Raw genomic sequence first — 288,358 nt, 5'->3', positions numbered from 1 at the left:
TGGCTGTGGTCTGAACCCTTTGTAAGAAATATGGTTTCCTTTCCAAATGTATAAATTGTGTGATTTTTAAGTTAACAGTTGTATTCCAGGATTGTTTTGGCCCTATGTTCAGAGGGGGAAACTGAGGTGCAGAAGGGTTTCTTGACCTTCTCACCGGAAGCATAAACCTAGACCTCTTTGTGTTTGGGGGATAGAAAACAGGCCAGCAGCTCTGTCTGTTTTGTGGTTGTTAAGTACCGTGCATTATTAATATCATTGTTAGTAACTTGAAGGCCTTTAAGCGAGGAGTGTGTGAAAGGGAAACAGCCCCTGGCACGCTGTAGCCAGCTTCCGTCCAGCAAGCTGGGCGGTGCCCAGGACCACAGCGCAGCACAGGAGGAAGGGTCCCGACCTAGGATACTCCAGGCAGCACAGCCAGCTCGAAATCTCTGCCCCGGCCCCCGTCTCTAAAATTCAGCCATTAGAAAGTCATTGTTTTTGAGTTAACAAGTGTTCTCATTTAAAATGCAAATGGCTGTGGGAGGAATAGCACAGATATTGTACTCTGAACAATGTTTTTCATAAGGTCATGCAGGATTCTGGCAAACACAAATGCCCACAGAGGACAGGCCAGTTAAGTAACTGTGCAAATCTGGCCACATTAAAGATTATAGAGTCAGCAGGGGCAGAAGAACTAGGAGCAAATGCCCCCTCGAGGTTTTGCACCTAACAAGAGGGTGCTCAGGGCAGAGGAGAAGGTGTTCTGAAGCAATTGCTCAGAAGAAGCCGATTTACTTCTGTCTTTGAGAAACTTATGGTTGTTTTCCTCATCCATCCTGACCCCAGTTCCTGCCTGTCTGGCGTGCCCTGTCAAGAACAGGGCTGAGTTTCTGGAAATTTAATGCTTTCTAGATGTAACACTTGAATGCAATCGGTGATTCCCAAACCACAGCCCTGGTACCAAATGCATCAAGATTACCTAAGGAAAGGATTGAAACAAACAAGCAACAACAATAACCTTCCTAGGGCTAAACTTTCAGAGATTCAATAAGTCTGAGTAACACCTAGGGATCTGCTTATTTATTTAAAAACAGCCAGGAGATTAAATAATCATTTATTTATTGGAATTTCCAATCCAGACAACAACAGAAAGAATAGTTTATTGGGCCCACATATACTCATCTCTAGCTGATGGATGCGAGGTGTTTTTTCAAAATTGAGATACAGCCCTCCCGTGTGCTCCCTCTGCCTGCACACTGGGTTGTTTTGAAGCCTATCCCAGGCATCCTATGGTGTTGTCATTAGGCATTTCAGTATGCATTTCTAAAAGATGGGTGCTTTTAATGTAACGTAGACACCTAACCATCAACAGTCCTCAGCATCAAATATCAGTGTTTACTGTTGGTTCCTACAAATCAGCATCCAAACCAGGTCCACCTGTTGCATGTTATTGGCCTGTTTTATTTCTTTTAACCCAGAGATTCCCGCCCCTTTTTTTTTCCTTTGAAATTTATTTGTGGAGGAACCAGGTCCATGATCTCTTAGAGCTTCTCAATTTTTCTTATGCACATGAATCACCTGCAGATTGTGTTAAAATGCAGCATCTGATTCTGCAGGTCTGAGGATGGGTCTGGCATTCTGCATTTCTAACCGGGTCCCCCGTGATGCTGAGGCTGCTGGTCCTCAGACCACATGCAGTAGGTGAGGCTGCTGAAGGAAGAGTGTGGAGGTCCAAGCACTGTCCATCCTCCCTTCTCTGTACAGGGGGTTAAACGCAGGCCCTGGTCAGACCCAAGTTCACCACGGGGCAACCATGCTCTCACTCCAGCTGTGAGCTCCCTGGCATGGCTGGAAGTCTGCACAGAGTCAGGGTCACAGCCCATGAGGAGGCTGGTCTCTAAGTTCTCGCCAACTCTCGCCGTCTGTAGCCCTGTCTACTGTTTGGGCTGCTACACGCTGGGTGGATGACACAGCAACGTTTAGTCCTCACAGTTCTGGAGGCCAGGTGGTCCAGTATCAAAGAGCCGGCATGTCTGGTGTGTGGTGAGGGCTGGCCTTGGCTTGCAGGTGGCCTTCTCCACATGTTTTCACATGGTGGAGGGAAAAGAGGTAGGAGGCACCCTCTCCCCTCCTACAGCCTCTCCCCATAAGGGCTCTGCCTTCACAACCCAATTACCCTCCCTCAAAAGCCCCACCTCCTAATATCACCCTTGTTGAGAGTTAGGGTTTCAACGTATGAATTCTGGGAGACACGAACCCATAGTCCACGATAAGCCTGTAGTTGGAGGCTTTGACTCTGACAGCCTCCTATCACTTGTCCTTTGTGGGAGACGAGGCTGGACTGAGCGCCTGCCTGCAGAGGCTTGACCAGGCTTGACCAGGGCTTGCATGTTGGGGCTTGCACTGCTTCCCCTGCCACGTGGGGATAGAAGCCCTGGTTAGACCATTGGATGACAAGAGGACATCAGGCAAGGGGCCTAGCTGACGGCCAGTGCTAGGGCCTTGGGTACAGGTTTGAGGCCATCTCAGGCTTCCAGCCCCAGCTGAGCTCCCAACAGAGTGCGGCCACAGGACTGACCATCCACAGAACCACCCAGTCATAGAATTGTGAGAAGCAACACCTCTCACTGTTGTCTTAGGCCACCATGTCCTGGTGTTTTGTTACACAGCACAGGATAACTGAAACACCCAGTGCAAGGCCTGAGCTGGGACCTCCTTACCTTTCTACTTTGAGGGCTTGGCACACATGGGCTAACTCGTGACATTTGGATGCCTCAAGAAGGAAACCAGCTTTGCAGTCCCACACTTGCCTTTAAGTTTTCAGTCATTGCTTCTGTTAAAAGGAAGGCCCACAGCAAAGCCCTTGGGAATGCTGGGTCTGGAGCTGGAGGCTCCAGGGTGGCCCTGGGGCTGACCCCCCTTCTGTTTCCCTTGCAGCCACACTCTGTTCTCTCAGCTTCCATGGCTTTGTGTTTCCAAGGCATGTAAGAATATCGGCCGGGCGTGGTGGCTCACACCTGTAATCCCAGCACTTTGGGAAGCTGAGGCAGGTGGCTCACAAGGTCAAGAGATCCAGACCACCCTGGCTAACATGGTGAAACCCCATCTTCTACTAAAAATACAAAAATTAGCTGGGCGTGGTGGTGCACACCTGTAGTCCCAGCTACTCGGGAGGCTGAGGCAGGAGAATCACTTGAACCTGGGAGGTGGAGGTTGCAGTAAGCCGAGATTGCACTACTGCACTCCAGCCTAGTAACAGAGCAAGACTCTGTCAAAAAACAAAACAAAACAAAACAAAAAAAAAAACGAATATTAACTTCAGGGCTAATTTGAGAATTAAGTAGGATGAGGTCTTTAGTGCTGGACCTGATACAGAGTGGCTATGCAACATGTTATTATTCTTATTGAATACCAGCCGCACACTGAGCACAGGAGCCATTGCTCCTTCCCTCTGTTGCTCGAAGTGTGCTTCATGGAACAGCAACACTAGCATCGCCTGGGAGCCCCAGATCACACCTACTGCATCAGAAACCCTGGCTGCAGGGCTCCGAAACACACAAGCTCTGTGGGTGATTCTGCTCCTTTCTTTTATTCATCTATCTTTCAGTGACAGGGTCTCACTCTGTCACCCAGGCTGGAGTGCAATGACCTGATTATAACTCACAGCAGCCTTGAGCTTCTGGGCTCAAGCAATTCTCCTGCCTCAGCCTCCCAAGTAACTAGATTGCAGGTGTGTACCACCATACTTGACTGATTTTTTTTTTTTTTTTTGAGACAGTCTTGCTCTGTCGCCCAGGCTTGAGTGCAATGGCGCAATCTCGACTTACTGCAACCTCCAACTCCTGGGTTCAAGTGATTCTCCTGCCTCACCCTCCCAAGTAGCTGGGACTACAGGCGCATGCCACCATACCTGGCTAATGTTTTGTATTTTTAGTAGAGATGAGGTTTCACCATGTTGGCCAGGTTGGTCTTGAACTCCTGACCTCAGGTGATCCACCTGCTTCGGCTTCCCAAGGTGCTGGGATTACAGGTGTGAGCCACCATGCCCTGCTTGGCTAATTTTTTAATATTAAGTTTTGTGAAGACAAGGTCTCACTATGTTGCCTAGGCTGGTCTTGAACTCCTGGCCTGAAGTGATCCTCCTGCCTTGGCCTCCCAAAGTGCTGGGATTGGTAAATTTTCTATTATAAAATAAAACACAGATACAGAAAACCCCATAAAAGATATGGCTTAGTGAATTATTTTGGGTCAACAACTTACAGCCACCACACAGGTGAAGAAGCAGACCTGCAGCCTCTCCTATGCCTGCCCTGACTAGACCAGCTCTTTGTACTTCTCCACAGCTTATCATCCAGGTGCAGTCCTTGGATCCTAGAGTTTCATCTTCCTCTTTTAAACTGTGATGTCTCAATTTATAGGTTCCCTGTACACCTCTCTTTCCCTTTCTGTTGAGGGACATGGGCTGGTTTGCCTGCAGTTTTCCTGTCTGGGTTTTGCAGGCTGTGCCCACGTGGTGTAGACCAAGGCCTGTGCTACCCTCTGTTTCTCACAGCTGGACCCAGAGCCGGATCAGACCCAGGCACCATTCATCTTCCGGACCAGACAGGTGTGTTCTCTCATCAGGAGGCATCGGATGTCTGGGTGGTTCTCTTTGTGTAACATCAGCAGCCGCTGGGCTGGCATGACTGCAAAATGGTGATTGTCTGTTTCCACCATATTTTTTTCACTTATTAGCTGCGATAGTTTCTTAAAGAGACTTTTCCTCACCTATGCCTGGATTACCCAGGGGTACCATTCGTACAGGAAAAGGAGGACAAACACTGGGTACTTTCTTTTATTTAAAACATTGAATTGGTTTTACAACATCTTCAAAAGGTGCCCAATTAATATTTTAAAAATACTATGAATTCATGAATATATAGTTGATGGGTTTTCAACATATTGCAATTATTCTCCTTTTTGAAGATTGACCTCATAATGAGAGTCTCTCCATGCTGGCACCTGAGGCTTCTGATGTGACCCTCGTGGTCTTTGAGGGTGTCTTGGCATCTGCTAGGGTGCTCCAGGCTCATCTCATGCATTTCGTCTCTCAGACATGGGACGAGGCATGAAGCCCAAGAAGCCCTCCTTATTAATTTTTTTTTTAGTGGGAAATGACATTTCAAGGCCACTGTCTGGATGCTGGATGCACTCATTGCTATTGGAATGGTCATTCCTTCCATGTATGTATGTATGTACGTATGTATGTATGTACGTATCTATCCATCTATCTATCTATCTATCTGTATCTCTCTCTCTCTGTCTGTCTGACTGTCTGACTAGCTATCTAACTATCTACTTTGAAGGTAAAATACCTAATGAGTTTTATTCTCTATACAAATTTAGAATTTACCAGGTTTTAGAAAAGGGGGAACCCTCTTCTATTCCGTCTGTATCTTCTTTCTTCCACAACAAGAACCCTGATTCTCAAGGCTACAGTGATTGATAGAATACAACATAATTATTTATTTTATCCCAAATTAAAGTCAATGAAATAAGAATAACAATACCACCACTCCTCCCTCCCTCCCTCCCCCACTTTTTTGATTGCGTGGGATCTATGCTGCCTGAGCTCCAGACCCTCCCACGGGCCATCACCCAGGCTGGGTTCCAGGGGCGACTCTATCTTCAGTGCCCACCAGTCCCTGAGTGGGTGTCTCTCTCATCAGCTCGCTTGTCTGAGGCTTAGTGTTTAGTAGATTCCTCAGGAAATGTTCACGGGAACGATCTTTGCTGAGTTGTTACATACTGATAATTGTCTATACATGGCCTTTATCATTAAAGTCAGTTTTGCTGGATATGAAATGCTTGGCTAACATTTTCTTTCCTTCAGTATTGTAATGCATTTATTTATTTATTTATTTATTTATTTATTTATTTATTTATTTATTTATTTTCTGGCACAGAGTGTTGCTGTTGAAAAGTTTGATGATAATTTGCTTTCTTCTTGTTACAAGTCATTTGCTCTTTTTGCCTGAATGCTCAAAAGATTTTTTTTCTTTTCTTTACAGTTTAATAATTTTACTAGGATATGTTTTGGCATTGCTTGTTCTGGGTTGATAATCGTTTCTCCTGCTTTGATTGTCTTTCTCAGGTTCCTATTTTCTTTATATTAGATTTCCTTTGTCTATCTTTCATATTTGCCACTTTCTCTCAGTCTTTTCATCTCTGGACTCGTGTTTTTCAGTTTTTACAAATTTCCTCTTTTTGCCTTCTATTTTTCTATGGCATTATCCCTTGTGTGTATTTGGTGTTATGTTCCTTTCATTTTAATCGTTACCTCTGCAATAATTTTCTTTTATTTCAAATTCTCTAGAGTTTTGTTACCTTATTTATGAATTCTCCCAAAGTCATTTAAGAGTGTTCATGTCATGTGGTGTTCCTAATGTCTTTTAGTTTATATTGAAATAATAGATGATAGCTCTGATTTTTGTGGTCCCATTTGTCAGGCAAGTTTTGATTGTTAGTAGGAAAGGTTTTCTGCCCCTTCGTCTCTTTTTCTTGTGTTAATTTTGTATTTTGTGTCGTATTGAACCTCAATGCACTTCTGTTGCTCAATTTTTATGTGAAATGGTTTTCCTGATATTTTAGAAGGAGACTGATTGCAGGGGAGGATTTTTAACTCTGCAGAGCTCTCTCTTCCGCACTTTCCTTGTAGTATTAAGAACAGGGTGGTCTGCCCTCTGAGGTGTCCTGGGTGGGTTCCCATCCCCACTTCAGGTCTGATATGGGGATCTTGCTCAATTTTGATTTTTCTTACCCAGTCTCTCCTCAGTGTGGGCTCTGTCCTGGCTGGGAGCCCAGACAAGCCAGTTTGAAGGATCCATGGCCCAGCAGGCTCACCCTTGTACTTGCTGAAGCACTAGACAAATGCTAGGCTTCAACTGCTGTTTCCAAATCACCCCCATGCCCTCTGCCTTTTGGAGGCCCTGTTTCCAGGTGTGAGGGTTGTTCTGTTTCCTTCTGCTGCTCCCACACTATCTGGTCGGGGGCTCGTGGGTGTTTGTCCCACCCACTTGAATGTTGGGTTGCTGTCCACGAGTTTTGGATTTCACTGTCAAGTTGTTCTGGGCATTAAGGCTTCCATAACAACATGACACACAGGCCTGGTAGCAAAAGCAACAGAAATCTATTGTGTCACAGTTCTGGAGGCTCAAGTCCCAGGTCCAGGTGTGGGCAGGGCTGGTTTCTCATGAGGACCCTTTCCTTGGCTTGCAGCACCTCCCGTGGCCTCCCCTCTGTGCGTGCACATCTGAGTATCTCTCTGGGCCCAAAGTTCCTCTTCTTATGAGGACACCAACAAGTTGGATTAGGACCCACTCTAATGACCCCACATTAAGTCAGTCACCACTTTAAAGGCTCTATCTCCAAATACAGAACCCATTCTGAGGTACTGGGAATTAGGGCTTAAACATATGAATGTTGCAGGGAGGCCATTCAGCCCATAGCATGCCATCTATTTTTAGGGGGAGGTTTGGGGAGGGTAAGCACTCTGTCACTGCTGCCACTTTTTCCCAGAATTTCCCTTTCTTGTACCCGAGTGAGCCAGAGAAGGGACACTCACCACCCCCGGATGTGGGTCCCTTTGTAGCACCTGCCCTTGACAGCTGGAGTGCCTGACGTTGCAGAGCTGCCTGCTGCACTAAAGCACAGACCCTCTGCAGCAGGGACTCTGCCTGTCCCGTTGTCACTGCATCCACAGCAGCAGTAGCTGGTTCATGGCAGGTGCTCAACACATTGCCAAGGAGTAAACACGCAGGGGGAGTGTGTGCAGAGCAACGAACACAGCCTGAGAGATAGGAGCCGTGTGTTCAAGTCCATCTCTGCCTGGACCCTGGTTTGTGCCTTTGAGTGAATCACCTGAAGTCTTTTCCCACCACCTGTGATGGCTGAGGGGATCAGGGGGGTCATATTCCTTACCTCTGGGCTCATGTTCCTTACCTCAGTGGGGGCATATGTGCATGCTGCCTGAAGAGGGACTGCTGAAGTAGCACAGTCCACAAAGTAAAAATCTCTTGTTTTACTTTCTCTGCAATTAAAAGTGACAGCAGGAGTCAGCAGCATCCAGAAGGGTCAGAGGTCACTGCTTCCTACCAGCATCAACAGCTTCTGGCAAGGGCACTGCCTTACTCTCAGGCCACTGACTGGAAAAGAGGCCTTGGCTGTGATAAGGGCTCTGGGAGTGTTTTAGAGAAATACAGTTTTCAGGAAAGAACGGAGCTCTTGTAAGACACAGATCCTAGGGAGGCAGCTGAGGACTAAAATCATTGACTAGAAAGATGAGAGAAAGAGGGCTGGTCTTTTCCACACCATTTATTTGATTCTTGCTTGCACCCACCATTTATTTATCACCGCACCTGTTTTCTGGCCCTCACCACATACATGTGTGGTTGCCCTCACATCTCCATCTGTGAAATTTATCCACGACCTTATTAAAAAGAAACTTAAATCAGGATCAACAAATTTCAGTTCATTTTAATGCTAATTTGTTAGAAAGAAAGGGAATCTTAGCTGTGGCTACGTTGGGAGTTGAGTCCGAGAGCTTGGACCCGGAGTTCAACGGTGACGTGTTCAGAGCCGTGGCCATGGCCTGCAGAGCCCTGCTCTGGAGCACACCCTCCCCGGGACTGTGCAGGTGGGAGAAGGAGCAAGGCGTCAGACCCCGAGTTTCCTCGCCCTTCTGCGGTTTGGCCCTGGGCCAGGGTCTGCAATGCAGGTTGGGGAATCCTCACTGCCCAGGAGCCCTGAACAAAAGGAACCTGGGAGGCTGGGGCGTGGCACGGGCTGGCATGGGAAAAGAGCTGAGTCAGACTGTGGAATATGCCTTAGCCAACGCCCCCGGTGAGGAGGCCTGGAGGGAGGTGCCTGGGTGAGGACTGCAGATGCCTACAGGATTGTGGCTGAGTCCTTGACTCCCTGCAGAGACTTCCTGGCATGGGCTTGGCACAGGTCTGGGGTGGGGAAGGCAGCTTTCCCTGTTGAGCCTGCCGGGCAAAGGCTTGTCAGTGCCTGGGGCCCCCTCCTGAAGGATCACACGTAGGACTGTGGCTGGGAGTGGCCTCCTCAGTGTCCACCCCAGCCCTGGGCCTGATGACTGTGGCTAGTGCACTGGAGGTAGACACCACCTGGCCCCCAAGAGTGGCTGGTGAACCCTGACCTTCCCGTAAAGGACCACGTAGGCACGGTAGGACTGCAGGCTGCCTCTCTGTTGCCAAACACCATCTAGGAGGAGCTGGAGGGTTTCCATTCCCATCCGACTGTGGGACCGGTCTTCTTTGCTTCAGTTCCACGTTTCTCAGAGCTGTGACCCACGTCAGCAGTTTTGCCGGCTCTCCTGTAAAACTCTTGGTTTTGTTTTCCTTAGCCTTTAATCTCATGTCAGGGTCTCAAGCCTGGTGCACAACAGAATCACCGGGAGCCTTAAACGATATTGACAGCCAGGTCCCTGCCCTGGAGGTCCTGGGGTGAGTCTCTGCCTGCATCCCCCAGGGGATTGGAACGTACAGCCAGGTGGTGCCACTGCCCCAAAGAAAAGGCACATTCGCCACCAGGTTTCAGAGCCAGCTCTAAAGGGGACTGAACACGGGTAAAAGCAGCCCTTTCTGGGGATTTGAGGCATAAACCAGTTGTTTCCCTGGCCAAGAGCAGGGTGAAAACCGGGAGGAATATGCACCGAATAGGACTTGCTAAGAGGCTTTGAAAACCTGGACAGGCTCTTCAGGATCTCCGGACGTCCTGTGTGTCCCACCCACAGGGCCTGGCATGCGCTTGGCTGGCACCAAGTTCTTCATAATGAGAGGCAAATGGTTAGAAAGATAAAGCAAAATAAGCTTGCAAAGAAAAATAAAAGCAATGAAGAAACAAAGGTGGCCACGCTGGGGCCTTTGCAGATGCTGGAATAGCGGGCACTTTGGTTTAAAACAGCAATTTTTCAGCTTCAGTGCCCACAGAGTCTGCTGGAGGGCATGTTCAGAGGCTGCAGTCCTCACCCCCAGAGATGCTGACTTCCTGAGTCCAGGGAGGGGTCTGACATCCTGCATTTCCAACAAGTTTTCAGGCAATGTCAATGTTTCTGGGGGTCTTCGGGCAACGTGTTAACACTGGTCAAATGACCAAGATAAAGCAACTTCAGAGAAAATCAGTGAGAAAACAGAAAAGAAACAAAGGTACTTTTGGCTAAAACCCACCATATGGAATATTAGATTCCTTTGATTCTAATTCCCCTGCACCTGGGCCCTGATTGCAGCAGAAGTTTGCTATATTCAGGCATTGGCACTGGCTATGACTGAAACCCAGGGTTTCTGGGGTGGGGCCCAGTATGCAAATTCAAGGCAATCTATAATTTTCTCTAATCTAGGAAGTGCTGTGCGAATGCTGCCTGCTTTCCTCCCGGCCAGAGCTGGTGCTTAAGGTCTGAGAACCTGGCAGCCTAGACTAAGGTCGCACCTGAGATTTCCCCAGATAAATGATCTCCTGCGCTGGTGTGGTCCTAGGCTGCCTTGGAGCTCACACAGCCCCATGGCACTCAAGGATTGCAACCCACAGGGATTCATCAAGTGCTTAACTGTGGCCAACTTCAGTGTTCCCAACCTGTACCCTGGGCAAGACTCTTGGAGGAAATATTAGTAAGAATGGCCTGAAAAAGTCTGGAAAAGTTGTACATGGCATCATCGTCTTGCGGTTTAGCAATTTAAAGGCCCTGAGAAGTCTTGTAGTGAAGAAACTTGCTTAACATATGGAAATGGATGCCTTCCATAACTTGTTTGAGCATGAACCATGTTCTGAGCATTTCTTTTTTTCTTTTTTCTTTTTTTCTGAGACGGAGTCTCACTCTGTCACCCAGACTGGATTGCAGTAGCGTGATCTCGGCTCACTGCAAGCTCCGCCTCCCAGGTTCACGCCATTCTTCTGCCTCAGCCTCCCGAGTAGCTGGGACTACAGGCACCCACCACCGCGCCTGGCTAATTTTTTGTATTTTTTAATAGAGACAGAGTTCCACCGTGTTAGCCAGAATGGTCTCGATCTCCTGATCTCATGATCCACTCACCTCGGCCTCCCAAAGTGCTACTATTGGGATCTGAAGGAACTCACTCTTCATGAGACAGCAGTGTGGGAGATGTACACAGATCCCACAGTCCAGGAGGAGGGGAAAGAGGATATCGAGTCTTCCTGGTCTCAGAGAGCAGATCCTCAGTGTTCTGTGAGGCCCCACAGAGTCAAAGCCTCCTAGAGGACGCAGGCAGGCAAACAGGTGTCTCCTGGGTGAGGGACCCTGTCCGTGCCCAGTTCCCAAGACACACTTGCTCCCTTGTTATTCACAGACGCCCTCCTTTACCCACAGGGATTTAGACCTGCTTCTCTGTGGAGTATCAAAGATTCAAAATACCCACCATGTGGCCTCAACTCCGGGTCTTGTGGCTTGCTGCCTGGGAGAGTTGGCATTAAAACCAAATGAGGTAATGAGTTCAAAGCTGCATGGCTCAAAGCAAGCATCAGGATCACCTGGGAGCTTGTGGTCCACACAGAATCCCAGGCTTGCTCCAGACCTGCTGAGCCAGAACCTGTCCTGGAGTGAGACTCCCAGGAGTGTAGAGGCACATTCGAGTTTGAAAAGGCATTGTTTTGCAAGTAAATAGAAATTAAAATAAAAGTGATATGTTAAAGGGTTGATTCGCAATCCTGGCTGCACTTTGGAATCACCCAGGGAGCTTTAAAAATCCTCAACTGCCCTGCCCCCAGTTCTAATTTAATTGGAATGGAAGTAATCTGGACAAGGGGAGTTTACAAGCTCTGTGGGTGATTCTAACGTGCAGCAAACAGATTTAAAGGTATTAGGGTCTTCAGCGCATAGAGGTGGTGGTTGGGGGATGGTGTCACAGTACCTGGTATGGTGCCTGGCCTGTGGCGGGCACAAAACTGTTCATGGAAGAACCACCTCACTGCTGCATGGAGTGCATTTGAGGACTCTGAATCACACGGAGGATGGGCAGGAGGTCCTGCTGAGATCTGGATGGATGGAGGACAGAGAAACATGCAGAAACACTTCATCCCACAGTGAGAGTGTGGCCCAATGCCAAGGTCCCAGTGGCGGAGGCAGCCTGATGGTCACACTGCCTTTCAGGTGGCCTCCTGGTCTCCAGCAGCCCGTGGCATGCACAGCCCCCGCTGTGATGCTGAACTGGTGGGTGCGGTGGAGCCAAGGCCATTGTAATAGGTGGTTATTATTTTGAGTTTTTTTTTTTTTTTTAATCTGATAGACTGTAACCCAGTTATAGATGAATGAGAGGCCATGGCTTCAGGACAGGATACCAAGCGCCATCAGGTCTACAAGCAGCCATCTGTGCCCTTTGAAGGGTGGGAGCGGAATGCCTTGGAGTTCTCAGGAGCAGGGGACCCCTCCTCCAAGGTGGCTGCTTCTAGGAACACTCTCCACGCCGTGCTGTGTGTCTGTGTGAGCTGATGGGCCGGGGGCATGGGTGGGGCAGGCAGCTGGAGATAGAGCCCTGGGCAGGACTTGCCACAGGCCGCCTACCCATTCCCAGCTCTCAGGCCTGAGTGACTTTTTAAAAGTAAAAGGACAGCAGCCACAGACACCTTGAGATGGGCCATCAGCCTTCAGCCAGCCTCGGAGGCTGCAGCAGCAGAACTGGGAAGCGGAAGGGGTGAGCGACTCCACCTCAGGGCAGGGTGCCCTGCCGAACTCTCCCTCTGAGAAGCGCCTTCAAGTGCCTTCTCTTTGATAAAAGACTATAAGGTTGGCAGAAAACCAAAATACATTTTCTCCTTCAAATATGTCTGAGGCTCATGGCCAATAAGTCCCAGGTCCCTGTCAGGCCGGTGAGCATGGGCATGGAGCTGGCTGTGGTCAGGGCTGGGGAGGCAAGGCCCCTCGGTGGGTGCATGGAGCCCACCCTGCCAACTTGCTGCCCTGCCATGGCAGCCCCTGCTGTGCCTGGAGGAAGGTCATCCCAGGAAGCTGCCATGAGAAAGGGCTGGGAGGGGCAGACGTGGGGTCTGAGGGGACGCTGGTGATTGACTCCTAGCCACAGATGCTGTTGGCATCTTGCTTCCTGGAGACTGAGGGTTCTGATCTTGCCGAGCCAACCCCTTGCCAATGCCCCCTTGGCCTCCTCCTCTGGGGGGTCTGAGGGGACGCCGGTGATTGACTCCTAGCCACAGATGCTGTTGGCATCTTGCTTCCTGGAGACTGAGGGTTCTGATCTTGCCGAGCCAACCCCTTGCCGGTGCCCCCTTGGCCTCCTCCTCTGGGGGGTCTGAGGGGACGCCGGTGATTGACTCCTAGCCACAGATGCTGTTGGCATCTTGCTTCCTGGAGACTGAGGGTTCTGATCTTGCCGAGCCAACCCCTTGCCGGTGCCCCCTTGGCCTCCTCCTCTGGGCAAGCCCAGGCTGGGGCCGCTGGCTGCTCACACTCTGCAGGTGAAGGCTACCCTCTCTTATTGCTGTCATTCCCCAAATGTTGTCCTTTCTCTGCTCTTTTCAGAAATGGAGAGGCTGGGGTTGCCGATGGGGCAAAGAGGATTCAAAACAGGTGGAGAGAGATGCCCGGGCCTGCCAACCATGAGGTAAAGAGGCTGGAACAGCACAGCTCCTGCCTAGGTGCCTTGGTGGGATCTGTGTCCCCCACGGCCCACTGGGCATGGACTCCGGGGAGGGGCAGAGTGGCCGGCCCCTCTCTCAGGCTCTGCCTCCCTGGCCTTCACTTGCATGAGCCACCTTCTGACAATAAAATCAGAGGAGGGTAAGAAGTGCCAGTAAAATAGTGAGATGTCAAGGCGAAGTTACCACTGTTCACAGATCACATGATTGTGTGCTTGGAATACCCAGGAAAACTGGCTGAACCTATGGAAAACAATAACTCAGGTAGGAAAATTATGCATAACCGATAACTTTTCTATGTACAAATAACTTGTTAAAATATTACGAAAAAAGGCCGGGTTTGGTGGCTCACACCTATAATCCCTGCACTTTGGGAGGCCAAGGTGGGCGAATTGCTTGAGTCGAAGAGTTCAAGACTAGCCTAGGCACCGTGGCAAAACCCTGTCTCTACAAAAAATATGAAAAATTGGCCAGGCATGGAGGTGTGCACCTGTAGTCCTAGCTACTTGGGAGTCTGAGGCAGGAGAATCACTTGAGACAAGAGAGGGTGGTTGCAGTGAGCCGAGATTGCACTGCTGCACTCCAGCCTGGGCAACACAGTGAGACCCTGTCAAAAAAAATTATGAAAAAATATTGCATTTAAGATAGCATTTAGTTGAGACAATAGCAAAATACAAACTTTAAAGGAAATATGTAGGACCTATATAAACAAAACCTGAAAATTCTGCTGAGGGATAAACTGAAACTGTGAGAGATAACTTGCTATCGGCTAGAATGCATCAATATTATGAAGGTGACCGTTAACCCTAAATTACTCATAGGATCAGTGCAATCCCAGTTGAAACACTAACATGCTATGTGAAGGGAAATTGATGTGGGAAAATAAGCAGGAAGACTCAGGAGGAAGAAGGGAATTGGGGAGTAGTCCTGTGAAATGTCAAATGCACCGTGAAGGTTCAAGAATGAAAGCAGATGGACACGAAGGTTTGTGTGGAGCAGAAAAAAGCCCCAGGATATATACAAATGTATACTCAAATCGAGTGTGTGTGATAGGAAGCATTTTAAATCAGAGGGCAAGAGAGGAAATATTGAATAAATGGCTTAGAGACAATGTGGTATTTGGAAAACCACACAGAATTCTGACCCACTGCCTTACTGTTCCAAAATAAGTTCCAGAGGTATCAGAGATGTGAGTGTACAAGAGTGAAATGAAAACATTCTGAAATTTAAAAGGTGAGTTTATTTATAGTTGTGAATGTGAAATGCCTTTCTAAGCAGGGTATGTATTTGAAAACTTTAATGGGAAATGTTGAGATATTTGACTAGAAATAAAAATCATCATCGAGGACACAAAAACCCATAATTAAAGAAAAAGTGAACAATTAACTGAAGAAAATATTTGAAGCCCAAGTGGGAAAAGGCTTGAAGGCTTCATTGAGCAACACGTTTTACAAAGAGTGCTCATCAGTCAGTAAGAAAAACATTTACAAACCCCACTGAAAACGAGCCCACAGAAATATAAATGAAATTGGTCAATAAATATAGTTTTTAAAAGGCTTGCTCAATTTCTCTCAAAATTAAAGAAACATATACAAAGAACAAAGAAATATAATTTCAAAGTAGCAAAATTAAAAATGCAATGGCACTCGTGGCTGCTGTGAGCATAGGGAAAGGGTGCACTTGTAAATTGTCAACAGGAGTGTAAGTTGCAGAGGGCTGCTCTGGAAAGTTAATGGGCCATATCCATCAAAGTTAAAAAATGCAGCTACCCTTTGACTTAGCAGTGCCCCTGCCAGGAATTGACCTGGTGGCTGTACTCATAAGTTAGCCAGGAAAAAGAAACACTTACAAATATTGTTGCAAGAATGAAACCAGAACAAAAAAATCAAATAATCTATCATTAAGAAACAGATTATTTAGATTATGACAATTCTACAGATGGCAAAACTGCAATTTGTTCACTTGTGTTTATGTATACACTTCAGTAACAAGTTATTAACGTACACAAAGAATGAAATGACCCTCTCTCTACCAATACAGAAACATTTCCAAGACATATGTTTAAGGGAATAACAAAAGGCAGAACAGTGTAAAAACAGAATAACAAATAAATAACTAACCCTATAAAATACCTATGTTGGCATATGCACAGAATGCTCTCTCAAAAGGACATCTAAGAAGTGATGAACAAGCCTAGAAAACAAGAGAAAGGCTTTCACTTTTTATTTGAAAATGTTCAGAACTCTTTGAAGTTTTGAGCCATGTGCAGTTTTACTTTCCTTTTTAATGTTCTTCTTTCTGCTTCACCGGGGTGTAAGAGATTGCTTCAATCCTTCCCTGTGCGGTGTTGAGATGTAATCTTCTCTTGTTCTTGTCCTAAGCACCTTAAGACCCAGTTAGTGTCTCCATGTCCGGCCAACCATTGGGGCAGCATGGTTGTCTCCTGGGGAGCAATGTGAAGAGGCTGGGTCAGTAGCAAACCTGCCCTCCCCTCGGTTTCCTCCCACAGTTAATGAAGACCTCTCCAGTCGCCCTGGTTCAGTGGCTTTCCAATGCCAGCTTGCCTCAGAGTCCCCTGAGGGCCTGTGAACAGGTGTCGCAGCTCCTTTAGAGGTCTGGGAGGTGGGGACTGAGAGCTTCATATCCAAGAAGTTTCCAGGTAATGCCTTACTGGTCCTGGGACCCCACTTTGAGAACTGACCAGGTCAGCTGTCTCAAGTCAGATGCTGGGACTTTTCCTTGTGTCTTAATCTGCTCCTGCTGCTGTATCAAAATACCCGAGACTGGGAGATTTATAAGCAGCAATGTATATTGCTCACAGTTTTGGAATCTGGGAAGTCCAAGGTCAAGGCACCAGCAGATTCAGGGGCTGGTGAGGGCCTGTTCCTCCTAGATGGGGCCTTCCATGTGTCCTCACATGGTGGAAACACCAAAAGGGGCTAATAACCCCTTCAGTCCTCTTTTATAAGAGCACCAGTCACACTCATGAGGGCTCCCCATCATGATCTAAGTACCTGCTAAAGGCCCCACCTCCTCACACCATGACCTTGGTGATTAGGTTTCAGCATCTGGATTTGGAGGGACACAGACACACAAACATGCAGACCACAGCACCCTGGCTTCCCAGCACACGGCTGATGCTTGATTTCCCACTGATGGGTGAATCCCTAGGCCCCTGTGCTGTTGTGGAAAGCAATGATGGTCCATGCAGTTAATCCTGCGTTGACCCTGCAGGCAGGAGGAGGGATGCAGGGACTACACCTCAGTGCCCTGAGGCTCTCACTTCCTGGCCTCACTCCTGGGGTCGGGAGGGCCAGTGTAGTGCACATGCACCCTTACCCCAGACCTAAGGTCTCTGTCCAAGTCCCCGCATCCATAGCACTGTGGGTCTGGCACATGCCCATGGCCTCTTACCGTATGCTCCTTCTCAGAGTTCTTTCCTCAAGGGCTGGAGAGTCAGGCCCCAGGAAGCTGCCCTGAGCTGCAGACCTACCGGAGCTGCTGGATCCAGCCCAGGTGCCTGGCTCTCTGGAGAGGACACTCCGAGGCACAGACCCTGAGGCATAGACCTCAGGTCTCCCAAAGTTGACCCCAGGCTCGCGATCCCACTGGCCTTGGTGTTACTGATTTCCTGCTCCTGGGTTTTGACTTTGGTCCTTTCCTTGAGGCACTTCCCTTCCTTCCTCACTCCCTTCCAGGTCCTTCCTGGAATCCCCTCCCAGATAAACCAAATCCTTATCTCAGGGCCAACTTCTGAGGCAGCCTCAGCAAGGACAAGACCTCCTCTCAGCTCTCAGGCTGAGGACCCTCCTCTATCTTGGCTGGACGGTGCTACCCAGGTTCTTGGTGGGAGTCTCCTCAGGACCAACCGTGTGATCCTGGGGATCTGAGCTGGAGGCAGGTGAGAGGCACCTGCTGAGGATGCTGGTGCAGCAAACCTAGGGGCCCTGTTGCAGAGCACCCTCAGTCCATGCCGCCTGTGTCCACGGAGTGATGAGGGGCTCCAGGGAAGTCAGGGGGCAGGGCAGAGGCCTTGGTGCCACCACAAGGAGGGTGGTGTTGCCTCGTCCATCAATGTTTGTCCTACACAGGGCCTGGCTGCCAGAAGTCCTCTCCCCAGGGGGTGTTTGCTGAATGCCTGGAAAGAAAAGTAGGAAAGGAAGCAGGGAAGCTTTTCATGGCTTCTGCTAAGACTTTTCAGTCGTCTACTCACCCTCGAGAGCAGCTCCCGGCCCAGGGCAGAGTCGGTTCTGCAGCTCCAGGGACCCCGAAATCCCAGCCCTGCATAAGGCAGCTTCCTCCTTCATGCTCCAGTGTAAGGATGTGCTTCTACCTGCAGGGCTCAAAACCCTGTGCTCTCTCCTTCCTCGCCTCCCCTCCCCCACACTGGGAGCCTCCTCCTTGCCTGCTGGCTGCAGGAAAAAGAGGATCTTTAGGGGGAATTTTTGGGTAACTCAGGTGACTTTCCCACAAAAGTAGATGACAAGGTTGGAGAGTGGTAGCTCATTTGGGAGCTGATCTCAGGAAGTTCCAGCCGGGGTATGGGGAGTGGGAAGGAGCCAGGACAAAGCTGTGGGCAGCTAAGGTTCAGCCACGGGGAGAGGGGTAGGTAATACCCCAGGGTCCTCCCACCCCAAGGGCCAGAAGTGGGGCTGTTCACCCTCCAAAGCCCACTTGTAATCAGCTAAGGGATGCTTGTGAGGCCGACCCCACAATGCTGGGAAAGCCCTCAGGCAGATTCTCCAGGGGCTGCAGAGGGCCTGCGCAGTGCCGGGAGCCATGAGCCTGGGGAGTCACCAAGGCACCAGCAGAAACCACGGCTCCACCATTTGTATTAGAGGATTTGGAAATAGATGACCAATGTATAACCCCTTGGAATTAATATGTAGCAGAGTCTATTTAAATTAGAAAAAGTGTATTTTCTGTCTTCTAGTTAACTGGACACTCAGGGAGTAGAGGACTGGAATAGAGCCATTGTGATCTGGATTTCTGTTTAATAAAACAAGCGCAAGCGTGGCATTCTTCTAACCACCAGTATTTATCTTTCAAAGTCACTTGGCAGCACTAATATCTCTAACTGCTAAATGCATGTGGTTGCTGAAAATCTAAAATAATATATAATAACCTCTTTATTTAGAGCAGTAAGATAATTTATGTTATTAGAAACTTGGAGAAAATGAGCAATCTTTAAACACCTTGGTAAACAGAGATGGTACCGGACGTTTGAAGCACAGCAATTGCAGGAAGTCTTTTATTCATTTCAGAGGGGAGGAATCCCCCCTACCTCCCTGATTCAGCATCGTTTGCTGTTTGCTAAGAAACTCTTGGATGCTGTGGCATTGCTTTCTGGGAAGATAAGCCATGACCCTTATGGCAAGAGGCAAGTCTGGGTGGGCCTGGGTGTTCAGGGCCTTTTTCTCCCATACCACTGGCGTGTCCAAGGGACAAGTCATGTGTGGATTATTACAGAGTAAACAGTGCTTTATGCTTCATCAGTACAATCACATTCAGAATCACAAAAATGTACACATGTCAGGATCATAAGCCCTCTCCCATCTTCTTAAAAAATAAGTGGAAAAATAGTAATTGTGTAAGTTTGTGGGGGTGTGCTGTGGTGAGGTGTGCATGCATTTGTAGGTGCCTTAGCAGAGCCTCCTCATTACCTGAGTATCTGTGTGTGTGTGCATGTGTGTGTGCATGTGTGTGTGCATGTGTGTGTGCGTGTGTATGTGTGTGTGTATGTGTGGTGAGAACGTTTAAAATCTACTCTTTTAGCAATTTAAAAATACATAATACATTTTTGTTCTCTAAGGTTACCTGTCTGTGCACTAGATCAGTGAGACCGATTCCTCCTGCTTAACTGTGACTTAGTACCTTTTGACCAACAGCTCCCCTTTCCGCCTCCACTCCCTCAGCCTGGCCCCTGGTAACCGCCATTCTCCTCCATCCTGTGAGTTCAATCTGTTTAGATTCCACATGTAATGAGATCATGTGGTACTTGTCTTTCTGTGTCTGGCTTATTTCACAGTGAATAAGGAAATTGTGGCCTATATACGTGATGATTTCTATTTGCAGCAGCATGGATGAAGAAGGAAGCCATCACCTACATGAAAGAACCCATTCCCCACCCCCACTCTCTCCAAGGGGCAGTAGCCCGTGTGATTTAAATGGCTCCCAGGCTGTCCCTATCCCCTGGGGCACTGGATGAACTTGATTAAGCTAAGGATTATACTTGGCCATCTCACTGTAAAGGATGCATTCCTAAGCAGATAAGGAGAAACCTCAGACAGCTTGGCTCTAGGCTATAGAGAGCCACCCGACATGCCAGCTGGCGGAGGCAGAGCTGTCTGTTAGAAATGGAACCTTGGTGATGGCCGCAGTCATCATCATGGCCCTTCCCCCTCCCTCACGACTTTTCTTCTTGGAAGTAACACGCTGACGTCTTCCCTCCTCCCCAGGGAGTCAGGCTGAGTTATTAGGCTGGGGAGTGTTGGGAAGGAATTGGGCCTGCCTGACTCAGCCCTTCCTGCCTGTACTTTGGGGGTGTGCTTCTCTGCCAGAGCGTCTGGTGAGCCTAGTGGACCCTGTGCCTGGGTGAGGGATTGGTTTCTCTGTGTCTTTTTGGGGCGGAGGGGTAAGAGATCACATGACATCTGCCTTCTCAACAATTTTTCCAGTTTTATTGAGATATAATTGACAAATAAGAATCATATGTAAAATAATATTACATATGTACACACAGAAAATGGTGCGGCAAAATGTACACAATTGGTGAATGAGGGTAAAGGGTATGTAGGAGCTCTTTGTCCTAAATCTGCAACTTTTCGGTAAGTTTAAGGCAATTTACATCTATGCCCTTTAGCTCCACTCACCAACCGTGTGCATTCCAGCCCAGTACAACTTTCTGTGTGCATAGCTAATGTCATTTTTTATCCCTAAATATTTCAGCATATGGCCTGAGAGCAAGGGCCCTTCCTATCACATAGTCACAGTATAATAATCAAAACTCAGGAAACTTAGCATTAATACTACCATCTAATCATTCTTTGTCAGTTTTCTCAGATATGCCAATGATCAGTCTTTCTGCCCTGTCTGGGGCCCATGCATGCGTGGAGTGTTACCTTTGCTTGCCGCGTGGCTCTGTCCACTTTTCCTCTGGAGTGTGCCTTCTCAGCCTTCACTGTCCTTCGCTGCCTGGACACTTCTGAAGAGACCAGGCCAGTGGTTTGGACAGTGGCCCACATGAGCGGACTGAGGGGATGGGCCCATGGTAGGGACATCCCAAAGCCCAGCACGTGGGGGTGGGGGCGGCTCAGCATGTGGCGAGGGCGGCTCAGCGTGTAGTGGCGGCGGCTCAGCGTATAGTGGCGGCAGCTCAGCATGTGGCCAGGGCAGCTCAGCAGGACAGTGCTGATGACCACATTGCGTGGCTGTGCATACGAATGTTGGGTGTCTACCCACTCCTGGTCCTCCCTGCTCTAAAACCAAACCCCAGACCTGGAAAGGGAGGTGGGGAGAAAGCACTGCTTGTACTCAGGGGTCCCTGAACACAGTCTTTGCCCCTCCCCGCCTTCCCGCCTCTCAGAAAGCCCACCTTTCCAGAGCCTGCCCTCTGACCCAGATTGAATTCTTCTCCTAAGTAATTCTGAAATAGAAATTCCTCTGATGGCCACAGTTAAACTCCATTTCTCTGAAGCTCCATGCCAGCTCAGCTGGGACTAGTCCCTGCCCTTGGTTGGTTTTGACAAACAGAGAATCTCCCTCCATCATTGTTCACAGTTCATACTGCAGAGGGCTGAGTCTTCTGAAGATCTCTGCAGAGAGTTCCACATATTCCTACTGCTATTTGCTGCCACAGAAGGCTGAGCACATGCAGAAACTTCTGGAGACAAACTGTCCTTCATAAACTCTGTGAAATATGTTCCTCTTTATGCCAAAGCTATCCTGTGGAAGGAAAAAGAACTTTCCGTGTCTGGATATGTTGTGAGGATCTCCCTCTTTTCATTAACTGGACATCACTTGATGTCAAGGATTTTTAGGTTTTGCTGCTCAACCTCTTAAAGCCCATTAGTGTCTCTGTCTTTCTTCCCTAGGTCCTGATTTTCCACACTCTAGTTCTGCTTTACTGACTATACTGTGACTATGTCATTTGTTTTAGGTGATCTCTACTCCTTTGAGAAGAATGGTATATTTTTAGCATTTTCATAGTTATATTGTGCTCAGTTCCCCAGCAGGCAGAAATTCTTATCCCCATTTCCCATGAAGAAAACAGTCTGGAGAATCCAATAACAGGCTCAGTTTTCATAGGACAGGTTAAAGGGAGAATCAGATCTTAAGCAAAGTCTAGAATATTCCTCTCCTCAGATGAGTTGCTATTCAGAATGCAGTTAAAAGTCTAAGGAAAAGAATAGAAATAATCCATGAGTTCCACGGCTGACAGAGGCCAATGGATGGCATCCTTGCCGGGCTCACTGCTGAGGTCCCTGTGGCTCAGGGAGAAGTCTGTTGAGTAAATTGTTCCTCCGTAGGCTGCAGCTTTCCTACCACGTTCATCCTATGTCCCCAGCTTCTAGAACAGCAACTGGCAGGCACAAAATAGGCCGGGGGTGGTAAATCACGTTGAGCAAATGCCCACGGTCATCATTTGTGCTCCTTCACCTTAAACATGTGGCCAGAGATTCTCCATGATGTAAACCCATGGAAACATGGAGGCCTCCCGAGGCCAAGCAACTGGCTCTCTGGGGCCACAGGCTTTGCCCCTCACTGCATTCTGTTGTGATGACCAGAAAGCCTCCTTCTCACAGGGAAGGCCCAGGCCCTACACTCCTCAGAGCAGCAGCAAGACGCCCACTGGCAGATGTCTCCATGTGGTGGGGCCAGTTTTGGAGCCTCATCACAATGTCCACAGGGTCTCCGAACTGGGAAGGATCAGGAACGCAGTGACTCCCAGATGGCAAGGATGAGCTCTCTCAGGCACTGACTTTGCTGGGTTTGCTGTGGCAGCCTGGAATGCAGGGTGGTGCTGCTTGGGCTGTAGGCATTAAGAGTGCTGTAATTGATTAGTGATGTCTGCCCTGAGCAGGACTGGGGAGTGGGAGGATGATTGTCACATTGCCAACTCTAACCTGATCAGCTCCTTCATGGCTAAGATTAGGGAACTCTCCCCCAGAGAGGTGCCTTCCAGAAATGTTTAAATGTTGAAAATGTTTAATTGCTATCTCTGAGGTGCTGAGGAGATAGCAATGAACAAAGCAAAGTCCCTCCTCACTGGAAGCTTGCATTCTAGCAGGGTGCCCAGTGGCCCTCAAACTTCAAATCTATCCAGGGTTTGTTACAATGCAGGTTTCTGCATCAGACTTGCTCAGATATTCTGATTCAGCCTGTCTTGGAAGTGTCTGGGCCATCATCATGCTTTCAGTGACCTCAAGTGGTCCTCCAAGGGTCTAAGGGTGGCAACAACCAGTGGAGGGGACACTGGGAGGGGGTTTGAGAGTAGACTGAGGCCATATTTGTGGCCTGCCCCTCATCCCTCCTTACAGTGCTGCGGGCAGCTCCCCCCTGCTGGCTGGTGTTGGGTGGAAATGGCTTCAACGCCCTGCCCTACTGGAGCTCAGTGTGGAGCCCTTGTTGGGTTCTCAGCCGAGAAAAAACGAGAGAAAAGCATCCATGAGCCAGAGATAGAAATTGAGAGCAGTAAGCAAATGGCCAATTATCTTTCGGATGGTACCCAAATGTACTGTCTGCTTATCTGCTGCCTGCAGAGCAAGCCGGCGCCTGCCTTTGGGAGCTGACTATGAGGATGGCTACTTTCGAGTAAAGAGGCTTCATTTTCCTGGCCAGAACTTATACTTTTTAGTATGTTAATTGAGTGAAGTATGCCTGCTTCTCTGTAGAGACAGAGGTATTTTATCATGGACAGGAAGATCCCTGTATTCCAAACCCCAGTACCCCCAGCCTGCACACAGGATGACGTGCAGAATTCCGCCAAATGCCCAGGACTCCCCAGCGGTTCAGCCCTTCCCGGATGTGATGCTGTTTCTCTCCTGCAGACACAGTCATTAAACATCCATGTTGCAGGGAAGAAGTTCTCTCTCAGGAAGATGAGCAGTGGAAAATAGCCTGTATTATGCTCTCCGCATCTGCCAGACAAGGGAGGAGGCGGGTGGGGCAGGAGGCCCAGTGGAGTGTGGAACAGTGGGATGATATGGAGAAACAGCTCCTGTGAGCCTGGGGGCTTCCTCAGGAACATGAATCCCCAGCCCAGCCAGACCCCCTGGCCGACTTTCCCGTACCAAGGACTTCGGCTTCCGTGCTGCCACTTTTGGGCCATCCGTGCTGGGGGTACTTTCCCATCGATTGAGCCCTCGAAGGGGCCTCCTGGGCTCCTCACAGCACAGCCTCTGCCAATATCACCAGCCGCAGCAGCCACATCCTGACGGCAACCACCACCTTGAGGAATGGAATCTTCTTCTGCCATGTCTCCGATACTAACCTAGGCACCTGTGTCTTACAGAGGATTTTTATGTTGTTTCCCAGTTCAAAGGCCTGTCTGAAAGATGCTCTTTGGATTTCAGAAATACTGGGTTAAAATTTCTGACACAGTAAAGCAGAATACTTGATATTGTGTATGTATAAAAAATTCTGAATGCACTGCTGCTATAGATGAATGACTCTTGTCCTTATTGCTATACATAATTAGTAAACCCGACACCAGTGTTGATTCAGCACGGTGGGCCTTCGGGGCTGGGTAATGGGCTGGAGGGACATCCCCCGGTCTCTCAAGCAGCTCTGAAGGGTGCGTGCCTCTGGCTGTGCAGGCCCACGAGCTCAAGCCGGCAGCGGGCAGGCACAGTTCAAGTTCAACCACGAGCGAAGGGTCCAGCATTGGAACCCCCATGTCTGCTCCAATGCTCAGATTCTTCAGGGCACTCTCTTCCTCTCCTTTCCTCACAAGAGCCAGACACCTACTCATTTCTTCACTCTGTACTTCCCTTTGTTCCTTCAACTCTTAAGCAGGAAAAATTTTGTTTCTTAAGTAATTGCATTGAGACATCACCAGTGGATGCTGGAGCCAGCTTACTCCAGCTCCTGAAACCTAAGTGCTAAATTTTCAGGGGTCTTGGGAGCCAGTTGTTAACACAGACATCATTAAAAATTAAACGTTAAAAACTTACTATTAAATGAATTGTATTAAAATGAAGGGAAAAAATACTCAAACTTGTCACTTGCAGCTCATTCACATTTGACTGCATTTATGCTCGCAAGGTGATGCAGATCCACGGCCCTCCCTAACTGTGCTCATGGCCGTCAAATGTGCAGCCTGGAAGTGGCCACAGGTGAGAATAGTCATGCCTTGGAAGGGGCAAACACTGCAAACTAGAGCTTTCTTGCCCAGACAGCTGCTTATTAAACATTTACAAGTGCACCAGCGGGAATGACAAAAACAAAGTGCACAAAACTGGAGAGCTGCACCCATGCAACTGCCAACCGGCCTGCCACCCCGCCTGCCACCCCGCATAGCCACCACCCCAATAACTACCACCCCGTGTGACTGCCACCCCGCCTGCCACCCCGCATAGCCACCACCCCAATAACTACCACCCCGTGTGACTGCCACCCCGCATAGCCACCACCCTGTGTGAGTACCACCCCAATAACTGACTACCACCCTGTGCGACTGCCACCCCGCCTGCCACCCCGCATAGCCACCACCCCAATAACTACCACCCCGTGTGACTGCCACCCCGCCTGCCACCCCACATAGTCACCACCCCAATAACTACCACCCTGTGTGACTGCCACCCCGCCTGCCACCCCACATAGTCACCACCCCAATAACTACCACCCCGTGTGACTGCCACCCTGCATAGCCACCACCCTGTGTGAGTACCACCCCAATAACTGACTACCACCCTGTGCGACTGCCACCCCGCCTGCCACCCCACATAGTCACCACCCCAATAACTACCACCCTGTGTGACTGCCACCCCGCCTGCCACCCCGCATAGCCACCACCCCAATAACTACCACCCCATGTGACTGCCACCCTGCATAGCCACCACCCTGTGTGAGTACCACCCCAATAACTGACTACCACCCCGAATAACCACCAACCTGCCTAACTACCACGCTCTGAATAACTACCACTCCGAATAACTACCACCTCGAATAACTACCACCCTGTGCGACTGCCACCCCGTATATGCACCACCCTGTGTGAGTACCACCCCTATAACCACCACCCCGTGTGACTACCTCCCTGAATAACTACCACCCTGTATAACCACCAACCTGCCTAACTACTACCCTGCGTCACTATCACCCCAAATAACTACCCCTTTGAATAACTACCACCCTGTGTCACTACCACCCCGTGTGACTACCACCCGTATATCCACCACCGCGTGTGAGTACCATGCAATAATCACCACCTCATGTTACTACCACCCTGTGTAACCACCACCTCGAATAACTACCAACCCGCCTAACTACCACCCTGTATCACTACCACCCCAAATAACTACCACCTTGAATAACTACCACACCATGTGACTACCACCCTGCATATCCACCACCCTGTGTGAGTATCACCCGTATAACCACCACCCATGTGACTACCTCCCCAAATAACTACCACCCTGTATAACCGCCAATCCGCCTAACTACCACCCTGCATCACTACCACCCCAAATAACTACCACTTTGAATAACTACCACCCTGTGTCACTACCACCTCAAATAATCACCAACCCTTCTAACTACAGCCCAGTGTAACTACCACCCTGAATAACTACCACCCAGAATAACCACCAACCCACCTAAATACCACCCTGTGTCACTACCACCCCGAATAACTATCACCTTCAATAACTACCACCCTGAATGACTACCACCCTGTATCACTACTGCCCAGTGTAACTACCACCATGAATAACTACCACCGTGTGTAAGTAACACCCACAATAACCACCACGCCATGTAACTAACATCCTGCATAACTACCACCCATTTTAATTATCACCCTGAATAACTATCAATCCACATAATTACGACTCTGACAACTACCACCCTATGTAACTACCACCCCATGTAACTACCACCCCATGTAACTACCATCCTGAGTTATTACCATCCCATGTAACTACCACCCCTTGTAATTACCACCCCATGTAACTACTGTGAAAGGAAAATCAATCTTGAGGCCTTCAAATCGCTAAGCTAAAGGGAAAAGTCAAGCTGGGAACTGCTTAGAGCCAACCTGCCTCCCATTCTTTTCAAAGTCGCCCCTGCTCACTGAGATAAATGCTCATCTGATTGCCTCCTTTGAAGAGGCTAATCAGAAACTCAAAAGAATGCAACAATTTGTCTCTTATCTACCTACAACCTGGGAGCCCACTCCTCAGTTTGAGTCTTCCCATCTTTGCTCCAAGTTGTCCCGCCTTTCCAGACCGAACCAGTGTTCATCTTGCATATATTAACTGATGTCTCATGTCTCCCTAGAATGTGTAAAACCAAACTGTGCTCTGACCACTTTAGGCACATGTCATTAGGACCTCCTGGGGCTGTGTCACAGGTGCGCATCCTCAGCCTTGGCAATATAAACTTTGTAAATTAACTGAGACCTGTCTCAGATTTTCTGGGTTCACACTACCACCCCTTGTAACTACCACCCCATGTTGCTACTGCCCCGTGTAAATACCACCCCATATAACTACCACCCCAGATAACTACCACTGCATATAACTATCACCCCATGTAACAACTACCATCCCAAATAACTACCACCCCATGTGACTACTACCCTGTGTAACTACCACCCCAAATAACTATGACCTCATGTAACTACCACTCCATGTAGCTACCACCCCAAAAAACTACCACCTCACACAACTGCCACCCCATGTATCTACCACCCTGAATAACTACCACCCCATGTAACTACCATGTCATGTAACTATCACTCTTGTAACTACCACCCCAAGTAACTACCATCTACATATCTACTACCCCAAATAACTAACATGTCATGTAACTATCACTCTGTGTAACTACTATCCCATGTAACTACCACCACATGTAACTACCACCCTGTGTGTTTACCAACCTCTGTAACTACCACCCCAAATATCTACTACCCCATGTAACTACACCTCAAACAACTACCATCCAATTAACTATCACCCTGCAAATACAACCTTGAATAACTACCACCCCATGTAACTACCACCCCATGTAACTACCATTCCGTGTAATTACCACTTGAATAACTACCACCCCATGTAACTACCACCCCACGTAACTGCCAGTCCATGTAGCTACCACCTGCTTGAGACGTAGGTCACACAGTCCCCAGGGAACCAGCCATGTCTCTTCCCAGTGCACAGCACCCCCTTGCCACAAGGTAACCACTATTCTAAAGCCTCTCCCTAACGTGTAGGATTTCCTGGCCTTCTCCTCATACAAATGGTGTAATATAGTGTGTTATCTCTTGTGTCTGACCTCTTTGCCCTGCTGGTATCTGTGGGATTCACTGTCATTGTTTGCAGCATGGTTCGTTTCTTTTGATTGCTGTGTGGCAGCCCCTTGTATGAATATCTCGTTGTTTACTTTCCTTCTGGCCCCTCTCCTCTGAACTCCCATCAGCTCCTCCTTCCTCTTGCCCTTGTCTGTCTAGCTTTTACCAATGACTCTTGTATGACCCCCCAAATAATTGTTGTCTCCAAAGTCTTATTGCTCCCAGAAGCCAGGTATACTGACAGCTGTAGAATGTAAACCTGGGAACCAGGCTGAATTGAAAGCTCTAATTGAGGATTTCCCTAAATCTAGACAAAGCCAGCAACTATTCCTAGAGAAACTTTTGGGTGCATAGGACCCAGGGCTACTGTGATGGTTAACGTTATGAGTCCAGCTGGCTGCGCCATGGTTCCCAATTTATGTGGTCAAATATTATTTTAGCTGTTTCTGTGAGGTTGTTATGGATGAAATTAACATTCAAATTGGTGGTCTTTGAGTGAAGCAGATTGTATTCCCTAATGTGAGTGCACCTTTTCCAGTCAGTTGAAGGCCTAAATGGAATGTGAGCCTGACCTCCTCAGAGCAAGATGAATGATGCAGCTGATGGCCTTTGGACTGAACTGCAACATTGGCTCTTGCCTAGGTCTCCAGCCTGCGGGCCCATCCTGCAGATTTTGGACTTGCCAGCTTCCATCATCTATCAGGTCAATTCTTTAAAATCTCTCTCTCTCTCTCTGTCTCTCATACACACACACACACACACACACACTCCCCGTATTGGTTCTGTTTCCCTGGAGAACACTGGTTGATGCAGTGACCCGACCTATGTCAAGTTGTACACATACTGATCAGAGCCTCAGATACTAAATTCTAGATGGTAAGAGCTGATTGGACTGAACTGGAAAGGGACCTATATGATCCCTCTTTCCACAATAAGCTTGAGGGCCCAAAAAGGGCCTATAAATTAGGATTAAGTCTTCTACATGCTATGCCTGAAACATTTCCAATAAAATCTATTGGACCATAATTATATCATGCAAATAATAAAATATAAAAATATAGGCAATGTTAAGACTAAACTAGAAAGTATATTGAGGTTGCATTTGGGAGTTAAAGAAGATGGCGATGGGAAAGCAGCTCTTTGATCTCATTTTGTCAATTTGTATACGTAATTCAAAAACAGAAATTAGAATGGAAGGCAGTCTTTTCACCTCAACTACAATAGCTGGCAGAGCATGTTGAAAGGGCTTTAGAACAAAAGCAAGACAGGACCCAAAATAAACGCATGTCCCTACAGATCAAACAGCAGGGTGACCCACTCCCAGCCAACTGACAAACTGATAAGGATACTTGTAGATATGTAAACAAAAGGGAAGCTGGAATAAAGATCATCCCATCTTGGAAAAGAAAAGACAAGACAAAGAAAAATCAGAAAATCTAGCTAGATGAGGGTGCACCCAATATCTTGCTGTTACCTTAAATACTCAAGGTGAGTTGATGACAAATATAGATGGTCCATTTCATTATTCCCGGTTGATATGGGAGCTCCTCTTTCTAAGCTACACTTGCCACCTTTGCTTAACCTTCACCTCAGAGCAAACACACCACACAAGTGGCTGATATTTCAAATAACCCATGGATTTTCCTGAGCTCCTGGTCCTGAACTGTATAACCTTCAGGTCCTTGGTTGAAAACATTCTTTCCTGTTCTGTGATCCCATCTATGCAAATTTAATAGCGAGACATTCACATTGCAAACAGAACATTTGCACACCAGAGGGACAATTTCCTGCAGTCTCAGAGGACTCTTCTGTTCATCATCAAGCTGTGTCTGCTCTCGATCTACCTTTGCCCCTTCTGTCACATCAGATGTGGGCCCTAGATAAAGGCCTTGACACTGTATCTGATACTCTATGGGCTAAAACTTCCACCAACATACAGAAATTAATTTGAGTAGAACCTATTAAAATTCAGATAGATCCTACCAAATGGTTACCCAAATTTCTCCATTATCCCCTGAAGCTGGGAATGAAGGAAAGGCTCAAACTAAAGTTAAAAGTCTTATAGCCAGAGGCCTTCCCATGCCCTGCATTCACCCTTACAACCCTCCTGTCCTGCCAAGAAACTGAATGGATGAGAAATCAATGTGGTCAAGACTTCAGGGCATCGACACATTTGTCATTTCTCACTTCCCAGTAATTCCTAACCCAAACACCATCCTGCCATCAGTTCCTCCTGTAGCCGCCTGCTCCACTGCAGTGGAGCTTTGGTCAGCCCTTCTCAGTGTGCCCCAGATCAGTCAACTTTTTCTTTCTTCACCTGGGAGGACAACAGTGCACTGGGCCGGGCACACCCCAGGGCTTCACTGAAGTCCCTCCTGCCTTCCCCAGGTCCACAGTCAAGACTTTACAAAATTGTCAGAGCACAGCCCATTATTCAGAGCACAGCCTACCAGAAGAGGGAAAGGCATTCCCTCACAATAGACAAAAAGCTATGCAGACTTGTCCTAGACCCCTCACAGCGACAATGGACAGGATTTCTAGGTTAACTGGATATTGCAGACAATGGGTGCCAAGTTTTTCTGAGGTTACGATACCTCTTTATGAACTCAGTTCTCAGGAAGACCCTCTGCTGTGGGGGCTCCAACATGAGCAGGCCTTGTGGGACCTGAAGAAGGCTCCTCGGTGGCCTCCTTCCAGGTGCATTCCTAACTATGAAAGCCAATCATCTATTTGTGCATGAGAGATCTGGACACACCCTTAAGGTTCTGAATCAACCTCATGGAAGGGCCAAATATGCCAAGCGGCCCCCAAATGCTAAAAGTGCCAGGAAACCAAAAGATGAGGCAGGCAAATCCAGTTTGTGGATATAGGATGATTCATTAGAACCTTCAAACAGAAGCAGAGTCTTGAGCGGCTACAAGACAGGTGGACCTCCCTGCCATTACTCCCCAGACCCAGGGCTTATATACCATAGGGAAAGAGTTTATTTGCTCTATCGAGATGATGAAAGGCAGCCGCCGAGAACAGGAAAGAATGCTGTGTGCGTCAGAGCCTGCCATTTGTATAGTAACATCAAGGTTGACATGCTCTTATGCGAGGGACAGTGAATGCAGTAGAATCGGGACTCATTCCTGGGACTGGGGCTGACCAGAAATCAGCATGTAACCAGCATCCAGGATGGAGTCTCTTTTGTCTCCACTCCATCAAAAGCCTGTTGTGGACTCTGTAGCCTGGACCCAGTGATAAAGGTTATCCCTCTTGCCTCGGGGCAGGAGCTGGCACTGCCAGGCTGCTGGTGTTTCCTCTGAACTAGCTTTAGGCTCCCTGCCTGACCTCACAGCTCCTCATGCAGCACAGACACCACTTCACTTCTCAGCCAGCCCACCAACCTCTCAGGAAATTCCATGACTCCCCCTCAATTTAGCGTTCACCGCAGCAACACCCTGAACCTGCCACTCTCCTGCCCCAGCCCAGAGACAGGCGCCTCTTGATGATCATTCCTAAGCTGGGAGCCCTCTGCCCCACACTCAGATTTTGAGACGCCATCAAGAACCCTGACCTAACATGATGGATTGTGCCTCACAACTGAACCTGGAGGTGATCAGGCAGCAGGCAGTGCTAACCGGGAATCTAAGCCTCCTTCAGAATACAGTCCTCTACCCAGATCAGGTCAGCCCAGACAGCAGCACTGACCACACTCACCAGAAACGTCAACTCGTCAAACCCAGAGAGTAAACGCATACACAGACAGCAGACATGCTCCGAGATGCGCTGGAAATAAAAGGGGTTTCTTGACTTGGGGCTCCCTCACTTGTGATTGTGAGCTCCCACCTTCACGCAGGGGCAGCCTCCCCATCCTTTCAATTCCCACAGCACTGATCTGTCGTGATCTCCCTAACAGCCATCTTTTCTAAGTCTGACATCATGATTAATGTCTTGTCAGTTTCTTTTTCTCACCTGTAAATTCGATTACAGGAGAAGTCTTAGCAAGTTATAAATTTTAGAAATTACACGTAGCGGTATATTCCAGAGTCATTCTTATCAAAAAGCATATGATTTCCTGATTGCATGCATCCTGCAAATCTGTCATAACTCAGCCATGTGACAATGGAGGTTGTCACTCGTTACTTCCTGCTGCAGGGACTTCTGTGCAAGCCTTATTTGACCTTCCTGGCTGTGGACATAAAGATGGGGTCTTTTGTGTCCCCCAGAGCAGCTAGTATATATCCTCTTTGAGGCAGAGCTGCAGCAGATGTTCATACACATACACAAACACCAATGCTGTTTTCAAGGAATTTCTCTTCAGCCACCAAATTTCAAGAAATCAATGTGTTTCCCTCTCTGCTTTTCCAGACCTTAGAAACACAGCAGAATGAATCAGAAGGGCACAGTTCATGCTTCTCCAGCTGGCAGAAGCACAAGCTACAGTTCACTTAAGCATCTGATTCCAAGCCCAAAACGTTAACCTCTAATTAAATTATATCCTCTTAACACCTATAATGTTAAAATTATGGTAATGTATGATGTTATTAATTATATCTAATTATTCAATTAGCAAATAGCAAATACCAGTGGGAATGAAAGTTTGTGAATGATTTATCAGAAAAGCCAAGTTTGACAAGTCTGGAGCCTGCTGCTTGGTGGCAAGAGAGAGGATTTCCCCAGGCGCTGATCAGCCTCCAGGGAGGAGGGGGGATGCTCCTAGCCTGCCCTGGAGACACACAGCCTAGAGACCAGAGGTTGTGTTTGAGGGCTCTGAGCTTGTGCCTGGGAAAGTCTGGGATGGTCTTAGAATCTGCCAGACAGAGGATATGTCATTCTTTCTTCCCCAGAGCTGAGACAACTTCAGGCTCCAAACCCAGACCTCTACCAAAAGTTGGGTGGGGCTTTCTCTTAGCAAGTGGTAGCTCGCTTAATATATTTCAACTCAACACACATTTCTTGAATGTTGGCTGGGTTCTGGGTAAGATACTGAGACAGTGATGGCCTGGAGGGAAACAGGATTCTATGTTAATTTGGAAACAAGCAGGAGATGTGAATTGTCATCTGGCTACTTGAGCTCAGTTTCTTGGCAACTCACCAGAGCCTGAGGTTCCACAGGCTGGTCTTCCTGAATCCGACCTTCCTCATGATCACACCAGGAGACACAAAGGCTCCTTTCCTGCTCCACGTTAATGCTGCCTCATACCCCTCACCCTGCCCGTCTGGAAAGCAGGGCCACTTGAGGGCTGCAGATTAATGTAGGGACTCCAGCCCAGCTGGGCCCTTCCTGCCTTAAACCTTATCCATGAGGCGCCAGTGTGGGGATGTTCTGAATTTAGACACATCAAAGAGCAGAGCAGAGGGCTTGATGAACTTGTCCTTTAGTGAGCATGCCTCTTCCATGCCCAGACAGTTGCCAAAGACTACTGTGCCCTTGGGGGAGAGCCTGTGGGAGCAAATCAGAGAAAACATCAGTAAAAAACATTGGCTCAATTGTTCCCATGACTAATTTAAAGGGAGCAGCTTTCCCCTGCTCTTGGCCATGTTTGTTATCTGGGTGTGCCATTGGCCAGAAAAAAAAGTGTCTTTGAACAGCCAGAGCAGTAGGGGTTACAGCTTAATGAAGATTATGATGTTAAGTGTCATTTGAATTTTGGTGAGGGGAGATCACCAAGGTTTTTCAAGACATACAAGGTAAAATTCACTGATTAAAATTATGTGTGCAGTATTCCAAAGTAAGTGAAAACCCATTTTGTCAAACCATAGATTGAAATATTTATTCTAATTATAGTCAATCCTCATCTTAATCAAAATAAACATTTACTGTATTCTTCTCATTAACAAAAATAAAATTGTACATAAACATTCAAGTCCTTAGTACTTTGGGACTTTTACCTTCTGTTTTCTTAAGTATAAAGAGAAACTTTGATTACGTCCCATAAAATTTTTGAAGTTGTTTTTGACTTTAGTAGATGATTTCGATTATTCTCAAAATTAGCAAAACAACCCAAAATGTCCAGAAGCATACCTTTGCCACAGTCTTACTAAAGCTTTTATCATACATTTTATATCATATATAATAATTTTGCTACATGACAGCATTATACCACATTCAATAATAACAAATAGTATTTAGACTTATCTTGTTTTTTTACAACTTATTATAAAATAAATAGGAATTATTATATTCAATTTTTATCAGTTTAATATTGACTGATTTTAGTCACCTTTCTTATAAGACACATTTCGCAATTTATTTCTCAGTGATTTTTATGCTATTTCTTGAAACATGCAATTCACACATTTGCTTGAGCTGAGAAACGCCATATGCCTTCACCCGGTAGGGAGTCCCATCTGGCAGTTGAATTGTGCCAACAGAAGCTGCAGTGCTGGCTTTCCAAGCATGTCATCAGGGTGGCATCTCCATCATTCAGGCTGGCTAAGCCTCAGCCTCAAGGTCTTCAGGAAAATATATTCAAAGCATATGATAAAATAATATTCAGCACTATCTCTTAGCAGGTTGAACCAAGTACCTATGAGAGACAAGCTGGTGTACGGTCGTCTGAGAATCTTGTAATAGTGCCCTTTGCATAGACTTCCAAGAGATTGAGCAATGATGATTTGAATGATTGGAAAACAAATCCCTTTCTGAGGGAGGTGGTTTCCAATTATTTGCTTTCAACACATTTAAAGGCAGATCTAATGGCTATAACCGAGAAGGAGTCCTCAGAACTGAATGCCATTGGTATAACAAAATTCTCACCTACTCTTAGACGTGAATAAAGTTTCTCAGTGTATTCAACTATAAAACAAAACCACAAAAAACAAAAGGTGGGAATAAAATTGATGTGAGGTCTCCTTTGCTTAATTCTAAAAATAAGCACTATTCATCTATCGCAAGGCCTTACCCAAAAAGACAATTTATAGGCCCCCAGTAAAGGTCAATATTAATATGAACCACAGGGGTATGTGGGTGGGGGGGCACCCTGAGCTCTCCCCGGACAACTGCACCAGTGACGGGCACCTGCTATCCCTGCTGTCCACTTCTTGATCCAGGGGACAGATATATAAGCTACTCAAGAAACAGAGCAACAACCACAAAATCATCTCATTACAAGGAACATCCCCAATGCAATCTTATTTTTTAATATAATAATTTATCAATTTTTTATTATATACCTTGAATTGCTCAGTTAATGATCATTGTCATGATAACTCAATTAAAAAAATTGAACATCTAGAGCCATTTGGTCATAGGAAACAAAATAATTTCAATTGATATACACGTTTCTTTTCCAGAATTTTATGAGATGATAATAAAGCTCTTTTAAGCATAAAATTCTATGACATTAGAATAAAATTCAATGAGGGAAGTAGAATTGAACTGTGAGTTCCAGTAGAAAAAAAAAGAAGGGGTAAAATTTCTGACATTTAAGGTGGAGATTGCTCATGTATTTTTTTTTTTTTTTAACTGCAAACTCTGCCTCCTGGCAAGCAATTCTCCTGTCTCAGCCTCTCAAGTAGCTGGAATTACAGGCGTGTGCCACCATTCCCGGCTAATTTTTGTATTTTTAGTAGAGACAGGGTTTCACCGTGGTGGTCAAGCTGGTCTCAAACTCTTGACCTTGTGATCCACCCACCTTGGCTTCCCAAAGTGCTGGGATTACAGGCTGCTCATGTATTCTTTTTAAATGGATAATGCTAAGTTTTAAATTGCTGTGGCATTTATTTTCTTTTTTCTTTCTTTTTTCTTTTTTTTTCTGTGGTAAGTCTCACTCTGTTGCCCAGGCTGGAGTGCAGTGGCATGATCTCGGCTCACTGCAACCTCTGCCTCCCAGGTTCAAATGATTCTCCTGCCTCAGCCTCCTGAGTAGCTGGCTACTTTTTGTATTTTTAGTAGAGATGGGGTTTCACCATGTTGGCCAGGCTGGTCTCAAACACCTGACCTCGTGATACGCCCTCCTCGGCCTCCCAAAGTGCTGGGATTACAGGCGTGAGCCACCGTGCCTGGCCAGTATTTATTTTCTATTGCATAAATTCTAAAGAGAGCACTAACAGTTTTATTTTAAAATGCCAGTTTTTATAATATATGAAAAATTATATGTTTGTGTGAAAAAGTTAAATGTTACCTCAAACATATGTGAAAGAAGTTTCACGACTTTGTCAAAATTCTTTTAAGGAGAGAGCACAGTGGTTAAAGAACTGCAGCCTGGGGAGTGGGGCTCTTGGTGAGGAGCAGCTGGTGCAGAGGGAGGGAGAGAAGCTGGCTAGAGCCCACTGTTTCTAGGAAACTGTGATAGATTGGTGGAGGATCTGAATGGGGAGGAGAAGCAATGAGCCCGGCAGGTGGGAAGGTGTTTAATCATGGAGTTCTTGGGTGGGAAGCCGAGGAGAGTCTGGAGTTTGCAGAGAGTATGCCAGCAGTGGGCAGCAATGACGAAGGCCATTTTGGGAGGATTTTTGGGGTACTGTGACAGTGCATCAATTGGCATATGGAGAGGGCAGAGGGACAGGAAGCAGGAGCATGAGAAATGAGAAAGGCAGGAATGAGGCAGGGGTGGCAGCAGGGAGGAGGGAGGTGGGAGGGCCAGTGTTTGGCAAGTAGAAGTGACAGGTGCTGGTGACTCACATCAAGGGCCTGCATGAAGGAAAGGACCCAGTCTCAGGTTTCTGCCTGATGCTTTGGGCACAAATATTGTGGGGGAAACTGGAAGCAACCTGAGGTCTTTAGATGATACCTTGGACTATTTTGGGCCTAGTGAAAATGAATTGCTATCATTTTGCCCATCAGAAAAATATGAGCTTTTCAGTCTCTCCACTCATTTCTATTCACAGGACTAGTGGGAGATGTCTAGAGTCAGGCCATTCCCTGCACAGGTGTGCAGTGTGTCATTTGCACATTGGTCAAAAGAATGTTAAACGTCTGTCCCAAGTTATTTTGCAAATAAGAAAGCTGAGTCCCAGAGAGAGAATGTGACAGTCAAATTACATAACTAGCTGGTTGACAGTTTTATTTAAGTTGCCCTGGCAAGAAGTGAAGTGAGTAATAGTTCACACTGTGTAGAGAAAAGGGAAAACCAGAGCTCCACTCTTGTCATCTCCAGTGGGGAAGGCAGGTTTGTAAATAGATTTAACTCTCCAATTAAAAGACAGAGAATGGAAGAGTGGATCAAAACATGATCCAATGATATGATAACAAAAAGAGACACAGTTTAGATTCAAAGAAGCGAATGAGTTGAAAATAAAAGTATGGAAAATATATTTCATACAAACAGTAACCTATAGAGAATCAGAGTGCTTATATTAATGTCAGACAAAACAGACTTAAAGACAAAAACTGGTATTTGAGACAAAGGACATTTTATAATGATAAAATGGAAACTCCATCAAAAAGATATAACAATTATACACATAACAACAGAGACCCAAATTACCTGAAGAAAAACAAAAGAATTAAAGAGAGAAATGGACAATTCAACAATGATAGTTCAATACTCCACTCTAAATAATGATTAGAGCAATTAGAAGATCAAAAAATAATGGATAACTTGAACAATGCAAAACAATGACATCAGTCACCTATAAAGCACCCTACCCAACAACAGAACACATATTCCTCTCAAATGCACATAGAATGTTTTCCGTGGTAGAGCACATGTTAAGTCACAAAATAGGTCCCAATAAATTTGAAATGGTCAAACTCATGCCAAGTATGTTCTCTGGCCACAATAGAATAAAATTAGAAATTGGTAACAGAAGGAAATTTGAAAAGTCACAAATATATAGAAAGTAAACAACACGGTAAAAAACGACCAATAGGTCAAAGAGAAATCACAAGAAATTGGGAAATTCTTGGAGATGAATGGAAATTAAAACACAACATAGCTGAATTTATGGGATACAATGAAAATGGTGCTCAGAGAGAAATATATAGCCATCTGTGTCTACATTTAAAAAGGAGAAATACTTGAAGTCCATAACTAAACCATTCACCTTAAGAAACTAGAAAAGGAAGAACACTACACCCAAAGCAGCTGCAGGAAGTAAACAATAGAGAAGAAATAAATAAAATAGAGAACAGAAAAACAACAGAGAAAATGAACACAATAAAAATTGCTTCTTGAAAAGATTAACAAAACTGACACATCTGTAACTAGGCTGACCAGGAGAGAAAGAGAGAAGACTCAAATTATTAAATCAGGAATGAAAAGGGGCCATTAACACAGACCATTCGAAAAGAAAAAAGATTATAAAGGAATACCAGGAAAAACTGTGTGACAACGTATTAGACATTCACATAAAATGGACAAATTCCTAGAAAGATACCAATCTCCAAAATGGACTCACACAGAAATAGACTTATAACAAGTAAAGAGATTGAATTAGTCACAAAACAAAAACAAAAACAAACTTCTCGCAAGGAAAAGCCCAGAACAAGTTAGCTTCACCAGTGATTTGATGAATTCTACTAAACCTTTACAAAATAATTAACACTAATCCTTTAAATACTCTTCTAAAAAGCAGAATAGGAGTAAGACTCCCCCGTTCTTGCTATTATTCCAGTGTTACTCTGATACCAAAGTCAAATATCACAAGAAAAGAAAACCACAAACCAATACATCTTATAAATATGCATATAAAAATACTCAATGAAACACCAGCAAACCAAATCTAGCAGTATTCACCATGTGGTATTTATCCCAAGATGCCAATTTGGTTCAACATATGAGAAAGTAATCAATGTAATATACTGCACTAATAAAATAAAAGGTGAAAACCACATCAGATCTCAATGGACACAGACGAACACTTGACACAGTCCACCACCTTTCCATGATGAAAAACACCCAAGAAACCAGGAATGTGAGGATGCTTTCTCAAACCGATAAAGGGCATTTATGAAAACCCCACAGTTAATATCATGCTTAATAGCAAAAGACCAAAATCTTTCCTAGAAGATCAGGGATAAAACAGGAATGTCTCTCCTCATGCCACTTCATTTAACATTGTTCTGGAAGTTCTACCCAGGTCAATTAGGTCAGAAAAATACATAAAAGACATGCAGATTGGAAAGGAAGAAGTACACCTATCAGTATTTGTAGATGATCTGACCTCATATATAGAAATTCCCAGAGAATGCACAAATAAACTATTGTGACTTCAGCAAACTTGTAGGATTCAAAATCAATACATAAAAATCAGTTGCATTTCTATACATTAGCAATAAACCATCTGAAAATGAAATTAAGAAAATAATCTCATGTATAGTAGCACCAAAAAGAATGAAATACTTAGGAATAAATTTAAAGAAGTGTAAGACTTATACACTGAAAACTACAAAAGATAACTAGAATAAAGTGTATAACAAAATGAATGAAAAGACATCCCGTATTCATGGATTGAATGAATTTTGTTAAGGTAGTAATACATGCCAAATTGATACAGAGATTTCATGTGCTCCCTATTAAAATACCAACTTTTTGTTTTCCAGGAATAGAAATTCTCATCTAAAATCTTTATGGAAATGGAACCTGGAGTATCAAAAACAATTTTTAAAAAAGAACAACAAAGCTGGAAGACTCACACTACCCCATTTCAAAACTTAACTACAAAGCTAAATTAATCGAGACAATAAGGTACTGGCACAATGATAGACATATGGATGATAGAATATAATTGAGAGTCCAGACATAAATCTGTGCATCCATGGGCAATTGATTATCAACAAAGTTACCAAGTCAATTGAATGAGAAAAGAATAACCTTTTCAACAAATGGTGCTAAGATGTGAAAAAATTAAGTTGGCTCCCACCTCAAACAATATAGAAAAATTAACCAAAATGGATCAAAGAGCTAAATGTAAAAGCCAATCTGTAACATTTTTAGAGAAAACATACGTTTAAGTCTTTGTGAAGTTGGATTAAGCAATCGTTTTTTAGACATGACAAAAAAGCACAAGCCCCTTTGAAGGAAGCAGCTTGCCATGGTAGGATCCATGAGACAGCTGAAAAACTGAGTGCCCAAAGTGTGAGAGGGGCATGTCTGTCCCTGAACACACATCCTCACTGAGGAGCCTGAAGGTCTAGATGATGGGAAAAGAATTTGACCTTACCTGGGGCTGAGATGAATTTATAGAGCCAAGTGAAATATAGAGGTAGAGGAAGCAGTGGGAAGAACCCTGTAGGCACTTTTGGTGCCCAGGAAAGCCATTCCTGACTTTGTCTCTCAGGGGTCTCTGCGGAGGTGTGCCAGTGGAACTGGGGAAAGACCACAGGGAGAAGGAAACTTCCAGCTAGACTTTATAACAATTTCAACCAAACATGAAGTTTCCTGGACAGAATCCAGGGGAGGAGGTGAACAGGGAGTGCATATATAAACACAGAAACCATGGAAGGCAGGGAGGCCAGAAGCCTGAAAGCCCTGCTTGATTTCTCAGTGGGGAGGCTTGTAGTCTGGGGCAGGTTCTCAGCCCTGCTCACTGGCTGCCTGGAAATAAACTCGATGCTCTTGTGGGGGCACAGTGGAAGTGAGACTGGCCTTTTGGACTGTCTGGGAGCTGGGTGAGGCCTGTCATGCTGGTTTTCCCCACTTCCCTGGTGACCTGTATGACACAGCAGAGGCCGCCATAATCCCCCGGGAACATAACTCCATTGGTCTGAGAACAAAACACCCACCCTCTACAGCAGCCATGGCAAACCCCACCCAAGGAGAGTCCGAGCTCAGCCATGCCTAACTCTGACCCCATCTGATGGTCTTTCTCTACTTGCCCTGGTAGAGGTAGCTGAAGACAAATGACATAATCTCTTGGGAGCTCTATGGCTCCATCCACCCCCGGATCCTCCCTATACTACTGCAGCTGATGCACTGGAGGACAACCAACACAAAACCAGCACGCTTAACAAAAATACAACCAAAGACCCTCACTGAGTCCACTTTACTCCACTGCTACCTCCACTGGAACAGGTGCTGGTATTCGCAGCTGAGAGACCTGAAGACAGATCACATCACAGGACTCTTTGCAGACACACTCCCCAGTACCAGGCCAGAGCCCAGTAGCTCCACTGGGTGGCTGGATCTAGAAGAGAAATAACAATCACTACAGTTTGGCTCTTAGGAAGCCCCATCCCTAGGGGAAGGAAAGGGAAGAGCACCACATCAAGGAAGGACCCAGTAGGACAAAAATTTCAATAGCAGCCTTTGAGTCCCAAATCTTCCCTCTGACATAGTCTACCTAAATGCGAAGGAACCAGAAAAAGAATCCTGGTAAGATGACAAAACAAGGTTCTTTAATATCCTGAAAGATCACACTAGCTCACCGACAATGGATCCAAGCCAAGAAAAAGTATCTGAATTGCCAAAAAGATAACTCAGAAGGCTGACTATTAAGCTAATCAGGGAGGCACCAGAGAATGGTGAAGTCCAACTTAAAGAAATTAAAAAAAAAAGATACAGAAAATGGATGGAAAAATCTCCAGAGAAATAGATAGCATAAATAAAAAACAATCATGACTTCTGGAAATGAAGGACACACTTAGAGAAATGCAAAATACACTGGAAAGTTTCAGCAATCGAATTGAACAAGTAGAAAAAAGAACTTCAGAATGCAAACACAGGCTTTCAAATCCAATCCAACAAAGACAAATAAAAAAGAATAAAAAAATGAACAAAACCTCCAAGGAGTTTGGGATTATGTTAAAGGACAAAACCTAAGAATAATTGGTGTTCCTAAGGAAGAAGAGAAATCTAAAAGTTTGCAAAACATATCTGAGAGAATGATCAAGGAAAACTTCCCTGGCCTTGCTGGAGATCTAGGCATCAAAATACAAGAAACTCAAAGAACACCTGGGAAATTCATTACAAAAAGATCATTGCCTGGGCACATAGTCATCAAGTTATCTAAAGTCAAAATGAAGGAAAGAATCTTAAGACCTGTGAGGCGAAAGCATCAGGTAACCTATAAATGAAAATCCTATCAGATTAACAGCAGATTTCTCAGCAGAAACTCTACAAGCTAGAAGGGATTGGAATCCTATCTTTAGCCTCCTTAAACAAAACAATCATCAGCCAATAATTTTGTATCAAGCAAAACTAAACTTTATAAATGAAGGGAAAATACAGTCTTTTTCAGAAAAATCAATGCTGAGAGAATTCACCACTACCAAGCCTACAATACCAGAACTTCTAAAAGGAGCTCTAAACCTTGAAACAAATTCTTGAAATACACCAAAATAAAACCTCTTTAAATCATAAATCTCAAAGGACTTATAAAATAAGAACACAATAAAAAAAAGGTATTTTGGCAACAACTAGCATAAGGAATAGAATAGTACCTCACCTCTTGATATTTAAGTTGTATGTAAATGTCCTGAATGCTCCACTTAAGAGACAGAGAATGGCAGAATAGATAAGAATTCACCAACCAAGTATCTGCTGCCTTTAAGAGACTCGCCTAACATATAAGGTCTCATAAACTTAAGGTAAAGGGGTGGAAGAAGATATTCTACGCAAATGGACACCAAAAGCGAGCAGGAGTACCTATTCTTATATCAGACAAAACAGACTTTAAAGCAACAGCGGTTAAAAAAGACAAAGAAGGACATTATATAATGATAAAAGGACTAGTCCAAGAGGAAAACATAACAGTTCTAAATATATATGCACCTAACACTGCAGCTCCCAAATTTACAAAACAATTACTACTAGACCTAAGAAATGAGATAGACAGCAACACAATAATAGTGGGGGACTTCAATACTCCACTGACAGCACTAGACAGGTCATCAAGACAGAAGGTCAACAAAGAAACAACAGACTTAAACTATATCATAGAACAAATGGACTTAACAGATATTTATAGAACATTCTATCTAACAAGTGCAGAACATACATTCTATTTATCAGCACATGGAACATTCTCCAAGATAGAACATATAATAGGATACAAAACAAGTTTTGCTTAATTTAAGAAAATCAAAATTATATCAAGTGCTCTCTCAAACCACAGTGGAAGAAACCTTCAAAACCATCCAAATACATGGAAAGTAAATAACCTGTTCCTGAATGATCATTGGGTCAATGATGAAATCAAGACGGAAATAAAAAAATTTTTTTAACTGAATTATAATAGTGACACAGCCTATCAAAATCTCCAGGATACAGCAAGAGTGGTGCTAACAGGAAAGTTCATAGCATTGAATGCCTACATTAAAAAGTCTGAAAGAGCACAAATAGAGAGTCTAAGGTCACACCTCAAGGAACTAGAGAAACAAGAACAAACCAAACCCAAACCCAATGGAAGAAAAGACATAACAAAGATCAGAGCAGAAGTAAATGAAATTGAAATAAAAAAATACAAAAGATAAATTAAACAAAAAGCTGGTTCTTTGAAAAGATAAACAAAATTAATAGACCATTAGTGAGATTAACCAAGACAAGAGGAGAGAAGATCTTAATAAGCTCAATTAGCAATGAAATGGGAGCTACTACAACTGATACCACAGAAATACAAAAGATCATTCAAGGCTACTATGAACACCTTCACGTGCACAAACTAGAAAACATAGAGGAGATGGATAAATTCCTGGAATTTTAAGAATAATACAATGGACTTTGGGGAATCAGGAGAAAGGGTAAGAGTGGGGTGAGGGATAAAAGACTACACATTGCATACAGTGTACACTTCTTGGGTGATGGGTGCGCCAAAATCTTGGAAATCATCACTAAATAACTTATCCAAATACCACCATTTGGTATGTAATCAAATACCACCTGTTCCTCAAAAACTTTTTAAATAAAAAATAAAATTTTAAAAAAGCACAGGAAACCCAAAATAAATGTATAAGACAATCAAAATTAAGAGCTTACGCAAATCAAAGGACACTACCAAGAAAGTGAAAGGACAATCCAAGAAATGGGGGAAAAGATTTGTAAATCATATAGTTGAGAAGCATCTATCATTCAGAATGTATAAACAACTCTTACAACTCAATAATAAAAGGCAACCTCATTTTAAAAATGGGCAAAGGGCTTGAATAAACATTTCTCCAAAGAAGGTATACAAATGGCCATAAGCACATGAAAAGATACTGAATGACATTAAGTCATCAAGGAAATGCAAATCAAAATTACAATGAGATACCACTTCCTATACCTATAGGATGGCTATAATAAGAAGATGAATAGTAATAAGCGTTGACAAAGATATAGGAAAATTTGAACCCTCATTTATTGCTATTGGGAATATAAAGTGATGCAACTGCTGTGGAAACAGTTTGGCAGTTCCTCAAACAGTTATACACAGAGTTACTCCATGATCCAGCAATTCTACTTCTAAGTACATACCCTAGAAAACTGAAAACATATATTTACTAAAACTCCTTGTAAATGAATGTTCAAACAGCATGATTCATATCATCAAAAAGGTGAAAACAACCCAAATGACCAATGACCATCAAATGATGAATGGAGAAACAGAACATTGTATGTCCATACAATGAAATATTATTCAGATATAGGAAGGAATGAAGCACCATACATGCTACCACATGGATGAACCTAGAAAACATTATGCTGAGTGAAAGAAGGCAGATACAAAAGGCTTTCTTGTATGGTCCCCTGATAGAAAATGTCCACAACATGAAAAACATAAAAGACAGAAACTAGATTTGTGATTGCCAGGGACTGGAGGTAGGGGAGACTTAGAAGTAACTGGTAATAGCTGTGGGGTTTTCTTTGGGGTAGTAAGAATGTTCTGGAATTTGATGGTGGTAATGGTTGCACAACCCCGTGAATGTACTAAAACTCCGTGAATTGTACACTTTAAGAGAGTAATTTCATGTTATGTGAAGTTTCATGTGCTGCCTTTTATGATGATGCCAAATTGTATGCCCTGATTTGCCTTTCCCAGTGAGGAGCTTGGCTTGTCTAGGCTCCCAAAAGGTATACAATACAGAAATTTACAATGACTTATTTTTCTTTGCCCATATAGCATTTTCTTCTCCAAGAGCGCTATGCCCAGTGCCGGGGAATTATTCTAGCCTCTGTGAGTAAACCACCTTGTCTAGTGCCTAAGAGAGTGTTCTTTCCTGTGAACAAAAAGTGCATCCCAACTTCTATCTCTCCTCTAAACGGAACTCACCATAGCACTTGGCCCAGAGTGTATGCCTAATTGCAGAAAACTTGCCAGATGTCTTCACGGCATTCATTCACTTACTCATTTGCTCCATTCCTCACTCACTCACACATTTCACGTCTTGAACATGCATTCTGTGCCAAGTTCTACCATTTTAATTCATTTACTAAAACATTTGCTGTATTTCAGGTGGGGAGGTCATGGGGGTGAAATGAGAGCCGAAATGAGATGCATGCCCTCTGATGACACACAGCTAAGGAAGATAGATGGTTACAGACATGAGCTAATTTAGGCTAAGACTAAAGTAAATACTAACCGTGATGGACATGTTAACCAATGCCACAGAGGCACTATCCCTTGAGTGCCTAAAATACTGCCACTGGGAACCCCCAGAATGAGAGGTGGGGTGATCCCTCTTAGGAGGTTTCTCCTGCATTTATTCAAAGACTACAGTTTGATGTCTACATCTTAATTAGAGATCCTATCGAACTTTAAAAATGATCAAGTACACTTGACATGCTTGCAGACAGGGTTTCAAGTGGCACATAAAGAGACTTCAAGCAGCTATCTACGTTGTGAAAAAATCAAAAGAAGTCTGTTGGAGAGCTAACATAAAAACTAGAGTTACCAAAATTGACCTCTCTTTTTTGTTTTGAGCTGCCTAAGAGCCAAGGTAGAAAAAAGGAAACATAGTAAGCTAGAGAAGCACTACTGTCTTTTCTTGTACTCATTGTCAAAGTACTCAATCATGATAGACTTTGAAGATCAATGGCAGATAAAGGTTTCAATCCCAGTTTTCTGGCTTCTAGTTGAAAATATCAGTATAGAGATATTTATACTCTTAACCAACAACTAAAAACAGCCAAAAGGAATGAAGAAATGGAGAAGAAAACTCCATATTTAACTAAATTAGAAAGAAGCCCACTACCTCAAACCACCCACTGTGAAGAATAGCTGGCAAATGGAGTGAAACTGGACAGAAAGAAAAACAGTATGAAGTAAAGATGACCCCTCATGTCTCCCAAGCATGACAGAGGTCTCAAAGAGAGTTAGATAGCAACGAAGGCCCAGTCAAGGACCTAGAACCTGCCATTGCAACATCTGGAACACGGAGAGACCATGGGAGCAGCCCCCAAACCCTAGCACATTGTGTTGAAGCAGGCCAGGGAGTGGGGTAGAGGACAGGCTGCACAGAAGAGCTGTTTCTGCAAGAGGCAGATGGCAGTAGGGGAAGGATAAAGGGAGAGTGTGCACAGCAACCAACTAATCCAATTAGTTAAAGTTAACCAAAAGCTAAGTGAGCACCTGGGTGGATGTTTCACCACCCCAGCGGATGCCCTTTCCTTCCCCCCCATGTTTCCCTTTTCCCTCAGTGGGTAACTCGGAAAGGAGCCAGCAACGAAAGAAGCTAACAAGCAAGGCTGATGTAGGACATGCATCTGAAAGCTGAGCTGTGACGCAGAAGGGGATTTTGGACAAATGCTTCTTCGGAAGAGTGCTGTCTCTTAAGCTGTTTCCTCTGGCTGCATGCCCACCCTTTTAACCTCTGCTCTTTGATGGGGCTGGGATTCTGCAGCCACGTTTCTAATCTGTCAGCTGTCCCCCATTGTGGGGGACACCAAGAAGCGGTGTTAGAGGGAGGCGTCATGGCTGTAGGAGGAACAGGACCTGCTTCTTCCCTCCTGAGGGCTCCCAGTTCCTATCAGCATCTCCCCAGCAATGGGTCCTCACCCCAGTTGTGGCAGCTCCTTCCTCTGCAGCAGCTGAATTCCCTCCACAGTTACTCACACTCAGAAACGATGACTGGATGGCACTCAGAGACATGGACAACACTCAGCTGGAACTCTGTCTCCCAGCCTGGGTCTGTTTCATGAGACCTCTTTTTGGGTTCCTAATGTACCAGGACCAGCCATGCACTGCCTCTTCTCTTGGCCTTAGCTCCATGGGCTTCTTCTGCTGAGGTCAGGCAGCAACTCCTGATAAGCAGTGGCCCCCTCCGCAGAGCACTCATCTCAGTTCCCTCCTCTCAATTCCTGAGGTGCCAGCACCAGCCAAGGAGTCCTATCCTTAGATATCTGGGTCACAGACCCTTAGGACCATTCCTGGGAGCTCGAAGACACCAGCACTAACCAAGTAGCAACCCCTACTCAGAAGTCTAGCTTCCAGCTTGAGAATGCTCCTCCATCAGAGCTATAGATTTTAATGTTCCAACCTCTTCACTTTGTTTCTCTAGCCTAGATATGGCAGTGGGTCCCAGGAGTTGTTATCTTAAAGGTACCTTAGTATTTTCCCCTTTCTTTTTTTGGTTTAATACTTGGTTGACAATATTTTATATTAAATTTGTTTTTCTTAAGATACCTGATGTGGTTTATTTTTCTTCCTGGACATGTACTGTTACAATAAGTTGTAAGAAAAAATAGTGCAAAGAAAATATGCTAGAAATCGAAGGAGAGATAAGACACCAGAAGGAGATAATATTGGCCCGGGTGAGTTAAGAAAAGAAATTAGAATTAGTAAATGAAACCAAATAAAAGTCGCATTAGAAAAAAGGGATTAAAAAAAAGCTAACACTAAAATTGCAGTCAGAAGTTTGGATAACACACTTAGAAAAGTACACAGAGAGAAAATGATTATAGAAAAAATATTAATTAAAGGAGATTCAACTATACATATATATATACACACACACATAGTGTCTGAGAACAAGAAAATTCAGGAAGTAAAAAAGAATACAATACGTTAAAAATATAACAAAAGGAAGTACTCCTAGGAGCAGCCTGAGTGAAAGAATGGAAAGGAATGTTAGAACTTAAAAAAACTGACATAGAATGACTATTACCAAGAAATATCTTGGTGAAAATTGAAGATTTTAGAATTTGAAGATAAAGAAACAAATCAATACGGTCTCACATAAAAAATACAAGTTACGGCCAGGCACGGTGGCTTATGCCTGTAATTCCAACACTTTGGGAGGCTGAGGTGGGTGGATCATGAGGTCAGAAGATCGAGACCATCCTGGCTAACACGGTGAAACCCCAGCTCTACTAAAAACACAAAAAATTAGCCGGGCGTGGTGGTGCGCACCTGTAGTCCCAGCTACTTGGGAGGCTGGGGCAGGAGAATGGGGTGAACCCGGGAGGCGGAGCTTGCAGTGAGCCGAGATGGCGCCACTGCATACCAGCCTGGGTGACAGAGCAAGACTCTGTCTCAAAAAAAAAAAAAAAAAAAATGCAAGTTACAAAAAATCAGGAAGATTAGCTTGGTCTCAATTTTTCCTATAGCAATATTGAATGCAAGTAGCAAGTCAAGTAATATGATTGAGTTTATTAGAGAAAAAATAATGCAATAATTAAATTCCTAAACAATTATTTTGATATAAAAGCAAAAGAAGATATTTTCAAACATGCCTGGACCTGAAGAACAGTCACTCATCAACCCTTTCTGAAAAACATAACTTCTAACTAAAGGAAGAGGTTTTTATTAAAATAATTAAACACACAATAAGACAACATGAATGAAATACAACAATAACAACAGCATCAACAGAAGACATTAGAAACAGGCCCATAGGGGATCCAAATATTGGAGCTGTTAGATACAGACTTTAAGTTCGCTTTATATGTTAAAGAAAATTAAAGAACAGAGTGAGACATGTAGCCAAAAATCAGAAGCTTTAGAAAAGAATCAAATACAAATTTTATAACTGGAAAATAAAATAACTAAAATTAAGAAGTCAATGAATGAGTTTAATGCAGATTGGACACAGTTAAAGAGAAAGTGAATTGAAAGATAAATTTGAAGAACATGTCTAAATTAAAGCATGAAGAGAAAAAAAGAATTAAAAATAGAGAAAGACCTTAAGAGACATAGAACATATGAAAAATATCAAATATATGTGTAATTAGAATCTGAAAAGGAGAGGAATAATAAATAGGGCAGAAATAATACTTAAAGAGATAACTGCTGAAAACTGTAAAACTGGTTAAAGACATTGACCACAGATCCAAAGAAATTGGGCTTTGAGTATGAAGAAAACAACATCTAGGCACATTATAGTAAAGCTAAGACAAAAATCTTTAAAGAGTCCAGAAAAGAAGATATGCTTTAATCTGACTTTTCAACAGAAGCAATGGAAACCTGAAAACAATGTGATGATATCTTCCAGGAGCTCAGAGAAAATAACTTCCAGCCTAGGTTTCTAGAGCCCTCACATATACACCTAGAGCTGAAGAACTGCTCAGCTGAGCCCCAACTCAAATTAATTCCTGTTATTTAAGCTGCTAAGTTTTGAAGTGTTCTTTAGCAAACATTCAAAAGTGGATGTGAAACAGACACATTCAGATACACACACACACACACACACGCACACACAATGTGAGCAACTGGACTCACTGTCTCCGGAATGCTGAGGATTGGTGTCCAGCCTTGCTGGGTGGAAAGAAAATGATTTTTCATTGCACATTCTTTTGATCTGTCTGGATCATTTTTAACATGCTCTTTCATTTTTTAATAAAAATATGTGGACAAAAAGTTTTAAGGAAAATGTGATCTTTTGCCCATTTCTTATAAGCCACCCTAGATTTAAGTGCAGGAGCAACTTTGAAATGTGAGGCGATGATGCCGCTAGCTGGTGCTGCTGGGCCACAGAGTGTGGGATGGTGAAATCTTCAGGGTTTGGGTGAAGCTCCTAACCTCTTTGTCATCGTATTGGTAATGACAGTACCCTAGCTTGTGGTCCAAATTCCTTTTTTGCCAGTGGCAATTCTAAACCATTCCTTCACCATGAAATAATGAAATTGGGCAGGGAGAATGGGTTCTGAAATGAGAACAGTGATTAATACCCACAGCTGTCAGTCTTCAGCAGAAATGTGTCATATTATTCAAAGAATTAAATTCCTCCTCCATTAAAAATATGACTAAAAGAATTAATTTTCAATGTAATAACCTAAGCAAGCAAGTCTTGCATGAAAATGAGTATTTCTGAACTTCTAATGAACTGTTTCCTTTTAAATGTTCTAATGAAGCTGAATTCAGAAAGCAGTTTTCTGATAATTGCTACAGATCCAAGACTCCCTCAAATGAGCTATTAGGTGAGATAATTTCTATGGGAATTGACCTTCAGATAAGGACAGATGAATAAACACCAGGGTGGGAATCAGAAGTTAGAGGCTATGGTAGGCTTTTGTATCTGCAGCCCCAGTGAACCACACCATCCGGCGTTCTCACCCTTGTGTAGGCCCTTTCCCCATTGACTCTGGGCTTGGCCATGCAACTTGTTGAGAACAGGATGTTAGCAAGTGCGATACAGGCAGAGACCTGATCAATGTTTCTACATGGGGGTTTGTCTTCTTGGAATGCTTTCTTGTGGAAGGCAGCTGTCACATAAGAGCTCCAACTGGTCTGAGACCACCAAGCTATAAGGAAGCCCAAACTACCCTGGTGGTCAGATCACAGGGAGAGAGAGCTCACATGTCTGATCAACTCCCAGCCACACTAGCTCTCTAGAGAAGCCCCAGATATGTGAACACGGGGTGCACCAGCTCTCGCACACGCTACCTGCAGCTGAAGAACTGCCCAGCTGAGCTCCAGCTCAAATTAATTTTTGTTGTTTAAGCTTCTAAGTTTTGAAGCATTCTGTGGCAATCAATAAGTGAAACTAAAGTCTAGGGGTCCTAGCTGAGACACACCTAGAAGAGAAGGTAGCAGGCAGCAGAAACAAATATAAAAAATGTAGTGAATCCTTTCATCTGTAATGGTGTCAGAGCTCTTACTCTCTCTTCCACAAGGTTCCATGGGTAACGGTGAAGCAGAGACCCTTGCGACTGAGTGTGTGGTCCCTGGACCAGCAGCATCAGCATCCCCTGAGAGCTTGATAATTTCTAAAATCTCAGGCCCTGCCCCAGACCTGTGAACCTAATCTGCCTTTTAACATGATTTCCAGGTGTTTCATGGGCAGATTAAGGTTTGAGATGTGCTGGTCTGCAGGAAAGAGATCTGGGTCAGGAGATTTGGCATTTGTTAGCTTCCGGGGATGCCAAGATGTGGGTCCAAGGCCTGTGCTCTGGGATGGCTGTGACCTCTGTTCTCTGAGATGTCTGTGAGTACCTTTGAAAGGCGGTGACTCATCCGCTGAAGGTCTCACTGCCACTTACATGCCATAAGTGTGTGGGCCTTTTAAGTTTCAGGCTTAAAGCCATGAGTTACTCAGGCAACGTGGACATCCTTAGGAAAAGCCGGTAAATTAGGACCCTTTGTAACTGTCAAAGCAGTGAGGCTTTGTTGATGAGAAAGGGAGGTGAAAAGAAAAATGCTCCACCTGAGAGGTGACTGAGAGTGATGGGGCAGAAGCACATGGCTGAGGGCTCCTGGAGTCTCAGACCTTGGACTCTGGGCACCTGAATGCCTGGACAAGTGGTTCCCTCAAGTAACCGTGCATAAAGCAAATCACGTTTTCCAGTCCGACACAGGGGCCAGGTTTACCCTTGGAGATTTGGCTCTGAGAGGTCTGGGGTGGGATCCCAAAATCTGCATGTGAACGAGACACCAGAGGGGAGACAATGCAGGTAATTCTAGGACCACCCTCTCTCATTTAATTTGATAAATTAAAAAAAAATGATGGCGCTGAGCAGTGGTGACCTAGTAAGCCAGCAGTCCAGAAGGAAAATTTTAAAAATACACCAACAAACCCCAATTTGTAGCATCTTCTGACTTCTGTGGTGCAAACCCTCCCACTATTGCAGAATTCAAGCTACCAATAGTTTGACAACCGGCTCCTCGAATTGCTAGACGTTTAACAGTGGGATCTCTGCAGACTGCATGAGCCACCACCACTGCCCATGTGGAGCAGTCTTCCTGTTGCGATGTAAATGCTGATGGCAACACAAATGCTTCCAGCCAGGAGCACGTGGAGGGCTTCCTGTGTGCGGGCAGCTTGCATGCTGCCTCACCTCACCCTGGAGGCAACCACCAGGTAGGTAGGCTGAAGGAAGTCGAGGCTCAGTTCCTGCTCCCAGAGTTGGCCATGTGGTCAGGACGGACCCTGGCATCTTGGTTTTCTGCCCTGTGGTACTGATGACCCTGCAGGAAGATAAGGTGGCTCCTCCTCACTTTGGTAGAACTGAGTGGGGGTCTCTCTTGGGGCTCCATCCCCCAGTGATGGGACCTGTTGTCTTGGTGCTCCCCTGCCCGCCCGGTGGCTTGTATCTTGGAGGACATAGACCCTTCCTGGATCTAGTCTCCTGGTAGCTGCCCAGGACGGCCAGATGCTGTGCCCTGGAAGGGTGAGAGAGCTGCTAGGTGACGGGGTAGATGTTGGTCAGTAGGAGATGGAAGCCAGTGGATGACTGCTTCTTGTTCTATGTAGGCTGACATCATATTCATATTGCAAGCCACGGCGACCCTCAGGCTCCCTGAAGAAGTCCCACAGGACCAGGCCCGGCAGCAGGTCCAGCTATGCATCCCTTGGTTTTGGGTTTTGGCCCTTCTCCTTCCCTGCCTCGCTTTCCTTCCCTGGCAGCTCTGCTTCCTTGAGGTCTTATTTCCCAGGACAGTGCAGGCACAAATGCTTTCATCTCAGGCTCTGCTTTGTAGGGAATCGAAATTAACACCAATTCCAGTTCAAACTCAGGACTGCTTGATGGAGAGCATGAACTGAGGCCAATATGCCATCCCCACCCCGCCCCACTCCCTGGCAACGATGCATCCGCTTCAGAAGCATTGGTCCCAGTGGCCCTGGTAAGGGGATCCCAGGACTGAAAGCCCTGGGCACCTCATTCACTAGCCTGCCCCTTGTCTCCTGTCCCCTGCCCCTGTCTCCTCTCCCCTGTCCCCTGATCCCTGCCCCCTGTCTCCTGACTCTGCCCCCTATGTCCCACTCGCTGTCTTCTGTCCCCTCCCCATCCCCTGCTCCTGCCCCTGTCCCCTGTCCTTTGTCCCTTGCCCCACCCTCCACCTCTGGGCAGCACTGCACTTCAAGACTCGGGAGGAGAGCAGCCCCCCACCTCCTGAGAGCCCCAGTGCTGCTGCAAAATTACCTGCGCAGCAGATTTTCTTTCTAAAAGTCTTTTAATATCTTTTTTTAAATCCCAGCTTTATATACAGTATATCAAAAGAAGAATTTCTGTATAATTTTTTCCTGGAAAGAATGAATCACCACTAATCATTTAGCACATACTTCTTTACAACCATTCTCTTCTTAATAGCATATGTGTGTGTGAGTGTGTGTGCATGCATGAAATATAAGGTGACATGACGTTTTGCAGCCTCAGTGTTCCTTCACTGCTAGTGTCAGACAGCTTTCCAGAGGCACACATGCACATATAGCTCTGCGGGACGGTCTGCCAGTGGATGGATGCACTGTGATTCATTTATAACTTGTTTAAAATTATGACTAGACCTTGGCCGTGTCATTCTTCACTCTCAGGTACTACTATGCTGCTTCCTGGAAACATGGCCCAAATCCAGAAGTCCTTATGGAGTGTGCGGTAGGAGATCCAGGGGCCTGGGCACATGCTGGCTCCTTGGTGTCTCTTGTGCTTGGCTGCTGTGGCAGGCTGGCATCTGTCACCCCTCCTTGAGGCGATTCTGTGGAGAGAGCACGTTTGTGCAGGCCTACTCCCACTATCTGCACAGGCCAGGGATGTAATACCAGGCATTTCTAGTTCAGCTCTTGCACACTTGCCTTTTTGCTGTTACTGACAATGGAGGACTCTAAGGTGACCCAGAGGAAAAGCCTCAGCTGCCTTTGGATTAAGAGATGTGAAAGAACAGGGACAAACAGAGCCACTGAAGAGCGATGAGCTGCCACCTCCTCTCATGTTATAATTGAGCATAATCACATCCTAGCTTACACCCAGGGCTTCCCACAGGCTACAAGCCCAAGCAAAGATATTCTTGGAGAAACACAGATTGTTTTAGTCACTATGGCTGCATAACAAACTACCCCAAACTTCAATGCTTTGCAAAACTGTATGTACAGCTCTCTTGGTGTGTGGGTTGGGGACATGGGCCGAGCACCGTGTGAGGGCTTGTCTTAGCTCCAGGACACCTGGGGCTGCAGCAGGAAGGCTTGACCAGCTGGGCACTGTGGGCATCCAAGGCTCCCTGTGCTGTCTCCATATGGCCTCCTGCATGGCAATGTCCCTCGTGGTAGCCCTGGGCTCCAGGAGGCACGGGACCCAGGAGAGAAGCAACTTGGTTCCGGAAGCCACATAGTGTAACTCCCTGGATCTATTGGTTGGAGTGGTTTCCAAGGTCCACTTAGATTCAGAGGACACAGACACCCCTCAAATAGAGGCAGGTCAACATCATATCATGAGAGGAACACAGGGGATGGATGACATATTTTGGTGTCACTGTCTTTAGAAATTCATTGTCCAGGCCACCACTTTAGGAAGGTGATATCTAGGGTGATGCAAGCTACATGCACAGGGACAAGTTACTGTTCCAGGACAGCCAGTGGGAATGGAACATGCTGAGACTGGGGAGGGTCTCAGGGAGGACGGTTCCCCAGGAAGCTGGCCAACCCACAAATGCAGGGTGTCGTGGAAGGTCCTTGGCCCACCCAGGCCTTGTCAATATCCAGGGGTGGACTGGGACAGCAGGAGGTTCTGGGCATTGGATGAAATGGATTTTGGCAACAGATAGCGGCCATGCTGCTGTGGGTTACTCAGATCATTCAGACCAGGAACCCAGCCAACAGCAGGGGACAAAGAAATCAGGGAGGTGGGCAGCGCTGCCAGTGTCCAAGCTAAGGGCCTGGATACCAGCCTTGGTCATACAGCTGGGCCCAGACAAGGGCTAAGGTTTCCCTTAACCAGGGGAACTCCCCTGTACCAAGGACCCCAGGCTTCCAGCAGTGAGTATGCTTCCAGGTCTGACTTGCTGGGGGCTGTGTGCCTTCTTAGCCGTTCTGTCTGGGAGGTGTGGACTCTGATAAGGGCTGGGCTCTGAAGGCATTGTTCCTCACCCCCAGCCTGCAAGGAAGGTGAAAATCAGGAATTTGGGGGAACAAACAGGAAGGAGCAGCATGTGTGGACCCCATCTGAGCAGCAGGCACTCACACCCACTTGACTCTGGGCTGCTCTCCCAAGTCCTCTGTGCTCATGAAATGGGGATGGGAGGTCCCGCAACGTCTTCAGGAAATGGAAGAGAAGGCAGCTAGAGCAGGCCCAACAGCAGAGCTGGGGCTCCTGGTGGGTGTGGAGGGAGGTTTTATGTGGCTGAGGCTCAGAGCAGGATGGACCTCTACGGAGAGAAGCCACAGGTGGGGCCTAGAGGAAGGAAGGGCTACACCATGCCCGTTATGGGGAGTGAGTTCCCCCACCCCCAGCAAGGGGCTCCTCTCCATGGGGTCTGCTGCTCTCCCTGGGGCTGACCTGCTGGTCTCTGCACCCACTGTCTCCACAAAGAACTGCCCTGCTGAAGCTATGGGGGGAGTTCTCAGGTGAGACCCCACTGCGGAGTCAGGGATGTTTGCAGGAGGGCTCCTATCCTCTTCCTCCAAGCCACCTTCTTGTCCCCAGTCCCTGGGCTCCAGCTGGGTCCCTGCACATCCAGGTTCACTGTGGTCATCTGTGGGATGCCTCTGGGGCTTGGGTTTTGTTCCAGCTTCCAGGATGTCACATGTCCTTGGAAGACTCAAAGTGACTCTATTTTTGTACAACATTAGACAATTTTGGTTCAAACAAAACAATGACTACTGTTCATGATGATGTCAAAGAGGGAGGGCGGAGTCCGAACCAGCCCAGCAACGATGGTTTGTTTTGTGAATAAAGCAGATGGATGATGCGCTTGAGGCTGCTGATGGCTCACTTAGAAGGCTGGGGACAGCAGTAGAGGGAAATGCGTCAATGCAAGTGAGGTTCTGAGAGGTTGGAGAGCAGAGCCAGAATCCTTATGCTGCAGGACCCGCTCCAGCACCCAGCAGGCCTGCCCAAGGCATAGCCAAGGGTACTTAGAGGCTGGAGAGAGGCATGTGTGTGTCAGGTCCCTGCCTGGAAAAGGAAGATGTTTGGACTCTTAATTAATGCAAATATTCCTTAATCATCCCCACATGGAGCTCCTGATGAGGTTGCCATGGCCACAGGCTCCAATGAGCCCAGAGCCCTCATCCCTGCACGTCCATCCTCTGCACCCACATCTGATTCAGGCAGTGAGTGCTGGGAGCACTGGGCTCCTGTAGCTGCCACTGAGAGTCACCTGGGCCCCTCTGCCTCCTGCAACATCCCAAGAGTCACCTGGGGTTTCCTTGGTTAGGGATGGGTGATGGCAGGCTGTCATGGCAGTAAATGGTCTGCTGGGTTTTACAGCTGCTCCTGCAGCAACACCAACAGGGATAGGCAGGGCCGAGCCTATTCCATCACCAGGTAGGGGAAAAAACTGAGGTTCACAGAGGAACAATGACTCACACAGCTCATTTACGACTTGTCAGTCCTCATACCTGGCAAGGGTGCTAATGATACTGGGCAGCACTGGGCTAGGACTCAGGATCCCAGCAACCTGGGAAGGAGGTGCAGGCATCATCTCCACTTTTTGGAGGAGAGAAACTCAGAGATGGTGAGTATCTTGCCTCAGGTCACAGGGCAATTGAGTGGCTGAACTGGGATTTCAGGGCTGTCACAGCCCATGCTTGGGAGTAGAGGCAGGAGCAGGGCTGGCTTGCATTTTCTGCCTGTGCCCCAGGATTAAGAAGTTGCTGATCCCCACCCCTCTGCCCTGTGGTGTTGCCAAAGGCCATGGCACTGGGCTAGGAAGGGAGAAAACGGTTGAGAGGCGGCTTGTGGGAATCACACTGTGCTGCATGCACTGGTGCAGTTGCATTGCACCTGCAGTTAGCAAGTTCAAAACCACAGGCAACAGGTGCCCTGCTGCAGGTGGCAGATCCACACAGAAGTGAATCTTTCTGGCTTGCGTCACTACAGAGGGACTGCAGCAGAGACAGCCCAGATGTGTGGTGTCTGCAGCAGCAGCTGTGGATGTGGCCAGGGCAGGTGGGGGTGTGGTGAGTGCCTGATGCTCCCAGGAGAAGCACAACAGCCGGGCCTGGGTCTTGTAGTTAACGTCAATTGACCTGCTGTTCTGGTTCTCCTAGTTAAAGCAAGGCAAGATCATCTGGGTTTTCCTGAATCTTTTTCAGAGTTTTTCACCACTAGGCTAAGTCACGCTGTTGACCCTAATCACATTAGATGATTAAGGCTTACACATGGTCAGACACTTATTCTGGGGCGTTAGATCTCCCAAGCATGGGCCTGTTGCTTTGCTTCAATGCTGAAAGGTTCTGGGCAGAAGGAAGGTTCTGTTTTAAGGGAGAGCCATGATCTCGGGGCTTCCTTCCTTTCCCAAGTGTGTGCTTTTAGTTGAACTTGACTAGGTCAAGATTCTTCTGTCCCGAATCCCCTTGCTTTGTTCAGACACATCTCCCTGATGCTGCTTGCCTTGGAAGAGGTTCTGCAGATGACATGATCTGCCTCCTTTGGGTTAATGCTGGCTCCTATAGCAAAAGGACCCCATAATGTCCAAAGTCACAAGTATGAAGTTTATTGCTTATTCCCTGAAGAGCTGAAAATGCGAGGTCCTGGCTGGCAGGTAGCTGTCCTCCCTCTTCCGATCCCTTCCAGGAATTCTCCCACCTTGTGGCTCCTCTGTTCTCTAGGGCCTCAGTGTCTACATCTGGATCCAGCCGGCAGAAGGGGGAAGAGTGTTCCCTGGCTTACATCCTATTGGCTAGAACTCACCTGGCTGCAGGGGAGGCTGCTGTCCGATCTGCTGGGTGTTCAGGAAGAAGAGAAGAAAATGCTGATGGGTGTGCCCGATGGTGACAAGCTTGTTCTCAGCTCCTCTTTTCTTCTTAGACCATTATGGCACTCACAATCCCACTTTTTTGATGGGGAACCATGAATCTCAGGAGCTTCCCAAGCAGCAGAGTGGGATTTGAATACAGACCTGGATATAAATTGTCCTTTTTCCAGAACACAGCAGCTTGCAGTGGCTGGGCCACTTGTCCACACGGGGACAGGACAGTCCACTTACTTAGCCCCCAGTCTTTCGTAGGACTGAAAGTCTGAATCATCCAAAGTAAAAAAAAAAAAAAAAAAAAAAAAAAGGCTGGGCGTGGTGGCTCACACCTGTAATCCCAGCACTTTGGGAGGCTGAGGTGGGTGGATCACGAGGTTAGGAGATCGAGACCATCCTGGCTAACATGGTGAAACCCTGTCTCTACTAAAAAAAAATACAAAAAATTAGCCGGGCGTGATGGCGGGTGCCTGTAGTCCCAGCTACTCGGGAGGCTGAGGCAGGAGAATGGTGTGAACCCAGGAGGCAGAGCTTGCAGTGAGCAGAGATCACACCACTGCACTCCAGCCTGGGCGACAGAGGGAGACTCCATCTCAAAAAATAAAATAAAATAATAAAATAAATAAAATTAAAAATCCAGTTTATTTTTTAGTAGCTAGGGAACTCAAATTAAACAAACCAAGATGGCCCTAGGTGGCCCATCAGGAACTGGTAGGAAGGACCTGAGAGTAGGTTGTCATATGTACCTGAAGAGTTGATCCTTCTGGTGCTGGAAGCCCATGGACATGGCTTCTTCCCTGAATCTTCGGTTGCCTCTGAGGAATGTTTCAGTGAAGCCACAAGGCTGTGTTCAGCCACGGCAAGGCACACCAGCACCTCGTCCTCTCCGTTCACATTCCCAGCCTGTCTCAGCTCATGCCTCCAAGGGACATCCCTCCGCCTCTTAGTGCACCCTCCCCCTCCAGCCCATGCCCACTCCACTGGGCCACAAGACTCCGACCCCTGAACGTGGTGTTGATCACGCCATCCCCAGCCATTAAAGCCACTTCCCAAGGCTGCTTCACCTTCTTGGGGTCAAACTCAAAGTCCTTAATTTGCCACTTAAGGCCCCCAAAGTCCAGCTCCAATTCCCCCTTCTTGCCACTGCTATGTCTACCACTTCTCTGCTGGGTCCATTCCATTGTTCCCTGTTCCTGGCAAGTGACCCACCTAACTCACCCGCCTCCTGCTAACTAGCTGGTTCCACATCTTCCTCTGCTTTTCCATGAAGCCTGCCCCATCCATCCCTCCTGGAAGCATTTCCTGGTTCCTTCTCAGGGCCTAGCACATCATCTGCCCTCTTAGGGCCCTTGTCACTTTTTTCAGCTGACAGTGACTTTGGACAATCTCTTTCCCATGCAGTTCTTGGTTTTATGAACATCTGGGTCCCACCACATGGCTACCTACCTGCTCAGCAAATGCCAGAATCACCAGCCTCCAAGGAGGAGCATCAAATTAATAAGGTTTTCATCAACCCACATGCCAGGGCCCTGGTTCCAGCCCAGGGATATTCAGGAGAGGATGTGGGGTTAAGGTTATGGCTGAGCATGGAGGGCTGGTGGTGCTTAGGGATGGGATGGACATGTCCCCAGCCTCCAGTCTCTGACCACCTCCTGTTCCCATCCTGCTCTGGGCACACGTACAGACTGCCTGTGGTTGGTGGACCTGCCCTTGTTTCAGGGGCTGCTCAGAGCTCCTCTGAAATGCTTTCCCATGAAACATTCCACTGTGCAGCTCTTAGGGCAACTACCTCTTTATGCCTAGATAGCCACTCATGTTTGCTTCATCATATATATTACACAATCCATATTTAATCACGCCACACAAGTGCACACACGCATCCCTTTCCATTGCTCCTCTCTTCCTCTCTTCCTCTCTGGTGGAATCTACCTAACACAGCACCTGGGACAGGGCAGCTACTCAGTCAAATTTGTTCAATGAATCACTGTAAGAGTGCATGAGTGAAGGAATGAATGAAGGTACTTGCCAAGCATCCATGTGTTGTATTATCCAACCAAGACTCAGCAATCCCTGATGTATTCGACCTGTCATTAGCTTTACATACAGTAGATTTTCCTCTGCGTGGCTCCAGTAGAATCTGGGGGAAAATACGACATTGGCCACAGAGTGTCATCCGAACTAAATTATGCCCCAGCCAGCAGGACACTTTTTCTGATTGTGTCAACTCTCAGCCCTGCAGCAGGCAGCGGCCCAGATGCTGATTGCAGAACTGGACCAAACCAGTTGTGCAAGCAATTTTTATGGAAACCAAAAAAAGTAGAAACAGAAGGTAAGAAAAGTAAACAAGACAGTGAAGGGAGAGACAGAAAATCCTTGAGCAAGTGCTGGAACTAATGAAGTTTGCTCTGCCGTGGAGCTGCCAGGGAGGGAAACTGAGTGGCTCAGATGAAGGCTCCAGGGACTCGGGAAGCAGCAGCCTGTCCGGAGCCGGCGCTGGCGAGGTCACAGCAGGGGTGGCACAGGAAGGAAAGGGAGACACAGCTCAGGGACAGCATGGACTTCTAGCCGTCTCTCCAAAGGAAGCCTGGCTGGGAATCAAACAGAAAATTATCTTCTGAAATGCTTCATTTCTTTGAATTTATGGCAGCAATAACTCCTTGGGCTATAACCACTCCGGCCCACGGACTCAGCTGGGAAAGGCTGAGCACTAAAACTTGGGAGGTATGCTGGGGTGAGGGCAGAACAGTCACTTCCCTGGGGACAACCAGAGCCTGCACATCTAGCTTGTGTCCCTGTGGCCAGGATCCCGTAGCTAGGGACTTGGAAGTCCTTTCTTCTGGCAGTTACCAAACCTGTTATCTCGTTAGAATCACCTCGCGATGTAAAAAAATAGATTCCTGGACCCCAACCCTGGAGATGCAGATTCCTAAGTTCTGCATTTTCTAATGGGTTCTGCAGACCTAGCAGTCCCAGTGTGCATGCTCGGGGCCATGGACTATACTGCAGGTGATGGAGAAGCTCAGGCCATCACCAGGTGCCGCAAAGTCACCCCAGAAAGGGCAGGAATCATCTGACTGTGTCCTGCCGACCCGCCTTCCAGTCAGTGTTTTGGCAACACCCCCTCTGCCTGGATTTCAGCCCAGGCCTTCCCTGCCTCTCCCTAGCAAAAGTCTGCCAAACTGGGGCCTCCTCCCAGGCTCTCTGGGCCCACCCACCCTAGAGGCTGCAACCACCACTGCCCTCTTGGCTGCCCTCCTGGAGCCCCACTCTCCTTATTCTACTGCCTATGTCCCTCCAGATCCCAGGGAATGGCCGAGTTCTGGCCGTGCTCCCACCAAGGGCCCAGGCCACTTCGTCCAGCCCCTCCTGGCCATGGTGTGTCCTGATCACACCTGCCCTCACAGGGCAGTGTAAGCCGTTTGTGGTCTGTGCTGGAATGTCCCTATCCAATCCCCTGGGTACAAATCCATGGGTCTTTTCTGTGCCACGAGGTTTGGGGTACTCCCAAGAGGCCTCTCTCCCGCCACACTGGCCAACTACCTTATTCAGCCAGGGCCTTTCCCAACCCAGGGAGGGTCTGGAGGCAGCAGGCTGGGGCCTCCGCACTTAGATTTCTGATATTTTTGTCGTTTTCATCCAAGGATTTGACCTTCCATCCACTCTTGAGCCCTGACTTCAGGCCCAGAGCCTCCACCACCAGCTCCTTATGTGTTTTCCCAGGAGTGGAACCTGTGGAACTCGGGGGTGGGTGCTCAGGGTGCCCCCCACGCCACACAGGTACGCACTGCAGGTGCTCATGGCAGGTGCATGGGGCAGCGAGGGAGGCGAGTCCCCAGCTCTGTCCCCTCATGTCCCTCTTTGCTGACATCTGGACTTCTCATCTCCTGTGTCCTCAGCTCTCTCTGGCTCTTCTGGACTCCAGGCCTGGTTCCGACTCTCTGGCGTCTGTGGCCTGCTTTCCGGTTGTGCCCCTGTTGCTTGGGTGGAAAGCCACCTCAGAGAATCTGGACCCAGGAGTGGTTCCAGCGAGCACCATGGGAACAAAGTTCAGTGTTTTCCAACCCGGTCTGCTGATCACTCCCATCACAGCCCGTGGGGACCCACCCCCAAACCTACTGAATTCAGAATGGCTGTGGTCGGGGTAAGGAACAAGCTTTTTAAAAAATACACATTTTATTCTGCAATGGTTTTAGAGTCACAAAAAATCTGCAAAGATAATGTGAATGTTCCCATATGCCCCTCAACCAGTTTGCTTCCTCTAATAGTATCTTACAGTATCAAGGTTCATTGGTAAAAAATAAGAAAGCAACATTGGCTCATTACAATTAATTAACTCTAGACTTCATCAGATTTCACCTGTTTTTCCATTAGCATTCTTTTTCTGTTCCAGAATCCAGTCCAGAGACCCAATAATTATATTTAAACAAGCACCCTGGGTTGTTCTCAGTTTGCAGTTGATAGGATCATACACCTCGAAAACCCTAAAGACTCATCCAAAAAGCTCCTAGAACTGGTAAATAAATTAAGCAAAGTTTCAGGATACAAAATTAATGTACACAAATCAGTAGCACTGCTATACACAAACAGCTTCAAATCAAGAACTCAATTCCTTTTACAATAGCTGCAAAAAAAAAAAAAAATCCTTAGGAATATACTTAACCAAGGAGGTGAAAGACCTCTACAAGGAAAACTACAAAACACTGCTGAAAGAAATCATAGATTTCACAAACAAATGGAAACACATCCTATGCTCATGGATGAGTAGAATCAATATTGTGAAAATGACCATGCTGCCAAAAGAAATCTACAGGTTTAATGCAATTCCCATCAGTTGGCACCATAATTCTTCATAGAGCTAGAGCAAATAATCCTAAAATTCATATGGAACCAAAAAAGAGCCCCCACAGCCAAAGCAAGATTAAACAAATCCAACAAATCTGGAGGCATCACATTACCTGACTTCAAAGTATACTGCAAGGCTACAGTCACCAAAACAGCATGGCACAGGTATAAAAACAGGCATATAGAACAATGGAACAGAATGGAGAACCCAGAAATAAAGCCTAATACCTACAGTCAACTGATCTCTGACAAAGCAAACGAAAGCATAAAGTGGGGAAAGGACACCCTAGTCAACAAATGGTGCTGGGATAATTGGCAAGCCACATGTAGGAGAATTAAACTGGTTCTTCATCTCTCACCTTATACAAAAACCAACTCAGGATGGATCAGAGACTTAAAACTATGGTCTGAAATCATAAAAATCCCAGAAGATAACATCTGAAAAATCCTTCTAGACATTGGCTTAGGCAAATACTTCATGACCAAGAATCCCAAAGCAAATGCAACAAAAACAAAGAAAAATAGCTGGGACTTAATTAAACTAAAAAGCTTCTACACAGCAAAAGAAATAACCAGCAGAGTAAACAGACAGCTCATAGAGTGGGAGAAAATCTTTGAAAACTATGCTCCCAACAAAAGATTAATATCCAGAATCTACAAGGAACTTAAACAAATCAGCAAAAAAAAAAAAAAAAAAAAAAAAAAAAAAAATCCCATCAAAAAGTGGGCTAAGGGCATGAATAGACAATTCTTAAAAGAAGATATACCAATGGCCTACAAGTATATGAAACAAGCTCAACATCACTGATTATCAGGGCAATGCAAATCAAAATCACAATGTGATACCACCTTACTCCTGCAAGAATGGCCATTATAAAGAAATAGATGTTGGCATGGATGTGGTGAAAAGGGAACACTTTTACACTGCTGGTGGGAATGTAAACGAGTACAACCACTATGGAAAACAATGTGGAGATTGCTTAAAGAACTAAAACTAGATCTACCATTTGATCCAGCAATCCCACCACTGGGTAATCTTCCCAGAGGAAAAGAAGTCATTATACAAAAAAGGATACTTGCCTACGCATGTTTACAGCAGCACAATTCGGAATTGCAAAAATTTAGAACAAGCCCAGATGCTCATCAATCAATGAGTGGATAAAGAAAATGTGGTATATACATATAATGGAATACTATTCAGCCATAAAAAGGAATGAAATAACGGGGTTCACAGCAACCTAGAGGGAGTTGGAGACCGTTATTCTAAGTGAATTAATTCAGGAATGGAAAACCAAACATCGTATGTTCTCACTCATAAGTGGGAGCTAAGCTATGAGAATGCAAAAGAATAAGAATGATACAATGGACTTGGCGGACTTGGGAGAAAGAGTGGGAGGGGTGTGAGGGATAAAAGACTACACATTGGGTACAGTGTACACTGCTTGAGTGATGGGTGCACCAAAATCCCAGAAATCACCACTAAAGAAACTATTCATGTAACCAAACACCACCTATTCCCCAAAAACCTATTGAAATAAAAAAATAATAAAATAATAAAAAATAAAGATTTCGGGGTTTGGTGTGAATTTCTCTGTGCAAAGTGGCTGCTTTGCTGCAGACAGCTAGCAGCTTCCGGGACTCAGGAACTTCTGTTTCCTGGGAAATCATAAGTCTGGGCCTCATCTGGTATTTATCCGCTCTTGAGCCCCAGCTGTAGTGCAGCCTCAAGGCGCTGAGGGTCACTTGCTGTCTTAGCTTGGTGTTCTTGGAAGCAGACCTCAGACAAAGGCTGGGAAATAGTGGTCTCGGGAGGCACACGTGAGGAACTGGGAAGTGGCAAAGGGCAGGATGGGAGTCAGTTAAAAAGGTGTTAATAATCCCTCTCCTGGTATTCACCTAAAGGAAATGGAAACTTATGTTCCCGCAAAAACCTGCACACACTTGTTCATAGAAGGTTTATTCAAAGTTGCCCCAAACTTTGAATACACAGCCCAAATATCCTCCAACTACGGCATGGACACACCACTGCACCTGCCCTGTGCAACGCTACTTAGCAGTAAAAAGGGGTGAGCTGTTGATGCACCCAACAAGCTGGATGAGTCCCAAGGCTGCAGGCTGAGGGGAAGAAGCAGGCTCAAAGGCTGCATTCTGTGCAGCTCTATTCACAGGACACTCTGGAAACCCACACGGTGGGGGCAGAGGGCAGGGCAGTGCCACCGCTTACGGGTGGGGCAGGGGTTGACTGCATTGGGCATGTGGGGATTTGGGGAGTGATGAAGCTTCATATCTTGACTGTCAAGGTGGTTCCATTTCAGTGCATATTTATCAAAACTCTTAGCACTGTGCACTAAAGAGAGTGAATTTTAGGCTCACAACAGATCAGCAGAAGCAGGCATTACCCTGGCTGCCTCCATGAGGACTCTGAGCCAGGAGGCTGCCAGAGGCAGGGCCAGCTGGAGCCCCAGGGAACCTGAGCCAAGGGACTTCACGTCTACAGTGGCCACAGTGTAAACTCCGATGTAGGGGCCCCACTGCCCACTGAGGGGAGCTGGCAGAGCTTGAAGAGACAGGAATGTCAGCAGGGTTTCAAGGTTGGATCTCACCAAGCCCCGGGGCAGGAGTGTGAAGAAAGATGGCCTAGGGCGCATTCACAGAGGCCTCCTAGTGGAGAGCAGGGGGAGGGAGGGGCCTGCGCTGCCCACCTGGCAGGCCCCAGGCAAGGACACACGTGCCAGGGATTTATTTGGGAGGTGATCCCAGGAAGCACTGGTAGCGGAAGGGAAAGACGCCAGCAGAGGCTGCATGAAAGATCCAGTGACAGACGTGGACAGCCGAGGCTCCGTCCCATTAGGAAGCTGGTGACTACCCACGACTCCCAGCACCACTGGCTGAGGCTACTCCTGGTGGCAACTCCCTGGTCCTGTGCCTGCCCTGAGCCCTGCAGAGGTGAAGGGGAGCCCCTGGGGCATAGCCAAGGGCAGGACTCCTCATCCCCCCAGGAAACAGGATCCTGAGGATCATGGGCTGGGCATTGACGGCCGCTACCATTGGTGCCAACACTGGCCACTTGCACTTGGAGAAATCTTGTTATCAGGAAATGGAAATTATTGAATGAATGTATTCTTTGGTTTTCTGGTTTTATCTCACTAATGTCCATGTGAAAGAGGAGCGGAAGATGCCATTTTGTGTCTCCACCATCATCCTCATGACCACAATTGCTCTTGAGGTCAAGCCGTCTCAGACAGAGTGGTCCGGCCACCTGAAGAAGCCACACGTGGCACGAATGCTAAGCAGGAGCCAGGCCCCAGCCAGTCCTGCTGACTCCCTTCCCATTTCTTCGTGGCACAATCAAATCAAACATGATGCTTCCCTCTGGGGACGGACATGGCTGAGAAGTGCGCTGGCTTCTGCTGCAGCTGCGATGAGCACGCTTTTCTCTTTCTCAAAGATTAAAGGAAGAAGTTTGTTATAGCAATGTCACAAGGAAAAGTTCTTCCAAGGAGATTTTTCTTTTCAGTTAAAAAAACCCTGTTTTCTAAGGGAAGCTGGTGTTTCCAGTTCCTCTTTTTGGAGACTCTGAGATCCACACGTTGCTGACAGTCCAGCATTCAAGGCCAATGGATGCAATGGCTGGGCTTCCTTTGCTGAACCTTTGAATCTGCTTCTTTTTAACTTTGCAGTTAAATTTTCAGATGCAGACAGCAGCCTCTGGTCTCTGCATTGTGCCTTTGTAAAAAGAGAAACACCCTGTCTGCTGAGAGGCACCTCCATTTAGTCTCCCCGCGCCTCAGTTTCCCTGCTTGTAAGTGTAAAAAATGGTGCCTCACCTGCCTGCTTCACGGAGTCATTTTTTTGAGAGGATCAAATTTAATCATATTTAAATATATGTGTATAACACTTATCCTGTTTCCCAAATAGCTAATGCTGAGCGAAATAATGCATAAAATACGAGGTCTGTTCTCAAAAAAAAAAAAAAATCCTAAAATACAGAGGGAGCTGCAGTTAAGTCCAGGACCATGATGCAGGACTGAATTAGAAGTCCTAAGGACACCCACGGAGGAGATTGCAGCCTTCCTGGGGAGCCCTGTGCTGAGCCAGAACCTGCATCCCCTCATTTACTCCTCAGAGCAGCTCTGTGCCTAGAGACTTGAAAGATGAGAGAAGCCCGGCCCAGAGATGCTAGTGAGTGGGGTGGCAGGGATCCCAGCCCACGTCCTCTAACCCTGGAGCCTGTGATTGGAGCAACGGCACAACACAGATGAAAGGACATGGGCGTACGAGTCCTTGGGCACAGGGCTACGCCTTCTTAATATTTTTAATCCTCAAGCCCAGCAGAGTGCCTGGCACACACTAAATCTTTGGCTTGACTTGTTAAAAGCATGAGCCACATCCTACATAGAAGCAATATGTATAAGGAGTACACAGTTTAAGAAAAATAGGAGGCACCTGTGCCCTCCTGGTCTCAGAAAGGGAACCTTGCCAGCATCCCGGACCCCTCTGCTGACTGCCAGCCTGTCCCCTCCCTCCCTGCGGAAGAACCACTATCTTTGGTTTTTATTTTAATTTGTATAAGTTTAAAGCGTACAAATGCAATTTTGTTACATGCATATGTTGTATACTGGTGAAGTCTTGGCTTTTAGCGTATCTGTCACCTGAATGGTGTACATCGTACCAGTTAAGTAATTTCTCATCACCCTCCCCCATCTGCCCCCACAGTTCTGAGTCTCCAGTGTCTGTCACTGCACACTCTTTGTCCATGTGTACATACTATTTAGCCCCCACTTATAAGTGAGAATATGTGGTATTTGACTTTCTGTCTGAACTATTTCACTTAAGATAATGGCCACCAGTTCCATTCATGTTGCTGCAAAAGACATGACTTCATTCTTTTTTATGGCTGAGTAGTATTCCATTGTGTGTACACACCACATTTTCTTTATCTATTTATCCATCGATGGGCACTCAGGTTGACTCCATGTCTTTGCTATTGTCAACAGTGTGAGAGCAGGTGTCCTTTTAATACTATCATTTCTCTTAGTTTGGGTAGTTGCCCAGTTGTGGGATTGTTTTAGCTCTTTGGGAAATCTCTGTACTGCCTTCTGCAGAGAGAAGCCCTGCCTTGAATTGCATGTTACACTCCCCAGTGCTGCATCAGCTCTTGTTACCTGCTTATGCTTCATTACAGTCTAGCTTTTCTTCCTTTGAACCAGATCTAAATGGGTCACAGCATGCCCCTTCTGCACCATCTGTGTTGGTGTTCTTTGCTCACGTTGTGTTTTCAAGCTTCATGCCCTGGGCTCACTGGTGTTCAGCACCCAGATTCCCCTGGGCCGGACGATGACAGCGGGTTTGCCATGAGCACTATTGATGAAATGAATGGATGAAGACCACCACCGGCCTGGGCACCGAGGAAGGAGGGGAGTTCTGAGTTTGGAGGCAGCTTCATGAGGGGTCTGCATTTACCTGGGCCTTTGGGGACACACCTGCCTCTGATACACCTGTGAGGGTAGCTGGGAAATAGGGCAGAACAGTGTGTGCCTCACTGGAGAATCTGTAAGACCCAGGGTGGGAGGGAAGACTTGTGGCAAGAGGGGGTTCCTGGGGAGCCTAAATTAGGATTTCAGTTCCATGTGCAGACACTGCCCCCGACCGATGCCCTGAGGAGGCCCCAGACTCATGCCCTGAGGGAACAAGTCCAGACCTTGAGCACCCCTTGAAGCCACACATCTCCTCCTCGGAGCAGGAGGTTGAGGACGTGGCCATGGCTTCTCCTGGGGCCTCTCTGCTTCACTCTGAGGTGCACACTGCTAAGGCCTGGAAAGAGCTGAGTCTCTGAATGACCAGTACTCCTGCATAGACCCCTAACTGTGGTGATTCACAAAGGCCAGAGAGATACTTCACAGTTTCCTGGGTAAACCCCTAACTGTGGTAATTCACAACGTCCAGAGAGGTACTTCACAGTTTCCTGGGTGGACCGCTAACTGTGGTAATTCACAAAGGCCAGAGAGGTACTTCACAGTTTCCTGGGTGGACCCCGCACTGTGGTAATTCACAAAGGCCAGGCCAGAGAGGTACTTCACAGTTTGCCTCCTGCTGCATGCTGACCTCCTTAGCCTTGTGCCTGTCCATGCCAAAACACAGGTCCACAGACACCAACTGGCAAGATCAGGACTGTGTCAGTCGAGCCAGGACATGGAGTACATCCCAGCAGCAGAGTCTCGGGGATGCAGCCTCCTGGGCCCTGTATTCCAAACTCTGGGGTCTCTGATTATCCCATGGGATGGCTACTGCTTGAGGGCCCTGTGAGCGTCCGACAGCACAGAAGCCAGCGTGCTGTTTCTGAAGTTAGGATGTCTCTGAGAGAGGGCTGGCCCTGAGGCTGGCTAGGTCAGTGTGATGGGCTTGTCCACAGGCTGAGGCAGGGCTCTATTCTGCAGGACCTGTGGAAGCTTTGTATGCAAAATTTTTACAGCCATATGTGTAATTTTGTTATCGTGTGTGTGATCATGTGTGTGTGTGCCTGTATAAGAGAGGGACAGAGACAGAGAGAGAGATTGAGAGAGACAGGCACACACACAGAGACAGAGAGAGAGAAAAAATATGCCAGTGGGAAATATTCACTTCTGAGTCATTTATTGAAAAAAAAGGGTGAAAACCCCAAACCAGAGTAAAGTCAAGGAACAAATATCTGCTGTGCCAGCTGGGTGCAGGGATAGATCCACTGAAGAGTGGGAGAGGAGGTCAGAGCTACCTTCCTCATCACCCGGTTCGAGCAGAATAGATGAGTGGAGAGAGCCATGCAAAATCAGCCCCTAGAGAATGCGAGCGGCACCCGGGAAGATGCCTGCTGTACAGTGAGGAGGGTGTTAGGGTGTTGAGCATCCCCATGAGTCCAGTTTTCACGGGTAGGGGTACGGGGGTGTACCTCAGAGGTCACGGCAGCCTCCACATAGGGTAGCAGGCCACTGATGTCATTGCCGTGGTCACTTCGTCTCCATCCTCCTCCGTCATTGCATTTAATATTCTCCCCTAATGTGTGCACATCAGAAGGAGAAGTGGGAGGCGCTCACCTTCAAGACGTCCTTTGTTCTCTGAGTGTCTCAGCTTGGCAGGATCACTTTCACCCTGGGCCGGCTTTTGTCTGTGAGCCACAGAGATAGCTGAAGGAGCCGCCTATGGAGCTCAAAATGGAAATCCCTTCCCTGCAGTCTTGGAACAAGCTCACTTCCTTTTGTAATCAGGGGGCTTGGAGGGTCCAAGTCCGATCTCTGAGAAATCAGGGCTGGAGGCAGGACCCTAGGCTGACTGTTACTGAACAGAGCTTGGGTCCACCAGTTCAGCAGAGCAAAGCCAAGGCTGACCTCGGGGCTGCGGCGAGAGAAAGTGAGGCATGGATTGCAGGGCAGCTCATGCTTTAGACCTGGCCTCAATGGCTTACAGGTAGGAGTTTTTAAACGGAGGGAGGCAGAGGTCACAGGCAAAGTCATAAATCAATAGCTGGAGGCTGTACATTGGCTTGACCTAAAAACGTGGAACATCTCCAAGTGGGGGCCCACAGGTCATAGATGGCTGGATTCAAAGATTTTTAAACTTGCAATTGTTTAAGGAGGCAAAGCCTTGTCTAAAAATTTTGTAGCCAGCAGGAAAGAATGCTAGGTTTAGCTGGTGGACGTGACCTCCTCTTGGCCCTCAGGAAGAAATTTAGAACCAAGAACAGTGGTCAGAGTCCAGTCCTCAGCTCCCCCTTGTTTGAGGTCTGTGTGCCAGTGAACCCATTAGATGGGGTTCCACATTCCTGAAAAACAACCCAAGGACATATGCTAAGATGTTATCTTTAGTTTCTGTAGGAAACCAAATATTCTCGTGACTCTAACTTCCGTGGCCACTGTTTTAAGCCACTATAACCTTCTGGCTTCTCAAGTTGCTCTTTCACTTCTCAGGGCTAGCTGGGTCCCTGGAAAGTCCCTTGAAGGAACTCAGAATTTTCCTTTATTTCCATGCTTGGGGGAAGGGGTAACTGGCAGGCCCGGCAGGCCCCAAGAGGGGTCCCTGCTCCATCGCAACCCCAGAATACGGGTGATCTCAAGCTACCCCAACATCCTGGATGCTGGCCCAGGCAGCCACTGTCATCATAAGATGATGGAAAGGGTCACTGAGACAGTAGTCTCCATGATTGATAATCCAAGGACATCTCACTCAGTTCTTCATTACCAAGGCCCTGACCTCATTCCCAGCTCCCAGCTCTTACTCATTCTGTGATAGGCCTCTCGGTTTGGTTTGGACAAGCTTAGCACATCGCTCACCTGGAGAGGACGGGCTATGCATAAAATCACAAATTCAATTTAATTAAATTCAACAAACATTTAATGAAGGCCTTTCCTCCACTTCATTCTACACATTACAGCAGAGTTCCATCATAAAGTTATCTAACTGACCTGCGCTCCCTGAATGCAAAGAGGCGAGTCTGGAGGCAGGGCTAGAAGTAGGGTGCGATTTAAACAGGTGCTTCAATCAATGAGCATTTATCCAGAGGTAACAAATGCAATCATGCCTGAAAGAAATCAATGCATTTTAAGCAAACCCATGGAAAGAATGCATGAATGATTTTAATGTTTCCTGCCAATGACTTGGGAGTAAAGGGTTGCTGAGGGGGATGGGCCGCCCCTGCCTGGTGATGATTTCTTCAATATTCTAGAAGGAAGAATCAGAGAAGGAACTGGCGGCCCTACACAAACACTGACTGAAAGGCAATTAGAAAACTTGATGCACTGGTCTCCAGAAGATGAAAATAATAATAACTGATAGAAAAGCCAGCAAGCTGGAACCCTCGTGAACAGGTTGCAGTGTTGCCTGCTGCGAAGCACCCTGAGAACCCCCTTGTGGAATGGAGTCCCTTGGTGCACTAAGGGAGACTGTGCTATTGTTGTACAGATGACACTAGCTATATCATGTGCAGGGTTGTAAACCCAACATAGTTTTTGATATCAGTTAAAAGAATGTAATTCTTCTGTATTACATTGTTATAGTATTTTTATATTCCACATTACAAAATTACAAAGGCAATACTGACCTTATGTGATTTTCACTTTGTGCTCTCTGGAAACTACTTCCTGGCTGAGATGCATCTCCAGAGCGTGACCTGAGACCTTGTAACACCGAGCTACGATCTTCTTCCTCACCTGCATCATCAATTATTGCATCTGTCACAGATGCCCTGGCATCTGTCACCATGCTGGTGTGGCGACCTGAACTCATGGTCAGCCATCAGCCCAGCCATCCTAAATTCCACATCTCATCTCCACAAGCCCCACGCAGCCTCTGCTGCAGGCTCCAAAAGAGGGATGTGGGAAGTGGGTTCTGGCTGTGACTTTGCCAGGCACCTGGGAGGGGTGCCAGCCAGGACGTGAGTGTCCTGAGCAGCAACCCTGGGCTGGCTTCAGGCACATCTGGGTGATAGACCAGGGCGTAAGCCTCTCATCTTTCCAGGGCTTTTGTGTCAATGGCAACTGAGTTGGCTTGGGGACATCTAAAGTTACCCCCTGACCAACTCCAGTGGCACCCCCAAGCCCGGTGGCACCCATTCCGTCGCTGCCCGTCTCTTCGAGTCCTCTCATTCTCTGTGGCTGCTGGCCCATCTGTTGATTTGCCTGGGTGTTGTCTGCCCCCATGGAAGGAGGCAGACCTTACTTTCCCTTACTGACCACCATTACCTCTGAGCTCAGAGCAGCTGGATCACTGGGCAGGTCTGCAACAACAATGCATGTGGTAAGTGGTTAGGAGTCAGCCCTCCATGGCCCTCTTCTGGGAGTGAGTGGCCAGTGGGGCCTGATGTTAGAGGCTCTGGAATTTGGATTGGTGTCGCTTCCTGCAGGCTGGGGAAGTGTCAAAGAAGGCTTTCTGGAGCAGGTATCAGCTGACCTTGAAAGATAGGCAGGGTGTGGTCATGGGCCGTGCATGGGCTGAGAAGGGGCTCCCACTGCATCAGAGGCCAAGGTGCTTGGTCTGCCAGAGGCCCATCCCCTGGCAGGGTGTCGTTGGGAGGATTCAGAGTTGACCTTTGGCATTCCAGGGCAGCAGTACCCAAGAGGCTCTTCAGGGGTAGAAAACCTTAGTCTTATCAGATATGAGCCAGAAGAATGTGAGCTCTCTACCGGAAGGTTGAGTCTGGAAGGCCCTGAGTGAATGCTAGAAAAGCCTCAGCTTGTGGGGGTGGGTGGGCAGAGACTATGGGAGCTGCATGGCTTTGGCCATTCTCTGCACCTGGGATTGCCGGAGGAGGGCACCAAAAACACCCCTGGGCTATGGAGAGGGCAGAAGCTGACCCCTGGGGCAGTCCAATTGCTCGAGACTTCTTTGTCATTTCACATTCTCCAGGGCCATTCTTCAGGAGCTGTGGCTTCACTGTGAGTGGGAGATCTGGCCTGGTTCATCTTCCGAGAAGTTAAATTTGTTTCTCAAATGTTCAAGCGAAGACGTGTTTATTTTTCTCTTTGGTGCATAACTTAGAAGCAGCAAGTATTTTCTAGCTGCACCATCACAGTTAAGTTCTGCTCCTAGAACAACTGAGCTGAGTCTTAGTCCAGAGGAGATCTATTTCACAGGTGAGAGGCAAGTGAAGATTGAGATAATTTAATTGCACAGGAAATCACAGAATGAAAAACAGTATCACCTTCCTTGGCGCGGTTCAAATCACGGTTCTGCAAACATTTACCCCAAACATTCACTACGACCTTCCTTGGAGGCTCTGCTAACAGGGACCTTCTACAGACAAACACAGGCCTCCTCTCTTTCGCAGAGGAGACAAAAGTTTGCACTGTGCTGAGGATTCCGAGTAAATTTTCTAAGCCTGTCAGAATTGTCTCCATCAAAATGAGTCCGTGTGGGCTGAAAACAGAGCTGCAGCTGCCACATAGCCAAGCGTGCTTCTTTCCTTGCAACCCTCTGCGGATTCCTGTGAGCATAGGGGCCTCTATGTCGGGAGGGATGAAGAGGATAGATGGATGCTGTGGAAGAATATTGTGGGTCCAGCAGGCAGGACCCTAAGGGAACACAAGGGCCCCGAGCCGCGGAGCCAGTCAGTGAAAGAGGCTGAGTCCCTCATTTGTGAGAAGGGCTCAAAGTGAGCTGTGGCAAGGTGCTTCTCAAATTGGAAGATGGATTGCTGGTTTCAATGGTGCGGGAGTCACATGGGTTAGGCTGTAGCTGCTCATGGTTATCTTTTCACCTCTTTGGGCTTCACGTTCCTAACATCTGAGTCCTAATCTCCCTGGACCTCACCAGGGGAGGCCGGTGCAGGCAGGCTCTCCAGGGAGCAGCACCAAGGTGTGTACCGGGGAGGCTTGTATGGGGAGTGATGCCTGTGAACCAGACATGGAGACTGTGGGCTTGGGCAGAAGGAGCCTTCAGGACATTGGGCAACCTCTGGACACCTCTAAGCCCAGGGTGCTGGCGGGAATAGCTGGTCTGGGTGGGAAGGGGCAGGCCTGTGCCTCCGCCTGGCCTGGTCACTGGCTAGGGCTGCCCCAGAGAGAGTGGGCTGTGGCTCTAGCATTGAAGGCTGTCAGCGGCCATGCTCCTCACAGCGGGGCAGCCAGGCTAAGTGGGCTGCTTGTGGGACACGGGGCTGTGGTAGCAGAAGCTGCACACACTTGGTTGGTTCTTACCCTCAGGTAGGTTCAGGCAGGACTTCATCAGTCTGAAAATCTGCCTGTCAAGTATCCCTGGTAATTCCCTAGGGGCACCCCCCAGTGCGTGTGAGCACATTCACCAATGCCGTCCTTTCCAATGCTCCTCTCTGGTCCCACCTGGGGGTCCCCCGTGTCCAGCCAGTCATCTTCACTGGTCTAAGGTCCTTGTCCTGGCGGCCCCACTGACTCCCACTTGACCGGGGCATGCCGGTTCCCAAGGAGCTCCTCGACACAGGAGAAGAGCCCTGGGGCTGCGTGGCGAATCCTCTGTGGGTCTCTCTCACAACTCAGGCATGGCACGGCTGCAGACAGGCAGGGTGGGGAATGCACAGCCCCTAGCCAGGGAGCTCTTCATCGTAGAAGTCCTCTTGCCCTCTGCCTGCAGGATCCTCGGGGGCAGCATCCCCAGCTCAGTCAACACAGCCAAGTCTGAATCCTGTGCAGATGCCAGCTGGGCTCTCTGCAGCCTTGGGAAGAAGGGGTCCATATACTGAACACCCACTGCCCATGTGTGTGCAGGTTGAACCCTTCATGGATCAAACACAGCATTGATGTGGGGCCCACAGATGCGGGTGGACAGACAGACAGACAGATGTGGGTGTGGCTGACGGCAGCTCTGCTGGGTGGTGGTAAGGGGCTTAGCAGTGTATCTGGACAGGGATGGGAGATGCATGAGCTTGGGTGGTGACTTGGGCTCCGTTGTGTCCCCTCAAAACTCATATGGTGGAGTTCTAAGCTCCTGGCCTCATAATGTGACTATCTGGAGATAGAATCCTTAAAGAGGTGTTTAAGTTAAAATGAGGTCACTAGGGGTGGGCCTGATCCTAGATGGCTGTGTGCTTATCAGAAGATTGAGACATGTACGCGGGAGACTCAGGAAGAGGGCAGCCGCCCACAAGCCAAGCAGAGACCTTGGAAGAACCAGTCCTGCTGACAGCTGATCTGGGACTTCCAGGCTCCAGAACATGGGAAGTACATTTCTGTTGTCTAAGCCGCCCGGTCTGTGATGTTCGTTACGGCAGCCCTGGCAAAGCCACACAGGCAACTCCTCAAGAGGCCACTCTCCAGACGGGTGTGTTTTGGGTGTTTGGCCTCCTGGGGAGCCACTCGGACCTGAACTCTGACTCTGGCCTGTTGTGGACCAGCTCTGCCATCAGGCAAAGTACTGGTTCTCTGAGCCTCTGTTTCCCCATCTGTAGAGTGGGAAGGTTAAAACCCATATCCACCTTGAGGGCTGTGGTGGGGCTTCAAAGGGAGAGCTTGTGACGGTGTCTGCTACACACTGGCAGTGCAGGGGCCCTCTGGACACACGGGCTGCCCTCCTTTCTGGGACCAATCACCTTCCCCTCCAGAGAGAAGACCTGAGTTTCATCTTCCCAAGCTCAAAATACAATCTGATTGATTCTACCCAGGTGAGTGGTGGGGACCAGGAATCCCAATCAAGGGCAGTGGAGAGGGCAGGCAAGGCCTTCTCAGTCCCAGAACCTCACACCTGGAAAACTGGGAAGGCCACACCTCCATTTCCTTTGCAAACTAGTGGCCAGCAAAGCTAAGTATGCCAGAAGGCACGTGTGTAGAGTGGAGTGTGTAGCAGTTGAGACCACCAATCTGGGATTCGGGCGGAGCTGGAGCAAAGCTGAGATTTGTACCAGCTGTGTGAGCTGGGACAATTTATTTCCTAACCTCTTTGAGCCTTAGCCTTCCATCTGGGACATGGGCATCACGAGGATACAGACCCCTGAGACCACCGTACAGATGAAGATGACATCATAGAATGCTCCATGATTGGCAGAACCCTCCCTCCGCACCACGCCCCTCTATCAGTGCCCCTCATCCTCAATGTGAGAATGGGCATGACGGGTCTGAAAAGGGAGAACCCCAGGCTGATTCTTCCGCTGCCAGCGCCCTACTGTCAAGATGATCTTCTCGGCCCATTAGAAACAAGGCCCTGCCTTACGTACCCTGCCATAGGCAATGCTTAGCAGTGGCCATCTGAGTGACTGAAGGAGAGCGCTGTGGCCGCTCACTGATCCCCTTTAGGAAGGGAGACCATTGCCCAGGTGTGGGGGTCCTGGGGAGCACCTCCATCTCTCCCAAAGCTGACAGAGCTGCGTAGGCAGGAACCCGCCCCCACACAAGCACCACGGATATGTGCACATGGGGCCAGATGCAGCATTTGCAAAAGGTTGATGGAAGCCTGAGAACTGGAAGAGTGTCCCAAGAAGCTGGAAGAATGAATGAGTCTCCCTCAAGGTTGCTACTCTGGCCTGAGCAGCACCTCCCACCACAAACACATGCTCTTGGACTTGGGTGGTCTATGGCCTTGACCCCTTCCCTAGGCCCCTGGCCCTGCATTGAGGGCGCGGTGCCCATAGCCTTGGTTCTGCCCCTGAACTGTCTCCAGTGAGGTTGTGCACTTCTCCAGCTCTGCCCCCTTCCTCGTCTTTGTTTCCCAAGGGCCCACTGTAGCCCTTGTACACAATAGGTGCTCAGCAATGCTTGTGAAACTGCCCTGGCATTCACGAGGGGGCATGGAATGCCTGCCCCGTGCATTGCACCTCTGGCTTTATTCCACAGTGATGCTGAGTGACTCAGAATGAATAAACCTGCAGATAACTAAATGAAAGCCCAAACCTCCCCTGCAGCCTCTGATAGGCCTTGTCCAACCTCTTTTCAAATGCAGTCCTCTCCTAATTCATGTAGAAGGAGCGGAAGGAACCATACTTTTTCTGTGAGCAGCTGTGCCCTGTGGGTCTGATTTCTTGCCCGCAGCTTGCACAATGGAGAGCACATGGTTCCCAGCCTCATCTAGACCACCATCCTGGAAAGGATGGCAAGGCTGCTGGCGATGCCTGTGCCCCACCCGGTTAGACCCTGGTCCTCGCCCACAGCGGAGTAGCTGGGAAGGAGGCTCACCCACCGCCCAGGAGACTTGAGTCCCTACCTACCATGACCTGGCTGACTTGGGCTCATGCCCCTCCTGTGGGGCCTGTCTCTGTCCTCTGTGGATGAGACCCACAGCCCTTTCTGGATCAGAGGATTTCTGGGACTCAGTGACTGAGCGGCCCTGAAAGCTTTCTCTACAAAGCCCCAGGCCACCTCCAGTGGGAGGCTGTGGCCATTTCACTGCTCCTGTTTGATGGGAATCGGCACACTGCTGGTGAAAGCAGGTGGAGGTGTGCGCCAGGCAGCTGAAGTGATGTTCGACTCCACAGGCTTCTTGCAGGGCTCGGAGGAGGGGGTGGCTCCCTTGTTCCCTCTCTCCACTTTCCCTTCCTCTCTTCAGCTAAACTATGATGGGGTGTTCAGGGAAGCCCTTTCATAGGTCTGTGAGTGGATTCCAAGTTTACTTGGCAGGTTCCATCTGGGTGGTGCCTAATTCAGAGCCACTTTTCAAAATGTGAATGTTTGTGTTGTGAGTAACCAACCCGGGTGGAATAGTGCAGGGATTCTCAGCATTGCTGAGGTTTGGGGTCAGCTAGCTCTCTTTGTGGGGGTAGTCCTGGGCATTGTAGGATGTTGAGCAGCATCCCTGACTCTATCCGTAAGAGGGGTAGTTGTGATAACCAAAAATGTCTCCCCAAACATTCACAAGTATCTCCCAGGAGTGGGTACAAAGCTGACACTGGTTGCTGATTCTATTTGCTGTCAGACCTCGGTTATCCCCGAGCACGGGTGGCTCACCCAGGCCCCCAGCTGCATATTCTCCAGGCCTTTGCCTTCCACATCAACCACTGCAGTCACCACTTTCTTGTGAACTGGACTCAGATGAAGCCTTGGGGTGGGGGTTGTGGGGAGGCCCCTTTCATGCCTGAAAGGCTGCACCTGCTCCAGGGGAAGCCACACATCAGGGCAGGGCATTTGGAAGAAGCCTGACATCCCCAGCTTCTCTCCTGGTGCAAATCATCCTGGTACCACATACTCCCCAAAGGGGATGCTCAGTGCAGGGGTGAACACAGCCTGCGCTGAGACCCTCTTAGCTGGGGTCTCAGCGGGACGAGACTCAGGGAGTGCTGTGGCCATCTTGCAACCGTGATTATGGGGCACTGGTCTCACTGCTCCTTGGCTGAGCCCAAATCTGGGTTTGTCACCCAGGGGTATTGAGGGAAACAGCCTTTTGAGTTCCATTTCAGATGTGGCACAGGATTGCTGAGAATATGAAACAGACCAGTTTGCAATGCACTCTTCAAATTTAAGGTATGTATTATTTTTAAAGCACCTATTGTTTGAGAATCTACAAACACCAGATGGAGAGTTGGTTTAGAATACCTGAAAAGCTGGATTCTTCTCTGGGAGTAATAACAAAGCTTTACATTTAATTCCTTCCCATTATTCCATTATGGACTAAAAGGAAGGGCAAGTGAGCCTCATCTCTTTTCTACGTTAAAGACTGTGGCTGGATAGTGACCATCCCTCGTCGCTAATGGCAGAAGGACATCTTGAGAGAATAATGGAAGACTCGCTCGCTGTGCTAAGCAGGAGAGGTCTCCCAGCTCCTCAGCAGCCCTTCCGCCAATTCAGCCCTCAGCAAGTCGGGGCCCACCTTAGCAGATTCTTCCTACTTAGCAGGAACACTTCATCAGCCAGTTCAGTAGAAAAACAGATGCTGCTTAAAATGTGCCAACTCTATCCAGGGAATGAAGACATTAGCTCAGGTGACTTAGGGGAACTGGGACCATCTTGTTCCACCTGCATATCTTCAATGGTTTAATAAAATAGTTGGAACCCAAATATGGATGCTCTGGCATATATAGACAACAGATTCAAATCATTGTCCATTTTTTGGCTGTGTCATAAGTTGGACTCTGGTGTCCTGAGGTGACATAAGCAAAGGCCGATCGGAATGGAGATCGCTGGCTTAGAGCTGGAGGAAGTGGTGCAGATACCCTGATTTTGTGTCATCTCTCTCTTTCTTAAATATCTTATTGCTATCTCTGTCTATGTATATTCAAATTTGCCCCCAATGACCTGGTTTCAGTAAAAAGCGAAGTGCAATCCCCTAGACACAGTAGGAGGTGCAGGGGATAAGCCCTCCAGGACCTATCCGGCACCTCCCAGAGCACCTCGTTTTCACTCAGCGTTTACTGACTGAGTGTAGGCCCAGTTGTTGTATTCTCTCTGTCCTGGGCAAGCGCAGCCCTGGGCTCATTCTGTGCTAGAGCAAAGGGCATGAAGGTGACGGAGGAGATTGACGACATGCTCAGCTAAGGGGACACTTGTCTCACAGTCTGGAGCCCAGATCCGCCATGTTTGCCCCTGCATTGCTGGGGCAGGTGCAGTGGCACTGAGAAGCCAAGCCTGATGCCAGGGCAGCCACAGCACTTGTCCTGGATTGGAGCAGAGGCAGAAATCTCAAGAACAGGTCAAGGCAACTATTGAGATCTAATGTGGGAACTGTGTGCCTGTGGCTCCTTGTTGTGATATTTGAACACAACGTGGTGACTGTAGACACACATTAGGCAATTGAGTTGCCTGCAATGAAAGTCAGAGAGGACCTTGGTCAGAATCTGGACAAAGACATTGTCCTTGTCACTCCTGACTAATGGCTTTAGGGCCGTGATGGGAAGGCCTGGCAGTGGATGCTGTAGCTGTGCTGGAGTGTGTGAGCGAGCAAGCGAGCCTGCCCTGAGAGCCCTGGGAAAGAGCCTGCCTTGGGAGCCCTGCACACCAGCCCAGCCTGGGACCCCACCCTGGGAGCTCTGTGCACTAGCCCACCCTGGGAGCCCTGCACAAGAGCCTTCCCTGGGACCTAGGTGCCTTGGGCATGGGTCCTCCCTGGGACCCCCCCCCCCGGGAGCCCTGGGCATGAGCCCACCCTGGGAGCCCTGGGTACGAGCCTGCTCTGGGAGCTGAGTACAGGTCTTGTGGATTCAGCTCTTCACATTCCTCATTCTCTCCTGTGGAGCTGCCAGCATGTGCAGCCATAGGCACTGTGGTGGGTCTGTGGCCTCTGCTGGACAGAAGTGACCAGAGACAGCTGTCAACAGTGCCTAGAGGCCCTTCAGGCTACCCTCAGACCAGTGTGAGAGGCTCACGGTGGGCATCCTGGAGCGGGTGTGGGTCAGTGTCCCCAGTGTGAAGGCCAGGACTCAACCCTGCCTGCACGCTGCTGTCCTTGGGCCTTGAAAGGTTTCCTGAAAAAAGCTGTCCTACCCCATGGGCCTTCAAAACCAAATCAAACCACACCAAAACGAAACAAAACAAACAAAACACACCAAACACCATCAGCAGGAGCAGCAACAAAACCCAAAGGATTGAGCCCTTGGCCTTTCTCCTGGAGTAGAGGCTGGTTTCCCAGTTTTCAGCTCAAGCAAATACAGGCTTCCCTGCAGCATGAATCGCCCCTCTCCCGTTGTTTGGGTTTGGAAAGCCAAGCCCTTCCCCACCCACTGGTAATGTCTCTAGTCTGGTGCTTCTGCGTGGAGTCATCCACATTCACACCCGTCTGCTTCTTTTCCACCTGGTAGATTTGGGCAAATCCTTAGAGCCCTCAGGGTCTTCCCCCGCCCAGGGGGGTCATCCCATTATGCATACCTGCCTGGAGCTCCATCCCAGCCACCCCCATCCCCTTGTGCATGGGGCAGCTGTACTCAACCTTCTCATTTCCCAGGACCCTGTTCTGATGCCCCATGCCATGCCCGTCCCTCACTCCTATGGGAAAGTGAAGCCACCCCTGTGGTCCTGAGTCCTGCTGCACCTTAAATGCAGGGTCAGCAGCTCCTGCCCCTTCTTCCTCTCCCTACAGGGAGCTTTGACTCTTTCCTGTGTGGCTCAGGCAGTTGACAAATTCATTACTCAATGGACAAGCTTGTTTGGCAGGGAGCCCGCAGTCTGAAGACCTCCTTTGTCTTGGTCTAGCATCCACCGTTACTTTCAAAGATGAGCAGAATATTCAGACAAGAGCCTCAGGGGAGTGAAGCCCCCACCCCTTGGACAGCCAAGCTCACTCTGAAGAGCAGGGAGGAACTTCCAGGAGGTCACGGGGGTGGGGACAGCACAACCACCGCCTGATGCAATTGATCCCAGTGTTATCAGCACAAAGCAGCGCATGGAGGCATCCCTAGGTAGGAGATGGGACAGCCGTGATTTCCAAGGGTTCGGCCTCAGCTCAGGCTATGAAGGGACAGTTAATGGCTTATTGGCAAATTGGATCAACAGATGTCAGCACCGATGGCAACTAATGCAGGTGGACTTTGAGGGAAAGAGGGAAGCACAAAAATGTCCTCATAAGGACAGGCATTTCAGCCCATCCACTAGGAGCCTCTAAGGGATGCTATGAAACCTCAGGGGTCAGATCCTGAACTTAGGCCACAGCTCTGGAGGGTGGCTTTGGCCATGGCCTCAGTGCACGCTCCACTTGACATTGGTATCCAGGGCATGGGAGCGGCGATTGGCAAGCAGGAAGATTGCTCCACTAGTCATTTTAAACCCAGAGGCTGCTGCAGAGGGCAGGGCCACTTGCAGAGCTGGCTGAGTTTGAGGGAAGCCCTATCCCAGCTCTGGAGGGGCTGGTCCTGGTGTCAGGGGGCCTGGTTCCTGGTTAGCTGTGTGGCCTGTCTGTGGCAGCTGCAGATGGCATGGTGACCAATGATGGGTCCTCCCCCACCATGTTCTCCTCGGAACCCACTGTAGTTCCCTGGGAATAGCTGGGGTATGACACCTGGTCAAGTCAGTTGGGACACTTGCTGAAGTTGGGGATGCCTGGGGAGGCGGGGGTACCTGGGGAGGTGGGGATGCCTGGGGAGGTGGGGACGCCTGGGGAGGCGGGGGTACCTGGGGAGATGGGGATGCCTGGGGAGGCGGGTATTCCTGGGGAGGAGGGGTACCTGGGGAGGCAGGGGTACTTGGGGACGCGGGGATGCCTGGGGAGGCGGGGGTACCTGGGGAGGTGGTGATGCCTGGGGAGGTGGGGGTACCTGGGATATGAGGATGCCTGGGGAGGTGGGGGGATGCCTCGGAAGGCAGGAACACCTGGGGAGGAGGTGGGGACACCTCCCTCCTGGGACTATTGGGAGGATGAGGCGAGGTCATGTGTGCCTGGCATAGCTGTGCTTAGTGGATGCCACGTGGGCCTAACAGCAATGATGCAGGTTTAGGGAGGTGCAGGTCGCTCCGGCACACTCGGAAGATGGCTCAGCTGACAGCAGTCACTAACACAACCACCAAAGATGACCTTCAGTCACTTTCCTTGCCGCCAAGGCCAAGCCAGTTGCAGGGCTGTCACACACTGTGCCTAGCTGCCAGGTGAGCTGCTGGGCCCCATGGCTGCCTTCAGCTGGCCCTGTCCCTTGTGCCCACCTAGGACCATTTACACCCATAGGTAAAGCCTTTGAGAAAGACTTGGCAGAGCTTGACAACTTAGGGCCAAGCCCCTGGGAACTGAGGCTTTTCCATCTGGAAATACAGAGGCTGGAATAAGATGGGCAGTTGATCTAGCAGAGGTAAAGTACCTGGCACTGAGGGCCTGGCTTAGGGTGACTGTGACAGTATAGACAGAAATGATGGGTGTGGATATACAGACAGGTTCTACTTCTTTACCACATCCAAAGGTATGCACCTTTGGGGAGCCTTTGAACTTAAAATGGATCATTTCAGGACAAGTACAAAGAAGCCCATTTGACACAATGACTTGTGATAAATGAACCCTGAGAGATGGAGGGACATGGACCAGCCATGGAACAGCCAGCCAAGGACATGATAGTAACCATGACCACCTGCTCCTGCCAGGAGCAATGGTCTGTGCCTCATGCCTTCCCCAGCAACCCCACAAAATGGGCCTTATTGATTATCCTCTCCAAGAGACGAAGCTCAAAATGGGCCTTATTGATTATCCTCTCCTAGAGACGAAGCTCAGAGAGGTGTAGACTTTTTTTTTTTTTTTTTTGATGGAGTCTTGCTCTGTCTGGCCGAGGCTGGAGTGCAGTGCCACAATCTCGGCTCACTATAACCTCCGCCTCCCGGGTTCAAGTGATTCTCCTGCCTCAGCCTCCAGAGTAGCTGGGATTACAGGCGCCAACCACCATGCCTGGCTAATTTTTTGTATATTTAGTAGAGACAGGGATTTCACCATGCTGGTCAGGCTTGTTTCAAATTCCTGACCTCATGATCCACCCTCCTCGGCCTCCCAAAGTGCTGGGATTACAGGTGTGAGCCACTGTGCCCTGCCGAGGTATAAACCTTTACCCAAGATCACACAGCTAGAAAGTAGCACAGCTGGATTCAAATCCAGGTTGGTTTGAACCTAAACCTATGCCCTCCATGGCCAGTGACTCTAACTCCTACAGGGGTGTTGGCTGGCTTCCTTATCTACTTCTTAGGGTTAACATCCTACAGTGTTTGTGAACCACCCAGAAGAGACAAATGCTAGATGGATCTCAAATTTGACCCGAGAAGACAGTGCTAATAATTTTCAGAATATTAAATGTTCAAGGTCAAGGAGGAGAGTGTCAGGCAGAAGGATCAAACCCAGAGACCTTAGTCCAGGGCAGTGGTTCTCAACCTTGGCTTCACGTTGCAGTTACCAGGCCACATCCTGACCCATCAAGTCAGCCTGGGGCTGACCCAGGCCTCAGGAATTTGCTAAGTGCTGCCAGTGGAGCCACTGTCCTGGAAAGGGGGTCTCTGTGTCCACTGAGGGGATTAGGACGATCATAGTTACTGGTGGAAATTGAAGCAGCAGGGACTTTTGTTCTCCTTGAGACCCCCCTACTATTTCAGCAGTGGAGGCCTGGGTGGCTCTGCAGTTCCTTAAACCACAAGGGGAAAGTATAAATGAAACCCAACGACAGCTATTCATCAGAAAGAAAAGTCTTAAGCGAAAAAGCTAAAAGATAATTTTTTGTTAAGTAATGAACACTCGTAAAACAGCAATGAAATGGTATTAAAATGTCTGTGATTACTTATTTCTCAGCATTCATCTGGTAACTTAAGCAGCATGAAGCAAGAGTTGCACTTTAAAAAATGACAAGAAAATAGCTATTCATTTAGTCGACAGAGTAAGGCCCATCTCGTTTCCAGGATCACTAGTTTCTGCTTATGACGGGGTGAGCATCCGCCAGCGCGGTGATTGGGAGGCGCCCCTGTGTCTTTAGGCTGAGGCAGTGCCCATAGCTGCAGTGCCTCGAGTTTCCGGAGCAACCGCGGGGCTCTTTCTTGAGGAGTCTTGGGAGGGGCGGTGGCCTGCCTCCCCATCCTAGATCAGCGAGGTCCCAAGAGTGCGTATTGCTGCGGGGTAGCTGTGGAGTGTAGACACGTTCCGGAGGTGGCTTGACATCCTGAGGTGGGGGTGGTGTGAAGGGAAAGAAAGAGGGGCAGGTCCCGGGCTTTGCTGGCTCTGCTTCTCAGGGTCAGGCCAATGGGTCTGCAGAGCAGTGCAGCGGGGCTCCTGCCAGCCGTGGTGTTGCCTCTTTCTTCCCAGCCCCATTCTCATCTTGCAGGGAAGGCGTGTGGACTCGGGGGGGCACAAAGGACTCCAGCAGGGCCACAGACAGAATAGTGACGTGTCCCTTGTCCTCTGCCTATTGCACCGTATTCCATAAAAAATAAACACTTTTTTGGACTGTTTGTATATTGCTAATGCGGTGGCACTCTGGGCACTGGCAGGCTGCAGAGAGCCGCATTGCCATTCATCCACCAGAATCCATCCAGAGACAGCCTTGCGGGCTGGGATCTTTGGAGCTTTCCTTTGGAAGGATTAGCAGTGCCCGTCTGTCTGGTGCTCTACACAGTGCTGTGAACATGAAATTAAAGGATAAAAACAAAAGAAATCCATGGGTAGGAAATCCCAGGGCTTCGTGGCATCATTTGGCAATCATTTGTACTGTACAGCATCATGCGGTATGCCTGCTTCTTCCACGTCCACACAGACCTGGCCCCGGGTGCTCCCCCTCCATTCGCAGGAAGCTCACAGGTGGTTGTTCTTGGAGAGGTAGGCGATGAGGGCCACGGCCACGCCCACATATACGCCAGTCCCAATGGTGATGGACAGCACTGCCAGGAATAGGGCCCGCCGGGAGCTGGTGCTGGCCTGGTGCAAGTCCCCCTTGGCCACGGCTTTGTTGGTCTGCAGAGTTGGAGAAGAAAAAGGAAGTCATTGTAAGCAAGTTGGAACAAGCAGTGAGTGGAGGGCTCATCTACGGCTCCTGATTCAGAAAAACTCATTGTTGATGCAGAGAAGGCTGAGGGGGAAACTGTGCTCACCCCTGCTACGACCAGGGCAGTTCTTTAACTGCAAGAAACAAACGTGGGGCTGGGGCCTGCTGCTGCTCCCCCACACCGCAGGGAAGACAGACTTCTTTTCTACTTGGCCCCAAGGGAATAAGAGAAGGCTGGGAGTAGCCCAACTGAGTTCCATCAGTGTGGGGTCTGGGATCTCCAGCACCAGCACTGAGGGATGGGCTAGATAGGACTCCTCCAGTGCTGCTCTTTCTACCCAAGAATGGTGTGCTTGTTTATTTGAATAACTCATAATTTTCTAAAGCATATTTCTACCTATCTTATGGAATCTCTGCTACCCACTGGAGGTGTGCGGAAGGCAATGACAGTTCCCATTTCCCCGAGAGAAACTCCGGCATAAGATCATGAAAATCACTGGAGGACGCCTGAAACCTTCCTCCTCAGCTGCCTCACCTGCTGTGGCCATGAGTCATTCACTTCCTGACCGTCCCCACCCTGGACATGGTTGGCATTAGTAAAATTCATCCATCAATAAAATCATTTGATACAAAACTAACACCTATATTCCTGAGTGCTCAATGACATAACCAGATGTTGGTGTAATCAAATTCATGATTCTTGGGGTCACGAGGAGATGGAAACATGGAGGTTTTGGAGGCCAGCATGGAGGATCACCGGAGTAAAATGGCTCATTTGGCAGATGGGGTGAGATGCTACCAAAGCACTGAGCCACGGAAGCCCATGTGATGCTGAGGAGGGTTGACTCCCAAGCCACCTGGGGGCCCCCTGTGGGCCCCCTGTGATCAGGACTACCCTGGCAGAATGTCCTAGCTTGTTCTCATGGCCATCTCCAGAAAGCCAGATTTCTACCGGGTCCCATTTCCACCTGAGGTCAGTGACATTACTAGGTTTTATAGGTGAGTATGGGAGTCGGCATGTCATTCACTCAAACACACCGGCTAAAACACACCAACACCTCTGCAGTAGACCAGAAAGGCTCACACTCAGAGATGGCTCATGACGTGAACCTGCATCTTCCATGGTCTCTGAGCTCTGGAAGTCTGTGTCGTGTGGGGAAGGGATGCCTGCCGCTGCTTGGCTTCCTTCTCGCTCCTCTAACTTTCGGATCTTAAAAGCTAGTTTTTATTTTTTTCCTCCCCAACTTTTTGTCTTGGAACTGAGCTTCAGAGCTCACTGTGGACAATTCTGGAGGGAGCAGAGATAAAGGGATGCAAAATGGGAAGCCTCCCAGGACAGTGAATGAATAAATGAATGAATGAATGAAGTCGTGGTGAGCCAAGTCTGTTTCATGCAGCAGTGATCCCACACACGCCCACATCTTAGAACACAATTTCCTGTAATTGCCTTTCCTTAGCGCTAACTGAAAGAGTCATCGCTCATTAGGGTCATGGCTTTGTGTCCCCGCCATGATCACCAGCCTTAGTGCCATCCCCAGGGCTACGCAAAGGGGTGCAGAGAGGAAGGTGGAGCCGCTACAGCTGCCTGGGCACCTGCCAGCAGCATTCATTCCCTGACCCCTGTGGGAACACCCATGCCGGGCTTCCCGAGCTCATGAGGGCTCACACATCTGAGTACCCACTTGCGGAATAGTTGCCTTCCTGCTCACTTGTAAGCTCCCCAAGGCAGAGCCCATGTCTCTCTTGTGTGTTGTGGTCTCCCTGGGGCCTGGGCTGGGCTCTGGGGGGACAGGAGGAATGCGATACTTCTCTAACTGGGGCACAGTTCCAGTCTCTCTGGTGGTGTTGAGGAGGAAGGCAGTGGCACGGGGCTGCCTCTTGACCTCAGTTCTGGCCCAACTCTGCAGGTTCTGCATATAGACGCACCAGAGCTCTCATGCTCAAGCTGGTGTGTCTGCTTGAGAATCACATTTGCTCTTTATTCTCATTCTCCATGCTGGGGGACCTTGATACGCCGGTTTATATGTTTGGCTCTAACAAGAAACCTAGGGAATGTGGTGTGTTAGGGGCCTGATCGCTGGAGATATGTCAGAAACAGCAAACAGATGCAGCCTTAGCAAGCAGGCTGCCTTCAACAACGTCACTCGGCATCTGCGTGTCATAGAAGCCAGAGTTTCTGCGGTGCCCACTCCCGCAAGGCAGAGACGTCATTTACATACACAAAACACACAACGTGGTCTAATGAAGGTGATTTACCTGACGTGAACCTTTTGTCTCAGAAAATGGATAACTGTGGCTGTGAAACAGCTTGCTTATTCCTTTGGCAGGGTGCAAATGGGAAGACACGTTTCCATCCTGACAGCTGCTGGACGAAAGCTCCCGGCTCTTTGACAAGATTTTTGGTGTGCATGAGGGCAGGGCAAACTGTCCTGAGTCCAAGAGTCTCTGAGCTGAAGGCAAGGCTTTGTGTGTAGGTGCAAAAAAGTTTGTCAAGATTGTTATTTCTTGTGGCTGGTTTACCTTCCCTGTCTTTTGCCAACAGGTTGCAAGTGAAGTTTGTGACTATTGGGCTTTCGTTGGAAAATAAGTGCAGGTGGTTAGAAAGAACAGGTGACTGGCGAAGCCCCAAGCAGTGCCCAGTGCCTGCACCTTGTGCCAGCGGTGGGCTGGGGGTAGGGGCTCAGCAGGACCCAAAGACACTATTTCTGCACTGTGAGGGCTCTTCAGAGAAAGCGTTTCAGCTCACAGCAGAGGCAGAGCCTTAACAGCCCAGGGCACAAGGGCTCATCATTGAGAACGCAGGAAGCAGCTGGGCTCCATCGGCAGGGCTGACTGCAGGGCATCAGATGTAGCCCCCAAGGGAGATGTCCTGCACCCTGAAACCCACCAGGCACTGAGCTCCTGCACAGCCCACATTGGAACATGATTTGTGCACTGCGGTTCTGGAATTAAAAGACCTGCTTTCTCTTCCCTAGTTGCAAAGATATGTAGAAGACCCGATTTTTAAATTGAAGAGTAAAAGTAAACGTGCGCCATAGCAATGACAGCTATGGAAGCACCCCCTTCCCGTCCCTCAAGTGCAGCACTGTTCACACTGAGGAAATAAAAGTTACACAAGCAGAGGACGGACAGCCAGAACAAACGTGTTTTAGCTGAAGTTGTCACCATTAGAACTGAGGTCCAGCCACCTCGTATCCCTGCTGGGTCACACCTCCTTAGGTTGAATGGTCACTACCAAGTGGCCAAGTCGAAGGAACTGGCTGTCAAAGGACCGAGAGCTGTTGATCCACATGTAAAGGTCATGCTGGTCATGGCTTCGTGATGAGAAATGACCACTTTGTGGAGGGACAAAGTCAATTTGCATTCCATGGGTGGTAGTGTTTAATGCTGAAACCCACCAGCAATTCTCTCTGGTGGAACCCCCCGCCCTGCCCATTGGTCACATTTTGGGGAATGGTTCTATCTGAAGGGAGCAGCTTCTTGTGAAGGTGGCAGAGAGGTCTGGGAGTGGGTTCTAGGCCCTGCTTCCTTCTGACACTCCTGGTGGATTCAGGTCTTGCTCTAGTTGGGGGAGTGGCCAGGCTGCCCTTGCCCAGTCCCCTCGTGTCTCCCCTTCTCATGCCCACCTGAGGTCCCTGGTTTATCCAAGAATGTATCTTGGCATATGCTGGCATGCTGAAGGCCTGTCCCTCCCTCCTTCCTCCCTCCCTCCTCCCTTCCTTACTTTTTCTTCCCATCTCCCTCCTCCCTCCTCCTTCCTCCCTTTTTTCTCCCTCCCTCCTCCCTTCCTTACTTTTTCTTCCCATCTCCCTCCTCCCTCCTCCTTCCTCCCTTTTTTCTCCCTCCCTCCTCCCTTCCTTACTTTTTCTTCCCATCTCCCTCCTCCCTCCCTCCTTCCTCCCTTTTTTCCTCCCTCCCTCCTTCCTCCTTTTTCCCTCCCTCCCTCCTTCCTCCCTCTTCCCTCCCTCCTCCCTCCCTCCTTCCTCTTCCCTCTCTCCTTTCTACCTCCTCCCTCTTTCCTCCCTCCTTCCTCCCCCTTCCCTCCCTCTTTCCTAACTCCTCCTTCTTTCTTCCCTCCTCCCTCCCTCCTCCCTCCCTCTTCTCTCCCTCTTCCTTCCCTCCTTCCTCCCTCCTCCCTCCCTCCTTCATCCCTCTTCCCTCCCTCTTTCCTCCCTCTTCCCTCTCTCCTTCCTACCTCCTCCTTCTTTCCTCCCTTCTTCCTCCCTCTTCCCTCCCTCCTTCCTACTTCCTCCTTCTTTCCTCCTTCCTTCCTCCCTCCTTCCTAACTCCTCCTTCTTTCCTCCCTCCTCCCTCCCTCCTTCCTCCATCTTCCCTCCTTCCTTCCTACCTCCTCCCTCTTTCCTCCCTCCCCCTTCCCTCGGTTTTCCCTCCCTCCTCTCTACCTCCTTCCTCCCCCCTCTTCCCTCCCTCCCTCCCCTTTTCTCCCTCCCTCCTTCTTTCTTCTGCTCACTTGCTCTGTAACAGAAGGTCCAGCTGGAAGCTCCATCCCAGGCTCCACATCACAAGAGACACACCCTAGGATGGTGACGGGGACCTCCCCGCCCCCACCCCCAGCAGCCTTTGCCTATTTTCTAAACAAGAGAGCAGAACCAATTTAGATGCCTCAAGGCCTGTGCCTCCACAAAGGGTTTGGAGGCTGAGAAGCATTTTGAAGGACTGACGGTGTGCTGAGCCTGGGTCCTGTCCACAGAAGGCAGGCATCTGCTTTTCACTCAGGCTGTGGGGGTGCAGCTGCCGTGGGACACTGCTGGCTCCATGCATGTCTGGCACTGCGGGCGGGTGACCAGCCGGTTCCTGCCTGGAGACTCTGCAAGGCAAGCAGCTGACCGGCAGCCTCAGGGGCGAGGCCAGGAGGGTGCTGCTCTGTGGAGATGAGGCCTAGGTGGTCCCCAGGGACCAGACATGGTCTTGGGTCCTATCCAGTAGAGCCCAGCTGAGGGGCAAGTGGATGGACACACAGGGCCTGTGCCAGCAGGCTGAAGCTGGGGATGCGAAGGTGAGCGTGGGCCTGAGAAGAACCTGCCAAGTGCCCAGATGAGAAAGCAAGCTGTGTACGAGAGCACAAGCCTCCTGTGACAATGTGAGTTGGGGGTGGCTGTGACATCTCTGTCTCCTCTCTGTTCCTGCCAACCGCACCTTGTCCACAGGGGCAGACACTGTGGCTGACGAGTGGGGAGGAGGAGGGGAAGAGAGGAGGCCCTTCCTCCTGAGGCCAGGCCTGCTGTGTGTGCAGCCATGCCCAACCCGTGCTTAGAACATGCTGTACATGGACCCTCCAGCAAGGCCAAGACAAGGCCAAGAGGCAACAGGAAGTGTCACAGACAATGTGGAAAAACCAAAATTCCCCTGCACTCCTGGTGGGATACAAATTCGTACCACCACTTGGGGAAATGGTCAGCATTTCTTATAGCTGAACATATAGATACATCACACAACAACAATTCCACTCCCTTAAATGAGTGGACATAAAGGACATTTATTTGTGTAAATACCCAGTAAGAATTATTCATGTATTCACAAAACACATCTGTAGGAATGTTCAAAGGAATGTTCAAAGGAATCTGACTCATGGTTGCCCTGCCCTGGAAGCCCTCTGAGTGCCAGCGATAGAAGGGCAAGCTGTCGTGACACCCAGATAGTCATGGAATAAATCTCAGAGACACAGTGATGAACAAAAGAAGCCGGACTCGGCATCCTATTATCTACAGCACAAAACAGGCCCAAGTTGCCTCTGCTGTTGGCGTGGAAACAGGTTCATGGATACTTCTGGGAAGGAACAGTAACAGGAAGAAAGCGTAGTTGAAAAAAACTACCTTACTTTAGAAATGAATTCTATCAATAATTAAATGAACAGATAAGAACCATCTACAGAGAATAGAGAAACTCATTTTATAAAACTTGTAAAATCTTGATGCCAAAACCAGAGAAGAAAAGTCAGAGAAAGGGAATTGAGAGGCTGACTTCATCTCTGAACACAGATACAAACGTAATTACGTTGACAAGGCAGCACCTGTCAAGGGCAGGTGTTGCCCGGCTCCCTCTCCAGGCCTCTCCCCACCTCTCCCTGATTTTTGCCTTCGCTCTGGTTGTATTTGCAGTGGCCGTTTCATCACCCGTCACTGTTTTAACACTATTCATCTTCCGGGCCACAGCTTCTCCATGGTACCTTCCCAGCGGCCTTGCCAGCCAGCTGCTGAGGGAAAGGCTCCTGTCTGGGCCCTTGTGTCTCCACCCAGCGCTCAGGATGCTGCAGCATTGATGCTGGCCTCTTTGCTGAATACAGGACACATCACCCACACCTGGCAGTGCCCAGACAGGGCCCACGGAGTGTCATTCATGACCACACGATGATGAGGACGGCAGACTTTCCCCCTACCGTGTTCCCAAGGGTAACTCATGCTCTCCAGAAACATTTCCACGACGGGCAGAACCCCATGCAGGCAGGCCCCAAATCATGGCCGGTAGTCACTGGCTTTATGCAATCCACAAGCTACTAAGGAAGATAGAAATCAGGCGAATCCAGAAAGGAATGAGTTATGTCCAATGCTTCTTTCTGTGGCCGGTGACACCTATTAAAGGGAAGCCCTGTGGGCTCAACAGGGCACAGGGAGGACTTGGCTCCAGTTCGGGCAGTGTGCCACGCTCAGCAGGACAGAACGAGAGGGATTGGCAGCTCCTTGGGTAACCCAGGAAAGGAGGGGGGTGAGAGGAGTTGGAGACCGGGCACAGCTAGGGAGGGAAGGTCCACATCAGAGCCGTGCAGAAGCTCCTGGGGACGGAGATGCTGCTCGACTGTGCCACCTGCTGCGTCTACAGGGCACTTGGGGCATGGCTCATGTGACAGCAGAACCGAATTTTAATATTATTTAATTTTAACTAATTTAAAAGTAAACAGCCACCCATGGCTGGGGGTCCCACACTGGACAGCATGGATCTGGGAGAAAACGAGGCAGATGACCCCGCTGGGAGAAAAGCCTGTGGTGGACGCCTGAAAGGAAGCTCCGGGCGTTGCCGGGCTGTGCGCTTTGCGGGCTTTCCCAGGCCCCTGGGAAACAGGCTCCACACCCACATGCCTTGTGGGAATCTATTTCACATTCAGTGAATCACAGGGGGGTGGGGGTGGGGGGTCATACTCCACACAGTTCGATGTCAGGGTGGAGATAATGAAACAGCTGCAAGATGAAGGACACGGGGGTGACCGTGGGAGGGGGAAGCCCCTCAAAACCTGCAGGTCACTGGGGAAGGGCTTTCGCCCCCCAGGGCACGGCCAGAGCGCCTGTCCACTTCAGGGGTCCACGGCCTGCAGCTCCTGTGTGGAATCTGTCATGGGGAGGAGCACCGGCCATCAGGGACCCAGTTCTCAGTGACCCCAAGGCAGAGTCCACTCCACCGAGCTCCAGTCCCCTGCCGCGTCACTACCTGCCTTTCCCCGAGACACCCTGGAGATGTCTGAAGTGCTGGGCTCTGGGCTGTCTCAGACAGGCCAGGACCCACAGGCTGCCATTTCTCTTCGCTCTTCATGGAGTTTCCGATGAGCTTTTGCTTGTCCTTTGGCTGGAAAACACCCACTGTCGTTTGAGGTTTTGGAAAAATCATGACGTTTTCTGAGGTCTACCCCAGCTGCATTGTTTCTCCTGCAGTCAGTTTTTAGGGGCAAGGTCGCTGTTTCCACAGTCCCCGTCATCCATGGACCAGGGCCAGCACAGCTGGGGGTCCTCAGCAGTTATGCCCTCGCCAGACACCTGCCCCCCGAGATCTGGGACAGGCTTCCACAAGACACTGGCTGCCTCCCGAACTATTTCTCTGGAAATGTATTCCACCATGGGTGTTTTATGGTTCATTTTCTTTCCAGTACCGATACCTGTCTGGCTGGATTACATTTCTTTGCATTATTGTAAAGGTTATTTCCATTATTTATCATCATCTAATGCTGGCTGTGCACTGACAAGATACTGAGAGCTGTACTCGACAAAGAGGCAGGCTCAATATTCTTAATGATAGTAAGAGAAGCTGAACAGCAACTATAGGAACGGGACCCTTTCTCAGGCAAAGGGTCTCACACACAGACCCCCCAACACACATTTGTTGTCTGCATATATTTAGGCCCAGGTCTATTTTTATGACCTCTCACCCCTGCCTTTTTAACAACCCTTATATTTTAAGCCATAAAAAAAAATAAATCTTCTGATGTTAGTTAGGTCTAAATGGCAGGGAGGAGATGGACTGTGAAACCAAATGTACAGACTGTGTTGGTTACAACCCAACTCAAACACCAGAGGAAGGCTGGGTCAACGCCTGGGTGCTGGCGCCGATCCCCTCCGCCTCCTGCTGGTCTGAATCACTACATCCAAGGGAGGGGACTTCCTCCCAGGGAGGCGTCTTGAGTGTCCTTGTCCTCAAGGCCAGCCCCTTCTGTGGATCTCAATTTACAGACATCACCATATAACAACATCATAAACATACACGGGAACTGCGGCTGCTGCGCCAGGCTGCTGCTGGACCGGGCAGCTGCTATCATTTACTCCATTTGCTGGCTGTGTTTGGCCCTCCTTGCAATGCTATAAAGGAATATCTGAGGCTGAGTAACTTATAAAGAAAAGAGATTTAAGTAGCTCATCCTTCTGGAGGCTGTACAGGAAACATGGCGCCAGCATCTACTCAGCTTCCGGGGAGGCCTCAGGGACTTTTCACTCATGGAGGAAGTAAAAACAGGAGCAAGCCTGTGACAGGGCCAGAGCAGGGGTGTGAGAGCAAGGGATAGGAGGAGCCACACACTTTTACTCAACCAGATCTCAGAGCACTCAATGTCTCGAGGACAGCACCAAGCCATGAGGGATCCGTCCCCAGGACCCAAACACCTCCCACCAGGCCCCAACTCCAACACTGGGGGTTACATCTCAATATGAGATTCGGAGGGGATAAACATCCAAACTGTGTCACTGGCCTCTGGCCCTGGCCAGGGAGAAGCCAGCCTTTGTTTCTCACAGATTCAGGCTTAGCTTGCCTGAGAGGGAGGGGGCTGCGGGGCTGGCACTGCTCAAGTGCGAGCACACAGAGCTCAGGAGAAAGCGAAGCAGAGATGGGAGCCCCTGAGGAGGGCGAGGCGCACTTGTGATCTGGTCCAGGAAGTGGATTTCTGTGTCTGGGTGGCTTCAGCTCGGTCCTGCATCCTGGTGCCCTCTGAATGCTAATGGGGCTGCCCATGGTGCTTCACCTTCCTCCAGGTGAGTAGCTGGGTCCACCCCAGCAGCCCACCTTCTGCAAACGCCTCCTGGCCCTCCTCACCAGTGCCCCTCAGCACGCCTGCTTTCCTCAGGGCACCACAGGGTCCAGCATGCAGGCCGTTTAGGAACAGGAAGGATCCTAAAATCATGAGATATTCTATTATTAAATCAGAATTATGGCTAGAATCAGTGGGACTGACAACTGTCACTCTCCTTATTCGTCAGATCCAAATAGCAGTAAATGGTCACACACTTCATATAGACTTTTCCTGTGCCCTTCATTCTTCTTTAAAATGTGATATACATCTCCCATATGACTGTATACCAAGTGGAACACTCATAGAGAAGTGCTCTGTGCATCAGTACACAGCTTAGTGAAGCCCCACCACATATGTAACCAGCACTGGCACTAAGAACAGCACCGAATAACCCCCAAGGCCTTCCTGTGCCCCCTCACTGTCCCTCATCCTCAGCGGTGCCCACTTTGCTGAATTACAACAGCCCAGATTCTGTTTGCCTGCTTTGGAACGCCCTATAGGTCCCATAGTACATGCACGATGGTGTCTGACTCCTCTGCTCTGGGTGTGAGACTCACCCCTGTGTGTGCAGTGATGGACCATCCGTTCACTAGGCTCTTGTTGCAGGAATGCAATGCAGTCTATTCGTCCATTCCCCTGGGGAAAAGCATCTGAATAGTTTCTAGTTTTGGGCTACTATGGATAGCTCTGCTACGAACATTCTAGTCTTTTTTTTTTTTTGATGAGTATATAGATGTATTTCTGCTAGGTCGTATAGCTAGGAGTAGAATTGCTGATAAGTGTATGTATATATTTAGTTTCTAAAATAGTTTTTATCATCAAAGGAATATGTTCACAGTGTTTGGTAAAATACATGACACCAAAAGGTGTATAGTGTAAAATAAAACACCAGCAGCAATATCTTTGGATACTTCTCTACCTCTGAGGCTCTTTCCCAAAGGCACATTTTGAACTTTCTTAGTGGATCCATCTGATATTTACTTCTTTCTTAAGGAGTTAAACATATTAATTTCTTGATTTATCAATTTGTCAACTACCTATCACTGACCGACTATTGTGGTGGATGAAGAGTTCGCTTTCTTGGAAACCTCTGTCCCTACCCCCTTTGTCACCTCTCCCTTCCTTCAACCCCTAATATGGTCATTATTTTGACTACGTACTTTGTGTTCACTGCTAAGCCAAGTGCACTGGTTTATGCCTTTTTTCTTCTGGCTTCAGTTGCTATAGTTTTTACCACACCCATTAATACCCTCTCAATACATTTTTTCAAGCTATAATCAAACATATCAGATAATCTATTAATTCCTTCTTATTTCCTCCTGGCATTCACACTCCTGGTGTTCTGCTCCAATTGAAGCTGATTACTCTTTGATGTCTCACCTTGGAAATTTGTTTTGCTTCCCTTCGACATTACAGTTTTTGTTTCCTAGACCCCAGGCCTTGTCTCAGGAAAGCTTGTCCCTGCAACACACACCGCAGAAGGCTTCGGAACATCATGCGTGGGTGGCAGACTCTGCGTGCCTGCAAATGGCCATATTCTACTGCCATGTTTGACTGACAGTTTGGAAAAGTATAGAATTCCACTTTGGAAATGATTTTTTTCCTTGGACTTCTGAAAGCCTTGCCCCATACTCTTCTCACTTCCAATTCTGTCAACAGGTCTGGCATCATCTTTATACCCCTTCACTGCTGCAGCTGCTCCTTCTCTCTAGAAGCTCTGATGGAGTCCCCTGCCACCTAGGTGTTCTAAAATGTTGATTTGAAGGGCTTTGATGTTCAATGAATTCTCTAACTCTTCCTTCCTTCCTTCCTTCCTTCCTCCCTCCCTCCCTCCCTCTCTACTTCCTCCCTCCCTCTCTTCCTTCTCTCCTTTCTCTCTGTCTTCCTTTCTCTTGCTTGCTTTTGTCATTGTCCACCTCTCTCCTTTTGTTGCACTTTATGGATCATTTCCTCAATCGTTCTCCAAGCCTTCTATGGGATAGTATTTGGCTATCATATTCCTTAATTTCCTTTTGTTTACTCTTTTTGTTCTCTCACTTTTGCTTTTACACAACTTTCCTTTTTGATTTCAGGAAGTTGATTTCATTCCTTATCTCTCTGAAAATATTAACTCTATAGATTTTTTGAAAGACACTTTCTACTTCCTGCATTGTCTCTCTATCAATCAGAATCCTTCCCCTGACCCTCACCCATTTGTTCAGGTTTCATTTTTTTTCTTTTTTTCCATGGTAGAGGCGCTCTCAAGTGTCAGGAAATCACTGGCTGTTATTTAACATTAAAGATCACCAACAGGCCAATCAGATGCTCTGCATATATGGCACTGATTAACTGGTGAGATTTTCCGTAGTATTGATTAGGCTGCAAGCTGTCTTTCAGATTTCTTTAGCTTCTGTACAACAGCATACATTGTGCATTGGTCTTTTCTCTGAGGACTATTATAGGCTGAATTTTGTTCTGGTGAAATCCTGGACCTCAGTACCTCAGAATGTGACTGTATTTGAAGACAGGGCCTTTAAAGAGGTGAGTAAGTTTAAATGGCATTGTTAGGATGGGCCCTAATCTGACATGAGTGGTGTCCTTACAGGAAGAGATGACGGGGACACAGACCACACCGAGGGATGACCCCGTGAAGTCGCAGCAAGAAGGCGGCCACGTGAAGGAGAGTGGCCTCAGGAGAATCCAGCCCTGCCAACCTCAGGCTTCCAGCCTCCAGAGCTGAGAGAGTTAAATTTCCTTTGTTTAGTCACTCAGTCTGGCATTTTGTTATGGCAGCCCTAGAAGACTAACATAGAGACATTCAGTTTCTCCAGGGACAAATCCCCCAACTTCCTGCCTTGGAGTAAGAGCCAGAGGGGCTAAGGAGCACCGGGGCCTGGGCATTGGAGGGGCCGGGTCCCGCTGATGACCATGCTGTGGACTTTGGTCTGCTCTCACCTCTCGCTGTGCCCTGAGTCACCAAGGCTGGAGGCATTCTGACTGGTCTCCTGCTGGGATTAAGAAACGTCTGCCACCAAGCCCTGAAGATGGGACACAGGACTGGGTGCTTTACCGATTACAACTTAGAAATGCAATGCTTTCAGGTGGATGTCTTCGCCATGTCTTGCCTCACACCTGGAGCTCCCAGCCCTGCCTCCTCACGGTGGTGGTGGAGTGGACTGGCTGATTCCTGCTGCTGTTGTCATGGGGGCTTGCAGATTCTGCCACACTGCACGATCACCACTCCTCCGTGCGCTTTCATCTTCCAAAACCTGCTGACATCTTTGTTTCTTGTTGCTCCACGTCCATTCTCTTTTCCTTCATGGTTTCACATCTTATTCTTTTACCATAACTTAAATAAAGATTTTATGAAGGAGGTGACATAACACACATGTTCAAGTGCCACTAGAAACTGATCCCTTTTTACTTGATGTCTTTCCAGCTTAGGCGGGGTCCAGAGGCGACTCTGAAAGGGTAGGGAGGCAAGCAGCTTCCTTGGAGGTGATCCCAGGAAGTGCCATTAAGAAGGTAGAGAGGTGAGATAGGGAAGCAGAGGAGATGTTGCAGGGTGGGTTAATGAGCAGGGGGTGGCTGTGTCAGCCCCACTGCAGACATCTGGAAGAGTATTCCCAGGGGCTCCCCTCCAGGAGCAAGGAGTCTGGAGTATGTAGCCCCAGTCTCCTCCACCACTGCTTGAGGGCTGCTCCCGTGTGTTCACCTCCCCACATTTCTGGCCCTCCCCTGCACATGGCTGGGCACCCTGCTGTGAGGGAGAAAGCCTCCAACAGAGTCAGGGCAGGTATTTGCAGTTAGAGCCATGAGCGCCAAGGGAATACGGGTGCAGCACTGGTGTCATCTGCTGTGTCTCAAACAATTGCTTTGTCATGTTTCCATTTTCCTATATCACAATCGGCTGAATGAAGAATCACATTTGGTCACTTGGAAACTGCTAAACTTACTGGAGTCACAGCCAACCATGAGCAGGCCGAGGGCTGGACCAGAGCCCAGCGTAGGACAGGCAGAAGCCTCTTCTGATGGCCCTTCTGACTTGTAGGTTATGGAGGAGGAGCTCATATAAGTTTTGTGAACGTTCCTCGGTAAGGCAGCCTGGGATAAGGGGTGAATCCTGGTAGCTGAAAACAAAATTAGGAGGTTCCAGGAGGAAGAGAATTTTGAGCAGAGACTAGGGACAGGCGTGTCTTTGGCCTCATCTCACATCTCACTTGTAGGGGGGAGCCTCAGCTTGTTAATGCTTCCCTTTCAACGCCTCTGTCTGGCTTTCCCGTCAATCCCATTTCCTGGATGCAACCCGAGCGCTCATGCATCATTCTGCAAAGATGACCCCTCTGTGGGGAGTAGTGACTCTTCTAATTATCTACTGCTGGTAACAAATGGTTCCAAAGCCTGGTGGCTTGAACCACAACCATTTTTTTCTGTCTCATAATTCGTGGGTCAGGAATTTGGATCAGACCAGCTGGGAGACTTTTCTACTCCATATGGCATTAACTGGGTCACCTGATGTGGGGTCACTGGTGTCTGGACTGCCCTGGGGTGCCTGAGATGGCTCCACTCACACCTGGTGCCTTGGCCTCTCCAGCACGGTGGTCAGTGCTAGCTGAACTTCCTGTGTGGCAGCTCAGGGCTCTGGGTGAGTGTTGCAGGGGGAAGCTGCAAGTTTCTCCTGGTTATCAGCCACAGGAGACTCAGAACATCACTTCTGCTGTGTCCTACTGGTTACGAGTGACTCAGTGGGGCCAGCCCAGATTCAAGGGGAAAGGATGCAGGAAGCAGGTCAAGAAATGCGTGGTCACCTTTAGTGTACTGCAGTGACAGCCACTCTCCTCCAGTGACGTCCCTTTCACCTGGTGGCCCAGGAGAGGAAGCGTCCTTAGCTCATTATGTATTAGACTTCTAATCTGCACAGCTGAGTAAATTTCCTTTGTTTTAAATATACGTCAAAACAACTCCAATGTGTGCTTTACTGATTCAATCACAAACTTGGCTCATGTGTGGTCGTTTCTCTGCCTTTGCCACTCCTTCTGTAGCAGGACTGACTTCAACTTTAGGAAATTTGGATAGGCTCTTGGTGGGGAAGTTTATAGTGATTAACCCACAATCTCTTGCGTCATCCCCTTTATGACCAAGAGATACATTTGTGACATTCTTGTGGCCTTTATCAGCACTGAATGCAGTCTGTGGCCATGGTTCTAAGACGATATTTGGGGAATGGCCCTGGTAAGGATCTATGCTTACAGTCAGCCTCTTTGCAGGGAAGTAAAATAGATAAATTCAAGACTGTTGGCCTTAAGAGTAAACACATGTGAGCAAACACAAACAAGCTGAAGTGATAAGGAAACATGATAAAAACAAATACACATATGAATATAAGGAGGCTGAGGCAGATGGATTGCCCGAGCTCAGGAGTTCGAGACTACCCAGGGCAACATGGTGAAACTCCATCTCTACTGAAAATACAAAAAAACTAGCCAGACATGGTGGTGCGCACCTGTAATCCCAGCTACTTGGGAAGCTCATTCAGAAGAATTGCTTGAGCCCTGGAGGCGGGGGTTGCAGTGAGCCGAGATCGCACCACTGCACTCCAGCCTAGGCTACAGAGTGAGGCTCTGTCTCAAAAAAAAAAGAAAAAAAAAAAAAGAAAGAAACAAGAAATAAGAGTCATTGCGTGGTCCTTGGGAGCCCTTGGGAGCCAGAAGTGAGCTGTAAGAAGTACAAGACACATTACATTTTCAAGAAACACACATTTGTTTTCACACGATCAAACAGTCCATTTCTACGCATACTGCAGAACCATTACAGCTGGCAAGAGCACACTGGAAACGCTGTCCTAGCTGGGAGGCTGGGCTGGTGCTCTGAATTCTGAGACCCAGTGCTTACGGTAAAGAGAGGGACGTTTTTCTCACATGGAGAATTTGTACAACATACAAGGTTGAATCTTTTTTAATTCAAGTGAAAAAAAAAAAGAATGGAAATGTTTCTGCAAACCATTTGTTTCATTTGGCTCCATGGTGCTGACTACGTACGTGATGACTGCGTGGGAGCACACAGGCAGATACATGCCATGTGGACTGAGGATGGACAGCTCACTATGGTTGGAGGGCTCACCGCAAACTGGATGGGCCATTTAGTTCTAGCGCAGCTGGCAAACTTGCAGATTTCTGTTTATAAACGTGGTGCCTCCTGGAAGGCAGACACAGCATTGTACAAACGCCGCTTTCTAGCTGGTTCACTCTTTATGAGTTTGCTTTCACAACAGCCTTGGGGACTGGTCAGGATGACACGTTATAGATAAGACAACGAAGACTGAGAAAGTGTAAGCAACAGAGGCACACTCACAGAGTGGAACTTGCTTTCTGAACCACACCCAGTGCCCTGCTGCCTGCATGCTACCCCTATTTTGGGTTAGTAGGTAACTGTGACCCAGGGCCTGGCTGACACAGGAGAGCTGTGTTTGTTGGCCCTCCCATGCCCATGCGATCCATCTGTTTGTTGCACTAAATGTATTAAAGATGAGTGTATGCCACAGGGAGCAATGGCTTCCTGCATTTGAATTAGTTTTATTTGCATTTTCTATTTTAATATTCTCCTGTTTTAAATAAAGTCTTTTTCATCTGGTACTGTCACTGGTGTTTATCTGTGAAATATGATAGGTCTTGCATTCCAGCAAGATGGCCAACTGGGATGACATGGGTGACCCCTTTCACTGAGAAGGCACAGAAACCATGTAGCACATGGGTAATTCACTTTCAGGAAACAGGACTGGGGGTGTGTGGCTGAGTTTCTAATGCTTTGAGGGGAGACAGGACGTGGTGTTTGGTCAGGGGAGAACTCATGCATAAATCCCATCGCCTCAAAGAGTTCTTTCCATGAGAGAGGACTAGAAATTCCCCAGTCTCCACCCCATGTTAATAAACCAGCGAGTAAGCTTTGTGTCTGTCCTGGACCGTAAGTGAGCAATCGAGACCTCAAGTCAGGCTAACTATAGGTGTGGGCCCTGAGTTTACAGATACACGTGTGCAAGAGCCCCGCTGAGAAGTTAAACTATAAATGGATCCAGCACTCAAGCCCAATAAAACACAAAGATGGTCGCTAAGGATGATGACAATTTCATAAACTAGAGCTCATAGATTTCCAGCAGGGGAAAGAAAATCCTAGATCTCAATGGAACCACCAAAGAAAATTATAAACTGAATGAGGGGAGTAAACATAAAAACGATGGTCAGCTGAGTGTCCACCCAAAGCAGAACTGTTACTTCCAGGTGGCTCCCCTTCAGCTGTAGGGCCCCCTGCCTATCTCCTCAACAGGATGTCTCCTGATCTCACACAAGCATCCAGTCCCTGGGGGAGGCTTCCTTGGCCCCTGGTTCAGGTCATGCTTCCCTGCACCATGCTTTCACAGAACTTTGCATTCATGACACTTACTAAGTGAATGTTCATTTCCCCACTAGACCATAATCCCCAAGGGAGCATAGGTCACCTTTTTGCTCACCTTTTTTCAACACTTAACATTGCACCTTGCACCTGGATGACATGAATGAAGGATATATCCAAGATATAACTGAATAATAAGAATCAGTACCTTTTCCAACAGAAATTCAAGCAGCATGCTGGTAACATGAATATAGCTATAGTGTCCTCGGCAGACGCCGGCCTCCACCAGCTGTTAGCATCCCAATGCTGACTGCTGAAATGGAATCTGGCTGCTGTGGCTTGGCCTCTGTGTTGCTGCACTTGGCTTGGGCACTCGTTTCTAACACTTGGCTCCTTCTAAGAAGATGGGTTGCTTAGCAACTTCCAAAAACTGTTTGCCTCTGAAGCAGGGAGGCAGCCCTTGTCAGTCTGGTGCTGGGCTCCCTGCTGGCCCTGCTGGCCTCTCCCTGGGGAACCTCCCTGCTTTCAGACTGGACACTGGCAACCAGGGGTGTGCACTCCTAGTTCCACTCCTTCAGATTTTTATTTGCCTGCTGCAAGAATTCCTGACCTGAACTAACCCGGAATGTGTGATGATACAGTGAGACAAAGGAAGTCAGGCCTCAGAACTTACTCTATAGTCAAGTGAAATGAAGATTCAGTAGCTAGAGTGGACACACTGGGAAGGTGCCACATGCTTTGTATGTCCTCAGATCCTTGGTGACACCAGGACACACCCTGCGGGGCAATGGCAGCAGATCATAATCCTCCACAAACCTCCTGTCTTAAAAGGAAAAGTGCCCACTTCAAGAGAGGGGCTTCAGTGAAGCTGAGTTTGCTTCTTCATTGCCCAGAGGCATGTCTGCGAGCCAAACTGCTATGGACTGCATGTATGTGTACCACCCCACCCCCAGCTTCATATACTGAGGCCCTAATTCCAATGAGATGGTATTAGAAGGTGGAGCCATTGGGAGGTGACTGGGCTTGGATGAGGTCATGAGGCTGAAACCCTCAGGATGGGATGGGTACCCTTCTAAGAACAGAAGACACAAGAGTTCTCTCTCTGCAAACTAGTGAGGACACAGGGAGAAGGTGGCCATCTGCAGCCTGGAAGAGAGCCCTCCCCAGAACCTGACCGTGCTAGTACCCTGATCTCAGATGCCCAGCCTCTAGAATTGTGAGAAACAGATGGCCACTGCTTAAACCACCTAGTCCACAGTAACTTGTGACAGCAGCTCAGTCTGACTGATGTGCTGCTCAGTCTGTCCCCAACTTTTCACAATACTCCCTTGCGTGTATCTAGTTGCTGGAAAAAAAATCCACCCATTTCCTGAGCTTTTTATCTCAAATGAAAAAGGGCACTTTCCTTTGGAAAACAGGTTTCAGCTTGCTGGGCCTTCTTAACTGGGATTATTCTCTGAAATGTGTCATGGTGTCACCTGCTCCATCTGGTTCCTTGAAAGCTGCTGTTTCAGGGCTATCCTGATATTTCCACACGAAATTGACAAATGCCTCTCCTTTTCCATGGATGCCTGTGAGCCCGCATCCCCTGTGCCACACTTTGGGATATCCATCATTCCCCTTCCCAAAGAAAGTGTTTGGCTCAAAGAGGATGTTTGTATGATACCACTTTTCCTTTCCCTACTGAGAAGAAACTTGCCTCTGAAGCGTGACTTGATGGCATATGTACCCAAAGCAGATTCCCCCGATTCTGCCGCATGCACTGCCCTGTGTCAGCTCCAGGGAAACAGGTTTCAAGCCACTGAGAAAGTGCTGCCATGTACCCTACCCTGCCCTGCCTGTGTGTTCATATGGTTCTCCACTGTTTAGTTCCCTCGGTTCCCTGGTTGGGAGCAAGATGCAAAATTAAAAGTATATCTACATTGACTTCTTTATTTAGACCTTCTAATGAAGTGCCGACTGTCAGGTGCAAGCTAACAAGAATGTGCTTGTTTGGAATGAATTCCAAAGGAAAGATAGGAAATTCTCTTGTATTGAACTCGAGAGAAAAAGATTCAAAAGACTACGTGAGGGTCGCTCTCTTAGCCCATTTTGTGTTGCTATCACAGAATACATGAGGCTGAATAGTTTATCAAGAAAACAGGTTTATTTGGCTCATAACTATGTAGGCTGGAAAATTCAAGACTGAGCATCAGCCGGGCATGGTGGCTCATGCCTGTAATCTCAGCACTCTGGGAGGCTGAGGTGGGTGGATCACCTGAGGTCATAAGTTCGAGACCAGCCTGGCCAACATGGTGAAACTCTACTCTACTAAACATACAAAAATTAGCTGGGAGTGTTGGTGCACACCTGTAGTCCCAGCTACTCAGGAGGCTGAGGCAGGAGAATCACTTGAACTCAGGAGGCGGACATTGTAGAGAGCCGAGATCACGCCACTGTACTCCAGCCTCGGCGACAGAGTGAGAGTGGATCTCAAAAAAAAAAAAAAAATACTGAGCATCTGCATATGGTGAGGGCCTCGGGCTGCTTCGACTCACTGCAAAAAGTAGAAGGAGAGACTTGAAAGCGGTATGCATGCACAGAGATCATGTGGTGAGAGAGGAAGTGGGGTGTGCCAGGCTCTTTCTAACAGGCAGCTGTCGAAGGAGCTAATAGAGACAGAGCTCCCTCACACCCAAGGGAGGGAATTCATCTACTCATGAGAGATCTGCCCCCTTGACCCAAAGGCTTTCCACGAGGCCCCATATCCCAATATTGCCACACTGGAGATCAAATTTTAACATGAGGTTTGGAGGTGACAAACACCTAAGCCATAGCAGTTGCCTAGCCCCCTGGAGCAGTCACTGGGAAATCACTGATGTGTATAGGCAGTGTTGCTTACTGTAATGTGTGCATGTTCCCTGGTCTGTCCACAGTCCTCTAGGCATTGGAGGAACATGCATGGCTTCCTCAGAGCTGCATGTGGGGCTTCAAAATGAGATGCTGGACTTGAAAGGGCAGGTCTCTACCCTGACATAAAATCTGACTGAAGAGGGGCTCAGATGTGAACTGGGGGCTTCCTGGGCAAGTGCATGCTCCAGCTCTCCTCTCTCCAGGTGGATGGAGGTGGCTCTGTGTGGGACAAGGTTACATGATCACATTCCCATGGGAAGCACAAGCTTGGCTTCTATCCAGGCGAGAAGGGTGCCTTGACTCCTGCAAACCATTGTTGTAGCTGGCCAGCACCAGGTGTTCTCTCTAGAGCCCACTGTGTTAGGGAGGAGAGAACCAAGATTTGAATATTTTGGTTCCTAGGACTGTTGAGATGATATCAAATGATTTGCTGAGCATTTTCAGCCTGTGAATACAAGATTAATCAGATGGTAGCCACGTATACTGGTGGTATGAGTCTCCCCCTAGCCCAGCCTCCGCCTCTCTCAGCCCAGGTATAGCCTGGGTGCAGACCTGCAGCTGGTGAGGTGAGGGGACAGCAGGATCATCTGCTGGTCCAGACAGTGGATTCGCCCACTCTCAAAGCTGAGAGCTCACTGCACACACCGAGGCAGTCTTCCCCCCTCACTTCCCTCTTTCACTCTCCGTTGTCCTCTCTCCCTCTTTTCTCTGGAGCCCTGTGCCGGTTTTCCTTGCTGAGCTGTTTCAGTGAGAGCCACAGCCACAGCTGTGGCACCAGTGCAGCCATCAGCATCCTATCCGGCAGCGTGGGCTCTCGTCTAATGGTTGGAAAACCAGCTATTTGGTCTGCTCATCTCGAATTGTGGGTAAACGAGCTGTGTTCCTACTCAGATTATCTAGGCCCAACTGGGTGCAGATGCTTCCCATTGAAATAATTATGAAAAAAGTAATTAACATGGGTGTTTTGCCTGGAATGTGGCAAGATCCTTAAGGACAGTTTGGCTTCCTCATTACAACAGGAGGCTCACTTCACCACCAGGAGAGAGCAGCACACTGCCACATCATTCATCTGGCTGCAGATGGATCCCAGGAGGCACGCTTGGTAACTTTAATTTCTCTAACAGTTCCTTCCCAAACTGCCTCTCAAGCATTTTTGCTAACGTAAGAGCATTTTTCCAGGGTCAGACTGACCGGTTTCAAACCCATTGCTTCACTGTAGTGTGACTTTCTACAAGTTTCCTTCTCTGTGCTTCAATTTCCTCATCTGTAAGCTGAAGATAATGAGTTACTGTGTCATGGGGTCTTTGAAAGTACTAGGGTGTTAATATACACCAGTCTTCAGAACAGTACCTAGGACACAGTAGTGAGTGTTCTGGTGATCTATTGTTCTGTGGCTAAGTACCCCAGTGGCTTAAGACAACCACCACTGGGTGCTTATGAATTCTGGGGTCGAGAATTCAGGGAGCACTCAGCTGGAGAATGGGCTGTTCTGGAGGTCCAATGTAACTTCTCTCAGATAGCTGGTTCCTCGGCTGAGATAACTCAGAGACTAAGCCCGTTGACCAGAACACCTACAAGTGGCCTTTCCATGTGACTTGGGCTTCCCCACAGCATGGAGGTCTCAGGGAGGAAGACTTCTTACATTGCAGCTCAGGACTCCAAGAGCAAGTGTCCCAGTGAGTGAGGCAGAAGCAACAAGGCCTCAATGATTCCTGGCTTCTGAGGTCACACAGAGCCCTCTTCCTGCACTCCACTGTAACAAGCAAGGCACTAAGTGCATCCCAGTGCTATGCAAAGCACTAAGTCAAGAGGTGAATGAAATTATATGCCTTAATGGAGAAGGGGCAAGGCCACATTGCAGAAGAGCATGTGTGCTAGGAAATGCTGTGGCCATCTTTGGGAGGTAAAATTTACCACAGTGAACAAAATGTTTTAACTGTCATTTTAATTAACCTCTGCCTCATCATCTATGTCAGCAATAGAGGGCTGAAGATTCACAACAGCCTTGCTTCATGGATGAGCACATGGAGACTCCATAGAGCAGACCAATTTGCTCATAATCATGCACCTAAATCAAAGTGTGTTTGGAAGCTGTCATATCCTGGAATCCATTGATTTTTCTCCCAAGTTCCCTGGGAATAAAGTGTGGGTGTTTGCGTGTAGCTAGTCTAGATGATTCTCTTTTTCTTCTTTGGCATAGAAAGTCTACTTCTTGCATTTCAAAATATATGAAGCTGCAAGCTAATTATTGCTAAGGCTCAGTTTTCTCTTTTTGATGATGTGTCTGTTTTTCTATTGAGAAATCTGGGGCCAAGTGGAAGAACTCAGCATCACATAAGTGGTTGGAAATCACATATTTAAAGGCTCTTTCCACAAAGCTGTATTTCTTCTTAGAGCATCTCTGAAACTATTCTGTATGACACTGTCATGGTAAATATGTGGCACTGCGCATTTGTCAAAACACACAGAACTTTACAACACAAAAACAAAATCTTATTGTATTCAAATTTAAAAAATTGATTAGGAAGTCAGGGGATGCCAGGAGGGAATGCAGATTATGATGGATTAATCTAACTGTATTACAAATTTATGAAACAACCTCACTGAAGGGGGTGAGGAGGGTGTTGACCAAAGTAACCCTGGAAACGAGTGGAGACTGCAGGACTAAAGGCAGAAAGAACTGCACATAAGCACAGCACTCTAGTTGATAAAGTTACTTCTCATGAACACGGCACTCTAGCTGATAAAGTTACTTCTCATGAACACAGCACTCTAGCTGATAAAGTTACTTCTCATGAACACAGCACTCTAGCTGATAAAGTTACTTCTCATGAACATGGCACTCTAGCTGATAAAGTTACTTTCATGAACACGGCACTCTAGCTGATAAAGTTACTTCTCATGAAGATACAGGTTGACAGTTCTGACACTATACACTTATACTGGAAATGAACAATTAAGTAAGTGGATAGTGGATGGGTGGAGCCAGGTTTCTCATTGTTGGAGTAGGAGGGTACAGAGAAGTAAGGGAAGAAGGCTACAGTGATGTGTGACAATGAGTTAGAGTTGGAGGCATCAGTATGAACTCACATTTAGCTTAATACAGATACAGATGGATATATTATATATGTACATAAATAATTATACATATAGAAATATTTCTACATATTTAAATAGTAGAAATACTTTATATATAGAACTAATTACGTTGGTGCAAAAGTAATTGCAGTTTTTGCCATTAAAATGCAACTAACCTAACAGTAATGGCATGAGGATACATACATTTATTTCCTAGCTTTGTCACTGAGAGAGCCTAGAATCAATGACACCCCAGAAGCCACAAGCACACCCAGTGCCCAGATCTTGGTTTCGAACCCTATTCTCTAATGAAAGAACCAGGGCTCCATCGGAAAATAGCTGATTCTGGGACGTGGACAGGAAACATACAAGATAAACCTGAAGCAGCATCTTGCAGTACAAAAATGTAAGAAAGTGCTTCAAAAAACAAAAGGATGTCAAGCGGACACAGAAACCAATCTGAAAGAGCTCCCAAGGGTCAAAGCAGCAAATAAATTATGTAGTTTTGGATTAGAAACCAAAGTATAACATAAATATCCAAGGGTCCATACTGACATAAATAAATGGATGAACCAATTAATGGAGGAGGATAGACAAATCTCCCACACAGACAAATTCCAAAACATTTATCTAAGTGCTCTGCCCTTAAGGTGATAAAGTATTTTCCACCCTACCCTTCGAGTGTGGGCTGTGCGGTGACTTCCTATGACAGAGGACAGCATGGGAAGGGGGAAAGGGTGACTCTGCAGTGGAGGCCCTGACAATCCCTCTCTCTCCAGGTGCAAGCTTGACATCAACAGCAACAAGTCACACTGATAGCAGGTGCCCCTGATGTGACCCCAAGTCTATAACCTCAGTCTAATAAAGACATCAGACCAATCTCAACAGTGGGGCCCCCCACGATGTACTTGACCAGTGCTCTGCAACATTGTCAAGGCCATCAAAAACAAGGAAACTTATTTGAGAAACTGTCACAGCCAAGAGGAACTTAAGGAGGCACAACTACTAACTGCCATATGGTTTCTTGGATGGGACCTTGGAACAGAAAAAGGACATTAGGTAAATCTTGAAGGAATCTATTATGGACTATGGTTCTTTTTGTTTTTTGTTTAACCATAGAGTCTACATAGTCCATGGAGTGTAGTTTTTGATAATGTGTTAGCAGTGGCTCATTAATTGTGACAAATGTGTTACACCATAAGATGTTAGGGAAAGGAGAAACCAGTTAAGGGATACATGGGAACTCTGCGTACTGTCTTAGTAAATTTTTTGTCAACCTAAAACTATTCTAAAATAAAAAGTTGACTTTAAAAACATCAGGGCGTGGCATGGTACAAGGTGAGAGACCAGGAGCTGTGAGTCTGCAGACCCTGCTGCACACTCTGTGCTCCATCCTTGGCTGCCTGGTGGCAAGGTGGGCAGGGCACAGCTTTAGGATAGGCTGGCCCAGCTCAAGTCCAGCACGTATATTAACTAGTTTACATCCTGTTACTATTTTATCTGAGTATCTAGTTTTATTTTTCTCCCTCAAATAGAGTTATAATACCTATTTTGCTGGTTGCAACAAATATTAACAAAAATAACACACTGACTTACAGCTTTATGTCAAACACCATACAGACAACACTTTACTTGCCTCATCTCGTTTCTTCCATTGCACAACACTATGTAGCAGGTACCATTATCAATACTGTTTTCCTCAGCAATGTTTTATGTTAACATACAGAAAAGTTAAAAGAAACTACAGTCAACACTCATATACTCACCACTTTGGTGTACCATTACCATTTTGCTATATTTATGTATCTACCCAACTCTCCATCCATCCATCCATCCATCCATCCATCCATCCATCCATCATCATCTTTTTCAAAAATGTATTTCATAATAAGTTCTCCTAAACATGTCTGCATGTGAAACCATTAATGCTACTTTAAAAATGAGGAATTAAGGTTCAGGAAGGTGAACTTTATCCAAGATCACATAGCTAGTGAGTAACAGCTTCTAACTCTTGGATTGTAGTAAGTGCTCATGAATAGAAACTACTGTCATCAATATCATTCTCTAAGCAAAAGCTACTGGGAAAAAATGAGGAGGTTTAAGATTTTAAGAGCTAGGACAGGAAGGGCAGATCTTTCTTTTTAAACACCCATGGGGGACGAAGAGCAATTCTTAGCAACCAAAATGAATGGACATTTTGGAGTGACCAGCTGTGTGCATGCAGGCTGGCAGGCACCTGCCCATACGCCCTCCGTGTGCGCCATCTCCCTGACACCATGCTACCTGCAGAAGCACCCCTAGGACTCCTGTGTTTTTGTGTCCAGTGAGCTTCCACAAGTTTTGCTGTATTATGGGTGACATATTAGTCCTATTGTTCTCATCTGAAATCTCCTCCTTCCAGTCAATTTCACAGAAAAACAATTACATAGTAAAACAAAACACATTTGTTTACAAGGTCTTCCCACACTGGGGCCACTAGATAACCATGAAATCTAACGCTTTAATTATTTAAAGAAAAGCTCCTTCCTTCCTTCCTTCCTTCCTTCCTTCCTTCCTTCCTTCCTTCCTTCCTTCCTTCCCTCCCTCCCTTCTTCGTTTCCTTCCCTCCTTCCTTCTTCCTTTTTTCTCCCTCTCTCCCTTTCTTTTCTCTCCCTCCCTTCCTCCCTTCCTCTCTCTCTCTCTCTCAATGTCTCCCTCTTTCTCTCTTTCTTTCCTTCTTTTTTTTCTCACTGTCACCCAGGCTGCCAGTGGCATGATCTTGGCTCTCTGCAAACTCTGCCTCCCAGATTCTCCTGCCACAACCTCCTGAGTGGCTGGGATTATAGGCACTCCCCATGACGGCCCAGCTATTTTTTGTGTTTTTTGTAGAGATGGGGTTTTACCATGTTGACCAGGCTAGTCTTGAACTCCTGACCTCAAGTGATCTGACCACCTTGGCCTTCCAAAGTGCCGGAATTACAGGCATGAGCCATTGCACCTGGCCAGAAAAGCTTATTTCTTAAGAAAAAAGAATAAATATTTAAGCACAAAACTGAAAAAATATGTAGTGTTATTTACTAGAATGAAAATTTGGGGGGCAATCTAAATGCCTTAAAATTTATTTGTGAATAGTTAAATAATCATGTTGTGTCCATATGGTGAGATATCTGGTAATCACAGACAATTATGCTTATAAGGCAGTGTTAATTACATGGAAAATGCTCATGGTATTGATTATAAAAAGGCAGACTTTAAAATTTAATCTTACCTATAAAGAGAATAATGTTTAGAAAACAGGACCGGAAAGAATCAGGCTAAACTCTTCAGGGTAATTGCTTCTGATGTTTTCACCCTGTTTTTCATAGTTTATCACAATGCCCAAAATTTCAATTGTATTAATGTTAACAACAACAAGTAAACCACATTGATACTGCAGGATGCCATTCTGTCCTGGTCAACATCACGCCGACAACTCAATTTATTTCTCCAAGTGTGAGCAGCTAGGATGGTGGCAGTGTCCCCATCACTCAGACTAGGGAGCTGAAGGGCAGGGACAGCAGGATGTCTCCCATCCCCGGAGATGCCGAGATGCCTTTTAGAATTCTGGGGAGCTGCTGTGAAAGCCTTCATGTGTGGGGAACATGCCTTGACCCTACTGTCCTCACTGGGCTCTGATATGCAGCGGCAGGGACTGCTGTCTCTGCAGGCTGATAAGCCTTCATCATCACTGTCACATACGAGCCCCCAGTAGCACTGGAGCCAGTGGGCACATGCATCTGGTTCATGCCTCTGCTGAGATGTGCTTTCCTTGTTGGCCATCTGACAACCCTCCCCTGAGCCTGTCACGTTCTCCCTGCCTGCGTCTTACCTCTCCCTGGGAGCATTTCATGCCCTCTGTGTGCACCCCTCCTGTCTCCACATTTTAGGCTGCACACAGTGCTTTGTATTATAATAATGTGTGCGGCCTTTGTGGGTCTTGCCGTTGGGACAGCACCTCCTCAGCTCTGCTTCCTGGGCCCCCATGTCAGACACCTGCTGCTGATGTCAGCTGCACCCACCACGCTGGCAGGGAGGCCCAGTCCAGGTTGCCATCTCAGCACAAGTTCTGCATGCCTGGCCTATGACCTTTGGCACCCCTGGGCTACCCCTGTGTTTATTTCTTAAACAGTGCAGTGTGCTCACTCTCAGAGCCTGGAATCAGAAGCCATCACAAGCCCAAGCTGAGTCATGCACAGACTTTCAAATCAGAGCCTGAGCCTCTGCTTCCTCATTTAATATGCCATTTATCTTGACAATGGCCATTCCTTTTTTTGTTTGTTTTCAGTAGCAATCACATTCACAGATATTCATCCAATGACATTTAAAAACATACAAATTCCAGGCTGAGTGTGGTGGTTCATGTAATCCCAGCCCTTTGGGAGGTCAAAGTGGGGGTATTGCTTGAGTCCAGGAGTTTGAGACCAGCCTAGGCAATGTTGTGAAACCCCGTCTCTATTTAAAAAAAATACAAAAAATTCACCGGGCATGGTGGTACATGTTTGTAGTCCCAGTGTCTCGGGAAGGGGCTGAGATGGGAGGATCGCTTGAGCTCAGGAGGTGGAGGATGCAGTGAGTCCTGATGGTGCCGCTGCACTCTAGCCTGGGTGACAGAGTGAGACCCTCTGGAGACAGTCTCCAAATAAATAATAAATAAAACAATTTCTATTTTTACCTTATACCACATTGCTGTTCTTAATATGTATATGCAAACTTGTCAGTTATATTCCCTTTTTTAAAAAATCCGATTTTGCACCTGCAGCATCCATCTTGGTTTTTCTGTCCTTCTCAGCCCTGCACTGTCACTGGGTTGACCAGCTTTGGTATGAGTTGACAGTGCAGCTTTGTGCTGGCTGCTTTTCCTCTGTGACTGAGAGGTGAGCCGTGCCTGCTTTGCTTGGGTGACTCATTCACCTCCACTTTTTAGGACTGCGTGAGGCTAAGTGATGCAGTGTTCGGAGGGAACACTCTCTCGGACACTGGATGACTGGATGTTAGTCCCACCTTGGCCATTAACTAGCTGTGGCCTTGGTCAAGGCATTTAACCCCTCCAGGTCACAGCAGTTTCTAAGATGCTTCTAGGATAGCCCTGGATTTCTGCCAAGAAGTCTCGACTACACAGAGGAGTCTACAGATAGCTGAGGGGTGTTCTGGGGCTGGGGAGCCTCGAAGGGAGCCAGGGTGGTCTACACCAGCAAACTAGGTGGGTGCAGCCCACTGCCTCTGCCCTGCTGTGGTGACTGAGGCTCTTGGTGACACCTGTACACCTTTTACTGCTGGACCTTTGACCGGTGCCTGCTGGCACAGCACCTGCTCTGCTCTTTGCCTGTTCTGTTTCTGGCATCACCTGCCCCCTTCTTTCCTTGATTTGAAATTTAGGACTTTAGTGACTTGATCTGTATCACATCTAGGAATATCAGCATTTTAGAAGGGTCTTCTCTGTGGCAGAAGTCTGGAGAGCCCACATTTTGCTGGGGTTTTCTAGGTGAGCAAGAGGCTTCATGAAGAAGATCCAGTGGCTAGGTGGGACCTCTGAGGGCTGATGTCTCTGAATGAGAGGGTTGTCTTTATGGGCCTATTCTTTCTGTCTCTCCAATGCCACTGCTTTTCACAGGGAAGAGGCTGTTAGAGTGGAGGGAGGGGACGCGGAAGGGACTTGAAGAAAATGTAGCTCTGAAGGGAAGGAATTGTAAATTACCATGTGGCTTGTAATTACCATATGAGACACACCACAGAGTGCTGGGTTTCTTGCTCACTGTTCACTCCTCTGTTCACTATGTACTTGGCATCTATGCTGCATGTAGTTCCATGTGGGATTCTGTAGGAACTGTACCAAGACCCCTCTTCCCATCCAGTGTCCCCTCCTCAGCTGCCGGAAGGGTGGGCTGCTGAGGCTGCAGCAGCCTGCCCTCCCCGGGCCCTGCCCGTGGCTGCAGGGAACTGCCTTGCAGGATCCCCCACAGGGAAAGGGTCAAGCAATGACTTCCCATGTGCAGGGGAAAATTCTCAGGAGCCTCTTGGATGGTATGCAAGGCCTCAATTGCAACTTGTGATTTCTTACTGCGCCCCAGGCAGAACCTAGGTCTGTTGACATGATCAATATAGATTTTATCTTATAATAATGATATAGCAGTTAAAAAGAAATTATTTAGGCAGATAGCGAGGGTAAGAGAGTCCTTGGTAAGATTTTCCTTTTAATGAAAAGCAGCCTCCAAATCACTTCTTTTCTAACAAAGAGCAGCCTGTAAAATTGAGCTGCAGACATAGATAAGCTGGAAGCTTGCACGGGTGAATGCCAGCAGCTGTGCCAATAGGAAAAGGCTACCTGGTGGCCAGGCAGGTTCAACATGGCACTCCATCATCTCCTTTCCTTGTCAACCACGTGCACAGTAAGGAGCAGACAACATGGCACTGGCCAGGTAGAGACCCCATCTGCATAGTAAAACATTAGGGAGAGGTGGCCAGCTTCTTTGCGTGCTATGTAAATGGCACACCTGGTCCAACCAATCTTTGGGCCCTATGTAAATCAGACACTGCCTCCTCAAGCCAGTCTATAAAACCCCATGTACTTTGCCACGGACCAGAAGACCCACTCAGGTGCCCCTCTCTCTCTGCAGGAGAGAGAGCTGTTCTCTTTTCTCTTTCTTTTGCCTATTAAACCTCCACTCTTAAATACACTTCTTGTATGTCCATTTCCTCTATTCCCTTGGCACGAGACAATGAACCTTAGGTATTTACCCCAAACAATGACGCAGCTTCAATAATAGATGAAAATCACTTCCAACTTATGTATGATGAAAAGAAGTTAAGCTTTCTCATGAAAATTGAAGTATCCTATTTGCAGCCCAGTCTCATATACCGGCAAATATGGATATAAACTTTCACCAAAAACTACATTTGATTGGAACATTGTTCAAAGAGCCCCCCAAAGTCCAGACAACAGTGAACAAGCAGTGTTGGAAAGACAGCTGGGTCAACGACAGTCATTGTTATGCAGGTATTTCACGAATGCTAAAGACAATAACTACAAAATTTCCAGAATATTGGAAAGTATTGTCAGTGAAAACATCGAGATACAGAAAGTGTGTTTACTCTCCTGAGAATAAACTGGTGAGAGGGTCCCCACAGTGGTAGATGGCATGGTGACTGGGTGCTAGATGTGTGTGCATATGCAAATGGCTGAGTGTGGAGGAAACTGGAAGGGCGGTCGAGGTGGTTAACACAGGTTACCTGTGTGGCCATGAGATCCACCCTCAACACAGAAGGGGAGAAAAGGGTGCTCTGAAAAACAAGAGGCATGTGTGAATAACTGCACTGTTACAGAACTACGTGTTTTGTGATGTGAATGTAATTGTAAAAAAAGCTTATAAAAAGGTACTCCTTTAGTCGGCCTCCTCATCAAGAAAAGTCTCCAGTTTAGAAACTTAAGTATTTAATAAGAAAGATGAGAACTGGGGGCAAGACCCAACCAGCACAGAGACCCTTGGTGTCCACTGGGATAAGGTGCAATGTCCCTGAATCTGCAGTGAGCTTTTATCATAGCAATAGGTTCTCTTCTTTAGAATCACGGGCGGGAAATTATGCAAGATGACCAGGAATGAAGAGCGCGTTCGCAAAGGCAGAAAGTTATAAAATCTGTGAATGATAAGAGGAAGCTGCTTTGGTCAGAGGTTCTGTGAAGCATGAGGAGATAGGTGTAGAAATAAAAAGTTAGCAGCGGATTTTGTGACAGGACGATGGGGCTCTTCACTGCATGGTTTCTCCTCCTCTGCACACCCAATTCTTCGTGTGTTCATGAGTCACCACCGTGAAGCCAGCACCTGGGCCCACGGCCCAGCAGGAGACAAATGAGGTCTTCACTGCCTTTCCTTCCCAAGTCTTGGAGGCTTCCCGCTGGCAGGGTGAGGAGTGGGCAGAAGCCCTTGCTGTCCCCAGCTGCGCCCCCTCAGAACAGGCGAGGAAAGCTGCTGAGTCACACTGCCAGGCTGCTCCTGGGGCTGCCGCGTGGGAGCTGCAGGATCCGATGATGCCTGGGAGACACTAGCGCAGGCTCTGTCTTCTGCTGAGTCACTGTGAGACACCGCACAACCAATGCTCAGCAGCTGTAAAGAACTGGACTGTAGCGCCCTGGAAGCTTCCCCCCAGCAACCACTGAAGATACTCCAGGACTCCTTTCTACAGCAAAAGGCACCACTGACAGCCAAGTCTGGCAGGAGGACATGTTTGCATTAAAGCTCATGAACAGCAGACTAAAAACTGTCAGAAAAATAATGTCTACAAATTAATAAAATGTGAACACCCAATACAAAATGGTAAATGTAGAACTAGAAATTTGTACAGGAAATAAAAGCAGGAAAAAAAATAACACACATAAAGATGTTCAGCTTTATAGTAACCAATGAAACACAAACTGAAACTGACAATATCTTTTATCTATCAGATTGTTGAAAATGGAACACTGAGCTCAGGTGGGAAAGACAGGCATTCACATTTTGTTAATAGGAATGAAAACTGGTACGGACTTCTGGAGGAGAAGTTACAGTATGTAGCTAAATTTACATGTGAATAACCTTTGACTTGGTGGAATTTCACTTGTGGATATCCTATATTTGCAAAAGGAGAAGTTGAAAACAATTGATATGTCCATTTTTAGGGAAAACATTACTGTAATGAAATTATTGCAATTCATACATCAAAATGCTACAAAATCATTAAAAATGTCAATGCTGGTGTTTATATGCAGATACCAGAAGTATTTACATTATGTGAAAAAGCAAGCTGCATTGCACTTTGATGGTCTTCTATGTGTAAATCAAAACTGCCCACACACACATTGATAAAGGCACAGAAAGACGGGGTCCCCGTGGAGGAGTGGCTCTGAGAAAGGGGCGTGGAGGAGAGGTTCAGTTTTCATGCTTTCTTTCTCCATTCTCTTCCTCCTCCTTCTGTTTTCCATGTTGAGTACACTATATTTGAAAAGACAATGAATAAACAAATCCAGACATGTGTCTATGTGCTCCGCTGATAACGAAGGGAACCCCAGGCAGAGTTTGGTGGATGCAGGTGACCTGGGAGGGCAGGAGTGAAAAGGTGAGAGCGGCTGGTGTGGGTGTCATATGCTGTGCCCACACCCCAACAACCCTGAACCATGGCCTCCCCTAGGTGCTGGGGCTCCTAACCAAGAGCCTGGTCCATTAGGACAGGCTGACTTCAGCATGTGTTACCTCAGGAGTCTCCACAGCAACCTCAGAGGGCATTCACACCCAGACTGCCAGCCCCGTCCCCAGAGCTTCTGAGTCAGCAGGTCTTGGGAGCTGATGAGAGTTCACGATCCTAAAATGTTCCCAGATGACCCTGATGCTGCTGGTCCAGGGAACCAGCCCTTGAGAACTGGAAAAAAGGATGGAGGAATTGAATGCTGCCATTCCTTCCAGGGTGATCAACTAGAATCAAAAGGGGACCAACTTGGAGGGTTTCAACAAGGTTCTTTGGAACATTCCCCCCGTGAACGTTACCAGTTAATATTGATTCATGTTTATTTCTGAGCCTCCCCTACACCTGCTCCCGTGCTGGGTGCTGGGACTCTGCTAGGCACGGATAAACCAGGAGGGGCACAGCAGGGGCATCACGCACTCCACTGTGGGCCTTCGGGCTGGGTGGTGTCAGGGAGGAAGGCACGTGCCAGAGAGGTGGGCAGTGGTGGCTCTGCAGCCAGCGAGAGCTCAGATCCTACATCTGTACTCAGGACAGTAACATGTGCCTGAATGATTGGGGCCAGGACATTCTGGGTCTGGAGGCACTCTGACCAGAGGGACAGTTTCCAGGCATGCTTCCTCACTAAGTGTTTAGCATGGCAGTAAGCTTGCTGCAGCAAGCCACATCATGTTCAGATTCGACACGGTCTGCCCATCGCCTCTGATTTTCCTCGGGGGAGGAGGTCTAGAACAGAGCACAAAGAACCACTGGAAACTATGGGAAAGGTTATTCTGTGATATGAAAGCCTGTGGTAACTTTATTGACCAAAACAAACAAACAAACAAAAAAACAAACTTCACATAATCCATGGCAGTACCCTCCAGAGCCTTCATAAAATAAGTTCATTTCGAGTTCTGTTTCAGCTTCTTGCGAATTTATTCCAGAAGGGAGGAAAACAGCTTGTCATCCTTGTGTCTGGAAGCCCCGATGGCCTTCCCTTGTTTCCTTGTAAAGCCACAATTATTTACAGGTCTCTTTGTCCCTCCAGCTGGCACTAAATACTCGAAGGGAAGCAAGGCTTCCTGCTGTTTCCCCGCTCATGGCAGCAGGGCCACGTTATCATCTTGTTACCTGGACTCTTGACAAAGAACAAGAAAAGGGACCCCTATGGTCCTGGGATCAGGGGTCTTGAAAAACTCTCATTGAAATGAGGCAGCCTGCTTTTTTTCACTGGTGTTATTATTAAATTAGGTGTGAACTCTCGCCAGATGTGGTGGCTCATGCCTGTAATCCCAGCACTTTGGGAGGCCGAGGCAGGCTGATCACCTAAGGTCAGGAGTTTGAGACCAGCCTGGCCAATGTGGTGAAACCCCATCTCTACTGAAAATACAAAATTCAGCCAGGCATGGTGGCATGTGCCTGTAATCCCAGCTACTCAGGAGGCTGAGGCACAGGAATCACTTGAACCTGAGGGGCAGAGTTTGCAGTGAGTTGTGATCGCACCACTGCACTCCAGCCTGGAGCGAGACTGTTTCAAATAAAATAATAAAATAAAATAAAATAAAAAGTAAATTACGTGTGAAATCTACACAGCAGGGAATTCACAGAACTAGAAAGATAGGCTGACTTCCAAACTCCTCCCTGCCCTCTCCTGACACCGCCCTGGGCCCACAGCCCCCACTTCCACAGAAAGACATCTGGGAGATGAATGAGTCTAGTTCTGGTCTAGTCTGTGCCACCCTCTGAAGATAGGAGCAGAGGATGGAGCAGAGGATGAGGCTACAGGGACATGCCTAGCTGGACAGCAGTGATGCTTTGCTCACATTTTTGAGTCTTGGTTGATGTAACTATAAGCAATCTAAGCTCTTATCAAAATGTTGGGTCCTTGGTTTCAGAAGTCACCAACACTGCAAATGTACTATTTAAAACAAAGCCAGGTGATAGTAGAGTATAGAACTAGCCACAGAAGCTTATTTTATTACAACTCTTTGAAAATAAAGCTAGCTTCACAGAATATGGTTCTGCATAGAAGTGTATATACTTACTATATACACATATATGTGTGTGTATATATATATATAAATCAAGAAAGGTGCTCTCAGCAGGAGGAATTTTTGAAATTTTTCTGATGTGTTTGTTTCCAGGAGAGATTCCTCAATGCTCAGATGCCTGAGCAGATTTTACATGATAAAGCTGTGCTCTGGAAGTCCTTCCCAGGGTAGCCCTGATAAACTAAAAAGGTCCTCCTGATCCCAAATATAAAAATCTCACCTTTTTATGAAGAAAAAAGTTTTGGTAAATTGGTTCAAGAATGAGGATTTTGAATTTGAGGCTGACAGTTCCTGATGTGTGGCTGACAGTGTTGCTTTCTGGAGGAGACGATGAGGCCGTCGCGCCCGCAGGTGGGGATGTGGTGGCTGATGAGGCCCTTCCGTGGTCCTGAGAGGCCTTTGCTGCCTCCACCTGCCCCGGAGCTCACCCTGACGCATGGCGATGCCCGCCGCAGGAGTCACCATTTCATCTTCCGCTTCTACAGCAGGGAAGATGCCAGGCCACGGTTTCCAACCTTGTCTGGGCCCACAGGTCCCGGGACATTCTGAGCCTTTTCTCTAATTTCCCCAGACTTCAATTTGAAGCCTTCTAGGCCACAGCCTCTTCCTTGATTTCCATGGTTTCCCTTGTATGTCACAAAGTAGAGGCTCCCTAGCTGGGACTTTTGGGGCAGGGTTGATTTCCTGTCATTGCCCTCCATAACAACATGCCCTGTGGGCAATCCAAGGGTGTCTATGACCACCTCAGTTAAAGATCTTCTCCCTCATTTCCATCAGCAGCCAAGCCAGCTCATCTTTCAGACCCAAATCATCACGTGATCCTGCTGTCCTCCTTTCTTTAGAGAGTGTTCTTTATTGCTCCTAAGGCATTTGCCTTCACTTCTCTTTGTTCGGTATTAATCTCACCACCAACTGCTTCAGAGTCACCTTCCCTCTAGATGGGACATTCTATAACTCAGGGTTCTTGTAGAGGGGCAATGGCAGAGAGGCAGGGTTCCCAGCAGGGGTGGCCCAAGGGCAGCCAGGCGACAGTGGACGAAGGTCCGACAAGTTCTGAGGATGCAGCATGAGGCTCCCAGGACCCAGGACCTCAGGAGTGTGGACGTTGCTGCAGCCACGTAAGGGATTCTGCTGCCTTTGACACAGAGGGGCTCAGGCCCACCCCACCACAAGGACCTGCCTGGTGAACCATTCTGGATTCAAAAGACCCTTGAGATAGACTCTCTGGCTGTTTCTCTGCTCTCCTGGGTTGTTTCCAGTTTGGGGCCCTGATGAATAAGGTACCATGAACAATCCTGTGTATCTCTCTTTGTGGACATTTCTGAGTTCATTTCTCTTGGGAAAATATCTAGGTGGGAAGGAGGGAAATACATGTTTATGTTTCTAAGGAAACTTCAGATCATTTCCATAGTGTTTGGAGCATTTCACCCTCACATCAGCAGTGGGTGAGTGTCCCAGTCCTCTAGGTCCCGGTCAATCCCCAGCAGTCTCAGCATGTTTAACATGGACCACTCCTGTGAGTGTGTGCAGAGGCAGCTCGTGAGGTTTTCGTTTGCACTCCCCTGATGATACACGATCATGGGCACCAACTCTGTGCTTCTTGATTTTTGCATATCTGCCTTTGTGAATTAACTATTCAGGTCTTTGTCTTTTTCTTATCGAGTTCTGGCATTCTTCACCACCACCAGCAGAATCTCTCACTTTATAGATGATGCATCTCCCGTGCAGTCACACAGGTGGTCCATGCAGGGCTGGGCTTGGACTCGGCTCCTGACTCCAGGCACTTGTGCATGACCTCAAAGTATAGAATATCCTGAGTGGAAGCAGAAAGGCCACTTGGCAGCAGGAGGCAGAGACACATGACCACTTGCCTGTCTCCAAGCAGTTATCTCGGCAGCTGATAATATCTCAGTTCCGGAAGCTGCCTGGGCTCCTCACTCTGGTCTACCCTCCCTGGCAATGGTGCTACAAAATGATTTCACAAAACCTGCATTACATTTACTTCTCCTTGCTGGCAGTAAGCCATGGCTAGCTTTGTAAATCACTTTCAGTTTTGAAGCTTCAGTGGTGTATAAACATGTGGAAGGGCCCCAATTCTCCGTGTTCCTACAGCACGGCGTGGCACAGACAGTGGTGGGCTTCCTTTCCTTGGCTTATTTGTATGGTCTTGACACAACAGAGCTGCTGACTGCTGAGTGGGCCTAGGTGGCTGTGAGTGCCTTTCTCTGTGGTCCTCATTTGGCTTCCTGTCCATTTCCTTCCTCCTCCTGTGCCTCCCTCCTTTCCTCTTCTTCCTGTCTCAATTTCTCCTTGGCATATTGTTTATTTAATTGCCGTGACTCTTTGAAAGGCCCTGAAGTCAAAGCAGTCAGTTTCGATTCTCTTGCCCAAGAATTTCCACCTAGGACTTTCCTCCATCCTAAGACACTGCTGAGGAAGTCTCCCCAAGGGCAGCAGCAAGACCCATCTGAGAACCCCAGAGGCACACTCGCCTCACTGGTGGGAGGCCACTTCAGCATAAGCGGGGAGCCGACATGTCCATGTCTGTCACAGAAGAGTGTGTGGGTTCCTGGGCCTGCCCTTGCCGTGGCTTGTGTGTAGCAGGCCAGAGCCGGCCTTTCTGGCTCACATATTCTATCTGTAGCCTCTCAGCTGAGCATTCACCTCCACTGTCCAAGCTCTGCGTTCATTCTGCCTGAAACAAAGCCATTTGCATGGGGCTAACGTGGACAGATACAGAGTAGCTGTGGCTGCCTTTCTCATGAGGACCACTATGCCCTCAAAATCATCATCTTCTTGCCTTTCAGGGTCTAGATCTTAGAATCCATATGGGGGGCTTTAGAAAGCCTACAAACCTGCTTGCTTTCCCTCCCACCCAATCTGCAAAGCGTGGAGACTGGAAAGCAAGGCTGACCTTCACTTCCTGTTCTAGGATGATCAAGGGCAGGTGGAGGATGCAGCTCCAGATAATGGTGACAGAGCCCTAGCGCCATGCGTTTGGCAGAAGGGAAAGGGTGGAGCAGGGGTGTGTGCTTCCTGGGGACCCCCAGCTTGGCTGCAGCCAGACTCCCCTCCCCAAGGGTTCTGCTGGCCCCACTGCCACTCACAATGTGCTTTGATTGGGTGGGGAGCAGAAAATGCAAAAGAAATTTCAAGGTCCATCACTTAGAGGACAAATGTATATCATTATGCATTGATATTGCCTTTCTTGAAGTGGAAATTCTGCTCAGGGTCCATGCCACGCTTTCCTCCAGTCAGTAATAGTGACCTTCTTCACTTGGAAATCTTTTCATTTTCTCTGCTATAAAGCCCTTAGTGAGGCCACCTCAATTGATGGTCCACACACCAATAAATATATCAGAGGATGAATAAGCAGAGTGGCTGGCAGGATGGGGAGCACAGAGCTGCATAATGGAAGGTGTCAGGGCTGCTGACTGCAGAGGAGTACTTTGCTGCAGACATCCAAGTTCGCGGGGCTCCCCCGGTACTCTCTTCAGAAGAGTGTCGACTTTAATGGCACGCGGGCTCTGGCAGTGCCAGAAAGCTTTCGACCTGCTTCCTGGCAGCCGTTGCTAATTCTTTTCTTTTCCTCCCAGAGAATTTTTACAAAAGGAAGTAGGGGGCTGAGCATGCAGGGGATGCCCCGGAGAGCGAGCCGTGCCCACAGCTCACCAGTTTCCTCCTTCCTCTGTCCTAGAGGGGGACCATCCTGCGCTCCTCTAAGTGCCATAAGTACAAACAATCAAAAATGATTTAACATCCACGCTGCACACCAATGACATGAATAAAAGATTTAAAGATACTGCCACAGCTCAGAGAGCTTCCTCTTCAAGTTTTCATCACTACGCTGCTCTCCGGCCCGAGGATCTCCGCCAAGTGACTGAGCACTTGATTCTCCAACCTCCAGAGGCGGCCCTGCTCCAGGGCAGCATTAAGAAGTGCTGAAGAGGGGGCTTATTCTTAGGGTTCCCCCAGCCTTGTTCTCCACTTGACAGTGGGACCCTGTAGTCAAACAAGCTCAGAAAAGCATTCCCTTTTAGTTTGGTAGCAAAGCATTTTGTTGTTGCTGAGAATTGATTGATGGACATTGCTGAGACTGGGAATCAAACCAGTGTCAGTTCCAGTCCCGGGAACCGGGGAAGGCTTCATGTCTTTTAGCCTTTGAAAGATGCACTACGGAGAATGTTTTCTGAAGTGTAGGAGAAATATCCTTTTGTTCAACGGACATCGGAATGCGGAGACTGCAGCATGATCCTTTTGGTAGGTCATCAGAATCAGGGGAGGAGCTCTCAAAACCCAACCACTCAGGCCTCACCCTAGACCAGTCACACAAAATTCACCAGCAGAAGGGCCCAGGCATCAACAGTCCTTCAAGTTTTCCAGATTCCTTAGGTAGATAAGACTGAGAACCATTGTTTTCATTGAAGTAGAGCAATCAGGTTATCCCTTGCTCCTCGAGTGAGCTTTGTCATTTGTATTTTCAAGGGACTGGTCAATTTCATCTAAGTTACTGGATTTACAGGTACAGAGTTGCTCACAGCATTCTCTTATTCTCCTTTCAATGTCCCAGGCATTAGGAGTGATGGCCCCTCTTTCATTCATGATACTGATAATTTGTGTTGTCTTTATCTCCTGGTTAGCCTGGCTAGAGGTTTATTAATTGTGTATCTCTTCAATTTTTATGTTTTCTTTTCAAAGAACTGACATTTGGTTTTGTTGTTTTTCTCTACATTTTTCCCGTTTATAATGTTATTCATTTCTTCTCTAATTGTAGTTATTTCCTTCCTTTTGTTTAATTTGTTATTTCTCTAGTGCCCTAAGGTAGTTTAGATTATACATATTGAATCTTTCATTTTTTCTAAGATATGCATTTAATGCTATAAATTTCCTTTTAAACATTGCTTTAACTACATCTCCCAAATTTTAAATTATATTTTCATGTACACTAAGTTGAAATATTCTTAAGTTTTCCTTGAGATTTATTCTTTGACCATGGGTTATTGAGAAGGGTTTTTTTCTAAGTTCCAAATATTTGAGAAATAACCTGTATCTTTCTGTTATTTTGTTCTATCTTAATTATTTTGTTGTCTGCCTCACATACTTTTTATTTTCTCTACTGTTTTTAATCTTTTGAGGACTTTTTTGTGACCCAGAATGTGGCCTATATTGTGACTGCTTCATGTGCCCCTGAGAAGAATGTACATTATGCTGTTGTTGAATGAAATGTTCTTTTAATGTTAATAAGGTCAAGTTGATTGATAGTGCTATTCAGGTCATTTTTTATGATTTATATCTTCACTACTTTTCTCTCTGCTTGATCTATCAATTACTGACAAATGGGCATGAAAATCTCTAACTACCATTGTATCTTCTTCTTTCATTTCTATCAGTTTTTGCCTCATGTTTTGACTTTGTGGTTAGGAGCACACGTTTAGGATTGTTGTATCTTCTTGGATAATCGAACCCTTCATCATATCCAATGTGCCTTCTTATCTATGATAATCTTTGTTGTTCTGAAGTCAGCTTTGTCTCAAATTAATACAGCCACTTCAGCTTTATTTTGATTAGTGTTAGCATAGTACATCTTTTTCCATTCCTTAATTTTAACACATCTGTATCTTTATATTTAAAGTAGGTTTCTTATAAACAGCATTCTGTTGGGTCTCTTTTTTTTTTTTTTTTTTTTTGAGATGGAGTCTCATTCTGTCACCCAGGCTGGATTGCAGTGGCAGGATCTCGGCTCATTGCAAGCTCCACCTCCCGGGTTCACGCCATTCTTCTGCCTCCCAAGTAGCTGGGACTACAGGCACCCACCACCACACTCAGCTATTTTTTTGCATTTTTAGTAGAGATGGGGTTTCACCATGTTAGCTAGGATAGTCTTGATCTCCTGACTTCGTGATCCGTCGGCCTCGGCCTCCCAAAGTGCTGGGATTACAGGTGTGAGCCACCCCACCCAGCCAGTTGGGTCTCATTTTTAAAACTGCAGTTTGACAGTCTGTCTTTTAACTGTCATATATGACTGCTAATTAATACAGTCAGATTAATGGTTGCCATCTTTGTAAGGTTGTTGGATTTGTTCTGGCTTTTTTCCCCTTTTTCAGAATCTTCTAGTTTCAACTGAACATTTTACATGATTCCATTTAATCTCCTCTACTGACTTATTATTTATACTTCTTTTTTAACATATAGTTTAGTGCCCAGGGTTCATAGTATACATCTTAAACTAATCTAAATTTACCCTCAAATAATACCATACTGCTCCATGTGTTGTGCGGGTACCTCACAACAGAGTATTTGCCAATGCCCTTCTCATTTCTTGGGATGCTGTTTTCGTTTTTCACTTGAACACATGCTCTAATCACCAAAGGCAGCATCACTATTTTTGCTTTAAATGGATAGTTATCTTTTAGATAAATTATGAGTAAGAAAAACAAAATATTTTATTTCACTTCTAGTTATTCTTTTTTGCTGTACTTTTTTTCTTTATGTAGATCCAAATTTCTGACCTGTAACATTTTCCTTCTGTTTGAAGAATTTCCTTGCTATTTCTTATAGACTTCAGACCTGCTGGCAATGAATTCCATCAGCTGTTTATCTGAGATAGTTTCTATTTTATCCTTGACTTTTGAGGGATATTCTTACTGAATATGCAATTCTAACTTGCCAGTATTTTTTCTTTATTTGTTTCTTCAAATCTTTAAAGATTACAGTCAACTGCATTCTTAGTTGCACAGTCTCTTTTTTCTTTTCTTTTCTTTTTATTTTGACGGAGTCTTGCTCTGTCACCCAAGCTGGAGGGCAGGGGCATGATCTCAGCTCACTGCAACCTCCGCCTCCCGTATTCAAGCAATTCTCCTGTCTCAGCCTCCCGAGGAGCTCAGATTACAGAGCTGCACAGTTTCTGATGAGAAGTCTGCAGTAGTTTTAATCCTTGTTTCTCTAAAGAGAATTTCTTCATTCTTTTCAGATGTATTCAAGATTTTCTCTTTGGTTTCAATTTTCTATGGTTTAAACAGGATATATCTCAGTTACTTTTGGTTGTTGTTGGTTTGTTTTTGTTTTTTATTCTAATTCTGCTTGATGTTTTCTAAGCTTCTTAGGACAGTGGCTTGGTGTCTATGACTAATATTGGAATATTCTTGGCCATGATTTTAAAAAATATTTCTTGTTTCTTCTTCTGGTATTCCAATTTTCATATGTTACACTAGTGGTTGCCAACCTTTTTGGCACCAGGGACCAATTTCATGGAAAACAATTTTTCCATGGATCAGTGCAGAGGGGATGGTTTCGGAATGAAACTGTTCCATCTCAGGTCATCAGGCATTAGATTCTCATAAGGAGCGTGCAACCTAGATTCCACACATGTGCAGTTCATAATACGGTTTGCACTCCTATGAGAATCTAATGCCACCAGTGATCTGACAGGAGGAGAGCTCAGGTGGTAATGCTCACTCACCAGCCACTCACCTCCTGCTGTGTGGCCCAGTTTCTAACAGGCCATGGACCAGTACTGGTCTGTGGCCTGGAGGTTGGAGACCCGTGTGTTACACTATTTTGTATTGTTCCACATTCCTGGATTTTCTGTCCTGCTCTGTTTTATTTTCCATTCTTTTTTTCTTTGTGTTTCAGTTTGGGTCATTTCCTTTCACCTATCCTCAAGGTCACTGATTCTTTCTTCAGCCATGTCAAATCTACATATGAGCCCAATAAAAAATTATTCATTTCTTTGTCTGTTTTGTGTTACTGGCATTTCTTTTCATCTTTCTGCTGACATTCATTTTCTTATGTGTTGTCTACCTCTTCCATCAAAGTCTTTCACATATTGATCATAATTGTTTTAAATTACATGCCTGATAATTCCAACATCTGAGTCATATTTGAGTTTGGTTCTGATGATTATTTTGTCTCATCAGTGTTTTCTTGACTTTTGGCCTGCCTTGTAATATTATGTTGAAATATAGACATATGGTATAGAGCAGAAGATACTGAGTTAAATAAGACTTTCAAGTGAGAATTGATGTTAGTTTGGCCAGGAGTTGAAGTGTATTCGATGTTTGGTGTAGATTTAGGTGTCAGAAACTTCTAATGTCCTTATTTTTGCCTCTTCTCTTGGCATTTGGGTTCCCTTATATATGGCACCTAAGTCAGAGTATATGCCTTGTGGTTTTTCAAGCTCAACTCATGGTTATTATACTGGAAGCTCATTCACATGGTGGTAGGGCATAGGGAAGGAAATGTTCTCTGATCTGATCAAGTATCATTCTTTGGAGTGCATAGTTGGCCTGGGGTGCACTCCAGAAAAAGGTATGATAAAATCTTTCTGTCCCTTCCCAGGGTAGAGTTTTCCCCAAAACAAAAGGATGCCACTGCTTCAGATACTAATACAGGGGAAGAAATGAGACCCAGAAGACACATCAGCACATGGGTTTGGGACCAAATGGCAAAGAGTTATTTAAAAATATGAATAAGCAGAGTGTAAACTTAGAAATGCAGTATTTCAGCAAATCTGAAATAATACATTTTGCAAATGGCCACTTAACAAGAGAGAATGCCAAATTGGTGTTTACCATGTGCTAAGCCAACCAACTGAAACCTTCAAAGTGCAATGCACTTATGATGTGATAAATTATTTACTTAAGTAGCAAAAGTAAATAGATAAGCTTTCCCAACACTTTGTTTTTAGAATAACAAGTGAGATGCATGTGGAAGATTAGCAAATGCTTTAAGGTTGCTCTCTTTTGTTGAGACAGTTTCTATTCCTTTCTTGTACACATACAAAACATCAGGCTGCAGATATTTGATGGAATATGCTAACTTAGCTTATTTTTTAACACTCTCAAAATATTTAATGCTATCATTTAGCATTATCAACGTAATGCTGTTTACTTTGCCCATTGAAGATTCACAAGATTCTTAGCCCTTTTATCTCCATCAGGTAATGTGTTTATCATCGCTTTGTATGCCAACGGGCACCTGAGAGGTTATAATAGCATCTCAGTCAAATTGCCTTTTACCTTTTACTGAAATAATGCCATGAACTTATAAGAACTGACAGAAGGCATTTCAGGTCAAAGAGATTTTGTTAATTTGATATATTGTTTTTGAATAAAGTATTTAGGAAAACAATTGTTCTGTCATTATTCATTTTCCTATGAACCTATTAATACAAATACGTTATGTGTATAGTTTTCTTTCATCCTTGGAAATACAGCTGTGGCAGACTATATAGTCCCAAAATAGCAGCTGCAATTTTTCCCATCCATTATAATATTCCAGAGCCTTGACATCTATGTCTCCTCCTATGAATGCCTTGACAAGTACAGTCCAGTAGAAGTGATGCTGCCTAGCTTTGAAGGTTGGATCATAACCAGATCTTGTGCTCCACCTTGACGTTTGCTTGAGGAACCCAGCTGCCATGTTGTGAGGAAGCTCAAATTAGCCTATGTGCAGAAACCACATGGAAAGGCAATGAGATGGGCCTCCTATGGATAGCTTGTTTAAAGTCCCTGCCAACGGCCAGCACTGATGACCAAATGTGGGAGTAAAGACACCTCCAGATGTTTCCTCCTAGCTGTCAGGTCACCCCCAGCCTTGGGTCTTCCTAGCTGAGGTCCCAGACATCATGGTGCAGAGACAAACCATCCTCATGCTGCTTCTTGAACTCCCAACCACAGAAATCATGAGCATAACGAAAAAGTTGTTTATGCCACCATGTATGGGTAGCAGCAATAAATAGATCAGTGTCGTAAATACAATTTTGAGGTTTATCAGAAAACGGGGATCTGGAGTTGTGTATAAAATACTTTCCTTTAAAACTGATAAGAATCACATAGATTGTGGCTTGAAGGTTGCAGGAACTGACACAAGGTTGTCCTGAAGAAGAATTTACCTTCTCCTGTAAGGTCTTAGGGAAGCTCTCCAGGGTGGCCAGGATTTTGAACCTTCTTAGTTGAGTCCATATTTAAACTCCCACGGCCTCAGTTTCCTCATGTGCAGAACTCCACAACATGCCTTGCCTCGTGCAGGGTCTGAACTTGGAAGCCTCTGCATCACCCTTTCTCTCCCTCAATGCCACTCAAATGGAAGATACAGAACCCTGATTTTGCACATGAAAGTTAGGCTGGGTCATGCCACATGGGGTCTGGGATACAGTATGTTCTGGTCACTAAAAGATGACTTTCCTTTAATGGCTGGAGCTTTGTTGTCTAATAACATCATGAAGATAATGTAGTCAATCTGGGCTATGCTATTATATAGTGGCAACACTACATTTATCTTAATTATAAACATTAAAAATACATACAATGTATAGCAAGGTTCTTGAATTATGTGTGTGCATGCACTTGCAAATGCATGCTCTTGTTTATGTCACATAAATACCAGCTCCCCTGAGAATCATCTACGAACAGGAACATGAGGATGGCAGACTTGTCTCTCTTATCACTTTGCAAATATTGAGAAGTGAAACAAGACTGAAGTAGTGTTGTACAAGTGATTGGCTACCCTCCAGCTCCTTTCATAACAGCAACATTTAAAGAGAACAGACTTGATGATGACAATGACCAGTGGGCCCAGGAGGAATGGACCTGGGTCCCCACTCTTCAGAAAAGCTGCAGTGAAGGCCTTAGGAGCTTATATGGACACACTGTGCAGCCAGTCCAGATCCTTGTTATGCACCTGATTAAAGGATCCTTGAGGTGTAACACTAGTCAAGTTTGGCTGAGGGCTGAGGGTTCCACTAAGTCAGACACACAGGCTTAACATAGGCATTTTCATTTTTCCAGCATTTAAAACAATGAGATAGACTCAAGACCACAGCTTTTCTTTAACCCTTTTGGCAGTTTTAAATTCCAGAAGGCTTCAACACTCCTGCTCTGCAAAAGAGACCGTAAACCTCAGTCTTCTCATATAAGAGCAGGAGGTTCTGCAGAGGCCATACCTGGAAGAAAACAGGTGCGTTTTGTCTCCCTCTATATTATTTGATGATATTTTTTGTTGTTGTTGCAATTAAGGAAATACAAGCCCTAATGCCCTGGTCTCTTGGCTACAGCAGTTACATATCTGAAACAACAACAACCACCACAAAATAAATAAAATAAAAAACAAAGAAAGGAAAAAGGAAAAAGAGTCACATGGAGGGGAAGAGGTAAGAGAGAAAAAAATAAGAGACTCATCCAAAAGAAGAAAACGTCACAGCGGCTCTTCTCAGTGTGTAAAATATTCCATTAGCTTTAATACGTGGAGGACATTAGCATTATGCACAGTGGGAAGGAACATTTTTAACACAGAACCTCTTCTTCCAGCTTCAAAAGATGAGAGGAAAATATAAAGCTAATGAAGCTGCTGTTGGGATGATGTCTTTTTTTCCTCGGAGTATAGAGGAGAATACCCCTTTGGGTTGGCAGAATAGCAGGCTAGTCGGGACATAATTTGTCTGGTCAGAAATGACCCCGACAAGAGAAGGAGAGGCTGAGCCCCGTGGTGCCCACGAGGCCTGGTGCTCTGCCTCCCAGAGATGGTAGAGAACCCCCCTCCCTGGGCCCTCCCCAGGGACCCCCTTCCCCAGGCTCTCCCCCCTCCCCTGGATTTCCTCGCTCCCTGGGCTCTCTGCCCTCACTGGGCTCTCCCCCTTCCCTGGGCTGTCCCTCAGGACCCCCCTTCCGGGGCTCTCTCCCCTCCCGGGGCTCTCCTCTCTCCCCGGGCTCTCTCCCTTCCCCGGGCTGTTACCCCTCCCCAGGCTCTCCCCCTTCCCCAGGGTCTCCCCCTTCCCTGGGCTCTCCCTACTCCTGGGGTCTCCCTCAGGACCCTCCTCCCCGGGCTTTCCCCACTCCCCGCGTTCCCCCCCTACCCGCGCTCTCCCTCTTCCCCCGGCTCTTCCTGCTTCCCGGGCTCTCCCCACTCCCCAGGCTCTCTCTCAGCATCTCCGTTCCCCAGGCTCTCCCCTCTCCCCAGAGTTCAGCCCCCAGCCGGGGTCTCCCCCTCCCCAGGCTCTCCCCCCTCCCCGGGCTCTCCCGCTTCTCCAGGCTTTCCCCGCTCCCCGGGCTCTCACCCCTCCCCAGCCTCTCCCCACTCCCATACCCTCCCCCAGAAGCCCCCTTCCCGGTCTCTCCCCACTCTCAGACCCTCCCCTAGGACCCCCTTCCCGGGCCTCCCCTCTCCCAGACCCTCCCCACTGGACCCCCCTTCCCGAGCTCTCCCTCAGCCTCCCCTGGGCTCTCCTTGGCCAGGAACACAGCTGAGAAGGTCCTGGTTTCGCCCACTCTTTTGGGGGGCTTCCTTGTGGTAAATCTCAGAGGACAAAATGCACCCCCGGGCTTTGCTGGGTCGGCGGAGGAGTCTGAGGGTGAAATGGGTTGCCTATGTCTGGGGCCCCTTCGCAGAAGGAGGCGGCTCTGACAAAGTCGAGTTCTCAGGAGCACCCGGAGGGCAGTGTCTAGAAGCTCATTAAAGGTCTTGTCTCACAGGCATTGCCGCTGCACCTCCAAAGGATGCAGCTGTGACTGTGAGGAAGGCACGCAAGTCCATTCCCAGCTTTCCTGGGTTCAGAGCAGTGCCGTGTCCCCTTCTGTCCCTCAGTCAGCTGGGTCCGGAGGTGACAGGGCAGCAGAGAGGAGGGTGTCCTCATGGGGCAGAGTCGGTGACTGAGTTTAGGAGGTAGGGAGAGGAAGGATGCGGGCCAGGAGCACGGAGGTTCGGTGGGGACGGCTGGAGGGTGAGCAGCCCCTTGCAGAGTCATGCGATGGGGTGCAGGCCCCGTGCTGCAGGAGAACCCTGGGGACAGCATCCAGGCGGCCACCTCTTCTCGGCCCACCTATCACACCGGGTAAATTTTCTGTCTGTTATGTAAACCTCCTGAGTGACTTAAGCAGCTACAGGAGGAGGGGGAGGCCTGAGAGTGCACGGGTGCCGCAGAGGGCTGTGGAAGGGGGCAGATACCTCCAGAAGCCACCGAAGCCACCTCCTTGGCCCACACCCTGAAGGTCAGCAGCCGCCGGGGCTCTGCCACATGGCCTGGTATTTCAAACCCTACAAGGATGGCGCCTTGGTCCTGCTCTGTGCAGTGTCCCCAGCGCCGGCACCCTGCGTGGCGACAGTAGCTCAGTGAAGGGTTGGGAAGTGCATACCTTATGAGGAGCAGCCGGGCATCACAGCAGCAGCAAACAGCGAAGCTAGCAGGTGATTTTCTCTCCTCCAGGCTCAGCCAGTTGCTGTCCAGGTGTGAAGGCTGAAGCCTCATCCAGCTGCCTCAGCCCTGTCCAGCTGCCTCACCCCCTGCACCTGCTCCTTTCTGCTCCGCCTTGCAGGGGCCTCCTTGCGCCTTCTCCTGGGAGCTGCTGCTGCTCCCCGCAAATCAGCTCCTGTGCTTCCTTCTGCTGAACCCAGAAACCTGGGCCCTGAGGTGGCTGAGAGTGCAGAGGGCAGGCCTTTCACTGCCAGAGGGGAGGCAGGTTGGCCCAGCCAACCTCGGCCCTGTCTGGAATGGGAGCTTATTTCCTTCAAATTAAAATCCCCAAAGGCAGAGCTGGGAGGATGCAGGTGGAGGAGGGGTGCGAGCCCCTGGAAAGGCCTTGGTGAAAGGCCTTGAGCTGGGTGGGAAGGAGGTGCCGGCCAGATGGACAACATGTCACAATGCCAGGTGGGGAACCTCACCTTCTTAGAGCCACAGCCCCTGTCTCAGAATAGTGTTCTTAAATGTATACAATAAAATACAGAGGCTTAAAAGAGGAACGAAATATATTGAAATAGAGCTTTGGAAATATTAAAAATCATAATCAATATAGAAATATATGGGCTACTTTAAGACACTAAATAATAACTAACATTTGGGTTTGCATTTTTAAAGTAGTGATGAGCATAAACAATATTTTAAAATACCATCAACAGCTGTTATGTGATGTGAAGACATCTGTGCTTTCTCCTGGTGCAAAGTCACAACAAACTCTGCCGTGTGTTGCTTACACTCCTAATTGGAGGAAGTGCTAAATTTCAGCTAGAGGTTGATAAAAATAATGATGTAACTAATTTTCCACCCAGGCTCGTGGATGTGCTAAATGATTTCCCTGGACCTCTTAGGGGTCCTTCCTCTACAGAGAGGGGTGGGTGGGGGAGGTGGGGCGGGGAGGGGAGAGGGGAAGAATCCCACGTTCTCTGAGCTGCAGGAGGACATTAAGAACTTCCGGCAGCAGCATGCTGAGAGGAGGAGGTGGAAGATGAAAGACTGTGCAGACCTTCCATTGGGCGCCTGTTTCGGGGACAGCAGTGTGGGGATAAACTGAGGACCTGTGTGTGTCCCCTCTGAAAATGTGCCTGTGAGGAGAGGCCACTTGGGGAGGAACCCGGGTGAGTTCTGGACCCCAAAAAAGCCTGCCTGGCCCCGGGTCCATGGGGAGGATGAAGTGGGTGCAGCATGGGTTCCTTGTGCTCCCAGGCTCCCGCAAAGCCCTACAGTCTTCACAGAGGGGCCTGGCAGTTAGAGAGAGGTGGCCTCTCTTGTTGGGTCAGGAGCTTGGTTCTGGATGGGTGCTAGAGGAGCTGTAACAGAGTAGAACCTGGGGTCGGAAGACCCAGGCTGAACCCAGGTCTCGCTCATCACCCCCTTAGGGATTTCAGGTGGGTGGTGGGGTTCTCTGAATCTCAGAGTCCCTGTTTCCTGCAACATTGGAGTAACACCCCTCCCTGGGCCCATTTCATTTCACATGGGTGTTGGAATGTGAGGATCGTTAGAAGACTGTCACACAGGAGAGGCAGGCTATTAGGGTGGACAAAATGCTGTGTGGACCAATTACATCGATGTTCAAACATTAGCAAGGAAGCTGCCTAACCTACTTAAGATACTAATGTCCTTAAGAATTTCAACAAACATGTACAAATTGGCTGTTAATTTCAAATATTAGCTTTCACTTATTAAAGTAGGCCACTGAAAGAACTCCTTTGAAACATAAGCTTGTTAATTGCAAGGTAACAGAATTGCTTGAAAGCAATAACGCTGCTTTAAAATATTTGACAAGTCAGACGTTTGAGAACGTTTCCCTGCACCTGGTCCAAACTATAAGGTATTGTTAAGTTCTGTTCATTTCATACTCCATTCACCAATTACATTAATTTATGCATATAAACATTTTAAGTATAGCCTAGGCATTTAAATAGGCGAAGCAGGACTTCTGCTTGACAACAATTTGTCAATAATTAGCACTTTAATAGTATTTGTGTTTTATTTATACCCTGACAACTTCCAAAAAGGATCTGTGTGGAGCGTTAGCTCATTCCTCCCATATGACTCCCTCCCTCCTTTCCCCTCTCCCTCCCCTTCCCTCCCTCCCTCCGTTCCTTCCTTCTTTTGATTTTCCTAGTCTCAGTTTCTAAGATCTAATTTAATATATTGCTGTGATCACTCCAGAGTCTTAAATTAGCAACTTTAGGTTAGTTCCCCTCAGATTCTGTTTTCACTGGAGAACGGGAGGTTTGGGGAAAGTGCTCTGATGAGCCAGTTCCCTTTATTCTTGGTTGTTGCCTCCCTACTTCACTCTTTACAACAACCAGTCAAACAAACAAACAAAAAAGTATATTTATTATATTCCCTTACCAAGCCACAAATTACATGAATACTGAAAAGTCTAATCATGCACATTAATATCTCAGAGTGAGTCTGGGTGCAGTGGCTCATGCCTGTAATCCCAGCACTTTGGGAGGTTGAGGTGGGAGGATCATTTAAGCCCAAGAGTTCAAGACCAGCCTGAGCAACATAGTGAGACCCCATCTCTACAAAAAATTTAAAAATTAGCCAGGTGTGGTGGGCATGGTGGTGTGTGCCTATAGTCCCAGCTACTTGGGAGGCTGAGGCAGGAGATCAATTGAGCCCCGGAGGTCAAGGCTGCTATGAGCCGTGATAGGGCCATTGCACTCCAACCTGGGCAACAGAGAGAGATACTGTCAAAAAGTAGAAAAGATCTGAGAGTGATGCCCAACCCCACTGGCGATCAGAGTGCTCTCCATGGTCTGCCTCACCCAGCACTGGTAACAGCCTCTCTCCCCTACCTGGGAGGCAGCATGGCCTCTCCATTCACGCTTCCCCACAAAGCCCTAGATTACCATCCTCTTCTGTCTCTAGACACTAAGAAAATTCAGGCTCCAAATCCCATTTATGCCATTTATGCCCTTGTCCTTTGGGTGTCATGATTTAAGCTGGGAATGTTCCCTGAAGTCCCCACTGTAGCAGGAGAAGAGCTGCAGGGGCGCGGCGGTCAGTCTAGAAGGGCTCTGGGAGACGCCTCAGGAGCTGGCTCTGTGTGGGCTGAGCAGGGGTTCCTGGCACACGGTCAAGAGGGCAAGCATGAAGGGAGAGCCTCTGTGTGGAGGTGCTGAGGCAGGGGGTGCGGGTGGCTTTGGGACCCGCAATGGGGGACATAGGAGGCTTGAGGTCTGGCTAGGCACAACGGGTGGGTTGAGGGCAAGTCCTCGCCCAGTCCTGGTTCCATGCTGGGGTCCACGGGCAGGTCTGTGTCATGGAAAGCTGATTGTGAGGCCAGCAAGGAGACTGCACCAAGTCTGGGCATGCAGCTCTGTTCAGGGAGACGGCAGGACAGAGAGCGGCTGTCCAGGTGCGGATGGTGCTTTCTCTCTGATTTGCAGAGTAGGCTTGCTTGCTCCCATACAGCACACACAGCAGCTGGCAGCCTCACCACATCTTGTCTTATCTCAGAGGCCCTGGGACAGGGAGTAAGTTGGCCAGGGTCACATAGCTGGGAATGGCCGTCACCAGGATGCTTTCCAAACTTCCAACCCCAAGCACCCAGACCCTTTATCTGAGCAACAGGGAGGTCTGGTATCTTCTAGGTTGCCTTAGAGGTGGGCAGTTTAGCCAAGCATTGGGAGGATCTGCTCTGACACCCTGCCTTCACCCCATCCCATGGTGCCATCTCCCAGAGACGCAGTCTCCTCATCCATAAAACATTCCTTCCCATCTCATCAGTGTTGTGGAGGCACGCATGTGATGGAACTCATGAAGCACTCAACATGGTGCCTGGCACATGGAAGCACTCAGCATGTGATGGCCTGTGGTTGAGATGGGCATGCAGGATGTGTCCTGTTGCTAAGGTAGACCCTCTCTGGGGTTTGTCCCTGCCCCTGAGTAACTGGCAGTGATGTTTCTAGATCCAGGAGCCTCTCTGAACCTGAGTTCTTGACTCCTGCAACCATTTGTTTATGGACCACTAAGAGCTGGAACCCTTCATGCACACTTTTTGAAGATGAAGAGCTATTATAATTCTATGCTGGGACTGAGGGGGAATATTTCTGAGTTAAGATATATTTAGAAACATATCTAATGTTGACTTTCCTTTAAGCCTTTTCTCCTAGCTTTTGAATTCTGTTAAGTTACTGGGAAATAAAATTAATCTTTTGCAGGTTAATGAAAGGTTGTGCCAAGATCAGTTTTAAGTCCTGTTGCCAAAGCCATTCTTTAGTCTTACGGCTTGGGATGCCACATGTCATGAATAATAATGCAGGCTGCTTTCTTCTCCTGCTTTAAGACAAAGGCACAAGGATGTTTATGTCAACAGGGACCATCACAATATTCCCAAGTAGACTCAGGACTCGGTGGCACCTGATGTCTGTCCTGGTACCAAAGGGTTAAGCCCTGTCCAAAAATTAAAGACATCTTCCCAGCCCCTTCAGCTAGGGTCACACTGTTCCTATCTAAATAAAAAAGAGGAATTATGTGGAGAAAAGAAAAGTCTTGGGTGTCGTCTGTGCTCCTAAGTGGTGATGAGAATTAATGAAGAATTTGTAGAAAGAATCGGCCTTTCTCATGAAAGGCACACAATGGTGGCAGGTTGAATTGTTTGCCTCTAATCACGCAGAACCTTAGAGAACTTGATACATAAACTATGTGATATTCCCTGGGACAATATTTTTCTTGCTCTTGCCATTAAGTGGCTGTGTCCCTGTCAGCACAGCTATGCAATGGAACTGGATATGTCAGGAACACTCTCATTAAGACATGCAATTACAGGAAGCAGTGCAGGGTTTGGTGCTCCCTGTATTTTATTTTAGAACACCTGAATTACAGGATTATCCCATTCTCGGGGATCACATCTGACAGTAACAACAAGAGGGCTCTGGCCAGATTCCCTATGATTCTTGAGCTTAGAATGCTCAAGGGAGATCAGCACCACGGGCTAAAACTGAACAGCAGAGCCATGCTGCATAAGGAAGGGCCTGGGAGAGGCGCCTGGCCCATTTCCTGTGGAGGAAGTGGAAGCTTGTGGGTAGAAGGCCTCCAGGCAGAGGCTGAGGAGGGGCTCCTGGAGAGGTGGCATGGGAGGAGAGGCCATGAAAGGTGGGGGTGGCAAGGGCACACCAGAGTACAGAAGACAGGAGAGAGTGGGAGGGGGAGGGTGTGACCCTCCCGAGACCCCGTGGGGAGGATGGTCCAGCTATGGGTGGGAGGGGGTGCTGGAAGTAGAGCCCTAAGCTGAGTTGCGAGGGCCACCAGCCTCCAGCAAAGGTGCTCTGAGTGAGCTCTGCAGAGAACCAGGAACCGCTGAAGTCTGCGCTGGGGACAGGTACCAGCTTACCTGCCTTAGGAGCATTAACTTGGGGACTTTGGCTGACACAAGAGAAAAGGGAGGTATGAAAACAAGGTCGTGAGCTGGAAGAATAGTCTAACGGTTCCAAAAAGAGGCAGGTCATGAGAACCAGAGTAGAGCAAAGGGACAGCAAAGAGGAATGGAGAGGCCAGGACCCTTCGTAGAGAGAGAATGTTTGGGATTCACAACCTGGAGAATGTGGTGGGGCTAGGGGAGGGAGCCGTGGGCCGTGGTTTGGAGCCCTGGATGTGGGCAAACAGTAGTTCCAGCAGCAGAAATAAGGCGAACACTCAGAGGCAATATCCTGAGCATCGCGTGGTTCAGCTAGGGGAGCAGATTTGAGAGAATCTGCCAGGAATTGTGCCTGGGAGCTGGCTGAAGACAGAAGATGCACCTCTGACTAAGGAAATAAGATGCCAGTTCAACTCATTTCCTGTCATTGCAGCAGGGCAAAGCCCTCAAAGAAGACCCAGCCCTTCTTGACAAGGCAAAGGTGCCGAGAGTGGCCTGGCTTCCTCCTGTGGATCCATCTCCCTCTTCCTGGGCAGCACCAAGCACACCGCTGGGCAAAGAACACTTACATGCACCTGGGCAAATACACAGTGCCTGGTCCAGGCAGGGAGAAGGTCAGATGGCTTCGTGAAGGGCTCTGCCTCTCTCCAGACTCATCAGCTCATCAGCCAATTTGGGGCAACTCCCTTTCTCACGATTCAACTTTCATGCATAATAAATTGTGTCCTGATGAGAGTGTTACTTGCAAGATACCTTTCCAATTACCTAAAACTCAGCTTAAGGACCAGAACAATCAGGCAATGCATAAATCTGAGCTTCTTTTGTGTGTGGTGTGTGTGACTCAGGAACCCTGCTGTGGAATCAGAGATGGGGATAGTACATTCATTCTGGCTAATTAGCACTCGGCCCCCCGTGTGCAGAGCTACATGCATAAACATGCTTCCGAGTGCCCACGGCGAGTGATCCGGAATCGTTGCGTGGACACAGGTGGCTCTGGAATGATGAATGACCACTTACAATACCCCTTTTGGTTTTCACACTCAGTATGACATTCCCAAAGGAATGCAAAGCATTTTATATGCCTATAAAGACCAGGCCAAAATTATTCAAAATTAGCACAGGAATGCAGAGAATCATTTTAAAACTGAGCTTGGAGAGCCTCAAGATACCCCGTCTCTCCACCCACCAGTGTCAGTCTAAAATTAGCTGGGTGAGAATTGCAATTTCCATGTTTTCACCTGTATTTAGGATTCCTGGCAGCACCACAAAGTATTGCCCACCTGCTTTTCGTGTTTTCTGTGCCTGAAAACCTTTCCAGGATGGCCTGGAAGCTCCTGTACTTTTCCTTTTGACCAAAAAGGGATGACCAGAGGCCCCATGTGGTGGTGGTGAGCAATGTTGCACGTGGGATGGGCCTGGGAACATAGGGAAGTGGCAAGGAGGATAATGGCAGAATGGGGGTAATGGGGAAGACTTGGGGTGCAGGCATGTCTAGAAAACACAAGCTCAGGTTGGGTGGAGTGGGCTCTTGAGGGGTGATACTGTCCAGATGGAGGTTGGGCCTTGCACAGTGAGCTGAGATATGAATGTTAAGGTGGCCCCAAACCATGGAGCTTCTGGAGAATCACAGTTGTGCTGGTGAGTTTGGTTATAAACTCATCCTTCCAATTTCCTATACTCTAGTGCAGGGCCAGCTCTCAAAAGCACCTCTCTCTGCCCTTCTGTTTTGCTATTTCCAAATCCCCTGAGCAATCTGCAGTCCTGTTGCATCATCATTTATTTCCAAATTCACTGAGGCATCCATCCCTTCCAGCTCCCAGCTGAGTCCACGGACTCATCATCCTCTGCTCCTGTGTGTGCTTGAGTGCTGCCACAATGCAAAGCTTCCAGGGACGTACATATGGACTGATAGAAGTGAATGCTGCAACTGTGCTTCAGAGACCCTTTACTACTTTATACACAGTCTAGACAGGTTAAAAATAAAGAGTGCCCCGTCTAAAAGGAAGGACAGAAAAAGAAAAGCAAAGAGCATCCCACATCCGCGTTCCACGTCAAAGCACAACCTCAAGGTAATTTTTTCAGCTCTAAATTGGGCATTTGCTCTGCTCTCTGTCTGGGATTCTTATAACTCCCTAAGCACCAGAAAATGCTAAGCTAAGCAAAGAGGCAAGAAAAGGGGGACATTGCCGAGAACTGCCACCTCCAGAGTCGTGAAGCATGGCTCCTGTCCTCTTGCTATGCCATTTTTCTACAGCAGAAGTGCAGATGGTAATGTGATGAGCACCTTTAAAACACCCATGACACTGAGACGTACGTAAAATAGCCCTGGATTCCCATGAGAATCTATAATGTGCTGATCAACCCATGACTCATTTGTCACCCCTCATTTAAATCTGTAGGTTTGGCTTGCACCAACATACATGTGAGTCCAGACACACAAAATTACTGTCCTCCACACAAAGCAGTACTGTATGCTGTTTTTCTGAACATCATCTAATCTTAGCTTTAATTCTAGAATGCAAGGGTTGGTCAAGAGAACTGAGCTTATATTATCAATATCATTTACATGATTCTCTCCATCTACACTACTTCTCAGCCCCATCCTTACTGACAGCCATCGGGCGGTCTGAGGTACTTGTCGCCTTATTTGTGGCTGAAAGCTTTCGCTTACCAACAGGAAAGGTAGTTTCAGTCACCTTTTAATTATTTTCTCATCCATGAGATCAGTGTACATAATATCCTGTGTATTCCTCCCAAGCATCTTGTTATGTACACAGGTTTCATGTTCCTGTGTACAGAGGTCTGGACACGGGGGCCTTGCGGTGCTGTCACTTGAAGCGGGTCACTTGGCGGGTGATGGATTGTCACCGTTAAGATTTTATTGGTGGGGTGTGGTGACTCACGCCTGTAATCCCAGCACTTTGGGTGGGCAGATCACCTGAGGTCAGGAGTTTGAGAACAGCCTGGCCAACATGATGAAACCCCGTCTCTGCTAAAAGTACTAAAATTAGCTGGGCACGATGGCAGGTGCCTGTAGTCCCAGCTACTCGGCAGGCTGAGGCAGGAGAATCGCTAGAACCCGGGAGGCAGAGTGAGCTGAGATTGCACTACTGCACTCCAGCCTGGGTGACAGAGCGAGACTGTCTCAAAAAAAAAAAAAAATAGAAGATAATATTGCCAAAATTTAAAATAATTTCTGTATTATTTGTCATGGGTTTATACTCTAGAAAGCATTGATAGATCATATCTTTATAATTAAAATATCTTTTATTAGGTATACAACTGGAAGGAAACACTAAAATTCAGCATTGGAGACTAGAGGGTTTAGCTGCCGAAGATGTTTTGAATGTGCTCTGACATCTTGTTTCATAAGAGGATCTCGTCCTGGAAAAGTATCTAAAATAGATTTCTGTATAAACCTGTATTTTAAATATACTTGAAGTAAATTGCAGGACATTATGTTAATGCATTAACGCTACCTTCGGGTATCTGAGATACACATAACTGCCCTTGACTTACCCACTGTAAATATTGGGAGTTTTAAAAGATCATTAGGTTTTCGTCAAATGGAGTACACCTAAAAAGTCTACAAAAACAGAAGAAAGTAATTAATAGAAGGTTCTCCAACTGTGGCCAACTCAAGTCCCAGTGTGCTAGTGAGAGAGCAGTTGGGCTTCCCTGTCCCCACAGCTGCCTGTGAATTTCGGCCCTTGAAGCAGGGAGAGGTGGAGCCTGAGGCCGTCTCCACTGTGAATGTGGCCCATGGAGACTGTCTTGCTCTTGAGGAGAAAAAGTCACAGCCAGGCAGCAGGAGGGGTGAACATTCGTCATGGGCCGAGGCTCTTCCTAGCCCCACTCTCCACCCCAGCAGCCCGGGTGAATCAGGCATTGAGGACGGCCCTTTGGCCAGAAACATGGTGCCCAACTGGGACTCTCATCAGCCCGAACGAGGTGGAGTCTTCTTTCTTTTCTTTATTCTTTTTTTTTTTTTTTTTTTTTTTTTTTTGAGATGGAGTCTTGCTCTGTTGCTTAGGCTGCAGTGCAGTGGTGTGATCTTCGCTTATTGCAACGTCCGCCTCCTGGGTTCAAGCAATGCTCCTGCTTCAGTCTCCACTAGTAGCTGGGATTACAGATGCACACTACCACACCCAGCTAATTTTTATATTTTTAGTAGAGATGGGGTTTTGCCATGTTGGCCAGGCTGGTCTCGAACTCCTGACCTCAGCTGATCCAACTGCCTCAGCCTCCCAAAGTGCTGGGATTATAGCCATGAGCCATGGTGCCCGGCCAAGGTGGAGTTTTCAAAAAGAACTTTCACCAGGTCATCGATGGCAAACAAAGGCCAAATGAGTGGAAAGAAAGAGGTCTGTTCATATAACACATGATTCTTGCAAACTCCTTATTTCAAACTCCCTATTGACAGTACTACCTCAACTGCCCAGGGCAGCTTCAAAATGAAGATCCCAGAATCATCCTCCAAACACTGCTTCTTCTCTTGCTCGTCAGCGTCCACTTTCCAAGTCAGCATCCAGGGGTAATCATTCTGACGAATACAGGAGCACACAGCCTTCTGCTGACTCCAATCTTCTTGCTTGGCAGCCCCTGGCCCCCACTGATCCTGTATGCTCCCCTACATAACCCCAGGGATGGGCACGTGTGCTGCGCTCTGCCCACCTGTAGCACAGAATCTAAACTCCGGATCTCTACTTCCAGAAAACCCATACCGTAAGGATTAACTGGGCTACAGTAAGTTTCCTAAATCTATTCGAGGTAGCATCCAGATGGACATTTCTAATTCAGATTTGTTCTCTTTTTATAATAAGTTTTTCAATAATATAATATGCAATTCTATAATAACCTAAGGTTTTACCTTAAAGTGCAATTCCTGCTTTTGATTTAGCATGAGGTCAACAGAACCTAAGATTTGGGGACAAAGTGAAGTCTGGGGTAATTATCTGCTAGATATCTATTAGAATTCAGTGAAATAGTTTCCCAGAGAAAACTGTTCATGAGCTGTCGCTCATGGCAATAGGGGTCAGTCCCCTGACCATCAGCTGTTCAGGAGGCAGGGACATCCCACTAGTCACAGCCTCATAGCCACATCCCCTGACAGGTGGAGCTTTGAGACTTGGCTTGAGGCCATCTGAGGCCAGCACTGACTGCCCACATGGCTGTGCTGGAGACACTTGCAATGATGCTCCAGTGCCTCTGTGATCAAGCAGCACATTGTTGGATCGTCCCAGCCTCTGGCCAGGCTGGCCTGGTAGTCACAGAAATGGCCACAGATAGTGACCAGAAGCCGAGGGACACCACAAAAAACCATAGTGCTGTAGGACCTGCACAGAAGGCCTCGATCTTAAAAGAGATGCAAAAGAAACATGTGGACAGCTTTACTGTCGGAGGCATGCTAAATTCTAAAAGCTTCAGGTACATCATTTAAAGAAAAATGATCACATGTGGGAAATGTAATTGGAGGTGAGCCCTAAGTCCAAAGGGAAGAGTGCACAGCTTACAATGTAATGCATTGCTATGTCAACTCTGGGTCCCACACATCACAGGCTTTGCAGACTCTGCCCTTGGACAATCAACATGCATGTTTTCTCTGCTACAGACACATAATTACAAAATCAAGATGCTAATTACCAAGACAATGTATCACCTATCAGTGGAAAAAAAAATCTATCCAATCCACTGCAAGGAGCAAAGCAGACATGATGTATTTGTCCATTTATACACTAGAACAAGTTAAAATCAGTAACTAACTGCAGCATGGATTCCAGAGGAAAAAAATACATAAGAAATCTGATTTGTCTTGGCTGCACCAGATCATTAATATTTATATGGAATTGTTTAAATCCAGAAGTTGCAAAACAGCTCTCAGAAGCTACAATCAGCATATTAAATATGCATATTGAGACAGAGATACAGACTGGGGGAGGGAGAGAGAGAGAGGAGAGATACCATTTGACTATTTAACTGCCCTCACACATTTCCCTGATACAAGTTAAAATAAACCCATGTAGTAATATTGGAGCCGTTCCTCTAGCAATGTTTTTCAATGCATTTGTCTGCAAAGTCAATGTTACGCTTGTATCTGGCTGGGCTCTTGTAGCCCTCATTGCAACCTTCGTTTACATGTCACTCACCCAGGGAGGCAGATGTCGGCCCACTGCAAACCCTTCCCACCCATCTGTCCCTGGGTAGTATTTTCTTTCTGCGTGGCTCCATCACTCCTGCTTGGTTGGGATGCCCTTTGCCAGGACTTTCCCCTGGACCCCAGCACAGGTTTCATGTCTTTACCCAGATGCCCCCAAACTACCTGCCGCACATGACCTTAGATGCCCTGTGACTCTCAAGGGAAAACTTGGATTTTGTGCTGATTCTGAATCTACCACAGCCTAACAGATGCATTCATTAGATGGGATTCAATTTACTGTAAATCTGGGGACGTTAAAAAATAATGAACTTAAGGATAAAAGTGGGATCTGGTGGGGTGCACGGAACATTATCCCAGTGTTACCGGAAAGGAGTCCCGATCCAGACCTCAAGAGAGGGTTCTTGGACTTCATGCCAGAAAGAATTTGAGGTGGGTCCATAGAGTAAAGTGAAAGCAAGTTTATTAAAAAAGTAAAGGAATAAAAGAACGGCTACTCCACAGGCAGAGCAGCCCCAAGGGAGGGCTGCTGGTTGGCTCTTTTTATGCTTATTTCTTGATTATTTGCTAAACAAAGGGTGGATTTTTCATGATTTTTCTGGGAAAAGAGTGAGCAATTCCCAGAACTGAGGGTCCCTCCCCTTTTTGGACCATATAGGGTAACTTCCTGACATTGCCATGGCATTGTAAACAGTCATGACGCTGGTGGGAGTGCCTTTTAGCATGGCAGTGCATGTAATTAGCATATAATGAGCAGTGAGGAAGACCAGAGGTCACTTTTGTCGCTATCTTGGTTTTGGTGGGTTTTGGCCGGCTTCTTCACTGCATCCATTTATCAGCAAGGTCTTTATGACCTGTATCTGGTGCCCACCTCCTGTCTCATCCTGTGACTTAGAATGCCTAACCTGGGAATGCAGCCCAGCAGGTCTCAGCGTTACCTTAACCAGCCCCTGTTCAAGATGGAGTCACTCTGGTTCAAATGCCTCTGACACCCACACTTATGGATGATTATGAACAACACCATCGAGTGTGTGGAATCCGTGGAGCTCCAGTTCCACACAATGTACATGTTCTAAGCACACAACTTTGAAAAAAAAAGAAAGAATAATACAAATTTCAAAAGAAGTCTGTCTTTGTGACAAGGTTTAGAGAGAACATGAAAATGTTGTTTGTTTTGGTAAGATAAATGATTAGAAAGATGGACAGGTGACAGCTTCGGAGAAACCCAGGGCATTTTGTTTCAGATGTTTGGGAAAGTCCCAGTTCAATTATTGTGTCAGGCAAAGGTTGACTGTGACTGTGCTCCTGGTTGGGGGCAATTGAGTGGAGGAGAATGAACTCCCCTGGCGTTCTTTCAGATATTCTTCTCCTCATTTGTCTGCAGGAGCAGGTATCCACTGTGACCCCACAGTGCCTGACGAATGTCTCTGCTCATTTCCTTGTGAAGAAAATTCTTCTGGGCTAAGGATGAGTTGTTTTCAGAACACACCGTTTCCATATGCTGCTTTCTGACAACTCCTCCTGATGGTCTACTCCACTCTCAATGCAATGCTCCCTCGCTGAGAATGCCCTGTCAGTGGACAGACCTTGCTTTGCACTCAGGGCTTCTGGCCCTCCGCTGCCATCCCAGGCCTGTGTCCATGTCTCCCTTCTGCTGCATACAGCTGAAGTCCTGCGATTTACTTCCTCCCTGAGGCAGTGTCCCACTCAGGGCATGCCTGTCATTACTGTTTCCACTTACCGTGCAGGAACAAGCCAGAAAGACCAGGGAATTAACACCTCTTGTGAACAGCTCTCACCTATGGGCACCTCCAGCCCTCACCTCCCTGCTCAATGGCAGAGCTTGGAGCACTAGGAATGAAGCTCTCCCCAGAAGTCCCCATGGGTTGGGGACACTTGTCTACAGCCCTGCCAAAGGCATGTGCTCAGAGGATTTGGCAGCATGGTTTGATCTTAGCCATGGACAATCTCTCTCAATTCTGGACACTTTTTGGTAATGCTGCATTTATAAACCACATGGTTCATCTTTATGAAATGACCAAGCAGAACACGGGTGTGCACATCTTTGCATCAGACACAAACACAACCAGCATTTAAATGAGCACCTATAATGTGGCAGATTCCATGCCCAGTGGCTCTTTGTAGTATTTAAATAAAGATTGTTTCTTTATTTGAGTTGGAGTGAGCTGTATGGCCTTCGTCCCATGTCCTTACACTCCTCATTAGCCTTGATAGCATTGTGTTGGTTACTCACACAGTGCAAAGAGCCAGTTAGAATTTCAGTTAGCACCAGAAGAAATGGGAATTCAAGTGACAGATAATCTAGGTCCTTCAACCAAGCTTCCAATTTTGTAGTTAAAAATATTTCTGTTATAAAAATAATACATTCTCTGTATAAACAATTAAGGAAACAGAAATATAGATTTCTGCTTCTAATAATGCCAGACTGGTAACCCTTCTACAGACGACAGCTAAAAATCGTTAAAGAAACATTAAAGAAAATATTTTATAAAGCATTAAAGAGATAAGAAGATGAGGGATTATCAGGCCAAGGCCAGGGAAAGGACAATAATTCAGAAGGGTAGACCAGGCATATGAGGACACTTATGCCCTAGGGATGTTTGCTGACCATAAGAGGTGTCTGAGAGGGTGAATTTTGGGTTACTTTGTGAGATTGTAGGAATCCAAGTTGGATTTCAGAGCCCAGTGAAGAGGGAGATCCTGTAAACCAGCCATAGGATGAAGCACCAAAGAGCTAAGCCATGAGAGAAAAGGTGACATGAAAGTACACCATCCCCTCATGAGCTACAGCCCAGTTCTGCTTCACCTCGGAGCTTGAGTGTGGACTAAGACGGTCTTGAATTTTTTGTGCCGTATGTGCTGGAAAAACAGCAAAGAAATAACTTATCTGAAGAAAGTGGCATCATCTTAATCTTCAAAATATTACTATGAATACTTTGTCAGAAACAATGACCAGCATAAAATCAGTAACATCTGAGAAAATATACCATGAGTGAGAACAAGGAAAAACAACAATCACCCAGACTCACAGGGATCCCAGGTATCATAATGATCAGGCATAGACTATAAAATACCTCTGCTTACTATGTTCCAGGAAATAAAACAAAGCTTGGAAGTGTTGGCAGGTGATTGAAACATACAAGAAGGGTTGTAGGTGATCTGAAAAAGAAGACACATGGGAATTCTAGAACTGGAAAAAAAAAAAAAAAAACAATAGTATAATGGGTTTGGCAGAATTTGAGACACAACTACAGAGGAAACTGTGGACCAGAATTCTATACCTAATGAACATACCTGCAAGAATAAATGTAATAAAAAGACATTTCCAATAACATAAAACAGAGAGTGTTTACCACAAGAAAAGCCACTCTAAAGGAAATTCCAAAGGATGTTCTTTAGGCAGAAGGGTATCATTCAAGCTCGAAGATTAAAAAATTTAGGAAGAAATGAGGAGCAAAGTAGTGGAATCTAGGGATTTCTACAGTTAAACATCAACAATGTAAAACAATAACATTGTCATTTTGAAGTATTTCTTTCTGTCTGTCTATCCATCCATCCCCAGAAAAGATAATCTTCTCTTTAGTTCTTAAAGGCCCAAATTCATATATTAAAAATATTATTAAAATTGATTATTTTGATGAAACTGACAAAATCCTAGAAAAATGTAACTTGCCGTAACTGATATGAGAAACAACAGAAAGCCTAATCAGAGATATCAATATTAAAGAAAGGAAATCACTAATTTAAAATCTTCCTATGATGAGAAGTCCAGGCTCAAAGAGCTCCACCAATGACTGCTATCAAAGATTTGAAAAATAGGTCAGTTTTAAATAAATGTTCAGAGAACAGAAAAAGGGAACTCTTCACAACCAGAGTAACATTGATATCAAAACTTAATGAAGAAATTACCACAAAGGATAATATACATCAATCTCTCTCGTAAACAGAAACACAAAAATGTTAAGCAAAAGAGCACAGAAATTCAGCAACATATACAAATTATGATCAGTTAGGGTTTATTCTAGGAATGCAAGGTTGGTTTAACATTTCAAACCAGTCAATGTAATTTATATTAGTAGATTAAAGGAAAATATTCATATAATTGATTTTCATTTGCACAAAAAGCTTTTGGTAAATCCAACAGCCATTAATGATTTAAAAATGAGTTATCTAAAGATCCTACTTAACAGTGAAATGTTGGAAATTTTTCCATTGAGACAAGATAAGAGTGCCATTCAGATGCAATGTGGCTTTTGCAAGTGCAGTAAGGAAAGATGAAGACATGGGCTGGGCGTGGTGGCTCATACCTGTAATCCCAGCACTTTGGGAGGCCGAGGCAGGCAGATAGCCTGAGGTCAGGAGTTCAAGACCAGCCTGGCCAACACGGTGAAACTCCATCTTTACTAAGAATATAAAAATTAGCCAGGCGTGGTGGCGGGCACCTGTAATCCCAGCTACTCAGGAGGCTGAGACACGAGAATTGCTTGAACCTGGGAGGTGGAGGTTGCAGTGAGCTGAGATCACGCCATTGCACCATTGCACTCTGGTCTAGGTGACAAGAGCGAAACTCCATCTCAAAAAAAAAAAAAAAAAAAGAAAGAAAGATGAAGACATGAAGGTTGAGGAACTCAAATTTAGGTGGTAAAATAATAAAAATGTGCAAGAAAAGTGTGTTCTGTGGAGGTCATTCTAGTGGTCACTGGGTGGGGAGGAAGGACAGTGATAAGGAGGAAGGATGGCTGGAAGGTGCTAGTCCTTCTACCCTGGGGGTCCCAGGGACATTCCTGACCTGGGTGATGGTGACTTGGCCACTTGCTTTAAAATAATTTGTTAAGCTACGCATTTAGGTTTCTATTCTGACTGTTATTTTCAAACTAGGAAACGTTTGACAATCCCCTTCACATTAACGGTGCTAAAACAAACAAATAAATAAACACAAAGACACATTCAGGAAGGAAGAGAAAAACCACCCATTGCCTACAGATGGCGTGATTTTCTTCCAGTCTCTTTTCCTTTTTACTAACTTTCAAAAATGTATAATAATATATCACACATGTGGAAAGCTCGATATTTTTTGTGAAGACATATGAAAGAAATTACTTGATTCTTCCAACAAATGACTGTATACTATAGCATAACTTTTTAAAAATTTGTACAAATTTATGAGATACCTCTGAAATTGTGTTAGATGTATATATATAATGTGTAGTGATCAAGTCAGGGTATTTAAGGTGTCCATCTTCTGGATATAATAGAGTTTTGTTTAACTATAGTCACCCTACTCTGTTATTAACCGTTAAATGTATTCCCTCTATCTAACTGTACATTTGTACCCTGTAACCCAGTACTCTTCTTCCTCCCCCAACTACTCACTCTTCCCAGTCTCTGTTATCTATCTTTCCACTCTCTACCTCCATGTGATCAGACTTTTCAGCTCTCATGTGTATAAGTGAGAGCAGGTAGTATTTGCCTTTTTGTACCTGGCTTATTTCACTTAATAATCTCCAGTTCCATCCATGATGCTGAAAATGGCATTATTTCATTCTTTGTTATGGCCAAATCGTATTCCATTGTGTATCTATACCACATTTTCTTTATCCATTTGTCCACTGATTGGCACTTAGGTTGATTCCATATTTTTGCCATTGTGAACAATGCTTCAGTAACTATGAGGGTGTAGGTATTTATTTGATATAATTATTCCTTTTTCTTTGGGTAGATACCCAGTAGTGGGATTGCTGGGTCAAAGGTATTCTATTTTTAATTTTTTGAGGAATCTCCATACTGTTTTCTATAATGGTTGTACTAGTTTGCATTCTCACCAACAGTATATAAGAGTTCCCATTTCTCTGCATACTTAGCAACATCTGTTATTTTGTCTTTTTAATAATAGCCATTCTGACTGGGGTAAGATGATGATATCTCATTGTGATTTTGATTTGCATTTTTCTGATGATTAGTGGTGTTCAGCATTTTTTCATACATCTGTTAGCAGTTTGTCTTATTTTAAGAAATCTACACAAATCCTTTGCCCAACTTTTTATTGGGATTATTTGTAGGTTTTTTTCCTGTTGTTTGAATTTCCTGTATATTCTGGATATTAATCCCTTGTGAGATGTCTAGTTTGCAAATATTTTCTTCCTCTCTGCAAGTTGTCTCTTTACTCTGTTGAATGTTTCTTTTCCTGTGCAGAAGCTTTTTTGTTCAATTAAGTCCTGCTTGTCTATTTTTGTTTTGGTTGCCTGTGCTTTTGAGGTCCTAGCCATTACTCTTTCGCCTAGACCAATATCTAGGAGCGATTTCCCTAGGTTTTCTTTAGTAGTTGTATAGTTTTTGGTCTTATGTTTAAGTCTTAAACTCATTGTGAGTTGATTTTTGCGTATGATGAAAGATAAAGGTCTACATAGTGTCAATTTTAAAATCACAAAACTGACCCTTTGGGATAAATGGAGAATAACTGATAAGACATAATTAAAAAATGTTTCCATGGGAAAAATAGTAAACCAAAACCAAGCACTGTTAAACTGAAAAGCAAATGAGGTCATGAATGAGATTGGACTAGAATCTGTAGGAGCCGATCCTGAGCACCTAGAGGTGCTTGTGGATTTCCTCACAGTTTCACCCACTGTGGGCCCCACCCAGTCCTGGCGTGTAGCCAACCTGCTGTGTGATCCTGAATACCTTAAACAACCTTGCTGGGCGCTGACTTCCTCACTTGCTGGGTACAATAGAATTTGCCTATTTCAGGATTCTCTTGAAGATGAAATAAAACTCACTGTAAACTTGCTGTGAAACAGTGGCTCTGGCTATATCTGAAGGATTTTAAAACAGCACAGACCCTGATTTGTACAGACCTGGATTCCAATTCGTAAAATTTATCATCTGTAAAATGGTGATAATACTAGTACTAATTTCATGGAGCTGCTGTGGGAATTAGGTGCAATTGTGCATCTAAAGCACTTTGCCCTTGCTGCCATTCTTGTTTCGTGAGTGCATGGCGGCAAGCCCTCCACTCCATACCCTGCACAGTGCCCATCTGCAGCAGCGCATTTCTTGGCTCAACAGAGAACTGGAGCTGTGGCCAGGGAAGGCTTGCTGCTGACACCCAAACAGGCCCCTGCTGCACTCAAAACAGGGCTGTCCTGGTGAGAATGTTATTACCCTCTTTAACCTGGGCTCCAATTTGGCTAACACAGGTTGCAGTCTGCAAAAACGATTGATGTCAGCTTATTATATAACCCAAATTGTCATTTGATGTGAGGTGTTGTGGACCAGAATGCACCTCTATGCTGCAGTTTTGACCTCCTTGAGTCCTAGGAGGAAAGGCAGTCTTCTATGCTTTCTGATGAGGGCACCAAAGCTATGGAGGGGCTAAGGTGCTGCTCTGATTCTTGCACGCCGAGGTGACTCTCAGTTGGTGCTTTTGCTTCCAAAGGGAGAAATATCAGACTCACCTCCTGTGTCTCAGTGTCCCTCGGCCTATCAGACTCACCTCCTGTGTCTCAGTGTCCCTCAGCCTTGCTGTCTTTCAAGCTCATGAACTGCTTGCTCTGTCCTGGCCTTTCCAATGGGCAACTTTATGCAGGCCACATCGGTCCACTGCCTGGGGTCTCTGGCTCTTCCCACCACCACCAGCTTGACAAACTCCAGCCCAGGCTCCCAGATTCTGGCCTCCACAGCAGCTCTGGAGGAAGCAGGGTCTGAAACTTGTTAGTGTAGGGAAGTTCATTCCCTGTGGGGCAGACTTTAACACTGGGAGCTACACTGCCACTTCCCTCTCCATTTGCCCTCTGCTGTCTCAATAAAGCCGACCCAGAGACCTGCTAGGAAGTGGAGGCCAGAGGGGAAGGCACTACACTATGTTGCCCTGCCTCCTTCCACACCTCCTTTCCATTTCCCCCGTGTTCACTGGCCTGGAATCACACTTCTAAACAAGGCCTCGGAACTCTAACCTTGCTGCAGGTTCTGTGTTCTAGGGAGCCCAGTTGAGTTGATGGACTCAGATATTTCTGTCCAATGCTTACCACACTGAGTGCATCACACAGCTGTCATGTTAGGGATCTCAGAGCCTCCAGGAAACACAGTGGCCAGAATTCCAGCCCCGATCCACCACAGACTCACCCAGTGAGTCTGTGTAAATGCAGCCCCCTCCCAGCCTTAGCATCCCTTCCAGAACAAGGAAAAAAGTGGAAGAAATGCTGTAGTCTCTAATGTCTTGAGCTCTTTGGAAAAAAGACACAAGACGGGATAAGGCAGCCAAGGGGGAAACAAACTGTGTCCTGAAATAGTATAGCAGGAACAAGGGAAAGTACACGCAGCCATTTCCATAACACAAAGCCAGAATCTTTTCTGCACTCTATTTCTTCCCTCCCAGACTGCACTTTTATGTGCAGACAAATGTACAATGGACATCCATTATCTGTCTCCTGGGGAGAGCTGCTGGGACAATTCTTCCAAATGTGTTCTGGAAGAGGACCGTGGAAAAGGACACGAGGTGAAGGAAGGAGGAGGGAATTCAGAGAGAAATCTGTTCATGGACTCCCAGTGGAGGACAGGGTCAGACGGCCTTCCGCACACCCAGGGTACTGCATTCCCCCCTCCTCAGCACTCAGAGCCTCTTTGCATCCCACCAGCAAGGGGTGTGCCCCCCTTTACCATCTACACAGGCTGCAAATGCCTGAGTAAGGAGGATGCTGTGTGACCAGTGATATCCATTGAATCCAATGAGACTAAACACGCGAACGTGGCAGGTGTCCAGTCGACGGCCAATGAATCGATCTGAAAGGGACTGGGGGAGATTGAGGATGCAGAGCTTATATGTCCCGGCACTGACTGCTGAAGAATTCTGAATGCAGGGGAAGGGCTCCAAGTGGGGTGAGGATGAGAAACAACTTGTAGGTAAAACACCACGAGTCAGGAGTGTAAGAAAAGGTTTGGAGGCCAGGCCCAGTGGCTCATGCCTGTAATTCCAGCAGTTTGGGAGGCCGAGGCAGTCCGATCACTTGAGGTCAGGAGTTCGAGGCTAGCCTAGGCAACATGGCAAAACTCTATCTCTACTAAAACTACAAACATTAGCAAGGCATGGTGGTGGGAGCCTGTAGTCCCAGCTACTTGGGAGGCTCAGGCAGTAGAATTGCTTGAATCCGGGAGATGGAGGTTGCAGTGAGCTGAGACCATGCCACTGCACTACAGCCTGGGTGACAGAGTGAGACTCCATCTCAAAAGAAAAAAAAAAGGTTTAGAGACTTCACATTTAATTATCTCTTGAATGAGTAATTGGCAAAATAAACACATAAATACACATTAAAAATGAGTTGTTTTTAAAAAATCAATGCAAGGAAAATCACTTAAAACCATACACTTATATGGAAATTAAACAACCTGCTCCTGAACGACTTTTGGGTAAACAATAAAATTAGCGCAGAAATCAAGGAATTCTTTGAAACTAATGAGAACAAAGATACAACATATCAGAATCTCTGGGACACAGCTAAAACAGTGCAAAGAGGGAAGCTTATGGTGCTAAATGCCCACATCAAAAAGTTAGAAAGATCCCAAGTTAACAACTTAACATTACACCTAGAAGAACTAGAGAAACAAGAGCAAACCAACCCCAAAGCTAGCAGAAGACAAGAAGTAACCAGAATCAGAGGTGAACTGAAGAAAACTGAGGAGTGAAAAACCATACAAGAGATAAACAAATCCAGAAGTTTGTTCTTTGAAAGAATAAATAAGTTTGATAGACAACTAGGTAGACTAATGAAGAAGAAAGGAGAGAAGGTCCAAATAAACACAATCATAAATTTAAAAAACTCTCAGAGAGTACCACAAACCCTTCTATGCACACCATCTATAACACCTAGAAGAAATGGATACATTGCTGGAAACACAAAATCTCCCAAGATTGAACCAGGAAGAAATTGAACCCCTGAAAAGGCCAATAATGAGTTCCAAAACTGAATCAGAAATAGAAAGCTTAGCAACTGGAAAGGACTATATGGCTTCACAGCCGAATTCCACCAGATGCATAAAGAAGAGCTGGTACGATTCCTACTGAAACTATTACAAAAAAGTTGAGGAGGAGGGACTCCTCCTTAACACATCCTATGAGGTCAGTATCATCCTGGTACCAAAACCTGGCAAAGACTTAACAGAAAAAGAAAACTTCAGGCCAATATACTTAACAAACATAGATGTAAAAATTCTCAGCAAAAACCACAAGCACATCAAAAAGCCAATCCACCACAATCAAGAAGGTTTTATCCCTGGGATGCAAGGTTGGTTCAACATATGCAAACCAATAAATGCAATTCAGTGCATAAACAGAAATAAAAACAAAAACCATAAGATCATCTCAATAGATGCAGAAAAGGCTTTTGATAAAATTCAGCATCCTTTCATATTAAAAACCATTAATAAACTAGGCATTGAAGGAGCACACTCAAAATAATAAGAGCCATTTATCACAAACCCAAAGCCAATATCATACTGAATGGCAAAAGTTGGAAGCATCCCCCTTGAGAAATGGAACAAGACAAGGATGTCCACTCTCACCACTCCTGTTCAACAAAGTACTGGAAGTCCTAGCCAGAACAATCAGTCAAGAGAAAGAAATAAAAGGCATCCAAATAGAAAGAGAAGTCAAACTATCTCTGTTGGCAGATAATATGATTCTATACTTAGAAAAACCCATAGTCTCTACCCGAAAGCTCCTAGATCTGATAAATAACTTCAGCAAAGTTTTAACATACAAAATCAATGTGCAAAAATCAGTAGCATTGCTACCAACAACACCCAAGATTCAAGAAAGCAATTCCGTTCACAATAGCCACCAATAGAATAAAATACTTAGGAATACAGCTAACAGGGAGGTGAAAGATCTCTACAATGAGAATTATAAAATGCTGCTCGAAGAAATCAGAGACGACACAATCAACCGAAAAAATATTTCCTGCTCATGGATAGGAAGAATCGATATTGTTAAAATGGCCATACTGCCTAAAGCACTTACAGATCTAGTGCTATTCCTATCAAATTACCAATGACATTTTTCACAGAATCAGAAAACAAATTATTTTATAACTCACATGGAATCACAAAAGAGCTCAAATAGCCAAGGCAATCCTAAGTGGAAAGAATAAAGCCGGAGGCATCATGTTACCTGACTTCAAACCATGTTAGAAGGCAACAATAACCAAAACAGCATGGTATTAATACAAAAACAGACATATAGACCAATGAAACAGAATAGAGAACCCAGAAATAAAGCCATACACCTGATCTTAGACAAAGTCGACGAAACAAGCAATGGAGGAAGAACTCCCTATTCAATAAATGGTGATAGGATAACCGTCTGGCTAGTCATATGTAGAAAGTTGAAGCTGTATCCCTTCCTCACACTGTATACACAAATGAATTCAAGATGGATTAAAGACTTAAATGTGAAACCTACAATTTTAAAAACCCTGGAAGATAACCTAGGAAATACCATCCTGGACATAAGACTTGGCAAAGATTTCACAGTGAAGACATCAAAGGCAATAGAAACAAAACCAAAAATTGATAAACCGTACCAATTAAACTAAAGAGCTTCTGCACAGCAAAAGAAATGTTCAACAGAATAAACAAACAACCTACAGAATGGGAGAAAATATTTGCAAACTGTTCATCCAACAAAGGTCTAATATCCAGAATCTATAAAGAACTTAAACAAATTAACAAGCAAGAAACAGTCACATTAAAAAGTGGGCAAAGGGCACGATGGATTTTTTTCAAAAGAAGACATACATGTGGCCAACAACCATATGAAAAAATGCTCAACATCACTAATCATTAGAGAAATGCAAATCGAAACCACAATGAGAAACTCTCACACAGTCAAAATGGCTATTATTAAAATGTCAAAAAATAACAGATGCTAGCAAGGTTGTGGAGAAAAGGGAATGCTTTTACACTGCTGGTGGAAGTGTAAATTAGTTCAGCCATTTTAGAAAGCAGTGTGGCAATTTCTCAAATAACTTAAAAGAGAATTACCATTTGACTCAGCAATTCCATCACTGGGTATACACTCAAAGGAATATAAATCATTCTACTATAAAGACATATGCGTGCATATGTTCATCACAGCACTATTCCCAATAGCAAAGACATGGAACCAACTAAATGCCTATCAATGGTAGACTGGATAAAGAAAATGTGGTACATGTACATCATGGAATACTACATAGCTACAAACAAAAGGAGATCATGTCCTTTGCAACAACATGGATGGAGCTGAAAGCCATAATCCTAAATCAACTGACATAGGAACAGAAAACCAAATACTGCATTTTCTGACTTACAAGTGGATCCTAAACATTGAGAACACATGAACACAAAGAAAAGGAACAACAGACAATGGGGCCAACTTGAGGAAGGAGGAGGGGAGGATATCTATCAGGTACTATGCTTATTACCTGGGTGATGAAATAATCTGTACATCAAACTCCCATGACATGCAATTGACCTATATAACAAACATGCACATCTACCCTTTAACTTTAAAGAAAGACAAACCGAGTTTTTCCATTAGCAGTGGGCCAGAGTGTGGACATTGAGCTGAAGTCCTCAGGATTTCCTGATTTCTCCCTACTTTCAGATGATTTACTGACCTCAACTTTTTCCATGGGCAAATCAACTTGTTCTTTCCATATTAAAAAACTGGGGGCCATACAGGGGTGGCTCACACCTGTAATCCCAGCACTTTGGAAGGCTGAAGCAGGAGTATCATTTGAGCCCAGGAGTTTGAGACCAGGCTGGAAAACAAAGAGAGATCCCCATCTCTACAAAATATTGAAATTAGCTGGGTGTGGTGGCAGGCACCTGTACTCCCAGCTACTTGGGAGGCTGAGGTGTGAGGATAGGTTGAGTTTAGGAGGCTGAGGATGCAGTGAGCCATGATCGTGCTGCTGCACTCAAGCCTGGGCAATGGAGTGATACCCTGTCTCAAAAATTAAATAATTTAAAAAACCTGGAAAGTGGGGGCAAATCATCCAAGTCTGATTATGATGGCCCTGTTGATTAGTTCATCAACAGCCTGGCAGCTCAAGAACACAACTAAGAAAGCAAATTCCAACTGCTGGCATTGTTTGGATCTCTGGGAGGAACCCATGTCCCCACACTCTCTGAGCAATGTCTTGACGGTGGTTACAGGAAGGTTTAGGCTCTTTCTGGGAAATGGACAGAAAACATTGCATCCCACACACCAGCCATAAAGAATTAGAATTAATATCCAGAGTAAGATTGAGAAGGGAAGCACTTAATTCCTGCTAGAACAATGATGGTGTCGTGTCCCTTAATGTCCTACAAGGCTTACTTGAGTGACAAGTTTTCACACCCAAATCCCATAATTGTTCCCTCCACCTTTGCAGAATTTGCAGAGCATCTTATTCAGAGGAGAAAGAACAGCTTGTACTTGACCTATACTTCTACTCTGCTACAGAGCATTAAATTCAGGAGAAATAATAAATACCTTTAGTACATATCATTACCCAAGATAGCTTGGTTCTCTCCCATAATTAAATATGATCCAGTTTTAATGGAGTCAGAGGGAGAAGGACAGACTTATCCCTGGGAGCTACAAGCAGGGCTGCTATTTAACTGAAAACAAGAGGCAAGGATATCAGACTTCTATAGCTCTTCCCTATGTGGGTATTTGTAATGTGAAAAGCAAGACTATGATTTCCTGTAACACTTGGGCAGTATTTGGTGGAATCTGTCACTAAGTGACATAATCACTGACCACTGACCCAGAAGTGGGCATTGATGGTGGGGGCACCGAATCCTGGCTCTACCCTTGGAAGCATGACCTGGGAACAGCTACATGACTCTCGCAGCCTAATACCTCATCTGCATCTGCCCCAAGAAGTGTGTGATGTCATCTATGTGCGAGGTGCTTGGTGCACAGGGGGGCTTTTTATTGCTCCCCTAACTGTCCCCCCATGCTCCTTCCCACTGTATTTCACAACATCTATTTTTCTCTCTTTTGGGTCATTTTCATTATGAACAAGTATGCTATCATTTCTCCCACTTAAAAGCTAAAACAAAAAACAAAAGAACACTCTTGACATGACCTCATTAAATAGCATCCCATTTCTCACTCTCCATTTATGGCAAAACTCTTCAAAAAAAAAAAAAGATAACTAGATGTACTATGTTCAGCTACTCTCTTTGCACATCCGTATGTATATTTAAAGACAAGGTCCCATTCTGTCACTCAGGCCTGGGTGCAGTGGTGGGATCATAGATCACAGCAGCCTTGAACTCCTGGGCTCAAGTGATCTTCCCGCCTCAGCCTCATGAATAGCTGTGACCACAGGCACGAGTTACCACGCTCAGCTAATTTTTTTTTTTTTAATTTTTGTATACATGGGGTCTGTTGCACAGGCTGGCTTCAAGCAGTTCTTCTCCCTAGGCCTCCCAAATACGTGCATTTTCTAAATGTTTTAATTGAAGTATAGTATTCTTACAGAAAAGTGTACACACACACACAAAAAGGTGTAAATAAAGCTCAATGAGTTTCCACAAGCATACAGCCAGTACCCAGGTCAGGAAAGAGAATGTCCCCAGGTCAGGAAAGAGAATGTCCCCAGCACCCACAAGTCCCTCCGCGCCCCTCTGCTGTGCCTGCTGATCCAAGTCCCAGCAGTGCAGCTCTGCATCGCTGGATGGTTCCCTTCCTCTCGCTCTGGAGTCCGCTCCTCGGTGCTGTCCCTCCCTGCATGCCTGAAGCTGCTCATCAGCAGTCAATGCTCCCACGGGCCCCTCAACACCGCGCCGGTGCTTGATCCCCAGCTCAGGCCTTACACTCCTACCCTCGGCCCAGACGCCTCCCTGGAGCCCCCATGGTTCAGTGCCTCCACGCAGAGGCCGACAGCTCCTGGAGTTGAGAGGCCCCGCTGCAGGTGCTGCCTATTCGGCTGCAGGAAACCCCTGGTCCAGGGCATCCCTCCCTTCCCTCTTCCTTTCACACTGCAACCTAAGCCCAGGGGTCATTCACCCAGAAGACACCCCACAGCTCCCCACTGCTTATGCAATTCCCACACACTCCTGCAGCGCAGGTCTCCACGGTTCTCCGGTTGACCGCTGCCGTCGTCGCCCTGCGCCTCCCACTCCGCCCTGTTCTCTGAAGGCTCCCGGGAGCATGTGGCCACAGGGGCTTCTCCTCCGCTCAAACCCCGGAGGCTTCTTATCCCAAAGTGGAAGCCCCGCTCGGTCACAGCCTAAAGAGTCTCGGGGTCTGCCCCTGTTGGCCCCGCCTTGTTAGTTACCCCTACCCCCATTCCCCACTCCACACCCGCGGCCCCCAGCCCCGCCGCGCCGGCCCCACCTGCCCCACGTGCTCCCCCCAGGGCCTCGGCACTGCAGGCCTCTCTGTCTGGAAGCTCCTCCCCAAGGGCTCCCCCTGGCTCAGCCGGCGGCTTTATCAGAAGACACCATCCTCTCCGCGAGCCCCGCCACGGCCACCCTGTTAAAAATGTTTCTCCCAGCTCCACGCTCCCCATGTCCATCCGCAGCTAATAGCCAGTGAGTAAAACGGAGAAAAGTAAAGCTGACGTTGCAAGGAAGAGAGGCAGGCGACGAGCACGTTAGCTCTGAGAAGCGGGATTTGGTTTGCTCTGTTCACTGCCGCATGCCTGGCACTTACTGAACACGTGGGAGGTGTTCACTAATCTGTGGGTAAATGAATGGATTCCAAGGGGCTTTGCTATTAGCTAGGTTGCACTCTTCTAGATTTTCAGTACCATAAAAAGATTCTCTTTTTTCCCCTAGTTTGCCCAATTCCCTTTGCTGGTACTATTCATAAAATTCATAATCTGCTTCCTAATACCCTTTTCTCATTTAATTATTGTTATAATGTTGCAGTTAGTAAAGGAAAGAGACATTTTATGAAATGAAATTAGATCAAGACATAATAAATGCTTGGATGCAAAGACATCTGCCAGCACAGTCAACACAGGAACACTCGGGCCTGCCCGGCCCAGGTCCAGGCCCAGTGCCCCCCTTGGGGCAGGGCTCTGGCTTTGGTCCCCGGCTGCCCCCATCACATGGGATGGAGTGAAGTGCCATGAAGACCAATGCCACACCATGCTCAGACAGGCTTTCCTCCCCTGCAAGCCTTTCCAAGCAGGGTGGGGGGATGGTGAATTTAGAAGCAAGGACTGTGGTTCTATTTTCGTTTGCAAACAGATAAAAGTCAAAGCTACATTGCAGAAAATACGGCTTTAAGGGTTAGAAATAATAATATTTCCCTCATGTGCCCATACTTGCTACCTCTGTGATTTCTGTTACTTATTAAATCCCTGGAAACTTCAGTTTTGTTAATCTGTAAAATAGAGATAATAATTTTCCACCTTCCAGACTCACTGCAAAGATTAAATAAGATAAAGTGTGTGCATTAACTAGCTGACAGCAGCCACTCAGCCAATTATGGGATTCATGTGTATCCTCAGTATCATTCACAAATGTCAGTTCCTAGATGAAGCCACACCACCCTAATCGCACACACCCACATCCTCCTCTGTATGAACTGGTTTACAAAGCGTGCTTGCAATGGGGGCTGGATGGAACATTGTTGGGCAAAATGAAGTTGTAGACAACATGCTGCCCTCATCTGCCCACCCACCCCCACCCCACAGCTCAGGGACAAGCCAGATGCCTCCCACAGAGAAGGCAGGTGCTTCCGAACCTGCATATCCTGCTAGCTCCGGCCTACTGCTCACCAATGTTGGCTTTAGGCACATCTCTCAATCTCACTGAACCCTGATTTCAGCACCCATGTCATGGAGTTCCTATGAGATAATGCATGTAAGACAGCAATATTCACAGCCGAGCACATCAGAACCCAGGGCATCCCTCCCTTCCCTCTTCCTTTCACACCACAACCAAAGCCCAGGGGTCATTTCTTCCAAAAGACATCCCGCAGCTTCCCACTTCTTATTAGATTCCCAGCCGAGACTGCAGCGCAGGTCACCACGGCCCCTCCCGGGTGATGGCAGCAGCATCCATGAGGAGCTGGAGGCCTCCTCAAAATGCAGATTCCTGGGCTTTGCCCCAGAGACTCTGATTGAGCAGGTGTGTGGTGGACCAGACAGTGTGCATTTCTAGCAAGTGCCTAGCGGGTCCAGGACCACATCCTGGAAGCAAGGGTGCATGGCTCCAACGCTGAACCTGGCACACAGTAGGTGGTCAGCCAATGTTACCCACCTCACTAACACTTTGATTACTACTGTTATGCTACTTCGTGAACATATTTTTAGAATTAGCAAAATCTGCTGGGAAAGGTGTGTCTGTGTCTTTCCAGTTGTTCCTTGGCCTCTGGACCCCCAGCACCTGGAGAACTCAGGTTTCCAGCAGGGCACGACCAGCAGCAGCTGCTCTGCAGGTGCCTCCTGGGAACTTTCACTGGCCTTACATCTCTAATCCTCAGCTAACCGCACACCCTGGAAATCATTTTAACATCATTGTATGGGTCAGGAAACAGAGGCATGGGAGAGCCGCCTGCTAAATGGGACCAGGCTACAACAGGACAAAACAACATACTGGAGGTGCATAATTCTAGAGATGGCATCCCTCATTTTCTCCACTGCCCAATTTAATCAGACCACCATAAGATGTTGTTTTGTTTTTCTGTAATGGCTTGGCATGTTCCTTTGACTTCACTGAACAGTTATTTTGACAATGAGCAGACACGGCCTGACTGTCAGTGAGTACACTGTGATATGATCTGAGATAAAAGGGAAAAAAAACCCAAAGTCACACTTAGATGTCAAAGATTTCCTTGTGAACGGCACTGAGGGCCTGGAGAGCCTCAGCTCCACCAACATGCTCTTCGCCCAGGTGCATCATCCCCTTGACCCAACAAGGCAGCAGGATGTGCTGGCCACTGCGGCAGAGAGGGCTCCGGGCTTCCCCCTCTCCAGTCCTGGGCTTCGCACTCCCAGCTGGCCTCGCTTAGGAAAGCACTGATTTAATTTAGTGCAAGGATTCTCAGATTGCATCTGTTCTATTCTGTGCCACACTCTCTCCTTGGCAGCTGCCGGCTTCCCCACGATGGCCTGCTGGAGACCACGCGTCTGCGGTGTGGGCTGTAAACAGAATGCTCAGCAGCCTGGTAGCCGGCTGAGGCGTCCTGTGCAGGGCTGCTTGTTTCCAGGATCTGCAGCAGCTCCCAGAACCACCACTGCAGACTGAGGGGAGCCGCCTGGGATGGGAGTTCTGATTGGAGATGGATGCAGACACAGGCCCTGCCAAGGGGACTCAGCTCCACAGGTATCTTTATAAAAGTGTTAGCACCTCTTCTCTGTTGTGGTTTTACCACAGGGAAATCCATTCTCAAAGCACACTGAAAAGGGAGGCTGCAGCCAGCGGCCCTGAGAGCTCCTCTCTACGCCCATAGTGAAGGCAACACCTACACCCACCCCCGAAAATGTTTCCACTTCACCTCCAAAAAATGTGGTCAGAAGCCTCTATAGAAACTGCATTTCCCATTTGCAGCTAAACAAGTAATAGAAATCCTCTTCACTGTCTAATGTATCAAACACCATGAGTCCTCAAACCCAAGCCTAAGAGGCTCTTACTGTGTTCAGAATAAAATTACTTTCTGAGAAAGACTCTAGACACAGTCTCTGCAGTTGTAGCCTTGCTCTTTATTATAATGGTGATCTTTTGGATAGAGACGCTGTCCATACCTTGCCCTGCACCAGAGACTGGGGCTTCAATCTGAACACACGGAGCAGCAGAGACCACGGACACCACAAAGTAGTGGTCTCTCCTTTGGCCACGTAGGCAGCCTCTCCCTGTGGCCCCTTGCCATCTATCCAGGGCTTCCATCCACCCAGCACTCTGTGGCACTTTTACATGGATGCCTCAGCGGCTGGGCCCCATGAAGGTGGGCGTGTCCCTATCCTTCCCCACATGGAGATGACGCAGGGCTGGAGTGTACAAGGGAGGCTTCGGGGGTGCGTTTGATGTCACCTGTCCAGCTCCCAGGCCCAATCTCTCCTTCCCTTGCAAGACTGCTCTTGTCTATTGGCAGCATCAGGGTGCAGTTTATGTGGCACAGCAGGCTCTGCCCACCATGGGCCTGTGCCCACACCCATTTCTCCAGCTCCCGTGTGTCCCAGTCCGGGACCTCACCCTGGAGCAGGGTTCACTCATGCCTGCATCCACTCCACAGCCACCAGGCCCTGCCAGACCCAGGAGTCAGGCATCCCACCCCATGCTTGTGCCGACGGAGAAGGGGTTCTGTGGCATTTGTGGGACAAAGTCACAAGAGAAGCTCCGACAGACCCTCAAGATCAAAGCTGGGTCTGGAACAACTGCTCAGCCTAGCCCCGGCAGATCAAGATTTCCCCACTGTGCCCCTCCAGCTACACCCCTGCCTGCAAAGGCTTCCCAACTTCTTGTGCCCTGTCAGGAAGCGCTTGCCCTCAGGAGGACCACAGACCACCCACCACTCTCCCCTGCTCCTCCTTGGATGTCAGAAAGAGGGGCCAGTCACCACTCAAGATGTGCAGGGGAAAACAGAAATCCCATAAAGGCAGGTCAGATTCTCCTCTCACTCGTCCAACAAACCCAACCAATACAGAAGCCATCAAGAAGCAACTGCTGGGCTCAGCCAGGAAATCTGTTTCAGACAAAGGACCTGCCAGGCTCAGTTGTGTGCAGCCCTGGTCCTGAACCCTAGAAGCTGGAGAGGGACCCTCTGTACCTTCGAGGCATCTTCAGCCCTCCCTGAGAACACCCCATGGGTGCCCAGCACCACCCTGACCCCGGGCCAGCAGAGGAGTGCCCTTTCTCCCTGTTTTGGTTGGGCAGATAGCAGTGGGCCATGGTAATGCCGTCAGCTCACTCTGTAATTGGCAAGTAGAAATGTCTTTCTCTGATTAATGAAAATGTGAATATAGCTGATTTCTGAATGAGTACTCTGAACTTGCTAGAGAAAAATCTTTCCAAATATTTCAAAATGTAGGTTGCATAAGGGGCAACAAACAGGATGCTCTGTAGTGAAAAAGGCTGGGAATCGAAACCTTTAGAAGCCTTATGCTGGGGAGGAATGGCAGATGTCATGCTGAGATGTGCCAATTCCACAAGCAGGGCGTTCACCTGGGGCAGGTACATAGGGGCTGCTGTGGAACTGGAATCTATTTTACAGGAATGAGCCTTTAGCAAGGAAATCAGAACTACTTTTCTCCTCTCTCATTAAGTGTTTCCCGGCACTGGGGTCACCCCACACACACAACTCCAGCACCTAAATGAAAGACAGCCTCCCAAAGGCCATGTGCCTTCTACCCAGCAGACACCGGCTTCAGTTCCAAAGCCTCTTCGGAACACAGTCCCACCTCTGTGAGGACACAGCTGCGTCTGGGGTGAGGCAGCCGGAATGCCTCTTCCCGGCCCCAGGGGCCCTGACTTCTCCCAGCCTATCCTCCAACTGGGCAAGTGCCGACCCAGCTGTAGCAGGAGCTGTCTGGGCTTCCTCACTTCTCCTCCTCCTCGGCTGGGATTGCCGCCCCCACCCCCACCCTGTCAACACCTGCACACCATGTGCGACAGACCAAGGAGGCCTTACCTCATGGGACAAGTAGAAGGCTGCGATGCCCAGAGGCCAGAAGCAGCAGAGCATGGAGAAGACACTGAGGCCCAGGTGGTCCCGCGGGGGCATCATGAGGAAATTGTCCTCACTCTCTGTGTCGCTCGAGTAGTCGCTCTGCAAGACAGAACCAGCAGGACAGGACAGGAGAGAAGATTAATAAAGGAGTCATCCTGGGGTGTCCAGGGATGTGGGATGACCCCTGGCTGGCGCAGGCCCTCCCCGGGAGGCAGCTGCAGTTGCTGATGTTGTTCGAGTCATCGTTATTGCTGCAAGTACACAGCCTCCCAGGAAGGGCAGCCGGGCCAAGGAAATGCTTGCCAAGAGCAGGAAGATAATAATGCCAAGTACGGGGCTCTTGGGTCACTCGGTTGCAGAAGAAATCCTACAGAAAGCAGTATTTCTAAGATCGCTGGGATGTGAGTGCCTGGATGGTGGGGACAAAGGATGGGACTGGGGACTTCACAGGGACTGCCTGTAGGGACTGCCTGCCTGGAAGCCACCTGCAGAACTGGCCCTGTCACCACCATGCACTGTCGGTGTGTTCTGAGGATGAACTGGAGACTCTCAGAAGGCATAGTCCAGGCGCGTTTTTCTTTGTATTACGAGACTTCTCACTAGCGGACAAGGACAAGGCAAGGTTGATGTGGATCGATGGAAGACATTGTCCCCTGAATCTCTCTTTTAAGTTTCTTTTGACTCTGAACTGAGTCAAGACACAGGTGGGGCCTGATTTCCACCTGGAGCACGAGGGAGGCTTCCTGAGGAGCAGAGGATGGCCCTGTGAGCCTCAGCTGTGCCCTTCTGCTCTGTGGCCTGGTGGCAGGGACTGAGTGAGACTCTCCTGGGGGTTCTGATGGAGAAGGTGTGTGCTGGGAGCAGGGAATCAGGGTGAAGCTGGGCACAGGAATTTACTTTTTAATTTTATATTTAAAAAAGTTTTTTTTATGTTCAGGGGTGCACGTGCAGGTTTGTTTTATGGGTAAACTCATGCCATGGGGGTTTGGTCCACAGATTATTTCATCACCCAGGTATAAGCCTAGTGTGCAGCAGTTATGCTTTCTGCTCCTTTCCCTCCTTCCACCCTCCAACCTCTGGCAGGCCCCAGTGTCTGTTCTTCTCTTTGCGTCCATGGGTCCTCATCATTCAGCTCCCACTTACAAGTGAGAACATGGGGTATGTGGTTTGCGATTCCACAGTAATTTTTGAAAAGCAGCTCAGATGATTCCAATGCTGACCTAGCAAAGAGAACCACTGCCCCACCCTCCCCACAAAGGGCAGGTGACTCCTCCAGGAGGCTGAATGGCTGGGCCCTGCCTTGGTGTTTGTGCAGAGGGTGCCTCCTGGCTGTCATTCCACTGGCTGGGCTCTTTCCTCATCAAAATACGGAGCCCTCACACCAACTCTTCCAAACACCAGGGCCACCCTGCCTAGGCATTTGTCATATACAAAGATGGCACCCATCTTATTCCAGATATTGTTTCCTAGGAGAGTAGTGGCTTACTTCCTCTTGGAGGAGGCCCTGACTTCCTAGCTCTCTGCCAGCTGCCCAAGGTTGTTAAGCAGAGGCCTCCTGCCACAAGCTGCAGCGCTTCGAGAATGACTGGCAGTGCACAGCAGTGACAGGGCCATTTCTTCAGGAGGCTTCCGGACAGACCCTGTGAAGCTAGACAAAAGTGCAGGTGGGCCCACCTCGTGAGTGCAGCATTTGCGTGGCTGCGAGCCCGCTGCTTACCACCGATGCCTGAGTGCCCCCAGACATTCCTCCTTACTAGCAGAAGCTGGGAAGGCCCACAGGTGACCACGGCTCCCTTTCCCATTTTTGTTAATTAAACACAAATAAAACTGCCAATCAGAGCCTCTAATCACTGTGCAGCCAGCCGCAGGGCTGCAGTGAGACCTGAGGCTCCCTGGTACGGCATATTTTCATGGGATCAGTCCAACAATAAGGACTTCCCAGGTGGCCTCTCGTGGAACTTGGGCTCACTGTTTATTCGCCCCCCAACAAGCCTGCAGGGCAGGGACCTGAAGTGCCACTCCACCAACAGGGCAAGCAACTTGCTCAGGCTACAGTGCCAGCTCCTGGCCTCGCCCCTCTTGCCGGGCACAGGTCAAGGAGTCGCTGCCTCTGCTGTGGTGGCTGCTTCATGTGTCTGGGGCTGCGAAGCCTCTGTCCATGGAGCCAGGCTTGTGAGATTTCTCTCTTTATTCTGCACATTGGCCCCCATATGGTCTCTGAACAGTAAGGAGATATGAAAATTGCCATCATTATGGCTAAGGGGGAAAAAAGTGGAACAGCCCACAGGGATGCATAATTCATGGGGGAGTTGTGAGGCCCCAGCCTGTCCAGGTGGAGATGCTCACTTCCCAGCCTCAGGTGCTGGAGTCTGGAGTCTGCAAAAAGGACGTGCAGTGGGAAGGACAAGCAGTGGGTAGGGTGTGCCACGTGGAGGATGTGCAGGGGTGAGGACATGCAGGGGGAAGCACGTGCAGGGGGAAGGATGTGAAGGGGTGAGGATGTGCAGGGTAAAGGATGTGCAGCGGGGAGGACATGCAGAAGGGAGGACATATGGGGGGAGGCCATGCAAGGGGAAGGCCATGCAGGGGGGAGGCCGTGCCGTGGGGACAGCATGAGAGGGGAGGGCGTGCAATGGGGAGGACGTGAAGGGGGGAGACCGTGCAGTGGGAAGTATGTGAAGGGGGGGAGGATGTGCAGTGGGGAGGATATAAAGTGGGGAGGAAGTGCAGGGGGCAGGATGTGCAGCGGGGAGGACTTGCAATGGGGAGGGAGTGCAGTGGGGAGGGAGTGCAGCAGGGAGGACGTGAAGGGGGTGGACGTGCATGGGGGAGGACATGCTGTGGGGAGGCCATGCAGGGGGGAGGACATGAAGGAGGGAGGCCATGCAGCGGAGAGGATGTGCAGCGGGGAGGACATGCAGGGGGTGGGATATGCAATATGGAGACTGTGCAGAGGGGAGGATGTGCAGTGGGAAGGACGTGCACCAGGGAGGACATGCAGGTGGGAGGACGTACAGTGCAGAGGATGTGAAGGGAGGAGGCTGTGCAGTTGGAAGGACTTGCAGGGGTGAGGACCTGCAGTAGGGAGCATGTGCAGGGGTGAGGACATGCAGTGGGGAGGAAGTCCAGTTGGGAGGACATGCAGCGGGGAGGATGTGCAACATGGAGCACATGCAACATGGAGGAAATGCAGTGGGGAGGATGTGCAGTATGAATGGCATGCAACATGGAGGCTGTGCAGTGTGGAAGGCTTGCCCCATGGAATCTGGGTATCTGCCCAGCTGCACCTCATCACACACGGCCCTGTCGACTCCACTCTCCATCCCTCACTGAAAACATGTGGCTTTGGGGGTGTCAGAGAGCTGGTTTTGGAACTGCTGAGCTTCAGAAGGGGCTGTCTCTGCAGGAGATGCTCGGGAGGTCCAACCTCCGACAAACCAACCCATGTCCAAGACTCCTGAAAGCGGCAGAGCCAGGCTGGGGAGTGGCCATTTCTCCAGTGCGCAGCTCAGCCCTTGACCTCAGGGAGCACGGCAGCCATGGGTTCCGACGTACCCTTGCAAAAAAACAAAAAATCCGCCTGTCTGCTTATTTATCTTTTAGTTTATTTTTAGTTTACAAATGGTGTTATTACTATCTTTATTGTCATTGTCATTTCTGTTTTACAAAGGACAAAGCTGAGGCTCCAAGAGGTTAAAAGACATCCACTCACAAACCATCCTGTGAGTGGCTGCTGGAGTCTGGAATCCCCGATGCCAGCTGCGCACCCAGGGCTCTGAGCTGCGTGCTGGGTTTGCACATGGCTGCTTTGGCTGCACACAAACCCCACTTTGCCTCCATTGCTTCTCGTGAGAAGATGAGGCGTCTTCCTCCCCTCTCCCTGCCAGGACTCTGATGACTCTGCTTCTTGCTAAGTCTGTCTCATGATGGTGACGGAGAGGCCCATGGCAACAGTGAGGTTTTCCCGATCTTAGTCAACGCTTGGGGAACCGTTGCCCCGGACCACATAGGCACTTGGAGGCATTGCCTTCCATCTTTAGAAATTGCTTTAGCATTACACAGTCCCCAAGAAGCAAAGATTTAGCTTTCAGGGCACTCCTCCAGTCTTCACAGATTTTAATTTAGAAGCATAAAGGAATCACACTCTGTAAATTACCAAGCTGAGGCTAGATGACATCAAAATAATTTGTCAACTTTGATTGAAATAGATTTTAAAAACTCAGGGGTGGGCATGGTTGTTCACACCTGTTATCTCAGCACTTTGGGAGGCTGAGGTGGAAGGATCACTTGAGGTCAGGAGTTCGAGACCCGCCTGGGCAACATGGTGAAACCCTGTCTCTACTAAAAAAATATAAATAGCTGAGCTTCGTGGTGCGTGCCTGTAGTCTCAGCTACTTGGGAGGCTGAGGCAGAAGACTGCTTGAACTCAGGGAGTGGAGGTTGCAGTGAGCCAAGATCGCATCATTGCACTCCAGCCGGGGCAACAGAGTGAGGCTCCGTCTCAAAAAACAAACAAACAAACAAACAAACAAACAAACAAACAAACAAACAAAGCTCAGACAAATTACAGGGCAGACAAAAACACCCCAGCTCTTTTCTTTGTTCCTCTTCTGCCGGAATGTTCTGGAGTAGAAATGGTTGTGGGCATCATGCCACTTGAGAGGAAGGAGAGGAGACGAGGCTGGCCTAGGAGAGGCCACACAGATACCAACAAGCCAAGCAGAGAAATACACACAATCCCCAACACCAAGAAAGACTCATCACGCACTGCAGCTGTCTTAAAGAATCCTCTTCATGAGTCATTTAATCGGTACATCTGCGGACTGAAAACATTGCGAAGGAGTCTGCAATTCATGCAGAGGTCCCACAATTTTGAGCTAAAGCCAAGGCAGAGAAAGGCAGGTGCCCTTCAGGGCCACCCATTCTACTGCGTCGCCTGCCTGTTCTAGCCCAGTTTTCCTCACCTCCACAGAGAGAGAGGGCTCTCAGTTCCCTCGGGGTTTTCTTCCTGGGGATATTTTAACAAAATACTCATAGCGCAGGGCATGACACCAAATGTTTGCACATCACAATGTTCAGCATTCGTGGCAGCTTTGGGAGCAAGAGTGTGAGGCGCCTGTTTCAGGAGCGGGAAGCTGAACACTGCCCATGGCTCACTTCTCTGTGCTCACCGACTCTGGTGAGCATCTCACGCACCATCCAAGGGTGGTGGTCCCAATGGCCACATCTGCGCTGAGGAGCCTGGCAGCCACTGGCCAACATGGAGCTGTGTCCGCTTAAAGTGCTCACAAGTACACACAACCAACACTGGTCCCTCAGTGACACCACATGCTCAGGAGCCACACATGTCCCATGCCTGTCACATGGGACAGCACAGATGCAGAACGTTTCCACCACCTCAGAAGGTCCTATTGGACTGCGCCGTTCATTGTATAGAGCACCTTTGACATAAGTGACTCCATCTTAGAAAGACTCCATCTTATATTTCATAGGGCAACAGAGTTTTCAGAGACCAGAGTTTTTTTGCCTGATCAATAAAGGCTGCATCCAACCAGACAAGGATTTAACCAAGCACATTCTGCCACTATTAGTCCTCACCAGAGGACTCTGCAGCCGTAAAAAGAGAAAGAATTCAGCAGCTCGAAAACAGTCATTTTAACAGACACCATCTTGCCATCACTTGTGATAAGGGCCCAGCATCTGCCGTTGAAGGCTCCGCCCACAGCAAAGACGCTTCCTTGCAAGACACTGACCACTGACGGAGCACCCGGGCCAGGCCAGTGTATTCTTTCCATTCTCGCCACTCTCCCTGGACTGGAGCACGAACCCCTTTTCCTATCCCTTTTCTCTTGATGTTAAATGTTACTTAGTTTGTTGTGGAATGTTTAATCTATAACATTTATATGTTGATTAAATATACTGTGATGTACGGTTTGCAATACTGACTGACGGGTGGCTCGGCTCAAGCCTGCGTGCCCGCCACTCTTACTCTCGAGGCAAGGGGAAGCACTAAGGAGAATATCTCCTGGGAACTCCAGGGAGCTCGTGGCCTTTATGATGGAGAATGCAGCATCAATGAAAAGCCTGACACTGTGGAAAGGCACAAAAGTGAGGATCTGGTGATCTCTGACCTTGCGCTCACAGCAGTCTCGTGGGATCTGACCCTCTTTACTCTGGGCTTGGCGTTTTCCACCTGCAGGGAGCTCCCTGCTGCTCCTCCCACATGCATGTGTGCCCTGCCTGCATCAGAGCCTGTGCACCTGCCGTCCCCTAAGCCAGGATGCACATGTGCCTAGCTTGCCCACTTCATTTGGGGCTTTTGCGCAAATGCCACTTCTCATCAGAGCCTTCCCTACATAGCTGCAAAGCTGCCACCACCTTCCCAGCCTCTCTATCCCCAGCCTGCGAGGGGCTTCTCTGCATTCACATGATACTGATTTGTCTACTTTCTGACTCTCTTCCTTTTTCTTTTCTCTTTCTTTTTTTTTTTTTTTTTTTTTTTGAGACAGAGTCTCGCACTGTCTCCCAGCTGGAGTGCAGTGGCGCGATTGGGGCTCGCTGCAACCTCCGCCTCCCGGGTTCAAGCAATTCTCCTGCCTCAGCCTCTGGAGTAGCTGGGATTACAGGTACGTGCCATCATGCCCGGCTAATTTTTGTATTTTTAGTAGAGATGGGGTTTCACCATGTTAGCCAGGCTGGTCTTGAACTCCTGACCTCAAGTGATCCACCTGCCTGGGTCTCCCAAAGTGCTGGCATTACAGGCGTGAGCCATCATGCCCATCCCAACTCCCTTCCTCTAAGCACCAGGAGGGCAGAAATCTGCACATTTTATCCAAAGCTGTACCCTAAGTGCCCAGAACAGTGCCTGGCACATAGTAGGACCCACGCACATTTGCTGAATGAATGAGGGATTCGCCTGTGGCCTAAGCCAATATGAACAACACTAACTAAACTGGTGAATCCCCTACAATTTGCACAGAGGACAGTGGAGTAACCAGCAGCTCCACCTTCCTCTGGGCCTATCATTACCCATGAATACTCTGCATTCAGCCCTGCTGCCTGACCTCTGATCCTCTCTTCACCCTCTGAAATGCCTTCCTATGCTCTCCAGGACATACATCTTCACCATCATTTACATGTGCCTCCAGAGAAGGGTTTCAACGTTGGGTGAGAATGATGACTTGGCCACGCTCAAGACTGTCTTATTTATGGTGGCTCCAGGGCAACTGAGGACAGGACCAAGGACAGCACCTGGGAAAGCTGTAGGCGGAGGACACAGCTCAAGCCCCTCTGCATCTACGGGAGGTGCACTCATGTTCTCTGGTCTTGGCAGACAGCCTGGAGCGAGATACCCTCTGTCCACATCACAGGTGTGTGGAAGTGGACCCAGCTGCCTTTGAGGTCTCCAGGCAAGAGCTTCCACTCCCACAGAAGGGAATGAGTCTTCATGAGCCACGTGGGTGAGGCCCATGTCTGAGATGTGAGCCATGGAGACCTTGCAGGCCAGTGCTGGGGCCATCCTCCTGCACCTGCACCATCGGGGCAAGCCCCAGGGGTCCACCTGGGTCCCTCAGGGGTTTTCCGTGGGCTGCCTGGCTGTAGAAGACCCGACCCCTTCTGCCCATGTCAAACCATCCTCTCTGCACCAGGCTTCTTCAACATCTCGAGGCCCCTTGTTCTCTCCTTTACTTGAAGTCAGGTCACGTAAAAACCACAGACATCTCCTGAGAACCCCCAATGTGCGATGCACACAGGGCTCACACGTACACAGCTGTATGGAGATCTGGGGGTTCCAGAGTGCAGAGTCCTAGGAAACCATGTTTTCATATTTGAACACACATTGCCCTAAATTACTGACCAATCGTCTTGGGTATATGCTGTCATACTTTTAGTTTTTCCTCCTAGGTAGCAGTTTTTTTTGTAGAAAGAGGATATTTCACATACTGGTGTGAAACAAGCAACAGCAAACTGACAAAACCCCTCCACTTTAAAACTGCCTTTTAAAAAGCTTGTCTGCTGAGCAGGTTGTTACATTTGGATGGGTCAGGTGGAGAACTGAGGAAGGCGCTGGGAAGAGATCCATGGCTTTCTCAACAGAAGTGAGGATTTAAGAATCCTTACGGACGTCCATGCTGGATTGCTGAGAGATGGGATAGGGAGGAGGAGACAGGGGGCCACGGAGGTGTCAGGGCCTGAGGCACTGCTGAGGGTGGGGAGCCAGTGCCCAGCCTGGGGGCAGGGCTGGGGAGTCCAGGGACGGGGGTGGTCATTACTCTTTAGCACATGGGTAGAGTTCATGTCTGTGACTCCCTTCCCATCAGCGCCAAGTGCTCAGATGTGATCTGTGAGTTCACAACTCAGGAGTCAACCATGACAAGGGGCAAAGCAGATCTCAGAGCCCCGCCTTGACCCAGCCCCTTCCAGGTATGTGATGCCAGGGGCACGTGCCCCCCGATCAACTGTCTTCCATCACACATTGCAACAGCCCAAAGCAGGTACAGCAAAAACGCTCAACAATCATCAGCCACAAACTAGAGCTCGGAACCATCATAAGAAAATGAAATCGTGGGCAATGTCGTTAAAATGTCAACTGTATTTCACTCTTTATTCTAATTCCTAAAATCTGAGAATTCAGTTATTCTTTGTTAATCAGCTCTCCATTACCCAGATAATTCAACCAACAAAAACACCAGATTTTCTAGTAAATAAGTATTTCTAATTGCAACATATTAGATTTTGCTGTAGTCACAAGGATATATGTACCTTTGTGCCCCTGAAAATGGGGAAAACATGCCCTCTGCCATCAGTGGTGGGCCTGGTCTAACCATTTGGTTTCCATTTGGTTTTTGAGGGACGTCACAGAGCACAAGACAATGTGGGTGGCGATGCCATGTGTCACTGAAGGAGAGGGACTTTCGTGCTGTCACCGATGCAGTGGTTTCTCACTGTGCTCTTCAGGGCCTGGGGCCTCCATGAAGGGGCAAGTGGTGGTGGGGGGTGGGGGGTGGATGTCTCAGAGTCCCTGAACCTGCCCAGGCCCAAACAGCTCAGGCTTGTCCTGTTTTGTGTGTTGGCTTCCCAGGCAATCTTTTCTAAAACAAAAGGATCTCAGCTAAAATAAATAAATTAATGTATAATGTTCAAAAATGAGCGAGTCAATGCATCATTCAGAAGTAAACAGATTTTTCCTCCTAGTAGTATCTAGTCCAATATTCCTAAATCATTTTATATTCTTTGAGGAGGGAGGTATTTTTAGAAGAAAATAATCCAGTTAGGTGCATAAAATATGAAACTTTTCTGTACAGAAAAATATATTAACCTTGCAAGATAAATTAAATAAAACACAAGTGCCTTGCACGTCCTAGAACAAATGAGATGAAGTTCCCATTGTGAGCATTTGGGGCTTGACTGCTGTAAATGAGGTGCACACTGTGCTGCAGCCCTTGGAGGTCAGGACTGACCTTTTCTCTTTTGGAGGCTCCCAGTTTGATTCTGGGGCCAGAGTAGATGCTTGCAAATATCTGAAGAAGATTATTTGCAAACAGACTCTCTGGGAATAAATGAACGTTCAGTGTGTATGGGCAGAACGGTTGAAGCTGACCAGACCTGCCTTAATGGATCACCTCCCTCCTATTTCTTTAAATTTTGTTTTCTTCCTTTGGAATGGGTGCTTTAGGTCTTAGCTCCTAGCACATCCCCATGAAGACTCAATTCCCATCATCAATAGACATGATTAGTGGGAGACTTGAACTCCCTTTCAAAAACGTTCAGCTCTTTGAGGCAGGGATGGGGTCCTGGAAGGCAAACTTTGGGAAGAAAGCCCTTGTAAGGCTGCATTCTGCATTCACTTGTGTCAGACAAAAACCTCACCAGAAGTAATGGGATGAGGCTGGGGAAGCACATCCAGGGTTTCCCTGGCAATATCTACCGTGCTCCAGGGAGACAAGCATTCATTCACAAAGGGAAGTTGCCAAAAGAGAACTGTCTCTGTTAATGTCTGTTTGTCCTGGGTAAAGCGCAAATGTATTTCTCCTCTGAGAAGTTTCTGATTAGCACCTAACGACGGCCCTAGGGATCTGTAATGTTCTGGAAGCAGGAGCCGAATGAAATTAAATTCATTAAGATTCACCTCTGTGTGTAGCTCCTGGTTTGTCTTTGTGAAGGTAATGGTGTTGTACACTGGACTTCAGGTTTTATGATGTGATAAGACATATCATTATATTAGAGGACTGGTTTTCCATATTCCTGAATTAATTGAAATGCTTGTCTTTTAACTAGCTATAGGCATTTAATCCAATGGTTAGAGTAGGATAAGAAGTTCCTTCACTGAGTTCACTCATCAGGCTAAGTTCTTCCTGTGGCCTGGAAGTGCTCAGTGGCCTTGGAGGGCAGCTTTAGCAAATGCATTATTTTTATTTATTTATTTATTTATTTATTTATTTATTTATTTATTTATTTATTTATTTTAGAGACAGAGCCTAGCTCTGTCACTCATGCTGGAATGCAGTGGCACAATCTTGGCTCACTGCAACCTCCACCTCCCAGGTTGAAGCAATTCTCCTGCTTCAGCCTCCTGAGTAGCTGAGACTACAGGTGCATGCCGCCATGCCTGGCTAAATTTTTTTTTTTTTTTTTAGGTTTTTAATAGAGATGGGGTTTCACCATGTTGCCCAGGCTGGTCTCAAACTCCTGAGCTCAGGCAATCTGCCCACCTTGGCCTCCCAAGGTGCTAGGATTACAGGTGTGAGCCACCGTGCCCCGCCTAACAAACGCATTCTTGAGGCCTGGCTCCTTGCAGCAGAGCTTGAATAAAGGATTCAGGTGCAATTGCTTTTTTGGGAGGTGATCTCAGCAAAGATGATGGGGAAGAGAAGTTGGAGCCTGGAGGCTGCTCCTGTTGGGACCTCAAGGAAATCAGTGTAAGATGTATTCTGAGTTATCTCTCTGGAATAAACTGACCCTGGTCTCCTGGGGGCAGAGATTCTCCCACCCTTTGCAGGGCAGACTTCAGGTCTTCAGAGAAAGTTCAGGCCCAGGGGTGTCTCAGGCAAGGGTAATACCTGAGAAGGTATGGGGTAAGGGGAGCTGACAGCACCTGCTGCAGAGCCTGTGGAGGAACTGCAGGTTGCTGGATACCCCCATTACTGCCCTGGGGCAGCCCTATGTGGAACACGACCATGAGACTCCGGGACACTTGAGAGGAGGTGACAGACACATGACGAATACGTCATGCAGGATGAGAAACCTCATCACCGCTGCCAAACAGATGGGTGCAATGAACAGATGCATACCTTGGTCTTCAATGACAGGGTGGGCCAAAGCTTTCTAGGACTTGGTGTGAAAGATCACTACGTGATTCAGGTCAAAGTGACCAGGGCGCAGCAGGCCATCAGTGTAAGCTGGCGATGATACTGTTTTTTCCTTCTTTTTCATTCTCGTATGTTTTTATTTTCACAGTGTGGATATAATTTGTGTTGTACACTGGACTTCAGGCCTTGTGAAGAAGGGTCTGGCAGCCCCTGACTCATTAAAGGACTTGGGTGCAGGGAGAGCAGCACAGGCAAAGCTGGGGGTAGGGAGTGGGCATCACACACACAGGACTGTGGAGAGCCAGACCACTTCTCCCTGCCTGAACAAAACCGAGCTCATCCCACATCAATCTACGTGACTGGGAAATAAATAGGGATGCAGCCTTCTATGACCCATCCAGAAGGGCTGGTTTCATAGCTGAATGTCAAGTTATCATTGCCTGTTGATCCAGTTACTAAATGAGTACCTCTGCTTACAATGTACGTTGCTTGCATGGTAATTCTCACTTGCGCCACAGGAATGCTCTTCACAGGATGCCCACTCTCAAAAGCAGAACAGACCCACCGCCAGGAGCCAGAAGGAACTTACAGCAGAGCAGTGGGTAAAACTTCAGACTAATGTGGGTCAGGACGGGGGCTGGGAGGTGGAGGAGGCTGGTAGAATGCCAATCCTCCCTGGAACAGAGGGCAAGCTTGGAGGAACCTGACATCCATCCATCCACACTACCCATCTGAATCGTCTCTGAGCTTCTTATGAGCACCAAGAATGATTTCCCCATTTTTCCTCTGTATATTTCACCCTTCCTCCATCCTTAACCCCTGGCAACCACTGCACTATCAGTTGTTACAGTTTCATCTTTTCAAAAATGCCATGGGAATGGAAAGATACAGTATACAACCTTTTGAGTCTGGCCTTTTCCACTCTTGAGATCCATCCAGCTTGCTCTGGGAGAGGTGCATATGAACACAACTGTATCTCTTCCTTTAAGAGGCCAGTGGCCATCTCTACTCCCCATATCCTGCCCAACCCTGTCCTCCACCCAAGGGCACCAGAAGCTTCTTCGGCTTGAATGAGAACCACCTTACTCCAGAGTGGGAAGAATGTGGGTCTCCCACCTGACCAGTCGCTCCACGCTCTCAAGAGTTCCAGGCAGTGGCCAAAGTCACCAGCCCTCTGCAGTTTGAGAGCCTTAAATCTGCATCTCCCATCTCTGCAACAAGAAGAGCCAGCTGCCGAAGACGTTGGACAGGAGAACCCTGAGTTCAGGTGATTCCAGGAGCCTCCCGCCCAGTCTCTCCGAGCTCTCCTGGCTGGCCCCCTGGCCACATCCCCTCACGCCAGAATGTGACTGTGGTTCAGCTGGGCTGCCTAGGTTGCAAGGATTTGAGTATTTTCCAAACTAAAGTCTTACTGAAACACCAGGGGTTAGGTCTAGGTCCTGCTGCTCGCCACACAGAAAGCCAATGACTGACACAAGGAGTATTGCCAAGGAAGAAGGCTTTAATTCAGTGCTACAGCTGAGGAGATGGGAGCTCAGTCTCAAATCCATCTCCCTGACCCACTAAAATTAGGGGTTTATATAGCAGAGAAGTAATGTAACAGTGTGTAAGAAAATAGGAACCAGGGAGGCCTAAGGAAGCAATCAAGTGATGAATGAGGGGTCTGGCATCTCCTTCTCTGGATACAGTGATCTGGTAAGTTTCAGTTCTTTGATAATTTTTTTGGGTTGAAAGGCCTGAAGGTCCTCTCTTGAAGAAGGAGCTCAGATAAAACAAATGTAAGTTTCAGGCTTTAAGATCAGAAGGGTCAATGTCTGTTTCTTCAAAAAAACTGTCAATGGGTCAATTTCAAAAGGTTGCCTCTGTAAAACCAAATTATAGTAAACCTCTGGTTATTTATCAAGGGATGGGCTGGGGTGTTCTAGGTAATTGGACATTAGCTATTTTTAATAATCACTAATTTCCTTTTTTTCTTCACTGTTCTAAAATGTTCTGCTTTGTTGAAAGAAAAGCATGTATTTAAGTGATATTTTTAGTTACAGTTTGAAGACTAAAGAAAGAATATTCAAATTCATTAAACATGACTTCATATAATATAAATGTATATCTATGTGTATATATGTATAAGTTATATATACACACTTTGAAATATTGTGTGTGTGTATATATATATGCACTTTGAAATAATTTTGGACTTACATAAAATTTTCAAAAATAGAACAGAGTTCCTGTAGGAACTGCAAAGATAGAACAGAGTTCCCATATACCCTTGCTTGCCTCTTACATAACCATAATGCAATGATCAAAATGCAGAAAATGACACTGGTATAACACTTCTGACTAAACCACAGACCTTAATCGGATTTCACCAGTGTATCTGTGCCTCATTCTTGTGCGTGTGTGTGTTTGCAGTGTGTAGTTCTATGGATTTTGTTGCATGTATAGATTTATGCAACCACTCCAACAGCCAAGATACAGAAAGGCTTCATCACCTCCAAAGAACTCCCTCATTTTTCCTTTTCATATCTCACCTTTCCCCATCCTTAACCCCTTGCAATCACTGCACTGCTGTTGGCTGTTAGAGTGTCATCTTTTCGAGCAGGCATAGGAATGGAAACATACAGTATATCAACCTTTTGAGGCTGACCATTTCCACTGGCACAATACCCTCGAGATCCAGGTTGCTGGGTGTATCCATAGTTCATTCATTTTTTTTCCTGAGTAATAGTCCATAATAAGTAACACGATGTGTTTAATCCATTCATCCAAAAATGAAGAGCAGTTGCTTTTCCAATTATGAGTTATTAGAAATACATGTTATAGACATATATGTATGGGTTTTTGTGTGAATGTAAGGTTTTATTTCCTTAGCACAAATACCTTGGAGTAGGATTGCTGGGTCATATGGTGTTTGAAACTGACAGTGTTTTGCAGAGTTGCTGTTCCAGTTTGCATTCCCACCGGCAATGCATGAGAGTTCCAGTTACTTTGCATCCCTGCCAGTACCTAGTATTTTCAACATTTTGGATTTTAGCTATTCTGAGGTGTGCAGTGGTATATAATCATGGTTTTAGTCTGCAATTCCCTGATGGCTAATGATGTCAAATATCTTTCTTGTGTGCTTATTTGCCATTTATATATTCCCTTTCATGAAGTGTCTGTTCAAATATTTTGCCTATTTTTAAATTAGATGGTTGCAATTTCTTACATTTAAATTTAAGAGATAATTTTTCTGTATTCTGGATACAAACTGTCAGATATGCAATTTACAAATATTTTTCTCCCATTGTGTAGCTTGTCTTTTTATCATTTGACAGTATTTTTTGCAGAGCAAAAGTTTTTAATTTTGATTAAGTAAAATTTGTCTATTCTTTCTTTTATAGATTGTTTTTCTGATGTCATAGCTAAGAACTCTTCACCTTACCCTAGGTTACAGAGATTTTCTGTTTTCTTCTAAACGCTTTATAGCTAAGCACTTTACATTTAAATGTGATGGCCCATATATTTTCAGAGCAGTGTTGCTACACATTTGTTCAGTAAATCAACTCTGCCAGAAGAAGATTTTGCCTGTTCATATAAACTCTATAACATTATAAAATACAATACTGAAATTGGTATATGACCATTTTCAAACAGCAGATTAAAAGTGGATAAGTCAACAAATGGTGCAGAGAAGACATCTTTTTTACTCCTGGCATCAACCTGCACTTCAAATAGATACAACAGACAGAACACTTAAAAGAATTATATAGTGAATGTTCACATATTCATCACTTAGGTTCTACAACTAGCATCTTTACCGCACCAACTTTATCATTATTTGTGCATCTGTTCATCCTCTTATCTACCCATCGCTTCATCTTATCTTTTTTGATCCATGTCAGAGTGAGTTGCACACAGCAGGGCACTCCCCCTAAACACTTCAGCATCACACCATTAACTGGGGTTCAGTATTTGTTTGCACTTTTTTCTGGGGTAAACTTTACAAAAATTGATTTTTTAATAGAAAGCTGGGGTTTTTGGTTTTGATTTAGATAATTTGGATCCACTTGACCTTAAGATACAGGTTAGTCAGTATAATAGAATAGAAAAAGCATGAGATTTGGAGTTAAATTTTGACCTACCCCTTCCTAGCTGAGACCCTTGGGCAAGTCACCAATGTCCTTGGGGTGGGCTACCCCGGGCTCACTCAGGGGCTTCAACACTCCTGACGCCCAGGTCTCTGATGCTCTCTCTGGGCATGTGGAACTTTATAAGTGAATTAATCATATGTGATTCTAACATAAGACCAGATGGAAAACCAGCAGCTGGAACCTCAGATTCATCACATATAAAACAGGGATGCCACCCCTTTGAGCGAGGAAAAGCACTAGACATGGACACACGAGTCACTCTCCTGTCACACGCTGCCTGGATTTGAATATTTTCTTCTTGCCTTTTTGGTCACATACAGAAATTCTCCTCCTGTGGTCAAATCACAGTAAAGGCTAAAGAGGGGGAACAGTTTTCAGTTTGCAGAAATTCCAGCAGTCCCTGACTGATTTATTGAGTTCGTATTTCCGACACCAAAAGGTGTCATGTCACTTGAAATGGGCGGGCTCTCGAGGGACACCTGCACTTTCTGTCTCCTCACAGAGGGTGGGACAATTTCCCCAGGTTGGTGTGATGAGCTAGCAGATGTGAATTCCACCATGCCCCCAGAGTCCCTCAGGCCTTCAGAACTGGTTATGGACGTGCATCATCTCTGAGAAGCCCAGCTGATGAGTGGAGGTGGTGACATGTATGAACAGGGGGCACAGGACCACCTTCGGTTCAGGTGAACACATTTATGCAGAAGTGAATCTTCCAAAAGAGGACTGCAAGAAAATGTTGCCTCCCGCCTTTCTTCAGCCCTAATTGTTACATCAAATGCTGTGACTACCTCTTGCCTTGAGCTCAGATAGCACATTTTGAGTGCTTATATGAATACATAAAGTCCTCATTCCTCACGTTTTGGAAATCCTGTCTGCTGCTTACAGATCCACGGAGGTGATCAGGACAATGTGTGCCATGCCTCTCATTGGTTTGGCCGCTGGCTTTTCAAAACTCTCCTCAAGGTTAGTATCATTTTTATCTCAGTTTCTGATCCCCCAGACATTGAAGTCCTGTGTGGTCAGACTTGACTCCAGGTGTTATGAGAAGGGAATAAAAATGAGAGGATGACAGACGCCTCCTGAGGTCACCAGCCCTAGGAGTCTGATATTCTCACACCTCTCCACAGCCCATGCTCACGACAGACAGATGGGGCTGCTACAAGGGGACAACTCCAGCTGAAACAAAATGGTCCATTCTGCTAACCAGGGAAAGGAAAGGGAAAGGGAAAGGAATAGTCCCTTTTATGAGCATATTTATTTCTTTCAGCTCATTACCTGAAACAAAAAGAAAGCACATGCCTCCAGCAGCTGCAGTGCAACGATGTCCCCTACTTCTCCCACAAAACTGGACCAGCTGCTGCATTTCTTTTTCTTTCTTTTTTGTTTTTTTTTTTTTTTTGAGACAGACTCTCCTTCTGTCGCCCAGGCTGGAGTGCAATAGCGCGATCTCAACTCACTGCAACCTCTGCCTCCCAGATTCAAGCGATTCTCCTGCCTCAGCCTCCCAAGTAGCTGGGATTACAGGCACCTGCCATCACCCATCATGTCCGGCTAATTTTTATATTTTTAGTAGAGACAGGGTTTCACCATGTTGGCCAGGTTGGTCTCAAACCCCTGACCTCAGATGATCCTCCTGTCTTGGCCTCCCAAAGTGCTGTGATTACAGGTGTGAGCCACCACACCTGGCCCAGCATTTCTAGCAGCTGCAGACACAGTGGAGAGGATGGTGCCCCCATCATACGCACGTCACATGGGCCAAGTGGGAAGCCCAGTGTGCTCTCCGTGCCTCCCTCCCATCCTGGAAGGAGCCTCCTGAGTTTTCAGGGAGGCAGTAGGCAGATGCCACCAGGTGGGCACAGGCCCTGCTGGACGGACTCCATATGGGGCAGGAGTTAGAGAAGCGGTGCTTGGAAGCTAAGACTTGCAGGGAAGTCTCCAGAAAGGAGGAGGCTGGAGGCTCTGTTCCACATCACACAGGTCAGAGCGTCTCTAGGCTCTCCTTTTCTAGGCTCTTTTCAAGAGGGCCCCGGAGTGACGGGGGACCTAGGAGAGTGGCTTACCATCCTGGGGAGAGTGGAGATGCTGGGGGTGTCCTTCAGAGGGCTCCCCTGGGCAGGAAGTGCAGGTGTGAGAGTTGTCTTCACTGGACGGGCCATCCTTAAAATGAGACAGCCAGGTGGGAGGGGGCCCTGGAAAAACTCCAAGCAGCCTGCACACTGGAAAGAGTGTGCACCGATGTGGAGCCACAGAAGTTCGTGCTGTTTACTCTGCCTGTGTGGAACCTGGGATTTGAACTGCCAGGTGGGAAGCACTCCAGCAGGGACTCTGGGCTTCTGGAGAGTCCCTGTTTCCTCCTTTTCTTCCTTTTTACTCAATAAAACCCTGCTTTACTCACCCTTTAAACCATCTGCAAGCCTGAATTTTCATGGCTGTGAGACAGACAAGGACCCTGTCTTTAGCTGAACTAAGGAAAAGTCCAGCAACAAGAAGAGGGCAGGTGTGATCTTGGGGCTTCTATAAGGAGCTACAAGGGGTCAGGCCATGTGGCTAGAGAAGGGTTATGCTCCCAAGAAAGGTCAGTCTCGTGCCTCCTCTGTCCCTGAAGTGGTTAGAGAACATGCATTTGGACCTTCAACTAGGAAAGTCCATGTCCTTCCCGCTCAGGGTGGGGCCCCTAGCAGCCGTAGGAATGCAGACTCTCAGTTCCGCCCCAACCTGCCCTGGGAGCCGCACTTTAACCAGACCCAGGTAATTCACACACAGGCTGAAGCCTGACAGACTTGGGAGACGGCTTTGGATGGGGCGTCACTCAGGGTGGCTCCTTCACTCTGAGTTTTCAGAGATGGGGACAGGAACTCAGTGCTCCCAAACCATTTTTCTTTCCATGAGATGAGGATTCCATGGAGTACACTTTAAGGGATGTGTGCAGTGATTAGTGATTAGTGATTGCAGCCAAATGTATTCAGAACAGGTCCAGCCCTTCACACAACAAGCTGACTGCTTCAGTGATTAAGACCACGGTGTACACCAGCGCCTTAGACCCATGCTTCTGAAATCAGGATACCCGCAGGGCTTTGATAGTTTCATTTATTCTCTGATTGTTTCATTTATTTCTCTGATAGTTTCATTTATTTCTTCAGATATTTCATTTATTTTCTTCAGATCTTCAGATATTTCAAACTTCTCTGATAGTTTCATTTATTTCTTAGATGAATCAGCCAAATATTAATTATAATTATGTGCCTACTGTGTGCGAGCTCTGGGCTAAGATCTGGAGACCTGTCTAGGAGTTGACTTCTCTGCTCCTCAGGGAGCCTGTGGCTGCTCCCTGCACAGCTCCCTGGTGGTGGCAGCCAGCAGGCCTTCAACCATCACAGCCATCACCTGCATGGCAGAGTCCCCTCCAGGTCAGGCTGAGATTCCCTCTGTGGGACTCTGGCTGAGACAGCTCCCCTGCATGAATTCCCCACTCACTCACTGCTCCTCCCTGGGAGGAATCTCTTAGCAAATCACTTGCTCATGGCTCCCACATCAGTGTCTGCTTCTGGGAAATGTGACCTAAGACAACTGTGTCCGGCAAGACAGAAAATAACAAGTACACACACACACACACACAAATAATGGCATTTAAATGGAGATCTGGAGGGTGATAAGAAGCCAGCCAAGTGAAGGGCAAGAGAAAGAACATTCCAGGCAGAAGGAAGGGCTGCAAGGACTCCCAAGACAGGAAAGCCCATGGAGTGGTTGAGAAGTTGAAAGACGGGCTGAGACTCAGGGCTGTGAAGCGGGGGAGGGAGAAGGTGGGAGTTGGGGCTGCTGGGAGATCCCCCACAGGGAGTCTGGATTTATTGAGCTGTTGGGTGATCTGCTGCCCAGGGGCATTTTTAAACAGCTAAAGCAAAGCATTAGAGGAAGAGACACAACAATGGACTAATCTGTCCCAGTGGCTTGCTTTTCCCTCTATTTTCTAGAAGAAACAAATTCCATAGCATCTACCACATTGAGAAACACCCAAACATCACCCAGCCTGGGCCAGAAGAACACTACATGCTTTGCTGGGAGAATAGCTGTCTGCTGGGACCTCAAGTTACAGATGTCCCGTCCCCCATCCTGTCCCAGCACCCTCCACCACCAGGCCTCCTTGAAGCACCACCGTTATCTCGGCTGAATGATTCTTGAAGCTGTATTTTACAGTCTCGGCCTCTGTGTGCCATGTCTTATGTAAGGTTATAGGATTCTGAGCTATACATTCCGTTTCTAAAGATACTTCTTGCATTGTAACTGAGGAATGTTCCTTCCTTCACATATTCTTGTTTCAGGGTGGCACAGACTTCCGCCATATCCCCGGTGGTTCTCACCTTTCCAAAAATGGGATTTCTAATTACTTGTCCCCTAACATATGGTATCACTGAAGCTGGCTTACTTTTTGCCTACACGGGAATTTGAGGTCCAATGAAAACTTAACTGAAGATTCAGATGAACCGTATCAAGGGGGTGTTTTTTAATGAACACCAGTGAACAACAGCAGGTACCTCTTTTTCTGAAGATTTATTCTTTAAGCTGGACAGAGGCTGTTTTCATTAACACAGTCTCGTGTTCTTCTGGGGTCTGGTACATGGGGCACAATGCGAGCTTCATTATCCAGGAGGAAAACATCTTTTCTTCTGGAATCTTCAGCCAGCTCCAAGTTCCAGGACAGCACAGCAGCAGCTTTCCTCTTTCCTCAACTTGTGAATGAGAACACATTCTTCAATACAGATGAGCCCAGGCAAGAATCATTCAGCACGCTTTGCACAGTGGGGGCCTCCTTCTCACCTCTTTCCGCTGCTGCTTCTTCCAGATGAATCAGAGTGCCAGCCACGTGTACCGTTTGTACCAAGTCTATTAAAGATCGATGTGTTTGTTCTTCATCTGTAAGGACAGACTATCCCCACCCTTCTAATGATTTTAACAGCCACAACATCTCCAACAAATAACACACCTCTTTTTATTATTTTGGAGATCTACCTTTTAACAGTACAGCACACTGAGAATCACTACAGCCGCACAGCCTGTAACCTATTACAGTTTCTTTCTACATATGAGAGCTTGTGATGCACCCCAAACTACCAATGTTTCAGATGTGGGTTCTTCTGTTTTTAGGAAATACTGTGAAATCGTTTGCTAGAGAAAAAGGAAGAAAGATATTGGTTGAAATAAAAGCTGGGCTCACCTTTGGATTTTAATGTGCACTCTGCCCCTGTTGTGTAGCATGATTAATACATATCTGAACTGTATTGTAATACAAAGACTGTTTCTCTTTACCCTTTTAAATCAACACACTGTCATCACCAATACAATGAATTCAAATAATGTGTTTCTTCTGTTTAATTTTAATGTTTATCATCACTTTTTTCCTTATAATATTATGATATGATAAGTAGGAGATGCTGTTTTTATCTACATCGGTCAGGTTGAAAGGAATTCTCAAGGCCTTGTTACTGAAATGCTAGGGGTTTGGCCACGGTCCTGCTGCTCGCTGAACAGAAAGTCCATCACTGAGACAATGAGGACTGCCAGGGAGAAGGCTTTAATTGGGTGTTGCAGCCACAGAGATGGGAAGTCAGCCTCAAATCTGTCCCCCCAACCAACTAAAATTCGGGATTTTGCCAGGTGCAATAGTTCATGCCTGTAATCCTAGCACTTGGGGGAGGCCAAGACAGACAGATCACTTGAGTCCAAAAGTGTGAGATCAGCCTGGGTAACACAGACCCTTTCTCTACAAAAAAAACAAATACAAAAATTAGCTGGACATGGTGGTGAGCACCTGTAGTCTGAGCTACTCAGGAGGCTGTGGTGGGAAGATTGCTTGAGTCTGGGAGGTCAAGGCTTAACTGAGCCAAGATTGTGCCACTGCACTCCAGCCTGGGTGACAGAGCAAGACCCTATCTCTAAATAAATAAATTTAATTAGGAGTTTATATAACAGGAAAGAAATTTAACCCTGTGTGGGAAAACAAGATTTAGGGAGTGATAAGGATGAGGAGCTGGTCAACATGCAGCATGTGGTCATTTAGGCAATTGTGATGGGTGAGGGGTCCGGTGTCTCATCCTCCAGATCTGGTGATCTGGTGAGTTTCAGTTCCTGGTGCTCTCTGGGAGGCCTGATGGTTGGTTTCCTGAGAAAGGAACTCAGATAAGACAAATCTAACTTTTTCAAGTTTTAAGATTGGGAGGATCGATTTCTGTTTATTCAAAGAAACCATAAATATCAGTTCTATGGGACAATTGGGCCAGTTTCAGCCTCAAGGCTAATCACTGCAGAAATATACTTTAGACACATATTAGAGAGCTACCAAAGTGCTGAAGACAGAGGAAGGCCCATAAAGAGAGATGTTTTAATAAGCCATCGAACACATCTACATTATAGGGCATTCTGAAGGATCCTTTTTATTGGTACTGGATTTTGTTTCAGTGAGTACTACTTGAGACAAGAGGGCCTTCAGTCAAGTTTGGGACAACTTTATTAAACTACAATTTCATTTAGAATCAACATTTTACTACTATTTGTTCAAAACTGAGTGTGGAAGAGGTTCATGAATTATGGGCCTCTTAACTACTCCTCAAACTACATTTGTCACAATTACTTGTGTCAGAAGGTATTTCACTCATAGCTCCATGAAAATACAGAAAAGTTGGATTTCATTATAATAGTTATAGCCTTACAGTAACAAAAGATTACAATTCTTTGACCATTGTTCTCTTTATTAAGGCAGCCACAGATGGAACAGGTCTCTACTCACCCACAATTTTACACAGTGGCATGGAAGCCACATCAAGAGATCTGAAAAGCGCAAGTCTGAAAAATTAAAAAGATTTTCTTTTCTCAGCACACACATTTGGATAGATGCCAGCACCCCTTTTCTTATCACATTGTTTCAGAGGAAAATGAAGAATGATCCCCTTGTATTATTATCTGGGAGATTCTTTCCCTCTCACCAAATGGCTACATTTCACACCCCAATGCCTTTTATTGATGCACATAAGATGAGAATGTCTAAGATAATAGTGTAAAGATATTGATTTTTATTTTTTGAGAAACATGCCTTGAGTGACACATTTAAATGAGTTATTATATTTTTGATATAGAAAATTAAAACATTAGATGCCATACTACTATTCCAATCATGTTCATATTTCACAAAATATTTTTGATTTTATTTTTGAAAATTGTAAGTATTTGGCATGCCCTCAATGGTGGCACATATTTGCTTCATGAAGGAAATTCAATTTCTAGGATGAGCCAGTTATTCATGCTGGTGGCTCTTCACAGAATAAGGTGGTTGCTGCAATTTGGGCAGCACAAAATGAGATGCAACTATAAGGAGGTGAAACTGATTCCTTTGTGTGAGTGATCCACACACAGATCTGGAAGAATCTGGAATAAATGAGATGCAACTATAAGAAGGTGAAACTGGTTCCTTTGTGTGAGTGATCTACATGCAGATCTGGAAGAATCTGGAATATCTAAATGCATTTCTCTATTTAGGGACTGCTCCAACAGAGAGAAATGAGTAATTTAATTTTCTAATGCCATAAGCAAATAGATATCATGTTATTGAAAGATAATTAATTTGATTAACATTCTCAACCTGACCACAAGCCATGTGTGGGCATCAACACACTCTTTGTCCATATTTACTGCATGTTGGGAAATGCACGTCCAGCGCTTAGATAGTATCCTGGCACGGCTTCTGCTAGGGCAGTCAGGAGGCAGGCCGATCTCATGCCCAGGAAACAACTGGACAAAACTGACAAACACAGCCATAGCCAGGCTCTCAAACTGACCAGCAGCCAGCAATATATCAAAATGTGTTATTTATGAAAAACTGCTAAATTCTGAGTAGTAACAGTGGCAGTCTGTGGTGTTCTTGCCCTGGGCTGCTCCAAGCCATCCATCAGCTTGGTCCATGAAGTGCTTCTACTAGAATGGGGTTAGCCATGGAAACCAGGAACTTCACTGCTGGAAGGGGTTGAATTGCTTGAGAGCAGAGGTTGGAAAACCATGCCCAGCTACTGGTGGAGGTGCTTCCAGCTCTCCTAGTCTAAGGCTATAACTCTGGTTGGGTCAAATGGCAAATTGGAGGACAACCAGGAATTTAACGGGGAGCTCCTGGAAATGAGGGAAGCATAGCAGGGCTTGGTAAGCTCTCCTTACATCCCGAGTGGACCTGGTGGCAATGTAAATGCACAGAGGAGGCAGAAGAGAGCCAGACAGGCAGCAGGGGCTGGAGCAGACTTGAAAACTGCCTGAATCTTGAAATGCATTGTCCAAACCACACATGGAGCTACTGGCAGACAGAGAAACCTTATCTGCTTGAGGTATTTGAGCCCAACCTCTACCCAATAATTAAATGACTGACCTCTAAGCTATGCAGACCCAGAAGTGAATCCCAGGAGGTCAGGCTTAGCAATAAAAAAAGAGTTAAAAAAAAAAAAAAAGACAAAGCTAAGGAGACATCAGTGGCTGAATACTACAGAGGAGAAAGATTCTGCATATTTAGTCCAGATAAGTCACTAAAGAAACTAAAACAAGACACCCAAAACAACACTTTTTTTTTTGTTTTTTAGAAACACCAAGTAACAATCATAACCTTAGGGGTAAAAATCAGAATCCTGTATTGCTATGCTATATCATTCAAGTTGTCTAGTTTGGTTTTCAACCACAACAAAAAATACTAGCCAGGTATAGAAACAGGAAAGCATGACCCACACCTAGTTAAAAAAAAAAAAAAAAAAAAAAAAAAAAAAAAAAAAAGCAGTCAACAGAAACTGTCTTGGGGGCGGGGCAGGGGCACAGTTGTTGGATTTAGTAAAAAAAAGACTTCAATGCAACAGTGACAAATATGTTCACAGACTAAAGAAAACCGTATCTAATAATAAAAGGAAAACATGATGACAATGACTCAATGTAAGAAAAGGCATAGAACCCATAAGAAGTAACTGGATGGAAACGAACATACAATATGAAATGAAAATTCACAAGAGGGGCTCAACAGCAGATTTGTTATGACAGAGGGAACTACACATTTGAAAGATCAATTATCCAAGCTGAAGAACAGAAAGAAAAATGTTAAAGGAAAAGGAACAGAACCTCAAATATCTGTGGAGGAATATTGAGCATAACAATGTATTTGCTATGGGATTTTGAAAAGGAGAGGAGAGTCCAGCCTGGCCAACATAGTGGAACCCTGTCTCTACTAAAAAAATACAAAAATTAGCCGTGCATGGTGGCGTGTGCCTGTAATCCCAGCTACTCAGGAGGCTGAGGCAGGAGAATTACTTGAACCCGGGAGGCGGAAGTTGCAGTGAGCTGAGATCGTGCCACTGTACTCCAGCCTGGGTAACAGAGTGAGACTGCAAAAAAAAAAAAAAAAAAAAAAAAAAAAAAGGAGAGGAGAGAAATGTTAAAAAAAAAAAAAAAAGTCGAAGAAATAATGGCCAAAACCTTCCCAAATATGAAGAAAAAAGTTATAGATTCAAGCGTAGTGAACCTCAAATAGGAAAAGACCAACACCAAGACATGGCAATTACATTATTGAAAAACAGATAAAACTTTGAAAGCAAGAGAAAAAAACCACAGAAGACTTGTCCCGAACAGGAAATATCAGGACAACTGATGTCTTATTTATATGAAACAATGGAGGCTGGAAGGCAACAGAGTGACATGTTACAAGTGAAAAAAACTTCCAAACGAGAATTCGATATCCAACAAAACAACCTCTCCAAAAATGAGAGCAAAAGAACGACATTCCCAGGTAAATAAAGGCTGAATGAATTTGTTCCTAGCAGACCTGTCTTACAAGAAACAGTGAAAGAAGCCTTCAGGCTGGAAGTAGATGATCCAGATGGCAATTTGAATTCACAGGGAAAGACGGAGAGCCCTGGGAACAGTAAATATGAGAGAGGGTAACTATATAATAATGTATAAAGACATTTTTATTCTCCTGTGATCCTGTGTGGTTTGTTTGTTTAAGGCTTATAGATCTTTTTTCCTTTTTATTTGTACACATTTATGGAGTACATGTGCACTTTTATGACATGCATAAATTGCACAGTGGTCAGGTCATGGCTTTTTAGAATATCCATCACTCAAATTACATACCTTGTACCCCATTAACCAATTTATCATCATCCTCCCTGCTCCCACTCTCTCACCCTTCTGAGTTTCCTTATCTATCATATCATTCTCTACATCCATGTGAACACATTTTTTAGCACCCACTTAGGAGGTGAACATGTGATGTTTGTCTTCCTGTGCCTGGCTTGTTTCATTCAAGATAACAGCCTCCAGTTCCATCCATGTTGCTGCAACTGACATAATTTCATTCTTTTTTAGGGATGAAGAGTATTCCATTGTGTATATATATATATACCACATTTTAAAAAAATCCAATTATCCATTAATAGACACTTAGGTTGATTCCCTATCTTTGCTATTGTGAATAGTGCTGCAATAAACATATGAGTGCAGGTATCTTTTTGATATATTGATTTCTGATATTGCTCGATCAAATGGTAGTTCTATTTCTAGTTCTTTGAGAAACCTTCAAACTGTTTTTCCTTGTTATAATTTTTAAAAGACATAATTGTATAAATCAACTGTTGTAACACTACTGTTGGATTTATAACATGCCTGTGAAATACATACATGACAGTATGAGCAAAAAATGGGGACAATTGGGCTGTACTGGAGTGCGGTTTCTGTATTTTACTGGAATGAAGTTAGCACTAACTTGAAGTAACTTGGATAAATTAAGATGCTTATTGTAATTTGCAGAGACAATACTAAGAAAATAACAATACAGTTAAAATACCAACAGATAAACTAAAATGGTACGCTAAACATATTTACTTAACATACAAAAACAGAAGTAAGAAGAAATAGAGAAACAATAATAACTACTAAACCAGGATACATGCAGAAAACAAAAATCAAAATGGCAGACATTATTCCAATCATCAAAATTATGGTTAATGCCAATGGACTAAATACTCCAATCAAAAGACAGAGATTGTAAGGCTTAATTTTGAAAATGTGATTCAGGTATGTCCCTTCTATTTACAAAAATCAATTGTAAGTAAAAGGATAGGAAAAGATACATCACACAAACAATAATAATTAAGATAGAGTGGCTATGTTTATATCAGACAAGACAGACTTTAAGACAGAAAATATTATTAGACACAAAGAGGGACATGAAACCGACCCAATAGTCCAGTAGACAATTTTTTTTGGATAAATAGAGAAATTGACACTTCTGGTCTTAAATATTGAAACTTAAAATTGTTTTATCTGAGTTCCTTCCTCAGAAAAGTACCCCCAGGCCTTTCAAAAAGTATCATAGAACCAAAACTCACCAAATCACTGCATCCAGACTATGAGACACCAAGCCCCTCATTCATCATGATTGCTTCCTTGTCCCTCCAGAGTTCCTGTTTTCCTATACATTGTTACACTTCTTCCCTGCTATATAAACCCCTAACTTTAGTCTGCAGGGAGACAGATTTGAGACTGAGCTCCCATCTCCTCGGCTGCAGAACCTGATTAAAGCCCTCTTCCGGCAAGGCAGCCAAGATGGCTGAATAGGAACAGCTCCGATCTACAGCTCCCAGCATGAGTGACGCAGAAGATGGGTGATTTCTGCATTTCCATCTGAGCTTTGAAGAGAGCAGTGGTTCTCCCAGCACGCAGCTGGAGATCTGAGAACGGGCAGACTGACTCCTCAAGTGGGTCCCTGACCCCTGACCCCCGAGCAGCCTAATTGGGAGGCACCCCCCAGTAGGGGCAGACTGACATCTCACACGGCCGGGTACTCCTCTGAGACAAAACTTCCAGAGGAACGATCAGACAGCAGCATTCGAGGTTCACGAAAATCCACTGTTCTGCAGCCACCACTGCTGATACCCAGGCAAACAGGGTCTGGAGTGGACCTCTAGCAAACTCCAACAGACCTGCAGCTGAGGGTCCTGTCTGTTAGAAGGAAAACTAACAAACAGAAAGGACATCCACACCAAAAACCCATCTGCACATCACCATCATCAAAGACCAAAAGTAGATAAAACCACAAAGATGGGGAAAAAACAGAGCAGAAAGACTGGAAACTCTAAAAAGCAGAGCGCCTCTCCTCCTCCAAAGGAACACAGTTCCTCACCAGCAACGGAACAAAGCTGGACGGAGAATGACTTTGACGAGTTGAGAGAAGAAGGCTTCAGATGATCAAACCACTCCGAGCTACAGGAGGAAATTCAAACCAAAGGCAAAGAAGTTAAAACTTTGAAAAAAATTTAGACGAATGGATACCTAGAATAACCAATGCAGAGAAGTCCTTAAAGGAGCTGATGGAGCTGAAAGCCAAGGCTCGAGAACTACGTGAAGAATGCAGAAGCCTCAGGAGCTGATGCGATCAACTGGAAGAAAGGGTATCAGTGATGGAAGATGAAATGAATGAAATGAAGTGAGAAGGGAAGTTTAGAGAAAAAAGAATAAAAAGAAATGAACAAAGCCTCCAAGAAATATGGGACTATGTGAAAAGACCAAATCTACATCTGATTGGTGTACCTGAAAGTGACGGGGAGAATGGAACCAAGTTGGAAAACACTCTGCAGGATATTATCCAGGAGAACTTCCCCAATCTAGCAAGGCAGGCCAACATTCAGATTCAGGAAATACAGAGAATGCCACGAAGATACTCCTTGAGAAGAGCAACTCCAAGACACATAATTGTCAGATTCACCAAAGTTGAAATGAAGGAAAAAATGTTAAGGGCAGCTAGAGAGAAAGGTCGGGTTACCCACAAAGGGAAGCCCATCAGACTAACAGTGGATCTCTTGGCAGAAACTCTACAAGCCAGAAGACAGCAGGGGCCAACATTCAACATCTTAAAGAAAAGAATTTTCAACCCAGAAATTCATATCCAGCCAAACTAAGCTTCATAAGTGAAGGGGAAATAAAATACTTTACAGACAATCAAATGCTGAGAGATTTTGTCACCACCAGGCCTGCCCTAAAAGAGCTCCTGAAGGAAGCACTAAACATGGAAAGGAACAATTGGTATCAGCCCCTGCAAAATCATGCCAAATTGTAAAGACCATCAAGGCTAGGAAGAAACTGCATCAACTAACGAGCAAAATAACCAGCTAACATCATAATGACAGGATCAATTTCACACAAAACAATATTAACTTTAAATGTAAATGGACTAAATGCTCCAATTAAAAGACACAGACTGGCAAATTGGATAAAGAGTCAAGACCCATCAGTGTGCTGTATTCAGGAAACCCATCTCATGTGCAGAGACACACATAGGCTCAAAATAAAAGGATGGAGGAAGATCTACCAAGCAAATGGAAAACAAAAAAAGGCAGGGGTTGCAATCCTAGTCTCTGATAAAACAGACTTTAAACCAACAAAGATCAAAAGAGACAAAGAAGGCCATTACGTAATGGTAAAGGGATCAATTCAACAAGAAGAGCTAACTATCCTAAATATATATGCACCCAATACAGGAGCACCCAGATTCATAAAGCAAGTCCTGAGTGACCTACAAAGAGACTTAGACTCCCACACAATAATAATGGGAGACTTTAACACCCCACTGTCAACATTAGACAGATCAACGAGACAGAAAGTTAACAAGGATACCCAGGAATTGAACTCAGCTCTGCACCAAGTGAACCTAATAGACATCTACAGAACTCTCCACCCCAAATCAACAGAATATACATTTTTTTCAGCACCACACCACACCTATTCCAAAATTGACCACATAGTTGGAAGTAAAGCTCTCCTCAGCAAATGTAAAAGAACAGAAATTATAACAAACTACCTCTCAGACCACAGTGCAATCAAACTAGAACTCAGGATTAAGAAACTCACTCAAAACAGCTCAACTACATGGAAACTGAACAACCTGCTCCTGAATGACTACTGGGTACATAACAAAATGAAGGCAGAAATAAAGATGTTCTTTGAAACCAACGAGAACAAAGACACAACATACCAGAATCTCTGGGACACATTCAAAGCAGTGTGTAGAGGGAAATTTATAGCATTAAATGCCCATAAGAGAAAGCAGGAAAGATCCAAAATTGACACCCTAACGTCACAATTAAAAGAACTAGAAAAGCAAGAGCAAACACATTCAAAAGCTAGCAGAAGGCAAGAAATAACTAAAATCCGAGCAGAACTGAAGGAAATAGAGACATAAAAAACCCTTCAAAAAATTAATGAATCCAGAGCTGGTTTTTTTGAAAGGATCAACAAAATTGATAGACTGCTAGCAAGACTAATAAGGAAGAAAAGAGAGAAGAATCAAATAGACGCAATAAGAAATGATAAAGGGGATATCACCACCAATCCCACAGAAATACAAACTACCATCAGAGAATACTACAAACACCCCTACACAAATAAACTAGAAAATCTAGAAGAAATGGATAAATTCCTTGACACATACACCCTCCCAAGACTAAACCAGGAAGAAGTTGAATCTCTGAATAGACCAATAACAGGCTCTGAAATTGTGGCAATAATCAATAGCTTACCAACCAAAAAGAGTCCAGGACCAGATGGATTCACAGCCGAATTCTACCAGAGGTACAAGGAGGAACTGGTACCATTCCTTCTGAAACTATTCCAATCAATAGAAAAAGAGGGAATCCTCCCTAACTCATTTTATGAGGCCAGCATCATCCTCATACCAAAGCCGGGTAGAGACACAACCAAAAAAGAGAATTTTAGACCAATATCCTTGATGAACATTGATGCAAAAATCCTCAGTAAAATACTGGCAAACCGAATCCAGCAGCACATCAAAAAGCTTATCCACCATGATCAAGTGGGCTTCATCCCTGGGATGCAAGGCGGGTTCAATACACACAAATCAATAAATGTAATCCAACATATAAACAGAACCAAAGACAAAAACCACATGATTATCCCAATAGATGCAGAAAAGGCCTTTGACAAAATTCAACAACCTTCATGCTAAAAACTCTCAATAAATTAGGTATTGATGGGACATATCTCAAAATAATAAGAGCTATCTATGACCAACCCACAGCCAATATCATACTGAATGGGCAAAAACTGAAAGCATTCCCTTTGAAAACTGGCACAAGACAGTGATGCCTCTCTCACCACTCCTATTCAACATAGTGTTGGAAGTTCTGGCCAGGGCAATTAGGCAGGAGAAGGAAATAAGGGGTATTCAATTAGGAAAAGAGGAAGTCAAATTGTCCCTGTTTGCAGATGACATGATTGTATATCTAGAAAACCCCATTGTCTCAGCCCAAAATCTCCTTAAGCTGATAAGCAACTTCAGCAAAATCTCAGGGTACAAAATCAATGTACAAAAATCACAAGCATTCTTATACACCAATAAAAGACAAACAGCAAAATCATGAGTGAACTCCCATTCACAATTGCTTCAAAGAGAATAAAATACTTAGGAATCCAACTTACAAGGCATGTGAAGGACCTCTTCAAGGAGAACTACAAACCACTGCTTAATGAAATAAAAGAGGATACAAACAAATGGAAGAACATTCCATGCTCATGGGTAGGAAGAATCAATATCATGAAAACTGCCATACTGCCCAAGGTAATTTATAGATTCAATGGCATCCCCATCAAGCTACCAATGACTTTCTTCACAGAATTGGAAAAAAACTACTTTTAAGTTCACATGAACCAAAACAGAGCCCGCATTGCGAAGTCAATCCTAAGCCAAGGAACAAAGCTGGAGGCATCACACTACCTGACTTCAAACTATACTACAAGGCTACAGTAACCAAAACAGCATGGTCCTGGTACCAAAACAGAGATATAGATCAATGGAACAGAACAGAGCCCTCAGAAATAATGCCACATATCTACAACTATCTGATCTTTGACAAACCTGAGAAAAACAAGCAATGGGGAAGGATTCCCTATTTAATAACTGGTGCTGGGAAAACTGGCTAGCCATATGTAGAAAGCTGAAACTGGATCCCTTCCTTACATCTTATACAAAAATTAATTCAAGATGGATTAAGGACTTACATGTTAGACCTAAAACCATAAAAACCCTAGAAGAAAACCTAGGCATTACCATTCAGGACACAGGCATGGGCAAGGACTTCATGTCTAAAACACCAAAAGCAATGGCAACAAAATCCAAAATTGACAAATGGGATCTAATTAAACTAAAGAGCTTCTGCACAGCAAAAGAAACTACCATCAGAGTGAACAGGCAACCTACAAAATGGGAGAAAATTTTCACAACCTGCTCATCTGACAAAGGGCTAATATCCAGAATCTACAATGAACTCAAACAAATTTACAAGAAAAAAACAACCCCATCAAAAAGTGGGCGAAGTACATGAACAGACACTTCTCAAAAGAAGACATTTATGCAGCCAAAAAACACATGAAAAAATGCTCATCATCACTGGCCATCAGAGAAATGCAAATCAAAACCACAATGAGATACCATCTCACACCAGTTAGAATGGCAATCATTAAAAAGTCAGGAAACAACAGGTGCTGGAGAGGATGTGGAGAAATAGGAACACTTTTACACTGTTGGTGGGACTGTAAACTAGTTCAACCATTGTGGATGTCAGTGTGGCGATTCCTCAGGGATCTAGAACTAGAAATACCATTTGATCCAGCCATCCCATTACCGGGTATATACCCAAAGGATTATAAGTCATGCTGCTATAAAGACACTTGCACATGTATGTTTATTGCAGCACTATTCACAATAGCAAAGACTTGGAACCAACCCAAATGTCCAACAATGATAGACTGGATTAAGAAAATGTGGCACATATACACCATGCAATACTATGCAGCCATAAAAAATGATGAGTTGATGTCCTTTGTAGGGACATGGATGAAATTGGAAATCATCATTCTCAGTAAACTATTGCAAGGACAAAAAAACAAACATCTCATGTTCTCACTCATAGGTGGGAATTGAACAATGAGAACACATGGACACAGGAAGGGGAACATCACACTCTGGGGACTGTTGTGGGGTGAGGGCATGGGGGAGGGATAGCATTAGGCGATATACCTAATGCTAAATGACGAGTTAATGGGTGCAGCACACCAGCATGGCACATGTATACATATGTAACTAACCTGCACATTGTGCACATGTACCCTAAAACTTAAAGTATAATAATAATTAAAAAAAAAAGCCCTCTTCCTTGGCAATAATCGTCTCAGTGATTGGCTTTCTGTGTGTGGAGCAGCAGGTTCTAGATGGAACCCCTGGTGTTTCAGTGACAGAAGCTTTATAATAAAATGGCCAACAGTTCAGCAAGATATAACAATTATAAATGTACACACACTTAACAACGGAGCCCCAAAACACATGAAGTAAACACTGATAAAAGAAAGAAATAGACAATTTTCTAAAAGTAAATATTTCTGATACTCCACTCCTAATTGTGACAACTAGGCAGACAAACAGAAAGAACAGGAGACACGAACAGCATAATTAACTCACCTGACCTTGTGAATCTGTATAAAACACTTTGCAGGACAGAACACTCATTCTTTCCTTGTTCACATGGCATATTCCCCAGAACATACCAGACACTAAGCCACATATCAAGTCTCAATCAATTTAAAAGAGAAATTATACAAACTATGTCCTTCAACCTTAATGAGATTTAATTAAGAATAAATAATAGGAAACAACAAAATCCCTGAATATTTGGAAATTAAACAACACATTAATAAATAACTCATTAGAAAAATAAAAAATCACAATGGCTACAGAAGTATTTTCAACTATATAAAAATTAAAACACAACAAATCAAAATTTACAGGACACAGTTAAAACAGTGTTTGAAAGAAAGTTATAGCCTTGAATATACATTATAAGAAGAAACAAATGTCAAATAAGTAATCCCAGCTCACGCCTAAAAAAAAAAATAGGTAAAAAAGAACAAATTTAAGCCAAAGGAAACAGAGGGCAGGATGTCATAAATATCTGAGTAAAAAATTAATAAAATGGAAAACTAAATAACGAGAGAAAAATCAATGGAACCAGAAGTCAGCTATTTGAAAAGATCCAAAAAATGATCAATTTCTATCTAGACTGACCAAGAAAGAAATAGAGAAACTTAAATTACTAAAATGAGGCATGAAAGAGTAAATATTACCAACCATACAGAAAGTAAAAGGATTTAAATGGAATATGATGAACAACCTCATGCCAACAAATTAGATGTCACAATACTAAAACTGGGACAAGAATAAAGGACAATCTTCAGATTTTCTTTAAAACAAGAGACTTAAACCAGTAAGGTAATAGAATCAGTTCAGTAATTGAAAATCTTCCCACAAAGAAAAGGCCAGGCCCAAATGCCTTCACTGGTGACTTCTAACAAGCAAAAAGAAATCATACCAATACTAAACAGAGTCTTTCAGAAAATAAAGAGAGAAATAATTCCCAACTTATTCTATGCAGCCAATATTACCTTCATACTACAGCCCGGAAAAGATGGCACAAGAAGAGAAAACTGCAGATCAACATCCCTCGTGAATATAGGCACAGAAATCCTTATCCAAGGATTAGAAAAGATCCAGTGACACTTAAAGAGGATTATAAACCACGACAAAGTGGGATTTACCCCCAAATGCAAGGATGGTCTGTTATCTGCAAAGCAGTTAATGTAGGCTGGGCGCAGTGGCTCACACCTGTAATCCCAGCACTTTGGGAGGCCGAGGCGGGCAGATGACGAGGTCAGGAGATCGAGACCATCCTGGCTAACACGGTGAGACCCCGTCTCTACTAAAAATACAAAAAAAATTAGCCGGGCATGGTGGCGGGCGCCTGTAGTCCCAGCTACTCGGGAGGCTGAGGCAGGAGAATGGCGTGAACCCGGGAGGCAGAGCTTGCAGTGAGCCGAGATCGTGCCACTGCACTCCAGCCTGGGCGACAGGAGAGACTCCGTCTCAAAAAAAAAAAAAAAAAAAGCAGTTAACGTAATATACCACACGATTAAAGGATGAAAAAATAAAGGACAACAAAGAAACACCACACATGATTACCTAAGTAGTACCTGACGAATTGAACGCCCATATGCAGCTCCCTAGAAAAACCACAAATAGAACTACCATACAGTCCAGCAACCCCACTACTTGGCATTTATCCAAAGGAAACGAAATCAGTATATTAGAGAGACATCTACACCATGAGTTTGTTGCAGTGCTATTCGCAATATCCAAGATATGGCATTAACCTAGGTCTCCAACAACAAACAGATAAATGGATAAAGAAAATGGGGTAGTAGTACACTGATAGGACAGGAACCAGGGAAATACTGGGTAGAAGAGGGCAGTTTCCTGGCAAAGCCCCATCCTCAAGCCTGGATATCTGTGGCCCTAAGTGAGAAAAGGCATTCCTGTTTTTGTACCCAAAAAGTTGTATTTTGGCCCGCATGCCTACACCCATATAAACCCTGAAACCCAGGACCCAGAAGCAGACTAGTAAGCCAGAAGACCAGCAAATAGACAGATGGCAGAACAACATGGCAGAGAAAGGGAGAAGAGGAGGAACATCTGAATGCCGAGAGGAGTTTGGTTGGGGATGGTCAGAGAGGAGTCCAGCCACTGGGTGGCCCAAGTCCAGGGGAGGATCACCTTCCCACTCCAGTATCCTTCCCGGCTCCACATCCATCCCACTGAAAACCACCTCTACCACTCAAAAAAACTTCACATTCATCCTTCAAGCCCATATGTGACCTGATTTTTCCAGGATGCTGGGCAACAGCTCTGGATCCAGCCCTCTGTCCTTGCGAAAAGGCAAAGGGCCCATTGAGCCTGCTAGTATTCAAGCCATCTATGGACAGCAAAGCTGAAAGAGCTTTGTAACACTGGGGTTGCAGTCACCCACCCCTAGACACTACTGCAAGGCCCGAGCATAAAGCACTCGCCCCAGCCTCTGCACCTGCCCTTCTGCATGCTCCGGTCCCACAAGGGGTTTGAGCAGCAACAGAACAGGTGAACCACACCCATCCCACGTCCTGCAAGGGGAATCAGGAACTCTCCCATTTCAACACCACAGGATACTATTCAGCCATAAAAAAATAATGAAATTATGTCATTTGCAGCAAATATGGATGAAACTGGAGGACATTATGTTAAATGAAATAAGTCAGGAGGGAAAGTTAAGCATTGCATGTTCCACTCGTAGAAGCTAAAAGGAGTTAATTTTACAAAAGTAAAAGTAGAAGGAAGAATAGTAGAGAGTGGGCAGAGTAGGAGGAAGGGAGAGATAGGAAGAGATGTATTAAAACATACAAAATTACAGCTAGATATGAATAACTTCCAGTGTTCTACAGCACTGTAGCATGAAAACAGTTGAAAAATAATATATTATGCAGTTTCAAATAGCTAAGAGGAGGTTATTGAATGCTCCCAACACAAAGCAATGATCAAAGTTTGAGATAATGAATATGCTAATTACCCTGATCTGATCACCATATGTTATATGTATCAAAACATCACTATATACCCCATGAATATGAATATCCCGTTTATTATTTGTCTATTAAAAAATAAAATTAAATAAAAAATAAAATAAAAAACCTCTTCAACAAAGTAGTGACAAAGGGAACTTCCTATACCTGATTATGAGTGTCTACAAAGAACTACAAAAACATCACCTTTCATCATGAAAGCTAAAAGCTCCCCCTAAGATCAGGAGCAAGGCAAGGATGTTCGTTCACTCACACTAAACAATGTATTTGAGGTTCTGGCCAGTGCTATGAGGTAAACAAACAAATGAGCAAAACAAAACCCCCAAATTTCCTTCCACCCAAATCAGCAGCACCTCAAATCTCTCTGGAGATACTAAAAATAATTTTCAAAATGCTGTTTATTATTTTCTGAACTCTTTCTCTTTCCTCTGGGTCAACTGTTCTATTTGTTGTTGTTCTGTCTCATTCATGCTTTTGGGTTTTCTTCACATGTGTGTTGAGTCCTCGCCCCTCTTTCCATACTTATGACTGAGGTATATGTAAAGTGCTCTATTGCAGTTATAGAATTCTGTGTCCTCCAACAGCTTTCAAGTTTTTACATGGGAAGACAGACTGGAAGGCCTTGGAAAGCTTGGCGGAGAGTTCACAGAAGTGAGGTCCTGGTGCCGTCTCTTCCTGCTTTGTCCTTGGACTCTGGCATAATGCTGAAACAGAAGTTTACTGGAACACATTTTTCCCCCTAATGTAGAAAGAACAGCGTCGTCATGAGGAGACAGAGTCTAAAGTCAGGAGATCTGCCTCAGATCCAAGGGCTGACAGCAGAGCCACGTGTGTGATCTTGGAAACACCCCAAGTTTCTGTCTCCCCACGTGTAGGACGAGGACAGCACCATGACCCATCCCCAAGTGCTTCGAGGATTCGATGGCCAAGTGCACTTGGAGGGCCTGGCAGAAAAGGTGCTCCACCGATGAGCGTTCCCTTCCCCCTTCTTCCTTCAGTGAAGAAAAGGCTCAGCCCCCGTGGGCACTGCTTCTAGGGGGTGACCGTCATATACTTCGGGTCTGAGAGGTTTTGCATTGCCACAGGTAAGTGCCATTCGACATCTGGTAACCATCTCTAAGGGCAGGAGGGTGGTGAGGCCTCTGCACCTGGACTCCATCCACTTCATTTCATGGCTGTAAACTCAAATTGTATATTTTGTAGACCTGCTTCATTACTTGTCCCTGAAGTCTCTCTGAGTTTATTTGTGTGAAAGGAGAAGTGGCTTCCCACTGCTGGTATTCCCAGAGACAGCAGTTTTTAGCTACTGGCTGGGAATTGGATGAAGCAGTGTTCACATACCTGGGAAGAGGCCTGGGCTGTGGGACATCAGGCCCAATTATCACTACCCAGGATGCCCTGAGGGCACCCCCACAGGATGCCTGTCTTGTCACCCTGAGCGCAGTGGCACTAGATAATGAGCGGCATGGCACCTCTGCACTCCCGCAAAGCCCCAGAGGTCCCCCTACATCTACCTGTCTAATGTCAAGCCATGCTCTACTTGGCGACTTAAGGTGGAGCAGGACAGATCATAAACACTTGCTGAATAGTTGAGAACCTCCCATAAATATTCTCAAAGTTAGCCATAGAACCTGTTCTTGTTACTACCACAACCTCAAAGGCAAACTGAACGCTCCACATGCCCTTGCAAACATGTGTCAGACAGGTCGACCTCTTCGGACCTGGAGAGGCTCCTTCATAAATGCCAGGGATGCACCTGTCTTGGGAAAGTGATTGGGGAAAACACAGCCAGCCACCCAGTGCCCAGGAGCTCCAGCAAGGGAGCCCCACTCAGAACCAGGGCAACAAGGGGCCCCGCTCTGAACCAGGGCAATGAGGGGGCCCTGCTCTGACCCAGGACAATAAGAAGGCCCCACTCTGAACCAGGGCAATGGGAGGGGCCCTGAACCAGGGCAATGAGGTGGCCCCCTCTGAACAAGGGCAATGAGAGGGCCCCACTCTGAACCAGGGCAATGGCTTTTTGAAAATGGCACTATTTGGGAAACAGTATCCATTTGCTGTAAACCAAGTGAAGCTATACAATACTCAAAGAAGTTAAAAATCACATTTTTTTTTTCTTTTTTGTCTGAGTAGAACTGCCTTCTGGAAAGAGCTCAGATCAGTATTCACTGTTCTTTTGTTTCAGTAGTTGTCATTCTGTTCAGTTAGACAATCTGAAAAAAAAAATGATGCCAAAAGTCTATGGTTTTTGGCTCTGTGGTTGCAGTACTGGCACCCAATTTGTTATCACTTCCCTATATTGTGACCCTAAGCAGTCTCTCCCACACTGACTGAGCTTGGCTGTGGGACCTGCTCTGGTCAATGAGATAGTAACACGCAGGACACAGGCAAAGACTTGACAAGCCCTCACAAAGTGGGCCCCACCTCTCTGGCTGCCGAAAAATGAAGCCTGGGACAGGATGGGTGACAGCTGGGTGATGCAGTCACCTCTGTTACTGCAGCCAACAGCCAGCCAGAGGCTGGCTTCCCAGCCTATCAAAGCTAGCTATGGACAAGTGAGTGAGCCCAGGTGAGACCAGCAGAACAATCACCCAGCTGAGCCCAGCTCAACTGCCAACCCTCAGAAATCATAAGCTGAAGAAAGAGTTGTTAAGGCACTGTGTTTTGGGGGTGATTTGTTATGCAGCAAATGCTAACCAATACATGACCCTTTATTATTTAATGGAATGGAGAAAAGAGTAAACCAAAGAACAGCTACCGCATGTTCAATGACACTTCTAACCAGTCATTAGTATTTTGTTAATTACCGAAGAATGGAATGAAAAGCACCATAGCTATACTGTAAGAATGTTTCTGAGAAAATCTTTGTTTTCAGAGAAAAAGGACGAAGTTAACCACTGTGGTGAGGCTCTGAAATCCTCCTCAGCATCCTGAGCCACATGTAGAAGCAACAGCAGCCATAATGTGTCTCCATTCCTTCTGCTCAGAGCCTGTGGAAGGGGCCATTTCTTGGTCCAGGTGAGTTCCTTGGAAGCCGACCAGAAAGTCTCACTAAAGTGCCTAAGTAAACAACTTGCTGTTTCATCGATGTTACTTTAGTATAAATGCCAACATGCTCCATCTTACGTTATATTCAAAAGTCACTAGAAATATTAATACAGAGTAGGCACCGTTATTATGACTAAAGATTCTTATTGCTGTATTAGTAAAATAATTGTTTCTGGTGGGCTTCCACTTCTGCTGCTAGATCAGAGGAGCAGGACTGGGTGGGAAAGGTTACCTCCCCAGAAGTCTATACTACTTGTCAGAGCCTTGGACCTACTAAGACAGACAACTCTGTGTCTGCCCCCACCCATTCCTAGCTTTTATTTAAGCTCCCCTCAAGCCTCCTCTTACTCATCCTCAAGACTCAGCCGGGGGAGGGCTCCTGCCTGTGTGATGACTTCTGAACCCCGCATTGAGCTCAGGGCCCCAGACCCTCTTCAGAGCTGATGGGGTATTCCATTCCCATAACTCCTGGGGCTGCATTTTCGTGCATCTGCTTCTCTAATTCCATGCCATGCAAGTCGGACAGCATTTACGCTTTGCTTTCAGCAAAGCCCTCAGATCTTGGAAAACTTAGTAGACGGGGCAGAGGCTTCTGAACAGAAGCCAAGCATGCTCCCAACTTTCCACAGCTGCAGTGTGAGCACCCTCCCTTCACAGGTGTCACCAGAGGGCATTGGGGCCTGTGCAGATGCCCAGGCATCACGTCTTGGTCCTCTTCCATGCCACGACTCTCCACTCCCTGCCAGTGGGCTTCCTGGGCTCCACCGGCTGGAGTTGTGCCAAAGTTTCTGTCTCCATTTCTAATCCTCCCTCCTGACTAACGCTGGATCTCTCAGCTCCTGGTTCTCAATGGGGTCTCTCCAATCCTGATCCTCTGGTCTCTCCTTGGCCTGTCATTCCCTTGCAATTTCTCCCGCCTTTCTATCAAGTGTGGAGTCCCATGGTTGTGGGTCTGAAATTCTGCTCCAAACTTCCTCCCTATTGCTTTCTCCTGCCTCCTCCACCTTCCAGGCAGAGTGCACCTTGCCAAGGGAGCCTCACCTGCTAAAGATGGTCCCACACGGCTGGAGAAAGTCACAGAGCCCTGGATCTGACCAGATCTTCACACGAACTCATACTGCAGCTGGGCAGTTTCTCCAGGAGTCTTTTCTAGAATGGGCACTTCCCCCAGTTCATTGCTCTAGACTGTCTGCAATCTCCTCACACCCCAGGAGCTTCTCTGGCTGTGCTGATGCTCAGCCAACACGAACCCCTCCTTTTCTTCCTCTTCAACCGAGAGCCCTTCAAAGTTTCCCTTACCCCACCCTTCTCTTCTCTCCCACGCCAGCATGTGGACTTCTTCTGAGAGGCCAGCTCTCACACATACATGCTTGGAGTTCAGCTCCTGCCTCCCCAAGACCACTCCCCAGCCGCTGGCCACGATCCTGAATTTTCCATTCTGAACATTTCCTCTCCACCTACAAAAATGTTCTCGCCTACCTTAGTGAAAAACAGACATCCCTTCCCCTTTTGGCTACACACTGCCTCTGAAGGTTGGACCTGCTCGGCGGTTTCCTTCCCCACCAAACTGACGGAAAGCCTGGCACGTGTTTCCCTGACATCGCGTCCTGGGAAAACACCCCTGGCCTCACTGCAGTGGAATGACTTGGGAGGCATGGGCAGCAAACCGCTAGTCCATGGCCTGCAGCAGCTGCTCTCACCCTCTCACTGGTGCTGCCCTGGGGGGACAATGTGCCACACACCCAGCAACCACTGTGCCTACCACACTATATCCAACGTGCAGTGTGTACATCTCTGTGCATGTAATTCAAATGCTGTCACCTGCCCTCCAGTCCATTAAAGAAGTGAGTCATCTAAGAAGTCAACTTATCTTCCCTTCAGGCTATCAGTACCTACATACCTACACTTTCTTCTAGCACGGTTCAGCTCTATCAACAATCTCTCAGTAGTAACTGTGGAATGCAAAGTCAAGGAACCACAGGTGACAGTAGAAACACCTCCCAAAGTGTCCCCTGTCAAGTATATTTCCAGCCTCCTGTGGCTCTAGGATCAGGTGTCCCTCTCTCATCTTGTCAATGACCTCTCTGTCTCATGGGATGCGGGAGAGCAGGGAAAACCGATGAACCCACCAGCACTGCCATCTGCAGCCATTACCTGGGGTCATCTCATACCAGAATCACCACTGAAGCACCCCTGGGTTTCTGTTAATCTAAGTCTTTCCTCTCCTTCTATCTTCCACAAGCATTCAAGAGTGAAGGGCACCAAGACTGCCTTTGGTTTCTGCATTTTTGCACACTAGTTTCATTCCCTAACTTTTGCCAGGCATTCATGGCTCCTGCCCTCCCTAGAATCCCCATCACACATTCCTAGAGGGCCTCTAACAAACACATCCTCTGACCTCCAGCTCCTGGAACTCCTCCTCCTCCTCCACATCGTAGGACAAGGTGTGGATTTTTATGTCATCAGCTGAGAGGTCAATGAACTTCCCATCCGGGTACTCGAGGCTGTCTTTGGTGGGCGACCGGTCCTCAATGAAGGTGGTCTCGCAGCAGTCGGCGGCCACACCGTCCCCCCAGGAGCGCAGCACGCCCTCTGAATAGAGGATGATGTTGGGCCGGTAGCGGGACTCCACTGACTGCTGCAGGGTGTTGGGGTCCAGCAGCTGCTGCATCGGCTCACTCCTGCTGCTGTCCAGGCTGGCCGGCACTGTGCTGGCCCCCACCCGGTGGCTCTGGTACTGGGGCGCTGGGTAAACAGACACCAGACCATCTCTGCTCTCGGCCATCAAGTTTCTGGTGTTAATTAAACCATTCCTCTTGCCAGCATCACTGATTTTACTGTGTACCAGCATGCTCTTCTGTTCAATGATGCCATCCATGGTACTCTCTCCCCAGCTGGGCGTCAGGCTGGTGGGCTGGGCATGTAGGTTACACTTGTCTCAGGGAACCCATTTCTCCTGGAGGAGGAGAAAACAGAGATGAGACAAGAGAATCACACTTGAAAACAAGCTAATCACCCAGACCCACATTGTTTCAGACTGTACCAGCCAGCTGATAAACGCATAGTAACTGTGAGAGTTAGATAAAATGCAGTCCTACCTATTCAGTGAATGTTAAAAAGGGTTCGTGGGGGCGGCTAGCCAGAGTTAGCAGAAATCGATTACCTGAATCTCTATAAAGTCTCTGCTTCCAAATGAAGGAGACTGCAGGAATTGGCTCCCTTGCAGCCTAGAGGAACCTTTGATTGCTAGCAGACATCCTGAAACCCACAGGTAAACCCAATCACATTAGCATCTGACAAGTCCACAGGAAAACAGAACTGCAAACCTATAAAGGCGATTAGCTCTTCCCAGGTACATGGCTGTTCATTCAAGCAGGAAATTATGTGATTGCAATAATCTCTACTTAGTGATGATCTTGAGGTGTCAAGTCCCAAACACGAATCTGCTACTGAGGCATCTTGAGAGAGGCACAGCTTGGTCTCCTAGGGTGCTCTCTATAGTTGGCCACTCAGAATTTGCTGAGAACCAGCAGCATCAGCACCAGCTGGGAGCTTGTTGGAAATGCAGAATCTTGAGTAGCACCTGCACCTACTAAATCAGAATCTGCATTTTAACACGATCCCAGCTGATGAGTCTGCACATTAAAGCTGAGGAGGTGCTGGGCTACAGTGTACAGTGCACATTTTGGCCTGCTGAACAAGTTGATTTTACAACTGATTATTTACTAAATTTTAAAATGTACTCAAATTATGTCAAACAATTTATTTTTTTAAAAGAACAACCTTTTTTCTTATTGAAGTGAATTTTTTCAACTTTGAGTATCATAAATTATGACTAAGTATGAATGAAAGGGATCAAAATTAGTGGAATTTTATTTTGTCATTTCCGCATCCTTCGATATCTCTTTCAACACAGACTGGTTTGTCATATATATTGCCTTTGCTTCATAATTCCCATTAGCTCACTTCCTTCCATGTTTGCTGGTACCCACTCCTACCTGCTCAGAGCCTTTCCCTGGGCCTGGGTTCATCCGCTCAGAGATGAAACTGGGTTGATGGGAGGAGAGAGAATGCCTCTAACGAGGCTGCCATCTAGGGTTATCCACATGGCTCTCTGTACCAATGCACTCTGGAGTCTTGCCCCAGGACAGTGCTACTATTCTTCCAATTCCCTTTACAACTTTTGTGGGATTATTTATTTATTTTTTTCTCAGTCGATGATACTCAGAACCAGTAGCTACAGAGATGAAAGCCTCCTGCCTGACTCTTTATTTCTGCATAAGCAGTCTCTGCTATGTCTAGCATGCTCCCTTCTCTTGACCAAACACTTTCTGGGCTGCATCAACCACTGAGTTCCCCGTGTCGTCATCTTATAAGACTGGGAGTCTGGTTTTGAGCTTGGCAGAGGAAGCCGCCTTAAATGCATCACTGGCCAGTCATGCTCCACCTGCTTCTTTATAGAAGAAGGCAGCTGGAGGAGGAGACGGGATGAGGAGGGGCCTCTGTGGCCTTGCATTTGAGTCCCTAGTTCTTAGTCTCTTTCTATATCACTATTGTAAGAACTCTCCTGGGGAGTTACTAACATGCACAGCTAACCATGAGTCGGGGTGAATATCAGGTAAGTGGGAAAATTGAGGGGTTGTGAAAGAAAAATATAAGTCAGAAAGTAGGTATACAACATATTCTATACAAATTTTATATTCTACATAAACACATATACATTTTTTTACTTGGAGACTGTCACGGTAAAAATAACACTTTTTACTAAAAGTCAGGAGGCCAGAGATTCAGCCCTAGTTTTGCTACTAAATATCTGACTGTGGGCAAGTGGCTTATGAAAGTGGAACTATTAATGGGGTGATTGAGCAAGGAAAGCTTTCAGGTCCCTTTCAGCTCTGATTTTTTCTGTCTTAGTCAAAGAGTTTTGGGGTTTCATGGCAATAGATAGAGATTTTCCACAAAATGGCTTCAGTGGTGAATTGTAGCAAACATCTAAAGAACTAATACCAGTCTTTCTCAAACTTTTCCAAAAAAAACTGAAGAGAAGTGAGCACTTCCTAAGTCATTCCATGAGGTCAGCATTACCCTGACACCAAAGCCAGAGAAGACACCATAGGAACATTACAGACCCATATGCCTTATAAACACTGATGTAAAACTCCCAACAAAATACTACTAAACTAAATTAAGCGGCATATTAAAGGAATCATATACCATGATCAAGTGAGATTTATTTCTGGAATGCAAGGAGGGTTAAAATCATGAAAATCAATCATTGTAATACACCACATTAACAGAATGAAAGACAAAAAATACATAATTATCTCTATTGACATAGAAAAAGAATTTAATGCCTTTCTACTAAGCATTTCTGGAAAAGCATTGATGCTTTTCCCTTTCATGATAAAAACATGAAACAAACTAGGAATAGAAAGAAATTACCTCAACAAAATAAAAGCTATATTTGAAAAATCCACAGTGAACATCATACTCAATGGTGAAAGCACCTGTAACATCAAGAACGAGGCAAAGATGCCCACTTTTCCCACTTTTATTGAACACTGTACTAAAAATTGTAGCCAGAGAAATTAGGCAAGAAAAAGAAATAAAAGGCACTTAATTGGAAAGGAAGAAGTATGATCTCACATATAGAAAACCCTAAAGATTCCACAAAAAAATCTGTTAGAACTAATAAATGAAGTTAGCAAAGTAGCAGGATACAAAGTTAATACACAAAAAATCAGCTGCATTTCTATATACTAACAATGAAGAATCTGAAAAGAAATTTTTTTAAAATTCATTTACAATAGCATCAAAAAGAACACAATACTTCAGAATTAATTGAACCAATGAGGTGAAGGACTCATACAATGAAGTCATCAAAACATTGCTGAGGCAGGGCATGGTGGGTCATGCCTGTAATCTCAGTACTTTGGGAGGCTGAAGTGGGTGGATCACTTGAGGTCAGGAGTTCGAAACCAGCCTGGCCAACATCATGGTGAAACCCTATTTCTACCAAAAATACAAAAATTAGCTGGGCGTGGTGGTGGGCGCCTGTAATCCCAGCTACTCATGAGGCCGAGGCAGAAGAATTTCTTGAACACAGGAGGCAGAGGTTGCAGTGAGCTGAGATCGTGCCACTGGACTCCAGCCTGAGTGACAGAGCAAGACTCCATCTCAAAAACAAACAAACAAACAAACAAAACACTGCTGAAAAAAATTAAAGAAGACACAAATAAATGGGAAGACATTCCATATTCATGCATTGGGAACCTTAACATGGCTAGGATGTCAGTACCACCCAAAGTTATCTATAGATTCAGTGCAATCAGTAGCAAAATCCCAATGATGTTGTCTGCAGAAACAGAAAAACCCATTCTAACATTCATATGGAATCTCAAGGAGCTCAGGCTGGACTTAGAACAAAGTAGGAGTACTCACACCTCCTGATTTTAAGACTTACTACAATGGCACTAGAATCAAAACAGTGTGATATGGCATAAATACACATATATAGACCAAGTGAATAAAATAGAGAGCCAAGAAATAAACGCTTGCTTATACAATCAAATGATTTTTAACAAGGGTGCCAACACCATTCAATAGGGAAAGGACATTTTTTTTCAACAAATGGTGCTAAAAAATTGGATATCCACATGCAAAAGAATGAAGTTGAACCCTTACCTAACACCATATTCAAAAACCAATCCCAAATAAATCAATCACCTAAATGTAAAATCTAAAACCATAAAACTCTTAGAAGAAAACAGGGAAAAAGCTTCATGACATTGGATTTGTCAATGATTTCTTGGATGTGACACCAAAGGCAGAGGCAACAAAAGAAAAATCAAGTTGGACTTCATAACAATTTAGAAATTTTTGTGCATCAATAGACAATATCAACAGAGTAAGAAAGTAAGCCACAGAATGGGAGAAAACATTTGCAAATCATATATATCTAATAAGGAATTAATACCCAGGATATATAGAGAATGGTTAAAACTCAAAAATAAAAAATAATCTGATTCAAAAACTGGCAAAGGTCTTGAATAGAAATTTCTCCAAAGAAGATATACAGATGGCCAATAAACCCAGGAAAAGATGCTCAACATCACTAATAATGGGAAATGAAAATCAAAACTACATATGAGATATGACCTCATACTCACTGGGATGGCTACTGTTAAAAAAAAATAACGGAAAATAACAAGTGTTGGCGAGGATGTGAAAAAACTGGAATCCTTGTGCACTGCTGGTGGGAATGAAAAACAGTGCAGTCGCTTTGGAAAACAGTATGGCAGTTCCTCAAATAATTAAAAATAGAATTACCATATGGTCCAGAAATTCCACTTCTGGATATATACCAAAAGGAGTTGAAAACAGGGTCTTGAGGAGATACTTGCATGCCATGTTCATAGCAGCACTATTCATAATAGTTGAAATGTGAAAGCATCTCAAGTGTCTGTGGATGAATGGATAAGCAAAATGTGCTATCTACATTCAATGGAGTATTGCTCAGTCTTAAAAAAGGAAGGGAATTCTCACATAGGCCACAGCATGGATGGACCTTGAGGACATTACTCTAAGTGAAATAAGCTAGTCACATAAAGACATATGCTGTATGATTCCATCAATATGAGGTACTTAGAGTCATCAAAAGTACTCAAAAGTAATCAAAAGTATGGTTTCCAGGGGATGGAAGTGGTGTGAGGAGTTATTATTTAATAGGTATGGAATGAAAAGGGATATAGAGATAGATGGTGGATAGATGGTGGTGATGGTTACACATTATAAGTGTACTTAATACCACCGAACTGTACACTTAAAAATTGTTAAGACTGTAGATTTTATGCTAACATAATAAAAAATTAGACAAACTCAAACTGAACTAAAATAAAACATACAAAGAAGAGCTATCTATGTGGAGATTCATGCTAAAGTATTTACAGATCAAATAAAAGATACACTGTCTGGGACTTGTTTAAAATCATCTGGATAGGAAGGAGAAGTGCACACCATACCGAGAAAAGAAGACTGTGCGCTGACCACTGATCATCTCAATTGGAATTCTCATCTGGAATTCCTCCTCCTCCTTCACATCCTAGGATGTCAAGGAACCACAGATGACAGCAGAAAGTCAAGGAACCACAGGTGACGGCAGAAAATACCTCCCAAAGTGTACCCCCTCAAGTACACTTCCAGCCTCATGAGGCTCTAGGATCAGGCATCCCTCTTTCATCTTGCCAATGACCTCTCTGTCTCATGGGATGTGGGACAGCAGGGATCCCCAATGAACCCACCAGCAGTGCCATCTGGAGCCCCATCTGACAGCCATTACCTGGGGTCATCTCTGACCATCTCTGATCACTGAAGGAGGAGTGTATACCATACTGAGAAAACAAGACTGGCAGCAGGAGTTATGAATGAAGGTGTGCTGTATACCATACAGGGAAAACAAGACTGGCTGTGGACTGACCACTGAGGGAGGAGTGTATACCATGCAGGGAAAACAAGACTGGCAGCAGGAGTGATGAATGAAGGTGTGCTGTATACCATACTGAGAAAACAAGACTGGCTGTGGACTGATCACTGAAGTAGAAGTGTACACCACACTGAGAAAACAAGACTGGCTGTGGGCTGACCACCAAAGTTGGTTGATGGGTGCACGTGATTCATTAGAGAATCCTTAGAGAATCCTCTCTCCTTTCATGTGTGTTTGAAATTTTCTGTAAGAGAGAGGTTTGAAAAAATCAACAGGTTAAGCTGTGCAGGTGAGATGTTCCAGGCAGAGGGAGCAGCATAGGTAGTGTTTAGGAAGCAGAGGAGGAGGCTGGAGAGATAAAGTTAGGAGGGGCGGGTCTCATTTAGAGGCTCATAGTAAGCAATAGGCATGTGGAAGAAAGGCTTAAGTGGGATGTGATCATCATAGAGGCAGTTCAGGCAGATGGATGTGTGAACAGCATGAAGAATGGGTACAAGGAGAAGCACAATAAGCCCTGGTGGTGTGGACAACTGACAGATGCAGTGGTCCTCTACTGCTCAAAGTGCTTTTGGGCAGTAAGAAGGGTGTGATGCCCTCCAGGAAACTTTGGGGTCCAGGACCCAACAGAGCCCCAGTGATGGTTCCCTGCTTTGTGTATTTTATTTGAAAAATGGGTTATGAGGAGGCAAAATGTGTAGCCTCATCCCACAGCTGGAGGATTCCACATTCAGCAGCTCAGACCACAGGGTCCTCCCTGCGAGACACGGGGGGCCTGAGACCATGCTGGCAGTAGGAGTGACGAATGAAAGTGCGTTGGGGCTCTCACTTGTCCCTCTCAGGTACAGCCACTTCTCCAGGCTGTGTGTGGAAGGCTGTTCAGCTTGGCTCACCTGAGTAAGCAGCCGTAACCCAGAGGATATTTAGGAAGGGCACACCCGGTTTCTAACACAGAGGTGGCTGTGGGGCCTGAGGCTATCTCCAATATGCCCAGGGAGAGCTCCCAGCCAGACAGACAGCGCTTCTTAGTGCCTTGAAGGAGCTGATCCAGGCAGCCGGGTCTCCTGAGTGGGGTGGCACTGACATATTCAGTGGGGCCTTTCTTGCTTGGAGAGTGTTTGAGGAACACAGCAAGACTCAGGATGCCCAACTCCTCCCTGCCTCTGGAGACAAATGTCCATTCTGAATTGGCCTTTGAGTGCGCTGACACCCACAGGAATGTGGCTCCCCGGTAATTTCACCCGTGGCCACACTCAGACATCACCTCTTTCTGGAGCAGAGTTGGTCATCTGGGCTCCCATGCTGCCCAGCTCAGGCCTGGATGACAGCATGGCCACGCCCCTCTGGTTCTGCTGGGGACAAGGCATCGCGGCTGCACTGCAGGCTCTCCCATCACAGCCATGATCTCAACCATCCTTGCAGTTCTGATGATGCATCCTGTACAACTCATCTGTTCCACTAGCACTTGATGAATAACTGAGTGATGTTTTGCCAATACCAGCCACGAATGAATCCTCAAACATGTGTGTCAAGAACTTCACTGATGAAAACAGATGAACTCTCCATCAATGAGGAAAAATTACTTGTTTTGAGTACCCCAGTGAAAGTTGTCAGAATCAAAATGGAGTCAGTAACGTTAAGAAAGCCCTGACAAATAGAGCCAGGGGAGGCCATGAAGAGAGGGGTCTCATGCTTGTATGCTTAATAACAAGACTACAAAACCCACAGCATTTTACACAAAAAACACTTCTGCGAGGTCATCTGCCCAGCAACTGCCCGCCCAGACTCAGAGTGGTGTCACCCTTGTTATTAATCTTTATAGCCAAGGATAATTACTTCAAAACAATTGTGCAATCTTCACCTTTTTTTTTTTCATGAAAAACCTTTGTCTTCTTTTACCTCCCTGAATGTGCACACAGTTTACTATGGCATGTGTGTTCCCATTGCAAAGCTTTATGCCCAGATAAACATCTTTTCTTTTAGAGAGCTTCTCTCTGTTTATGATTAAGGTTGACACCTAGAGAGATGTGTAATTTAAAAGCCCGTCTATCTTGGATTAAGTTATTGAACCCTAGTAGCTTTTCTTGATTTATAAATAAACCTTCCATTTAGGAAGGAACTATTCTAGCCAGAAATTCAGTAGTACTTAGGAGGAAAGCACACTGCTGTACATTTAGTGATGAGGTTTGGATTTTCATCAAGCAATTTCCCACATCTTCCCTTTGACATGAAGAGCTACTCCTGTGCTCTCACCAGGAGGTGTCTGCACACAAGCCAGCAGAAAACATCGGCAAACGACTACGGTCCTGCTTCAGAACTGGCAATGGTTCCCATCTCATCCCTGTCTTAACTCAAGGTAATGGCCTACTGAAACCAAGATCATAACATGTAAAGAGTCACTGTTTTCTTATGGCTCTGCGTGTTGGAAGCTTCCTAAACCTAAACCAGCAAACACCACACCCCACACCAAGTGACAATCATCTCTCAATGCAAGTGAAAACCATCCAGGGGTTGGTGACAAAATAATACTCCAGCTGGACAAAAGCCAGCTCTTCAGAGCAGAGGTGGCCTCAAGTCCTAATGCAATGTCACTAATAAAAGTTTCAAAACAGAACTCCCTCCCTCAAACCCAGGGAATAAAGGAAGCCGCACCGTGTCCAGCCCCTACCACACCACGAGCATGTGGCAGGTACTTCCATGCATCCACCTGTCAGGCACTTAGTGGGTACCTACCGTGTGCAGGCAGCGTGTAGTGTGTTGAGTGTGGGGGTGTAGCTGGGGACCTAGGTGACCACCAGCAGGGACCCTGCACACAGCACAGGAGAAAGACAATTTTTTGAATGAGCGCCAACGTGTGACCAGTGGGCGAGACAAAGCTGCCTTGAGGGAACAAACACAGGGCACAATCTCCTGTGAAGACCCGCTGACGGCAAGCCCTGAACGGGGTGAGGAGTTAGCCAGGGCCAGACCGAGGGGCACTGTTCCGGCTGGGGGAAATCCCTGCCCAGCACACTGGGCCCTGAGGCAAAGGCCAGCAGAGGGACCTGTGCAGAGGCTCAGAAAAGAGGAGAGGGAGGGCACAGGCCTGGCCAGGCAGGAGCCCCGGGGCTTGTGCTGACAACCTCAGGAGTCCAGGTAGGATCTACAGGCTCCTGGGGCTTCCCTGAGTGCCCCAGAGGGAGGGAAGGGGTGGAGGCTTGAGGTGGGGGCCCCCTGCTTCTAGCTTAGGCCCTCGGATTAGGGAAAGGGATGATGACAAAGTCACATCAACCAGGGTCTGTTACAGTTTAGATGTTTGTGGGTTCCAAATCTCAGGTTGAAATGTGATCCCTAGTGTTGGAGGTGGGGCTGGGAACGAGGTGCCCTCCCTAGGGTAATAAGCTCTTGTAAGAGCTGGTTGTTGAAAAGAGACTGGGACCCCCTCCTCTTTCTCTTGCTCCCCCTTTGTCGTGTGATGTGCCTGCTTCCCTTCACCTTCTTCCATGAATATAAAACTCCTGAGGCCTCACCAGAGGCTGAGCAGATGCCAGTGCCGTGCCTGTACAGCCTGCAGAACCGTAAGCCCAAACAAACTTCCTTTAAAAATAAACCATCCAGGCTTAGGTGAATACCTTTATAGCCATGCAAAATGGACTAACACAGGGGCTGAATCCGTGGGTGCCCCACCCCGTGCCTTGGCTCCCATCATCCCAGGGACTGATGGTGCTATCACAGCTCACATACAGGTCAGGCCAGGCCAAAGGGGCTATGGCACCTGGTGCAGCCTCAGCCAGTGACAGTGAGAAGCTGATCCATCAGCACCCAGCACCTTTGTCCTGGGGTGGGACAGCTCGGAGGCTGGTGTTTCACACTTCCCCAGCGCCCCCCAGAGATCAACTTGCTGTACAACACAGCATTTGTCTATGGCCTTCCCTCCCTGGTCCTCGATGGTGCTTCCCGGGATCCCCTCCTCTCCCAAATTCTCATCCCCAAGCTTGTTTCTTGGGGACAAACCCAAGGCATCAGACTATTGTCAACAAGCCTGCGAGGTGTTATCACAACTTCTGTATGGACAAGAAAACTAAGCAGGCCAACTTGTATGTCTGTAAACCCACAGCTCTGTAAATATTACTAGACGACTGCAGTTCGTTTCTGTGGTCAGAACTGGAGAAGGGGGTAAGTATCTGCCTTCACAGATCCAAGCAGAAACCACCAGAAAGAGCTGGAAGGCCTCCCAGCCTGCAAGGAGGAAGGTAATGTGCCTACGTGGACAAACACGTCTTACAACAAAAATTAGAAACAGGCCAGGACAGTTAATTCTTTCTGCAAGCGTATAAGCTGCCTGATTGCAGGGAGAGCATGTCTCGGTGTCCTCAGTTCCTAGGAGAATGACTCCTCAGTGCTCAATGGCATTCTGGTCCTCCAGAGCAGTCTCAGAAGGCGGAGTAATCTAATCCTGCCCCTAAAAGACGGATTCTCTCCCACGTGCTGGGGAACAGTTAGCTTTCCTGGCTTCTGAGACCCAGGAGAAGGAAGTCTCAGACCCCCCAAACCCCTTCCCAAGAAAATGACTGCTCCAGCAACCTCCAGGATGTGCCCTGGTGATGTCTTTTGGATTCCACAAGGTCCTAAATCCTAACAGTTGTTGATCTAAATGCAGATAGAAAAGATACGAAGAGAAATAGGTGGAGATTGAGCCCAGGCATTTCTGACTCCAAGTCTTACAGTCCTCATGGAGCAGAAGACCCCAGGTCTCTGTTGGAAAGCTGGGGAAACAGCTCAGGCTGCGGGGCCGCGCATGGATGCTCACGGCTGAAAGGCTGGGAGTGCAGGAAGATCCCAACTCTGTTGCTTTCTTTAACTTTAATTAGTTCTTTCATTCATTTTTTAAAATAATTGCTTTACTGAAATATCATTTGCATGCCATGAAATTCATCCAAATTTAAGGATGTATAATTGAGTGAGATTTAGTATATTCACCAAGTTGTGCAGTGCAACCCTCATCACTATCTGATTCCAGAACATTCCTGTCACCCCATGCCCATGATGTGGTTCCTTTCCCCAGCCCCTGGCAAACACTGATCTACTTTCTGTCTCTATGGATTTGCCTATTCTGGACATTTCATATAACTGGAATCATACACTATGTGGCCTCTCATGACTGCCTTCTTTCACTTGGCATGATGTGTTTGAGGTCATTTCTTCTCATGGCGGGCTCATATTCCACGGTACGGAAGCACTGCATTGTGTTTACCTTCACTGTGCTTTCATTTTGGGGGGAAATGGTGGTTGCTATCCTTTAGATCTTGTGTAATACAGGGCTAATTATGATTACAGCTCTTTGGCTGAATGGTTGATAAGACAGTGTGTTCTTTTTCTGGCAGGTATATAGTGAGAATAAAACTACCTTAAAAACAAAGCCCTCAGTGGTACAGTACCTCTGGGGTGAGGGAATGGCATTTTGTATATGGCCTGGAACACAAAGTGACAACATAGTAGATGTTCAGGAAGCAGAGGCATTAGATGGACCAGACAAATCCCGCTGGAGGCAGCCTCTGTTACCCACCAATGGAAGAAAACGCTGCAGGCTGGGCCTGCTTACTCACTGTGAGATAGAAAAACTCAGTCCCCTAAATACAGCAGATGCTTTTGCATGCCGAGTGTCCCAGCAGAATAAACCAGCACACGCAGAAGCCACCTTCCCCACCAGAAATGGGATCTGAGCAATTTCATGCTCAACCTGCACGTAGCACACATAGCACACACCTTCTGTGAAGAAGGCCAGCCTGCTCCAGGGGGAATTATGCATTGTAAAAGTGACAGAGTTATACATGGACCTATCCATGAAGAAATTATGATTACTTATTACAAGTAGCATTTTTTTTTTCAAACTTGTCTCTAATGTTTAATAGATGGTTTTGCTCTGAGGAATTGGCTAGAAAAAAATCCAGTGAATGTTTTGGGAACCAGGATTGCAAGTGCAATTATTTTCAAACAAATGCATGAATAAAGAAATACAGAAAAACTGGAGAATCAGAACTTTCTCTTACTAGTTTTCCTTTTTTTCTGAACCTGTGAATAAGTCTAGATTTTTTTAAAAAGTCTATGTCTCGCCCACCCTACCACCCACCCATCTCCCTTTCTTAAACATACCTACTCCTTTCACAGAATGACTTAAAGATCTGCACTGTTGGTTTATGATTTGTTACTGTATAGAGTGGAAGGAACTTCACAACATAGTATTCCATGTCCATGCCTGTGTGGCTAATTAGAAACCTCGAATGCCGATTATATTGTGCAGTATCAGTCATATTTAACATATAAGACCATCTCTGTAGCAGCCTGTCCAAGTAGAAACAGAATGAAGTCAGCTACCTATGCAACTGAAGGAGAAAATAAAACTAATTCCAGGCCAGGCATGGTGGCTCACACCTGTAATCCTAGCACTTTGGGAGGCTGAGGCAGGCAGACTGCCTGAGCTCAGGAGTTCAAGACCAGCCTGGTCAACACGGTGAAACCCTGTCTCTACTAAAATACAAAAAAATTAGCTGGGCTTGGTGGCATGCGCCTGTAGTCCCAGCTACTCAGGAGCCTGAGGCAGGAGAATCACTTGAACTCAGGAGGCAGAAGTTGCAGTGAGCAGAGATTGCACCACTGCTCTCCAGCCTGGGCAACAGAACAAGACTCCGTCTCCGAAAAAAAAAAAAAAAAAACCAAAAAACAAACAAACAAAACCCCCCACAAAACTAATTGCAGTTTCATTTAGCCAGAGTGTTTGGCATGTTTGACAGGTACAGCTGCTCCTGACCCTTCTTATACAGCTCAATTTGTCAAGGCATTAGGAGGGCACCAGGTGCTGGGTCTTTCCCAAACCCTAACACTGTTAGAAGCCTTTTGTGTAAATAGTAAAACTTCCCTACTGCTAAGCGAATGATATGTGTAATTCACCAAGGCCCAAGTGTAGAGAGAAAAGAGCTGCTTGCAAACCCTCATTAAAACAATTAAAATTTGCCTTTAGCACACACAGAAAAGCCTGTGATTTGGCAGTGGAGAGAGTTAATGAAACATTTGGGACCAGATGAGTTATTACTATTTAGCATTTAAATGGCACATTACAATTGCAAAATGCTACATCATCCTATGTAACATTTTTGGTGGCCTGGGACTTCCTGTTCACAAAGCCAACCCAAACTTCTGCTGGTGAGTGATGCTTTGTCATAGCACAGCACCACTGGGTCACAATCCACAGGAACTCCAAATCTGATTTACAAGCAGTCAGACATATATAGCAGATATGATGTGATTTTGGAAACAAGAAAACCTGAAGATTCAGACCATTGCTGCTTTTAAAAGTTGTGCCAACTCCCTTTAGCTTTGTAAGTCTCCACTTCATTTTTAAGGATAATGTGGAGGGAGGAAGCTTCTTCCCCTGTGACACTGCCATGTCCACCATTACCAACTCCACCACCCTCACCATGACCGCCATCTCCATTATCTCCACCATCACCACCATAGCCATCACTACCTTCATTACCCCATCACCTCCAGAACTTCAATCACCATCACAATCAGCATCACTGACATAGCCATTTTCATAATCACCACCACCAGGGGTACTACCATCATCACCACCACTCTCCCCACCACTGACACCATCACCAGGAATACCACCATCGCCACCACCGTCACCATCCCCACCACAGACACTATCACCGGGAATACCACCATCACCACCACCATCACCATCCCCACCAGTGACACCATCACCACCACCATCACCATCCCCACCACTGACACCATCACCGGGAATACTACCATCACCACCACCATCACCATCCCCACCACTGACACCATCACCAGGAGTACTGCCGTAACCACCACCATCATCATCCCCACCACTGACACCATCACCGGGAGTACTACCATCACCACCACCATCACCATCCCCACCATGACACCATCACTGGGAGTACTACCATCACCACCACCATCACCATCCCCACCACTGACACCATCACCGGGAATACTACCATCACCACCACCATCACCATCCCCACCACTGAAACTGTCTATTGACAGTACCATCACCATTACCACCATCATCCCCACTGCTGACACTACTGCCAGGATTTGGAAAATCAAGGCCACAGAACAAATACATCTAACACCTGCGTTTGTACAGCCCACAAGCTAAGAATGGTTTTCACATTTTTAAGTGGTTGAAGAAAATAGGAATATTCTATGACACACAAAAATTATGTGAAATTCAAATGTCAGTGTCCATAAATAAAGTTTTATTGGACTACACCCACAACCATTCATGCACATATGTCTATGGCTTCTTCTTCACGACAAGGGAAGAGTTGAGCAGTTGTGACAGAGACCATATTGTCCATGAAGCCTAAAATATTATCTGACTCTTTACAGAAAAATTTTACTGATTCCTAGCCATCATCTCTTCCAAACCACCACCACCACCACCACCACCACCACCATCACTACCAGAAATCCACAACCACCATTACATCACCATCACCACTACTACTAACAATAACATCACTGTTGGTACAAGTAATGTCACCAGTACCGTTGTCATCATTACCATCAACACCAGTGATGTCCTCCCACACACACAGTCCATGGTTTAGAGATGCAGAGGCTCCCATGTGACCAAAGATTTAACTGATAAGATTGTGAATGTGGACACAGACTCAGCCAAGACGTCTTCCTCCCCACCCACTGAAGGAGAGAAAGAGAAAGCCTTCAACGCATTCTCACCTCTAAAATTATTTTGGGTAAAACTGTTTTTTTTTCCTTTGGAGGAGGGCCAGAGGGGCTTCATCTCTGAGAATTTCTAACCACAAGCCTGCACTCACACTCTCTCTGAGATTTCACACTCTTAATGTGCCTTGAAAAACACAGTTGAACACTTAGTTTGTAGTGTTTGGGGCTGGGAATCCACCACTGTGATTCTTGGCAGAAGCAAATGCAAATGTCCTCTAGGATAATGTATGTTAAAGACAGGACTAGAAAATGCCCACGGATAGTCTCAGAAAACAACCTGAGTTTGGGACTCAAGGGAGGGAAATGAGCACTGCTAATGGTTTGGATGCATGTATCCCTTTAAAATTAATATGTGGGAACTAAATTCCTGAGGTGATGGCATTAAGAGGTGGAGCCCTTGGAGGTGATTAAGCCCTCGCCCATAGGATTAGTGCCTGTACAAAAGGGCTTGAGGGGGAGAGTTAGCCCCTTCTTGCGCTTCTGCCACGTGAGCACACCGTGTTCATCCCCTCCAGAGGACACGCAATAAGGTGCTATCTTAGAAGAAGAGAGTGAGTCCTTATCAGACACTGAATCTGCCAGCACTTCAATGTTGGACTTCCCGGCCTTCAGAACTGTGTGAAATAAATTTCTATTATTGATAAATTACACTGTGTGGTATTTTGTTGTAACAGCAGAAGCAAACTAAGACAAGCACTAAACACAGGAAGAAATAAGCAAGGGTGAGCAGAAATATCACAAATCTAGCCCACAGTGAATGTAGGTATTAACACTTTCAGATGAAGATTATAAAACAACCATACTTAGGATGCTTTACAAATGAAAGATTTAGGACTTTTAGAAATAAAAATACATCAGTGAAATTAAAAGTCAATGGACAAACTGTTATTTCTAGCATTAAAATTGACTAGATGCTCTGAGAGATTCTCTTGTTACAAAATTAGATTCAGGATTAGAACACACTTTGAGACATTACTGATTGCGAAGGAAAATCTCCAAATATCACCGCTCTTCCATGGAAGATTACTTGAAGGGGCAGAGTTGCACTGATTTAGGCATCAACAGTAACAGTAATAGTAAGTTATATAGCCTTGTAGAAAGACAAGATAGAGAAGTTGAGGCTGAACCTTATTCTAAGCTAAGATTCTTTACGGATGTGGTCTCAGATTTAAGCATGCATTTGAATCACCTGAAGGGCATGTTAAGCCCCAGGTTGCCAGGCTACAGAGTTCCTTACTCAGGGTGGAAAGAGATACCCAAGTTTCCAGTTCTAAGAAGCTCACAGGTGACGCTGCTGCAGTTGATCCAGGGACCACACTCTGAGAACCACTGTTCTGTCGATTGCAATAGAGCCAATTCAGTGACGGCTCCTCATTACAGGCAGAATAGAAACAAACATCTCTAAGACAAAGCCCCCCTCCCCAATTTAGCCACAGAGTAAGGTCAAATAATGAGCTGAGAAAGATCATCACGCACAAAAGACTGTATGCCACCATGAGTGAGAGTCTATAGAGAAAGAAGGAAGGAAAGAAAAGAAAAGAAAAAAGAAAATAAAAGAAAAAAAAGAAAAGAGAAGAGAAGAAAAGAAAAGAACAACTCTGGACCATCAAGGACTTTACATATTTTTATAGTGAGAAGAAAGTATAGAACAATTGTTCATGAAATACTTACATAAATAAAACACAAGAAGGAGCAAGTGACAAGTGACTACCAGAATAAATAGAAAAATGAAACATGTAAATTTCAAAAAGCAAAAAATATTTTTGTTGAAGTAAAAAACACAACGGAAGATTTGGAATCTAAACAGCAGAATAGACACAGCTAAGAAAAAAAAAAATGTAATCCAGAAGACAGATCTGAGAAAAATACCCCAAATGCCTCACGAATAGAAAAAAAGATAGGAGACAGCAATAAGCAGCAAAGAGCCTGGCAGGTAGAATGAGAAAGATCAGTCTCTTCTAATGGGAGTCTCAGAAATGGAGACAGAACTCCTGGGAGAGAAGCCACACCTCAAAGGACGCTACCTGTGAAATGTTCAGCACAGATGAGAAACACAAATTCACTGATCCAGGAAATACCACATTGACACATTACATGAAACTGCTGAAGATTAAGTGGAAAGGTCTTAAAAGCAGTCAAAGGAAAATAGTGGATAATCTACATAGCAACAAAAACTAGAATGGCAAGACACATATCAAGCAATAATGGAAGCAAAAGGACCGAGGATAATATCTTCAATATATTGAGAGATATTAACTCTCAACCTTGAACTGGACATAATGAAATTATCTTTCAAGAGCCAAGTGAAAAATCCATTTGCAAATAAATAAAAAATCTACTTAGAGACTTAAACTAAAAGGAATTCTAAAGGATGCACTTTAGGAAGAAGAAAAATAATGCTGGGTGATGACCTGAGATACAAGGACTTATGAGCACACAAACTCATGACATACTTATAAATCCAAACAAACATTGATTATATATCTCTATATATATCTATATATCTATATCTATATCTATCTATCTATATATCTATATCTATATCTATCTATCTATCTATATATAAATATAAATCATTAGATTTATTCTTAAAACTCTAAACACAGGAAAACAATAGCATGTAAATCAGGAGGTGAGCTAAGATTCTTTTAATGTTCCAGAAGTGTGTGAACATGTTCAGCTTTATACTTAAATATACATAGGCAAATGTCAAGGATAACTACCAAATGAATGGAAACATTTCTAATCATTCTAAACCAGGGGAGAGAAGTACATGAGTAAGACTGAAAATAGTAGTAAAACCTCAATCAAATAAAAAGAGGTAAGAAAAAAATGAAACATAAAAAAAAAGTTGGCCAAATTCTAAATAGAAAACTAGAATAATAGCAGATCCAAATATATCAGTATTCACAATAGGTACAAATTAATTTAAATTGTCAATTAAAATAAATTGTTAGTTTGGATTTAAAATAATATCCAGACATATGTTATTTATAAGAGATAGACCTAAAGCATACGGACATGGAATCGCTAAAAGTAAAAGGATGGAAAACATATATACAAGGAAAATCCTAGGCAACAAATAAGAAATCTGGCACGGTGTAATGAATACAAAACAGATATTAAGGAGTAGAAAGTATTATTATATAGTAACATAGTTACACAGAGAGAGGTCCAATTAACCGTATACGACAATTCTCAAATTCTATGTACATAATCCATTTATATCACATTATATAAAGCAAAATTTATAGAATTATGGGGATAATGTAATATCTTCACCATCACAACAGGAGACTGCAAAGTATGCTCTCAATTATGCTGAGAAATAAACAGGCCGAAATTAAGAAAAACAGAATATTTGAATAATAATTTTGATCAAAAATGCATGTATAAAACTTGGCATCCAACAGAGAATACAAATTCTTCTAGGCATACGTGTTCTCTTTCTCTCTCATTCTCTGTCTCTCTCACTCTCTCTCCATTCTTCTCTCTCTTTCTTCCTTTCAAAAATTGATCAAGTATTAGGCCATGAAGTATGCTGGGCATGGTGGCTCACGCCTGTAATCCCAGCACTTTGGGAGGCCGAGGCAGGTGGATCACCTGAGGTCAGGAGTTCGAGACCAGCCTGGCCCACATCGTGAAACCCCGTCTCTACCAAAAATAAAAAATCAGCCAGGCATGGTGGCGCGTGCCTGTAATTCCAGCTACTCGGGAGGTGGAGAACTGCTTGAACCCAGGAGGTGGAGGTTGCAGTGAGCCAAGATCGTGCCACTGTACTCCAGCTTGGGCGACTGAGTAAGACTCTGTCTCAAAAAAAAAAAAAGAAGAAGTATGTATAAAAAATTAGTATCTTACAGATCATTTTCTTTAGCCACAATGCAAATCATATAAAAGTTGATACAATTAATAAAAACCATGTTCATTTAGAAACGAAGGAAAAGAAATGCTTTCTTAATAACCATTTAATCAAAAAGGAATCATAACAAAATATAATAATACTTAGGACAGGATCTTTGAGAAACTAAATTATTGAAACCTAGAGATGCAGGAGAAGAGGGAAATATGTAGCCTTAAATGCATATATTATTTTTAAAAGGTTAAAAATTAAAGAGCCCCATCTAAATTAATAAATTCACCAAAATAATAATAATAAAGGCAAAGAATACATGACAGGTGTTAATAAGGTAAGAGCAGAAGCTAGTGAAACAGAAAGCAAAGATACCACACAGAGGATCCACAAGGCCAAGTCTCTTCCCTGCAAAGACAACTCTCTGATGAGGCTGTGTAAAGAGAGAGCCAGGGAGCCTGCTGCTGGGCTAGATGAAGAAGTGGACACACATCACTCTTCCCCTCTCTCCAAGAGCCCGTTAAAATGTTAGTGAAAGAGCAAAAAGAATCTTAATGGAAGAGAAAATGGAAAAAATCATCCTTAACAAGATAATTTTTTTTTTTTTTTTTTTTGAGACAGAGTCTCGCTCTGTCGCCCAGGCTGGAGTGCAGTGGCGCGATCTCATCTCACTGTAAGCTCCGCCTCCCGGGTTCACGCCATTCTCCTGCCTCAGCCTCTCGGGTAGCTGGGACTACAGGCGCCCGCCACCACGCCCAGCTAATGTTTTGTATTTTTAGTAGAGACGGGGTTTCTCCTTGTTAGCCAGGATGGTCTCAATCTCTTGACCTCGTGATCCACCCGCCCCGGCCTCCCAAAGTGCTGGGATTACTGGCGTGAGCCACCCTGGCCGGCCAACAAGATAAATAATTTTAAAGCGTAACAGTAGATGAGGAATCTAACCAAAGGCGAGAAGAAGGAGTGTGGACAGAAGCTGCAGCCAGGAGTTTATGTTTGGAGCCCACAGGTGGCCAAGAGGACACAGGAACATGGGCTGGCAGAGGACCTTTCATCAAAACCATGCACATGGACAGGCAATGGGTCAGCGCCTTCGAAGTTGCGAGAAAAACCTTTAAAGTATGTACTCTACCAAGCACTCCTCCAAGGATGAGTAAAAACAAAAAAGGAAACAAAACAAGGATGACAATAAATATTTTCAAGAGTCAGAAGATGTATCTCACAGCAGCCTGTCTGAATAAGTAACTTAGAGATTTACTCCAGAAACAAATGGCAGTGAAAACCATGGATGTGGATAATAGAGGATAAGGGGAAAGCAGTGAATAGCTTAAATGAATAAAAAGCAATCTCTGCATGGCAGCTGGCCAGCAGCAATCTGTCCCATTTATAACAAACACCTGTGGGCTTCACAAAGACCACCTTTGTGAGCAAGAACGGCAGCGCGCATGCACAGCTGGAAGTTAAGATGGATGCTGTGAGGAAGGCACAGGTTTCTTTCCTCAATGTGAAAAGAATGTCATTTAGAAACTCCAAAAACACACACACAGCCAGAATAGGTGTATAGGAACTCCATCGCTCCAAATATAAAGCAAAACAAAATTTCCCGTCATTTTACACAGCTGTGGAATTTAAAAAGACAGAATCCATTTGACCTGGACACTATATTTTCCTTTATCTGGCATAGGGGTTATGATTCAGGAGCTAAATACAGAGGCAATATTAACTTATTACCAAAACTTGGGTTTATAGCCATAACATTTACAGAATCTTGACAATAAATGTTTAGTAATTTAACATTTAGAATCTACATATAAACCCAACGTAACTGAAAACCAAAATTTAAAGGTGCCTCACCCTGACCAAGTTGACCTCATTGTTGTTGTGGTCATTATCATCAGTTTGACCAAGAGTTCAGCTTCTCCTAAATCCCAAGCATCGTGCTAAACTTTTAATAAGGACTATCCTGTTTAAATTGTATAACAACCCCATTAAGTAGGTATAGTTATTATCATCCCTTTTGCAGATGTGGAAACTGAGGCATCAAAAACTGAAGCAACCTGTTTAAGGTCTTTCGCCTATAAGCTGCAGAGCTGGATTTCACAGCCAGGAAGCCTGACTTCAGGGTCTGACTCATAGCCAGTAAGCTGGACTCACTCATTCTCATGTACAATTGAAGACACAGCCAACCTCAATAGGAAAGTGACACAGTTTGCTTGTGTGTCCCCTCCAAATCTCATATTGAAATGTGATCACCAGTGTTGAAGGCAGGCCTAACAGGAGGTGTGTGGGTCATGGGGGTGAATTCCTCATGAAGGGCTTGGTGCCATCCTTGTGGCAAGGAGTGAGTTCTTGCTGTGTTAGTTTACATGCGAGCTGCTTGTTTAAAAGACCCTGACATCTCTCTCTTGCTCCCTCTCACCAGGTGACATGTTGGCTGCCACTTCCCCTTCTGCCATGATTAAAAGCTTCCTGAAGCTTCCCCAGAAGCCAAGCAGATGCTGGCACCATGCTTGTACAGCCTACAGAACCACGAGCCAAATAAGCCTCTTTTCTTTGCAAATGCCCCAGTCTCTGGTATTCCCTTACAGCAACACAAAACGGACTAATACAGAAGGCCAATGGGGAAGAGAGAAGCAGTGTGGGTAAGCATGCCAACCACAGCCTCATCCCACAGAGTGAAATGAATACAACAGTAACCAAGGGAAGGACTCAAAATAATACATCCCTAAGAAGTTGGGAGAAGTGAGGAGGAGATAGGCAGTAGTGTAAATGAACTAAATTCTAACCTTAAGTGAACTAATCTCTATCCTTTCAAAGCAGGGAGTCCACTGGTAGAATTTAAAGCTAACGGATCAAGAAATGACTTGATGCAGCCAGGTACATGGGCTCATGCCTATAATCCCAGCACACTGGGAGGCAAAGGTGGGAGGATCACTTGGAGCTAGGAGTTGGAGACCAGCCTGGGCAACATAATGAGACCCCATCTCTACAAAAAATTTTTAAACTGGCCAGGCATATGCACCTATAGTCCTAGCTACAGGTGGGAGACTAAGGCAGGAAGCTGAGGCTGATGCTGGAGGATCACTTGAGCCCAGGGGTTTGAGGCTGCAGTGAGCTATGATCATGCCACTGCACTCTAGCCTAGACAACAGAGCAAGACTCCATCTCTAAAAAGAAAAAAGATAGAACAGGATGAACACAGCTGTCAGGGTATGGCAATAACAGTCAAAAGAGGAAGGTGGGCAGGAGCTGCCTCTGAGGAGTGTCTGGGCAAATGAAGTGATATGTTAGGGGCCAAGGGGAAAGGTTTGTAACTTTCATTACTATTTTAGGGTATTACTTAATTTTTTTTTTTTTTTTTTGAGAGGGAGTCTCGCTTTTTCACCCATGCTGGAGTGCAGTGGTGCAATCTTGGCTCACTACAACCTCTGCCTCCTGGGTTCAAGCGATTCTCCTGTGTCAGCCTCCCGAGTAGCTGGGATTACAACCATGCACCACCACACCCAGCTAATTTTTTTGTATTTTTAGTAGAGATGCGGTTTTGCCCTGTTGGCCAGGCTGGTCTTGAACTCCTGACCTCAGGGGATCCACCCTCCTCGGTCTCCCAAAGTGCTAGGATTACACGTGTGAGCCACTGTGTGTGGCGAGGTACTACTTAATTTTTAAATATGCCTTTATTATACTAGCCAGAATAACCATGTGAAAATAGCCTTTAAAATTCATATTATTGTGGAGAAACTGGAACCCTGTGCGTTGCCAGTGGAAATGTCAAATGGAGTGGCCACTGTGGAAGACAAGACGGTGGGTCCTCAAAGATTCAACATTGAGTTACCATACAGCAGCCATTTCACTGCTGAGTATACACTCCCCAAAATGGAAAGCAGGTGTGATTGTGTCACTGTACTCCAGCCTGGGCAACAGAGTAAGGCCCTGTCTCTTAAAAAAAATTGAAAGCAGTGACTCCAACACAGATTTGGGGACACTGAAGTGCATAGCATCATGATGCAGAAGTAGTCAGAAGGTGGAAACAATGAAAACGCCCATTGACAGAGGAATGAATACGCAAAATATGGCATATGCTACCCTGGATTATTAGTCAGCCTTCAAACTGAAGCAAATTTTCCTCAGTGTTACAGCATGGATGACCCTTGAAGACAATATGCTAAGTGAAATACGCCAGTCACAAAAGGTCAAATACTGTATGATTCCACTTATATGAGGCACCTAGAGTAGTCACACTCACAGACAGAACACAGCTGCAGGGGCTGCAGAAGGGAGGGAACGGAGAGTTACTGCTTAATGGGGACAAGGTCTTGGTTTAGGATGGTGGTAAGTTCTGCAGATGGACGGTGGTGATGGCTGCACAGCAACGTGCATGGATTTAATGCCATTGAATTGTACATTTAAAAAGGAATAAAATGGTATATTTTATATGTATTTACTACAATAAAAAAGGACTTTTCTCAAAAAAATAAGAAGTAACAATGTTGGTGTACGCAAGTATAGTACCTTTGAACTTACTGTAATTTTTTTTTTTTTTTGAGACAGAGTTTCTCTCTTGTTACCCAGGCTGGAGTACACTGGCATGACCTCAGCTCACTGCAACATCTGGCTCCCTGGTTCAAGTGATTCTCCTGCCTCAGCCTCCTGAGCAGCTGGGATTACAGGCGCACACCACACCACCAAGCTAATTTTTGTATTTTTAGTAGAGACAGGGTTTCGCCATGTTTCCCAGGCTGACCCAAACTCTTGAGGTTGTGATCCGCCTGCCTCAGCCTCCCAAAGTCCTGGGATTATAGGCGTGAGCCACCGCACCTGGCCTGAACTTAGTGGAATTTGATGTAAGTTAGTTCTACACTTTCTGGAAAATATAAGAACCTCAAACATATTAATTCTGATTACAATCTACAAATTTAGTACTGTAGTACTATTGTTGGCTTTATTTTAAATTATATATAATGTACATATACTATCATGTAAGATATAAAAACATATAAAATTATATATTAAACATATATAAGCACCACAATATTTTGTTAGTGTTTTTTCTTTATTCAGTCAGTATTCATTTAGATATACCTATATACATAAAAGCATGCTCAGGGAAAAGCCTCGTCGGACTCCATCAAGGGTCAGAAGCCACTGACTGTGAGGTGCATCACTGTTTCAGAATTTCAGAAATAGGAACAAATGAAAAGAAAGGAATGTGCATCCTAGAATTGGAGAAATGCACTATTAAATAGAAAATAAACTAACAGAGAAAGAGCCACAGACTGCAACACTACTCAGAAAATTCCTTAGCATGGGTTAGTTACTAAATGAGTTTAATCTACAGTGATGACATTCTGTGTTTTTTGTGACGGCGGTGGTGGTGGGGTGTGTGTGTGTGTGCATGTGCGCGTGTGTGCGTGTGTCTGTCTGTCTAAGGGAGAGAAAGAGGGAGAAGGAGAAGGAGGAAGAAAGAGAAAGAGAAAGAGAAAAATCCACTATGCACTGAGGGTTGCATGAGTAATACAACTTTACCAAAAGATCAAAGGAGCCACAGGGCTGCCATTCTCTGTATCAATAATAAAGGCACGTGGTAGAGAACTGGGATGTGGGTTGGCTGTTGCCAGGATCCATTTTGTGGAAGAGGGTAAAAAAGAAACTTGAAGAATACTATGCTTCTAACCTTTCCAAGTTCACAGAAGTGAACCCAGAAGTGACAACATGGCCAGCTCATCATTCACATCATAAATGATCTATTTAAAAATCCTTAGGGTGCAACATGAGATCTTAAGTACCCACAAAAACAAAATGGTGGAGTGACTTGCTTTTTCCTGTGCCATTGGTTTTTACTAAACCTCAGATTTGCTGAAATAAACCAAAAGCATAAAAACAAAAAGTGACTATTTCTCACATTTTTCCTATAACTAAGTGCTTCTTCAATATGGAAGCACAGTTTCTTTATTACAAAAGGTTCAGAAATGACTACACAATTTCACAGACAGTATCGTGGTCCATCTTCTAATTAATTAACATCATAAACTCTCACACTGCCTCCTGGACCTGTGTATGAGAAACAGAGCAACAGCTCAGTCTGGGAAACATAAAAAATATCAGTAGCTGAAATTAGTTCATCAGCGTGCTGACTGATGAGAAAATGAGTCACATTTCAATCCAGCATTTCCATGTTAATATCTCAAGTTTATTCCTGGGGCCATTTGCTCTTGAGTTATTCTCTGCCAGCTAGTAATGGGCTGCGCCGCCCTAGCAAGGTCAAGAAACCCAAATTGGAAGAGGGTACTCACTCCAGAGACCCTGCTGGAGCACCCTGCTTCCTCGGGGTGTGTCTGTGGTTGCCAGAAGACAGGTGGTGATGGTCCTCGTTGTTGTCACCAGGATGCCAACAGACAGAAACTGGTTTCTCCTGGTAAATTCTTTTATGTTCTGAAGAACATGGTTTCACGAGTGAAACATGGAGCTGGGAGGTATGCTCAAGTGGTGAATATGGAGATAAGTCCTCTGTGATGGCCTTAGGGCCCTTGTGAATCAATATTAGCAGGAAGCCAAAGGCTGGGAGACGAGCAGGGCCACTCAGGAAGCTGCTCCCAGCACCTTCTGCCCAGAGCGTCACAAGAAGTGAGCTTTGTTCTGGAACAAGGAATTTCTCTTGTACAAAAATACTTTTCTGAAAGATTAGCTGAACCCCCAGACAAAAAGTGCAATTTAGCCCTGCTGGTGACAGTGTTGCCAACGGGACAAGGATAATGCCCATAAACCGTGTTTCCACAGCAGAACCCTCCTGCAGCTACAAAGCTGCCCTCGATCCCTGCTTCTGAGCCATGCCCTTTCTCACAGTGGCAGTCCCAGCCCTGACAGCTCCTCCACTGCCTGTAGAGACTGCAAAGAGTCCCCATTGCTAGGTGTCGATGCTTCTCCCCAGTACCAGTCCAGAGCCGGCCACTCCCCTGCTTGCTCCCGAGAATATTATTTAGCACAGGCCCCCATCCTTGAAGAACCTTCTCCTCCTACTGAAGATGCTCCCAATATTCCACGTAGTCCATTTTCTTGCTGCAGCAGCTAAATTCAACCAATTTCATTTGACTATAAGTGTGTTTCTATTGGTCTTTGGCTAGTGGGCTTCAATGAAAGTGAGCCTCAAAGTCCTAAAAAACAGCACTTTGGGAAGCTGAGGCAGGTGGATCATGAGATCAAGAGATCAAGACCCATACTGGCTAACACGGAGAAGCCCCATCTCTACTAAAAATACAAAAAATTAGCCGGGCATGTTGGCGGGTGCCTGTTGTCCCAGCTACTTGGGAGACTGAGGCAGGAGAATGGTGTGAACCTAGGAGGTGGAGCTTGCAGTGAGCCGAGATCGTGCCACTGCACTCCAGCCTGGGTGACAGAGCCAGACTCCCTCTCAAAAAATATATATATATATATATATAAAATATTTTTTCAAAAAAAGTGTGTGTGTATACATATATATATATATATATATATATACTTTTTTTTTTTTTTGACACAGAGTCTCACTCTGTCACCCAGGCTGGAGTGCAGTGGCGCGACCTTGGCTCACTGCAAGGTCCGCCTCCGGGGTTCACACCATTCTCCTGCCTCAGCCTTCCGAGTAGGTGGGACTACAGGAGCCTGCCAACATGCCCAGCTAATTTTTTTGTTGTATTTTTAGTAGAGATGGGGTTTCACCGTGTTAGCCAGGATGGTCTCGATCTCCTGACCTTGTGATCTGCTCGCCTCGGTCTCCCAAAGTGCGGGGATTACAGGCGTGAGCCACCACACCCGGCCTATATATATATTTTTTATTTATTTATTTATTTTATTATACTTTAAGTTCTAGGGTATATGTGTACAATGTGCAGGTTTGTTACATATGTATACATGCGCCATGTTGGTGGGCTGCACCCATTAACTCGTCATTTACATTAGGTGTATCTCCTAATGCTTTCCCTCCCTACTCCCCCCACCCCAAAACAGGCCCCAGTGTGTCATGTTCCCCTTCCTGTGTCCAAGTGTTCTCATTGTTCAATTCCCACCTATGATTGAGAACATGCGGTGTTTGGTTTTTTGTTCTTGCGATAGTTTGCTGAGAATGATGGTTTCCAGCTTCATCCACGTCCCTACAAAGGACATGAACTAATCCTTTTCTATGACTGCATATCATTCCCTAGTGTATATGGGCCACATTTTCTTAATCCAGTCTATCATTGATGGACATTTCGGTTGGTTCCAAATCTTTGCTATTGTGACTAGTCCTGCAATAAACATACATGTGCATGTGTTTATAATCCTTTGGGTACATACCCAGTAATGGGATGGCTGGGTCAAATGGTATTTCTAGTTCTAGATCCTTGAGGAATCGCCATACTGTCTTCCACAATGGTTGAACTAGTCTACAGTCCCACCAACAGTGTAAAAGTGTTCCTATTTCTCCACATCCTCTCCAGCACCTGTTGTTTCCTGACTTTTTAATGATCACCATACTAACTAGTGTGAGATGGTATCTCATTGTGGTTTTGATTTGTATTTCTCTGATAGCCAGTGATGATGAGCAGTTTTTCATGTGTCTGTTGGCTGCATAAATGTCTTCTTTTGACGAGTGTCTGTTCATATCCTTCACCTACTTGTTGATAGGGTTGTTTTTTTCTCGTAAATTTGTTTGAGTTCTGGATTTAGCCCTTTGTCAGATGAGTAGATTGCAAAAATTTTCTCCCATTCTGTAGGTTGCCTGTTCACTCTGATGGTAGTTTCTTTTCCTGTGCAGAAGCACTTTAATTTAATTAGATTCCATTTGTCAATTTTGGCTTTTGTTGCTATTGCTTTTGGTGTTTTAGACATGAAGTCCTTACCCATGCCTATGTCCTGAATGGTATTGCCTAGGTTTTCTTCTAGGCTTTTTATGGTTTTCGGTCTAGCATTTTAATCCATCTTGAATTAATTTTTGTATAAGGTGTAAGGAAGGGATCCAGTTTCAGCTGTCTGCATATGGCTAGCCAGTTTTCCCAGCACCAGTTGTTAAATAGGGAATCCTTCCCCATTTCTTGTTTTTGTCAGGTTTGTCAAAGATCAGATGGTTGTAGATGTGTGGTATTATTTCTGAGGCCTCTGTTCAGTTCCATTGGTCTGTATCTCTGTTTTGGTACCCGTACCATGCTGTTTTGGTTACTGTAGCCTTGTAGTATAGTTTGAAGTCAGGTAGTGTGATGCCTCCAGCTTTGTTCTTTTGGCTTAGGATTGTCTTGGCAATGCGGGCTCTGTTTTGGTTCCATATGAACTTTAAAGTAGTTTTTTCCAATTCTGTGAACAAAGTCATTGGTAGCTTGATGGGGATGCCATTGAATCTATAAATTACCTTGGGCAGTATGGCCATTTTCACAATATTGATTCTTCCTATCCATGAGCATGGAATGTTCTTCCATTTGCTTGTATCCTCTTTTATTTCATTGAGCAGTGGTTTGTAGTTCTCCTTGAAGAGGTCCTTCACATCCCTTGTAAGTTGCATTCCTAGGTATTTTATTCTCTTTGAAGCAATTGTGAATGGGAGTTCACTCATGATTTGGCTCTCTGTTTGTCTGTTATTGGTGTATAAGAATGATTGTGATTTTTGCACATTGTTTTTGTGTCCTGAGACTTTGCTGAAGTTGCTTATCAGCTTAAGGAGATCTTGGGCTGAGATGATGTGGTTTTCTAAATATACCATCATGTCATCTGCAAACAGGGACAATTTGACTTCCTCTTTTCCTAATTGAATACGCTTTCTTTTCATCTTTTCAAAAAACCAGCTCCTGGATTCATTGATTTTTTGAAGGGTTTTTTGTGTCTCTGTCTCCTTCAGTTCTTCTCTGATCTTAGTTATTTCTTGCCTTCTGCTAGCTTTTGAATGTGTTTGCTCTTGCTTCTCTAGTTCTTTTAATTGTGATGTTAGGGTGTCAATTTTAGATCTTTCCTGCTTTCTCTTGTGGGCATTTAGTGCTATAAATTTCCCTCTACACACTGTTTTAAATGTGTCCCAGAGATTCTGGTATGTTGTGTCTTTGTTCTCATTGGTTTCAAAGAACATCTTTATTTCTGCCTTCATTTTGTTATGCACTCAGTAGTCATTCAGGAGCAGGTTGTTCAGTTTCCATGTAGTTGAGCTGTTTTGAGTGAGTTTCTTAATCCCGAGTTCTAGTTTGATTGCACTGTGGTCTGAGAGACAGTTTGTTATAATTTCTGTTCTTTTACATTTGCTGAGGAATGTTTTACTGCCAACTATGTGGTCAATTTTGGAATAAGTGCGGTGTGGTGTTGAGAAGAATGTGTATTCTGTTGATTTGGGGTGGAGAGTTCTGTAGATGTCTATTAGGTCCACTCGGTGCAGAGCTGAGTTCAATTCCTGGATATCCTTGTTAACTTTCTGTCTCGTTGATCTGTCTAATGTTGACAGTGGGGTGTTAAAGTCTCCCATTATTATTGTGTGGGATTCTAAGTCTCTTTGTAGGTCTCTGAGGACTTGCTTTATGAATCTGGGTGCTCCTCTATTGGGTGCATATATATTTAAGATAGTTAGCTCTTCTTGTTGAATTGATCCCTTTACCATTATGTAATGGCCTTCTTTGTCTCTTTTGATTTTCGTTGGTTTAAAGTCTGTTTTATCAGAGACTAGGATTGCAACCCCTGCCTTTTTTTGTTTTCTATTTGCTTGGTGGATCTTCCTTCATCCCTTTACTTTGAGCCTATGTGTATCTCTGCACGTGAGATGGGTCTCCTGAATACAGCACACTGATGAGGCTTGACCCTTTATCCAATTTGCCAGTCTGTGTCTTTTAATTGGAGTATTTAGCCCATTTACATTTAACGTTAATATTGTTATGTGTGAATTTGATCCTGTCTTTATGATGTTAGCTGGTTATTTTGCTCGTTAGTTGATGCAGTTTCTTCCTAGCATCGATGGTCTTTACAATTTGGCATGTTTTTGCAGTGGCTAGTACCAGGTGTTCCTTTCCATATTTAGTGCTTCCTTCAGGAACTCTTGTAGGGCAGGCCTGGTGGTGACAAAATCTCTCAGCATTTGCTTGTCTATAAAGGATTTTATTTCTCCTTCACTTATGAAGTTTAGTTTGGCTGGATATGAAATTCTGGGTTGAAAATTCTTTTCTTAAAGAATGTTGAATATTGGCCCCCACTCTATTCTGGCTTGTGGCGTTTGTGCTGAGAGATCCACTTTAGTCTGATGGGTTTCCCTTTGTGGGTAACCCGACCTTTCTCTCTGGCTGCCCTTAACATTGTTTCCTTCATTTCAACTTTGGTGAATCTGACAATTATGTGTCTTGGAGTTGCTCTTTTTGAGGAGTATCTCTGTGACACTCTCTGTATTTCCTGAATTTCAGTGTTGGCCTGCCTTGCTAGGTTGGGGAAGTTATCCTGGATAATATCCTGCAGAGTGTTTTCCAACTTGGTTCCATTCTCCCCGTCACTTTCAGGTACACCAATAAGACGTAGATTTGGTCTTTTCACATAGTCCCATATTTCTTGGAGGCTTTGTTCGTTTCTTTTTACTCTTTTTCCTCTAAACTTCTCTTCTCGCTTCATTTCATTCATTTGATCTTCAATCACTGATACCCTTCCTTCCAGTTGATTGAATTGGCTACTGAAGCGTGTGCATTTGTCACATAGTTCTTGTGCCATGGTTTTCAGCTCCATCAGGTCATTTAAGGGCTTCTCTACACACTGGTTATTCTAGTCAGCCATTCATCTAAGCTTTTTTCAAGGTTTTTAGCTTCTTCGCATTGGGTTCGACCTTCCTCATTTAGCTTGGAGAAGTTTGATCGTCTGAAGCCTTCTTCTCTCAGCTTGTCAAAGTCATTCTCCATCCAACTTTTTTACATTGCTGGCGAGGAGCTGCGTTCCTTTGAAGGGGGAAAGGTGCTCTGATTTTTAAAATTTTCAGTTTTTCTGCTCTGTTTTTTTCCCCATCTTTGTGGTTTTATCTACCTTTGTTCTTTGATGATGGTGATATACAGATGGGGTTTTGGTGTGGAAGTCCTTTCTGTTTATTAGTTTTCCTTCTAACAGTCAGGACCCTCAGCTGCAGGTCTGTTGGAGTTTGCTGGAGGTCCACTCCAGACCCTGTTTGCCTGGTTATCACCAGCGGAGGCTGCAGAACAGCAAATATTGCAGAACAGCAAATGTTGCTTCCTGATTGTTCCTCTGGAAGCTTCATCTCAGAGGGGTACCCGGCCATGTGAGTTGTCAGTCTGCCCCTACTAGGGTTTGCCTCCCAGTTAGGCTACTCGGGGGTCAGAGGCCCACTTGAGGAGGCAGTCTGTCTGTTCTCAGATCTCAAACTCTGTGCTGGGAGAACCACTACTTTCTTCAAAGCTGTCAGACAGACACATTTAAGTCTACAGAGATTTCTGCTGCCTTTTGTTCGACTATGCCCTGCCCCAAGAGGTGGAGTCTACAGAGGCAGGTAGGCCTCTTTGAGCTGCAGTGGGCTCCACCCAATTTGAGCTTCCCAGCTTTGTTTACCTACTCAAGCCTCAGCAATGGCAGGCGCCCCTCCCCCAGCCTTGCTGCTGCCTTGCAGTTTGATCTCAGACTACTGTGCTAGCAATGAGCGAGGCTCCGTGGGCGTGGGACCCTTGGAGCCAGGCATGGGATATAATCTCTTGGTGTGCCGTTTGCTAAGACCCTTGGAAAAGTGCAGTATTAGGGTGGGAGGGACCTGATTTTCCAGGTGCCGTCTATCACCTCTTCCCTTGGCTAGGAAAGGGAATTCCCTGACCCCCTGTGCTTCCCGGGTGAGGCGATGCCTCGCCCTGCTTTGGCTCACATTCAGTGGGCTACACCCACTGTCCTGCCCCCACTGTCCGATGAGCCCCAGTGAGATGAACCCAGTACCTCAGTTGGAAATGCAGAAATCACCCATCTTCTTCAACGCTCACGCTGGGAGCTGTAGACTGGAGCTGTTCCTATTTGGCCATCTTGGAACCACCACATATATATATATATACATATATATATATATATACACATATATATGTATATATATATATGTGTATATATATATATATATATATATTTTTTTTCCTTAAGACCAATGGTGCCTCATGGCTGCCGTTCTCCTATATCAATAGTAAAGGCTTGTGGTACAGAACTGGGATATGAACTGGATGCTGTTAGGGTCCATTTTGTGGAAAAGGGTAAAAGATGGAATATATTATGCTGAATCATAAATGCCTACACAGGAGTCAAAATAATATTACAGGTGATAAGTTAGAGACTGAACAGAGAGTACATGCCCCCTGCCACTAGCCAATTTTAGTCCTGCTGAAAGACAGACGTCATATTGCCAGTTCTTCAAATTTCTCAGCAGAAACTGGTTTTAAACCTGGTGCCAGACTCACTTCAAACACTTCCTGCAATAAAGCATGTAAGTATGCTGCATAACATAGCAATTTTTTTAAGCCACAGCTAAGGTCATAGGAAAGCAAGGGAAATCTTCAGGGGCTGGAATTAAGGAGGAAAGTTAGATATGAAGCCTTAAGCCCAAGCTGATACTGCCGCATTGTGGGGAGAGAAGTCAGTCCTGGCAGCAGGGCATGTGTTTAGTGGCAGGGGCAGAGGAGACAGGGCCTGGGTCTCCTCAAGAAGGGAGTGGAAACCAGACCCCCAAACAAAGATGGGAAGCTCAGAGCATAATGTATCCAGTGAAAACTCTGAATCCAGAATCACTCTGCCCATCAGTTCAGTGAGGGAAAACATGGGGTGGTCCCATTGGCCTGGTGCTGGGAAAGTTCTATGCTGAAAACACAGCACCACGTGTATCCGGGGTTTGGGATTTTAGTATTTGTGCAGCTAGGAAACTCCTACGCTGAGGAACTAACATAAAAAGTGGTGACATGTCAGTGATTCCAAGGGGTACCTGGTACTGCATTCTCACTTCAGGAAATGCATAATGACAATTTTCAGTTAAAGTGCCATGGAGAAAGGTCGACATTCAAAATTTTAAAATTTACCAAGAAATGGCCTGCCCTGAGCCTCAGTCAGCAGGGAAAGCATCTTTCCAAGAATTTCAAGTGATAAAGTAAGTCTCTTTTAAGATATTCTAGCACACAAGGAGAAACCAAATCCACACAGGGAAAAATACATTATTAAAAGAGACAAGGCAAATTGGAATTTCCCGAAATAAAAATAAATACTGAATTTAAGACACAATGGATGAGTTAATAAGCAAACTTGAAATATCTGATGAGGGACTTGAACTGGAATATGGAACTGATGATACTACCTAGAATTCAGCATAATATGGAAACTATGAAAGACATATTAAAAGGTAGGAAGATAAAAATGAGAAGGTCTCCCAATTTACTAATAGAAAATCCAGATGAATAGACTGGGAATTCCAGACTGAGAGAACACTGAGAATGGGGAAGAGGCATTATCTGAAAATATCTGAGAATTTCTCAGAACTAATAAAAGATGTGAATTTACAGATTCAGACATACACAATACAAGGTAAATTAAAGCTATCCCACACTAAATATAGTAACTATACAATACAAAAGACAAAAATATGATCTCAACCAGAGAAAAATATTTCTTTTCTTTCTTTTTTTTTTTTGAGATCAAGTTTCACTCTTGTCACCCAGACCGGAGTGCAATGGCGCAATCTCAGCTCACTGCAACCTCTGCCTCCCGGGTTCAAGAGATTCTCCTGCCTCAGCCTCCTTAGTAGTTGGGATTACAGGTGCCCGCCACCATGCCTAACTATTTTTTTTTCTTAAGTGCAGATGGAGTTTCCCCATATTGGCCAGGCTGGTCTTGAACTTCTGACCTTAGGTGATCTGCCCGCCTTGGCCTCCCAAACTGCTGGGATTACAGGCGTGAGTCACTGCGCCCAGCCCAGAGAAAATAATTTCAAATTCCTATAGGAAAAAAAGCAAACCAAGAGTAGGTTTCTCAACAACAGCAACAGAAAGTGCATTAGGCTGTTCTAGCATTGCTATAAAGAAATACTAGGTAATTTATAAAGAAATGAGGTGTATTTGGCTCATGGTTTTGCAGCCTGTACAGGAAGCATGGTGCTGGCATTTGCTCAGCTTCTGGGGAGGCCTCAGGAAGCTTCCAATCATGGTGGAAGGAAAAGAGGAGCAGGCAGGTCACCTGGCCAAAGCAGGAACAAGAGTGAGCGGGGAGGTGGCACACACCTTTAAACCACCAGATCTCAGGAGAACTCACTCATTATGGTGAGAGCAGCACTAAGGGGCCAGCGCCAAACCGTTCATGAAGAAGCCACCCCCATGATCCAATCACCTCCCACAAGGCCCTACCTCCAACATTGGGGATTACATTTCAGCATGAGATTTGGACTGGGGACATACATCCAAACTATGTCAGAAACCGTTAAGGAAATCAAAAATAATTTCAGCATTTGTGAGAGAGAACATTTTATCCTAGAATTCTATACCTGTTTAAAGTATCATTCACAAATGAAAACATAAGGCCTTTGTACAAAAACTGAATGAACCACTAACAGCCCTTCATTAAGGCTACTAAAGCATATTCTCCAGAAAAAAAGAAAACTGATCAGACAAAGTAAAAATGAGATGCAAGGTGGAAAGTAAGTAAAGAACACGAGTGATATTTCATGAGCATTGACTATAGAAAACAACAGCAAAACTAACCACACTCACAATGGTTAATTCTACTGGAACAAAAGTTAGAAGGAACTGAAATATGGAACAATAGCGTAAGAAAGCAAGGGGATTCTAAACTCCTTGTATTGTTAGGAAGAAGGTTGGACAATAGTAACTCCAGAATTTGCACATTAAGAAATGCATATTAAAAATTTAAGGGTAACATCTAATGATAGAAATAAAATATAAGCCAGTAGACAGAGAGAAGAAAAACAGTTCAGAGAAACTGGAGCTCCAGAATTATTTTATAATCACTAATAACTGAAATACACACACACATATACATACATACACACACGTGTGTACACTAAATCCCTCAAGGGGCTAAATAAAACATGCCCATAACCCATCAGGTTGTAAACTCACACTAAGGTGTCTGCATCAGGGGTTTCTGCTAAAATTACAGGGACCAAGGGACATCAAACAGTAAACCAATGCTCATTGCAGGGAGGTTATGTTTAAGGCCTGTGGGATTCTTTACATTTTTTACTGATGGTCTTTTGACTCCATGTTACTTTCTTAAATCGCCATGAATGTGTTGGGTTGTGGGACCTGGCATCTGGGCAATTGGGTTTTTATTTCTTGTTGACCTGGTAGTAACACCCTCGATTTCATCTTCAGCCTCCCGCTTCCACCTCTATTTATTCCCCTTTTCTTCAGTTCTCATGTGACTCCAGCCTGCGCCTGCAGGGTAGTGGAGTGGGAGCTGGTGCACACTCATGGTTTTTATCAGTCTGAAGAACTATATTTATTGCTCTTCCAACTCCTAGCCTTGTTTTAACTTTTGCCTGCTCATTTGGTTTTTATTTTTACTTTAAAATTTGATCTTCGACTTCTAGGCTTTCCTCTGAATTTTGTTGGCTCTAGTTTTTTTGTTTGTTCATTTAAACGTTTGTTTAAAAATCTCTTTCATTTCACCTATGTTTTTCTTCACTGGGGCTTTGAAATTATCTGACATTTAAATATTATCCTCCTGGGCAGGGCATGGTGGCTCACGCCTGTAATCCCAGCACTTTGGGAGGCTCAGGCGGGCAGATCACTTGAGGTCAGGAGTTTGAGATCAGCCTGGCCAACATGGTGAAACTCTGTCTCTACTAAAAATACAAAAGTTAGCTGGGCGTAGTGGTGCACACCTGTAATCTCAGCTACTTGGGAGGCTGAGGCAGGACAATTGCTTGAACCCGGGAGGTGGAGGTTGCAGTGAGCCGAGATTGTGCCACTGCACTCCAGCCTGGGCTACAGAGTGAGACTCTGTCCCAAAAAAAAAAAAAAAAAAAAAATTATCCTCCTTAATTTTAATTTTCCACTTACCGCATGGTTAATGTTTTTGTGTTAGTCTCTTAACCTTCTCACCTTTCTTATCTATGTTTTGTCTTCTCTTTTCCTCAGGCATTTACTTTTCATTTTTCTTTTTATTGGTTTATGCTTTTAAGACCACATTAGGTACCTGGGGAGATCCAGAACACTTCTTCGTAGTTTGGCCTGCAGTGGTCCTCTTGGGCCCCAGGCTCTTCTGAGAGGTCACTGTTGTATCCACTGAGGGTGCTTCCCTGCAGGAAGGCAGCTTCCCTGCGCAGGTTCCCGGGTCGTGGAACAGCGCACCTCCTGGCTGTCCCACTAGCACTTCTCGGAGATGAGCTCCTTGAGTGGGACCATGGATTCTGGGCAAATGGTGCCCATTAGCATGTCCTGGACAGGAGGAAACAGATGGCCGCAGGAGGCCCCTGCTGCCTGCTTCTCTTCTGGTTAAATGGAGGAGGAGCCTCAGCCTAGCTCAGATGCCTTGCTCACACCCGCTACTGCTCAGTTTCTTATCTCTAGCAGGGAAGGCTCCCCCACACCCACAGACCTTCAGCAGCCAAAGGAGGAAGCTGCCACCTTCCTACTAAGCAGGTGCAGGCAAGGGGCCTCTTCTGCGGGCCACATTCACGGCTCCAGGCGCGCAGCAGAGTGTGGCAAGGGCTGGGTTCCTGCAGCTGGAGAGGGATGGGCTAGGAACAGGGCTTCCAACAAAGGAGGGGCCTTGTGCTGAGCTCATCACAGCTCCTTCCGGAAAAGCCCTGGTTCTCACCAACCAGGGACAAATTGGTATTGAGTCTTATTTATTCCTCCTTCAGGAACCACGTGGGAATATAGATGATGAATCAGAAAGGTTCAGGCATTCCTGGTGCCCAGCTGTGTGTCTCAGCTCTCATCCCTGGGCAAGCCCTGGCAGCATCCTCTGGCCAGCAGGCAGCACGCTCCTGTGGGCCACAGGCTTGGGAGGCTGTGGGGGGAGGTCAGAGCCCAGGAGCAGCCGCAGCCTTGACGGACAGAGGTGGAGGATGGACCACCAGTAACTCAGAGGAGGTCCTATTCCACCTGCCATGGTCACCAGCAGGACTGGAGCCCATTGCCCAGCTGGGAACGGCTGATGACGAAGTGCGTTGGCCAGCCTCCCTAAACGCTCACTTCCCACTCCACTTCCAGTGCTTTCTGGCATCACTTCCCATGCAAGCTACATGCACCCAAATCACCCAAATCCTTATCTCAGGGGGCTTCTGGGGAGCCCATCTAAGATACCCGGGCACTCTTGCCAAATCCTTCCTTTATTCTAGAATCCCCTCATGACTAAATGAGCTCCGAGGCTTCCTTGCCCACTGCCCAGTTTCTCTGCCTGTGTGAGTGACTCAAACCTGCCCCTCACATGTGACTGGGGCCCACAGGGCTCAGGTATGCCTGGCTTTGGGAACCGATGTGGGACTGCCTGGGACCACACTAACACGGCTTGCCAGGTCCTGGAGGAGCCACTGCCCTGGACACCACAGCATCAGCGGATTTAAAATAAACCAGAGGGAACCCATGGGAGCTTTTATTTTAGATGTGGCCCATCCCAGATTAGGCCCACAGGGCCACAGTTCCATCCCAGCAGCAGGGCCAGGCTGGGCTTCCAGAGAAGGACCTTTTCTGGTGGACCTTAATAGGACTTCAAGAAAAACTTCAGAGTCTGAGATCTTATTGCTTCAGCTTTCAAAGAAAAAAATAACAGTGCCAATACCCCAAAGCACTGGCCACCCTCAGCTGTGGTGGCACCAGGGAGACTGTGGCCATGCTCTCCCTCTCTTTGGTGTTGGGGGAATTTCTGTCTCCTAAAGCTGGAGTGGTTTCCTGACAACTCAGACGTGGCATCACAGTCACGCTTTCCCTTTTTGGGTATGTGGGTGTGCTGCCACCTGGCATGTGGCATAGTTAGATAGAGGTTTCACCTCATCTTATTCCACATGCCCCTTGTCTTATAACTTGCTAAGGATATGGATGGCTGGACAGACAGACTCTTACCTGGGCAGTGGGTATGTTCTCAGCTGCAGCTGCGTTCACATTCATGGAAATTCCTCCCGGAGATTATTTATGAACCAGACCTGGCGGTGCCAAATTAAGGCACTTAGGATAAACTGGGGCCAGGGCTTGGGAGTTGGTGGGAGCTAAGTCGTACTCTTGGGGTCGGCACTGGAGGTTCAGCGTTTGCTATGACTCCTCTCTGATTCCTGCCATCCTGGCACCTATGTTCTGGACCAGTTACAAAGAAACCATTTCCCCTTAGCAGTGCTGTTTTCATGACTGCATCTAGCTACTACCAAATCACAGAATTTGGCAGAATAGGGAGAATGAGACAACTGAAAATGCTTCAACTCTTTTAATGGCATGTCTCTATTGTCAGGATTTTTTGCAACTTTGCTTCAAGTGCTGCAAGGGGAAAGTCTAGCAACCCACTTTCTATATTCGGATTTCTGATCTTCTAAAATAAGTCCCAGCCACACTGTGCCCTGATGTCCAGGACTTGGTCTCCTAAGGAGAACACTGAGAGGCATCCAGACAGCATAAACAGCTGACCCGGGAGAGTGGAGTAAACATGAAAACAGCAAATATGGGCGGAAGCCACCTAAGATTGCCTAAGAATGAGGACCCAGTCTGCTCTGCAATTTAAATTTTATTAAAAATGTTGCAGTGCCATTTACAAAAACCCCAGAAGGGAACAACCCATGTGGATTCCTAAAATCCACCCCAATTTAGCTGCTAGGTTGAGTAAGGGGGGCAGATCCGGGGTTTGGATATGTAGGAGCCACTCTGAGCCCCCCTCTTCCCCACTGAGGGGGTCCTAAACGCCAGTGAGTCCAGAGGATGACCGCCTCTCCCCACCAGGCCCGGCCTCGGACAAATATGACACCCTGGGCATCTTCCTTCTCCTTGAGAGAATTTCCCCAGGGCTCCCCTGGCTGCGCACCCTTGGCTGGTTTTCCTGCTCCCCAATGGCTTCCCAATGACTCTTTGCCAGGTCCTCTCTTCAGCCTTTTCCAGCTCATCTCCCTGTAGCCTGCGGTGCCACCTACCTACCCTGTGCCGATGACCACTCAGCTAGCAAGCTGGACATGCACAGACTCTCTGCTGGCTCCTCACCCACCACGTCTGTGAACAGCCCTGCCGCTGCTCACGTGGCCTTGCCCCACACCTGGGATCTCTTCACCACCTCCTCCATGAAAATCAAAGCATCAACAAGTCCTACTGATTCTTCCCCCTCGTCACCCTGGACCAAGCTACCATCCTCTTACCCAGGCCACTTCAACAATTTCCTAGTTGCTTCCCCACATCCTTACTGGGCTAGTGCAGCAGTCACAGGGTCTTTCAGATGGGGAACTGGTTCTGTGACAGCTCTGCAGGAATTCTTCAGTGACCCAGCTCCCGGGGCACAGACCAAAGGCTTTTGCGTAGCTCATGAGAGCCAGCATATGCCAACCCCCGTTTAGTCTCCGTCTCAACTCTGACATCTCCCAACTCTCTATGTTCCCTTGTGACTGGCCTTCTTTGAAGTAGAAGCTGTTCTTCATGAGCTACAGATTTTAAAGTTTGGATCCGGATTCATTCTGAAGAAAACTGAAAACTAAGAACATCCATGCTCCACCACAGGGACAATACAGCCTCAGGTCCCAGCCCCCAGGCAGCCTCCGAGCCACAGATGGAGACCTAGAGCCAGGGTGAGGGTGGCATCCAGAGAGGGCCAAGGGAGCTCAGCCGGGCTTGTTTGGGCTTGGGTTTCCTTCGCTGCATCTCTGTCCTGTCTTTCCCTGTTTTCTTTCCAGGGGTTCCTTTAAGCCTTTTTGCTACGCATAGGGTCTCTTTATTATGTGCGACTTCATTGCTCCCCAGGCTACCTATGCCACAATCTACACTGCAGTGAAACAAGCCATCAGATAGCCACACCAATGAAAGTCCACAAAGCATAAAACTGCTCTCCTGGCTGGGCGCGGTGGCTCACGCCTGTAATCCCAGCACTTTGGGAGGCCGAGGCGGGCGGATCACGAGGTCAGGAGACCAAGACTATCCTGGCTAACACGGTGAAGCCTTGTCTCTACTAAAAATACAAAAAATTAGTCGGCATGGTGGCGGGTGCCTGTAGTCCCAGCTACTCGGGAGGCTGAGACAGGAGAATGGCATGAGCCCGGGAGGTGGAGCTTGCAGTGAGCCAAGATCATGCCACTGCACTACAGCCTGGGCGAAAGTGCGAGACTCCGTCTCAAAAAAAAAAAAAAAGCAACAAAAACCTGCTCTCCCTGGATCCCACGGATCTGCTTTGTAAGCAGCAATCCTCACGAAATGTCTTCAATCCAGTCATTCAACAAGTCATGCCCGAGTACGCACCCTGCAGTAGGCGCTGCTCTCAGTGCTGGGGGTGGCAGGGAAGCAGCCAGAAGAAGCCTGTGTTCTTGTGAAGCTCACACTTGACCTAAAGATGAGAGGCAGATCATGAGCTCAATGAGTGAGTTCTGCAGATAAGAGCTGTAGGAAAGTTAGCACAGGGTCAGGGGGATTGGAGCGCCAGGGGGCTGAGATCATGAGCTCAATAAATGAGTTCTGCAGATAAGAGCGGTGGAAAGCTAGCAAAGGGTCAGAGGGACTGGAGAGCTGGGGGGGCTGGGGAGGCATTCCCATTGGGGGATTTTGGGGGTGACGCTCATTGCTTCTATGAGAACTCTGCATCCCGTATCAGAGCAAAAGTAGATGAGCTTCTCCTGAGCCCCTGGTCTATTTTTACCGCGTGGACACTGTGAGTCATGCTGCTGATTGTGTCTCCCTCTCAGCACTGCTGCTGAGCACACAGCCAGCTCTAGACACCGAAATATATTTGAGGTGCTCACCTCCCTCTTGGTGTGATCTCATTTTTCCTGATCTTTTTCCTCCACCTTGTTAGGATCACCTGTGCATTTAGTTAGCTGGTTATATTGCCACCTGTCCGCCCTGCCTTGCGTGATAAGTACCGTGCAGAAGGAACGCATCCCCAGCTATATTTCCGGGCATTACAAGCCGCCTTCTGGCAGGGGACGCCTGCCTTCCCCCATAGTCCTCAGGAAGGAGCAACGGAGAAGAAAGAATGAGAAGAATGAGGGCACAGTCTGCTTCCCAAGCTCAGCTGAAGACCACAAAGCTTCTGAGACCCTGACCATGAATCTGTCCATTCATGCATCCCAGATAAAGGGCCCTTGAAACTTGGAAGTGTGATGGGCTTCATGCTATGACATCTTGAATGATCACTGAACATAATTGTGCCAAAGTTCGTATCTACTTAATTTCCCAGAGTTTAAAGCAGAATTAACATAAATGCAAAGACAAAACTCCCATGTCAGCGCTCTGCTTTCCAGACACGTCAGCAGGCACTGTATGAATCAGTACTGTCACTCTTATCTTCTTCAGTGACCTTTGTATTTTATTTCCTTTAACAGAGAGGACAGCCCCAAGGCCTTCACATCATCCTAACCAGAAGCCAAATGGCAATGCACTTGGAGGATGTGCATTTGATCCAGAAAAGCAAATTAGCACGTTCTTAACAAAGATTTGAATGGGACATCCATGGAATGATACTAACTCTTAAAAATCACTAAAATAGCTTGCTTAAAAGTCACTGAAATAGCTGCCAGGGTCAAATAAATGATTGTTTCAAAGTCATTCTTTCCCAGCACTCTGCAGGGAAGATTCACTGGTGAGGATTCTGAGAGATTCTGTCTCCCTGACATTCATTCCTGTCTGTGCCCGGGGTATGATTCATCCTGGAGAGGCCAGGACGATGCTCTGTGAATCAGAGCAGCACTGATGCACAGGCAGAGATGCTTCCCAAGAGACACTGCCTCCCACGTGACACACCAAGCCCTGCTTGCCACTTGTCCTGGACAGGATTCACTTAGTGATGGGGAGAAAGCAGATGACGCAGAACAGGCCTGCTGCTTCCATAAGGCTATGATTCCTGCATCCAGGATGATGCCCAAGACCTCCCAAAAGCTGGCCCTGCGACGAGGATCTGAGTGCACACAGTTCATTTGGGAGGTGGTTCCAGAAAGCACTGGGTAGGGGCAAGAAAGGTAGGGAACAGAAAGAAGGCGAGGGGTATGTGTGGTTAAGCCAGTTGCTGCTGCCAGTGGCTGGGGCTCAGCCCTGTGGGAACGTCTGGGGGACTGTATAGGACATTCACTCACAGCTATCAGGACAGGGGCATCTGCCCAGCAACTTCCTGCCCGCCACTGGCCAAGGGCTGCTCGTGGGCCATTCGTTCTCAGCCCTTAGCTTGCCCTGGCATGGGCAGAGCAGTCTCCCCTTGCTGGAAAAGAATCCCCAGGAAAAAGGCCACAGGTGTCAGCCAGAAGCAGTTCGGGGCCTGCAGAGGTGAGTGCCCAGTGGGTACACCTGGGGCACCGGCCTTACTTGCTCTGATGCATAAAACTCTCCTGGATGAGACACCACAAGTGGGTGCTTCTTTAGCTCTGTAAGACAGAGGCTAGTGCATGACAGACAAATAATATCGGAAGCACAGGGACTAAGCACCTTACCATGAAATACGTCATAACCCCCTGTGACATGGACATTCTATAACTACCCCCATTTCCAGAAGAGGGAACAGAGGTACAGAGAGGCAAAGTATGTCACTGATGGTCACACAGCTAATAAGTGGCAAGGCTGGAATCTGAACCCAGCCGGTGTGGCCTTGGGACCTCTGTCCCCAGTCCCTACTCTATATAGCTTCCCATCAGAAATGCAGCCACGTAAACGGCTGGGCACAGCACAGCTTAGGGCCTGAAATAAGCTTGAAGGGTGATCAACGATATCCGTGAACTGGATTCACAGATTCGATCCATGGAATCCACTCCTGCTGCTCAGAGCACCTCACACATGCTATCTTCGCTGTCATCCGTGGCTACTGCCCTGTGCATGCTGCAGAGGATATGGAAGCTACAGGTACGACATTCAGGTCCCAGAGGAATCGCCATCTTCAAGAGTTTTAGTAGATTATAAGTAGAAGTACAATGTGCAAAGCAAAGCACACCCTACATATGTAAAGTACAAAATAACCTTTATAATATACAAAAATAGATGGAATATGTAAATATGCTGTCTACATAGGTAGATAGATGTTATCTACATAGGTAGATAAGTAGATAGATAGGTAGATTTCTTTTCCTAAAAGCTTCAAATTATTTTAGTATGCTTGCCAGTTTGAGGAAATATCTTTTTTTCAAGTTTCATTTCTTGTGTTTTTTAGTGTTTATATGGTAGAGTTGGACAGCTACCCCACTTCTGTTTTCAATATTTCTTCACTAGTTAGAAAACTTTCCCTCAGGGCTTCCCCCGAGTTGTGTATACACCTTGTCAGCCTAAGATCATAAATGCAATTTATTTTGCTTTATGAGGAATGAATCTTCCACAGTACATGCTTCCAGATATAAATCCCACGCTCTGCAGTGTCCTCCTTGGTCAGGCAGGTCACTGATGTTCCAATGGACATGGCTGACAGGACCATCATTTTAAAAGCTGAGCTTTAACTAAGCATGTTGTGGAGCCAGACGTGAGGTCAAGTCTAAAGAAAGACGCTGTGGTGTCTGCACACAGCAGTGCGCTTGGGTTTTATGATCTGTAACAAGCATGGCACACATCACTTGAGTTAAGACAGAAGGAAAAAAAGAAGAAAGAAAGAGAGAGAGAAAGAAAAAAAAGAAAGAAACAAACAAAGAGAAAGAAAGAAAGAAAGAAAGAAAGAAAGAAAGAAAGAAAGAAAGAAAGAAAGAAAATAATCTGCTTTTGTTTTCCAACTAGAAACAGCCAACTCTCTAAGTTGATACTGAAATGCCTGAACAGCCCAATGTTTTGTGGAAACTCATGGAAAAAGGATGAAAACAGCACTCGATAGAAAAGGACTCCATCCTTTCTTTGGCAGCATAGAAGGTATTTCTATTTTTTCTGCCATTTTCTATCAACGATTTCTGTGAATTATATTTATTCACTTTTAAAGAAACATAGGAATCACATTTGGCATCATTTAAAATGCCATTTGAGAGATATACATGCATAAATCAAACATCATCATCACCGAGAGGACTAGGGATGCTAGCAAGTTCTGGTGCTTTTGTCGACACAGATGCACAGAAACTGAGTCTGGAGTCTTTGGCAGCAATCCCACAGTCTGGACATGGCTGGCTGGCTGTGGCCTTTTTTGGGTTCCCTTTCCTGATGCCCACCTTTGGGCCATTTCATTTCTCACTAAATCCGGGGAGATGAGTGGGTACGGAGTGAGCAGTGATGGCACTTCTCAGTGTAGCTATTTGCATTAGAATCGTGAAAATTACTGGCATGATTTATAAGGCATCTATTACCCCACTCCCTTGGCTGATAATCAGGAATCAGCCTTACATATATTGATGTGAACTATGTATAAAGATTTTCATTGTGTTGTATAGAATTTTTACATGATGGGAGCGTGTTCACTCCTTGCCTTACCAAGGATGCTTTTGCTTTCTTGCTTTCTCTCCCACCAGTGAGCAGCCTCTACCCAGGCAGGGCATGGAGAATGGCTGTTTGGACAGTTAGGTTCTTGGCAAAGCCAGTGAATCTTGACAGGTACCGACTCAGTCCGTACATGTCACTTCTAGTCCACATTAGTTGCTGTAAGTGTTTATGCCATCACAGGTTGGCGCATGTTGGTAGTTCTCTCATGTTCATAGGTAAACATCCTAATTGTCATTTATGGATGTATGCAGTGCAGCCTTGCCTGGGTAGCAGAGTAGGGTGGTGGTGAATATGAGTTAATTATCCTTCCACACTGCCAGAAATAACTGTGCCACTGGGCCTGAGAATGAGAACATAAAACCTCATGTCCTATTCCTCCTCTGACCACTTGTGGCTGAACTGGATCAGGAAGGATTCCCATCTTTCACTAGGCTGAGCGCAGTGGCTCACGCCTGTAACCCCACCACTTTGGGAGGCTCAGGCGGTAGGAGTTCGAGACCAGCCTGGCCAACATGGGTGAAAACCCATGTCTACTAAAAATACAAGAATTAGCTGGGCATGATGCTGCACACCTGTAATCCTAGCTACTCGGGAGGCTGAGGCAGGAGAATCACTTGAACCTGGGAGGCAGAGTTTACAGTCAGCCGAGATCGTGCCACTGCACTCCAGCCTGCACTTGCAACAGCTACACTCCGTCTCAAAACAAACAAACAAACAAACAAACAAACAAAACAGGAGAAACTAGTGCCTACTGAGAGTCTACTGACTGGTGTAGCCACTGGGGAAAACAGTTCCTCAAAAAATGGAAACTCGAACTACCCTATGACCTGGCAATCCTGCTTCTGGTTGTGCGTCTGGACGCCGCACACCCGTGTTCCCTGCAGCATTCTTCATAACAGCCAAGGCGTGGAAGCAGCCTAAGGGCCCACTGATAGACAAATGAAGGAAAAAAAGGTGGTGTACACACCACGGAACACTGGTCAACCTTACCAAAGAGGGAAATCCTGACCTCTGTGACATGGACAAGCCTGAAGGACATTATGCTAAGTGAGCACAGCTACACACAAGGACACATCTACATACATGACATGAGGAATCCTGAAGGACATTATGCTAAGTGGAACACGGTTACACACAAGGACACATCTACATATATGACATGAGGAATCTAACATAGTTAAACTCACAGCAACAGAGAGTGGAATGGTGGCTGCCAGAGGCAGGGAAAGGGAGATGGGAATGGGGAAGTGTTGGTCAAGAGGCACAAAATTTTGGTTATACAAAATGACAAAGTCCTAGCAAGCTACTGTGCAGCTCAGCGCCTATGGCTAACGTAGAAATTTAAAGGACAAAATTTTAATATACACTTATAATATACACTATATAATATACACTTATAATTTTGCTAAGAGGGTAGACCTTATGTTAAGTGTTCTTATCACAAATACTACTACTACTAATAATAAATAAATGGGGTGGGAGGAAGCTTTTGGAAGTGATGAATAGTGATGAAGTGATGGCACAAAGTATGTTGATGACTCCAGGGGTGTACACTGAGGTCCAAACTCCTCAAGTTGCATATGTTAAACATGCACAGCTTTTTGTGTGTCAATCAAACTTCAGTAAAGTCGGCTGATTTGTTTTTGTTTAAAGAGTCTGCTGACTGGACACCTCTTCAGGGCCTGGGCTGTGAGATCAGCATGTGGGAAACCACCCTGGAATGAGGGCTGTGAGATTCTGGTGTTTATTTAAATAACCTGCCCATGCCTTTGGCTGATGGCCAAGTCTGCTCTATATGACAGCCTGTGTTGAGATTCCAGTGTAAGATCATGGGTCTGGACAATCCAGGTTGAAAGAGCTCTTTACTGTCAGCACTTAGCCATTGTTTTCCATCTCCTTCAGGCAGAAGTGGATCCACAGATCACATATAAAACCAGAATAGTGTATGATCTTCAAATACACTCTGGGGCCATAAGCTAAGCTCTGCTCTTCAGCCCCCATAGCTGACATTCTTCACCAGCTCCTGGTTTTTCTTTTTAACAGCAATGGGCCTCAGGGTTGCCTAGAAGCCCTTGTATCCATTTAACTTTGGGCAGAGACCCCAGGTTCCTGAAGAAATGCTGCTTTTCCATCTGTTCTTACCTCCCCTCTGTATGGCGTGGGCAGTACAGTGCACATAGAAGACTAGTTCAATCCCTTCCAAGACCCCAACTGCCCTGAAATCTAAGAAGCCCATTTGTGATTTAAAAGAAAACAAATACTAAATTAAGAGAAACCGAGGCTGGGCACAGTGGCTCACACCTGTAATCCCAGCCCTTTGGGAGGCCAAGGTGGGCAGATCTCTTGAGGCCAGGAGTTCAAGACCAGCCTGACCAACATGGTGAAACCCCATCTCTACTAAAAATATGAAAATTAGCCGGGCTTGGTGGCACACACCTGTAGTCCCAGCTACTCGGGTGGCCAAGGCACAAGAATTGCTTGAACTGGGAGGCGAAGATTGCAGTGAGCCGAGATCGCATCCCTGCACTCAGCCTGGGCAGCACAGAGAGACCCTGTCTCAAAAACAAACAAACAAACAAACAAAAAAACACAAACAAACAAAAAAAAAAGAAAAGAAAAGAAAAAGAGAGAAGCAGAAAAAACTTACTTGATTCACAGGACCTGGACATCAATCATCTCATTTCAAATATGTAAGAACAGAAGAATAAAATTCTGATAAAATTCTATCTCCTAAGAAAATATGAGCTAGCAATGAAAGAGTAAATTAAGCAAATGGTATTAGTACTACTGTGAAGATATAAAACTCTAATAAGCCTACTAAGGCTGGATCTAGAAACTCAAAGGTACCAGGAAGATTTTGAGGGGGAAGGCATAGAAATTGAGAATTAGAAATAGATAAAAATTACATCACTAAAGAAAAAATAAGGGTAAGAAAAATCTTAAATATTTAAAGTACAAAAGTGAAAGCCAACAGATCTTTTTTTCTCCCCCAGCTCTGGGTATATTGTGTCAGGGGATATTGTGCTTTAGTGTCAGGATAAGCTTTACTGTAGATCTGGGAAAGGAAACTAGTATTTACCACACTGTGCTGTGTATTTTCACATATTATCCCAAGTGATCATCTCACTAAGCCAAGTAGAAATGAATTATGATGCCCATTTTAAAGATGAGAAAACAGATGTTCAGAAAAAACAAAACAAAACAGTATCTTGCCCTGCATTACAAACCTGGTCAGTAAGAGTTACACCCAGGTGTGCCCAACGCCAAAACCCACATTAATTCCACTATATAAACCCATGCTTTTAGAATCAAAAAGGATAAAATCTTAAGGAATTAAATTTAACAAAAGAAATGAAACATTTGTCTGCTGAGAGCTACAAGACATCTCATTGGAAGAAATCACAGAAGACCTAAATATATGGAGAGATATCCATGTTCATTAACTGGAAAACTGAGTATCATTAGACGGCAACACTTCTCAAACGCAGCCATAGATTCAATGCGGTCCCATCAGCACCACAGCTGGTGGAACAGACAAGTGTATCGTCAAATTAACATTTACGGGGAAAAGCGAAGGATGGGTTCCCTCTCTTGCTGCTCCTGAAACATGCAGTCAACCCCAGTTTTTAAAAACAGAAATATGGCCAGGCTTGGTGGCTCACGCTTGTAATCCCAGCACTCTGGGAGGCCGAGGCGGGCTGATCACGAGGTCAGGAGATCGAGACCATCCTGGCTAACATGGTGAAACCCTGTCTCCACTAAAAATAACAAAAAATTAGCCAGGCGTGGTGGCAGGCACCTGTAGTCCCAGCTACTCAGGAGGCTGAGGCAGGAGAATGGCGTGAACCCGGGAGGCGGAGCTTGCAGTGAGCCGAGATCGTGCCACTGCACTCCAGCTTGGGCGACAGAGTGAGACTCCATCTCAAAAATAAATAAATAAATAAAATAAAAATAAAAACAGAAATAATAACTACCTCCATTTCCCAGGCAGCTCTCTTTGCCCAGCATTTGGCCAGGGGGTTGGCCCACCTCACCAATGTGATCCCATGTGAGTACCGTCAACTTTAGAACTCAATTACTCTCGTTTTGTGCATGAGGAAAGTGAAGTCCTAGCCCTAGGACTTGATCCTTGTTCTGTCCAAATAAATCCCCAAGGCACTTTTTTAAGGGGATGTTCTCTGGCGTGTTTGTTCCAGCTATGCACATTGCTGTTGGAGGCTGGGTTGCGAGTCAGCATCTCAGGGAAAGGTGGATCAGCACAGCCGCCCTCCTGGTCCCAGACCACAGGCCACATTCCCAGCCTCGCTGCCATTGCATGACAGAGAATCCGTCAGCTCGGGGAACTGCATAAAGCGGGCTGGGACTATAACTGGGGTGATGCCTGAGGGATAAACTGGGGTGCGGGTGGCCTTGGATAAGTGTCATGTGCAGTGAATGGGGAGGTGACCCTCTAAAAGCGGCCAAGTGGCTGGCCTCCAGCAAGCCAGGGGCAGACCAGAGGGCAGGTCAGAAGTGAGCTGAGGGCCTGGAGGGTAGTCCTGTCTTCTGAAACAGCTGACAGGAAATCCACCCTCCCTTCTGATGTCCCTGAGAATGTCATAAAAGTGGGTCATGAAGTTTAAGTGGCAAATCCCACCCTAGTAGAGGAACATGGCCATTGTACTGCGTCGTATCCTTGTCTTAGTTTAAATTTACAGTGTTAAGCATAATAAATGCAGCTGTCAACGACCATGACTACCGCAGATGCATTAGTGACTGTTCTTGTAACTGAGTTCTACCTTTTTAACTGACCAGGGCATGGTTATAGAATGAATGAGAACCCTGGACCTGGACTGAGGTAGCAGGAGTCACTCCTGACAGAGGGTCCTACATTAATGCAAAAACTCAGAGGGCTGAGGAGGCCCTGCACCCTGCCAGGGCACCAAGTGCATTTCTGGGCCTCCCTCAGAGGGGAAGAAGGCCACCAGGTCCTCTCTCAGGACATGGGGAAGGCTGGAGGTGCCTGTCACATCTGAGGTCCCCGAAGCCAGCACAGCAGGGGTTCCCCTGGGTAGTCAGGCCAGCCTTCTGCAGGGCAAAGGGACAGGGTGAGTAGGGTGGCCCCTCAGGGCCCCGGTCCCTGCTGCCGCCAGTCCTGCCCACCCTCCCGGCCACAAGCCCCTCTCCCGGGGGTGTCTGTTCCCTGCATCCTGTTCCTCGTCGTCCCTCGGGGCTCAATTTCACAGATGTTTGGTGGCACCAGTCCCCCAGGAATGAGTGATGTCAGCACCAGGCACCCTGTCCATTCACCCACCACTGCCTACGCCACTCTCTGTGACTTCAGTGCCCACCCAACGTGCTAGCTTCTCGAGCTCATCACGCCCCACTTCTATGATCTCTCCTGCTGCTCCTCCTGAGCCATCCACTCCCACAGTCACCCTCGGACCCGCCAGCTCCTCTAGCTGTGTGGTTCTAAGGCCACTCTTCTCAGCATTCCTCCCTGCTCATGCCCCCAGCAGCTTCCCTGACACTGTGTGCTCAATCCTCCATCCTTCACTATCTTCCCTTACACCACCAGTCCCACACATACTGCCCTGCTGTGCTGCTCAATCTGCACTCAGTGATCCAGTCCTCGGCCGTGTGTGCCGCCCCGCCCTCGGCCCTCTTCCCTGCCCTTGTACTTTGCTGGTGAAGCCTCTGCTGTGTTCAAACCCAGTTCTCTCCCAGATCCTCCCTCCCCATACCCAGCGAGCAGGGGTGTGGCCGGGATGCAACCAGCCGAGCTGCCAGAGCCAGGGATCTCAAAAGGCCAGTGTCCGCGGCTCTGTCCCCAGCTTCCAGGGCTGGGTCTCCTCCTCTGGGCCTCCACACGTTGGGATGACTCCAAGACCCTTCCTTTATCTTTTCTTCCTTCTCTCACTACCTACTGAGCTTGGCCAGCCGGGGGGCTCAGTGCTCTTCCAATGCTGGTGGTGACTCCAGCACCCGGCCATGCCTCCCCTCTGAGCTTGCGGCTGCCCAATGGTCTCCTGAGGGTGGGGGGTAAAGCTCCTCACACTACAGTGTCAAAACAGAGCTCTGCTCCTCCTCCACCACCCTCCACTGCTCACCAACTCCACTGAGCATTTGAGCATCTTCTAGGTGCTAGATTTCAGGCCCAGTTGACAGAGCAGTGACAAAACCAGACAAAAACCCTCTCATGGAGCCTGCAACTCAAAACCTTCAAGGATAGTTAATATTGGGGAAGATGTAGTTAAAACAAATCTACTTAAACCAGTAAGCAAACTTCACCACAGTGTGTGTACCTGCATGTGTGCATGTGGATGTGTGTGTGCCCATGTATGTGTGTGTACCTGTGTGTGCCCATGTATGTGTGTGTACCTGTGTGTGCCCAAGCATGTGTGTGCCCGTGCATGTCTGTGTGTGTCCACATGTGTGTGTGCATGCGTGTTTCCATGCCTGTGCGTGGATGTGTGTGCACGTGCATGCTTGTGTGCCCATGCATGTGGATGTGTGCACATGAGGGCCAGTTCAGCTTCATGCCAATAAAGGAAACCCACAACTAGGAAAGTGAGTTCATTTAGCTTTTCACATTACTTGGATTATAAGTATGTGCTAATTGGAGTGAAAAATGATCAAGTGTCATTTAGGTTTGCTTGTGTAATTTTTCCAACGAAATTGACTTTGACAGAAACAGGAAAGAGAATGACTTATGCAGAAATATTCAAAGGTTTCCCTACATTTTCTGAGGGCATCTCATTATTTTGATGGCCTTGAATTTCAATATCCCTTACCTGCCTGAAGCCTTGTAGATTTTCTCTTCTCCAGTCATTAGTGAAATTAGCACAACAGGATCATCCCCACCAATGCTTCAATCTCACAGAAAGCCATGCCCAGCATCACGTGCATCAGCACCTTGAATTCCTGCCACTTTGCAAAATGTGTCAGTTCTTTTGCTTAGAGGATTTGGCTTTCAGGTTGAAGGGCAGAGTTGGACTTTGGCTGGATGCAGGGAGAGGCAAGGCAAAGGGGAAGGAAGATGGAGAAAGGGGGATGGGTGTGCAGGTGGTAAGCTGGGTGCTGGGCCCCTCCCCTGGGCAGCCCTTTGGCCTTATAGGCCCCTCACACTCCAGCAATGTAGTGGGGGAAGGAGCGGTGGAGGGGGCGGTTGTGGGGACTGCACTAAGGATCTAAGGACCCCACCTGAAGCTGCTCTTCTTACACTCTCTCCCCAGCTCAGGGCTAGGCGGGGGATTATGCAAACCTGGCTCAAGCCAGCCTCTGAAGAAAACAGAAGGCAGTGCTGTCCTTTATCCTGCAGGGGAGCCACCGTGAGGTTTTGTTTTTCCTTTGAAACTTGGATGTTTACCAAAGTCTTTCCCAAGATAGATGACAATGCACATGTCCCCTGTGGTGGCCAGCAGCTGATCTCGAACCAGACAGCAGAGGCGGCGGGGCCGAGCCTACCCTCCTCATCTCCTAGCCACCCCTTAGCAACTCTCGCTGAAGGCCAGGCTCAAGGGCTGCTTTCTGTGTTCACTGTGGCTACCTGGCAGAGCCCCAACCCTGACAAGAAACCAAAAGCCCACCAGAACAACAAAAAGGGGTGAGCACATTCCAAGGGGGTGTGGATGGAGAAGGCTCTCCCCAGCATCCCTGCGGTGCCTGGAGTTTCACTGTGGACACGGACGCGACAAGATGGGAGGATCTGTTCACACGGAGCCGGCCGGGGGCCTCTTGACTGGGTCACCTGTTAGTGGGGTCCTCTCAGCAGGCGTGTGCCTGGCTCTGCCTAGGGCACATGCCTGCTTCAGTCCTATTTTCATTCTTTCCATCTGTCTTCAGCATTTCTTGTTCTTGTAGTTTTTATGGTTTTTGTTTTGTTTTGCTTTTGTTTCCAAAGAGTACTTGCATTGAAGGAAACGATCAGCTTCCTGATGGAAGGTCCTCATTTTCCATTTTGTTTTCTTCCCAGAAAGTGCATGACACAAATCTTGATGTGCCCAGGAGCCCAGAGACTTATAACTTAGTGAAATGTCTTCAAGCATAACCATACTTTTAATTTCCTCCAGATACTCCAAAGTGCTGTCAAGCTAGTGTCCTTTGCCGGTGTTACAGTTGGATTTTCTACTTTGCCATTTGACTGTAAGGTCAGTGTCAGTGTTGGGTCTGCACCTGGAAGCCAATGAGGGATGTACATGTCACATCCCCTGGCATCAGGAACGTGACGGACCTTGTCCTGGGTCTGCTATGGGGATGGTGACAAGGCAAATCCCTCCTGCAGCAGGGCATGCTGCTAACCCTGTGCGCAGCTGTGCCCTGGGCCAGGCCCTGCACTGTCAGAATCAGGAGCTAATAACATCAAGGCAATAGCATCTGAGGCTCGCCACTCTTTCATCTTCTGCACCTGTCAACCTACGGCAAGTGAATTGGCGTCGTTTGGACATGACTGGCCCTGCAAAAAGACTCGAGCATCCTGTCCTCTCCTGGCTGCTCTCCCAGCCTGTACAGACCTCTGTTCTCCAGGGGCAACCCTTACTTTGCTTTATTAAGTATTCCACGAGTCACCACTTGTGCCTTCAAAGAATTCCCAAAATGGATCGCGGCTGACCTCACACTCATTGGAGCCAACTGGTTAGCATCTTAAGGACTGAGGCAGTGGTGCTTGCTATTGAAACATATTTTCTGTATGTTTTACTATCAATCCCATAAGGGTTATTGCGCACCATGGCGCCTGTCCTTTCCTGACCCTGGACCTCAAAGGCCGACCCTTACCTGCCACAGCAACCAGACGCACGAGGAGCTCCAGGGGCCACGACTCCATGGCACCTACATAAGTGGGCTCAGTACTGCCGCTGGGCTCTAAAATGTTGGCCCAGGCCTTCTCCTCTGGGATTTACTTCCTCCCTGGCTCCACCTCCACTCACACTGGTACAAATTTCCAGACTGTGGGGTTTGGCTTGCTGATTGACATCTGCCTGCCCTCCTCTGAGCTGCCCTGGAGCCTGGCGCTTCCAGGTTCCTAGCAGAGCTTCACCTGCCATATGAAGGGCTCCGATCAGCCCATTCCCTGGTGCTAGCCTTGGCTGAGGTGCTGAGGCCCCACATAAGAAGTCCTAGCCACAGCTGTCATGCCGGCCCCTGCTTCGTGACAATCCTGCTGAGCACTGCACATCTCTCATCCAGGTAATTGCCCCGACGACACCATGGAGGGGTAACTGGTGTGCTCGCTTCATTCATAAGGAAACCGAGGCACAGACAGGTTGAATGATCTCCCAAGGGCTAGGGGCGAGCCAGGGTCCAAGCCCGGGCACATTGGCAGCAGAGCCCCAGACACAACCTTCTTTATGCCTAGCCCCTTCCACTGCCCACTCCAGCCCCAAACCACCTTTCCCATGAGGACTGTGACTTAGTTTCCCCTCCTCTAGGCCTCTCCTCATTTCCAAACTGCCAAGAGCAAATCCCATCCTCATGGGCTCATAGGCAAGGCGTAACTGCTATTTTAGGTGAAATAGCTCTCTATAAATAAAAATCAAGAAGCCGCAAAGACGAGCTTTACATAAAGTACTCTGGGAACTGTGATCTGCGTGTTCCTCATTCAGGCATGGAAACACACTGATCCCTCCACGACAGACCAGACCCCGCAGAGGCACTCCACTGGGCCTTCTACCCTGCCCCTGTCACTGCCCACAGCATGTGGATGGAACAGGAAAGGGTGCAGGGCCCCAAAGGTATCCGGGAGGGTGCCTCTCTGGCCCCTGTCCCTGGCTGCACACTCCCCTGCCTCTCTCTTCTGTTATTTGTGGGAGCAGATGTGGTGGATTCAGCTCGGGGGCCGCACACAGATGGCACCCTCACCCTCACCAGATGAATCCGGGGCTCCGATGCACTGCAGCACCGGCGGCCAGGCCTGCTTGGTGATGACACAAAACAGCCCACAGGGCTTCTTAACGCACTCCAGTGGCTGTGGTCAGAACTTCTCCTTCTTGACTTGCTGCTCGAGTCTGTCCCTGAACCACACACTGTCCTTTGGCTGGAGGCCCCTGGCTCCCCAGTGGCAGCTCCCTCCTCCCTCCATGCCGCAGTGACATTCACAGAGGTGGGGGGTTACTGTTCAGGGGATAAGTGTGTCTGTGTGTGCATTTCTGTGTCCATATAAGTGTGTGTGGTGAATGTATGTCTGTTTAAGCATGTGTGTGTGCATTCATGTATGTGTCTGTGTGTGGTCATGTGACTGTGGTGTGTGCCTGTGTCTGTGCCTGTCCCTGTGAGCATGTGTGTGCATGCACGTGTACGTGTGTGCATGTATCTGTGTCTATGTGTCCATGTGTCTGTGTGTCCATGCATGTATGTGTCTGTGTGCATGTGTCTCTGTGTGTGCATGTATCTATGTGTCTGTGTGTCCATGTGTCTGTGTGCACGTGTCTGTATCTGTGTCCACATGTCTGTGTGTGCATGCATGCGTCTTGTGTGTGTGTGCATGCATCTATATCTCTGTGTCCATGTGTCTGCGTGTGCCTGCATGTGACTGTACCTGTCCCTGTGAGCACGTGTGTGCATGCATGTGTGTCTGTGTGTGTGCATGTATCTACGTGTCGGTGTGCATGCATGTGTCTGTGTCCATGTGAGTGTATGTGTGCATGTATATGTGTGTGTGCCCCCATGAGTGTGTGTGTGTGCATGCGTACAGATGGGAAGGTGGCCTCCACATTTCTAGAACACTGCCTTCTAAAAGAAGCTGGATGTTCAGTTCTGGGTCAGGACACCTGCAGGAATCTCAGCCTCCACAGGAGCTTAGACTTGCCAAGACCAAGGGACAGGGCTCAGCCACAGTGGGGAAATGATGACTAACAGGGGAAGAGGCTTTTCACATAGAACAGGAGGAAAATCCTGACCCCAGGACCAATGCCCCATTCCAGAGCTGTGGAGCGAGGCATGTCCCTTTCCTCCGAGCGCCCGGGGATGCTCTGGCACCAGGCCTGGCATTAAAGACATCAGCAGATACTGGAGAGGTGTTTCAGCTGAGAGTCCAGGCAGGAAATGGATTCCATATTTAACTTCTGTCCTGTGAAACACTCACACCTTGGTCCCACTTAGCTCATCAATGAGACACCGTGGGCCTGCCTGGGGTATAGAGTTCTTGGCAAAGGCTGAACAAACGAGGACTCACCTTTCTTGGGCAAGAGCCAATGTGATGCCCGGGGACGGCTCCTCTGGTGTCCACACCCTCTGGCTCCGGCAGGACAAAAGAATTCTGTCCTTCATCAGTTTGTGCCTGGAGGCTGCAGAAGGGCTTGAAGCGGATGAAGTGTTCCCTCTTCTCCCCACTCTGGGGCTTGTCCAGCTGGTCTACCATTGTTGTCGGCACACCACCAGGTAGTGAGAGCTACAGTGAGTTACAAACAGATGTGGAGCACTGAAGAGAAGCGGGGGCACCCCACAAGGCACTGTGCGAAGCACTTTGTATGTGTGCACAAATGGGAAATGTCTGTTTGGCTCTCATGTCTGGTTCACTGTGAATGCAGTGCCTCGCATGGTGCCTTGCCTTTTACCAGGGCCAGGATCCCGGCCGAATTATTTCCCACATTTCCTCTCTGCAGGAGCAATAAATGACCAGCTGAATTCCCTTCCAACATTTACTCAAGGGCTATATTGTTGAGTTGAGTGTAAATATAGAGTATTATGCAGAGATATTTCTAGTCCATTTTTTTCTAGCCATGTGTTATTACTTGCTGTGTAACCAACCACCCTAAGAGTTGGTGGGTTAGAATGGAGTCATCTCATTTTCTGGGTTGACAGGTGAAGCTGCGCTGGGATGCTTGATTCTTGCTTGGCTGGTCTCTCCTGGGGTCACTGATGAAGCCGCAGTCAGCTGGAGTAGATCGGCACACTACAGCCTCACCGACATGTTTGGACAGCTGCTGGCTGTACCACCTCAGAATGGGTCCATCGCCACTTTTGCTTCCTTGTAGTGCTCCAAGCCAGTTATGGGGTCAGTCCAGATCCAGATCCCAGGACCTCCTCTTCTTGACGGGAGCTGTGGCAATGTCACAGTGCCAAGGGCTGGGCTGTGTGCAGCAGGATGAGAGGAAGTGTTGCAGCCCCTGTTACAAACACATCACATGGGGCCAAATATTCCAGAAGGAAGGAATATTAGCATGCATAGATGCATACTTATACACACACATATACATGTACACATACACACCTGTGTGCACGTGGGGGGGCATTTCCATGTGGACACGGATTCATTTATTTAGTTCCACTGCATGAAAAAAGTGCACTGGACCCTTTGCAGGCATTACCTCACATTCTTGAGATAACAGCACTCATCTCTCACTTAGAGATGGAGGAACCAGAGCAGATAACTCAGCATGGCCACGGGGCTGTAAGGGACAGAGCTGGCATCTGGACCACCATTCCTTGTGAACCTGGGCTCTTGCTGTGTCTCTTGTAACACTCACCTCAGTAAACCCAGAAGCATAGCAGTTGCCAACTACAGCACTGATTTTCTACCTCCAAATGTTTAAATAAAAGGATGGTAAAAATTTGTTTTTTATTATATTGTTACATAAGACAAATTTTAAGCATATTATATTTCTTGACCCAAAATCCAGGTTATATAAGTTTACTTAAGGCAAATTAAACCATAAGTGAAAGTCTGCAAGCTCTGTGTTGCTGGCCTCTCCAGCTGAAGCCATTTCTTCCCTCCTGTGGCCCAGCCAGGGACAACTACTCCCAAATACCCCCCACCCCACATCCACCGACCCTCTCCCTCCAACCTTGGCCTGTGATTCCCCGGCTGCTCAAAGTGTGTCCTGCGGGCTAGCAGCACTGTCATCACTGGCACTTGTTAGAAATGCACACTCTCGGCTGCGCACGGCGGCTCACACCTGTAATCCCAGAACTTTGGGAGGCCGAGGCAGGTGGATCACGAGGTCAGGAGATCGAGACCATCCTGGACAACATGGTGAAACCCGGTCTCTACTAAAAATACAAAAAAATGAGCTGGGCGTGTTGGCACACACCTGTAGTCCCAGATACTCAGGAGGGTGAGGCAGGAGAATTGCTTGAACCCGGGAGGTGGAGGTTTCGGGGAACCGAGATAGCACCACGGCACTCCAGCCTGGTGACAGGGCGAGACTCCATCACAAAACAACAACAACAAAAAAAATTAAATAAATAAATAAATAAATGAAAGAAAGAAAAAAAGAAATGGAGACTCTCGGGTTCCAGCGACCCACTGGACCAGAGCTTGCATGCCTGCAAATCCCTAGGTGTTGTGTGCGTGCATTAGAGCTTGAGGAATGGTGCTTGAACAGATATTTCAGTAAGCAAAACTGATTCAGCTGCTGCTTTAATATTATAGACTAAACTCAATTTTTGGTCTTCACATTATTTGTGTATAAACCAATTGTTAAATATCCCCAGGTGAATCTAACGTGCAGCAAAACTTGAGAACCACTCTGGACCTGTGCTACTCAGAGTCTATGGATAAGCAGCAATGGCATCAGCCCAGGGCCTCCACCTGGCTCCCCAGCCCAGGCAGGGGGTTGCCACCTCTCCAGCACCCACCCTGCCCTCTCTTGTGCCGTCCTGCCCACACACCACACCCAACCTCACACCCACCAGCAAACCACTGACTTTTCTTTTGATTTCGTAAATACACCCAGTCTTCCCTTCCCACACCTACCCTGTGATGTGGCCTTGGCACGCCTGTCACTGAGAGCTGGGGTGACCCTCCCTGGCTGAATGGGGGACCCGCTGCTGGATGTCAGTGCTTCACCCTGCCCACCTTCACCTGGAGGGTGGAAGAGTTAAGTTCTCATTAAATCCTCAATTGTACCCCATACTTTCTTATTACCAAGGGTGGCCACCAGACACAGCTTGGGTCAAAGACATCTCCTGGGGGGTCTCTGTCCACCTTTCTCACTTCTTGCCTTGACCTCAGATGTGATATCGGGGGCAGTAGCAGCCATCTGGGAGCCAGGAGGGAAAGGCCACAAGGGCTATAGAGATCCAGCTCCAACCGCACTGAGCTGCTGAGTCAGTAGCTCCTGCTTCCAGATTCCTCCAGGTATGGAAAACTCCATTGTTTAGCTCCTGAGTAACACTCAGCCACATTCAGTCTTCTGTCATTTGCTGCAGTACCATTTCTATGTTGTATACACACACTTGCTAAAAGGGCTCTTTCTTTAAAGGAGATATTACTGTACGAAATAAAGAAAAAAAGAAGCTAGGCAATAAAAAGCTGTATCTAAATTATATCGAAATTAGCTTTGCCACTGATTTCTGCATAAGTCTGGAGAAGTCACTAGATCTACAAGGACCTGAAACTTCCAAATTTTTCCCACTTTTCCTTTCTATCTTTTCAGTGAAAACATCGGAGAGAGATGGAATTGAAGAAAATTCCAAAGACCTATAATTTCCTTACGTAATGACAAATGCATCCATCTAATGGACAAAATTGGTGCTATCAATCTATGTCCCAGATTCTGCATCATGGACTCAAGTATAGCACCACACTCTAGAAGATACTTTTAAAGAACAATTTGACACACTAAGAATATATACAGACATTGGAAAATAATTAAGACTATGTGTCTTAGTCTGTTTTGTGTTGCTATAACAGAATACCTGAGACTGGGTAATTTATAAAGGAAAGAGGTTTATTTAGCTCAGTTCTGTAGCTGGGAAGTTCAAGGCCATGGCCCCGGCTTCTGGTAAGGGCTTTTGTACTGCATCATAACATGGCAGAGACGGTCAAAAGGGAAGTGTAAATGCAGGGAAAGAGACCAAACAGAAGGAGGAACCCTGCTTTATAACAACCTGCTCTGGCTGGAGCGCTAATCCAGTCTCAAGGAAGAAAGAACTCACTACTTCAAGAATAGCACCAAGCCATTCATGGGGATCTGCCCCCATCACCCAAACCCCTCCCACTAGGCCCCACCTCCAAACACTGCCACATTGGGTATCAAATTTCAACATGAGTTTTGGTGGGAACAAATAATTCATACTCAAGCCATAGCACTCTAAAAAATCCATATGTTAAACAAATAGATCTAGATAAATTTCTGGTAAGAAAAGGCTCTACTTTTCATTATTTTGTGACCTAAAGACCTATTTTGTGTAGGGCAAGTAATTGGAGTATTTTGTTTTTTAGTATCTGTGTCAGATCATCGTTTCTAAAGGTGGACACAACACTACTTCCCATCCCACATCTATTCCTGGATATGGCCCTGATACTCCCCTCAGTGAAACGTGGGGTCTCTGCTCCCTCCCCTTGAACCCAGGTGGGCTTGAGACTCACCCTGAACAGAAGGACTGTGGCCACAGTGACATGACCTGACCTCTGAGGCTAGGTCAGTAAAGTTCACGCAACCTGTCTTTTACTAGAAAACTCAAACCGGAGCCTTGACCTTCCTTTTACGAAGTTTAATACCTCAAGGCTGCCATGCTGTGAGAAAGGCCAATATCATTCATGTGGGGAGACCACGTGCAGCACCCCTGAGGTTACAGTTACCCGGCTGACCCCCAGTAGCCCCAGGCCCCCACTCTTCTGGCTCCAGATACACTCTAACAGCACCTGCCTGAGAGAATGGGGCTGGACACGCCCAGCCGACCCCTCCAAAATTCCCAGCCCTCAGCAGCTTTCATGCTATACATTTTGGGGCAATCTGGGCAGCAGTAGGTAGCCAGGACTGCACTTGAATTCGTCTGACCCCATCTGTTGTTTCTCGTGTGGGCGCCTGGATCTCAGTAAACACCATTGATGCAGACGGAATTCTGAAGCCACATCCAACTTCCACCTCCTAGGTGCGCGGAGGCCTCTGTGACCTCTGCCCTATCCTGCACCCTCTGCCGAGAAGACCCCTTCTTTCTACTCCTCCAGGCTAGTCACTCTTTCGCATTCCAAGTCTTGGCTGCATCTGGCCGCAGCAACCCCACTGGCCTGCCTGTATCGCCACTTGCACCGTGTCAAGCAAAGTGAGGCCCTGCACACTAGGTATGGCCTCTGAATGCCCTTCTTCCATGAGGGACCAAAGCCTTTCATCTCTGTCTTTGGGGTCTGCCACAAGGTCAAGCAAATGGCAAGTACTCAATATGTGGTGAATGAACTACTCTTGAAAACATATCCACTGCTGTGGTGCTTAGAGCCAAGACGGTCAGCCGCAGGCAGGAGCATGCACACGCATGCTCAGAGGAGAGGGGCTTCCTCAGGCTGGGACTCCTGGGTGAGAATGCGGAGCACGCTCTTTCAAGAGGCAGGGAGGTGCCCAGGGGAAGTACCGGAAGAGCAAACACTGGCCGAGCACATAATGTGTGCTAGGCTCTGGGCATAGGACGTGGGAACATAAAATATGATTAAGAAACAGATTTTCAGTCAAATGAGAGAGAGAACAAAACAATTTCTAAACTTTTGGGTTTTTTTTCCTAATCAAAACAGTAATCAAGGATCAAGTTGAAAATCAGAAAAGTACATAACATAGGAAATGAAATCCACATGTAACCCCATGCCTGGAGCTACTCGTGGCAGTACTGGCATCTCCTGCAGTCCCTTCCACACATGCACACCTTTCTCTGCATGCGTGTGAGTGCCCACGGCTTGGACTCCTGCTGCGTCACACTGCAACCACAACGTGCACTGCATGCTTGACAAAGACACCCTTCACTCAACTTCTAGGAGGCTCCAGGCTTTCCACTTCCCCCAAATCAGGTATGAATGTGAACGTGTAGCCGAAACACTACATCCAGACTGATTACTTCCAAAGGATAGATATGTGTTTAAATAGGTTTTTTAAATTGCAAAAACAACACATATTTATGAATTCAAATCATACCAATGCATAGAAAATTAAAACCATGGAAGTTCCTATTTCCATTCTACTCTTCATGGCTACATACCATTAACAATGTGGAGAACAGCTTTCAAGAATTATCTGAATAAATATTTAAACTTCACTCCCAGAGAATAACATATTCACACAAATGTTCAACATATTTTCCTTTAGCTTTCCATCCTTAGTAGTTTACCATGGACATTGATCCATGTAAATACATACCCAGCACAGCCCTGGCCAATGGACAAGGGATTTAAAATAATTTAATCATTATTTTAAGAACATCATAATAGTTGCATCATATTTAACCATCCCCTTTTGACAGGCATTTAGTTTTTTTCTGACAGTTCATTACTGGAAGTCAAGATACACATACTCTGTGTGTATCTTAGAAATGTTTTAGTGGTTCTGTTATGTGGCCACGGATATAGGGGAAGGACCTCAGTGAACATTTCAGTGAAACTTTCAAGACAAGAGATTCAACCTCCCCAGTGATCCCAAAGGCTGCCTCAGTTGCCTTTACTGAGCAACTGGAATCTCTGAAGCTGGGCAATCATTTTGGAAAGATGTGTCTTCCCTAACTTTCATGTGCATTTTCATCATTACAAGTAAAGATGCACGGCTGGGCGTGGTGACTCACGCCTGTAATCCCAGCACTTTGGGAGGCTGAGGCAGGTGCATCACAAGGTCAGGGGAGACAGAGGTTGCAGTGAGCAGAGATCACACCACTGCACTCCACCCTGGGTGACAGAGTGAGACTCCATCTCAGAAAAAACAACAACAACAACAAAAACCAAAAAACAAGTAAAAATGCACATATGTTTTTCCATGTATTTATTTCTTAGTCATTTCCACTTCTCACCTTTTTCTCCATGGCATGAGCTCAGTTTTTAATTAGGTTGTTTGTGTTTTCTTATTTGCTCTGTGAGGATTATTAAGCATTTGTTAATTTGTTGCAAATGTTTGTTTCCAGATTATTATATGCGTTCCAATTTTGTTTACAGTGCCTGTTGTATAGAATGTGTACATATATTTAATCTTTATCAATTTTTTTCACTTGGGATTAGGTAAGATGTTCAGGCTGAATTTATTCATGCTTCTAGAATATTTATTTATCAATGCTTTTTATATACATTCAGAACTTTTTATGAAATAGGGAGATATAAATTGACTTTACAGTCCAACTACCTACTTCCAAAGTGCTCCATGTTGACTAATTCAGCTCTCCCCTCCAGCTCCCACACATTCATTAGGCTCTTGGGGCTGGCATCTGTTTCAGAGCTCTCTGTCTGACCTACCTGTCTGCATGGCAGATTGAATACATGGTTCATAAATTCTTTCATACACCTCCCTTCAAAAGTGGGGTCTAATTTGCCTCCTTGATTCTGGGCTGGCTTAGAAACTTGCCTATAATCAACAGAATCTTGTGGCGCTGACCCAGAGTGGCTGTGGAGATGGTTCAGGAGATCGTGCAGTCTTGACCATGTTCACACTCACTTTTGGAGCAGAAGCCTCGGCATATGAAGTCTGGCCCCCCTGACACCATGCTGGGAGGAAACCCAGGGAGAGGTCACGCGTAGGTGCTCCTGGTCCAGGCTTCGAGTGAGCCCAACCTGGGCAAGGACTCCAGCCCCAGCCATGTGAGTCTTCCCAGCTGAGGCCCCAGGAGCCATGGAGCAAAGATAAGCCATCCCCACCGTGCCCTTTCAAATTCCTGACCCACAGATCCATGAACACTGAGTTTTGGGGGCAGTCTGTTATGCAACAGTAGAAGATCAGAATAGCCTGTTAACTACATACCAGTAACTAGAATCTTACATTTCCAATTAATGTAGTTTTTTTTTTTATTGTGGCAAAACACACACACACACACAACATAAAATTTACATAATCGTAACCATTTCTTAGTGTATAGTTCAGCAGTGCTAAGTATATTGACATTGCTGCACAAGGGTTCTCCAGAACTTTTTCGTCTTGCACGTATGCAACTCTATACCCTTTAAACAATAACTCCCATCTCCCCTTCCCCAGACCCTCACAACCACCATTGTACTTTGTGCCTCTGAGTTTGAGAACTCTCAGTATGTCAGATAAGTGAAACCATATCGTATGTGCCTTTTTGTCTCTGGCTTATTTCACTAAGCATAGTGTCCTCAGGGTTCATCATGTTGTAGCCTATGACAGAATTTCTTTTTTTTTCAAGGCTGAACAATATTTCACTGTATGTGTTTAGCACATTTTGCTTATCCGCTCATCTGCTGATAGACTCTTGGCTTGCTTCCACGTTTTAGCTATTGTGAATAATGTTACTATCAAAATGGGCATGTGCATATCTCTTCAAGACTCTGCTTTCCATTATTTTGGATATATACCCAGAAGTGGGACTGCTGGATCATATGGCAAATCTATGTTTAGTGTTTCTGAGGAACCTCCACACTATTTTCCATAGCAACTACGTCCTCTCACAGTTCCCCAAGTAGTGCACATGGGTTCCAATTTCCAAACGTCCTTACCAACACTTGTTATTTTCTGTGATTTTTTTGACAGTAACCATCCTAATGGATTTGAGGTCAATTAACGTAATTTGAACACTTCGTTTTACTATCTGGTAGAACATTTCTTCACTGAAAAAAAATTTAGTACTGTAGCCTGATTATTCTTTCATGAACTTCTGAATAATTCTGTCAAGCTCAAAAGGCAATATAATATTGGCATTCTGATTGAAATAGCATTATATAGGTCTTACACATTTCTTGACAGTTTTTTGTAGATATTTCATCTTCGGTTGTTCTGCTAATGCCACACCAGTGCTGGGATGGGCCCAGGTGCCAAGGACACCTAGAAGCGGGGATGCCAAACTTGGAGGAAGGATGCTGGGAAGAGGTGATGATCAAGCTAAGCCTCTGAACCTCAAAGGAGATTAGCAAGAGGCAAGAGGTAGCCAACTGCAGGTGGGGGAGGTGTGGGACTATGTAATGTGTGCGTGTGTGCGCGTGCACGTGTGGGACCATGGAGTGTGTGTGTGCAGACATTTGTGTGTGCACATGTACCTGTGCACGGCAGGACAGGAGTAACTCGGTGTTCTGGGCACCTAGAGAAATGGGGATGAGGCTGGAGGGTGAACAGGGACTGACAGGACAGCCTTGCCTTGTATCTTTCCCAAGCAGCCTGTCCAGTGCCAGTAGGGGGCTTCGAGAGGAGCGCCCCAGAGGCGGATCTGCACTTGAGACAGCTCACTCTCCTGGCAGTCCTGGAGGCAAGAGGCACAATGCAGCAGGCAGGGAGAGCTTGCAGGAAGGTACTGAGATGATCTGGCAAGAGATGAGTGTGCATATGGGGCCAAGGGTGGAAAAGATGCAAGAGAGAGGCAGGAAATACTTAGATCTAGTGATGAGGAAGAGGAAGAAGCACGGGGGCTAGGGAGTTTCTGGTGTTGATTCCTGGGTTACTGAGTATCATTATCAGAGGAAGGGCCATGGGAAGGGAAGCCTGAGGGGCTGGAGGGAGCAGATAGGGAAGGGGTTCACTGAGGCTGCTGCCCCAGAGAACATCCCAGAGATGGCCTTGGGTAAGGGGTAGGGACAGGAAAATATCTAGGGCAGCCAGTTGTGCACATAGGAAAGCTCAGTTGGTAGAGGTGAGTCCTGCCCCTGGGGCCACTCCATTCTGACAAAGAAGGCCTGGCGGGCGGAATCCAAGGAGGCTGAGGGCTCGGGGCGAAGGTCTCAGAGGAGCGGGAAGAACCCATCAGGACGGGGCTCCCAAGTCACTCTCCAGGGCTGGGACAGGCTCTGGTGGAGACAGAGACCCTCTGATTTGGGTCCCCAAGAAGCAATTTGCATCCTTGTTTTTACTCTAATTAGGCACCAACTTAGTCTTAAGGAGAGACTGAAACAGTTGGCAGAGCCCAACTCACCAAATATATATTTCTGTAATATTTAAAGCTCTGAATAGAAATTCCAGGAAGATCAGCATTTCTGGGCAGTGTCTAAGGAGAAAGAACATTTCCATCTTCCGGGAAAAGCCTTATGCTGAGAGCGAGACAAGAACACAGTGCCCACGAGGTCTGACAGTCGACCTGCTGTCCTGCGGAGTTCAATCTGATGTTTTCTCTAAATGTCTTGGCCTCTGGCATTACAGGAATGCAGCTTCCCCTCTGCCTGCCTGCGAGTTCTGTGGGAGGCTTCTGTTCTCCTTGACTTTTCTAAGTGCATGACTCCTGGCCTGGCCTAGGACCTGGGCCTCCCCTTGCCCATGGTGCCCCTGACTGGCTGTGGCGCTCTCCTCCCAGGAAACCACTGAAAAGCACAGATGGAGAAATGTCCTCATCACGTTGTGTTCTACTTGGGGCTTGCTGGAAGCTGGAGCTGTCTGCATCTGTTTGTCTACGGTGCACGGGGTCTGTCATTGTCCCAAACAGTATTCTAGGTTCCAGCAATGCCAAGAAAACTGAGTACAGTGGGTGAGAAAAAATGCACTTTAGAGACAAATACAAAAGCAAGCAAGCCCTGAAAATTTGGGTCCCTGTGCCCTGGCTCTGCCTCTGGCAGACAGTGAAGCTGGACAGCACGTTGGGGAAGCCCTCTGGGTCTCTTCATTCCACCAAGTGTCAAACAGGCATCTGGGGAGCTCGCCGAGGGAGTCACACAGAATAACAGACAAAGCTCAGTCTCCACCCCTCCCTCCTAGGGCTCCTCCCTTGCCCTGCCTGGCGCTGCCACTCTGGTCCCTGAGAGAGACACCGAAGCAATAAGGCACCAATAGTTGAAGCTGCTGGTCTTCCTGAATCACCTTCGTGACAACATCCAAACAGGCCTTGCCAGCTTTAATCTGACCCTTCGGGTTTGAGCTCCCTTTATTTCCTCACAATTGTTTAGCTCACCTCTATTTCATCCAGACCTGAAGAGCAGAGCCACCCTTTTAGGGCAGCCAGGCGGCCCTGTGGTGAGGCACCAGGCTTACCTGGTTCTACCAAGAAAGGATGCTCAGCCACTGGCAGGGTGGAGTTCTTGTCCAGCCCAGAGCCAAATCCTGAGGTCGGTAATGCTGGAAGCCCACGTCTGTGTCTTAGGTCCAGACAGCACAGAAACACCTGGAGTTTGGAGTATCTATAACCATGTAAAAGTGCTAGTGACTGAGGTCCATTCTTTGGCCAATGCTGGGCTTTCCATCAGCCCCTCCATCGCACCCCAGCCTCAGTCTCCCCTGAAGGGCAAATATCTCCGAGAGCCATGGCTCTCCCTACTCCACTTCCATGCACTGGCCTGGCCTTCTGCATAATGTACAGGACACACTGGAGCCAGGGGCAGTGGGGTGCTGTGTACTCCATCCCCTCAGTAACCTCTGCAGGTATCCAGGGCATTGCAATCACTGGAGGACAAGATGATGGGAGGCAGGGCAATCACAGATGGGTTACAGCTTGGCTCTCTGATCCAGAGACCATCAGGAAGCCCTTTGCTCCCACTGTCTATGAGTCTGGGTGCTACAGTCCCAGGTGCACCGGGGCCAAGGCTGAAGTAGCAGAACAGACTAGCTGGTGACTGCAGTGCCAGACTCTGGGTGGGACAGATAGGTGATTGAAGACAATCAATGGGATGCAGGAGAGCTTAGGGAGGAGGGAGGTGTCCATGTGGCCCTGTTCTGGTAAAAAAAAAAAAGAAAAAAAATACAGTGTGTTTGAGGACGGGCTATGGCCCAACATCAATGGTGAGATGGTAGGGCCACCTGGTCACCCCAGCACTCACTAAGCAGCCCTGTGCCACTTTGCCCTGTAGGCATGTGAAGAGCAACAAAGAGAACCGTTGCTGAGATTAGGGATGCAAACTCACTTTTGTGTCCCAAGAGTGTGACGCATGTTTTTCCTGGAAAGGTATGTGGCAAATCAGAAACTCGAGGTCTAGCAATAGGCAAGGAAGGAAGCTACAGAATTCTGCACATATTGAATCAACAGATACATTTCATCTCTATGGTTCTAAAATAGACTGTGATGTCCTCAAATATATCTAGGGCTCCGATTTACAGCTAATACACCTACACCCAGAACATTCAGATTAGCAAGTGTACCAATGAATGTTACACAAGAGGACTTACAGGAGCAGGGCCATGGCAGATGGCAGAAGGACAGAGATGCAGCTGGACACATGACTCTCCTTGCTCCAGGCTACTTTAGTGGGACAGCTGTGCTGCAGGCTGCAGGGTCCTTACCAAGTCCAGAGCAGTTAGGAGAGGCTTCCAGCAGAGCCTTGATGATCCCATTGTGAACAAAGTGTGTGATACTTAATATCCACAGTTTTTTTTTTTTTGGAGTCTTGCTCTGTCACCCAGGCTGGAGTGTAGTGGCGGGATCTCAGCTCACTGCAAGCTCCACTTCCCAGGTTGACGCCATTCTCCTGCCTCAGCCTCCTGAGTAGCTGGGACTACAGGTGTCCGCCACCATGTCCGACTAATTTTTTGTTATTTTTGGTAGAGATGGGGTTTCACCGTGTTAGCCAGGATGGTCCTGAACTCCTGACCTCAAGGGATCTGCCCACCTTAGCCTCCCAAAGTGCTGGGATTACAGGCGTGAGCCACCGCGCCCGGCCAATATCCACAGCTTTTAAATATCAGGATAATAATTAAGGTCAGAGAATAAACTCAGAAATAACAAAACAGATTATTTCCCTTGACTCAAAGTTAGCTTTCAACAAAAACCTGTCTTTGTGAGGAAATTTAGTGTATTAAACTATTATTAGAGTACTGAAATGAATGAGCTGTATCTCTGGGTTTAGTATATAAGAAAAAAAACTGTTAAGATACTATGCACATTAGGCCGGGCACAGTGGCTCATGCCTGTAATTCCAGCTCTTTGGGAGGCTAAGACGGGCAGATCACTTAAGGTCAGGAGTTCAAGACCAGCCTGGCCAACAGGGTGAAACACCGACTCTACTAAAAGTAGAAAAATTAGCCGGGCATGGTGGAGTGCGCCTGTAGTCCCAGCTACTTGGGAGGTTGAGGTGGAAGAATCGCTTGAACCCGGGACGCAGAGGTTGCAGTAAGCTGTGATTGTGCCACTGCACTCCAGCCTGGGTGATAGAGTGAGACGCCATTTCAAAAAAAAAAAAAAAGATACTATGCATATTAATTAGCTCACAGTTCTTTGTTGTGGAGCCACTTGTCACAAAAGCACTATGGAAACGGTGACGAATTGGGAGAGAAAAGTAAAGCCAGAATCATACACAGGCAAGAGATGTCTGAAAGCATTCCAAGACTGGGTTAGGATTGGTGGGACTGCCCTGTGCAGGGTCCTCTCCAAGGTCCTCACCAATACAGAGTTTCCATGGGAGATCTGAGGCAAACGAGTGCCTCTTACAGTCAATCCATGACAGTCAATCATCTATGACTACAAGCCCAGGCCAGCCCCTGTGCTTAGACAGCATCTCAGAAACCACGCACACTACCTATCACATTTCAACTCTTTCAACTGCCCTACTGGTCCTGTGCCATTATCCCATGGGGCACTCGACCCATAAGGACAAGGTTTCTTATAAGGGAGACACATGGGTGATGGGCTGAGGCTGAGATGTCAGACATGAAGGTTGGCTACAGAAACACACAGGCTTTATTAAATGCACTTTTAGAAACTGCAAATAATTAACAATGAAATTGGTACCAATCTTTTGTAGGATGAGTTGGGCTTCCCTGGGGGCTACCCTAAAGCTAATGCCTCAGGCCACTCCCCAGCATGGCTACTGGGTTTCCACTGGGAAACTGTCCCAGGACTTAATCCCATTAGGATCTTCAGGAATAAACTCCTGCATCTCAGACCCATGCTAGCTGAGGGTCTGTACCACCAACATGTCAGGACCAAGATCATAGGAGGAAGTTAAAAACTGCCTATTGTACTCATGACAGAAGAGTGAGTTTCTGTAACATTTCATTTATTTACTTTTCTAAGTGGGGGCATGGGGGGTGGTTCCAAGTGTATTTGAGGTAAGATTACTGTATCTCCCTTTCAGAAAGATCTGTAGTTTAAAGTTGAGGCAATGGAATAAAACTTTTGTGGTTCTAATTATCTGAAATGTGTTTGCTTTTTGGTTTTGTTTTGGGCACTGAAGTTTTCTGAAATAGAGGAAAGGTAAGGAAGAAACAGATGGAGGTAACATGTGAAAGCGGGCGCCTGCCCAGTGAGGCCAAGTGATGGATTACAACTGAATTTGTTGGAGACCTAAGAATTGTTCAAAATAGAAATTTAACCTAAGTGAGCCCTTTTTGAAAGATGCAGTTTGAAATCCACGCAAGTACTCTCTCCTTCAGACTCATTCTCTAAATGCCACCCCAGTATTTAAAAATGAATTTTATTGACAAAAATTCAGTTAACAACTAAAAACCAAGCAAAAAGTGTTTTCACACTGAACACGGATTGCAAGGCCCATCTCTCTGAAATAATGCTAACTGAACTCCTAAATTCTTTTTATGCGACTAAACAGGCAAAGTTATCCCCTGGGTTGTGCCTTTGGAAACAGCTTTTATTTTTATTATTTTCTACCTGTGTTTAATGTTTCCTGGTTCTGTTATTTTTGGTTCTAGCAGTTATTTTTGATCCTGAAGCTTATCTGTTGTTGTTCTTTAGAGTTTCTATTTTCCTTTGTTTTTGGTAGTTTAACAGGTCATTTATCAAACAATAGTTTAAGATGATTTACAGTTTGTCATCCAACCATGCTTGCATCTTGAATCATCACATATTATAAATGGAGGGTGGCGGTCTGTTGGTAATCTGTTTTAAAAATGTTTCCATCTTAGAGAATGCATATAAAGGCATAGCTATTGCTCACATGCCTTTCCTATCCATTCCTGTAAATCTTTAGCCCACATGGCTATGTACACACCCTGGGTACATTCCTGTGCATGTGTCCATCCACCCCAAGTGAGTGCAAACACACTGTCCCAGTCCTCACTCTTGCTGACGGCAGGTTGTAGGCTCCAGACTCTGGGTTCTGCTGCTTGCTAGTTGAATGATCTTAGACAAACCACGTCACTTTTCTGAGACCATTTCTTTTCAACCATATTCTTTCCAGGATTTTGAAAACCAAGCGTTAATGTTGTCACAGTTTGTTAAATGAAAAAGACACTGGATTGAGGACACTTCATTGTCTCAATGTTTCTCTGGGTAAATTTGTATTCACATGGCATTCTGAGAAAACAAATGGGACCTTCCAGATTCTGGAGCCTATGTCTGCTCATGGCACTCGGGAAAGGCCCAAGGGGAAACAGGGAGTAGCCTGGAGACAGGAGACACTCTGCACGCCCGTCTCCCCAGTGCATCCCTCCCCCACTCCTCGTGCAATCCAATATGCTGCCTGGACATAAGCAAAGCAACCATGAGGGCACTGAATCATAGCTGGTGCCCAGGTACTTTATCTGCTCTTTGAACACAAGTTTAGGATCTCTCAGGAATCATTCAAAATGGGCATCTTGCACAGAGAATGCTGAGAAACCACATTTGTTCAAACCTCCTGCTGACAACTTCATTATTCTAATTCTGGTGACGTGGTTAGAGACCTGGTCAGCCTATCTCTAATGTTTTGAATACTGCTTTGTAGAGATTTTGACACCATGCCCCTAGTGTAGTGATGCCGGGTCAAGAGCTAAGGCTCTAAAAACTTCTATCAGTGCACTGCCCCAAAATGACCTTATGCAACTTTCCACTGATACAAGAGGCTGTTTTGCTAGTCATTTACCCCTAGTGTTCTGCTGGTGTTGTCAAATTAACACCCCACATACTTCAGTCCTTGTCACCTTTACCCACTCATTCAAAGAATTTTGCTGATAATGTGACATCTGTTCAAACTATGGGCCACAGCAGTACATTTACTCTGAGATGGAGCCTGCATTTTCCAATGTGCATGAGGGTCTGAAAGGCCAATGTGAGGGCCACAGGGTCAAGCTGGAGTCATGAAAAGACAAGGTTTTATTTGGGGATGGGTGACAGGACATAAAACTGCTCACCTACAAGATGGTTATTCATCTTACAAAAGGTTAACTAAGGATGCCTTTAAATAGTGCACTTTATAAAGGTATTCAAAAGTCTGACTGACTCCTCTAAGAACGTCATTGACAATTTTTAGGAACTGCTTTTATATACAGGAAAGCACAGAGGTGTGCAGAATGGGAGGGGGCTGGTGGAGGGAGGGCCTCCCCTCCCACTGCCTCCAGTGCCTCCCTGCGTGCCATGCCTCTCCAGACAGCAGAAGTCACAGTGAATATCACATCTCAGCAAGCACAGAACCTCTTCAGAGGGCAGAGCAGGTGTGACCTGGAGGATGACCGAACATTTTCTAATTAAACAATGAAATGTTCAGTACTCTCCATGAACCTCAGAATAGCACCGACTAGTGCCTCAGATAGAAATCTTACATAAGAAAGCAACTTTCTATTCTCTGATAATAGTAAAAACTCCCTAGAAAATACGATTTAAAATTAATGAGAAAAATAACTCAAGTCTGGTAGAGCACTTTTAATTTATCTCAATGCTAAATGTGGAAGAAATTAATTGCTTATAATTTTTGAACTGAGTTTTAAAGTTTTTATCAAAAAAAATTCTCTTGCCTATCATGGCTCAACCAGAATTGTGTTCACGCCCTTCATGAATTAGGATGAGTCTGGTCCTATTGCTAACATGTCTGTCTTCCCAGGATCCGGACTTGTCTTTCCTTCTTCAATATCTCACCCCTGTATGCCTCAAGTAAAGTTGGCAGGTTTTCCTTTTCTACCCTAAAATGGGAATGGAGAGGGCCTTCATTTTTATTTTAATATCACCTATACTCTAATGGGGTTATTAAAAACTGACATTTCTGATAGTTAGGTGAACATAAAATGAAATGTCATCAGCTGGAGATACAGAGGGATGTGTGTAGAGGTGAAGTGAGTTTGGAATTTTTTTTTATTTTTTTGAAGTTTATATCAACGTGATTTTGTATTTTTAATGAATTGGTTTATTTTATCAGATATTAACAAATTATAATTGTATATGTTTATGGGGTACAAAATGATGCTGTGATATGCGTATACAATGTGTCATGACTGAATGGAGCTAATTAACCTACTATCCAATACTTAGCATTTTGGAATGAGTTTTGAAATACTTCATCAAACAAGGCTTCCAAAACTCTGAGGCCTGCAAAACTCTACCAAAGGTAACTGCAGGTGGTGACTGGGTGGGGGGTACACAAGGCTTCGGTGCACTATTCTCTGTCTGTCACTGTGTACAACTGAAATTTTCCATAATAAAAAAGTTTAAAAATAGGTTTCTCCATCTTTTCTTTCCTTTTTTTTTTTTTTTTTTTAACAAGGCCCTCTTGATTATGAGGATTCCGTTTTCATGCAGGAAATGGGGACAGGGTGAGAGAGGGCGCCGATCAGCTACTGTCGGGCTTGCTCCTTGCAAAGGGGCGGGCGGTGGAGGGAGAGGGGAGGGAGGAATTAAGGGAAGAGCGCTTCCTCAGGGCCCACAGGCCTCACACCTGTGGTGTGGACCTCCAAAAGAACGGGCCACACCACAGCCAAACACAGAGCACGCAATTCAACTAAAAATTCGACTTCAGTTTCTTCCTGTCCGCGCCAGAACGGACGTCAGACTGCCCACCGGCCGCCTCCTGGCAGCTCCTTTTCACTTCGGCTGCTGCCAGGACTTCGCGACCTAGACCCCTCTTTGAAGACCACTTCCGATCCCCGACGCGGCAGCCCTTGAGGTCGCAGCCTAGCAGGGAGAAGTTGGCCGGCTCTGGGGGCTATGAGGCTGCTCACCCCATAGGCGCAGGTCTACGCAGCACACACACCACCTCCTTCTTTGGACTCAGACCAAACACGCTGGGCTGTAGGAGGGAGACGGACAGATACACGGACTCGCGCGCGCACTCCTCACCAACTGATTCCAACCAGAAAACGGAGCCACTGTGTAACGCCCAGCCCCCCTCCCCTCGACACCCCCAATCAGCCAAGCCTTCGGCCGGTGTCTGCTGCACTAAACACCAGGACGTGGCCAGGGAAGGCGCAGGCATCGGTCCGAGCCAGGAGCGCCGCGGCGCCAGCGCATCTGACGTCGCAGGAGGACTGTGCGCACCTGAAGTCTGGGTGCCAAGCGCCCAAGCCTCTGCGTACAACGAAACCCCCAAAGGAAAACAGGACTACCAGAAGACCCCTTCCTCTCGTCTTTGAGAAACGCCAAGCGGCCCCTCTGGCCGCCTCCTCAAAGCTCGGCTGCCAGAGCCACTCCACTAGGGTCTTGCAAAAAGCGCATAGGGACAAAGCCCCTTCCCTAAGAAAAGTGCCCAACTCATCCAGTGAGCCATTCCTTCCTCCTCACTGCCCAGAGATCGCACATGAAGAGGCAGAAATCACGACTAGGAAAAAGCGAGATTCAAATTGGAACCAAAAAAGCGTATGTGCTCGCTCCCATCTCGGCGCCAGGGCTGTGGCTCCCAGGGCTGCAGGCTGTTGCGGCTGCCAGGGGCCAGACAGCTTTTGAAGGCAGGTCTTGTCCTGGCTAGAGGAAAGAGGCTCCAGGAGTCTCTGCTTCTGCCCCGGTCGCCCGTCGGGATTCCCCATCCCAAGCGCGCTTGCACCTTGCCTGCTGCTCCGCTCGGAGAATTAGTCTGTTTCCCTTCCTACTCCCAAACAGACCTAGGTCCCCAGCTCCGTGGCCGTCCGGCTCACCAGCCCTGGCTGGTCTCCTTCGGGTCACTCCGAGGGGCAGCCCGAACCCGCAGAGCCTTGGCCCGCCGCGCGCCCTCATGGCCCTGCTGGGCAGCCTGGCTCCGCTACGCTCTCAGTTCTCGGTCTCACCAGCTCCCATCGAATTCGCACAGCAGCCCCTTCGCGTCTCCCGGGGTGGCAAGGCACCAAGGTGCAGCCCAGGCCAGCATCGACCCCTTCCTGGGCATTTTCTCTGCCGGCTCAGCTTCCCCTCCCGCCCGGCGACCCCGTGTCTCCCAAGTCTCGTCGCGGCGACCACCCGGACTTACCGCGGGCGCCACGCCGCCGCCGGGTCTGCGCGCTCCGAGGCGGAGCCAGGACTAGGACACCCGCCCGCGCCGGGCAGCCTCCAGCTCCCGCCGCCAGCTCGCGGCCCCTGCCGCGACCCCGCCCACTGCGGGCCCCTCCGCCCGCCCCCGCGGCCGGGAGGTCTGGACTTACCTCCGGGACAAGGTGACCCGGCAAGTGCGCCCAAGCGGCCGCCCGCGAGTCTCCCGAGCGAGCGAGCATGCGGGGCGGTGCGGCGCCCGCCTCTGCTCCTCCGCTGCCAGGCTCTCTCCTCCTCTGCCCTCCCCTCAGCGCCGCTCTGCTCCCCACGCCGCTCCCCGCCCTGCGCTCGCCGCCTGCGCCCCCAGCTGCCCCGAGCGCTGGGCGCGGGGCAGCGGCGGCAGCCCGAGCGGCGGGGAGTGGGGAGCTGCGGCGCCGGGGCGGAGCCCAACCCTCTCGGCCCCCGGGAGAGGAAGGGGTGCGGGGAGACTCTCGTCGCGCGCGCCTGGCCGGCAGGCTGGGCGAGGGGCGCCCTGGGGCGAGCCGCTCCGCTTCGCTTGCCGAGCCTGGCGACGCGCGTGCTGGAGGCAGCGGGCGCGGGCCCCGGAGGAGGAGGGCAGGGAAGAGAAGGAGGGCGCAGCCCGCGCGAAGGTGGCCACCAACTTTGGCCCAGACCAGGGAGGCCCTAGGGGGGGATCGCGTCCAGAGGGTGGCCCGGGGCCAGTGTCTGACAGTGTGAGGGCCACAGAGGCTGGGGGCGGGGGATAGCTGCGGGGGACTAGGAGGACAGGAATTTGCTGCCCGACTAGAGGAAGGGATGGCTCCCCTCGGTCCTAAAGGCCTCCCCAGGCTGCGGTTCGGTTTTGAGGTTAAAAATGACCCAATTTATGGATCCGGCGAATGTTCAAGTCCTGACCAGCTAAGTCCTGGAGGAGCAAGCGGGCGCGGAGTTAAGACTCCAGAGACCCCCTCAGCCCTGAGCCAGCCTGTTGTTGGCCCATGGCGGGCCCGCCCCAGTTGGAATTGGAAGGAAACTAGGGCGGTGGTAAGACAGTCTGCGTTCTAGGAGCGGAGGAGGTGGTGTTTGCAGTCTAGATTTCATAGAGAATCAACTCTGAAAAAAAGATTTACCAGAAAGGGGGTCAAAAGTTATCTAGAAAAGCATCTGTGCGCCACCGTTTCAACAGTAGGCAGAGGCCCCAGTCCTGCCACCCGCAGGCTCGTACCCTGGTGGTCAGAGAAGGTTAAGCTCCAGAGTTCCATGGCTCCCAACCTTCCTAGAGCCCTCCCTCCTGCCTGGTAACCCACCATTGCGCTGCGTCTTGCCCAGGTGTCCTGGTGGGCAGGGGCAGGAGTTAAAGGTGGTGCCAGGAACAAGAGGTCCTTCCTATGTTCCTTTCAGGGGACATGACTTCTGGGGAGCCTCCGCAGCCCAAAGAGAATGCTGAAATGCAGAGTGCCAGAAGGAGGCATTTGAAGGAGGCGCGGGTGAGTGGAACCAGTACTATCACCTGAATTCCATCCCCGTCTTCATGTCTGCAGCCCCGCGAGACACACCTGATGTTTCTTCCTTTAGGTCCCCAGAGCTGCAAGGCTGTGGTCTGGAACACTCAGAAACAGGCACTGTTCATTTCTCCCATCTAGCAGAACTTCTCAACTTGGAAGAACATGCCACCACACCTTAGTAAAGCAGCCTTTACTAAGTCCTTACTACACCTTTCCGGAGTCCTTTCCTGAATAAAACAGATTCCCATCTAAGCCATTAGGTTGAGCAGATACTATTAGACCCATTTGAGGTGGAGAGTCATTGATCCCATTTATCAAATGAAGAAATTGAAGTTTAAAAAGGGTAATTGAGATTCTGTAGCCACCCAATGTGCCGGAGTAGCCTGAAGCTCGGGTTCCCTTCTTCTAAGTCACTGCTCTTTCACTTGCCCAGCCTCTGGATTGACTTTTGAGGCAGATTTTGTTTTGACAAGAGAACACCTGCCTGGGCTGCAGCCAGGACTCGCCTTTGTCTCCTGGGTGCTGTTTGAATTTAATCGCGCCACTGCACTCCAGCCTGGGCGACAGAGGGAGACTCCGTCTCAAAAAAAAAAAAAAAAAAGAAACAGAAGGTGGACTCTTCCCCCATGACACACACACACACATCTTTCTGCAATTCAAAGGGGCCTTACACTTCATTTCAAAAGGTACTCACAGGGCCAGGACGTGTATGTAAAGAAACGGATGTCACCCACTCCTGGCAGATGCAGCAGCTCATTAAGGGCTCCTGGTGGGAACCTCAGTTGCCCAGCACACGATGGGCAGTTTCTCTTACCTGTGATTCCCTTGTTGTGGCTTGAAATATTATCTGGTATGCTGTGATATAGCATTGAAATACAGACTTTCAAGAAAGTCAGTGAGGAGCTGTCACATATTAGGCAATGGGGCACAGTAGAAATTGCCAAGTCTCTTGGAAACTGGGGTAACCTTCTCAACAATGCTTATCTCTCAGGGGACGTCACAGAACTCAATGCTTATCTCTCAGAGGACGTCACAGAACTTTCAGAGCTAAGAGAGGTCTGTGGGCCACCTCCTGTGCTGGGAAGAACTGTCACTCAGGCACCGAGCAAGCTGCCACACCTTCCAGCCAACATTTTTTTTTAACTTTCAACTTTTGTTTTAAGTTCAGGGGTACGTGTGCAGGATGTGCAGTTTTGTTACATAGGTAAATGTGTTTTTTGAGACAGAGTGTTATCCTGTGGCCCAGGCTGCAGTGCACTGGCACAGTCATGGTTCACTGCAGCCTCAACTTCCTGGACTCAAGTGATCCTTTCACCTCAGCCTCCTGAGTAGTTGGGACTACAGACACACCACCAAGCCCGGCAAATTTTTGTATTTGTGGAGACATGGATTTTGTCAAGTTACCCAGGCTGGTTTCAAACTGCTCAAGTGATCCTCTTGCCTCAGCCTCCCAAAGTACTGGGATTACAGGTGTGAGCTACCAAGCCCGGCTCCAGCCAACTTTACATGCCTAGAGGTAGGTGATTTGATGAGGGGAAACACAGATTCAGTACTTTTTCAAATGGGAAATACTCCTCTTTATGTCTTGAACTCAAAAGCTTTTGACTGTGGGGTTACAAACAGCCCTGCTATGCACTGTCTGGGGGTCAACAGTGCCCTTCTAGAAAGCATCTCCAGGTTACCCATGTAAAATGCTCGGCCTCAAACATTGCTTGCAATACCAAAGGTAACAAATCACATGTGCAATTTTAAAGCTATGCAATTAACCTGGTTTTTCTTTCCCCCCCAAAATCTGTTATTAAAGGGACTTAAGTGGATGACATATAAGAACTGAAAAGCGGCAGTGTCTTGCTAAAGTTGAATCTTGTTGACTTAGAAGTGTAGAAAGACGTCCATTCAGATGCTCAATCTAGACATGATAGGTGGGGCTGGAAAGAAAGCATGAATTTCTATCAAAAGTGAATGGAAAGTGATATAAAACCTAGAAAAATGTCTGAGACAATGTTGACATGAAAGTTTAAACAAGAGAAAAGATGCAAGAGAAGGTCAGAAGGCTAGAGTCGGTTGGGACCTTGGCAGTCATCTAGTCCAGCCCTCTGATTCCACAGGTGAGGAAATGGTTACAGCGAGGCTGAGTAGAGGGGTCAAGGGCATGTCCGGGTCTGCTTAGTTCCAACATCAGCAGTCTTGCCCGTGCATTCATTACAGCTCTTTGAAAAGAAATAAGGAAGAGAGAAAGATAATATGTTTTAAGCAACTTCTATAGTGCTGGTTGTATCAGCTATCTATTGCTGCTGAACAAACTACTCTGAAACTCAGTGGCTTAAAATGAAAATCACTGATTTGCTCACAATGCTGTGGGTTGATGATTTGGGCTGAGCCATCTGGGATGGATTGCCTCTGCCTCACACTGCTGTCTGGGCTCACTCAGGCATCTGCGGTCAGCTGGCAGCCAAAGACCTTACATTTCTGGGAGTAGGCTGGCTGTGGGCCATGTCTGTCCTTTTCCTGTAGGCTGGCTCAGAGTTCTTCACCCAGTGGTGGCTTCAGGGTGCCCGACAGCAATAAGGGAAGGCAAGCCTCAATGTGCATGGCTCTTCAGGGTGACGTCACATCATCTCATTGACCAAAGCATGTCAAATGGCCCAGGCCAGATTCAGGAGTTGGGGAGATATCCTGTACTCTTTGGCTATAAAGTCACATTGGAAATGGGCTTGCAGTGAGTGACAGGAGGAATCTGTGGCCTTTTTTTTCAATTGACCATGTCTAGAAATGAGATAAGTTCTTTATAAATATAACCTCATTGAATCTTAAGGTCCGTGGGGCCAGCCAGAATGATCACAGGAAGATGAAGAAGCTGAATTTTGAGAACTGAGTGGCTCTCCTGTCTTCACATTGCTTGTGAGAAGTGGGGTGGGATCCAAAGTAGCCAACATTAATAGGGGGTGTCTGTCAGGCATCAGCTGAATGCTTCCCTGCAAGGGTAGAATCTCACACCTCAGAGCCAGCCAAGCCTGGGTTGGAGGCAAGTGTCTGCCGCTGTCTCTCACACTCTATCCTGATTAACTGAGCCTGGATTTCCTCACCTCTGAAATGAGCTTATTCTATGTGCTGCCTGGCATTGTAGGAGGCAAGGGCAGGCTCAGAGTGCTGGCAGTGCCTTCCTGAGTGGAGCTGGCTGGTCACTGTTCTTAAAGACAGTTGGCAAGACAAGAGCTGCTGGTGCTTTTTCTGAGACGTTGAGAGAAATGGCAAAGTCTAGATCCTTGGCACAAAGCCGATGCTGGTGTGAAGACCCTCAGAACCTAAGACCATGACTATGTCTCTCCCTCAGCTGGGGACCTTCTTGTTTCAAGGGGGCAGAGGCTGAGTGCAGCAGACACTGTTGTGTCTGGATCAGATGCCCCAGATCTCAGTGGCTGATTCCATCTGGCTGCCCCTAGCTCCTATGGACTTTGCTGCTCAATGGCTCACATCAACAATGTGTTGAGTATTATGCTCAGTCCTTGGACAGTTTTAGTTTCTCTTCTGAGAGTATGAAAATGTGGGCTCCTGAAGAGCCACCCAGGCCTATCTAGGAGGGTGGGCAATGCAGCATGGTATGGTGGAGAGCATGCCAGCTTCAGAGGCAGGCCGGGTGAGTTTAATCCTTCACATCTGACCTTTACCTGCTTACATTCAACAAGCTCCTCATCTTCTTGAAATGTCAGTTTCTCCATCTAGAAAGTGGGCATACTGGCACTGAGCATGAAAGGCAAGTCCAGGGCACTGACAACCATGAGCACGCAGGAGAGGAGCTGTGGTCACCGTGGGCACAGTGCACTGCTGTGCTTGTCCGCAGACCCTTCTAAGACCCGTCTTTGCCCAATACCCCATGGAAGCCAAAATGGCAGCTTTTACCACCTATTATCTGTTGTTCTTATGTCCATCCTTTGCTGGAATAGTTTCCCTCAGCCAAGTTCACAATTTCACAAACCTTAATTGGATAAATTGGATAAGATTTGTCACGCTTCAGTAAACCAGAGGTGCTAAAATACCCAGAAAGAATGTGACATTTGGCCTGTGTCTCCCTTCCCAAAACCAGGGCTGGAGAGCTCAGTCAGGATGTTTATTTGGAAAATAATCCCAGGAAAAAGGAGTGAGGGGCCAGTGGGTGGCCAGCAGGGCGGGAGGGGAGCCAGATGGCAGAAGAATCCCTGAGCTGGTCACCACTGCAGGCAGCAGCCACTCTCCAACCCTTTGGAAGGTGTTTCTCAGAATCACCCAGCCAGGGGATGAAGAGGAGATGCACCTCCATCAGCCTCTGTCCTCCAGGGGCGGAAGAGACATCACCCGCATTGCTGAGTGATACCTGAATGTGTGAGGCGGGTTCCCTCTAGCACAAGAGAGATGTCAAAATAGGATCCTAGGAAATCTTGCTGTGTCATTTAAAATGTGGAATTCCTGCATCGCCCAAGTCTACATTAGAGATCTAGATTTCAATTCAAGACTTTAGGTGTCCAGTTGATCTTTTTTCTAAATATGAGCCTGTGTTGAGCCTGGGCCATAAGGCTGCTTATAGCAGATAATCGCACAGGTAGGTTTTGTTTATGCCGTCCAGTTGGGAAAGATCCTAAACCATCACCGGCGAGCAGCCCATTCACACAACGGACAGCCAGAAATCAGGTAAGACAGAACACTAAGTTCAAGCCCCCCACATGCCCATAAGGATGTGGCGGCTCTTTCTTTTGTTGTCCTGTATGGCTGGCTCTGCAGTTGTTCTGCTCTCTCTTGACCTCAGTCTTCCACTTCTTGTTCTTACATTGTCACTTGACCTGAACACAGACTTGGCCTTACATTCTCCTGGGCATTTCTGGCTATCATGGGTAATGACCCAGCCTGTGCACACCAGAGCCTGCATCCTCCTTGTGTCAACAAAGTGGCTGTCCTCATGTCCCCCAGAAACCTGCCTCACCCCTGTCCTGCCTGAGCAGATGGCTTCTCTTTGAATTTTATCTAGTTAATAATTTCTATGATTCAGTTAATTATCCCATAATACATACCTATTATTATGACTGAATGTGGTATCATAATCTTCAGTATCTTTAAGAAAATTGTAGTTCAGCTGAAAGCTGGAAAACATGATTTTTCTCAGAACCATTGGAGATTAGGGGAAAAAAAAGAAAAGAGAAAGAAAAATCTTAGCTTTACAAAACTTTGCTACAGGATGACCTGTGAGGCCAGAATTTGTAGCATATGCTCAAAAATTCGAGCTTCCAAAAATGGATACAGACATCGACTTCAATCTAGGCACCAAGTGAACAGTGCAATGCACCTCTTTACTAAGATAAAGGAAGACTGTATTTTTTTTTTTTTTGCTGTACAAGTGTAGCTCTAGCATCAAGAAAAACTAAGAGGTTGGGATTCTTGAAAACATTGCTGGTGCAGAACTAAGCATTTAAATGTCATTAATTATTAGCATGGTTGCTGGCACTTTCTAAAAGGCCTAAGAACCCATTTTTTGGCTCAAGAAGACATATTTCTTGCTGCATTTGCTTTTTTTCTGCGAGCGAAAAAAAGTTCTTTTGCAAAAATAACCACTTGTGTAATTCTGCAGCATGTGAAACTGGAGGAAGGAAACACAAAGGTAAGCAATTTCATTTTTGTGATTCTCTGTTTATCATTCATATTTTAAGAAAAGAATGCCTTTAAACAAAGGAACTTACTCAGGCGAGTGCCTGAACCAAAGGCAACTCTCTACAGCACTATGGCTTGTGTTCCCTGGGCAATTGTCATGCAGATCAGCACCGGCCCACAAAGAACCCTTACTTTGCTTCTGCACAGCTGGCATGGCAGCTGGTCCTTAGGGACATTCGTTTAATGCAGTTTGCTTGCTGTCAGGCACCCAGGTCCCACAGGGGTCTCCTCCCATAGCATGTATTAAGCATGGCCTCACATAATCTATCCAATTTGCGGGTACAGGACACATTTGCCCTGGCCAGCAGCAGAAAGAAGAGTTCTTTCTGTTCAAGAGCCACCTGAAAATACAGAATTGATTGAAAGAGGACTCATCAGCTAAGATAGACCTTGTCAAATGTACATAAAGCTTTTCTCACCCGCAGCCATGGCGAAAAAAATAGCAAAACAAAGTGATTTAACCAAGAACGAAGAAGCTGTTGTATCCACAGTGGTAGAGTCACACTTTGGGAGGCCCAGTCCCCAGATGTATTCTTTCCTTGCCTCTGTGTTTGTCAGTTGGCTTGGCGAGTGTTTGTTGGTGTCTGCTGCTGGACAGATACAGAGCAGCTGTTGGGGGCACAGGAGCAGGTGAGCCTGGCAGGTATGGCCCTGCCTAAAAGGACAAGTAAACAGCAGTGATTATGCAGAGTGATGACTGCTCCAAAGGGGAGAGGAAGGGGTCCTGGGGGAGCAGAGAGGGAGGGGGCCCCATGAAGACAGGGAGTAATCAAGATTGCTGAGACCTGA

The 288,358-nt window shown here is 46.5% G+C and overlaps 1 protein-coding gene across 7 annotated transcripts; it reads right to left on the bottom strand.

Moving 5' to 3' along the window:
* Positions 1-84,410: 84,410 nt before the first annotated feature.
* On the bottom strand, positions 84,411-281,182 carry SYNDIG1 (synapse differentiation inducing 1). 7 transcript variants are annotated; one of them, XM_055372361.2, is made up of 5 exons: positions 280,562-281,164; positions 246,444-246,528; positions 206,397-206,954; positions 164,947-165,084; positions 84,411-85,648 (listed from the first exon to the last, which is right to left on the bottom strand). In XM_055372361.2, the coding sequence occupies exons 3-5, from the start codon at positions 206,874-206,876 to the stop codon at positions 85,490-85,492; spliced, it is 777 nt and encodes a 258-aa protein (XP_055228336.2). In that variant the 5' UTR covers positions 206,877-206,954; positions 246,444-246,528; positions 280,562-281,164; the 3' UTR covers positions 84,411-85,489. The 7 variants fall into 7 exon arrangements, with proteins under 7 accessions (XP_055228336.2, XP_004061963.3, XP_030860888.3 ...); XM_063702427.1 differs by lacking the exon at positions 84,411-85,648 and adding an exon at positions 133,278-136,265 and having other exon boundaries at positions 280,562-281,168; XM_004061915.5 differs by lacking the exon at positions 246,444-246,528.
* Between the last annotated feature and the right edge of the window lie 7,176 nt (positions 281,183-288,358).

This window comes from Gorilla gorilla, chromosome 21 (genome assembly GCF_029281585.2).
Source record: "Gorilla gorilla gorilla isolate KB3781 chromosome 21, NHGRI_mGorGor1-v2.1_pri, whole genome shotgun sequence".
Classification (NCBI taxonomy): Eukaryota; Metazoa; Chordata; class Mammalia; order Primates; family Hominidae; genus Gorilla; species Gorilla gorilla.
The sequence above is the reverse complement of the archived record's forward strand: the minus strand, read 5'-3'. Positions and strand labels throughout refer to the sequence as shown.

Excerpts from the sequence above, each read along its gene's own strand:
- SYNDIG1 (XM_055372361.2), bottom strand. The coding sequence starts at position 206,876 with ATGGATGGCATCATTGAACAGAAGAGCATGCTGGTACACAGTAAAATC. Across the intron at positions 165,085-206,396 it reads AGGAGTTCCAGGAGCTGGAG|AGCGACTACTCGAGCGACAC; the intron begins GTCAGAGGATGT and ends TCTGTCTTGCAG. Across the intron at positions 85,649-164,946 it reads CCTTCTACTTGTCCCATGAG|ACCAACAAAGCCGTGGCCAA; the intron begins GTAAGGCCTCCT and ends CCAACTCTGCAG.